Genomic DNA, 288,358 nt, shown 5'->3' on the forward strand with positions numbered 1-288,358 from the left:
TGCTGAAAGATCACATTACCCATGATGTGGATCTCTAGGCTCCCTGCAGGAAGTTATTTTTTACATCTCTGCCAAACATGAGGTTTGAAGTTGATGTAAACTTCTGCTCACCTAGAGCAAAACAACAGTTTCTCACATGTTACACCCTAGTAATACATCCTGAATGTCTAGCTTTCTTGCCAATATTGCTTGCTTTTCTTTTCTTTTTTTTTTTTTTTTTTTTTTTTGGTAACAGCTTAACTTCTCATGGCTGACTCTCTCTCTGAGTATGTTCCATTAAAATCTTTGAACTTTTCCTATCAGACATCTAAGTGTGTCACCACCTTCTTTTTCTGAAGTGCTGTTCTCTGCTGTTCTCTATCCTGTTATTTCAAATCCCCTTTTACCAGATTTAGAGGCCTTCATCTTGTATTTCTCAGCTGTTTCACACCATTAAGAGTGAATAAAGTCTAGGTATAAACTCTACCAGTTAAGGATGTAAAACAACAGCTCCACAACTCCAAGAAATGTATCCTTTTTATGTGTGTTTAAAATGTCCAATCACCTCTTCTCCATATTGATTTGAGGTAGACCAATCTTTTGAAACCTTGGTTTTGGTTCCCTTAGTGATGTTTGATGTATCTGCCTTCTCTTTTAACAAATCATAAACACATTCTTGGTAACACAATGTTGCCTTCCCCTTTTCCCAGCCTTTCTTTCTTGAACAGCCTGTACCGCTTTCTATCACCACTCCAATCCTTTGATTTATCCTATGAAGTCTCTGTCTTGCTGATTAAGTTATAGCTTTGTTTGTGTAGCAAGACATTTTGTTCTTTCTGTTTATTCCACATACTTAAAGATACCTAAAATGTCTGGCTAGTTGCCCTGGAATCCTGCCTCTTGTTTTCTTTTCTCCTGATTCAAATATGCCACTTGTTTCCAAGATTTCAGGTCTTTTACCAGGAAACCACCCCCATAAAAACAGGTAAAGGTTTTAGCTCTTTCATAAAAATGAAAAAGGGATAATTCCTTAGGTTTACTTTCTTCTCTTTTTTCAACAAATTTTGCTGTCTTAAGGCTTTTGCTGTGTTATTCTAAGGATGAAGATTCAAACATCTGATTCTGTGTGTCCATCATGCTGGTGTTTGTTTATATGTGAGATTTGATCTCCTGTTAGAGCCAAAAGGGATGTAGTGTGGATTCAGGTGATTGTGTGTAGATGGCCAAAACCTATACAATTACACAGAATATTTGGTCAAACATAGAGAAACATACAGGTCACCTATAAGGCAATTTCCTTGCCAAGGCAATTCAAGGCAGGTCAAAAACTATCTGTTCACCTTTGCAGGCATCTTGGATAGTCTTAGGAACGTCAAACAGCACAAGGCACCTCTGCTTTGGAGTTTGTCCCATTCTTAGACAGGATGTAGCTCACCCAGAACTCAAAATGCACATTCAATGCTGAACTTTTCTCTACGATCCCATCACTTTGTTGAATAAATTTTCATTGGCTCTACAGGAAGCTTAGGACACCTAGGAGTTCAAATGTGCACACCTAAATTTAGATGTCTCTAGTCTGAAGCCACATCCCACTCCAGCACATGGTTTGATTCATTAGACCTTTCCTTCCTAAAGCCCAGACACTGAAAGACTGTGCCAGAAAAACCTCAAAATGTAACAGCTGAGTATTCTGACAGAAAGTAAGTGCTTACTGGGAAGCACAGACATGAAAATAATCATAGAGGACAAAAATTGAATTACTTTGAAAAACACCAAGAACTTTAGTGATTTGTTCTACTATTCATTTAAAAAATGCAAAAGAAAGCAGTGAACCTTATTGCACCAAGTTCGACTCTCTGATGTAAGAAAAACAAGCTTAAATCATTCAAAACCTCTGGTTAGAAGAAAGGAGAAAGAGCTTGTAGCATGTCAGTAAAAATAATAGATGTGAATTCTGTGAAACTGACAAATGTAGGCACATAAAAGAAGTTTAATTGCTTGCTTTCCACCCAAAATATGAATTGTTGAGATTTAATTTTAGTAATGAAATGGGAATCTACATAGAATTGTGCATACTCCCAATGTAAACTGCAATAATAAAATTAAATAGCAATTTAACTGTCAGTAAATCTAAGCCACTTTCTTCCCTGTATTAAAATACTAACCCCAAATACCTTATCTGAATAACTCAAAAGTCTTGAGAAAAAGTCTGACAAGAACATGCTTGTCATGACCTGAAATTAAGGTTAAGAAGATACTAAATATTAGTATTGTATATTTTTTATAGTTGTTCACTTGCATTTGACTTGTTCTGATTTTCTACTTTTACCTTTTTAATGAAAACAAACAGATAAACAAAACCAAAAAACAAACCAAAACAGCAACAAACCAACCAAAGATAAAAACTAAAGAAATATACTTCAAGATTCTAGTCTGGCAGAGAAAAACAACCTGAGTGGAAGAGTCCTACAGCTGAGGTCAGTACCTGCTTGTTTAAAAGAAAGTGTTACTATTTATTGACATCCCTGAATCAGTCTTTTCCTCTACTTGTTTCCCTTGCATGTTCCTATCTCTCTTTTCACTCACAACCCTTTTGCCCCACTAAACCTTCACAAGAATGATATCTCTGCTAATAATATTTCATAGAAAATTAAAGATCTTGACTGGGATACCCCACCTTCTTTCACAGAATCCACATTCTTCCATCAGTCAATAAACAGAATCTCTCTTTTTCGAGTCTCAGAAACCTGAGTTTTGTCTAATGGTATTTAAGTACATAAATGGTAATACACTGAGTTATGTGGAAGGAAAGACTTAATAGTATGGAATGCTTGGTGTGGGCTGGCAAGAACCATTTGCCGCTTGCAGAGTTCTGTCTGGGAGAACTGCAAGGTCTGTAACAATAGAATTAATGAAATTAACTTGCTACAGAGTTAATGAATTAGATTAATACAGAGAAAAAAATATAAGACTTATTCTGTGTACAAGTGTAGTCTCCAAAACAAACATAGAAAAAAGAAATATAAACTGCACAAGAGACACTATTGTACTGGGTGAATATATACCATTGCTAATGAGCAATAGCTTGGTAGAAGCGTATTTAAAATTAAATTAAAATAATAAGAAGTCTGAAAAAATATTTCTCCCTTATTCCAAACTTATAAAAATAATACAATTTTTAAAATAAATGGAATAAAATTATTTTAAATAATCAGTATAAGTTTCTTTCTTACACATATAAATCTCCATCTTGGAGAAAATTTCATAATCTCTTAAATGTCCATGCTAGTAAGAAAAGTTTTCAGTAGCACATAAGGAAAGTGAACATAAAATATTGCATAAAATATTATTGCACCTTTACCCTGTATTGAATGAGCAAATATAGTTGAAAGTTCTGCATTGCTCCTTCCTTTCTTCTTTAAAGGTAATGAGCCAAGTCAGCTTACTTGATTTGGGTAAAGTTGTACTAAATCACAGCTGCTGCAGTTGCTCGTACCTGTACCCACTAATATTAGAAGGTGAAATCAATTCATATTTCTTAAATGCTCCAACTCTATCCTGTTTTTCAAGATGTATTTTATATCTTGTGTTTTCCTGTTCATGAAATAAAACCAAGAGGTCTATCCTAGTGATATTTGCACAAATTGCAGAGAGAAGGGAAAATTACAGTCTGGTTGGCTTTTTGGATACGTAAGATTTGGCTGAATTAAAAATTATCAACACCTGGGCATATGCCAGTAGGTGTTCTGAGAAGGAGGATGTAACATGGGAGGTAGAAATGGAGAAGGTCCTAAGGAGAACTTATTTTGGTGTGACACTATGAACAGATTAACGGAAGGCCTAATCATGCTGTTTATCACCCCTAAAACCTGAAAACCCCTAGAACATGATACAGGTTTCTCAGAATGTTTAATTTTTCCCCTTCTCTCTCCTGTCCACAGTATTTACTGCTGAGAAACATTTGGCAGCTAGCTACATGTTAGGAATAAAACATACTAACACACACTCAAAATGTTGCAAGGATCCTGACTCCACTGTCCTGAAACAGAGGTAAAATTCTGTTTACTTAATTTACTCTGAGGAATACCACAGAGATTTTATCTGAACATTAGTTTAATAAGGAATTATAAGCTTGGGAAGACCCATGGGAGACTGCTAATGGGTTATGATATGTAAAATGCCAGAAAACGTAAACCACATTGATAGTGCCATGTTGTGCTCACCCCTGCAGAGTAGAAATGTCACAATATGCATAAAAAGGCACAGGGAATACTGTTAATTATAGAGGTATTTGCTTGTGAAAAATTAAATATAACACTCAAAACAGAAGTTGGCTTCTCATGATCTAATAAGCAAATATATGGGCGAAAAGGCACTCTGCTCTGGGAAATGCCGCTGAAAGTAAGTGTGATTACACTTCCAATCTGTAGCAACACAGAGCAATACTAGTGCTGTTGGTAGCCTGCACGAGAGGTACAAATGTTCCAATAATATTTTGATGTGCTTACATTGCCAATTCAAATCAAATCTGATGGAGCAGCCATTGCAGGCTCTCTGGCCTCCAATGTGCATTTACCCAGGTCTGTCTCCTTGCCTTTGTGTGGATGTGCATGTATGGGTCTACACAAACATTTGCATACATGTATGTGTGCTCACTGAAATGACTGGCTCAACTTTCCAAGCAGCTGCTTTTGGTATTTGATCTGTATTTGAACTGACACGAGTTGATCTCACATGTTCCACTGACATCTCTTAGGGAGAGACCTGCAGAGACCTGTACTGTCTATACTGCACACTGCACAGTGCGATGAGGCTGCTTTCTGAGCAGGTCCCTGAAGGCAGTGTGTTTCTGTTGAAATCCCAGCAATGCCTAACTTGGGGCATTAAAATAAGTATGCCAGTGGTTCACACAGCAGCCCAATGCATAGACTTGATGCTGCAACCGTGGAAGTCCCAGAGCAGACTCCATCTGGCATTTTCACTGCACATCTTAATGCAGATTAATTGCATCACCTCTGCTGCCCGTGGAGGTCTGGTGGTCTGGTGCCCGTTCTCACAGTTGCCTTTGAGTGTGCTATGCCTGCCACCTCCTTCACATTTGCTGTAGTGAATTGAATGAAGCACTTGCTGCTTTGGCAAGCGCTTCACTCCTCGGTGTGATCCAGGGAGGCAGGTGAAACCCATCTCGAGGGGCTCTCCCGTCCCGGCGGTGCAGGAAGCAAAGGGGCTGCTGGCGGCTGGGCTGCCTGCGTGACACTGCTGAGACTCGGTCCCGCCCGGTGCTGCCCTGGGCTTATTTCACCCCGCTTCTCTCTCGAAGCCCCCAGGTGGAAGCTATTCATCCAAAGAGACGGGCAAAGCGCGAAACCGGTGGCATGCTGCCCGGCGGTGCCAGGCGGGGGCCAGCCTCCCGGGGGGCAGGAGTGGGCCGGAGTTGAGGGACGTTCACCCGGGCATGCTCTGCACATGGTTACAGGTGGCCCTCTGCGCGCATCGCGTCCAGACCCCAACGCGGGGCTGAGTCCAAACAGACCTCAAATGATTATTATTTTTATTGTTGTTGTTTTGTATTATTATTATATTACCCCAAACAAACAAACAAAACTCAGCAAAGACATGGATGTTCTGTTATGCATCTATGTCTCTGCACATTGAATCTTTTTCCTACCATTTCTAAGCTCGTGCATTTACGTTCTGTCACAATTTTTTAGGGAAAGGAAAAGTAAAGCGATGAACTGGGGGTTGAGCAGCCTCATTCCCTCTGCTCTTCTATTATCAATCCTGGTTACGGCTCGGTCCCGGCAACATCCGGACCGGGCTGACCCAGGGGCACCGGGCGAGACTGGGGCGGCGCAGGGGCAAGGACCACCCGGCTGGAGGCTGCGCCGAGCAGCGCAACCAGGGCAGAGCCTTCGCTGCGCCTCGGGAAGGCGCGTCGGGCGAGCTACCTGGACCGAACCTCGGCTTCGGGCTCGGAGCGCGCCGGGCGAGGCCCCCGCGGAGGCGGACTCACAGAGCCCCACCGCGGCTGCATGGAGCGGGTCACGGCTTTCCCAAATGCGGAGCGATGTGACGGCGAACTTTCTGCGGAGTCCAGGTTGCTCCTTGGTGCGTCTGCCTCCGAGCGGTCCCGAGCGGCGCGCGTCCTCGGCTCGCCGACGAGCCCCGCTCCAGCGCTCGGCGGGCGCCTTCTCGCTCCTCCCCGCGCCCGGGGCTGCAGCCGGTGAGCACCGCGGAGCGCCCCGGCGGCCTCTGCCTGCGCGGAGCCCCGCGGAGCCGGCGCGGCCGCGGGGGGGCGCGGGCGGGCGCGGGAGCGGCGCGGGCGCGGGGGCAGCGCGGCGGGGGCGGCGGCCGGGCGGGCGGGGGGCGGCGGGACGGCGCCCGCCGAGGCACAGGCTGCGGCCGGCTCAGGAGAGAGCGCGGCGGCGAGCACGGAGAAACCCGCGTGTGCCCGTCCGCGCTCCTTCCGCCGGCATTGGGGTGTCTTCGCTCCCTCCCCGCGCCGCGCAGCCCGCGCTCCGGAGGGGACCGCCGCGTCGGGCGGAGCTGTTACTTTTTGCAGCCGGCATGAGGCTTCCCGGGGGAACAAGGAGACGCCGTGCTAAGCAACCGGGGAAGAACCTGCCTCTCATCTGTTGCAGCGGAACCCGGCGGCAGGCGCGGTCCCCCCGGCCGGAGGTGATGGGCACCCGCTGACTCGTGGCGTGCGTCCGAGAGTGCCTGCATGTGCGGCAAACATGGAGAAAATAAAGTAAAAAATGTGGATAGTGCCTGAGACGGACGGCAGCCAGTGAAACAAAACAAACACGTTGTGAAGGGATTTAATTTGCAAACGGGATTGAAAAGGGTACAACTTCCATGGGAAAATGTGACCTGTTAAAACTGCTGTCGGAAAATGCCGGCTGTCAACGCAAGCACCTAAACCAAGTAAGTTCTCCTCAGCTTTGATCTGTCCTCTTTCTGAGCCTTTGATTACCTTTTTGACCCTCTGCAAAAAAAGAAGAGGCTATGACTGTCTAAGGTAACTTTTTGTGCCGACAAAAGCAGCCAAAAGCAGCCTAAAGCGACATCGTGCAAGCCCTTGGCCTTTGGTGATAGTCCAGGGGCGTATTAGCATCTCTTCCTTTCCTCTTGTATGTAATAAACGTATTTTTCCCTGGCAGCCGCTGCCGCGGGGAGCGGCATCCTTCGGTCGCTGGGTGACACCTGCAGCGCAGCGGAGCGCCCCGGGGCCGGAGGGAGCGGCGGGGGCCGCTCCGCGGGGCAGGAGGAGGCTCCGCGTCCGCCACCCGCGCTCCGCACCCGCTCCGCCCTCGCCCCCGCGGCTGCTGCCGGCCCTGCCGGGCTGAGAGCGCCGCGGCCGCCGGCAGCGCCAGACGGGAGTGCACATGTCACGCACACGGGTGGGTGCGGGAGCCGCGCCACGGAGCGCCCCTGGTCCCCACGTTAGTGGCGGCCGCAGCTGCGATGTCCCCGCAGGCGCCTCTCCCCGCGGGGACCTCGCTCGCCGCCGGCCAGGCCGCAGGAACCCTCCAGGAGAGGCGGCAGTCCTCCAGGGAAGCCCCCAGCAGGGACCTGGAGGACGGCGAGGTGCAGGCGGCAGCATTAGAGCAGGGTGAAGTGGGGCGTGGGATGGCTCCTGGAGCAGAGGAAGGGACTGGAGGGTTCATCCCCATGTGGGGTTTACACGGCAAGGCCCTGACGCCTGAGGTGATGGGAGAGAAGCTGTGGTCCTGTTGGGAAGAAGCGGCTGATGCTCTGGAGGTTTAAATGACGACAGAAACTCAGCACACCCGAGGCACACAACTGTAGTTGTGGCTACAGTTGTCAAAACCTACAGACTCGTTAATCTAATATTTCTCTGTTTTTACCAGAAAGCATCTTTTATGCACTTTTGTTTTACTGGACTTAGTTGAGTGGCTTCCTGTTAGCATGGCAACCAAATTTTAGATTTCTCTATGTATGACTTGTGAGATGGCTCTTCCAACATTACAACACCTTTCAGGTGTAAGTAAATAAAACCAACTTCTATTATGTGTTTCTGTTAACAGAGAATGAGTAGTCCAGAAGCAAAAAAAAAGAAAAAAAGAATAGGTAACAGAGATGTATGTTTGTTTCATCTGAGAAATAGGTTGTTATAAGAAACAGTGCATGTAGAGATTTTCTTTAGAATGCAGAATAGACAGAGTGGGAAACAGTATAAGTTCTATACACTAAATACCAATATTACAGTACCTTTAAGTCCAGTTTCCTTGAAATTTCAATTTTGATTATATTGCAGTGACATGGAACATTTCAGTGTTTACGTTACTTGCTTCAAAGCCCACACCTGGATAGCTTAGCAAGGTTTTCTGTGCAAGCATACTGAATTTTCTATAAATTAACCTCATTCACTTAAGCAGTAGTTTTGTGTACAGTTAGGGAAGCCAGGCACCAGTGAGAGTGCATTAGACCTGTTCTAGAATAGCAGAAATTCTGGAAGACCAGAATTCATGCCCGTTTTTTAAACAAGACTCAGAAATAAGCTTTATCCTTCAGTGTCAAAATAGCTGAAGCCAGACATAGTTTTCCTTTAGTGTTGCCTTCTACACTGAAAGGCCTTAGTCTTGTTTGCAGAAGGATGGCATTATTTACTGTGTTTTTTTTTTTTTTTTTTCTCTTTTTTCTTCTGTTATTCTGACTTAGGAACAGATGAGACTCTATTTGGAAACAGGAAAACAAAAATATGTCTGTCTTTTAAATTTAACTTCAGCCACTTACTCTGACTCTATGTATAGCAGTCATTGCCCTTAAAATAGCTCCAGAAAAAAAAATCCATTTCTTCTTATCTCATGCTATTTAGAGGCAAATACTGCTAGCTGAAATTTAAGTGAAATTGAGGTCACTACAGATCTGGTATGATTTTGATTCTCTTTTTGAGATATCTTTGCTTATCTACTGAAAATGTTGGGTCCTGACCAGTGTGGTTCTGCTCTTGGTGACAGTGGGCTTGCATTTCTTCAGCATGGAGAGACCACCAAGTATATATTGAAGGATACACGTAGAGACAACAGTTTAGGGATTAGCTTTCACCTTTGTATGTGTGTGTGTGTGTGTTTATTGCCTGAGTTAATTGGCAAGGAAGAATGTGCATGTCCAAAGACCTGAGACCTGTCTCCCTACCAGTACACTGTTTAATCTGTCAGCTTTTTCTGGGATTTGATTCACTGGAGTGAGATAGCAAAACCAACAAGGAATATCCTGTGTGGCATCTCTGCTTGCCTCTGGTAGTGCTGGTAGTCAGTGTTAAAAGGGACTGAATTAATTTTGAAAATGATGACTAAGTCACCTTAACTTATCTTACGGAAAGGCAGAATAGAAGCAGGAAGAAAAGACTCTCATAATCTGTTTAAAGAAAAAGCAGATAAAAATAGATGGAGCATTGTTCTATTCAGACATTTAATGGCTTTATGAGTGTCAGATTTATCATTACTTTTTCTATTCAGTTTTAAGTTGTATTGGGTTATGTTCTTGTTACTTTCTCAAATAAAATGTTCTTAATTACTGAAGAAACGTTGAAGGTAAAATCAATCTTCCATCAACATGTTTTGTGATTAAACAAAATTCAAAAAAACATCTGTTTTAGAAGTCCTGAATAATTGAGAAAGATAAGCCAAACTTTGCCCTTGCTTTATTACACTGATACTACTTTAATTAGTATAGCATAGTGTCAGTGTAACACCAGGAACAATGGTGCCAGGATCCTCATGTCCACTGTGATTTGTTGCTGGAAAAATAATCTCCTGACTAAATATATATTAATTTAGTTTTGTTAAGTCAATACAGGGGTAGGCTGAGCAAATTAAATCTTTCTGTCACAGATACGCATGCAGAAGTCCTTCAAAGGGGCATTACCTTTCAGAAAAGTAGAATTTAAGGCTGTCAAAAGAGGAGCAACTAAAAATAAGACAATTTCTTTGTACAGAGAATTTTTCAAAGGAATAAAAAGGTTTTTAGTGTGCCACAATGACGAAAGTAACAAATAAATGACTTTGCTATTGTATCATGTTCTTGGAGTTGTGGGCTGTTTTGGTTTCATTTGAGGTTTTTTTCCTCCCTTCAAAAGTCTGTTTTGGTTTAAATTCTCAAATTACTTCTTCCAGTCTTTTACAACTGCATTTCTAGTTTAGATATTGACTTGTGTGAGACAAAAACTGAAAAGAACCTTGGATAAAAGTTACTTTTTTTTACAGCTAAAGAATTTTTCAGCAAGTATGGCCTGAAGTGGGACAGAACTTAAATATGTGTGAATTGTATGTTTGTTTAGGATTATGAACCAGTCAAATCTAATCCCTGAAGTTCATGACAGTTTCTGCAATTTCTTGGTCACTGTGTCTGTACTCAATATGTTAATCTCAAAAGCTTCTGACATACTTGTGCATATCAGATGAACCATTTGAATGTTATGATCCTATTATCTGGTGTATTTTGCAGTGGGTAGAAAGGGGAACAGTAAATGGAGAAAGACTTTTCACTGAACTTTTCGGGGAAAGAGGTTATGGGATTCTTCTGGAGATGCTTCCCACATATCATTGGAAACTTCTGAGGATCAAGCAGCTGTTCCTCAGGAGGCAATTCCTCCATTTCACCACTGGTGCATGGACAGCCCCTAAGCAGTCAAGGCATGGGGTGGTGCCCTTAAGCTCTTCAAGTCCTAGCTCAGCATGCATTGGTTTTCCATGATAAACAAGATCTTTTCCTTTGGTATTGTTTCTTTAGAGTGGTTCTGATACCAGTGTTAAGGACCACAAGTTCATCCTTCCTTGGCTCAGAGAATCAGAAAGCTCGTCCTACCTGCATTCACACCTAAGAATGAAGGCAAAAGCAGCCTCGGACTCCTCGTGTCCTTGTGCCAGATAGGCAAAGCATTACAGTTCATGGAGAGTTGGCACCAAGGAGGACTCCAGCCTCCTTACAGATCTTGTAGCATGCAGCTAATCTGTTGTGGCTACATTTTATAACCCTAAACTGACATGGAATACCTGTTTTCCAGCTGTCAGGGTGAACCTGGAGCATCTCTTTTCCTTTCCTGGAAAGAGAAGGGCTGAAGCAGAGAGTAAACCATCCTCTGTATTTTGTCATCTCTTTATAACAGAACAAGCATCCTCCACAGGTGACTGTCTCTCTTTGTTAACCATGCAGCAAAAGCCAAGGCAAGGAACCTTCCGTCTTAAGATAGATTTGCTGAATCCCAGCTGTGCAGAGCATGCTGTGGTAGTACTTCATAAAGGTTGAATAAGCACAGAGGTCAGTAGATACTGGATAAATGGTTGCTATAATCAGCCTAAAATGTACATTTTAAAAAACCTGCAAAAAACCATGAATACACATGCACATGCTCCAAGCTGCTGTACTAACTTTTAAAAAATCTGTAAATAGCATGAATTCATATCTTCTGGAAGTTTGCCAGCTGCCACCTCTGCAATCCAGTTTCCTTTCACAGGATTTTTCAAAACATGGAGTCTTATGCAAACTCTCTATAATAACTACTTAAATTATAACTATTTAATAACTAAAATTTTTGTCACTTTCCAGCTCAGGTGTCTGGTTGTCATGTCTGTCAGAGAGAGGCAGCTGCTGCCAAAGAACATAGAAACTCTCTCAGTGATGTTTAAGTAGTGGGGGTGATAATTTACCCAGGTCATAAAGCATGAATGGGGCATTAATGCAGCTCTGTATCCAGCCCAAAATATATGGTGGCAAGTTGGCCTGGCATGAGAGCCTCACTTTTTCTTACATCTCACATCTCCTAGAGTGATGGAGACATTCTGCCAGTAAGGATCTTCCTGCAGTCAACTCTCTGTGAGATTCACTGAGAATTCAAATTTCTTCTTCTGACCATCATTTAATTAAAGTACCCACTCACATCAGGGTACTAGGTTAGCAGTTGTAGTAGAAACAGTGCTGTCCTGTGTTTGTTAAATTAATGGATAAACTTTCACCAGTGATCCTTAGTCATGCCCTAAATCAGAAGAATATCAAAGATTTGAAGATGAAATCTGTACTCTTCCCTAGCATACAGATGTTCTTTAACCAATTAGCAGTTTGATGTCAGGCCAGAGAGTACTGGACTAAGAAGATAGAGTACCAAATTTACATTAGTGAAAATAGTATTGTCTTCTATATTTTTTCTTCTAAAAATTCATATACTTTATCTTTGCCAATAAATATTGTATTCTGTGCATTGATTTTCTACTCTCATTTCCATTATAAAAAGTAAACCAGACCAATTTACTTCTTTTGAGTAAAGGAATGAATAATAGGATTATAGCTGAAGATGAACAGTCATATTCTGTCTGATTTAAGATTACCCCTAGTACATTTCTATATACTAATTTCAATCAAAAATATTTTAATGGACAATTTTGAAAAGCTCTAGAAAGGGATTTTTTGCAGTGAAGGCCTATGGTTTTTTTCACCTAGGTCCCACAAATTTGATTATAGGTGTGAACACCAACCACCTACATTTTTTATATAGTCACTGGAGAGAGACAGAAACCTCCCATGAGCAAAGTAATCCAACCAATTTATAACGACATAGAGGGGAAAGAAACCAGGTATTTATTGTTTCTGATTGTTGTTTAATTTCAACAGAGCTTTTTACACAGCTGAAGTAAGGCAAGATAAACCTTACCTTAGTGGTAGATCCTGTTGACTTTGCTGATATTGATGCAGACATCATAACAACAATATATGTCTGCAATATAATATAAATATTCTGTTGTCAAAATTTTTAGGAGTTTGTGAGTGGGTTGGGTAGCTGAAATACACTTCTAGTTGTGCCAAGGGAAATGGGAGTGTCAGTTGGACTCTTGCAAAGGAAGAACACGCTGTTCTGGAGGCTCACATCCTGCCTCCTCCAAGAGCAAGGTGACTTTTTTCCAGAGAGAGCACATTGTATCTGTGGAGCAAGGGAAAGCAAGCACAGATTCTCTCTTCAAATATTCTCAGCATTGCTAGTGCCACCTTAGTCCACCAAACGCAGAAATTACCTCTCAGCGATGAAGTAGTTCGAACTGATGTTCATGTGGAAATGCTCATTATTATTAAACACTTGAAAAGCAATCCTTCTGCTGCTCTTCAGCACTGATTGCTGAATAGATCCCTGCCTATCTTCCACTGAAAAATAGGAAAAATATTCCATTTGTTCATGTTGACAACTTTTTATTTTTTAGGCTGGGAGAGGTACTGGTCATTCCTTTATGATTGCAATGATTTAAAGTTATGAGAGCTGCAGTCAATCCCTTGATTTGTTTATGCTGGCACAGTGAGTTTGTTTTTAAAATTTGGTGTGTTCCGTATTGCATTTATGCCTGAAACACCACATGTGCTTTCCCCATAGTGGCTTTAACTGGCAGATACCCTACAGGAGGAATTTTGGCCATGAATAAAACCAAATCCAAGTTGCCTACAGAACAGTTGTCTAATTTGCCTTAAGCCTCTTATCTACAAAACTGTCATTCCAAAGGCTGTTACTAACTGTTTGTCTTTGAATTCATCTAGACACTGTAGCATCAGACCTCAGCATCTGTATAGCCTTTAGAAAGAACTTGGTAACTTCATAGGGTGATTCATGTGACATATCTTGAAGGAAATTAATTGCCCTCTGCAGGGAGTGCATTTCTTCCCGTTTGTAATGAAGGAAGATTGGGATGACAAACCAGCCTTTGATGTCATTGTTTTGGATTCCTGGCTTAGTGAAGATGTGTCTCAGCTTTATTTTTTGCATATTTTAAATTGAAGTACTTTATTGTGTCACATAATGATTAATAAAGTTTCCAGAATCTAATATGAAGACTGTGTTGCACTATTTTTTTTTTTAATCTGTTAAGGAACCTGGTACCTATGGCACAGGTATGACATATTTCAACTTGATGACATAGCCAGGTATTTGCACTAATTCCTAGTTTGTAACTACTCTTGTATTTTCTCATAAAAGGCATCATGCTTCCTTCAGAGCAATTGCAAAATAATATTTTGGTCTGTCCACTTACATAAAAATATTTTATTCATTATTAACTTAGTAATATTAACTTTGAGTGTATTTGTTTATGCACTGAGGCCAGTTGTACCAAATACTGATGCAATATGAGATGATTACATTTATTTTGCTGCAGTGTCTTTATGTAAAACTAAACTTCCACATAACTCTTTTTGTTTTTCTTTTTTTTTTTTTTTTAATTTAAAATTTTCTGTTTTCAAAATACTTAAACCCAGCAGGCTGAACAGAAGTTTGAAACTCCCTTCTTTTCAATGTGATTTTGCCCACAGAGGAAGGAAGCAAGGGATGCTCAGTGAGCTGGGTTGCATTTCAGTCCTTGGCCACTAGTCCACCCTCAGAGCTGCACTGACTGACTGAACTAGCTTGGCTGCACAAGCTGGATTTTATAAGGATGGGTTCATTTATAAGGATCAAAGAAGGATTTCTCATTCATGTCCACTGTGCTTCCTGTGCATTCACTTCCTAGAAACCATCGTCCTTTTGCTACTGCTTGTGCTGGCTTTAAGCCAAGTGGGAACATTTTTCCATCCAAAGAATTCCTTTGGAATAAGTTCAGACAGGGTTTAGCTTTAAAGGTTTTTACAGTTAAAAAGATTCTCCAGTGCATAGGATCTATCTGTTTTGTCATTTTATTTTGTTAAAGAAACAAGTTTCCTTTCTTAGCACCCTTAGTGAGGAGTTTTACCAATGTCTCCATAATTGATGTGCTCCTGTGCATTCACCCATGTCCCTTATTAACTTTGGATTTCCCACTCGCTTGCTCAGTACATTAAGTCCAGAAGTTGTAGGTGAGCTCTTGTTGAGATTGAAGAGGATTTCATTTGGCTTTATTGGCACCAAGTTCTGTGGGAAGGAAGCAATCAGCTGTCCCTGAGGAGAAATTAGGGCCAGCAGTACCTGTGAGTGGGTCAATTGGTCTGTGTGATGAGATATGTTCAAGGAATTCTTCTTCTGGTTAGTCCTCAGAGCCTTTGAAGTTCTTCAGGGCATTGCTATTAACACCCAAGAAACAAGTAATGTAGGACATAGTGTCTTGCACTACCCAAACTCCACATGTCAGGGTCCTTATTTTCAGAAAGAATCATTGCTGATTAGTGATTCTTCTCAGTGATAATCTAAACCAGGCTTCTGCTAAAACCAAGGTTTGCTGAATTTGGGCAAATTAGCAAGGGCAAGAGTGGGACTTTGAGGAGGATAGAAATAAGTTGATATTTCAAAACAAAAGTGGGCAAAACAGTAAGTGTTGCATTTTCAGAGTAATCAAGGAAATAAAGACAAGGAAGATTATGACTTGAGAGACATTAGCACACTCAAGTAGGTCAGCTCATGCTCATCTTCCCCATGATAATCCTAGTGACAATTAGATAATAGACACCTTTAAGAGCTTGATTTTCTTTTGGAAACATGATGAGTTGTTTGATGTGTACTGGGGCAATGTGACATTTTTGTCATCTTATTCCATTAGTGTTTTCCTGCTGAATTGCCTACTTACTGTTGTTTTAACACTCTTAAACCTATTGCTGAAAAACAAAGCCTACAATAAAAATTACCTAAACCAATCTCATGGTACCCAAATTCATGATAGCAAAGCTTTATGGCCAGCACATGATGGAATGCATTTTAGAAATTAAGATGCTTCCTTCTAATTTAACCACAATTCAAGAAAGTATTAAAGCATAAAGAAATTCTGATGTTCTGCTGAAAGCATCTTCAGAAGGTGCTTCCTGTTAAGCATTATCTTCATCCTTTTCTCAGTATAAGACATTTTCACATTTTCCTTAATCCAGGCTTAAGAGTACAATTTGAAAGTTCAGGTGAACATTTTATATATGACACCAAAACCAGATATCAATAATGAACAAACCGACTTCTCTCTAGCAATTTCTCAGGTGTTAGAAATACATTAAAGATGTTTGTTCTTTGCATGTTTGCATTCTCCTTTGGATATATGACTTTTGTTCAGCTGTTCAACTCATTGTTCAAGATTTCTCCCATTCCTTTACCATATCTCCCTGAGAAAACTCCTTTTATGACATACTTTTGTTAGATAAGTAGCCGTCATTTAAGAAGGTCATTTTGTATCCAAAGATGCCATGTTCAAAAACTCTTTCAGCCGCTTTTGCATATTGTAAATGTTCCTAAAATCCCAAAAGCTTTGTGCTTTTTCATTTATTGGTGCATTTATTTGTCGGACATTGCAACTGTGCATACTCTTTGGTCTTAGGGAAATATTAAGATTATAAGTGAATTTAAGATGGTGATAATGATCAAAGTAATTTGAAATTACACCACTCTTACGTGAAATTTTACAAAATATAAAATAAACAATTGTGCCTTCTCATCACTCCTACATATGTAAAGATGATGTAATTTTAGAAAATTTGTTCCCTTAGTTTCAAGAGAATTATAATGCTCTGGCAGCTTCTTGTTTCTTCTCAGTAATTTAGCAGTTTATGAAAAATATGTTGTGTTTACTTTTCCACTCTAATGCAGTCAATGCAATTACAAGTTGTGGAGAATCTAATCCAAAACCTTTTCATTGCTGAGTATTTTAGAAAACATGTAGTCCTGAAACATTAATCTGTTCGCAATTATTGCCATGGTTGCAGCCAGCATCTGTCCTGTGTAATATAAAATCTCCATTCTCTGTCTAAATACCTTTTTCTGTTGCAGTTTACAGACTCATATATATGGAATATTGATGGAGGGAAGCAGTGATTCTTTGTTTTAAATAAACTGCTATAGTTGGCAAGGTCTAAAATCTTACTGTGTGTGATTATAAGAATTCCTGCATCTTTCTGTTGCTGGGAAATTGACTTTAAGAGTGAAAATGAAGTAGGGAATGACATGTAAATTTTTTAAACCAAACTTCTTTTTTAATCTATTGCGAAACATTCAGGAGCCGTTCTGAACAGGATTTTATAGAATTGCCAAAAACCAATTTCTATGTCAAGGTTATAAAACATCAAATGAAAAAATAACAGTCTTGGAAGTCTCTACTATAAGCAGAACTCTAGTGCACTATTATATATTCAGTATGTTCAAGCTGTTATTCATACTTCCTGTAAATCCCATAAACTTCACTGAACATAAGGCAACATGGGTTAAACATTTTACCTACTTACGTCAACTGTGAAACCAGACTTTGTATTATGATGGAATGATTTCCAAGATTATGGATGTTCCAATTGTATTCTGTGCCAGAATACTCATATTTATAGATCCTTACAGTTTTGTATGTATATGCATATACATGTATATTTACATGTAGAAAGTAATATTTATGTGCATTGTGTAACTGACACACATGAAATGTTAATACTTGCTCTGGCGAGTGAAAGAGGAGAGCTACCCAGAGTTCAGAAATACAGTCTGATATAGCCTAATATAGCCTAGTAAAGTGTCTATCTTGTGTAAGCACACACAGAGTTATATCAGTATCTTGTTGCCTGGGATTATTTATCTCTCTGCACTTATTCATGATATTTAAAAACTAAGTGACTGAGTCCAGCTTTTGGCCAAGTATGGCTTCTTTGCCACCCCAAACAGAGACGAGCTCTTAACTTAATAGCAACCTACCAGGACATGGAAAGTTTAGAGGCAGTTACATTTCTTGTGAATTTAGAGACTCCCAGGAAGTGGAGGCTTCTTAAAAGCCAGTGATTTCTGTCTGTGGAGCTGACAGCTCTGACGCTATGCAAACTTAGACACAGCTCCTATAAAGGAATTTTTTTCCTAAGTCTAGTAGTACATACTGCTTGACTGGGACTAATCTATTATCTTTTATTTTATTTATTATCCAGAAGGATTTTTTTATTTTTTTGTAGATTTTTATGTAGAAATTATATAGCTAATGCAATTAAAAGCACAGTAGTCTATTAATCAGATTCATGTAAGTCTAACATTTTTGCCTGATCCTTAGGTGAACTGCACATGGCAGCTGTCAGGGAAAGCATCTGAAAGGAGGGAGAATACTCTCATGTTACACAATTTCAAATGATGAGTGTAAAGACCAAGGTGTGCATAACATAAAAATAAAATCTAGCCCAGAGAAGCTGTCTATGCTCAATCCCTGGAAGTGTCCAGGTCTGATGGGGCTTTGAGCAACGTGATCTAGTGAGTGTCATCCTCTGTCCATGGCAGAGGGGTTGGAACTAGATAATCTTCGATATCCCTTCCAACTCAAACCTTTTTGTGATTCTGTGATGTGATCCCTCAGGATCTTGCTGGATGTTTCACAAGAAGTCAGTGCAGTGGGACCCGATTGTGTTTTGTGATCTCCTTCATCTGAGTGCAAGAACCATTGTGAGAATAGAAGAAGAGGATACCATCACAGTGAAAAGGGGGTTTAAGAGTAAGCAGTGTATATCATCTAAACCAATTTAGAAAATGGCCTGACAGATTCAGTTGCCCTGGGACATGCACCTGGATATGGTCTGTGTTGATTGATTCAGAAAAACAGTAACTTGAAATCCCTGATGTATCTCCTTTGTTGGTAAAACCAGGAAACACTAACCAAGATTCCATCTTTTTGTCTTAAACCTTTTGATCATCTCTGCACTCACCTGTCTACAAAACACTGAGTAAGCTTCCCCCTTTTTTTGCCTGGACCTATGAAGTAGCTGCATGCGGTGGCTGAGTGTAAAAGAAATGAAGAGATCAAAGCCAGCGAATCTGTTAGACTTCTCTAGGTAACTATGTTTGAGTTAGTCACAAATTGGTCTATAGAAATTACTTTTCAATTCTTGATCTCATGAGTTTAAAAGAATAGTTTAAAGTTTTTCAGAACTGTCACACAAAAATGTTAAATTTCTTCTGAGTCATTGATTATTAATATTTATCATCTGCAGATAATTTATCCTGTTCTTTTCAGTGCTAGCTGGTAACTTATGCAGTGGAACAGGTAAATTCCTTGATCAAACAAGGATAAGTGCTAAGTGCTACCAAGACTAAATTAAGGAAATGCAAGGATTTTACTTGGACTGCCAGGTCAGAAATGGAGATGGCCAAAAGCTGCACACAAAATAGGTTTACAAGCTTAAGTGAAGCCAGTAGCAGCTATTCTGAAGAGCCACACTCATGTTTGCTGAGGTCCATAAAGCAGCTCATTTCTTCACTGCCTGTGTGTTAGATTTTCTCAGACGTGTTTTGACAGTTATTTCCTTTAACAGCCTGGTGCTTATCTCCTTGTTATTTTATGATCATATGTTAATTTTTAATAATTGGAGCTATTTTCTGTGTTGTACCAAACCCCCCCAACTATACAAGGTCTGTCCTAGTGCTGGATGATAGACAAACTTGAGGGCATTGGGGTTTCTTCACCAGATGTCTAAGCCTTGAATGCCAGTAAAAATAAACTGAATAGTCCTCTTCAGGTAAATAACTTTATTCAAGTGTACAAGAGACTGCAACAACCTGTGAAAGTTCTTTATTAAGCAAAATATCTGAATTCATCATACCTTATTATCTTGGGACTGCTGACAATGGATCTGTTCCTAATTAGCGGGCTGAACTTTCAAAAATTCTAGCAACTGAAACCCTCATCTTTCCCATTTTCCTCTGTTGCCTTATGGGGTTTCAGTAGTGGTCAGAAACATGAATGCAATTTTGCTATAATAACCAAGGAGAGAACATATCCAAAATATCTATTTCAGGATAGAGATGCTTTTTTTTTAATATTAGAAAAAGGAAAGAAGTTGCTATAGGATTAAAGATATAAACTGGATTACAGATGCCATCAGAAAGCAATAGTAATTAACACCTGTTTGAAAGAAGGTTTAACAGCTGTTTAATTACAAAAAAATGAAGAAACTATTCAAGTAAAACACACAGACTAGGAAGAAGCTCACCAGGGAATAGAAAAATATTGGAAAGATTTTCAAGAGATTTTAGGAGTTGATAAAACTATGGTTTGCTGAAGGGGAAAGGGATCTCTACAAGTAGAAGATTTAAGATTGAATAGTACGGTAAAGCTCTATCACAGTGATTCACAAAGGTACAAAAAAGGTACAAAAATCACTTTCTCTGTAATTTCCTAGTGCTAGTTAGTGAAAGAGGTACTAGTAATTTGAGAAACAGTAGTTTTTAGGCTATACAATAAGTATAGCTGTTGCACCTGTAGTGTAGTGGTACTGTTGTGCTTATACACGTTAACTCTTCATTGTTTTCTGACCTACAGTATCTGGTACATTTAAACAGAAATCCTATAGGAATTAATTTATTTATCATTTCCTTAACCCCTAGCCTGCCTAGCTAAGTTAAATTTTGCTTTGCCATTGACTTCAACTATGTTATTACTTAAACTACTGAGTAGTTGTAATGCCTTTAATATTTAGCAACAGTCAAGATTGAGAGACACTGTGAGTAGTGGGACAAACTGGCTTGCTGGGGTGTTGGCAGTAGAGGATGGAATATTTTACCTTATACCATTTTGGAGACTTCACATGAAAGAAATCAAAGGGGACATGAGAATGTGCTTAAAATTTCCTGGGAAAGCACAGAGAAAACAAAATATGATAATACCACTGGAGCCTTAAATAACACTGTCTGAGTGACACCAAAAGTCAGCTATGTAGTATTGTGGATGTAATTGCTGAACTGTAGCAGTCCTGGCAGCTTTTGAGAATCAAATGACTCATGTATTTGGGTGGTATAAGATTCTTAAGCATATTTAATTTTCTCTTGCTGTTGAATAAGAAGCAACACAGACCAAGAGCTACACGGTATCTTGGCAGTCAAGTAGGAGAGACTCCAAACAAAGGAAGAGTTAGAACAAATCCCTGGAATTGAATATACTGTACTGGAACAAATTGATGAAGCTAGGCAATGTAAACAATATTTTTTTTTATTTATTTTTTTTTCTTTTTTTTCTTTTTTTTTTTTTTTTACAAATAAAATCAATCAAAAGTGAAAGACTACCCATTGAAGAGTCAAGTGATCTTGATAATTTGTATTTTTTTTCGGTAAAAATTGTTTTGGTACTTCCTCTAGAAAAAGTGTTGATTTCCTGTGTATCAGATATGTAAATCTCATTACTTGTACAAAGTAACACAATGAACTTGTAAGATGTAGTGGATTACAATCTGGAGGATAATAATTTAAATGAAGAAAATAAGATGTGTTGATGTTTTGGGAAATTTTTCAACTGATTTGAATACAGTCAGAATCTTACTGCCTGCATCTAGATTTTTTTAAGCCCTGTAGCATTTTTTGCCCTGTTTAACAGTGGCAAAAAAAGTGTATCTATAGGCAGGAGTAGAGTAACAGAGTGCCTTCACTTGCTGTAGTACTAGGCAGGGTCTTGCTTTGCTAGACACAGTTTCTCTGTGTTTTGCAATCCTCTGTGGGTTTCTGTTTCACCGAGTCATCCAAACTTCTACGTAGACCACAGAAAATTTTAGCATCTTCACAATCCTTCAGCAATGAATTCCTCAAGTAATTGCTTGAAGTCTCATCAGCACTTTCTTTTACTTGAACTTGACTCTTACTGCCTGTTTGATTGCCTCTGGATCTCATACCTGAAAAGCCAATGAACAAATAATCCATGTCTGTCCTTTTCTTGACACCCACAATTACACAGACCTGCATTACACCTTCCATCTGTTCTCCTTTCACAGAGTGAAAATTTGTACCTTATTTAGTCATTCTGCTTCTGGAGATTTAATCATTCTGCTGCTCTTTTCTGACGGTTTTCCAGTACTACTGGCTCCATTTTTTGAGATAAGGAGCCTAGAAGTGCATGTTCAATCCTGCATGCCACTCTGAAACTACAGACACAAACACGTTTGCATTAGTATGAGTGAAGCAAATTCTCTTTGACAGGAAATGGGCATGATAATTAGAGAAAATTCATCTCAGCTTTTGGGAGCCACGACTCCAAAGTGTTTGCCTTGTCCCTTTCTATAAAAGAAGAGTTACAGAGTATTTCTTTTCTTTTCCTGAAGCCAGCTTGGCAGAGGTAGCTGAGACATGTAACTGGTTATAACTCATTTATGCATAGACAAGGAAGGAAGATTTATAAAATGTCTTGTGTTTTGTTTATGACAGTCTATTTCAATGCTGAGAGCATAACTTTTATTCTGCTAATTGAAATGAAAATCAAACAGTGCTGCAAAACCTGAATCATTATTTTGTATAAATGCTTGCTAATGCTAGTAATCAGTCCTTTAGTTCCTGTACATGTGTTAAAATTCTGCTTATTACTCACTGTAGCATATGAATCTAGTGGAAATTGTAGAAGAACTTTTGTAATTCTTTTGAATTTTCACAGTCTCTGCCCAGCTGAACTTGTTCTGAGTTTGTTAAAAATGTATCTCAGGCTGTGGAACTGCAGAATTTAAGAGAATAGGAATTTACTGAGTCATATAATACTGAAAATAAGAGTTGGGAGACTACTCACTGAGCCATGCAGAATCCACTGTTCTTTCCTGGTTTTTGCACTCTAATTACACATATCACAAAGTAAAAATCCGTCTTTTTCTTCAGACTTGAAGTTTATAATTCAAGTGTACTTGTTTCTCTTCAAGGCATCCAAAGAAAATAAATCAGAGATTCTTTAGCAAAAGGTTAATTGTTCAGTTGTTTTTCTGGTTTGTCTTCTGGAAAAAGGAGTCATAATTTAATCTCATTTTCTAACATCTACCTGAAAAATTTACAATTTATATTACAGGACTCTTGAGATGCATTTACAATCAAGTTCCCCTCAACTGGCAGTGACAGAAACATAACCCAGCCATGGGCTTGAACAGTTCTGATTTTCACCAGAGTAATATTTGAAAGCTCATGCCAAAGGGTGATGCCAATTCCTTAGAACTGAAAGGTGTTTTCTATGTTACTAAATATGAACAGCCAAAGTGGAGGGAAGCCTGAGTAGGCAGATAGCCCATGCTCAATATATTTCCAAACTTTGAGGAACTATTAAACATGAAGGTGTTTCACTGTATTTTAATGGATTTTTAATTACAAGGAATACGAAAATTACTTGATTCTGTTGTGCTTCTCTGTGACAGAGCATTAGAGATGATAACCTTGTAGTTCTGAAATGCCACAAAATCTATCTCATGTCACTATATAATCTGAATAGAAAAACACTTTGTGTTTTTCATTTTGCATTGTTGCTGGGTTCTTTGATCAGCAACTGCACTGCAAAGCTTATTCTCTTCTTGATATGTTTTGATATGGGATTGAAATATTCACTTGATTGCTCAGCATTCACAGTGCTCAGCATCTTGATCTTACTGACATAGATCACACCCTTTGACAACTCTGCAAACCCTTGGGATGTCAAACATTTGCATTACTCTTTCAGAAAAAAAAAAAAAGGCTCAGCCTGCATTGGTTCATTTGGGTGCTTACCCAGGCTTCAGATCTTCCTGTTCTACCCCAGCATGGGTCCCTTCCATGGGGTGCAGTCCTACAGGAAAAGGCTGCTCCAGTGTGGGTCCCTTGCAGGGTCACAAGTCCTACCAGGAAACCTACTCCAGGTGTGGGCTCTCGTATTCATGGGACCACAGGTCCTGCCAGGAACTTGCTCCTGTGCAGGCTTCCCCCAGGTCATCAGGTTCCCTCAGCCTCCTTTGGGCACATCCATCTGCCCCAGTGTGGGTCTGTTCCATGGACTGCAGGTGAATCTCTTGCTCCCTGATGGACTTCCCAGGTCTGTGGAGCACAGCTGCTTCACCATGGTCTGCACCATTGGCTGCAGGGCCATCTCTGATCCAGCACCTGGAGCATCTCCTCCCCCTGCTCTTCACTGACCTTGGTTGTCTGCAGGGCTCTGCTTCTCACTCCTCTGTCCAGCTGCTGTGGTGCAGCAATTCTTCCCCTCCCTAAATCTATTCTCACAGAGATGTTACCACTGTCACTGATGGGCCTGGCCTTGGCCAGCAGTGGGTCCGTCTTGGGTCTGGCTGGCACTGACTCTGTTGGCATGAGGGAAGCTTCTGGCAGCTTCTCACAGAAGCAACCCCAGTGGTTTCCCCCCATCCCCATGAAAGTCTTGTCATACAAACCCTACAGTCTGTAGTCTCCCCTAAACTCATTATGCTAGTTCAAAACCTGAATGTCTTCCATTGCATCTTAATGTCTCTCCAACTGAAAGGTCTCAGTTTTGATTAACCAGTTTCTTCCTGTTCTTCTTGATGCCATTGTACTTGCCTGCAATGGTCCAAAGCAGATGTTGTTTGCCCTGAAGAATCACATTTTCTAATGGCAGTTATTACTAAAAGCACATTATAACAGAAGGATCAGTCAGTGATTGGTTACATCTTATCTAGTTTTATGATCATGAATAAAGAAATAGACGTCCAAATTTTTTTAGTTATTCATTGGTGTAAAATTAAAAGTAAGCATTTTTTCGTGTTAAGGCTGCTTGGGATGAAAATGTATTTTCACGTATATTTTGGATCATCAATATCAGCTATTAGCTTATGCATGAGAATCAAGAGTGAGTCATAAAGAAACAGGGGAAAAGAGAATTCCTATCAGCCAGACTAAATAGATCTCTCTGCTTCATTAGTACTTCTAGAAGCGTATCTAATGAAGGAACAAAGCCCAAAGGCAGACATTGGAAATATATTCCCAAATAAGGCATCCAGATATTGGAATTGCCAAGTATGGTCTGTTTATACTCATCATAAATGTTAATGCTATGACTGGAAGAGAAGAAGGAAGAACAGGGCAGGAAAACCAGCAGGACTCATAAATGGCAGAATGTGGAGTAAGTCATTTTTCCTGAAATGGGCTGCTTATGTTACTGGAGTCTGTATCTCATTCTCATTATAGGACTTGCATTTGCAAGTGTAAATAATAACTACTGCCTTGGAAAAACTTGCCATACTTTATAAAGGGACATAAAAAATGCAGATGAGTATGGTTGGACTGCACATTTCATATAGCTGGCAGTAACAAGAGAAAATACCAAAAGGAAGAGTCATAACCCATGCTGAGTTAATGGTGGGACTCAGTGATCTCATCTTCCATGAGTCTGTAATTTGGACTTTTTGTAGTGCTTTTGGTATGTGGTCAGAAAAGTTAAGAACTGAAGGACCATATGTATAAGAAATACTGCCAGGAGCTACCTCCAAAGCAGAGACTGTAGGAGACTTACAGCAGTGAACTGTATAATAAGCACTGGAGTATGTGGGTGGTGCTACTTCTGCCATTTATAGGCAATAAATACTATTCACTTTTGCTTAAGAAGGAATACTTAAAATTGCAAAGTAGTTGTGATAGTGTAACCAAGAAGCCAACTTTTAGAAATTGTACTACCTTGCTTGTTGTTTATAGCTAAAGAAGCTAAAACAAACAATTACTTTTTATGGACAAAATTTCTAGATCTTTTAGCCCAAGGCATATTTAAATATGCGGAAAGAAGATTGCTTGCAATGAGAAAAAGTTTAAAAATTTACACATCTTTATGTGAAAATAATCACATCTGTGGTGTTCACACAGGTGATATTAAGTAACAGAACACACCTTCTAATTTTTCCTAAAAAAAAAAAAAAATAGTAGTCTGGGAGAAGGCATTAATTTTGTGTAGAGCTTAATTTCATTAAAAATTGTTAGAGAAGGCCAGCATTTTTCTTGCATGGAGTTACCTCCCAATATCTGTTTATCTCTGAGTGTTTTTGCTTAATATCCATAATTGTTTCAAACACTTCATAAGAGCATCTGGTCTGTAATTTTGAAAATAGCCGTATGATTTTATTTAATTCATATAATGATAGATTCACAGAATGGTTTGGTTTGGAAGGAACCTTAAAGATCATCTAGTTCCAACACTGCTGCCATGGGGCAGGATACCTTCCTATTAGTCCAGGTTGATCTAAGCCTGGCTTTTTAAGATATCCAGGGGTGGGGCATCCACAGCTTCTATGAGGAGCCTCTTCCCGTGCCTCACAACCTCATAGTGAAGAATTGCTTCCTAATACCCGATCTAAACCTACCCTCCTGCAATTTAAGGCCATTACTTCTTGTCCTGTGGCTATCTACCCATGTAAAAAAAATCACTCTCCGGCTTTTTTGTAAGCTCCTTTTAAATACTGGAAGGCTGCAAAAAGGTCAACCCTAAAGTCTTCTCTTCTACAAGCTGAATAAGCTCAGGTCTCTCAGCCTTTCTTCACAGAAGAGAGCTCCACCCCTCTGATCGTCTTGGTAGCCCTGCTCCGGACCTGCTCCAGCAGATCCGTGTCTTTCCTGTGTTGGGGACCCCAGAGCTGGATGCAGCACTCAGGGTGGGGTTTCAGGAGAGCGGAGTAAAGGGACAGAACCACCTCCCTCATCCTGCTGGTCATCCCTCTTTTGATAAAGTCCAGGCTTATCCCAAAGTAGTGAGGCATATGTAAACACCACACAGTGTATGCAGTGTTTCAGAGCAAAATACTGCCTTCTAAAGTGGCCACAGTGTGTGGTCTCCTATGACCACAAACATTCATAGCTGAACATAAGCTTCAAACGTAGATAGATAACAGTAGATATGATTTTTAGAGCTCACCTTTTGTTTTTTTTTTAATAGGTAGCACAAGTATTTTTGATCCAGACCAGAATGTTTGTGTGCATTTTGGATGTATATACGAGTAGGTCCTATGGCTTCATCCTAAAAGCTTTGTAATTTGTGAATGTTGACTTCCATTTGAGTTTTGAATCAGGTCAGTCTGCAACTTCAAAGTTCAGCAAGGGCAATACTGGCATATTTTCTACCAGCTGAAATGAGAGTAATGTCTCTTCTGTATGCAGCTCTTGTCCCAGGTAAAATCAGTTTCACAATCCTAATACTGTGAGTCACTGCAATGTGACTCACCCAGTATCACCCAATGGTATCTTGGGTTCCAGTCCGATGCTTTGCTCACCAGGTAACTGAACAGAAGGATAGCAATTCTGAAATATTTTTTCCCCTTCCTAAGAGTCTCTTGCAAGCATGTTATATAAGCATGTTCTCACCAACACAGGAACATCTGTGGCTATATATGAGTGTGAATAAGTTCTGTGATGTGGAGCTGCTTGCAAGAGTTCTTTTACTTGGTTTTGCAGTATCTGTGGCTTTTTGGCCCTTTGAATGGAGGTGAAGGGTGTATGAACTATTCTTCTGGTAATAAAACATATTTTTCATTCCTAAACAGGTGCTTGGGAGTTAGTTTATGTACACAGTGATCTCAGAGGCTCCTTTACTTTTAATAGTTCAGGATGAATGTCTTAAGGAAAAGGAAAAAAATGAGATGTTGTAATGTGATCTGTAAGTTCAAAAATTCCACAATTTTTTTTAGAGAGGTCAAAGTTAGATTCACTGACTACGCATCTATTTTCTTTTAATTGTGCTCACTGCTTGCATTCAGATGAAATTAGCTTTTATTTACATTAGAAATTGGTTTTATATGGTGGCTTACAAAAATAAGAAATCTCCACATGCACAGGAAGAAATTCTCTATTAAATATTTTATATCATTTAGCATTCAAAGATCTGAAAATGTAGCACATTTCTTGACATCTTATACATAATTTTGTACCTAAATTCTGGAATGGATTATTCAGTCTGAGATGCTTGTGTAGGGTAGAGTGTGATGTAGAAATGAAACAGAAAGTTTATAAGTAGGTGTAGCCAACAAAATTACCTCAAATAATGATCTCCTTGGAGGTTTGCTTCATGTAAAATGGTACAAATCCAGGCAAGATTATAAGCCTTCTATAAGCCAAATACATTCAATCTTTTATATGCTGTGTGCATTCACAACATCACTTAGAATGCTGTGTAGGGCAAAGTCTTCAGAGTACTGTTAAACCCCATTAAACCTCACTGAGATTTAAGTAAGTGCTGGAGTGCTTGCTGAATCAAAGGTAGTCTTCTAGCTCTGTCTGTATGACTGTTTTTGTGAAAGTATGTTTACTATTTATAGTCATACTGATGTCCCTCCTCTAAATTTAATTTATCACAGGTGCCATTTTAGACAAAAAAATCATTGGCCCTATTCATACCAACCATGTGCAAGCAAATGAAGAGATGGCAGAGGAGAACAAAGAGTGTTTTCTGTAGTGTTCCCAGCAGTGTTTCAGTTCCACTGTCCCTTGGCATTTCTCCAGAAAGTCTCATGAACACTGCCCCACAAGACTGCACTGAGGTAACTCGCTCAGGCCAAAGATGTCTTGCTTGTGTGTCAACCTCAGAAAGACAGCTGGCATCTGTGTTTCATTCTTCTGGCTCTTTGTGCCATGCTCCTGTTCAAAACCTGTCCTTCACTTTGACAGACATAGTTTAGATAAAATAGGAAACATACAAATGCTCTGGCAAACATTAGGCTTCTAGGACTGAAAAAGGATGTAGTTTTCTTTTTTTTCCTTTTTGGGAGAAGTGCAGGAAGGAATGCTTCCTTGCTGGGAGGGGATTTCCTTTTGTTGCTTTCTCCAGTCAGTGTTCTTAGCAGTTGAGGAAATCATGCTTGGTAGGACAGTCTCCTAGGATGTCATTTGGCTTTTATGGATGAAATTCTAGTTAGGGTAGGATCAAATGCTGTTGGCATAGCTACATAATTACTTTTTGAGGAGTCCTATGGAGGTCCATGGTTGGGGAGCTTTTCATTACTTGTTCAGTCTTTCACTGTTTCCCTGCATCGTGATCCAGCTATCTAAAACTTCACTACAGATCATTTGCAGAATTTGTCTCTGGACAGTGCTGTGGCTGTTTGCTAAATTGGCGTGGGCACTGTGGTCATAGAAACTTGAGGAGATGCGAGACTGACTATGATGAGTAAAAGCTTTTAGCATCTGATTTGAGAGTTGGTAGTCTTCCATGTTGCTTTATCAGGAAAAAAAAGTGCAGGACTCTCATACTTGGTGTTCCACACTGATACTGTCCCCCAAGCACATCTGCTCATCTCTGCAGCATACATAGCCATGAAAACCGTTTTCCCCTGTCCACCACAGCTAGTGTGTCCCCTCCGAGCCAAGCAGGGATGGTTCCCAAGTTCATTCTGACATGTTAGAATAGACATAATGAAAATTCATAAAATCATGTTCCATCTAAAATCCCAGAGAGGTAGGTATTTATTCTAAGCACAGTCTTAAATATGCAATTTTAAATTCTTCCATAACTAGTAAGTCTGGCAAATTCTGTTTTTATGTTCTTTTTCTGAAGTTGCTTTAGCACTGTCTGGACTACATAACATTGTTTAGTGGTAGTAGTAGAATTGCTGCCTCTTGTAAGATGATGATGTGTTTGGAAAATTTCATCTAGTGTGTCTGGTGCAGTCTTGAAATAAAATATAATTTGGTCTTTAAAGCTGGAGAAACCGATCTTCCCAGATAATAGTTACTTTCCTTTGCTGTTGCTGCTACTATTAAATTGTTTTTCTTGTCACTGCATGCCCAAGTGTGTCTGTAGATCTTAAATGCAACCAAATACAGCAAAATAGCCTCATCAATATCATGCAGGCTTTGAGGGAGAAGGGAGCCAAAAGGGCTATGATTCCTTGTGGAGATTCCACAAGGGTGAGGGAGGAAGAGAAGAGGAGAGAAGGACGGGGCTCCTTTCATGGTATAACAAGAAGCATGGGGTCTCAGTGCTGTTGATGGGCAGCTCTGTGACTCTTGACAGATTTCCTTGTCATTCCCTTCTCCACACAGCAAATTCATGAGGGACTCTTCATCTGAATGGTGACCGACACTTTCAGTCAAACAAAAGCTAATCTTCCCTTTCACGTTTGCACTAAGACAGCAGAGATAGGACTTCAGTCCCACTCTCTGAACCATCAGCTGCCTTGGTGCCGCTGTGCAAGTCAATAACAATTCAGCCCCAAACTTCATCTGTAAAAGAGAGATAATCCCTCAGTCAGGGATCAATTTCAGGTGAGGTTTGCTGTCAGCAATATGCCTGTCTGGGGAGGGTGCGATGTCCCACTGACTCTGCTGGAGCAATGACACAGTGCTATACACTTGAAGACAGACCTGAAATTGAGCACAGTTTTTGTTTCTATTTACAGCTGTTTTCTAAGATTTTTCACAGGGGCTGTGAAGTCCAGAATTGTACTTGCTAGAAAACAAAGTACTATAACTCTTTCATTATTTGTCATGTTTTCATGAATACTAAGAGCACACTGTAGAACCTCACTGAATTTATCTCTTGCAATGACTGTACTTTGAAGTCATCACTGTCACGTTACTTCAGTGTGTATATGAGTGTCACTGCCATATATCACAAACAGGAAAGTAATTTCCTGTCAATCAATAAAACAGGAATGAAATTAAAATGATTGCTACAGGTTTTCCCTTTCAAGCATGTAGCTTGTGCCTCTTCTAATGTCACTTATTAGAGCAAAGTATTTCCAATAAGTATTGTGTGATTAAAAATATTAGAACCTTGCCTTTATTTGAGCTGCAATATTAGAGTGAATTAGGAAAAATAAGGAAAATATAGCAAGTTTTATTCAATATTTCTTTATCTGCTATTGTCTCTCTTCCTTGTGATTAATCCTCAATATGTAATATAAAACTGTGTCATTCCTAATTAACTTTTACAGTTAGATAATGTTTGACTGTTACATTCTTCACAATAACTGTGAGAAAAAACTTCTGTCTTTTGGTGACATGTTCTCTGCAAAAAGACTTTTGAATTTACTGAGACTGTTTATTATTAATGCTTTCATTTAGCAGATTTTTAATTTGCATCATCCTGCAGCCTCATCTATCCTTCAGGCAATGAAAACCAAAGTACAACTGAGGTAAATTTTTACCAAGCAACCCAAAACCACACAACCAAACAAAAAGTAATCTTCACACCCAGCGGTCAGCAAAAACTGTATGAAAATGTTGTTCGCCATTCAGTATGCTTGGAAATTTGTGGTATGCATTGCTGCTGGTGAGGAATCTTTAGAAGCATATGGACAATGCCCTTAATAACACAGTTTAACACAGGTCAGGCCTGGAGTGTTCAGATAGTTGGTCAAGATGATTGTTGTAGAACCCTTTCAACTGAAATACTCCTGTTCTATTCTATTCTATTCTATTCTATTCTATTCTATTCTATTCTATTCTATTCTATTCATCAGTGGTGTGTCTCTTTGCCCAAAAGCAAAGAGAAAATAATACATACATCTTATGGCTGTCTTACCTCAGTACAAGGTTGAATACAGCTGAAGCATATTGTTTGACCCACCTCTGTAGACAAGAAACAGGACACCAAGGAAGATCAAAGCCTCATTTGTATTGAAGAGGTCAAGATACCCAGGGAGGACAAGTCATGCAATGACTTGCATGTACAGAACTACTGGGCAAGTAGAAATGCAATTGGACACAAGCCAAACCTGGGCAGTGTGGTCCCCAGATCTGTCTTTGTTTCTGTGCCTGGAGCCCAGGACTTAGGAGGAGGTTGCAAATGGTTTCACTCCAGCCTTTCAGCATGTGTGAGTGGGACAGTCCAGCACAGCTAAATTCTCTCAAAGCATGAGGGCATTCTCTGGCCTCAATGGGTCAGAGGCTCTCACTTCCCTTAAGAGGATGCAGCATCACCTGTGGAAACATTTTGCAGTGAGCAGCACAGGATGGTTGGCAGATGTTCACAGGCAGCAAGGATGGTGGCAGACCTGCACAGTTAGGGCATAGTAAGGATCAGTAAACTCTTAAATAAGGCCTGAACCAACATTTCTTGTGCTATAGAGATCCTTTAGTGAATGCAGCTGTGGTGTCTTTTGCAGTCTGTTGGGGTTCTTGCTAATTCTGTCTTCTGTGTGAGGGTCTTTCCATGAGCAAAACAGCTACTGAGGAAATGAATCAGTGTTGCATGGTTTGGCTTTTGGTTTACTTCAGGCAGTGAAACGTGGGCACTTGGGATTTAAAAAAAAAATCTGCTTCCATTAAGGTGTTATAAACCTTGTCTGAGGGTGCTTTATGCAGATCACCTTAATCTTTTATAGCTGCCATTTTTATCTTTCATGTAAAGAACCCTGAATTTCTATGTGGCATTTCTCTAACTTTATCAAAAAAATATGAAGTTCTTCCCTGCAAGAGCTAGTGTGAAAATACATGAGGGAAAGGAATTTCTTTTAATATAATTTTCTATCTGTGAGAATTAATGACTGTTGTGCACACTTTTAATGAAATCACATACGCTGTATTTGTAACTTTATATTCTGATCTAAAAATCAATTTAATGTCTCTATTCCATTTTTTATAGCATATTAAAAATTACTTTTGTCTTTAAATATGTAATCCATAACAGAAATCACTTTGCAAAAGGAATATAGAGGATATATAAGAATATATTGAGAAGTATTCAAATATAAATATAAAAAAAAATACTCCAGTAGGAACGCAGAACTGTTATATAGTAGGAGTATCTTCAGTGATCACATTTTTTCAGGTGGTTGATATTACAGTTTGTTCTGTGTCCAGAGATTTGATATTGTGTGCTTAGAACTGAAGACATAAAAAAATTTACCTCACTGCACCTGATATCTGAAGTAAAAAAATAGTGAACATAATCAATGTTCGCTAATGAGATTCTTGAGTTTTCATTCAGTGTAAATAAAAGTTAGTAAAACCAAGAGATAGTAAAAACAAGAAAACTTAAATTGCATCCAGCATTTAGCAGAAAAAATGATATTAGAATTTTAGTTTGGATTAAAGCTTCAGGGGGAGATTATTATACCTGAATGCTGAATTAATAAATGAGTTATCTTTGGAACAATGTCTCAGAAAACTTTAGTTATTTGATTTTTTATTTCATTTTAAAATTATTTAAATGCACTATTAATGTCAAAATTGTAACTCTTTTTTAAAATTTTTGAATCATCAATGTATTCTCTTCCCACACTTCCATCTCTCAGCATTTTATCTTCTTGAGTAATATTTAAATAATCTAATTTGGAACACAGTAAAATTTTGAAACGTTGAAATCCATTGGAAAATGGCATTTTGATCCTTTGCAAAGTCTGAATATGTCATTAAATAATGACCCTAAACGAAAAGGCTTTGTTAGTATTTCACCATGGAGATTTCATCCTTTCTTTTTTTGGAAGCACATTGTTTAATAGTCTTTATCTAGTCAGAGATGATTGGCATATTCATTAGGTGTTTGAATTGTTTATATGATGACAGATTTTTAATGTAATTTGAGTTATGAATTATTGACATAAAACATGTTAAGTATGGAAATCTGAAAAGAAGAGATGATCCAAGTAATACACTCAGACTCACCAGCTAATTCATGTATTGTGCATTTCAGGCTGGCTTTCTGGGCAACTGGAACAAAGTTGCCACCTCTGGCACAGTCTTTCCATGTTATTAAATTTTCCTGCAAAATTAATTTGTGATAAATAATAGAAAAGAAAAACAGGGTAGTGAGAGTCAAATGGAATGCAAATTGCTCTAAATTTGCATGAGTTTTCAAATAAATGGAATACCCAGGGCTCTGTGCCTCTGAATGGAAGGTTTTCTGTACTGAGAGGAGGAGAGAAAGAACGTACCCAGGCAGCAGTCTGTTCACATTAGCTTTATTTTCTTGAACATTTCCTTGGGTTGTTTCTGTGCTGGATAAGATAGCAGAGATTAGGTAATACAATTTATCTGTTATACACTCTCTCATCTCTTAGAGAGGTTAAATTAAATAGTTCCTGCAGCTCTGTCTGAAGCAATATTCCATGCCTGGAGCTACATCAAGGTGGAACAAGTAGCTACACTGGGAAATGTAAGAACAAATTAACCAATGAAACTTTAACTTTGAAATAATATGAAGAATCATAGAATGAGAGAATATTCTGAGTTTTAAGGGTCTCATTGGGATCATAAAAGTCCAGATTCTGGCCCTGCACAGGACCATCCCCAAGAGTCCTTTTTCCTCATATGCCCAAGAGCATTGTCCAAATGCTTCTTAACTCTGTCAGGCTCGGTGCTGTGACCACTTCCCTAGGCAGCCTGTTCCAGTGTCCAGCCACCCTCTGGGGGAAAAACCTTTTTCTAATATGCAACCTAAACCTCTCCTGACACATCTTCAGGCCATTCCCTTGAGTTCTGTCAACACAGAGAAGAAATTGGTTCCTGCTCCTCCTCTTCTCCTCACAAGGAATTTGTAACTGCAGTGAGGTCTCTCCTCAATCTCCTCCAGGCTGAACAGACCAAGTGACCTCAGCCACTCCTCATTCACCTTCACCTCAAGGCCCTTCACCGTCTTCAAGGCCCAATAAGGAAAAGAGAGAAAAAAAAAAAACAAGAAAGAAGTATAATTTTATTGGCAGATTTGATAATTAGATATTTCCACACCATCTAGCTTTCAGATTATTGTTTTCCCAGTAACTTTACCAACCTATGCTTCTCTTCTGTTGAAATAGAGGTGATATATAAGAACTGGAGCATTTGGAGATGATGTACAATGTGAAGTCAGTGAGTAAATGTCACTGATTCATAAAAAAGCCCTGCAACAATCTCAAATAAAGACAAGTAAAGAATTTTGGCATGATCCAGAGAGGGAAGAAAATCTTTAATTAATTAGAAGCCTTCAGTCATTCCACACATTCCACATTCTTGCTTAGCCTTGGAGAGATGTCTTTCAAATATTTTCCTCAAATACTTAGGTCATTTAGCTGGATGAGAGAGGCCATACTCACCAGTAAACACAGTATACTTTAAAAAATGCTATGGCAACAGACGTGCTTTTGTTGGCATAGATTACATCATTGTGGTGGGATACAGGAATTATTTTGGAGAGTTCCCTGGTGTATGAGACTTATCCCACATGACATTCTTTTTGAAGCATTTTTTTGTCCAGGGTGCAATCTTCTGAAGAGAATTGGTGATAGTTCTGGTGCTCTCTTCCTAAACCATTGTATTCTGCCTTCCTGGTAGTGAAGGCTTTCTTTCTCGACACTTTCTCCAGCCTGCAGTGGATTACACCCTTTTTCTGCCAACTTTCTGCAGCTGGTGTTCCTGGGTGCTGGCATCTGAACTTCCCAAGCTTTTGTAGTGGGTCATGTGATGCCCCTCTCTGAAGGTCTGGATCACTCTCTGACCTCTTGCAGTCCTGAATTAGTGACATCTTCCCACCTGAGCACATTTCCTTTGTCTCAGTCTGGTCTCATCCTTATTGTTGATCAATGATCTCAATCCATTACTGGCTATCTTGTAATTTAACCTAGCTGTTCAGTAAAATTTCATCCTAAAATCAATGGTGGTGTTGTCCTGCTTTAATGCAGGTATATGTTTCTCACAATGAATTGGCTGTCTGTGGAAGAGCTTTCTAGGCTTAAAACCAAACAGGAAATATGCAGTGGACTAAATACTAAGCAGCAGTTTTCACAGCTTATTGTCAAGGTTACACGTCATGTGTTTGACCATGGTCTTTTTTTGGATCACCAAGGAAATAGCTGTGATATATTAGAGGTGTTGAGGTTCTGTTACATGGCAGCTACACTTTGTATACATGCTGCAAGGTTAGCTGTTTCTAAACATTTATTTTTGTAGTTTCCTGTGTGTTCTTACTGTGTCTTTAAGGCAGTTGTATGGGAATGAAATGTTTAGTGCTGAAGGATCTGATCCAAAAATAGAAAGAAATAGTTCTGAACATGAATAACAATCTGAAGTACAAAGCCTAATGATAAATATAATTGTTAAAAATAGGAAATGGTGGTAGAAATGCTAGTGAAGTATTTGTTTCTAGTAACAACTTATTTCTTCTGTCTCCAGTAAGATAGGTGTCCTGAACAAACTGTATGAAATAATGTGAAATTAAAGGTTGTAAATTAAAGTTTTCCTCTACCAGGTTTTAAAAGCTGTAGTGCACTCTCAATGCAGCAGAAAGTCTGGAGAATCCTGCTTTCTGGCTGCTCTCATGGCCAAATTATTTGCAAAAATAAAAGCAAAATTTGCAGAACCTGACATCTGGAATTTGCTCTCTCTAAGCTAGGCCAGCTGAAAACCCTATTAATAAAAGTATGGTGTTTTAAAATCTAATTAATTATTTACAAGTTCTGTGGTGGTTGAAGGTAGCTCTTCCTAAATAATGAGTAAGAATACTTGTGATGATGTTTCATCCCCTGTGCCCTCTTTCTGGAGGCGTGATATGTGGGGCAGACATTGATGTTTCAGTTTACAAGGCAAAGGGTTGTGGAATGTTTTGAGTCTTGATTTAGGCCCAGGAACAAACCCTGCGGCTGCTTGGGAAGAATATTCTAAGCTGAGAGGCAAAACATTCCACAGTCCTTAACCAACTCAAAACATCGACATCTGACCTTCACAGTGCCATGAATGAAAGATTTAAAATCCAAGAATTGTACCCTTTGAGTTCTCCAATGCGCCTGACATTGTCATATGGTGATGCTGTAATTTTAAGTTACATGTTGTACCAAGGACATTTTGTTCACCTAACAAGAAAGGGAAAAATAAGTTTCCAGAGTCAGAACATAAATGGCTACAGGGTTATCACTCGAAGTTGTAAATATAAATTTATTTTATAATAGATGAAAGTAAAAAAATTTTCTTGAAGAAACTATATTACAATTTCACAAAACTGATAAAATGTGTCAAGCTTCAGAGTAACTACTTTAAAAGATGAATTAAACTAAGATCTATTATAATTAAGATTTAAGTTACAAATAATTTATTAAATGTAAAAACTGGACATGCCACACTTTTAATTTTACAAATAAAAATTTTACAAATTGTTGAAGTTGTTATAAAGGTTAATATTAATTCCTCTGTGCAAAACAACTCTAAATCTATAAATATGTGTATTACAAATCTAAATTACTATCAATCCAAACGCTGTTTAATCCAAACACATGATTAAACTGTCTTCTGCTGCCTTTCATAACTCATGTGCCCCACATGGAAAGAATTTGTAGGCTAAATCCATTTTCTGGATGACATGGTCAAAGTCTTTCTAATTCATTTACTCATGTCTAAATCCAAACAAATCAGTGTCAGCCTCCCTTGTAGCCCAGAGTCTCCAGGAGGAATTAATCTGAACCTAAAGAAAGTATCTAAGATATACATATGAGGAATCTGTAGCAGCCTGCTTCACTACATTGACTGTAAAGGACTCCCCTTAGTTAATCAACTAAATTTAACTAAGACTACTGTGGACAACTAAATTTAGACAACTAAACTTAGGTGGGAGGAATTCCTCTACAACAGTTTACATGCCAGTTAGAAATGATGATCTCACTGTCGTGGGCAAAGATGAAATTGTTTGTCTTGGTGCAAGTGAAGGCATAGTATCAGGACATGGAAAGCTTTCACAATTGCCCGATTTTATGTCTGTCTTGAGAAGCTACTGGCATTAGTCACTTTAATATGTTCCTCATGCATTTCACTTTCATCTTTTCATTATTAGATTTTTTTCTTTGCCTGTGTCCTCTCACTCTCATTTAAATATGTTAACCAATTAGTTGTTCATGCTATTAAACTCAGTGGCTCTGGGTATACTTGACTGTGAATTAATGGCTAGAGAAAAGGAAGCGTACAGAAAAAAGTCTCAGCTTTTTTCCAAGTATGTTTCTGGCAGAGTGTGTGATACAGGGCACTTGCAGTTCCATTTACTTTTCCTTACATCTTCTATTACCTTTCAAATTATCTTGTACAACAGCCACCATGGTTGCTTTGTGTTTCTTCTAGGTATTCTAGGTATTCCAAAATAAATTATATAAGTAAGGAGGTATGTTTTATTTGTTGGCTAGACCATGGTGGAAGTTGCAATTCAGAACATCTTATTTTAGCAACATTTTTTGTTGATTTATAAGCTTGGGGTGGAGGAGTTGGAGCTATTTTCCAGTTGGCTGACAAAAGCTTAGAATTTTGCACTTGGCAACTGATTTGTTTGAGATGGAGTGATGGTGTTATAGGCGTAGTAAGTATTCGTAGGCATTAACTTGTTGCAACTTGATGCCTTTTCCCTTTATATTGAACCAAATAGTCATTGGAATTTGATTATTCTGCAAAAGTCCAACTATTTAAAAAAGTCATGACTGGATTCACTTTGAAGGTTGTTTAAGCAGCAGGATATATCTCAGATCTCCTTTATCTGACATCTTAATTTCTATCCACCTGCATTTTGTAAAATATGCAAGTAGAAGATCCACATCCTATTAAAGTATTTTCAGAGGAACCATCCATAATGAAGATGCATTTGGTCCCAATGATCCTTGCAATTTAGAATATTGTCATGCCTCCTAAAGCAAAGATTTGCTAAGAACAAAGCTCTCTCGCATGTGAGGAGCTTCTTTTAGATTTCTTTTAGTAATAATCAGAAATAGTCTCAAAATACAGTATATCTCTATTTAGGTATTTGTGGGTGGTGTGTAGAGAACATTGTCTTAAGAAAAAGAATATACAAAGCATTTTTAGTCATACTCAGCATAGTGGTAACAGCTAAGCAGATTTGCTTCTAAAAAGGCCACATGGTAATTAATTCAGGAACTCTCACAATTTCCTAGATGACAGAGGTGGTTCTGACTTGCAGATGAACATAAGCAATTGAAAATCCCTCCATTATTGTTCCTAGGAGTCTTCTCCAAATATATTTGTAAGTATAGAATAATTTTGTTTTGTCCTGACATCTGAAGCATTTCACTTTCAAGGTTGACTTGCAGAATTTCTGAAGAATAGTTAAAAAGTCCATAGCATTCTACACTCATTGGTCCATTATATATAACTGTTACAAAATTAGAAAAACAGCCACAGAGCTTTGTTTTCAATCAAGAAGGAAAAAAGAAGAAGTAGCTGGAGACAAATCACTCTTGACTTGTTGAGGTCAGTACAAACTATGGGTAGATTTTAAGACCTATAATTTTTAAAGTCTGTAGTGGCATCCAAAATACAATTGGCTATTCTTTTTTTAATTATCATATTCTGCTTACTTGATCTGTACTATAGAATGCATAGAAAGCATAAGTCTAAATTATTTTCAATGCTTGTTCAAAATTAACATTAACCACTGGCAGAACAACATTTTGCTATGGCAAATGATAATCAAAAAGTTAATAAGACAAAAATTAATTTTTACATTTTCAGTTCATATTTTCACTTTGTAGATCACGTAATAAATTTGAGCATACTCTCATTACAGTCCTCTGCTATGATTCTAATTTTATGTTTGGACAAAGGTGTATCAGAAAGTTTATATTTTCTCTCTTGAGCCTTTATATCTATCTAGTCCTGAATGCAGAACTGAGCACTGGCTCTTTCAGGCAAGTGCTCTAAGCACTTGTCTTTGTCATGACACTCTTGTCCCTTCTCCCTATTGTAGTCAATTTTGAAATTCTTTTTCAATGGCAAAATTCAGAAGGAATACTGAAAAGTATTATATTTCAGAACAACACTGGGATTAGATCGTATGTCTGTAAACAGTCTCAGAATGCTTTGTTCAAGATTTGACCAAATTCTATGAACACTGAACCATTTTATGAACATCAAGAATAACACGTCTTTCTGGTTTGAAAGCAATGATCCAAGTTAATTTTCCTGAAAGTGGATTGTAATATTTTTGCTTTCAAGAGGAAGGCAGTGTCTTAGTTGAAGGAGAAAAATTTCTTCTTGATGTGTGAAGAATGGTAGGGGGTGGATTAGGGGCAACAGTCTTTTCACAGAGAAGTGGAGTTTAAATCGTGGAATCATAGAACAGTTTGGGTTGGGAGGGACTCAACACATAGAGAACTTAGTCATGCACTAAAGATCATGCTGTCATACAGGTAACTGAACCCTTCCCTTGATTAAGTTAGGTGCATCTTAAAAAAAATTAGCTTCATGTACCAGGCACCAGGACCCTTAGAAATAACTGCAATACTGTCAAATACCAATGGCCATGGGGGAGCTTTCTTAGGTATTTAATGATCAGAGCAATTTATGTCAGCACAAAAGTTTCTAAACTGAAAACAAGGGATTGAGTTATTGCAGATACATCTATATTAGTCTGGTATCATAACATCAAAGTACCCTCTTAAGTTATTTTTCCCTCCTACTTTTCCCTGTCCTACCAAGTTTTGTTTGGTGCTGCAGAGAGGCCTGGAGCCTGTGGACTAGATTCCTCTACAGGATCCAAAAACAGATCACTGACTCCAGGTGTATTCTTGCCACACTCTAGCTGCTAATGCTCAGCTTGCTAGACCAGGGTAGGGCTCACCTGAGCTAAATCACCTGAAATAGAGGGTTCTCAGCAAGGACCTCTGCTCCTACTGCTCTGTGATATTTGCTGAGGCAGATGCAGTCTTAGGGTATCTGTTCCTATAGGAATGACAGCATGAAAATATAATGCTCAAGCTCCAGTGCGCTGTCATGACCCACTCAGGTTTTGCACATGCTTTTGAGGAGCACAAAGCAAGTCTCAATAAGCAGTCTGGTGCCTTCCTTGTGCCTTGGTTTTGTCACATGCAGATCTGTATGGTAGCAGGTGGTTTTCTGAATATAGCTGAGACAGCAGGGCTCATGTCACACAGGCACAGGTACACCTGTTCCTGCTTCCTCTTTGGTGGTTGCTCTTGATCAGCCTTGCTTTGCACAGTTAAAAGCAATGTGGCAGAGATGAGCTATTTTAGCAGTTGCTCATCTGCTCTCATCAAATCAGACTGGACTTTTAGAAGTAGAGCTGGTCACCAGCCAATTCAGTTCTTCACTTCTACCTTCTCACCTGACACAAATTGAAGCTTTGCAGAGAGCCTACTAAGAGTGTTCTCAAGAAAGCTGGCTTAATTTCCTTTATACTTCCTATTTTTTGTATAGTCTGGTTTGGGTTTGGTTGGGCAGGTTTTCTTGGGGGGGGGGAAGGGGGTTAATTTTTTTTTTTTTTTTTTTTTTTTTTTGGAGGAGAGGTGTGGATAAAATAAGTTGATTGAAGAATATGAAGGAAAAGGTCAGGATAAAGACTTGCTTCAGGGATGAGATATGATATTGAAGCCATCTGATGCTGTCACCCCTGAAAATGTGACAGCAAGAAGTTGTGACTGCAGTAGAAAGCTTTGCCCATTGTCCCATAGCAAAAGGCAAACACATAGCCAGTTCACCACAAATCTTTCTAGTTGATAGATGTCATAGATGAAAACAACTTAGATGAGTGGTTGTCAATAAGAAGGCTGTTAGCGAAATTTGCTTAAATAGGTCAGGGTTGACTATAATTAGAAGTAATGGGGTGTGAGATACCAAAGTGAAATACCAGCAAAATATCTGGAAAGCATTTTGAATAGTGAAGCATGTTGGACTGTGAAACATTCTCTCCTAGTGTTGAAATATATGCATATGTGTCCATCATTTATATTCTTTGCTGTTTTGCCTTTCTAATGTGATATGATAATCGTGTATCTATGAAAATTATTGGGAAATCTTGGCAACCCTGATTTAACCCTAACAATATATATCTCTAGTGGGGCAAGTAGTGAGCCAAATATCATAGATTAGAAATAAGCAGATGGCAGCCCAGAAGGGCTCTGACGTTTGCTCAAATGTGGAGTAACAGGGTATCAAGCTGTGGGATGATAACACCTGGTTGCCTGTTAGCACTTTGTGTCAAGGCAAAACTTTGATTGTCCCAGAAATGGAGCAGTGCCTGCAACAGCCTCATCTGTGCCAAATGATGGCTGCTAATACATTATAACTTCATTTTCTCTTCAGATATTGATAATGGAAGACAATCTTGATTTTTCTATTAGTAGCAAAAAGTTCATGGCAAACTCCACTCATGCAATGATGTGAAGCTGCACAGACAACTCCCATCCATTGCCAGATGTTGCCAGCAGCCTTGAAGTCTCAGTTTTTGCTGACCCTCTGACACCACGGGAAGAAGAGATGTGCTCCTTTCTGTCTCTCTGCCCCTGCACATGATTTTTCTATAGACTGCACAGCCAGGGAGCAGTTTGACAGCAACACCCCTGGTGCTGCAGCTGCCTTAAAGCAGATGGTTTGCATTCTCCTTCCCCAGGAGACATTTAAATTCAGAGTGCTCCTGGGCTCCTCCTAGTGTGTAACCTGGAAGATGATCGCTGCCCTAGAGGCAGCTGGTTCCCTGCCTGTCATGACTTTCACCTGACCCAGAGCATATCTGTAACCTCAGTGTATCATCTTCTGGCCCTACAGACGATATTCAGGCAATAGAATTCTACTTACCATGTGGGATTTGCATCAATGCCCACACAGGGTATTCATGCAGGTGTCCATAAGTGTGCTGGGTAAGAAAACAGTCTGTGGCCTGTTGGAGCTGACTGGTGTGTTGATCCCCAAGGCAAGTTGTATCACTTGGCAAGTGCTGCTACTTTTACTGACTAAAGCTGTGATAAAGTTGGGTAAAAGGTAAGGTATGTGTCTAGTAACATCTGATATGGCAGCCTCCTTGGATTCTACCTGTGGACAAAGAAAGGTATTTTCTATTTGGCCAGTTCCCAAGGATGTCTCAGACATGTAGGATATCTTAAAGGTCATTTTCTGTTTAGAAAACTAATCCCATCCTGGTTATCCACTGGCAACAGAGGGAGTTTGGGGACTTATCTCAAATGCCAATATCTACATTTAGACATTTAACGTAGGTGTCTTAACCCTGAACTGAATCCCACCCACAGTTTTATTCTCCCAAAAGAAGTAGTCTAAGGACATGAGATTGCCTAAAGCAAAGACTTGCCAAAAACTTGCCAGTAAATGATTGTCAAATATATACAGCACTTTGACACAGCTCTCATCCAAACAGTTTGTTGCTTTTCAGAAATAAATGAGAGTATACTTTTAGGGTCCACTGCCACTGGATGTAATTCTCAATTCTGTGTTACTTACAATATTCCTATGGACACATTCTATTGCATGAGCCACTGCCCATCTGTTTTTTAGCCAGGTCACATAAGATATTAAGCCACTGCTAAAAATGGTGGACATCTTTCACTCTTACTCGTGTCTGTCTGCAGGATCCTGCTACTCTTGTTCAGTCAAACTGAGTAATTATTTCTGAGAAGAGTTTTATTAACAGCTGGTATTTCTACCTTTAGGTTGACCTTATGTTTTGAGACAATTAGCTTGATTAAGTTCTCACTGACATGCCACTGTGCAATGAGCTGTGGAACTACTCTGTAAAGGCAATGTCTGAATTATACTACCCTGGAATTAGTCCCATTTGTCTTACTATTTAAGCAAATGAGTGTGATTAGTCTAGAAACAGTTCTACCTCTGGAAAACAAATAGCTTGTTTTGCCATGAGAATTGTTACTGTGAGCAATATTAAAACCTCAGTCTGCTTCTCCTTACACAACCAGTGGTAAGTGAGCACTTAAGCACATTATGTACCAATGGCAATTTAATTTTCCCCCTTGTTCCAAGCAGCGAGTGTAGAGAACTGAGGGATCCATGTTTCAGTAACATTCTCTCCCTGATATCTGACAGTCTGAAGTTTTTGCTGCTGTAAGAAAAAAATCACTTTGAATATTTTGATTCTTAATAATTCCTAAAAGACTTCTTTCTGTTCACAAAAATTAATTTTAAATGGAATTATTTTCAATTGTTTGTCTGATTTTTCTTCCCAGAGCACAGTAAAATAGTACCAGCTCTTTTTATGATGGATGGTATTATGTTAACAGTTCCTGATTATTTGTTAAGGGTTATTGCATGTCTGAAGCTATAACTCTCAATGGAAAGAATGCCACAATTTTAGATTTCCTTGAATAGAAACTGCTAGTGTTTGTGGTGCCCAGAACATCAGAGCACTAACCCCACAGCAGCGAGCATGTCCAGCACAGCTGGCTGTGGGTGGCCTGGTATTGTTAGCCCTGGGGGCAGCACGGCCCACAGGGACCAGTGGAGGTCCCTGCTGAGGACACCATTTCATGGCAGGGAAGCAATGGCTGGAAGGGATGTTGCTCTAAGAATGTGTGTTAGGCTGTTCTTTCAGAAAAGATGTTACTGTCAGGCCAGAATAACCTGTTGCTTTGTTTAGTTCATGCATCTCCTGTGCATAGAATATTTAACAGAGTCATCGTTAGATTTCCAGCATTGTTTTTGATTCCATGCATCTGCTAGAGTACCAACTATTAGTAATTTTAGATTGAAAATTAGAATTTTAAACAGTGTATTTTGCAATGATACTCTAGTAGATGCATGGAGTCAATAAAATAATTTCTTTCAAACCAGAACAAAAACATTGATTATTAGAATTACATAGCCTTGTTACAAGCAGCTGGTTTTAGCTTTGGGTTATGCTCAGCTTTGTATATATCTTTGGGAAAAAAAAAAAAAAAAAACAAAACAGAATTGCAAATGGAAGTTCCATCACTAGCAGCTGAGTTTGAAAGAAATCTCTACATTCACTGTGTAACTGCAGTGTCAGCATGCTGGGGATCACAGAGAGTGTAGGATACACCTGCATAATGAGGAATAATGTTACCAGCTTCCACATATCTATTTGAAGCTCAACTTCTTTGTGTACTTGGGGTCAGTTTCATCTCACAGAAAACCAGTTTCAAGGAAAAGTAGGTATTACTTCCCTTGCCAGTTATAGTGAATTGTAGATATATACCCCTGTGATCTCCTTTAATATCTCAGGATATTCAATGAGATTTCTATTGGCCAGGAATGGTTTGATATATTGTTATAGCACAGCATCTGAAAGGAAACATGTGCCACAATGCACTCCCTGATGTGCCAGTATTTGTATTCTTACTTAGAAGGGTATTAGAGTAAGAAATAAATTTCCTGCAAAGGGAAATCTTTCCAAAATAAATTTTACTCATAATCTGCATTATTTCAGCAGGGCAGGGCAGGGCAGGGCAGGGGAGGGGAGATGGAAGGAAGGAAGGAAGGAAGGAAGGAAGGAAGGAAGGAAGGAAGGAAGGAAGGAAGGAAGGAAGGAAGGAAGGAAGGAAGGAAGGAAGGAAGGAAGGAAGGATAAATGCTCGTATTTATATTCCACCTATCTTATAAAATAAAAGTTTTCAAATACAAAGTTCATTATCTTCACAGGGAACATTTGACATTGTTTACTGTAAGGGGTCATGGAGTCAAAGACTTACTGACTGCTAACAAATTGAGGCAAAGACCTGTCTGATACATCTAAGTAGTGAAAACTGACTAAAGCTCAAGCTCTAGGGACAAGATGATTACTGGAAGAAGAGATTCTTACATATATGCATCATTGCAGAATTAGGTACTTGCATTATGAGCTTTCTTTTGGCTTTGCCCTTGAGACCAGTTATTCCACTATTGCAGGAAGCAGAATACAAAAGGTTTACAGAAAAATTTTTTAAAAGGATTTTTTTTCCCTTTTACCAGATTTTTTTTTTTTTTTGACTGAAAACAGCTGAGGAAGAAAAGAACATGGGTTATCAGCAGATTAAAGATTGATCATTATGATGTAGTCTTGAACAAGGTGATTGTAGGTCTGGAACTTTATCAAGTAAAATACCCAATCATGAGATAGAGAATTATTGAAATCATACAAGGCAGGAAAGTATATACTGGAGTAACAAGTACGCCTTGGTCACTCAGAAAAACTGGTGTGGCAAAGGGGTAGTGCAAACACAGAAGGAGTCTGAAGGTTCAGTTCAGCTGACCACTTAGCAACATCTATTTCTAAATGAAATCTAAATGCCTGAGGGTACCAGGGGTTTGGAGTGTGACATAAGAACTACTGGGGACCTGTGCCTTTTCAGGAGAGCAACTGGGGACAGATAGGGCATCCTGGGGTGTTTCAGGTGGCCCCAATGTGCAAGGAATAGGCTGGAGTTGTAAAGGAGACATATTTGTGCAGCCTGGCCAAATGAAGTCTAAAGAGGGATAGCTTTTTCTCCAACTATGCTGGAAGAAAGATAATCCTCTCAGCAGTCCTTAAGAGCTGAACATTATTTAGGACTGAGGCAATTGTCATGCTGGAGGAATGAGTCTGTCCACCACCACTCACAGAAGCAGTGGGTCAAGCAGGGGGATCCCAGCTGCTTCTGATAGGGAGGATGATATTTACAGAGTCAGATTTTTGGTGGAAGTTGCCTGTGTGAGAGGCTGGATTTAGTAGCTCAGGAAGCTTTTTCCACTTCAGGTTTCTCAGGACTAGGAAGCCATGCTGATTTTCCCTCAACCTGTTTTATGTCAGAGTTCAGATGAGATATTTATAGTAATCCTTAAGTTTGTGAATCTCTCATAATATCTGAGCTTCTTGATAGTTAAAATATTGTTTCAAAAGGTTTCTGATAATCAACTGTGATTTTTCTGAAATGTTAATGTTCCTTGCTCTTCAACCTTTTTTTTTTTTTTTTTGGTTGTCTTGCCAAGGAGGTATTTCTACAATGAGAATCCAAGTTAGGCTGGCTTGTGTTTAGATGAATTTATACCCTCCAGCTTAAGATGAAGAAGGCATAACACAGGTGCTTCAAAAAAGTTGTTTACTCACTATTTTCAGACATAAATCTGGATGATTACTTTTTAAAGTAGATGAGTAAAAACTTTGTCTAAAAGTGTGCAAAATTAATCTTTTGCCAGTTGGAAATATTGACAAGATGCATTTTTCACAGTGAAAGTTTTCTGTATCAATTATTTCCTATTTTCTTCTCAGTCAAATGTACTTTTTTCCATGAGTAAGATGCTGAAATAATTATATGCTTGGGAGAGGATTCATTATCGAGGAGAAGAGACATTATATAATACTTCAGAAGACAGTTCATAAGGAAGTGTTGAGGAGATAGATTTGTTGTTCAGATTTTCAGGTGATCTATTTTTAAAGTTTTTGTGTTGTAATGCAGTGATGTACCTTCTTCTGACATTCTCCCACACAAGAATATACAAACTTCCTGAAAGGTGCTGGAAGTATTTGAGCTATTACCAATCTCACATAATTGCTGCTGGGTCACAGATCTACAGAGCACTATAATAGATGTGTTTTTGTCAGCCAGGGAATCCACATGACAGTTTTCTGGTGCCATCACTCCCTAGCAATGAAAATTCTCTTATTGTTACTATTTTTATTTTTCACTCCTGTTGTAATTTAGCAGGAGACTTTTAATCCTGAATTGGTTTTTTGGGGCATTTTTATAAATGACAATTTGGTCATGCAGGCAAATTTCTGGAAAGAACTGTTACTCTGGATTTTAGAAGCCTTATATAAGATCTTGTCAAGTTATTCATTAGGGCATGTTCTGTGCCATACATTTAAAGGTCCTGAGTGACATGAAACTGTCATTTTATGACTTCTGGCAAATAGGGCTTGTCACTTTGAAGTCTTTATTGCTACAAGGGCAGGAAGGGGTTAGTCATCACATAAGTGTACAACTTCTTGAAAAAAAAAAAAAAACAACATTATTTTTGTCAGGCTTTGGTCCATATAGTAAATAGGTTTCACTGTTAGACAAGCTAACTAACCAAATTATACATTTGACTGATTTCAGTTAATTTCTTTCATTGGGGTTTATTACAAATAGGTGATCATCTTATAGACTTGTATAACTACATTTGTGTTATCTTGCTAACTAAATTGTGGAACATTCTTTGCAATTGAGTTTAAATTATTTGCTTTGATGTCAGTTTGATTTCAATTTAATTTAACATTATAATTCTTTTTACTTGAGTTTTTGTATTATTATGGTAGGTGAGCTTAGGTAATATATTTTCCTGATTTTATTTTCATGAAGTCTTTTCGCAAAATTATTAAAATACACCAACTCAAATGTCTCTAAGCAGTGTGAGGGCAGAACCACTAAGGATGTGGGTGGAAATAGGCCAATAAATTCCAAAATTTGAATGGTTTTCCCTAACTAGCCTTTATTTATTGGCAGCTTTTGGGTTTTTTTTAAGTTCAGTCTCTTTCAAGGCTCCCCACAAAATACACATACCACTCTAAGGGCAGCAGCCAGTACTAAAATGCTTATGTGAGGATATATGTATGAACACAAATCTCTTCACAGCTGGCTCTCTATTGGCTCTAAATACTTGAAAAGTGTTTTAACTTATCCTCAAGCTGGCTTAGCTTGTACATCTGAAAATGGACCCACAGAGGAGTGTTTTTATTGGCAACTCTTTACTAAAAGTATTTGGGCAGTCTGCCCAAACTCTCCCTTTTCTGGCCAAAGTGCATGCTGCCTTGTACTTCATCATAGGAAGCATGGGAAGACATGTGGTTCTGTGTGAAAACATACCCTGAAACTTAGAAAAGTCACTGCTACTTGTAGCATAATTCCCACAAATAATGCTCCTGTCCTGTATTTCCCAACCTAATCTGCATCCTCTCTCCTTTTCTCCCTAAGTGAACTTGTTCAGTCAGACCCTACCTCCCCAACTCTTTTCTCAACAGATTGTGTACAGGTTTCTTCTCCATTCTCTTCTCATTTGGAGAAAGACCACCTAGCCTTTCCATGAGCAGGGACAGCCCACTTCCCGCATCCCTGAGAAATGTTGCCATGCTGTGTGGCTGCTGCAGGATCACATCCACAGAGCATTAGGTCAGTGCTACTGTTGGAAATGCTGGAAGGCAGCCTTCTGTGTAGCCAGATGACACTGAAGTACTTTTATCTTGAAAACTATTTTGGAGACCTCCTTGAATTTACCCAGGAGAATAACACCAGCCAAGGAGACAGGAAGGTCGACTCAACTGGATGTTGCAGTCACTCATTAAGATCATTATCTGTGTTATTGCCTTCCCTGTCCTTCCCACCCTAAACTGGCTGCCTACTGCATGTGGGCTGGAATCGCATCATTCATGCTCCATCATTTCAAAGGACGAGTTCATGTCAGTCAGTGGAAAGCAGCCTTTCTCTCCTTTGCTCTGGTAGCAGGTTTAAACATGTCACTATTTCCCTCTGGGCAAGAACAAATAGTTCAAGCTTCAAGGTCATTCCCATGGATTCCTGAGGACATTTGCATACTGCTACCCATCAGCAAGAGGTAACCATGCATCTTGTATTTTTCTGGAGTGCCTTTTTCTAGTTTAAATAAACTGGGAAGAGGAACTAATTTAATATTGTCATCTAATGATACATATTTTTAAAAAATATGCAGATTTGCAATACTGTATGCTTGACCCCAAATTATCCTAACCCTCTAAGATTTTGTAATAATTTCTAATGTCTCTCAATGGTCTTTTATTTATATTTTGATATTTCTCAAACTCCAGTCTGATAGTAGTCTTGTAGACTTTAAAGGTCGCTGTTATAAGAATCTGTCATTCTCAACTAAGATTTGGTGTAACATCAGCCCTAGAAGGTAAAAGTTTCCTCCCATTTGGCATTAAGTAAACTTACAGACCATCTTTATGCTATATATGCTTTAAACCTCCCCCAAACAATGCTATGAAATTGCATCCTGTCTTTTACAAAAAAAAATCAAAGTACATAATCTATGTCACCTCATCAAAAGTTTACACATTCAGTGTCTCAGACTTTGCTAGGTCTTGATCTCTTAAGATGCTGATCTAAAATGCTGGTGGCATTTAGTCCACCATATAACCACTGTACATTGGATGCTCAAAGTTGTTCTTTATAGCTGATGTCCTGCCTTCCTGACTGTGAATCCAGTACACCTGTAAGCAAATGACACAGCAGTCTGCTTCCCATCATCCACTACAGCTGTATACTAGGTCATGTTCTTTGCTTTACAGAAACTTTGATTATAGGGAACTTTAAACCAGAGGAAAACCAAGAGGTTTAGCTCTTTTGCAAATTAACAGCCTTATAGGGAAAGTACACCATTCTGAGTTATTCAGTTTACATCCTGCATGTGTGAATCAGTGTTAAGTTTAAAATTTAAAATTTTAAATTGCTACTTTTGCTATTGTTAGCTGTCAAATCTGAAACTGACTGTAATTCTAACAATGAAAAATTACTTTCAGGTGAGGACCCCCCATGCTGTATTGCCAGCTATAACAGTTGTAAAATAAACAGTGCTAGAAGGCAGGCATCATCAGTGAAACTCCATCACCTGCAGCCGAAGTTGTTCAAGCAGTCCCTGGAATCAACCCAACTGCTGGCTCAATACAATTGCATCTTCCTACACACTTTTCAGGCATAGTGTAGGAGTTAGCATGAACCCTAAATTATCCCCAGAAGACAGTTCTCATTCAGCTGTCCTGTTTTGGGATGAAGTATGTTTAACACTGTGGACACAACCTATCCAGTTGACCCCAGTGCTAGAGCAGGTTAAAGTTGCTGTCTAGGCATTTGGTTATAAGGCAGTATCTGGACTAATGCTGGATTCAGAAATCAAAGACTTATCTGTATTTCCTTTGTTCTTGTTGAAATGAAACAGTTTGTTCTGGTGACTGACAGAGAAGGAACTTTATGTTTCATTTGGGCTGGGATTTATCAGAGCTAGTCTTATTTTCCAAAATTCTCTTTGAACATAATTTTTACTGTGTATCATATAGCATTCTGTGTCAGATTAAAGCTGGTATGTCACAGATCTATTTTAGAAAGAAAAATTTCATACTTTCATGAACCCAGAAAATGTCAGAAACTCTCCTTTGCCATGAAAAATGCATATAAAATAGTGTCAGAAGATCACAGAGAAATCAGCACGTTATTCACTTGTCATAAATGTTCTGGTTCTGAGCAGGGTGATGCCATAGTTACTTGTGAAGTTTCACTTTTTCTTTTTTTTTTTTTTAATGCAAATAGACTGCAAAACAAACTCATGAGCAAAATCAGAAGTGTGATTTTGATGATAGAGAAGAAACTATATAGGATAATGCTATATCTATCTATATATATATATGTAATATGATGCTATAGTAAGTCTTAACAGTGGTCAGTGTTGGAAATAAAGTATCTTTAGAAGCTTTGTGTTAGTGGGGATTTCAGAAGTTGCACATGTGAATACTAAGAAGCATATCCATATCCCTCCTGCTGCCCATCTGCTGAAGGAGATGTGTCCTCAGTGGGGTCTCTCTGTGTCTCTGGAAGGTTTGCAGTACGTCTGTGAACACTAATACAAGTGGCTTGTCACCAAGGCCCTTGGTGCCTGCTGGTGGCTCCCTCCAGTTCTCTTCTCATGCCTGGCTATGCCTGTTTCGGGGTAGGGGGGCAGCAAGCAAGCGAAATGCAAGTCAGGGTCCCCTAGAAAAACAGGGAGGATATGATCATATATGTAGAGGAAGCAAATATGGTTGAATAAATACCAAGGAAATCTGATTGCAGTTTTTCTTGAGCTTTAATGGGGAAATATCTGTGTCTCTGTGATTATTATATGCATGTATATGTACATATACACAATGATACAGCAGCAGAAAAAAAGAATCCAGTTATTTATTTAGGATTATCAAAATGAGTAACATCAGCTTTTCTTAAGACATATGCAAATATTAAAAAATGATAGAGTGGAACTTGTAAAGGTTTGCAAAGAAGGTGGAATGTTACCATTCCTCCCTGAAAAACAACATATGAAAGAAACAGTCCCATAGAATTTGAAATAGTGGTCTGTAGCAGATGCAAACAAAACTGCCTGTTAAGAGAAAAAGGTTTTCTCATAAGAATAATTTTTCTGTCATAGTATTATGATTTCCTTTATTTTATCTATTTCTCCTGCTCAGGTGCTGCTGCTATTTCCATGGCACAGCAGGAAGCACCATGTAAAGTTATTTTGTCTTCATTTCTTCTCTGAAGTATTTTTATTATATGTCAGGTATATGGACTCTGTAAAAACTATAATTACACTTTCCATAAGTTTGCACCATAATTTTTTTTCTTTCATTCTTCTCACACTGGCCCTGGGTATTTGACCTCCTTGTTCTTTAAACTTCTTCCTGCAGAGACGTTCAGATCAATTCAGATTGGGGAATTTTGTACCGCTGCTGGCTTGTTTCTAGGTCTTACAGCTCCATGTAAATGTCATATGCATGACATATTTACATGTGACAGCACAGTAACAGTAGTTACAAAACAATATCTACCTGTAGATAAAATAAACAGGGTTTTTTTTGTAAACACCTATGGAACCATTATCTTAGATGTTTTTATCACCTTCCAGGACTGTACTGTACCAGCAATCAATCTCTAGTTTCTCATTGTATGTAAACTTTATTTATGGGTAATTCTTTTCAGGAATTGGTGCAGAAAACAAATATAGATTAGTGGGAGACAGCTATTTAAAATAATGAAAATGTGTGTTTAATATGTTTCTTCTAAAAGAGACAAACTAAACTGAGATCTACTTCTCAAGAATCATGAAAAGGTAAACAAAAAAGATTCCAACAAGTATTTTCCTTATGACTTACAGCAAAGCAACAGAAGATCTTCATCAGACTTAAAATAAAAACATAGAAACAAGAAACCCCCAAATCATTCTCACAAAATCATGATAGATCCCATCTGTAGGTGACTGTACTCTTCTACAATAAACATCTCTGATGCCCAGTTTCATTGATACAATTTAATTCATGTTTTTTCTCACAATAAATGTGGAGACAATGATCTTCTTATTCATGTGCTTTCAAGAGAGAGAAACCTTTAGCATTAACCCTCTAGTTGCAGTCCCTCAGTTTTCTTCAGGGGTCTTGGGAAGATCTGTAAATAGTAAAAAACTGAGTAATATGTGTACATTGCTGCGGGTTAACTTGACATCTGCCTGACAGATATGAAATAGAGCGGTGTTGAAACCTGTCTTTGTCAGGTGGCAGCTGGAGTCAGGCAGGACGCCCTTCCACATCCAGCACCCAATCTGCTTGAGTTTGGGAACAGGGATATGATGCTCAGACTGCCTGTGGCTGTCCATGGAATATGGCAGTCCACCTTTCTTGCCGATACCTCCTTGTGAACTATATTTATGTCTCTTAATTTGGATCTGAACATAAAAATTTTCACCTCCTTGAACTGAACTTGCAGTTTTGAAACAAAAGAATGAAAAGCAAAGTGATAAAATACAGTGCGTTAAGAACGTGGTATCTGTTCCAGGGGTACAAAATTGTGCAATGGATATGAATTTTATTTTACTTAGAGTGATATTATCAGAACATAATCCACAGATTGGACAACCTCTAGTAGCCCAGACTGTAGACTGATAAAATCCTGTAGGGAGAACTGGGAAACATCTTGCAAAGGATGGCAATTCCTCAGCTCCTGTATATGGCTGTGGAAGGCACTACTTTCTCGTATGTCCTCTTTATCTTTCTCTGCCTATGTCAAGCCGTGTTGATTGGCTCTGGAAAACAAAGAAAACAACTCAGTAATAGCCTTTGTACATATCTCTCATTGTACTGCTTAAGAAAAGGGGGAGCAGATTAATTACTATGTTCCTCACTATGTTAATTGACTTTTTTTTTTATGAATGAAAACCTTACAATAATAAAAATATGTATGATAGCTTGCTGTAGAATCTCAAAAGAGATTTTGATTTAATGACTGGAGAAAGTGGAGGAAAAGACAGTGGGTTAATGTAGCTTGCATTATCAGCTGAGAAAATTGCAAGGAGCTGTAGTTCTTTCTTTAATAAGGTGTTCAACCTCCAACTGAACAGCAGAGGGAAATATTTTTTGTGGACCTTGTTTGTTGAGGTCAATTTTTTTCTCTTTCCTCTTTCCCCTTTCCCCTTTTTTTAATCTTGATTTTTCCCAGCTGGAAGATAGAACCAGGAAAAAATCATTTTGTTAGCAGGAGTATTTTTTGCAAAGTCCTCTAATAAAGTATAGAGAATAAAAGCACAGACATTATATTATTTACTATGAGTAATATTTTAGCATTTTTTTATATCTACTATGTTTCCATATTAATTCTAGTTTAGAACTGAGTAGTTCAGAATCAAGTCTGTGACTATTACCTACCAGTCCTTGGAAATTTATCTCCTATGGATTTGTTTTTTTCTTTTAGGTTCTGAGTTTTAATTTATAAGGTAGTAAGCTATGGTTGGAAAAACATTTTATGTGAATGTTTTTGTAATAGCATATGAGATTGAATCAAAATCTTAGTAGGGAAGCTCACCACTGAACTGTGTAGTCTGTGCCTGCCACAGAGAAGTCAGGGTATTTGAGCAGGTCTAGAAAGATATAAAAGCTGTATTTAGTTGTCCACACTCAATCCTCAAGCAACACATAGGTTGTTGTAGGATGTCAGAGAAGATCTCTCCATTGGAATTACCGTTTACCCAGTTGGAGTTGATTTCAGCACAGTTTTTGAAACGCCTTTCCTTGTGGCCCATAAATTCTACATTTTTTATGTCCGCTCTCAGTGATCCATTCTTCTCCCCAGGCTTTGTTAACCTCCCCCTAGGTCTGAGAGAGCACTTGGACAATAGTACCACCTTTAACTTATCTCAAGTCTCTGCAGGAGTGGTTTACCTTACAGTCTAGGCTCAAGATACCCACAGAGGCATATCTGAGGGGTAGAGAGAGGCTTTGGTGATCATTGGTGGTGGCAGATACCATCTTTCCAATAAATTGCGGTGATCTTTTCTTGACCAGTGATATGTGTATGAGCAGTTGCTTCTCAGTAGTTTGCTGCAGTGGGATTTTTTTGTCCGGATGCACCTAGCAGGATGTGCTAAGCAGATCTCTCCTCTGTCAGACCTGGGGTGGCTGCCAGCCTGTCAGTCCCTTCTGTGCTTTCCCATGGCAAAGTCTTTCTGTGGACTTTACAGTGTTTGAGACAGGCAACTGTGCTTTTTAAGTACTTGCAGAACTGAATGAAGAAATTAAGAATGACATGGAGCAACACTTCTGGTGGTAAACTATGTTGTATCATATAATTTCTTGCTTGCCACAGATTTTAAAAAAGCATATAAGCAAATGGTATTCTGACAGATATGCTTTTACTTGGTAAGTTACAAATAAGCAGTGTTTTGGCTTCCACTTTTGCTTACATGTTCTTTTGATAAAAAATGTTTCAACACCACTTTCTAGTATGAGTTCTAAATATTTATATATTGCAAATATTAATTTGCTGCACCATACCCCCAAGCTCAATTACTGATTTTGTCTTTATTTTCATGTTGCAGAGACAAAATATTAGAATGGCATAAAATATGGCCCAGTTCTACTACAAAAGAAGCGTCAATGCTCCCTACAGAGATCGTATCCCTCTTCGCATTGTACGGGCAGAATCCGAACTGTCTCATTCAGAGAAGGCCTATCTGAATGCCGTGGAGAAAGGAGATTATGCCAGTGTAAAGAAAGCTTTGGAGGAGGCAGAAATTTATTTCAAGATCAATATTAACTGCATTGATCCCCTGGGAAGAACTGCACTCCTTATTGCAATTGAAAATGAGAACCTTGAGCTCATTGAGCTGCTCCTTAGTTTTAACGTGTATGTGGGAGATGCTCTGTTGCATGCCATACGGAAGGAGGTGGTTGGGGCCGTGGAGCTGCTGTTAAATCACAAGAAGCCCAGTGGAGAGAAGCAGGTATGTGCAGGATTTTCTGAGTTTTTGGTCTGGTCTAATGTAAAGAGGAAATGTGTCTAATGTAGAGAGGATATGTGCAAAGGGGGTAAGAAAAACAAAATATCATCCTTGTGCACGGTACTTAAAATCACAAAATCAATTACTGTGATGCTGAATGCATTGTATCCAACTATGTTTATGCATCATACAGTCAAAAATTGTTTCGAGTCAGAAGAACCGTCAATTCTAGTTCCAACATCCTGCTATGAGCAGAGATATCTTTCCTTAAACAAGGTTGCTCAAAGCCCCATCCAGCCTGACTTTGAACACTTCCAGGGATAGGACACCCTGAACTTCTCTGGGCAGCCTGATCCTGTGTCTCACCACCCTAACTGTAAAAAAATGTCTTCCTTCTGCCCATTGTAAACTTACCCTCTTTTACTTTAAAACTATTGCCTCTTTTCCTGTCACCACAGGCCTTGGTTTAAAGTCTCTCTTTAAAATCCCCTCTGTATAATGATAGCATTATTCCTGCAGATACGGCTGGGAAATCTTTAATCATTCAAAGAAACAAATCGTTCAAAAGAGAATAGTAGTGTTAATATGTAGTCCATTTGAATTAATTATGAAACTCCCATAAAAGTCAATTAATGTTTTAACCCATCCATGTAGAGGCCATTATATCCCAACTCAGAAAGGCAAAACTGGTGGACATGACCTAGTTGATCCATCCTATGAAGTACAACTTAAAAAGGTGCAAACTTCCCTCCCTTTCTCCCTGTTTTCTTTCAAAGGAAAAAATCATTAATTTCAAAAAATATGGTCTAATTTATGATCTGATACCTACTCTGCTTTCCTTTTAACTGCTTTGAGACATCTCTGGAAAGTAACTAGCCTCTTGCAAATCTTTCTTATTTTAAGAAAATAGTGGAGACAGGATGACATAGCCCATAAATTCTGATATTCATAGGACTCTTCTAGGAAGAAAAACCTTAAAAATAGTTATACTACTGTACTCTATTTTAATAAATTTCAACTTTTGTGTGTTATAGGTACTCTATTACTGTATTTCAATGAATAGTATGTTGAAACTATTACAGCTCTTTTACAGATAATGCATATAATATACTTTAATTACAGTGTAATGTACTTGGCATGGATAGAATTGCAGATAATAGGTAAAAAGTATAATCTTTGCTGATAAAATAACATGAATTCTATGCTTCTTTGTTATGGAAAGAAAGAGATATACTAGATCTTTCTGCAAATGTGTGTGCCTGTCTTCTCTTCTAAATAGTAAAAACAGAGCTCCTGTAAAATGACAACAGATTTATGTCAGAGAAAGGGAAGAACACTAACTATATTCACATGATGTTTGTCTCATTTCATCATTCCTCAAATGATAGTGCAGATAAGAATACAGTGCATGGGAATTTCTCAGTGCAGTGTACCAGGACCCTGAAGGATCAGTGCACAGCCCCACCCCAAACCAATTGAAACTCCTGTGTCTCCATTATGCAGCCTCTATAGTGGAAGTTGCCATTTGCAGAGCAGTTCATGTCATCCAAAGGTTTGTCTTTTTTCTGGTCTTGCTCCCTGGGCTCCCTGTAGCAGTGGAGAAAAATGGAGATCCCTGGAGAGCTCCTCCTGCTGTCTTTATCAGTTATTTGTTTTAAGACAGCATTAATCACTTTTTGGCCTTGGGAATCTACAAATTCACCTTACAACAGCTGCCTAAATTTCAGGCTGTTCTTCAGACTTTCAGGACTACTTTTTTGTATGTGCCACAGCTGTTGTAATGAAAATGCTTGCATACAAACCGTAAAACTTGTGTTAGGCAAGCTTCATGCTATAGCAGACAAAAGATAAGCTTACTTTCTGTGTCAATATACCATGTTAAATTATCCACCAACTGCTTTGCTCAAATCTAGAGGATCCTTCTCTGTGCTGAAGCTTGATCATGTTGTTTCAGTGCCAGAGTCCACTGCTGGCTGATGTGAAGAGTGCTGCTCCTGCTGTGCTTTCTTGGTTTCCCTGGTTGCACTTGGGGTCTTACTGTAAAGTGTGAAGAATAATAATGAATCATTTGAACAGATACATCTCCTTTTGTGTTTGTAGAAGGCTAGGTTTGCCCAGTGCCACTGCAAGCACTGCTTGCAAGGCAGTGCTTATAAAATGGCTTTTTAACTAATAGGTTGCTTACACATGTTCGCTGTTGTATGCACTGGAGATCCCAACAACAATTAAGCTTCTGTGTGTGTCAAGTGTGTAATAATACACTGATAATCACACTGGTTTGTTTTTAGGAACATGGCATGCTGAAGAGAGTGTAAATGCCAATGGCATCTTTGCAGTAATGCCACAATGAATGTAGTATAATAAAAAAGTACCTTCTGGCCAAAAAATCATTCCAATACGATAGAGATATAAAATCTGAATACTCAGAATTATATACTTGTATTATGTACTTTTTTCTTCCTTCAAGTTGTTTTGCCCCTTCAAGTTTCTTTTGAAACTATTTCAAACTAAATTTCTACTTTTTGATTACTGGAATTTGTAAATATTTGCTATATTGTTTAGACAATGATTCATTTTCAGACTGCGCTTTTAGTAATATGATATCTTTGTCTGTTTGGTTTTCCTTCTTTGAGTAAATCTGGTCATGTGTGGTGAAATCCTGGCCCCTTGAAATTAGTGGGAGTTTTGCCATCGATTCAGTGAGGTCAACCCTTTTTTTAAGAAACAGTTTCCCAAAAATTTAATTAGTGATAGAAGTTATGAACATTGAATTTCTGGGAAAAAACTGATATGATTCACAAGTAAATGAATTAGCTCTCACTATTCTTTTAATATTCATGAGATAATATCCTATGTATGATGTATGATGTAATTTCAGCTTCACCTCATACAATAATGTAGCTATATTTGTAAAACAAAATAATTTTTAAGCATAGAATTTCTTATATAATTCAAGTTCTCATTGTCAATGTCAGAAAGCTAGGAGAAAATGTCGTCTTGTATCAACAGAAAGCTACAACTCTTCAGGACTGCTGAAATGTATCTTTGAAAAGAACTGGTAATCCTCCAAAATTTGATGCTTTAAACATTTTAATGTTGCAAAAGAAAAGGAGAAAAATGTAACAATATGTTCATTCTGACCAGGAATCAATGCATTTAATTAAAGTAATCTGGTTTTGCATTTTTGGAAAAGTTTTATAACCAACATCTCCAAATTAGGAGATACCACTGATCTTAATTTACACTTTCTGCTAACAGAAACAAAAAAAAAACACAAAAAAAAAAAACCCAAACAAAAACCCCACCAAAACAAAACAGATAAATCCCCCCCACTCCAATAACAAAACCCCAGTGAAACAAACAAACAAACCCCACCCCCACAATCCTCAAACTATGAAACAATATTCAGATCTTGTTAAAGTTAGACCTAAACTCTCTAGTCTATTGATCATTCAGCTGTGGGGCTCTACCTAATAGCCACAAGTGATGGGCTCGGTGTTTCAAAGATTGCATTGGTTACAATGATTTTAACCTAATTACCAATATATGGATACATCTGGTGCCACCTGGTGACTACAGATGAGGCATTGGTTGGTTTAACAGTTCTGAATTGTCTTTGAACTCCTTCTGTTTCTCAGTTATTGAGAGACGTTTTTGCACTATACATTAATCTGACTCAGGAGAAGGGATTTTTTTTGGCACTGGCATTATATTCTTTATATTTTCGATACTTTTTTAGCTGTACCAGCTGCTAGAGCACAAGTAAAAGAGAATAGCACAAATTAATGTGAATGAGTTTAGGAAACTTGTCCAAGTACTTTTAAATTACCATTCTTCAAAACCATATGTCCTGAATTATCTGCCAAGTCACTTGTTGCTTACCCTGATGGATAGCTGAATGCCAAATTAAGAGGGAAAAAAAAAGGTGTTCTTTTAAATTTAGTATCTACAGAAAACGTTTTTGTCTTGTTAAATTGCATGCAGCATCCACAGATGGGCTGGGGGTTAGGCAGCATAAAAAATTAATACCTTTATCTAAATCATACTGTGCTCTATTGCTTAGGGAAATCAGGCATTGATCATTAGCTGGGGGGCTGACCATCTAGATATTTGTGTATTTTCAGGGAAGACTGAAGGAGAGGTGTAGCTGCCTTCTAAAGATGCTGCAAATCACATAAGTGAAGCTGAAATCTCAGTTACTAGACTTGAATCCATGTAGCATTGTATTAGCTGACAGACTTGCTTTAGGGCTTGGAAACCTGACTGCAGTGCTTGCAGCATTGTCTGACTAGCAGAAAAAAGCACATGAAAGTGCTTTTATGCCTTATGTTCACTATTATATGTCAGTCTTGTGGTACTTGAGGGTATTTTTATTCGGTGGACACTCTAGGGATAGATGTGCAGATGTGTGAACCAAATACTGAGCTAACAACAGACTGGCATTTACAAATACAAGAGAATTGCTAGAGGAAGGAGAACTTTGGGACAGAGAGAGATGTGATCACTGTGATATGTGCCTGGCTCACATGTAGAGAAAGGTAGAAATCACTGGCATAGTGCTGGAAGTGGGAAGCTGAAAGCAAACTATATCCACATGCTGCAACACTCAGAGACCTTTTAATCTCCCAGGACAAGCAGTAAAGTCATGTGACTTTACTACTTTAGTTTTTTGTATAAACTACTTTATGCAAAAGCCCTGCCTCTACTTACTCTGCCAAAGTCAAGCCGGGAAGCCAGGCTTCTGCTTGTTAATGTGTCAGCCTCTGAAAATGAAAGTCCATGGCATTGACAATGTTTTTTTGTTGGGTTTCATTTATTTTTGTGGCAAAGGCCCAAGGAAAGGGTGAGTTCAATCTGCCATCTAAATATTTGGGAAAAAATATTTATTAAAAAAGACAAAACCCAAAACTTCTGAAAGTTTAAGTATAGAGGCATTTCTGAAGGACTGAAAGATTCAGCATTTAAGTTACTGTTTTCTCTTCAGACAAACTGTGAGCAACCCTTCCTCATCAGTATGTAGGGGCCTCTAAGATTCTTCCTGGCCATGGCAGACTTTAAGTATGGTATGTTCTAGCCTTTATCTGTAGGGAAAGAACTGAAAGTAAGGAGACAAACTTTTTGTGGCAGGGGTAACCACAGCAAGCTGTGATTTTGTGCTGTTATAAGGAATGGCATCTGGAAGAGATGGGTGAGGTAAGAACTCATGTGTAAGAAGATGGCAGCTCTGACATCTTGTGGTGTCAGATGTGAATTCAGGAATGCTGTGGTATTTATGTGCTGTTCAGTGTGCTAACAGCCATTGTGAAGTCTTGGACAGGAAGAGTTATGAGGGAATTGCTAGGAAAGTTTGCTATTGTGGGACTTTTTGGGAGACAGGGAGAGAAAGGGCAGTATCTGATTGATAATTATTTGGAGTGTGAGAAGGAAGAAAAGAAGTGGACAAACATACAAGTTGTGTTTTGCTTGAATCTTCTGGTGCAATTCTCATCAGAAAAAAACAGTGACTGATGTTATGCCAAAATATGTCTCAACATGTGATTTTTTTTTTTTTTTTTAATCAGTTGCTAAGTAGTTAAGTAGTTCTGGAGAGAATGAAAGACTGTAAGAGAACACCCAGGATGAGGGAATGGTGCTGTGTGAAGAAGTGTCAAGGATGCTGTACAGTATAGTTTCTGGGCCAGTGGAACAGACTCCTCTGTGGATGTTCAGGCACTCACCTAAACTATCTGGGAAGGGATGCTGACAACATAGCTAGACAGATGTGTAGGCAAAGTGCCTTCTGGCTGGCAGCATTCCCAGAAACAGAGAAAAAGTCTACAAGTGAAAAGTTGGGAAGCAGCATGAAAGTAGCACAGAGCCTGAAGAGTCATTTTCCATTCCTGAAATACTGGCAGCATAGATGCTGCTTTTCTGACAGAGCTCCTATCAGGCCTGACAGAGCTCCTATCTCCTAGGAGATTCCCTACATGTAGCCACATCACCCACTCTGTTCCTTTAATGTCTCTCAGTATCTTTGGACTTCTTGAAATTGCCCTTTGAGGAGTCCCAGGGTCCTGAGGTGAAGCCAATGTTTCTGCTTTGGAGCTGCACTTGTAACCCAGCCTCAGTCTCAGTCTCCCTTAATGTGTGTAGAACATTTAGGCAGCTTTGGCCCATTGTTTTCTTTCCAAGTCCCCTGGAATATCATTTTCCCAGTCCTGCATTGCCACACAGCCCAGTGTTGTATGTGGGAAAGCTCCTGTGTCAGAGTTATTCTTCCCCCTGGTAACAGTGGGCCCTGCTGGAGAAGACCAGGGAACGTGTACAGGTTGTAGGCCCAGCATGTCTGCACAATGGACTTTACATAAACATTAAACCTGACATTTTTTTAATTCTCCTTCAAATTTTCCCCTAGTAACTGAACTGAGAGTTATACTGAACAAGAGGAGGGAGAAAGAAAGATTTTATAAGCATTGCATGATGCCTAATCTAAACCTCTTTCTCCAGTAACTTTGCAAAATACCAGTAACTTTCTCCAGTAACTTTGCAATCTCTTGTGGGATAGTCTTTGTCTGTCGAGATTCAAGCATCATTTTTGTTTTGAAAATGTCTCCCTCAGAAGTTTATGAACTACATGTCTTTTTTGAATGTTGTGATTAATGACAGTCTAGCTAGTAATGAGTATGGAGGAGGCGTTGCAGAGATTCTTTGTCGGGCTTAAAGTACACAATCTTGAAGTGGAACGTGAGGGCAAAATGTTGTTTCTTTCCACTGCTAGCTGCCTGAGTGGGTAGCTGAGTATTTTTTTTCAGTGGTATCTGATTAGTTAGAATTTTCTGACATATTGATAGACAGATGAATGGGAAAGGCCGTGTATGGGATATTTCATTTTATAGATAAAATTGATATACACATATTCAGTCTTTCATATAACCATTTGGGCACATGGAAACAATGTGTAGCACAGGTGCACTGTAAGGGTGGAGCTGACTAATTGCATATGAAATGGGGATAAGAATTTACAGAAGTTTTGTTCTTGGGTTTTAAAGAGGTTGCTGGCTGTTTTCAAGTTCAAAAAAAGCTGCACATAAATGCCATTATGTCTTGGCAATAAACCCAAACTGTCTGTGTTTATATGCATCAGAGCTAAGGTGGGTGGATGAGTAGAAAAACCTGTGACAATTACTAAGGAAATACTCCAGAAGCTGGTATGTCTGTGCCATCCGACAGAGCTGCTAGCAATTTCAATATTGAGGTAGGCAATGTGTTCTGCAATATGCATCCATCACCTTGTAACAAATTCTAAATCATCATATTCCACAGCTGAAGCAATGCCAAATGACAAATGCCAAAGTATTGGGAAACACAACAGTTTCTTGACCTGTACAAAATGATGAGCTTTTTTTTTTTTTTATTAGCAACATAAAGAAAAATTCTGACTATCAGGATGATAACAGATAGGTTCCTGGAAGGAAGTGTTATTGAAAATGAGTTTTCCCAGCTATTAATCTAATCCTCTGGTTTAGTACTTTCCAGAAATCCAGAGAATTTTGGTCATAACAAATACAGATTTATATTGAAGATAGCTGGTGAACCAAACTTGACCTAAACTTGAAGTGTCACAGATTCAGAAATATTAAGTACTTTTCTGTCATTATTTGCTGACATTTTCATATTTCTTGTTTGAAGCTCATGCTAGAAATGAAAGTACTTTCCTACCATGAGATGAGTGCAGATTATCAAAAATATTGAAAGTATAGAATAAGTCAAACCCTTTAGAAAAAAAAAGAAACTCCAAATCTTTAGAAAGGCAATTAAAAAATAAGGTCTGAGTAAAAGTCAGATTTCTCTTCAAGAAGTCACATTTTCTGTGCTGATTTGTTTTTCCTTCTTTTCCTGTTTTTTGAGCCCCACTTTGCAGCACTCAGCCAAACTTACAATCAGAATAGGGACAGAACGCAAATTAAAAAAGATGATTTCCAAAATTTCTGCCTTCTACAGTCAGTTCTTTCTGCCTGTACTGTCATTTTCTCAAGCCTCCATGCCTGGCATCCTTTTTGCCAAACCTATCTACCTTCACTTCCTGACAACTCATCAACTGCAAAGACAGTTTCATCTAAAGGCTTTAACAGTCTTTCTGTGCCTGAAAATAAAAGTTAAGAATCAGCTTTGAGGCCATTAGTATAAATTTGTTAAGAATGAGAGGTTCAACAAACAGAACCTTTTTTGATTGAGGTAGTCTTCTCTCTTAAAGTCTAGAAATCCCCATTGCCAATTATTTGTACATTTGGGTGATGCAGTTTAATTTAGGAAGTTAACAAATCTATAAGCATTAAAGAGGCAATATAAACAATCTTTTCTACTTAGAGCAGCCTCTCAGGGAGCAGTTGATATTTTGGCCCTTGATACAGCAGACTGTGCTCTGTATAAATATATACTATATATAAATATGTTTATACAGATACATGTATGTAAGGGGGTAGAAATCAACCCTCCATTCAGATGCCTGAAGCTGAAGGCAAGGCAGCAGTGGAGCTCAATCTGTGCAGAGATGTGTCCTCCCTGTCCCTTGCCTGTGCTGCAAAGGAAGGAGAACCTCCAGTAGGTCTCATCTCATGTGTGTGTAGGTCTCTCTCATTCCCTAGGGTGTCTTAAGCAGTAAAATCAGTCCATTTACTGTTTGTTTGAATCAGTCCATTTACTGCTCACATATAAGGCAGATAGCTGAGCTCCCAGTAAGGTCAGTGATGAGCAAGAGGATTTGCTGGCCAAATACAAGTGTCTGCTGTAAGCTAAGAAAGAGACTTCTCTGGAATCCACTCACAACATCAACCAGGGGCCCAACTCAGTAGCTCACATGTGGTGGGTAAGTGAAACGTGAAGCATCTTAGAATATCTCTGAGACCTGATTTGTGGCCTTGCAGTTATGTCACAGAACCTGTGGACAACTGAGATGAGCCCTAGATTTTCCTGGGTTTAATAGGAGCTTAAAACCAATTCAGATATAGAGCATATTAAGTGGTTAAATATGAAGATAAACACCCTCCTGTACATTCTTCTGCAACATATCCTCTTTCTGACAGTGCCCAGTGCAGAAACCCAGGAAATATTTTAGGAACAGGACCACCTACTGTTGAAAGAAGCTCAAGGCACAGCAGTTGCTGATGGACATAAACCTCCAAGCAATCCACCATTGAACAGTGGTCCACTGAAAAATTTTCAAAGAGCCACCACTTTAGAATTCTGTCTATGAGGAGCCACTTTGCTCAAATGCAGTTACCTTGAACTTGCCCATGGAGATACTTCTTAAATCATGCAAGAGTAGAATTTGACAGACTTTTTCAAAGTAAGCATTAGTATTTGGGAGTCAAGCATGCAATCATACATAATTATCTATAAAACAAATGACTTTTTAAACCTTCAGCCATGGGAAAACCCTAGGAAAATTTAAAAAACAGAAACACACCACTGTCAAGAAGCTTGTTCATATAAGGTCTTTCACACCCCACCATTATTTTTCCTTGTCTTACAGGGCATCTCTTGTCAGATTTCTCTGTGAGACATGAAATTTATGAAATCTGATTTCCACACAGCTATATGCATCATGATGGAATTTCCTCTTTTTCATGTTATGAGCATTCATCAAAGCTTTTGAAGAGGCTGATACACTCATAATATCTGGTTTTGTATGAATTCTCTGGTGTCTAGTAACATAGCTACACTCGCACTTCAGAATTTTGTTCAGATCTCAAACATCCATATCTTTTGGGAAACTTGCAGAAATTTAATATTTCTAATATTCCTTCATGTTAACACCCAGCTGCAGCAATCCAACAAATTCAAAAGTCGCAATGGACTGACTGACAAAGCCCACTAATGTGATAACAGGGGCTTGCTTGTCTTGGGAAGCTTGTCAGTTTAGCTTGTCAATTTACCAACTGTTTTGTGGATAAAAGATATGTATGTCACATACTGCACTGACAGAAGTGTTTTAATTGTGCTTGTGCCTGTACCAGGATCCATATCTTCCATATCTTCACCCCAGATTGGCAGGAGGCAAAACTAGTTCCCCTTTCAACTCAGCTACTAAAATACTAGAGAGGGTTGGTAATATTGGTAATAAAATATTATCTAAGTTTGCAGGCTTGCCACAGTGTGTGAGACCTTCTAGCAGGGAAAAAAAAAGAAACCACCCCCAAAAAAAAAACCCCAAAAAAACAAACAAAAAAACCCAAACTGAAATATCTACCCTCAAAGTGCAACATTTCATATCATGTACTGCTGAGATACAGCTGAATATTTGCAGAAAATGCAAAAAAGGCTACCATTTTATTTCCTACCAACTTATGACATTTTCTGTAAGTACAAGCAATCTGTCTGTTAATATTAAACTTCTCTTCCCTGCTCCTTGTTCATTTAGACCTTTGCTTATTAAGTCTTTGCTTACTACCATGCCCTGAATTTAGTAAAAATATACTTACATGCACTCAAAACAAACAAACAAACAAACATTTCCATATCTTGAAGCACATTAAGAATACCTCTTTATGCATGGATGCACCATGTGTGTAAGATCTGTACAGATCAAGATCCAACCAATTGGTGAACTGAAGAGGAATACAATACTAAGATAAGCCTAACTTGAAACAAGGAGTATAAAGGGGTTTGAACCAATCCATTCCCCTTGGCATTAGTTTCAATGGTTTCCTTCTAGCAATGTAGCCTTAAATACCTCTGACTAACTCTTCTGCCCCTGGTCTTTCGCTGTGTAGTGCAGGTTATAATAATGCATTTCTCCTTTGACCTCTTTGCAATGGGAATTCAAAGGGAATATTTTTATTTCTAGCAATCTTCTCTTCTACTTATATGTTTCCAAAACCTCATATGCAGGAGGATTGTTCAATTGATTATTGTATGCAAGGAGAATCTTAATGTGTCTATTGTTAAGGAATTGAATCCAGCTGAGAATATGATCATCCTGTAATAAAACTCAGTTTTCAATCCTTTGCCTCTCAAGTACATGTTTCATTCCCAGCATATCCTGGAATAGTTGTGTGAACCTTGGTCTCCTCTTCATACTTCAGAAAAAATATTCTGTTTTGCATCTGTGAAATATGGGAAATTTACAATATGGTTCAAAATGTAAAGCTACTGCTAAATAACAGGCCACTGAATAACATACTGAGAATAATGTACTTATGAAACAGCTTATTGTGAAGTTCCTCTGCATCCTCTTAAGATACAAGTTTCTTTGTCTCTGCCATAATCTTCTGTACTCCTTTCTCTTAATTTTTTTTTAAATAGAGAAAACATTTTTCTGTGTTTCATTAATTTGCCTTTTTCCTGCTTTGTTCTTTGTGAGTAAAACCCTTTTAATTTTCTCAAACATTAAATTTACTTCCCAGCCATGAAGATATCACAAATTACTTTGCAATGTTAAATAATTGCAATCAACTGCAAAGACATTTAACTAACTCCCACCCTCTGAGACACTTGTATATCCTAAACAGTTTGTTGATACCAAGGGAGGCCACCAATCTGTTATTGTCTTTTCTGCAAAAGCTCCTTTTCAGAAATTATCTTTATAATTCCATAGCCAGTGGGACAGCTTTTTTTGTTTCTAGATCTAGGAAGCTCAGGGATAAACAAAGGATCCTGTTTAGATTCTTAGAACTCCTTTGTTCTGACATTTCTCTGAAAACCTCATTGTCGACGCAAGCCAATTTCTTTCCACCTCCCTAGCTGACTAATGGAGCCATTTTGGGACAAGAAAAATGAACAGGGAAGAAAAAAAGCAAGAGCTTTTCCATATTTTACTAATCAGACCAGAGACACAGTTTCTCAGGAAATTGAATATCAGACCTAAGGTTCATTAAAATTATTTTGTCTTTATGAACCATTCCGTGTTTGGGAGAATTTTCTATGTATCCATTTAAACAAATTAGATAGGAAGGCCCCCCCTAGATCTATGTTCAAATGTTTTGAACATTCAGAACATTTCAGTATTGACTTTACTCATCATACATACTCAGAGAAGTATATATGAGCTTTATCATGATGGAAATAAATAATTCAAGTTCCCCTGTAATCCTTTCCATAATAAGACCTTTCTTCTTTCTCAGCTCTCAATTTTTTTTCCAAACCATTTTACTTTTTTTCATTCACTGTCCCTTGAGTGAAAACAACTTTTGCTTGTCACTCCTCATTATGAGCAGCCAAGCAATGCCCAGAACTCCTACTAGAAACACTCCTTTGCCTGTTTAAAAATTGTATGCGGAGAGAGCAAGCGTAAGTTCCATAGCTGAAAACAAATTCTAAATATCCTTGCAGTCTTCTATTGAGTGTCTACTTTTTAAGCAATTTCCCACCCTTGCTCAAGCCACTGGCATTGACTGATGAAGCAGCACATCACTCATAATGGTCACAGGAAAACATTAATTGGAAATGAGCAGTTTGATGTACAGGCAGTGTTTTGGATCAGAGTTTTTTAAGAAATGCAGAGAGGAAAAATAAAAAAAAAAAATTAAAAAAGAGAAGTAAAGCACTGAAATTCCACCCAATAAATTAATGCCTAAAACTATCGAATCCAATATATTGTCCTCTGCTTCTGTATGGAAACTGTTATCAATTAATTTTGCAGCATTCCCTTTCCATTCCATATTCCCTTTTTTCAAATAAAATAAATCTATAGATTTTTACAGTAGGGACTATCCTGAAGAAAATCAAAGAAAAGTGAAACATTCTGCTTGTAAGCACCTGGAAGAAAATATAGGCATGAATTACAGTCTACCAAGATTTGTCAGGAATGAAGCTTGTCATAACAATATAATTATCATTCATCACCAGATAGCAAGTTCTGTATGTTGGGGAAAAGCAGTACCTATCATATAGCTCAAGATTTGTAAGATTTCATTAACTGTCACTCAAAAGACAATCTAAGAAAAACACACTCACAGGAGTTGCCCACAATACTTGGTGAAACAGGATATATGAATTCAACAGAGGGGTGAAATGAGCAGTCCTGCAGGGGTCTATCCCTATCAGTGCAATTATTCATGACGTTTTAGATGAAATAGAGGGCCTGTTAATTCTGTAGACAACTGACAATGTGGGGTGGGGGGGGCGGGGGGATCTCAAGGCTGTTGTAGGACAGAATTCAGGTTTGGGCAAGCAAGAAATTATTTCTGTAAAAATAAAAGAGTTCAGTAAGAAAAAATGTAAGGTTCTAAGTGGAGCAGAAATAATCAACCAAGTATGTCTTGGAATTGAAAACAATTAAGATAACAGTTCTGAAGGGAATATTAAAACAAGACTAACACAAAATGACTGGACAAGAACATTTTACTGTTCAAAAGTCAGAATCACATCTGATGACATCAGAATGAGGACAGATCATAGAATCACAGAATAGCCTGAGCTGGAAGGGACCTAAAAGTGTGGGAAGCTGGAAGGGACCTATCCTGTTCCAGCCCCCATAAGGAAATTCTGAATGAAAACTTAGAAAACAGGAACTGAGCAAAGAAATTAAGTATTCTCTGTATTCACATTTCATAGAACAAGAATTTATGGGCTTAAACTGCACAAAGGTAGAGCATATGAAGTATCAGAAATATTGTGAGGAAATGGTGTGACATATCCACCCACCACTGCAGAGCTTTGGAAACAGATTGGTCAAATTCTTTTGCTTAATGTGTTACATTAATGCTTTTTGTGCTATGTGGCTGTCATGGAGACTGGAAGTGATCAGTCCATGATGTGACACTTGTGACACACAAATTGGTTCAGCTGTAATAAGATGAGCATGAACATGCATTAGAAAGCTCACATCTTGGGGTAGGTTAAGTGTAGGTGATAAAAAATAAAACACATCCGAGGTTTTGTGAATTCAACTTGTGCTTGGGGAAAAAATGGATGAAAATCTCAAACTTGTAAATTTAACTGTTTGAAATTCACAGACTTGTAAAAAGGCAAGCACTGAAGCCTCCTTAAATGTGACAGGGCTTCTGTGTTACTACAAACATCGTTGTTCCAGTCATGTCCCAGCAAAGATGAAAGTAAATTTTCTGTAAAATTAATGGACATGATATTACATAAAACACTATTCTAAGTGGGAGGAAGATATCCTTTGCTAACAGTAATTCATATTACCACCAAGTGAGGGCATTCAGGCCTGAGCCTTGGAAATACATTATGACATGTGATGTACATAGAGAAGGGTTTACACAGAGGCAAGAATGTCGCCTTTCCCCCTTACCGGGAGGAGAACAACTAAAAGCAAGCTCCTAAGGGAGCACATTCAGCATTAACTCTTTTCACACACCCTGGAGAACTGGCCAAAATGATGAATGCAGTACTTTTGAAAAATACCTGTCTTGTATCCCAGCAGTGCAGGTTAGGAGACACAAGACATGGCTAGCTGTGGGTCAACACCAGCATGAGATAGCACAGAAATTAAGTTTTGAGCTAGTTAGCACATGACTTATATCTAAAGAATAAATTATGTTGAGCTCCATGCTAAGGGGAGTATTTACCTCACCCAATTTCAACTATATAAAATTAGATATATATCTTGGGTTGCTTATCAGAGCTCCTCTCTGCTAGACATCTTTACTGCATGACATAAAATACAATAGTTTCATAGGAAAATAATAGGGACATTTTGAAAATTTAATAGTTAGAATTTTCATGATCACAATAATTTAATCTGGAAAAAATGTGAGATTGTCGCTTCTTATTGTTAGATCATAGGGAAATATTGGAATTAAGAAACTTTTCAAGATAAACAAAAAAATATGTAATACTTTGTTAAAAAATGTCCACACAAATATCTTATTTTTGATTATTATTTTTTGCTATATCCACCTGGTTTTAATTCATAACTGGAATTACATTAGACTCCAGAGAAAAGAAATCTGGAAGACAAGCATTAAGCACCTTGTCAACTCTGAGGTAGAATTTGGATATGGAATTGTTAAAGGACACAATTTGTAATTACATCTTATGAAAGTATGCATTCTTAAGAAGTTACAATATTACTAAAACATTTACATTGAGTCCTTAGACTGTTACTAGTCAGCTTTCAGTGCCTAAGACCCCTGATTTTTGCATCTGTTATGTATCTGCTTCCTACAAAAACTAAAAAAACTAGACATGGAGGTACAATATTATCCAATGAAAGATAACACTTCAGTAGCAGATTGAGTGTGGTATTTACTTTTAGGAAATAGGACAATAAACAGGTAGAACCCTCTCAGGGAGTCCATGGAAGTTGCTTCTGGAAAGCAGACAATGAGAGTGTACTACACGGGTGTTGCAAGGCCAGTGTCACACACCCTGCTCAGGAATGATGCTGTCCCTGAGCTCAGCTTGGCCACTTCCATCCACTTGCCTGCCTACATCCTTGATGGCCACCCAGCATGCCAGCTGTACACTGCACAGTGAGCACCCTGGGGTGGGAAAAAGCACTTGGAGACAATCAGGAGCCACCACTGCAGTCCTGCTGTTTGTGTGGTCTTGTGAGGATAGTTTCAACACGAGTCTCAGGACCTCTCTGCTGCTGTGACAGCAGATTTCAAGTTATCCTGATGTGATATCTCTAAATTATTCAGTATACCTGGATGTTTATTGGTGACTTAGTCCACAGTAAAGGAGTTGTGGTAGGAAGAATTTCTGAGCCCTTCTCAAGGGAAGTCCTTCCATTGTCTTAATCAGGAGGTATTTCAGGTGGTACAACAATGATACAATAATAGAAATCCAAAGAATATAAAAACTCAACAAGCCAGAATGTAAAGCATGGAACCATGTATGCATAGGGATAGCTCATGTGCTGTGGGCTGTACAGAAATGTAGAGTTAAACATTTTGAAGGTGTTTGACTGATGAGAGCTATAGAGAATTAGTGATAAAACAGCTGAGACTTTGATGACACACTCTAATAATAATAATTTCCTTATATAACCTGGTACTGTATTACATATGTATTCATCCTATCTGCCATATATTCTCTTTTTGCCTTTGCTTTAGGTTTTTCCTCCAATCATGCTGTCATGATGGACATGACTCAGAAATTTCAGAAATTTATTCCCGTAACTGTCCAAAACCAAGTGGGATTTTCTTTCATTTACAAACAAAAGACAAAATAATTTCAAATAAATAAACAAGGACAAGAGCCAGGGAACCTATCTGTTTGCCCAAGGAAATAGATTTCCATAGATTCTGAGCTCTTGCACTTAAACAGAAGGTAAATGGACTCTGCAGTTTTCAGTCTCTCTGTTGAGATATTGCAGTAATGAGAGCTATTATGAGAAATCTAGATGGAGAAAAAGAACATGGGGTTTATGTTTTTTGTTTTCCAATCTGAGTGTTACATGTTTCTGTTTCCTGGATGTCTAAGAGATCATCAACAATTGCTCTCTTCTTTGATGTCAGGGGGACAGGAAAAACATCTCAGACCTAACTGGCATTAATTTAACTGAGATTTCTCTTCCTGTAATAGCAAAAGAACTTTTCTCCACACAGACCATACATGGAATATAAACAAACACATTGTTTACATATATATTTATTATTTATTTTGTGTGTATATTTATTATTATATATTTATTTTTTTATAAATTCCACTTGGTATCTAAAAGAATTGTTAGATAGCCAAACCAGACTGACTCATTCCCACTTACAGTGAGTGCAGGGAAAAGGAATGCAACAAAAGCCTCTTGTGCCCTTGAGCACTGACATGTTCAGACTTTAAGAATCCTTTATTTTCTGGTGTTTTTTGTGGGCTTTTTTTTGTCAACTAATCACATAGACATTCATAACAAATATATATATGTTCAGCTCTGTAAATAGTGTTGAAGTAGAAATTCTTCACAAAATGTAAGAAGGCAAAAATTATTTGCCTTTGCCAAGTTTAAGCAGCCTCAAACATAGCATGTTGACTCCAAAATTTATAAAATAGTTACACTACTGCTGAGCCTTGGGAAGTCACAGTCACAGTCAGTGACTGAAAGACCTAGTATCTTTCTATCCCCTAGGATTTAAGGATGCCTCAAATGTTTTCTGTGAGTGTTCTGTCGAGGATTCCAAATGTGTGGCTAATATCAGTGTGTGATGGTTATTTGGTTTGGTTCTCTTTAAAGAAAATTATTTTTAATAGTTTGAAAATAAAATTCATTGTAAGTCTGATCACTTAAGAGCAAGTACTCTGGGTCAACCAATGTTGAAATATTCTGAATGCCATGAGAGCACTCACTACTTCAAAGATAAGTAGTTCATTTTGCTTCAGATGAGGGAATAATTTGACCTTATTATTTCCATATTTTGTCTTTCATTTAAATTAGTACAAAATCTTAAAATTTTGTAATTTTAAGGTAAAGGGTCAGGGGTTAAAGTCATGATGTAATTAATGTTGAAGTTTTAGGGTTTGCCCTTTAAGTTTAAATATTTCTGTAAGTTACAGCTGAAAAGATTTTATAAATACTTCTATATTTGGATAAATTCTGATGCAATGCATTCCAAAACTTGTGCATTGGGCTTGAATCTGAGTTAGCTTAAGATGAAAGGTTTTGATAAGCTATGAGAAAAAACAAGCAGCTTGTAAGGAAATGGACCCCCGGTACAAGTCAGTCGCTGTAATGGCATGTAGTTTGAAGCTGTGCCTTAATTTTTCAGAGCTTGCAGCTGATGATATGTTTAAGACAGCCCTCAGTTCTGGCAGGGCTCGAAGCAAATGTTACTTCAGTACTGTCAGAAAGTAAAAAACTAGCAACATGTGAAGTGACCGAGTTATACTCTGAGCAGTCAGTGAGTTTGAAACCACAGCTTTCTGACCTTGAGTTTTCTGCCCTTGCAGGGGGAGTCTCACTGCTTGTAGCAGACACTGTCAGAACACAGCACGTGGCTTTCTGTAAACCTTTTCCAGCTCTATGATAGCCAAAAATCTCATTTCTACTAATGCAAAGTTTGACTCTCTACCACCATTTTCATGCTGTTCTAGTCTCAAAAGCGCTGGTCACAGCTGCAATTTAGAGAGCATAAGAAGTGTGTTTGTGGGCACACAGTGCTCTCTTTCTTCCTATATAATATGTAAGTAAAAGAGAAGACAAATCTAAGACTGCAGTAATCTGTGAGAATTGGGGTAGAAAACAGGTCTCACTTTCCCCACTGACAATGAAGACAGGAGAGAAAACATACATGTATTTGAAGCCCAGTTCACACTGGACAAGAATAATGATGTGATCGGGACACCTGAGCATCCCCAGGTGGGCTCTTTGCCGTGTCCAGCCAGGGGGTGACAGATGCCCCAGAAGCACCCTGGAAGAGACCTGACAGAGCAGCATGGGCAGAGCCACAGCGTCCTCTGGGAAGTCATATGTCCAGAGTTGTGGTTTTGGCCTGACACCAAGCACAGCACTCAGAGCTTCTGTTTGTTCTTGTACCCAAGTGTTCCTTCCATTCATATGTACCTTCAGTATATTCTCAGCTGGGTTCCTTACCTCATGAATAATATTTAACCCGTGTTTCTTTGCATATGCTACACCATTATGTTTGTACCTCAGAACAGAGAAGGCAAAAGTGAGGTTGCACAGAAGATGCTTGGCTCAGAACCACTGATTGTGACCATCCACCTGTGAGGATAGCTGCACCCTCTGCACGGGGTCATGAGGGTGGGTGTGCCAGCTCAGTCAGCCTGCAGTGCTGTGCTAAAACAAACTCAGTGCCAGCCTGACTCAGTGCCGAGCCAAGCACGCATGTCTGAGTGCAAGAGAGGGGAGAAAAAGGATTTCTGCCTGTTGACTCCACATACCTTCTCAGAATCTGGCACAACTGCTTAAGGTCAGCAATACACTATGGACAGGCAGGTTCTGCTTTTGTAGGGATGTGTGATTACAGTCCTGAATGCCAGATCTCGAGTCTTGACTTTCCACTCCAGCTTTACCCCTCCTACTCCACTTGTGTTTTTTCCACCTGGCAGTGAGGTCATGGTGCTGTCATGAGAATTGCATCAAAAATTTTTTCCTCCCTGTGATGGCCATCTGTTTTTCTAGCCTTCAGATAACTTTGAGTCAAATGTTTTTCTTTTTACATCCTCCTGAAAGAGCACTTCTCTGTGGTGCTCTGTGAATTGAGTTTGTACTTGGATATTGACTGTTGTCAAAAGTCAGTCTGTATGTGATGTCATTTTTTTGATTGTCAATATCATTTTTTGATTGACATTGGCTAATTACACTCACAGTCATACTAATCAAACAAATTTTTTTGACCTGGGAAAGACTTTAGAATCTGCTAATGTAAAATAAAGAAACATGCTTAAATTTAAAAACCTTATAATCTTCTGATAAAGAAGACTGAAAAGACAGAAATGCATATCAGAAGAGTCTTTAAAAATGGTCTCTGGGAGCCTTTTTTCTACTAACTCCCCTGTTTTCTTATAAATAGAATATGTTTCTTTGTGCAGGTGAATGTAAAACTGAGCCTTAAGACATTAAGCTCTTTGCAGCAAGTATCTTTGTTTTTCCACACAACCTTATTTTCAACATTCACTTTAAGAAAACAAATATTTTTTCTCATTTATTTGACCATTTTATTTTCTAAATCTTACTTACCTGTGTCCTGGCCATTGCTTCCTTCAGAGATTCACAGTTATGCTCCACGTGATTCTTTCTTCCCTATGAAACTGAGACAAATCAGTGAGAGACAAGAAAAAATTTCCATCTTGCTCACTTCAAGGGACCAGGGAGGAGTATTTGTGTCTAACTCATCCTTGTTTATCTAATAATTTGCCCTAATAAATGGATGTGTTGTCTGTGTACAAACAGGTTCTATGAAAGATCACACCCTGTTTATAGCAATTCATTAACTGGAAAGACACTATCTTAGCTAATTGAATTGTTATCTTGAAAGAGTTTCCTTCAACACTGGACCAAAATAAAGATCCATCATTAAGTGTATTACCTGGTAAGCAATTTTTAGCTTAATTTTCTGTAACTCTTGTTCAATGAGGTAAGGGTTTTTGTCTTCTTTCACAGGTGCCACCAGTGCTTCTGGACAAGCAGTTTTCAGAATTTACTCCGGATATCACACCTATTATTCTGGCTGCCCACACCAACAACTATGAAATCATAAAGCTCCTTGTGCAGAAAGGGGTGTCTGTGCCCAGGCCACACGAGGTGCGCTGTAACTGTGTCGAATGTGTCTCAAGCTCAGATGTGGACAGCCTCCGCCACTCTCGGTCCAGACTCAATATCTACAAGGCTCTGGCAAGCCCATCACTGATTGCTTTGAGCAGTGAGGATCCCTTCCTTACCGCTTTTCAACTGAGCTGGGAGCTGCAGGAACTGAGTAAAGTCGAAAACGAGTTTAAGTCAGAGTATGAGGAACTGTCACGGCAATGCAAGCAATTTGCAAAAGATCTCCTGGATCAGACACGGAGTTCCAGGGAATTGGAAATTATTCTTAATTACAGAGATGATAATAGCTTGATAGAAGAACAAAGTGGTAATGATCTTGCAAGACTGAAACTGGCAATTAAGTACCGTCAAAAAGAGGTGAGTGTGCTGGAGAATATTTGAGCGCATTCAGTAGTAGTAATGTGATAGCTAAGAGCCTGAAATACATCCTTTTAACTGAGACAAATTTCTGCTTATCTTTTTTTTTTATTCTACTAGGCTTCTGCTCTTTTTATAGTTTTAATTAGATGAATTTGAATAGTTGTTACAGTTTGATAGTATCAGAATTCAAAATGTTCTCTTCTCGCCCAGATTCTATGAAACTTTTTTCTTTTACACCTGAAAAGACGTAGTCTTCAGTAGTTGTGTTCTGAAGTGCTCTTCAGTAATAAGGTGAGAAATATATAAAGCATACTTTAAATTGACTTGGACTGTGTCTGACAGAAAAAGGCAGCTGTGTTTAAACACATGCTAGAGGTACCTCTGTAGAGACATTTCTTCAAAAAGTAGCTATTACAAATACTGAAACAGAAGTTTCATAGCCATGCATGACTCCCAAAAATGTTGGCATTCAGACTCTCTTACATAAAGAATTCAAAATGGAAATACCTGGGTATTTGTGTCCGTGGCAATTAAGAATTAATACACTTGTTTCACCAATGTGCAAATTCAGTTGGAATCAGAGGATGTCTGCATATATTTTTAAAAGTACTCTGTTTCTTTTGTGCATGCAAAAGCAAAAAAAGCAAGACACAAAAGTGAGTTAGGAAGACAGTTCCCATGATATTTCCAAACCTTCACTTAATTCCTGCACATCATCATGTCAGAATATGTCATATAATCTTATTGGGAAACAGTACATACCAAGTCAGCTGAACTATGGAAGTTTATAGGCAAGACAAATGTAAGTATTTAGTATTTGTTCATATTCATTACAGCAAATGCTTAAAAAACTTCCATGTTAAATTGTATCCATGCTAAATCTCTGTTCTGCAAAATATAGTAGTAAATGTGTTAAGTTATTAAGTATGTTAGAAAGGTTTAAAGAAATAATAACCAAACATTTAATGATTATTTTGTTCATTTGAAATGTAATTTAGTAATCCTAAGAAGCTATTGTAAAGGTAGGTAACTACTGAAGTAGTGATGAAAAAAAACCCTCAATTAGTCTCTGACTTAATAAGTCTTCTAATAAGCATTTTTTCCTTCAGAAAATGTGTTGCATAATTTTATGTTTTATAGTATAATATTTCAGTCAACATATTCCCTGCCTTAATAAAGCAAAACAGATAAGAATGCATTATCTTCCCCCCTTATCTTAAAACCCATACTTAAAATCTCAACCTTTATTCATGCTATTACCAAAGGACACTCTAATGCCATACTGGGACTGAGTTCAGAGCTCCACAAGTAAGCAATCAAATCTGGTTGTCCAGAATGTCCAGTTTCAGTCCAAACATTGCAGCTAAAAGTGACAAAGTAATGATGTGTGTGTCTTTTTACATTGTTTTTTATGATTAACTGTTCAGAAGTTAAGTATTACTTTTTGCCTTTCAAGCTGAAAATAATACCAAAAATTATTAGAAGTAATTCCTTTTGTCATTTTAAATAAGTAAACATATTAGAACTAAGTCTTGTAAAGCTTGTGGTAGTCTTTGGGTAATATAACTTGGTTTAATCTCAAGACCCAGGATGGTGTAGAACAGCAGGTTTAGGGTACTTGTGGAAGCAAACAAGTGGATGGTGAAGAATTTTCATTGTGTAAAGAAATGAAAACTGACAAACACAAGTAAAGAAAATTACCAAGTTCAGAAGTTTTGAGGACTTTCCAAAATTACACGATGCTTGAAATATAGATCTAGAAATGCCTTGTAATGAACAGAAAAAGTCCTTTGAAATTCAAGTGATTAAGCAGTGTTTTGTGTAGTAGTCTGCAAGCTTCTGGTATCACCCTGTTTTTGTGGAAATTAAGAAAGCAGATTAATTTTTAGAGCTCTCCGTGTTCTCCACTTTGCTGCTGAAGTGGGCCTTCCACAAACCAAGAACTTTATGCCAATTGAATTTGAGATTCTCCACAGTGAAAGTTGCTCATCTCTGCATTTCCATTCCTTTCACACTTGCCATAATACTGATTCTCATTCATGTGCAAAGGCGTCTCAGTGGTATCGATTCTCAGTCCATGGAGGTCAGTCAGGTAACCTATCGATTCTCTTAGGTCAGAGGTAACCTACAGTGTATTACCAACAAAGAAACTTCCCTGATAAGATCATCGATCTTCTTTATTAATAACTAAGGAGGTTGAAAGATTTATAGTCTCAAGTTTACCTTGCAGGATAATGTCTGGCAAGACTGTGCATAATATCTGTACAGAGTTATGGGGCAGAACCAGGAGAGTATCTGCCAGAATATGTGGGGTTCTGTAGCATAGCCCATGGGTAGAATATCCAAGGTGCCATTATTTTTATGTTCATTTTGCATCACTGGTGCAGTTAAGCAAAGAAGCTTGTGCCTGTTTCTGACACCTACTGTTGCCTGGGCTACAACCAACAGCAAACAAGAGAGATTCTCTGAAGTCATACAGCCACCCTGCATTCTGCACAGACATTTTCTTGTCCTGCTGTTTAGTGTTGTCTCAAATAAGGAAGTTTGGTTTTATGAAAGCCACCACAAATTCATTTTGGTAGATTCTAAGCATACAATGAGTAGTTTCCCTGGTTTCTGAACCAAATTAAAATGTTATCTGAATTAACTGCAGCTCCACGTAAGGATGTAGAAGGCAAATCCCAAGCCTTGTTTGTGGTTCACATCAAATCTGAGTTTGAATTGATTGCAAACCTCTGGTGCAGCAATACAATTAAGTAGAAGAGAATAGTAGCTCTCTCTATTGATTAGTAAATAGTAATCTTTTCCACTCATTGCAAAATATATGTTTTCTTGGCCTATATGTTCAGAGTTTTTAACAGAGATAGCATAGCAAAACCCCAGTTTCTCTCACTGTTCAGTTAACTTTGTTTTAGCTTTAGTTCTGTCTAGGTATTAAGAATATAACTAGAAAAATTTGAAAAAGTGCTTACTACAATGCTTACTAATTTTCCTATACATGTGAACTAAAGAAGGGGAGATTAATAGGCTGAATCAATATAATCTGGTTTCACTGTAAGTTTAACCAGTGTGATTTAAATACTTATACTAGTCTTTTATATCCCTGATTAATTTTTGCCTCATGCTAAATGTCCCATTTCATTTAAGCTATGACTGTATAAGCTCAAATACAGTAACAGGATGAGGTTATAATTATTGGTAGTACTGTCTCATTTTGCTTTGTTATTAGACATTCTTATATCAACACAGAAGAAATAGGATTTTTTAAGTATGTAACTATTGAGCTTTTCTCTCTCACTTCTTGAATGAACACCGGCTTGTTTGGTTTAGGTTGGGTTCACTTTTTTTTTTAATCTTTTCCATTCTTAGGTTATGCTTTCTCTTCATCGACAAATACACAATCTCTGGTATATTTGGAATACTTTATTTTGTAAATAGGTTAAATTATGTATATTTCAAATTAGCAGTCTGGAAAGATTTTTATAAGCTTTTTTCTGCTTTTATCTTTAAAAACCTAAAGAAAATGCATAGTTTAAATAGCCTCCATCCAGTGTTATGTGTCATGACTAAGTTTTCTAAAGTTTTTCTGGCCCTGAATTAACTTTTTAAAGGTTTGATTAAAAAAATCCTAAATTTTACTTTCTTTCCCTGTTTACTAGACATGCAGCTGCTTAACTACTACAACTCTCTCAAATACCTCTAGTTGGACCTCTAGATGCTCTCTCTTCCCATGGGCAGGACCTGTTTTTCTGAGTTGTGAGCAGCTGCAGAATGTGTACTAGCAAAAGGCAGAGTGAAAAAGGGAGTACATTTAACAATTTGATGTATTTAAAGAATTAACAAGAGTTCAGGCCTTATTAGAAATAATTTCAGGAAAAATGTTTTAGGGAAATCAGCTTCAAACCAAATTAAATACTAAATACAATAATATGATATTGAGATTTCCTGGATCAATTCAGTGTTTCTAGGAAAGTGATGGTGCAGGATAAAAAGAAGTTGTTTGGTTTTGGTAATAAAATCCATCTGTTTGCTTCTGCTCAAAAGAGGACTTTTTAAAAAGGAATCATCAGTTCTTGCTAGTTTTTTGTGCAAAACACAGCCTAAGTGAAATGAAAATGTTTCACAATAATGTCAAAAATTCAGTGAAAACGTGCCTAAAAATTCAAAGAAAACATGCCTAATCATTTCAAATCTATTATTTCATGTAAGTGTCTAAACACTTCATTTCAATGAAATAAAGGATTTTTTTGTCTGCAGTTACTTCTAAATACACTTGGACTTTAACATGTTTGCCAATTAAATTCTTATAGCTAATATCATCCATATCATATTATTACAGAAACCAGTATAGGCATGATAGAAAGCAAGAATTACTGATTTTCAAAAAAACTATTTTAGCAATTTCTAGAGAAAACAATTTTAAACTACTGAAATGTAAAGTTGCTATGTTCTTAATAATATTTTTAATTTTTAATTATAATGGATTTATCATTAAAAGTCTTTCAGATGCAAAAGCATGAATTACTGACTCTGTAAACTGGAATGGCTTCAGAAAAACAACAAGGCTTATTCTGTGTTTAAAATTAACCCACACCTGAAACGTAAGCAGAAACACAGTGGCCATGTGTAGCAAGTCACTCTGTTTATGACTATTTGTCAAAAGGCTGCAAAGGTGCACTCAGAAGTCTCCACGTAAAAAATAACAAAACCTCACAAAAACCAGACTCTGATAATATTTGGACATTTTTGACACCAGAGGAAGACATGTTTAGTCTATGAATTGCATAACTGAGAGGAGTGATATATACATATTTGGGTCCATGTCTCCAGAAGACCCATTTCTGCAGACACTCAGCTATAGTACTCAAAAAATTTGACAAACATTTTTCTATGCTAGAGTCAGGTACTCTAAACTAGGTCATATGTTTGCTTTGTAAATCATGTAAAAGTCTCCATGTTTATAGGTAAGAAGTCCACAGATTGTTAAATAGTATGAATTAGGTGAGTAGATTATCTGCTACACATATAAAGCCTTCTTCTCATTGGTTGTAGAATCCTTTCTGTTGGAAAAAAGCTTTAATTCTAGTAATTAACCCAGCACTGCTGAGTCCACCACTAAACCATGTCCCTCAGTGTCACACATACATGTCTTTTGAATACTTCTAGGGATAGTGACTCAACCATTTCCCTGAGCATCCTGTTCCAGTTCTTGGCGAACCTTTTGGTGAAGAAATTTTTCCCAATACCCAATCTAAACCTCCCCAGTGCAATTTAAGGTAATTCCCTCTCATTCTATCACTCATTTCTTAGAAGAAGAGTCTGACTTCTACCTCACCACAACCTTCTACTCTCCAGGCTAAACAACCCCAGTTCCCTCAGCCACTCCTCATGAGACTTGTGTTCCACACCCTTTTCCTGCTGTTTCCCTTCTCTGGACACGCTCCAGCACCTCAATGTCCTTCTTGTAGTGAGGGGCTCAAAACTGAGCACAGAATTCAAAGCCTCATCAGTGCTGAATACAGGGGGGTCAATCACAGCCCTGGTCCTGCTGGCCACACTATTGCTGATACAGACCAGGGCCTTCTTGGCCACCTGGCCACTGACATGGCTCGTGTTCAGCTGCTGTTGAACAGCATCCCAAGATCCTTTTCCACTGGGCAGTTTCCCAGCCACTCCACCGCCAGCCTGTAGCACTGCTTGGGGTTGTTATGACACATTTGCAAGCCCTGGCACTTGGCCTTGTTGAACCACATGCTGTTGGCTTCAACCCATTGATCTAGCCTGTACAGATCCCTCTGTAGAACCTTCCTATTCTCCAGCAGAACAACACTCTTTCCCAGTTGGTGTCTTCTGCAGACTGACTGAGGGTGCAGTTAATACCCTCATCCAGATAATTGATACACATATTAAATAGGACTGGCCCCAACACTGAACACTAGTCACCTCTAGTGACCAGCTACCAAGTAGATGTAATTCAATTCACCACCATTCTCTGGGCCCACTTATCTAAACAGTTTTTTAAGCTATGAAGGGTATTCCCATCCAGGCCATGACCTTCCAGTTTCTCCAGCAGGAACACTGTGAGAAATGGTGCCAAAGGCTTTACTAAAGTCCAGGTGGCCAATATCAACAGCCTTCCCTCATTCCTAGATCACAGGGCATATCTGCTTAATACAGATTAAGTATTTACAGATTTAGCTGTGGTGAAACAATTTTCCTAGAATATGTGAACAAATTCCTTATACAGTCAATAGACAGAGGTATGCACAGAGGGAGATCCTGTCTGTTCAAGATAAGACGTTTAAGTTCATTCCAGAGACATCTCTCTCTGCTTCTGTGGCTGGATACGGAAACAGTGTTCTTCATTTTGAAGAAGTACTTCACTAGGCATTGAAAATGGAGAAGCAAGTTAGACAATTTACTGCATCAATTGCAATTTCTACCTTCTGGTAACAGAGGCTTTGAATTCTGGAGGCACAGAGCCCATGTAAGGGGAAATTAATTTCAGCAATAAGTAGTTAATGACATCTCAGAAGGCATCAATAACTTTTAAATGCTATATGCTACACACAGGTTGCAACCCTCTCATCACAGTTCCAGTTAAACTATTCATGAACTAAGATCAGCAACTTTTTATTTCAAACACTTGATGGAAGTAATTAACTCAAAGAGGAAATTTTCTGTTAATGAAGTACAATGGAAATCTCTCATTTCAATTCCTTTTCTGCATCTTCATTATAAGAAATGTTGTTGGGATATATGCCTCAAACAGGAGCAACCAGTAGTGCAAACCCCTAACAGCAGTGCACAACCCTTCCATTGAGACTGGCAGCAGCAGAAAATGGTTTGAAGGAGTCCCTGATAATGCACCTACAAGCTTCCCTACAAACCTGGGGTAGATTTAATATCATGTCCTAAAGTGTTCTGTTCTTCTGTCCAAAAACTAACTGATCCATTCCTGTGCTAGATTTATCTGGCCTAAAATAAGAGCGACTGAGGCATTTGAACATGCTGACACTAAAGCTTCTACATGCTGTTGGTGTGCCATTTTTTCTCTTGTCTGGCTCTCTACATTGAGTGTTTGTTGAACAATAAAACAAGACAGCCAAAGCAAACTTGTTTTAGGCCTGTCTGCTTGTTATTTTAATCTGTCTTTGTTCCACCAGATGTCCGCAGAGAACTTTTCACTTCCTTCCTTGCCCCTTCCTTGATTTAGTGTAAGCCTTAGCTGTGAAGATAAAATAGCAAAGGGTGTCTTCATGCATTGCCTCCATCAATATGTGCATCCATTGTCAAACAAAAGGTTTATAAGGAAAAACAAATGTTTGTTAGATGAACTCACTCTTGTGCCCCCAAAGAGATCAGATCTATATATATTCAGTTGATTAGAAAATATTACTTTCTAAACTTGCTAGCTCCAGGAACTAAAGTAGAAAATTTAGGAGACATTCAATATTGCAGTGTTTGACAAAGTGGAACTCGCATTTTGAAAGTCATATAGGGTTCAGTTTTGAATGCTGGCATTTGAACTTCTAGGGCATTTTTCAAAGAGGATTGAAAATGTTTACACAAAACTATCAACAAGTCCTCCTTGCAGAGACACTTGGCTTTCTTCTATAAATAATGGATGACATTTTTCAGGGTTGGAATATGTTGGTTCTTGAGATCTCATTTCACAGAAATAAGACATTTTAAGAAAAGATTTCAAGAAATTGAAAACTCTTTTATTATGGAGAAAATTGTCTCACTTGTTGATGAGCACTTGCAAACTAGAAAGGACTTGATAAGGAAAGATTTTAGAGAATGTTTTGGAGAACACGGAAAAGCCAAGGTGAATACATATCAATAGGAGAAGAAAGAAATCCAGAGTCGAACATCATCTGCCATGTTATTACATTAATAAATCAAGTCATGGCTTCTATTCTTTGAGTGTGTTTCATTCCTGAATAGTATTAGATAAATGTGAGAGTCTTTAACTTCTGTGGCAGACAAAGACCAGTGCAGATCTTCAGAAAGCAGAAATCGCTGAAGGTCTACAAAGTGCAACATGCCTATGCTGTGTTGGTCAAGTATAATGTCTGGCTTGTTAGGTTTTTTAGGTAGATGAAGAGGACATGTTTTACTCTGGCTGCTGAGCATAAAAGACAATAATGTTTAATTATCAGGGTAATGTAGTTGTTTAAATTAGAGGTTGTTCTAAATAGCTGACCTTAAAGGCTTTATGAGCAACCCTGTTAAGGTTTACAAAGAGACACGACTCACTTACATGGCATTTGACATTAAGACAAGCTGAAAGTGTAACATCATGTAAAAAAGGTTTGACACATTATTAATAAAATTAGTTGAAATGTTTGTTTCTGCCTTCTTAATAGCACAGAGAAAGAAACTAGAAATAGCCATTCCTGTAGTGGGCTTGTGCTGTGAGTTCCTGACTCATTCCACACAACCTCAGGTGTTTAACTACGGTACCTATGTCAGCAGCCCAGCCTTGGGTTCCTTCATCATTGATGGGAAGAGACAGACATTTCCAGGTAACTCAGGCCATCCAAGAACAAAATTATTTTTGTCACTAGCTATGTTGCTTACAATTATTGTAAAGGTGACAAGGGACAACTAGATGTGTTATACAGGCTAAAAAGAATAGCATATAATTTCTGGAAGGTAACTAACAGTGACTATTTTTCTAAGTCTAGATATTCTGTTTTTCTGAGACCCAGAAACAGCCCTTAAAATGGAATGGTGAACCTGTTTACAGGAATCCCTTCCAGTGTATTTTGTGATCTAAGGGGGCTGCCTGAAGAAGTAAACATAATGCAACGCTGCTTTTCAGAGTTTTGGTCTGAGGGAAAAATCCTCAATTTTACATAAAGATTCAGAAGATCAGATGGAAAGTTTTGCAAGACAGAACTGTTAGGTCTATGACAACCTGCAAGACTGCACTTGTGTTGAGACACTTCATCATTGTTTCCAAAGCTGAAACTTCTAGTGAATTTATTCAAAATCATTCAAAATTCTGAAATAAAGGATAGTTTTTATATACAGTAAAAAATACTTTCTTTCATTGCATGTGGCCCTATTCTCAATAAAAATGTATCAGCCAAATTACATTAAAAGTAAGTAGCATAATAACACTTAAATGAGGAGAAATAATAATTTTCATAGTAAATTAAGGTTATGTCTTCCTAACTTGGCTATGAAAAAAACCTTTATTCTGTATTAAACCTTGGCAAAAGTAGCCTGGCAAGAGGAGCACATTTTCTTTTCAGAATGATCTTTCCAGGTATGCAAATTACATTGTATGAGTGATGGTCAAACAAGGCCTTATCAATACTTAAGGCTATATGGGTTGGAGGCTATCTTTCTTTTCTGGTGCAACTTTCAGCTGGAGTAAACATACCTGTTGTGGTTTCAGCCCATCTGACAAGTAAGCACTGTGCAATTGTTTGCTCACTTTCCCCCAGTGGCATGACAGAGAGAATCAGAAGAGTAAAACTGAGAAAACTCATGGGTTAAGATAAAGGCAGTTTAATAAATAAAGCAGAAGCCACCCATGCATGCAAAGCAAAAGAAGGAACTCACTCCCTGCTGAGGTCCCTTCCAGACTGGGTTTTCTGCGATCTAATGACAGGAGATGACAAGACATACACACTATATGTAGTCGGTGTGCTGGGAAGTCTCCACCATCAAGTGTACAGAGGATGGCACGCACTTGTCTCTCTTCTCCCATGGTGTTAAAGAATCTGGCTACCTTAGTCCTTCTCATATATTATAGGTTTGCCAGTATATAACCTGGCATCTCTGCTGAAAGCATAAAGAGAAACCCTAAATAGATTTTAAGAGTTCAGAAACAGTATTTTTGTTCTTATTATTATTGCAGCAGTACTCTAGGGATATTTAACTTCCCAATATCTCAATGAGTTTCAAGCAATCAAGCAATATAAATTTTCAGGTGATTGAGGAAGGAAAAGTGTGGATCTCTATAAAATTATTTATTACATCAGAAGATAGAATGACAAAGTGTTCAGTTTGCAGATATTCCTTTCACAGGAATAAGACACAAATACTTATATTAGAAAAGAAAAATAGTGAAACCAACACCATAATTAAACCATGAGCTATTTAGCAAATTCATACTATTCTTCATAGACCAACTTCTCAACAGATATGGTGATTCACTTCAAAACACTCAGGTGAAAATTATTATCCTATAATTTTCAAAAAGAAAATTAAGGAAAAGAAGTTCCCTTCCTTGCTGCTGTCCTTCCTTCACAAACACAATCAATGTAAATTGACCCATTGTAACACTGCCAATGTAAATACTCTGCCAATAAAAACATAAATATTCTCTCAGCCTTGGGTCCTTTGGCTTCTATCCTCCCTCAGTTTCCATGGAAGAGCTGGGAATTGTAACAAGCTTATCAAGCTCAGTACTTCAGAGGAAGAAAAACATTTTTCTCAAGCAGTAGTGATAATACATCTGCCATCAAGTCTTCTTTTTTCCAAAGAAGAGGTGAGTTTTTACCTTTGTGAGCTGTCAAGGTTAGAGATCCCTTGTCAGAGTTTCAAAAATTCCCCAGAGAAAAATCCTGGTGTTGGATTATCTTTGAAGTTCTAGAATGAAGCAATAAAGGAGCCCACAGTTAAATCTTAGAGAGTGCTGCAGCTGTTTTCCTATACAATTAAAATACAATTTAGTTGCCTATATAGTTTAGTTATAAAATATGGAGTTTTTTGGCTGCCATTCCTCTCAACCTATCACTGAAGCATTTGGATGCTGAAGAAATCACCATTTTTTTGTGTTGATAGAGGAGATTTGGGAGATTTGGGAGAGCTAGGATTCTGTCAGGGTTGATACTAACTGGTGCAGAGTGGGCAGCAGTAAGTAATAAAGAGAAACTGTAGTTTCACCACTACAACCTCAACAAGTAGGTATTTTGGGTGCAAATTTAAAAGGGTTATGTGGTAAAGAAGATGTTTTTCATTCCTGACTACAGTGTTTGATGGTATTAGTATGAGACCTTTACAGATGCAGGCTGGATTTTGTGGAGAAAAAGATGACTGACAATAACATTAGCTGGGGATGCTCCTAGTTCAGGAATGGCCTCTGTGGACCACAGCAGAATTCTCTGACCCAGCTGATTTTGTTAAAGTCTGTATGTTATATATAGGATGATAAAGGTACACATGTGATCTAAATTTAAATTGCATGTCACATAGGAACTTCAGTGGGTTTTGTATGTTTATTTGGGCTTTTTCCTTTCTGTACTCACTTATATTTTATTATACAATAAGTTTCTTTATTCTTAAATGTAATGTATCACTGACTATCAAATTTCAGTTTAAAGAATCATGCTTTCATACATATGATCAGGAAACATCACAGAAGAGTGAAAAAAAAAAGAAAATATTTCTTCAGAGTACTAGTATCTTTCGCAAGGATTAAAGAGCAGCTCTGTCTTAGAAGTGTACCCTTTATGACTTGCTGGAGCAGAGGCCAGGGTATGTATGTCATACAGGCAGTGACAACAGCCTATGAAGTAGATTTCTCTGGCAGTGAACAAATTGCCTTTGATTTGTCGAGGAAGAATGTAGCCTCAAACCTTCAGGGACTGAAAAAAACTTTGTTTATATCCTTCCACATATGCTTCTTCTACCTCTTGCTTTTAACAAATGGCAATTTTCTTCCAAACTTTAAAAAAAATTATTTTCCTTTACCTGGTATTACAAGCTGATGTATTGTGCCCTATCTCCATAAGAGAATGCTATGGAATCTGGCCAAACAAAAACATCCCTTGAGTTTTCCAGTTATTAGAAGCATGCGATAAGATTTATAAACACCAGTCTAACACAGAAATGTATCGTGTAAATCAATAAAATATTGAGCAAGGGACTGGTCTTTGAAAGGTTGTCTGTACTGCTAAATGCAAACAGACCATAGCCTGATGGGACGACTGAGTGATGCTGAGGGATTTGTATTCAGACTTCAAAAGCTTGCAGATTTGCCTTGCACAGACCTGAATGGAAAAATAAAAAATGAAGCAAGGCAAGGGACAAGAAGTAGTAGGGATGACTGGGGTCAAATGCTCAGACTCTGTCCCTGATTTTTTCAGTGTAGAGGCCTGAACAACCTTATAAGTGATGCTTATGTAATTTTTAATTAAAATGTGCTCTTTATGGATTCCTTCCTCTCTCTGGTTCTTCACCATGAAAGAAACCAGCAGTATTCAGACATCTTTACAACAACAGTGAGAGTAACTCCAGGTTTTTATTTGAGATACCAAACTCTAATGTTTTGCCACAAATTGCAGAGCTGCATAAGAGGAAAGAACTATCCAAGGCTGTATTTATTTATCCAGGCTGGCAGATGCTGGATACACAGATTTTCATTATTTGCCATAGTAGGTATCTTCCCATTACATGAAAGCACAGTGTTTCTTAGGTCTGCTCCCAAGAGAAGGTAATTTTCTTCAACCACAACTTATTGTTAGGTGTAAAAGAGTCTTTAGGAAGCAAGACTTTGGAGCAAGCAATTATACTCCCCTGAAATACTTTCCAAGATTAATATTTTCTGTTTAAACTGCAGAAGTTGCACATGGCTGCACTTGACTGATAAAACTGATTCATCTGTTAGAGACTCATATTCATTTCTCCTGAAAATGGTCTTAGAATAATGCTCACTGAGCATCCTTGCAAAAGACTTATTATTTCAGTTTAGTCTTTGTGCAGGAACTAGGTGATTAATCTGATTTCTCAGCCTTCAACATTCTTAGATAAAAACACAGCCAAGTTAAACAAGAGGAACCTAGAGATAAAAAGAATTAAAGTATTTGGAGAGAAAGAAAAGCAGATTAAATGACTATATACATTCTGTTCCTAAGTATTTGTGACACTGCAAAGCCAGATCTGCATATTAATAGAGAACTTTCAGCAGAAAAATATGCTGTTTATTGCTTTATTTAGTTTGAATGCTTTTGAAATCAGTATGTGTTTTTATTTTTCCCTTATCCCTCTAATTTTGTATTCAGTCAGCCTTCAAATAAGTGTTATGCTTTCCAGGAACTGGATTCACACTGATTTTGGGGAACTTTGGCCTCTTCAGTTCCACACAAGCTTCACAAACAGTCACTTCTAAAGAAACTGGGAAACCTTGGAGTTCAACTCTCTTATCTCTTGGCTAGAACAGTATAACCATGGAGTCAAGAACAGTTATGCTTAATATCCACATATTTTTCACAGAAGGATGCAGGACAGCACCTCATAAAGCTAAGCTAACAGAGTAAAATCTAAATTTGCCTGGTGCTAATGGGAGGCAATCATTTTTTCTACAGAAAACATTTAATAGTGCAACAAAATATCACTGATCCAAAGTTTCTCTTCACAGAAACAGCCAAAGAGCCTGAAAATGAATAAAAGAAGGCATTAAATTTTTTGTGTTCAGGTTCTTTCAAATAACTCCATACCCTGCTCCAGTCTGAAAGGACAGTCAACAAAGTGGAACTAAAAATTATTCTCTACCTTGTTTTGGCCTCTGCTGAGCAATAAGCTGAGCAAATGAGGAACAGGGCAGTCTCAGTGATGCCGGTAGAAATTCTCACATGAGCAGGCAATTCCCAGAGGAAGAATCTAGCTGTTCTAGTTGTTTTCCTACCCATCCCTCACTCAAAGCTTTTCTTAGCTATTTTTTCTCCAATTAAACTCTCATTGTGCTTCAGTTGCTTTCAACATATTTGCAGCTCCCTCATGAATTTTGGAAGGTTGGTTTATTAATTTGTAACTTTTCCTTCTGGCAATATGGCAGCTTCAGAAGTAGACAAAGTGGTAGAATGTTCTGGATGTGAGGGAACTCATGGATCCTAACCCCTTCTGGCTGACTAGCTGATGCTTGGAGGCATTATCAGTACAAGACACAAAACCAACTTCAATGTAAGAAAAGTAGAGTCATAGAATGATTTGGGCTGGAAAGGAGCTTTAATTGCTCACAGGTCCAGAGGTGTGTTTTTCTTCTTTTTACATTCCCTGTGTTGGTATATGAAGTTTTTTAGAGTATATATTGATTTTGGTCCTGTGAAATGAACTTGAACTTCTGAGATGATAAACAAAACGTGTTTATAGCCTCAGTTTATTCAGTGTTAGAATAAATGCTGAGAGAATGATCAGCCACTATTTCTATTCTCTTGTGAGGCAGTGTACTTTTTAGAAACAATCTATTGGTACAGACAGGGAACTTGGTGTCAGAGGTATATGAAGAGTGCCTTGGGAGTAATAGGATGGAAATTATAGTGACTTAACAAATACATGCCCAGTCATATTTATCTTCTTGCTTACTGGTGTCCCCAGGCATTTTCTGAAAAGTTGCTCCCTAGACGATGAATTCTAGCTTGCACTGTTGCATAGGGTTAGTCTGTCCCAAATGCAGGACTTTACAGGAATATCAGTTTTATGATTTCCTTGCTATGCATAGAATTACACCAGCTAGGTATGCAAGAACAGGGATCCAGCATAACAGAAGTAAGTTCATATTTTATTTTCTCTTCAGATACTTACAGGGCTTCTGTAATTGTTTTTCCCTACAAAAATGTCTTGAATTATGGTGTTTCTAACACTTGCCCAGCATGGGAGATAGAAGTATTATACCAACATCATAATTCTGAAGTTTTGAGCTATTTTACACAATCATCCCAAAGCCCAATAACTGATTCATTTTCCTTTACCACTGGGAAGTCTAACAAAGCTATTCATGCACAGCTGGCTCCTAACAACTGCATTCTAGTTTCAGTTGCCATTGCCTTTTCTAAGCAATTAATCAGAATCACTGCAATTATAGATAAGTCTTGGCTTATTTAATAGATATTTAATAGGTTTTTTTTCTGTACTGATTCATTTTACTGAGGAGTAATGAATCAAACTAAGAGGTTCTGCTTGTGTTGATGTAGCAAATGAGAATTTTTAAATGCTCAAAGCTGCAATGTCGTTAATCCTTCTAACAAAGCATTTCAGTTTTTATTTTCTATTTTCCTTTTGTTTCCTTCTTCTTCATATTTGAAGTTACAAAATAGAATAATTAAAATAAAAACCCCTGGGATTGTATTCTATTATTGGTGAGAGGAATGTAAACTCTGGATTTTATGATGAAGACATCTGTGCTGTGAATTTTCTCTTCTACAGGGATCTGATGTGACTCAGGTTGTCCTAATCATATACAGGGTGGTGTTGTCTGGTGCTCTGATCCTGAGTGTTCTGGTTTTGGCTGGAATACAGTTAATTTTCTTCTTAGCAGTTGGTATGGTGCTGTGTTTTGGGTTTAGTATGACCATAATGTTGATAACATGGTGATGTTTTGGTTGTTGCTGAGCAGTGCTCACCCCAAGCCAAGGACATCTCAGTGTCCCACGCTCTGCCAGTGGCCAGGGGCATGAGAGGCTGGGAGGGAGCATGGCCAGGACAGGTGACCCAAACTGGCCCAAAAGATATTCCATACCTTAGAATGTCATGCCCAGTATATAAACTGGGAGAGGCTGGTTAGATGGGGCCAATCACTGCTCAGGGATGGGCTGGGCAGCAATCAGCTGTGAGTGAGCCACTGCATTGTGCATCACCTGCGTATCTTGGGTTTTATTCCTCACTCTCTTTACCATTATTATTGTTGTTGTTGTTTTATTTAGTTCAGTTGTTCTTATTTCAACCCATGTTTTTTACTTTTTTCCAATTTTCTTCCCTACCTCACTGAGAGGAATGGGGTGGTGAGTGAGCAGCTCCATGGTATTTTGTTGCCAGCTGGGGGTTAAACCATGACACTGAGTGAGCTCACTGGTCCCTTTAAGGACACAGCTGCAGATAGAGCTGAGTAAAAGTTGACCAGTGGTTTGCATCCAGCACTAATCATGATTATTGAGATGGTCTGCTCCAGCTGGCACAACATTTAGACGGATTGGACCTGAGAATAGGATTTGGTGCAGGAATCAGGGTTTCTGGCCTGAGGCAGAAAACACTCAGTATAACTGTACACAAAGGAATCAGAACATGGCCCCTAGCTTTTGGAAAGGAAAATATAGAGCTGATCTAGTCAATAACATGAAAACATTTAAATTGCAATTAAATGTTGTTTGTCTTAATGAAGCAGTTCTCACAGAGTAAGTGCTGAAATTCTCAATTACAGCCTTTGGGGGAAGATATAGAAAAGAATATGCAGTGACATCTCTAAAGGGAGAAACAACCTACCAAATTTAGGAGTCTTCTTAGTGAGACTGGGACTTGAATCTTTCATTAGTGCCCATGCTTTTCACAAGCAATAGATAGAAAATATTGACATGTAAATTTGAATTTAAACTAAATAGGAGAGTTAAGTTTTCATTAAATATCTGTGAAAATTTGTGAAATATGAAAAGTAAAGTATTCTAGAGAAAGAAAAAGCAATTGAGCTTTAGTCTTGTCAAATGGGAGCACAATCATCGGGAAGTGTGTGACAAAGCAGCAGACCTTAGAGCAAATCTTTCCTACCAGTGTGCCTGTAATGGCACTACAGCACAACACAACAGAGAATCTGGCTATGACTTCAAAAAAGTATTAGTAAGAAAGTCTGTGATAAATGTTTTCAGCTGTTTCTTCCTCAAAAAAATTAATTAATGCCATTAATCTGTTAGAGAATGCTATCATAGTTTTTTGTGCTACAGCATACTTCCCTTGTATATGTCAGAAAGGAAACAAATTTTCTTTGACAGCTTTCACTTCTAGATGACAAATTACATCCTTTATTATATAACATACTCAACCATCTATTGATGTCAGAATGAGAATTTAATTTGGACCTCAGATTTTCTTAGGCTGCTTTTATAAATGTAAAAATGAGCACCTTGTTACAAGTGCAGGTTATTTATATCTTTCTGTATTTCAGAAAACAGTGAAATAAATACTTGAAGGTAGCATTGTGGTACAGTAAAGAGCTAGCAGCTTATTCTAATGATGCATTATTTTTAAAATTATTCTTTCTTTAAAGACTATATATAGTTAATAGTATCAGTTGTGTTATTTCTTCATAATTTCATTGACTGAGAGATACATTCTAGCAAAATCAGATTTAATCAGAAGTGAAAATTAAATTCTGTGTTACGTATATGCTTGGATAACTCTAGAATCAGGCTGTGATATTATTTATACTGGATTATTTTTGTTGGTGCTGTGAATTTCTGTTTTTCAACGGGCTCAGGGAAGAGCCAATTCCCAGCATGACAACTAAGAAAGTGAATACCAGAACATTTTCATATGGGCACTCTATGAAGGAGCTAATGATGTGAAATTGGGAATAATCATGTAGCAAAATCCCTTGTGTAATTACAAACTGCTGGAAGCCATCATAATGTGAAAATAAAAACTTGCTGATTGCTAATTATGTAGAGACAATATCAAAGTCAAATAACATAATACTGACAGTATTATGTTATTTGACAAAAGATACTCAAGAATAGTAAAAGAATACCTCCAATCTTGCCAGTTAAGGAAGAAAATTCTACTACAGTGAAAATATTTTGGCATAGGCAATGCAGAACTGGCAAATTATTTACACAGAGTATTTCTATTTCTGCTAGTCACAAAATACTTGTATAAAATAGTTTTTAATTTTTTTTTATTTCCAAGTTCATCAGGGGAGTTACATGTCTATTTAGATTAAATATGTGATCACCTTATATGTAATGCCATCCATTTATACAGGAATTGTTCTGTGCTGGAGCATGTCTTTCTTCCATCCACTTTTACTTGTCCTTTCTAATAGAAAAGTTTCTAATGGTTATAGTATAAATGTGAATTGACCAGAGAATTTTGTCATTAAGACTTGTCCTTATTTTTTTATGTAGAGAAGGGCTTCTCAGTGGATAAATTAACAGAATAATAAGAATTTGGAGTCAGTAATAAAATATATTAATCACAGATTAAATAATTTTATCTATTTAACTGTTTGTTACCTGTAAGTAATGCCTGTGAGACAGGCTACATGGGCAGCATTTCCTCTGTGAGTCCCAGGAAGGTTTCCCTACCCCAGTTCTTGTATGCTCTTAAATATTTATTTATGAAGCATGAAAAAGGTGCCTTCCTCTCATTTCCTCTGGTCCTCCGCAAGGACCAGCAGTGACAAACTCACCTTTCCTGTGCAGCTGAAGAACAAGACTGTAGGGCTCACCACTGAGCACACTTTTATTCCATCAGGGTATAACTTTTACCTGTTCAAAACCTAATGTAGCTAATTTAATAAATACTGACTGTATTTCATAGCATATGAAGGCAATTTCTTGACCACAAAAATGAAAGAAGTAGTCCAATCTGTGAGAATTAGTTTGGACATTTTTAATAATGTCATAAAGTTTATTGATAAATTAAACTTTAAAAGAAATTTCCAAATGAGACACAGGATAATTTTCCAAATATCTGAAAAATACTTTGGATTGATTCATAGCTAATATTATATGGCAAATGAAGCTCAGAACAATAAAGAAAAGTCTTCAGTGAAGAGCCAGATATTTTTGTTGTTTCAGGACATTGCTAACCAACCTTGCCAATGTGTTGTTAAAAAACACCAGCATGAATATTTAGACTTTTCAGAAATGCATTAAATCATCTGTAGATAAATACACTGTGTTGTGTTTTCTGTTACAGACCTTTGCCTTTGGCACTAGAGCTGCTTCCCTATGCATACAGCTCTCTAAATGCAGACATAGTATTTCATATGCTTGCTCCCTACCATACCATTAGTTGTTTCTTATGCATTTTATGTCAAGCAAGTAATTTAAAGCATGTTACTAATGCTGCTTCCTCTGACTCCAGCTATACCAAATGCATAAGTCTATGCAAGTTTTCTTCTGTATTTAGAGGATCCAACTAGTGCTAGAATTCTCTTGTCGTGGTCATATTTTGAAGAAAAGTTACTGCTGATTTCTTATGAAATTATTACTATGAAAATTGTCTCTTCAGTGTATGGGATTTGAAAATTTTCTGCACTTACTAAAAAACTTCCTGTGCCTCAGAACACCATCCTTGACACATTATACCTTAGCTACACAGTCCCAACACCATAAAACCTAATATGGGTGTTAGAAGACAAGAGGCATTTTTTTAAGCCTGTTCAGAAGTGCTTCTTCTATTAACACTGACAGTTTTGCATATTAATCTGTTTAAAGATTAGAACTAAGCAATGCAGTATCCACTCCATTGTGGAGCAGGCTCCAGTTGGTGCATTCAGCCAGGATCTCCCCATGACATGAGGTACCTCTGCATCAATTCTGGTCTGCCCAGTCCCAGGGCAGCCTAGTATTTGGACACTGGAAAAACTCCTGTCTTTTACTTAATTTTCTCTACATTGCAAACAGGAAAATTAATTCCCTTTTAACCATGCTTGGCAAGGAGTAGGTCCCCTACATCTGTCACCAGGCTTTGCTAGACCCTGGCAGCTGTTCCTTCACATAGCTCCCCAACTCTCCAAGGGTGGCCAAGGATGTTTAGAATGGAGACACAGGCAAGACTTAGGCACTGCTTACTTTAGGTGAGAGGATTTGTAATTTCTTTCATAATATCTTCCCATTCTTTAGTAATGGGAAGATATTATGAAGAGGAGGAAGCAAACATGGACCTGTTACTCTCTGGGGCAAAAAGAGAAAAATATTTTATTGAGGAATGACTCACACTTTTTCACTAGTCTGGCAAAGCACCTATCTGTATCTACTCAAACTAATTAAGTTGAAAAATATTTTAGGGAAAATAAACTTGGCAAAAGCCTAACTTTGAAACCATCTGCTCTGACCACATACAGTATTATTCCAGACATTCATAACCTGAAAGAAACAATGTGAAACTTTGAGAATGCATTTTTCTAAAGGAGGAGTACATTCTGTTGCTCTTCTTTAAGGCTATTTTCAAGATCCTTACAGTAGGAGTAAGTTTTCTTATCTTTTGCAACAGTCAGAGGCAGCTTCACTGCTGGTGTCTGGTACGCAAATTTGTCTCTACTGAAGACTCTGGCATTTCATTAACGTACACCAGGTTTGAATTTGGCTGAGGTAATCAATTCTGACAAGATACAGACATATATAGAAAGGTGCATGCTGACTCTCATTTCATTCCAATCTAAAGAGCATTTTTTACTAGTAGTAATCCCAATGATTTTAGAAACAGTTTGAGAAGTTACCTGTTTTTCATCCCCAAAGGAACTTGGCTCCTGTGGTTATAAGTATTATCAAGATAATGTAAGACTCCAAAATAACATTTGATTCGAGTTGAAATCTGAAAATATTTAGTGAAAAATTACAATTTTGTAATAAGAGAAAAAAGTTTCTGTATAGCTTTACTAAGTATTCAGCTAGAGGTTTAATCCACTGTATGTAATAGACTCATACGTGTGTGAGTGTATTGGGTTTGCATGGCAAGATTTTGATAGCTGGGCTTCTTAAGTGAGATGCTGCCAGAAAATTTCCCCATTTCTTTCATGTTGGATGCTAGATACTCTAAAATGGACATGCTTCTGGCCAAAGGTGAATCCATCACTGGTGATGGTAGTGCCTCTGGGATAGCAGGTTTAAGAAGAGGAAAGAAGTTAGTGCACAGCTCATGAAGAAATGCAGCCCTTGGGAAGGAGTCATGTTATAGAAAGTTGTTTCCCATGGGAGGAACCCCACAGTGGAGTAGGGGAAGAGTTGAGAAGTCCTCCCCCTGAGGAGAAAGGAGTGGCAGAGATAACATGAGGAACTGACCAAAGCCCTCCTTTCCATCTCCCTGTGCCATGTGGGGGTAGAGATAGAGAATTCAGGAGTGAAGCTGAGCCTGGGAAAAAGGAAGGAGTGAGAGAAAGCTGGGTTTAAGATTTGATTTTATTCCAGATTATTCTACTCTGGTTTAATGGGTAATCATTAATTGCCCCTAGTTGAGTCTGTTTTGCCCATGATAATAATTGGTGAGTGATCCTTCCCTGTCTTTATCTTGACCCATGAGCCTTTCCTTTTATATTCTCTCTTTCTGCTCACCAGCTGAGGAGTGGAATGATAGAGCAGCTTTGCTGGGCACCAGGCATCCAGCTGGCATCAAACCACCAGAGTAACAGAAGGAAAATGCTAATTTTTTTTAATGAAACTCTGGCCCTCTTTCATACATATGTTGCTTCTATTTTATGCCTTTTATGTCAACTCTTGTGTGCTGATACTCTGTCACCCTTATAAAAGAAAACAGTGGGGAAATAGGAACTAGTGATCAAAGAAAAGTATGACATAAAACCTTGATATATACTTTTTAGAAAAGCTATCTGAAAAATATTAAATGTTTACTTTGTTTTGGGGTGTTTTGGTGAAATTCAGTTTTAAGTATCATATTCCAAAAAATAAAATCTCATAATGATAACAGATAGACCATAAAATATCACGCAGGGTAGGTGTGTATCCTGACAAGGGTTGGTGAACCACTGGAGAATACTAGTGCTAAGTTCACATTGTGTAAATGTTTTGCAATTTTGCAAAAGCATCTGTAAGAGTTTTGTCAGTGTTAAAGCATGTAAACCTGATTTTTAGAGAATTAGCAGGGAACATATTGAGAACAGTTTGTTCATGGCTGTGGAATTCAGTTTCATTGTTTGCAGACCTCAGTTGTGCTCCTTGGTTTCTACTTCATGTGCTGTGAATTCTCTACTCAAATGTTGCTGATTAAATAAGATGTATTTGTGAACTTGCTTTTCAGTTTTAAGTCAGGTTTTGAAGTCCATGTGTTTAGCTGTCTGTTGTCTCCTTGTGTACCCAACCAATGCAGAGGTGAAGCTTTATTGTGAAAAGTAAATGTTTGTTTTTGTGCACTATAATTTTGGCATTGAAGGAAAGGCATGCTGACCCAGCCTTGTCTTACTGATACAATCAGTATGAATGGGCTTGCATAGGCTGTGGATTTATTTTAATGTTTTTAATTTCTATCTATTAAAGATACATACAATGAAAAAACTTTACAGAGGTAGTGAGAAACTAACTCTCTTCTTTTCTTCTCTTTGTAGTTTGTTGCTCAGCCCAACTGCCAGCAGCTGCTCGCATCCCGCTGGTATGACGAGTTCCCCGGATGGCGGAGGCGACACTGGGCAGTGAAGATGTTGACATGTGTTGTGATAGGACTCCTTTTCCCAGTCTTCTCTGTCTGCTACCTGATAGCTCCCAAAAGCCCATTGGGGCTGTTCATCCGAAAGCCATTTATCAAATTTATCTGCCATACTGCATCATACTTGACTTTTCTGTTCCTGCTGTTGCTTGCCTCTCAGCACATCGACAGGTCAGACCTCAGCATGCAGGGACCCCCTCCAACCATCGTCGAGTGGATGATATTACCGTGGGTCCTGGGTAAATGTATTACTAAAGAAAATACAGTGAAAAGTATTTTGACCACTGTGGTTTTGCCAGGCATTCCTGAGGCAGGATACAGCAGAGTTCTATCATGAATTATTGCCCTACCAAAGCAGGCAGGTGGTCCAGCTCCTCCAGTGTAGTAGTAGTTGACAACTACATTGTCAGCTCCTCAAGAGTAGTTGACAATGTAGACAAACAGTAGAGTTTGAAAATCCAAAGTGTTACCATCTGATAGATTACAGTGAGGCAAAATAAAAGATATCAAGGATTCCTTCGTATGATTACACAGTGCCCTGAAACATATATTTATTTTCTTTTTAATATCTATTTCATCCAGACCAGAAATTGTTCTGGTTCTTGTAAGTACCTATTTTTTAAAATTTTGTAACCTACTTTAAAAAAAATTCCTTTACTACAAGAATTATTTTTCATGTAGGGAAATGAGGCATAGTATAATTTCTGTAGTGCTATTACTAACCTTAGTTACCTACAGTACACTTCTTTCTAAATGACAGATGCACCTATTGCAAACAGTGATGAACAGCATTTTCAAGTATTTTCATTAAAATATGCACACAGACTATTTTTTTGGTGCAAAACTTGTCACTCAATTCAAACCAAACATCCTATATCAGAATCAGAAAGAATAGGAAAATTCCATAGCATTTTTAAAATAGAAAGGAAAAAACAAACCTTACCTCTCTATCCTCATAGTTTAAAATAAAAATTTCGGGCTGGGATTATTGAAAGCCTATTTTCAGTGGGCCATGCCATCCTTAAACGTGATCCCTCTTGTGATCCTATTATCCTAGGTGCTCCCTAACTCTGCGTGTCTACCCTGCTAGGTGGTAATTCCTCTCAGTGTGCTGTGGTCTCTCCTCTTTTTCTTATTTTAAGTATCAACACAAGTTGGACCAGGTCAGGGCAAATATATTTAAGGCAAAAATATTTTTTTAGACAAATATATTTGTCTAAAATAAAATTACAGAAGGAGGGACTCAGTAGTCTTGGCTGCAATAATTTAGGTTTGATATATTCATTAAAATTGTCATCACATAGACAGATACTTGCACGAAAATTTCTGAAACTTTTGTGGAATTTTGATACCATTACTTCTCCCAGAGCTTCTCATTAAGATAACTTCTTCCAAAATGTTTCTTCTATTTTTCCCAAACATGTGGGTTTCTTTAGATCAATGTAACTGTCAAGGCTTTTGGCCCCATTGATCCTATATAATTTACTGCATAGTGTTGAATTTGTGAGCACAGTAGTGCTCGCCACCAGTCTTCACTGTGAGGTGTGTTTTTCTTGGCTGGGTATATATTTCTAATACATTAAAAAAGCCAAAGTCTAAGATTATTGCAAAGAAATCATTAAATCTGGGAGGTTGTCTTGACTGTTACTTCTTATAGACAAACCAGACTAATTTCTGTAAGCAAGATTCACATTTAAATATTTAAAGAAAAATTTCCTCCAGTTAATTTTCCCACTCTTTTACCATCAAGAAATGAGAAACTAATATAAAAACTATTACCTTTATACATTACCTTCTTAGAAATAAATGCTACAATGCTGAGGAGGAGCAGGAGACTCTTCTGTGCTGTGCCATGCCCAGAGGAGACATTAGTATCTTTTCTGTCTGGTCTTCCAAAATAGCAGGTAGTCAGTATCTATCACAGTATCCTGAGGCTAAAGGATGATAAGAACAAATGCACAGCTGACACATAGACCTTGATATGCCAAAGTGTATTTTGTCATTAACCTGTCTTTTAACAGAGCTGAAAGAAAGAGGCTCAATTTGAGAAGGGCAAGAGCTAGTTTCTGTAGTAAAGGCAATTGAAAATTTTTAGTGACTAGCTCCTCTCCAGAAAGCACTCAGTGAGAAGAGGAAGAACCTCTAATGCCCTCAACCTCTGACATAGTTGTTTACTTAGGAAGATGTTTATGTGACTCAGCATTCCCAAAGCACTTGTTTGAAGAAGCCATTAACCCTGAGAATTATGGTGTTTGAGATGACTATCACTTCTAAAAGCAACATCATTATTTTCAGTATAGACTCATATGGCTGGATTATGCCTGTGCTGAACAAACCCTTCATCTGCAAGCAGTACAGGTCAAGTCAAGGGAACCACATCCATAAACAAAAGTTCATGAGCATGGGTGAAGATCAGTATTTTGATACCATTGCTTAAATAGCTTATAGTCAATCTAGACTGTGCTGTTCAGAAAAACCATGCCTTCCAAAATCTCTTGCATCCAAAATGATGCATTTTGCACACTGATCTCTAGTGTTTCCTAACTAGCAGTTTCCTGTTCCAATTTCACATTATCTGTGTTCAGCTTTCAGGTTTTGGTTCCTGTAGTGCCTTAGCCCAGCCAAATAATAAGGCCTCAGATTCACCCATCATAATTTAAGGCAATTAATTTGGTACCTGATTTCCCAATACCACTGAAGGAGACCCACATCTCCCCAGGACATTCCATCTCACAGCATGTGATGAACATGTCCCTTTCAGCTTTTTTGTTCATATATTTAGGTCTTTTTCATGTTCGCTTTTTTTTCTGTTTGGTTGCTTTTTGTTGAGGTAGTTGGTTTTGTTCGTTTTGTTTTGATGGATTTTTGTTTGGTTGCATTTTTTCAGTGCTTTTTGGTGGTGGTAGTTGTTTTTCTAAAGGAATGAATCTCAGCCAAACCCTGTTCTTTTCCTATTATACATACAAACTGTAGTCTAGTCATCTTTTAATAAACTTAATATTTTTCTTAAGTCCATATCAATAAGCTAAGGTTTGTTTCCAGGCTGCAATTTAGTTTCTTGTCTCATCTCTTTAAACCATTAAATTATGCAGTATCCTTAAAAAGAGTAAATTAAGCACTCTTCAAGGGAGACTATATCTGAGGTACATAGAGATACTTTTGCATTTTCTGAATGTAAACAAAAAAATTTGTCATTTGAGTCAAAACTAGTGTGGCTCTAGTGTTATAGTTCTTTTCTGAAACCTGCAACATGACCAAGTACTTCCTTGGGAAAAGGATATCCTGCAGCAGCTGCATGTCAAATTCAAACAGAATTTTTTTTTGTTTTTCTTAATTCAAATAGCTCTGGTTGTAGTTTGCATTTTAATGCTATCTCTCTTAAAATTTAGAGAGGAAGAGCTCACTGTTGCAGGTTTCTCATTAGCATGAATTTCAGGACACAAATATTTCATGCAACTTAAGAAGTTTCAAGACTGTCCATAGTGACCTAAGCTCCCCAGTGAGCAAATAGTAATTAGCATTTTCCAACTACTATGTAATAGAAGGCTGAATGTGCATAATTAGCACATAATTAAAAGTGTCACTAGAGTAGGAGGCTCTGAGGAAAAACTTGTATTAGCCTACATTTCCATGGAGACTATCGACTTTACATTTCAAAAGTCTCTTGAGGAAAGTTCTGCATTAATTTTGTCTTTTACATGATTAGATGATTACACAAGTGATGCTCCAATATGTGGCGATTATCCGTGGAACAGTAAGTCAGTGTTACAAGGCTGTCATAACCTTAAGTAGTTGTTGAAAAATTTCTCAGAAAGAAGAATCAGAATCTCCTGTCCTTGCACTTAAAAAAGTAAGAAACAAGCTTTGGCTTATAAGGAAAAGTAATTGTCATCTTATTATTGGCTGTTGCTTTACACTACAAAAACATAGGCCTATTTACTGTACTTAAGAATCCATCACCATTGGAAAAATGAAGAAGAAAATCAAGAGTATCATCTTGGGAAAAAAACAAGGGATAACAGCTTTTTCTATCATCATATCATCTAGCATCATATCCCCCATCCCCCATCACTGTGTCCTCTGAGCATGATAGCAGTGATTCAGAGGGGAAATCCAACAAGACCCTACGTCACCCTCTGTATGCCTTGACTGCAGCTCATGTAAGGATGATGTTGATCCTTGTACGTTTGTCACAGCTGTTCTTCTGCCCTAAACCATGGCCTCAAACCCAGCAGTGACTGTACTCAGTGTCCTCACAGTGGTCATTTGCTTCACCAGCAAATGCTACAAATTTCAGAGGAGAAAGGCATCAACCAGAAAAATCTAGTGTTCACTAGTTGTGGTTAAAAAGCTCCCTGCCATTTTTTCAGGGTGACTGTAGCAAAGGACATTTTTTTAGGGATTTTTTTTTTATGAGTTTTTTGCTCTTTTATGGTCATATTATATGTTCATTTTAATTGCATTGTTCAAAAGCCTGCCTGGAGCGGGAATACAGCCTTACTGTATCTCTTGAACAACATGTTCCCCATCCTTTCTTTCAGAATGGTTTGTACTGTTGGAGTACATGAATCTATAGAGAATGTGGATGTTTGGGAACTGTGCAAAATTGCAAACATTTGTGGTTAGCAAACTGCTGGTGGGATGTACGGGAATGTATGGTCTTGTCAGTCCTTAGCACGATGTACATCCAAACTGATGGCACAGCAGGACACTTCAGAATAACTGATCATAGAGGGAGCAAGTACAGTGTGCATCATCTTCTAAATTAGGTCAAGAAAGTGTTGTGTAAAAAAATAAACATGTAGTATGAACTGACATGTTTCTGGGAGCAAATATAGAGGTAATATGGCTGGCAAGATGAAACAGTATATAACCAATAGTGACATATATAGAACAGGGGAGAAAAACAAACCCAGACAAAGTAGGAACAAAACTTTTTTAAGGAAGGATAATGCACACAGTAACCACAAAAGGCCATTAAGTCCAAACTACTGCCAAACACAGGCTAACTGCAAAGACAGGTCACATTCTTCAGGCTGTATCTCATGCCACAACATGCAACCATCCTTCATCCTTCCAATGTGCACCTCTAGAACAAGTCTGGCTCCAGCTCTTCAAAAACAGCAATTTCAGTAGTTGATGACAACAGCTTTAAAGAATCACAGAACATTCTGAATTGGAAGGGACCAACAAGGACCATCTCCTAAGTGAACAGCCCGTACAGGGATCAAACTTACAAGCCTGGCAGTATTAGTACCATGCCCTAACCAACTGAGCTTTGAGACTATTCACCTCCCATTAGTGTTCTCTTCTTTAGCCTGAACAATATCAGCTCACTCAACCTCCTCTTCTTACACATTATGTGGTCCAAATCCCACTTAGCTTGAAGTCCTTCCATTAAGATAATTTCAGCCGGTTAATATCTCTTCTTTGCTAAGTATTCCAAAACTGGATTCAGTAACTAAATTATTTATTTAAACATCAGGAGAGCCACTTCTTCTCCAGACTGCCTGTATCTTGCCATAATAGGACCTTTTACTTGATTACTTTAATTCAAGTTGTAAGTATTTTAGGTAAATATTTTCTATATAGATTATTTTATTTTATTCTTTGGTTGTTGGTGATGTTGGCTGATGTGTTGCTTTTTGTAGTTTAAGATTGATCTAGAATGGTCTTGTTGTTTCCAAAATGGAGGCAAAAGAAAAATGTTTTGTTTCTATTATTAAAAAAAAAAAAAAAAGCCAGGTGACTTTTTCCCTGGGAAGTACTTTTAATGGCTCCTCTGGCCACATCATTCCCAGTTCTTTACCTGACCTGACATAGGACCCAGACACTGCACAGTTTTTCCTCTCACAAAGAGGCATTAACCATGGGAAATAGTACCCATAGTTGTACTCTGTTAATAAAATATGCCCCAAAGAGTGGAAGCCGCTGAATTATGCCAGGATGCCTCTTGGTACCTTCAAATACCTGCAGCAGAAATCAGTTCATCAGCCCAGGTGTAAACAGAAGAGCTTTATCAAGCCTCATCAATACTCACTGAATTCCCTGGAAGGACTTTCCTTTGCTTCATAGAGCTTTAAATCATTAGCAGCTTGTCTCACTTCTTATAGCTGTGAAAAACTCTACATCACATAGCAGAGCAAAGTTGATTTTGTCAGTTAAATGATTTCACAGCCCAGCAAAAATATGTTCTCCAAGAAACATGCTAAAATACTGTTGTTGATCTTGGCATGCAGAGATTGACCCCAAGGAACCTCTTGCTTCCCATCACTTAATGGTAAGGAAGAAAAATAGCACTGAGAAACCAACCTTTTGTGGGAAAGGTAAGGCCAAAATTAGGAAGGGATCCACAAAACTTTTTGAGACCAAACATAATTCAGGATATTGCTTTTTATATCTCTCTGACAAATTTTGATGTTATTGTTCACAGTGAGACTTTAACTATAATTATAATTATAAACAACAAAAAAAAACAGTGTTGTAGATCTGGCATAAATCTTTGTGAATTTCCACAGTTGCTGGAAATGTGTTTTTGCATTTGCTTGAGTCTCAGTACAACATAGGAATTTAGAAAGGCTGTGCCTAAGTTTTTTTCCTTAGAGCCTAAAACACCTTTGAATGGATTTCAGAGGGAAGTTATTTCTTTGTTGTTTGTTTCTTTTGCATGAGACAAAGATATGTGTTCCTTAAGAGTAAAATTACAGCTCTAAGTAGCTATAAAGGATCAAACAGGATAGATCCAAAGTATTTTCTAATTGGAAGTTGTCTGCCAGCACTAAAACATACTGTGTTTAACCCAAGCATTTATCCAAAGGAACAAAGAATTTTTTTTATGACAGTATTGAGCTGCTACCCTGCTCAAAGTTGGAAGGTTTGCCATCAGAGTCCTAATTTATGAAAAGAGAAGCAGGTCCACTTTTTTTAAAAGACATTTCAGTATCTAATATCCAAAGATTTCAAGACTGGAAATACAGCTTCAAAATTAAAATTTATAGCTAAATATCTAAAATAAAAGCTAATCTTATCAGTGTATATTTATTGATGGATCTAAACATTAACTCTATGCAGTATATTACTAAATTCTTAAGGATTTTTTAAGAGTTATGAGAACTTTAATGAAAGATGTTATTTTTCTAAGAACATTTTTATTTCAGTGCTTTTTGTTTTTCTAAGATATATTTTCATTTTGTTTGTTTGAATAAAACTTATTTTACAATATGTAGGCTTTATTTCACAAGAAACAACTTTTTTCATTAATGTTCAGAAAATTTTGCTGCAAAAAAAATATTTAGCTCGCAAATTAATTTAATTTCTCTAGATTAATTTTATCTGATCAATTTGAGTTCCTTTCTCGCTTCAGGCAAACTGGACTTCAGTCAAATGGTTGCAATTGATCAGCTTGCCTGTATAATATTTCGCAATGCTTTGCAAAACTTCTCCATGGTGTCTGTCATTCCAGGCCCTATGTGGTCTGTGGGATTCCTGCCCTGAATTTATCTATTTCATCCCATTAAAGCCATGGGCATTTATAAAATTTTTATCTGTTGCTCATACTGTTTCAAAATATCCATGCTGTTATTTCTCTTTTACTGCTCCAATGTGTGGGTATAAACAATGTAGCAAGTATTTGAAAGTCTTACCCTCAACTTTTTAATTAAAATCCCTGATTAATGAGGTGGAAGAGATGTATAATGTTTATAATTTCCTTGTAAGTGGCAATGAATGATAACAGCATGGAATGGATAGGTGAGGATCTAAGAGGCAAGTGTTAAATCTGACTGGTGTGAAAAGATGGGCAAGACATAGAGCAAATAGACAAAAGGAATATAGCAAAGAATATCCAGCTAAAATAGTGAAATCTGCTCTGAGTGGAATTATTTCAGCTAAATGCAGGCATCTGGAAGTTAAGACATCTGTTTTAATTAACCTGATCCTCCATGGCTTCCTTTTCAGCCAGTGGGAAGATTGACCCACCTGCAGATGACAGGATTATTGCCTTGGAGATTCTTGTTTCCTCACAGGGAGCTAAAAGAGTGCTTTGGGCAAGCAACTTGTTCCCAGCCTGGTTTCCTAAAAGGCTTTTAGATCTGTGCCCTGTCTTTGGCTAGTTTCTCTTAGCAGTTTTTCCCCAATATGTGTGTGCAGGCTGGCAGTGTCCCCTCTGTTTTGTTGAGCTGTCAGCTTTCTGGCTTCTGAAAGTGTAGCTCTGACACAATCTCTGTCAGTATGCAGTAGATGTTGCTCCTTTGGCACATTAATAATCAGGCAGTGCCTGGACTCTCTCTTTCCTACCTGTAGCAGTGCCTCTATTAGACAGTCTTGTCACTGCATATCTTCTCTCCTACATGTCAGGTCATGTCTAGAAATGCCCTAAAGACTCCTTTCATAATAAAATCAGGTACTATCCAACTATCCATTAATCTTCAATGTAGAAAAGTGTGCAAGGTCACAGAGATAGTTCTGCTCTGATCTCTGGATGTATTTTTCTTTAAAAAAAAACAAACAAACATAGATTTTCCAAGTCTTTTCCTGATTTTCCCAATGAATGTAACAGAAGAAAATTGGCATGTTGTGTCAGAGCCTGTGGAGGCAAGGGTGGTCTTACTTCTTCCCCCCAGTAAAAAGATACAGTTCTGATCTACAACAAGATTTCAAGGCCTCTGTCTGCCCTAAATTAAACCTGAACAGCACAGCTGGGAATCCCTGAGGTTTGTTGCTCAGACTACCTTCATCATGTAAGCTCACCAGGCCCTAGAGACATCTTCAGCCTTGCATAAAGGCTCTGGGATTTCAGAGTACATTTTTCTAGGATAGCCCTTCAGGCACACTTGGATTTCCAGAACTCTAGAGAGTCCAATTCTTCCAACATTCATTGCTCCAGATGAGCCCTGCTAAGAATTCCTAGCCATGGAGACCTGGTCGCTGCAAAGACTCTGATTGCAGCTCTCATGGTGAGGTTGCCCTGGAATTGTGAATTTGAGCAACCTTAGGACTTGGTAGCAAGATTTGCTTTCAAAAACATATGTGTGGGCAGCTCTCCTGTGCATATATGGGCTGTGTGTGTTTAACAAACAACTTCAAGTTCTCTGGAGTGACTTAGGATCTCAGTAACTGTATTTATATACTGAGTTTGTACTTAGATGCTTTGGCTGGCATGAAGAGCAAACTATCACATCTCTCTTACAGCCAGCAAAAATATGGGATTTACAGTTTTCCACTTCTGTTTGCTTGAAAAGAACAGGCATCAGGATGAACATAAAAGTTGTCTTGAACCAAAAAAATAATTAGAACCACCACCTTTATAAGTCCCCAAAGTATACTCAGAACTTTCAGCTGCCAAATGACTTCCCAATTGCCGGTAGCTTGGATTAATTGGTTTCTAATTCAAAATGATCAAATTTGCAACAGCCATATACTCTCTTCCACTATTTTATAATAGGTCAGTATTTCTCTGCTAATGTCAACTTTAAAATTACATTTCATTTTCTGAAGCCCAGGAAGAGCTTGGAAAAGCAGTCTGGCTTTCCACTCACAAACAGATGAAGTGCAGCAGCATTAGTCAGCATTTCTTTTTCAATCTGTACACAATCCCATTATATTTTAGGTAGTGCTGTCAAAGCATACAATACTGAGCAACAATCTTACAGAGAACAGCCCCATTGCAGTCTGTGTCAGTTCCCATTTTTGGCTGGTTTTGAACCGTAGAATATCTTCGCAGAAGACTTGAATTAACCTAAAGCCTCTTGTTAAAGCATTCATCTTATTTTGTATCCCAACCTATTCCTGCTGTCTTTTCAAAGCGTATTTGAACTCTGATGAGTCACAAAAAAGTTTAGTTCATACTATGAATGTGTGCATTGATTTCTGCAAAATCTTTTTATTTGGGGATCTTCTGTCAATGCAGCTGTTTGCTTCCTGTGCCATAGCAGTCTTGCCAATGTCAAGATCCTACAACTTTTAAATGAAAGTTTCTTCAATGAAAAAGAGCAAGGTACTTAGGGGCCATATCTGTATTACACAGACTTTGGCTTGGAGCCTGGAGCCAGGTCTTCTCCTGCAGTGGTGATTTTTATGTGCTATAAAGCAGGTGGAGCAGCAGTGATTCAGAGCAGTGTCTGAAATGTGAAGGGGATATAGTCACACACAAAGCAGCTGCTTTTATGACCTGATGATGGTTAAGTCTTAGCAAGTTGTGCCTGAAAGGTATTGGAAGAGCAAGTGGGGACATTTGCAAGTTCATGGAATGTGTGATGAAAGTTGGAGAAGACTGTGGAGAAAAGGGGGAGGCAGATCTGCTGTCACCGTGTTCATACTGCATGTCACGAGTGACCAGGGCTTTGAAAAGCTGAAATGGGCAGGCATGTAGGAGCCTGCCCTAGTAGCCTTGTGAAGGTGTGTTGCTTTTGTGATGGTGCTTGGGCAGCTAACAGCAGTGTAGCAGGATTTGAAGTTATTGACCCCTGCCGTGCAATCATGTTCTGCTGTTCTCTCACTGTTACTCAGCGCAGTTGATTGCATCTTTAAAATAAGTGTTCACTTTGTAATACTGCTATATTTTCTGGGTTAGTTTTATCTGATACACTACAGATAGAGTTTCAGTCAGCCTGTCTAGGCTGTTGTAGGCAGTAAAATGGGTCTATTCCACTTTCCTGTCTGCATGTTCCCAGTGAAGTCCCTCCTCAAGTGTGTTGCCCCAGGTCTGCAGAATGCTGAAATGGTGATGGGGGCATGGCTGAAAATTTATTTTTCACAGAAGAAAATAAAAGTTTCTGGATCAATCAGATGATTCAGATACTCCTGAGGTTTGTGATTATTGGTGATGACACACAGAAACAAGATGGGACCATGTGTCTGAGGTTTGAGGGTGAAGTTAGTGAGGAAGAGGACTTTTCCTTTTGAAAGCAATCAGGAGACAGAAAATCTAAGCCAATACACTACAAAATTAAATTGTAATAACTCAAAAACCTACCTGGCACAAATAAGAGTAGGCCAAAGATTACTTCATTTGGATCATGATTGAGAAAAATGACAAGTTTTTCATCCAGTCAACCAGAAGACCCACTGCGACAAAATGTTAAGGTTTAATGTGAATTAGGCTCATATTTAGAAAATGCAGAGCTCTATAGATTCCTGCACAAAATCTGTTTATCATTTTCTAAAAGAGCAAGGGAAAAAAAGACATGTTGAATTTACTGTATCTGAACACCAATATGTGAGAGACTGGAATTATTTCTGCCTCTCTAATGAGCACAAAGTAAGAAATTCCTACAAGAAAATAATTAACTGTGAAAAATCAAAACATCTCTGTAGATAGTAACGTGAAATGTGGATCTAAATGTACTGTGTTGTTTTATTAATATATTATACCACCGTAATGTGTAGTATCTTCTTCAGAGTGCTTTTAACTTTTATAGTGTTAAAGAGTGTCCACACAGTTGTCTCTGAAGCTGTTAAACCAAGTTCATGTCAGACAACTTGCAAGATTTTCCACTTGGATTGAATATTTCTGTTTCACTGTGCCTAGCACAATATGTGCTCTGCACACCTGAAAACAGTTTCAATTCCTTCATGTCCCAAAGGAAGGTGTCAGCAAAAGACTTTCTTCTGAAGACACTACCCTTTCATATGGAAAAGAGACACTTTATTTCAGCATTGACAATAACAATAGAAATTCTCTTCCTTATTGTGTGAGTTCCAATCAAAATAAATTGTGTTGGACTGACCTGCAGTCACAAATTTTCCAGTATGAAATACATTGCATCAGTTGCCAAGGACTGGGTTGACACCAGTAACTTATTTTAAAACCCTTTTTATACATATCAGGATACAATGAGAAAGAGATTGAAAAAAACCCAAAGAAGTTGTCCTTGTAGAAGCAGATTTTTTTAGGGGGGTTTTGTGTGACAAATTAATTCTGGAAATAGTGAAGAGGTGAAATTTCACCTATCTAGATGTACAAATTAGAGTACTTATCCAACTTCCCTTTACACTAGATTTAAGGAGAATCAATCTATCATGAGTTAAGTGTCTAGAAAAGTCACAACCTTTTTAAACTTAATATTCTTGCCTAATGAATTATGTTCTATTTACAGGTTTTATCTGGGGTGAAATTAAACAGATGTGGGATGGTGGACTACAGGACTACATTCATGATTGGTGGAACCTCATGGATTTTGTAATGAACTCCCTGTACTTGGCAACAATCTCCTTGAAAATCGTTGCATTTACAAAGGTAAACTGTAAAAAAAATCAGCAACATTTTAAGGATGAATTAAATCAGGCTTCTTCAATCTTTCATCTGTGTTTGGAGGTCCTGAGGCTTAGTAATTCAAGAGATGTATGATGTGCTCTATGAATCTTCTGCAGCAATGACAGGAAACTAGACAAGTATAAGAGCAAACAAAATATTGTTTTTTATGCTTTTTTCTTCTTAGCCCATGCAATGTTTTCTTATTTTGTCCTGAACTATCATATTGTTAAATTCTTGAGAAATGAAAATTACCTGTAATATGTAAAATGGTTACATTTTATGTTAATCTTTGATTTTTTTAAGTGAGAAATTCTTGCCCCTAAGTCTATTTTACACTATTCAGACAGGTCTACTGCCAAAATATGTAGTCAAAATTGGTAGGGGGAACTAAAGAGCAAGATTTTAATTTATTTTTAAAATTTATTATAAGTGCAACATAAAAAAGTAAAACTGAATGGGATAAAATGGTCGCTAGAGTCTAGGTGTATTCATTTTTATATTCTTTTTATGGAGTTGTTGTGAATATTCTTATATTTCAACTGTTTTAAGTATCTTACAAGAGAACAGTCCCTTTTTCCAAAGGCATAGACCATCTTGTGTGAACTTTTTGTATGTATTCTACATGAATACATAATATGATAGAAATTCCTCCAAAAATGAGATATTTTAAGCAAATAAATGGTCTCAAGTCCAAGGAAGCCACATATGAAAGGAAATCTGAGAATTTTTTAGCATTTGTCATAGAATTCTTACCACATGCAAGTAGAGATAAGCCCATTTTTACTGGCCACTGGGCTCAACATTGTACTTCAGCTTTTTCAAGTTCCCTGCAACCAGCGATAATTTATAGTTGCAATAGTGCTACTCTGTGTGCATGGAAGGAGAGTCCCTCCTCTGCCAAGATTCTTTTGACTGGGACAAGGAGAGAGCTGTCAAGTAGCCAGTGATGGCTTCCTCTCCTCAAACAGGAGCTGTTCTTGCTGCAGCCCTGCCACAGGCATAGAGGAACTGAGGCACTCTAATTTCTATAATCTTGTGTCTGGTCACAAATGTGTCAACCAGTCAGGAGCAGGGATGAACAAAGAGCCCCAGGTCATGTGTTGACACATCAGCCTTCTTTGACAAAAGGTTTCTGACATGCTGGATCTGTGGCTGCAAACCTTTGGAAGCCTTCTCACTCAAAGAAATTTGGAGCCTGAAAGAGGAAGGTGCTCCAAAGAGTGGTGAACTGTCATTTAAAAACTAATTAAATGCCTTTTTACTCACAAAGATGCCTCATAATAAAGTGACTAGAATATAAATAGTCATTTCCCTGTCCCTTGTAACAAAGCATACAGTTCATTTAAAATAGATGTTTCCAAAGCATTGGAGATGTTTTTTATATACAATTATTAATTGCAGAATATATTGATTAGAAGACATTATAATCCTTTCATCTCCCAAATGGCTTCTGCTTACAGTAATCAGATTCCAAGGTGACTGTATCTGGGATAATGTGCATCCATTACTCTCCAAATTAGTGTTTACATTTTAATCATAATGAATACAGTGCAATACACAAAAGCTGTGCTAGTCAGCTGAAACACATGTGAAGTAATGAACAGAGAAATATAAGTGTGATTTAATACCCTGCCACATTCCTTCAAATGCCTGCAACAGAGTTGCTTGCCACTATGAGATTGAGAGGATGCCAAATGTAACCAGTATGTTTTAATGTAAAGCTTAAATTTTCTTTTCCTAAGCATTGTCAGTCAGGTTTTTCTAAGTTACAGCTCTTCTGTCTTTATTGAACCAAATATATAAGGTCAGTTCTTAGATTTTTTCTATCTTCTATGGATCAGTTCCGGCCACCTAATAAAACATTTTAACCAACTCCCTTGAATAAAATTATGAGTGTCCCCATGCTACTCTTCTGTGTGATAAATATTCCCAGAGTAAAATATAGTGTTTATTGCCCATTTAATGCACTTACTGATGCAGTAGTTAAGTAGATGGATATTATCTAGAGTAGCTGATGGGGTAATGTAAAATTGACCAAAGCATATAATTTCAGGATGAGAGAACTGCTAAGATAACTCAAACTAACTGTTTTCAGTATTCAAATAAAATAAGGACATCTTATAATTTTCAATGGCCTATCGTTTATCGTCTCTGTATCAACATGTCTTCCTAAAAGATCCAGTATATCCATTGAAAATGCTCTCTCCTCCATAAAAATATCATAATATACAGTATATTGTCATATACTTTTTATAGTACAAGATGACAGATTTTAAGCAGCACATTTGTTTTTATTGAGGGTTTTTAGGCAGAAATCATTGTGCGTTAAGAAAAAATGGTTCCTTTTATGTTTTTTTAATATAATTTATTTTGTTCTGATATGTAAAGTACAGTGCCAATATGTGTGCAGAATCTACTTTATTTCTCTTAAATACTTGTTAAACCTGAGCATTGGACCTAGTCCTGCTTGTTTCCCATTCTGCTGAAAATCACATACAAATTCATATTGCTGATAACGTGCCTCAGCCACTGACGTGAAGATCTAGTCGGGAAACAAATTCCTATTCAGGGCAAGAACTCTGAAAAGTACTTAAAGTACATTATTTGTCTCAACATTTACTGTTTTGTTCACTTAATGATCATTGTGTCAGGTCTACTTTGTTCAGTAGTAAATAGGATTACATATTTCTCCTGCTACCAGTTCTGCAGAAGCTAACATCTTCTTGCATTTTGCATTGTAAAATTGTTTTGATTGATATTTTATCAGATTAACAGACTAAATGTCCATTTACACAGGCAGATTAACACCTCTCCACCCCTGAGAAATTATGGATTTAATTTCCCATTGTAATTACCATTCTAAAGCTCTCTTCTAGGCCATCCCTCTGCCGTCATCCTACTGCTGCTTTGAAATTCCACATAATGAATGCAAAGATTGGTACATACATTTTAAAATAGGAAGAGTTCACATTTACATATGACTTTCCATGAAAGTATTTAAAGTACTTTTCCTGAAATGGATATTATTTGACTAGTCTCTTTGTGACCAGAAACAAGGAGGTGATCTTAGACTGAGATCCAGCAGCCCATTAAACATTCAGGTAGCCTGATCTACATGTCTGTTTTATCTCTCATGGTGTTTCCAAGAGATCGAGAGTTCACGTCTTTTGTTTTAATGGGAAAACAGTGATCACTCAGCTTTTTTGTTCTCATACATGGTTCAGATATTGAATTTGCATTTTAATTACTTTGAGTAAGGATCAAGGATTATTACCTTGTATTCCCTGGCTGACATTGCAAAAGCATCATATATTTACCTTGAAACTCTACTGTTTATTTCTGCTCAATTTGTTTTCTGCTCTTAATTTTCCATCGATATGCCATGTATATTTCCTTCAACCACAGAGCCAATAATTGGTGTTATTTAATCAAATTAAGTGATGGTTGGTTTTGTTACATGTCAAAAGGTTGTGACTGCATTTCCAGCAGGGACAGAAATTCATTAGGGTCACCAAACAGAGGACTGCAGAATATCAATGTCATGATTTATAGCAAACTCAGTGTTGCTATGTTTTCTCTTACCATTTTCCACTCCTTAGAACAATATAAATTTATTTGTCCTTAGAACAATATTAATTGTCTGTTCTGTGTAGAACAGAAAGAGTTTGACAAACATGAGTGAGAGAAGAAATACTTCAGTTCTATGTGGTTTCACTCTAAGATACATTTTTTATTCTTTTTCACTGTTCTTGGTTTTAGCATACCTAATCTTTTTCGCTACTCCTCTCTATGTTTCTTTTCACATGAAATCTGCTTTGTTCTCTAAGTTTTTTTTTTTTTATTTCTAGATTCCTTTCCAGCAACTTCTGCTCTGGTTAGTGTAATCAATAGGGGGTTGTTGTTAGAGACCCTCTATACTCATTATTTTCTTTATATTGTTTGCTGTCTTCTTGCAGTTAGTATATTTCACACAGTTTCCAAATTTATCTCTCAGGCCTTCACCTTTCTCACTTTTTTCTGCCAAGTATTTACAGTCTTTTAAATTATGTTTCTTCAACACTAAAATAACTGCCATCACTCTCTGCTTATGATGGTGACACCTCTTGAATTCTATCCAAACATGCAGGAAGCATTTGGGTCTAGAAAAGGAAGGTCAGTTACACTGAAATATCACAATTGTGTCTCTGATTTCCCTTTTAAAAATAAAAGGTCATTTTATCTTTTCTGAATGTTCAAACAAATCAGTTTTGTGTTTTTATCCAGGACATCATAGACAAAGTCCTTTTTTCCTCACCTTTCTACTAAACATAATTTCTTCTAGAAAATGGGACATTGGACACATCTTGCCAGACTAGAGCTGTAAGACAGTTTATCCCTTTCCCCAATGATCAGTGAGGAGAAAATGAGGAAGTTAAAGAGCAACTCACCTATGTAGGATATTTTCTTTCCCACTACTCTAGAAATTCTCATTTCTCTTTGCTGACTGTAGGAGTAGGCAGCAGAGTGCAGATATGGCTAATCCACACCTGACTTGTTTAACTTGATTTTTTGTGTCTTGGTATAGCATGTGCTATACTTATTCAGTGTCCTATAGTTCCCATTAATTTCTTGGAAGGGTATTTCCTTATATTTCTCCCAACTCCCCCACATCTGTAACTTCTCTGGAATCTGCTACTACTTGCCCTCACCTAAAATATGTCTGCAGTTTGATGCTTTTGATTCTCTACCAAAAATGCCATCTTTTCCCAGTTTCATGAATGTTCTTTACATTTCTCCATGACTGTATTTTACTTTATTGCCCCTAGACACCTTGTGTACTTTTCCCTAATCTGAGTATCTACTGCACTGCCCAGTATCAACCTTTGCTTACAGACAATTAATCCTAATAATTTAAAAGATGCAAGTTTTCAGCTGTTAGGGTTGTAAAGTGCCATGAGAATTTGCAGTAATGTGTGGTAAAATATTATTCAGATATTATAAGAATCATGCTGACAAGTTTGCATCTCTCTCTTCTCAAAAACACTGGAAATATTTTCCTGTGCATTTTCTTCTTGTTTTATCTCTTAGGCATTTTCTCCAGTAAGTAAATTCTGTTTTCTGCAGCCTGTTTTTCATCACTGATCTTGAGTCAATCAGAACTGGATTAAAGAGCCATAGTGGATGGGGCAGATGAGCATAATCATTGCATAGAGGATAGTCTAATGAAGAGAGTATTGATCTATGATTCCAGCAGGTCTAGATTTAATTCACTGCTCTGCAGAGAAAAAATATCACAGGTGAATGAAATGTAAGGCTGAGTAATTCTTAATTTTTTAATGGGCTATTTTTCAGTTTTCAGTTTACATCCCCAAATCCACAAACCTGTCAGCTGCTATGGCTGCTTGTGTATGAGTAAATGGCATTGTGCCAGGGATTGCTGTCAGGTACTGGGACAATTTCTCATGCATACCAGTTGGTTAGAGAAACCCTGGTGTGGGGCCTGTGCCAACTGTTAGCATCCAAAAGAATGCCTAGTTCCCTTTCACAGTTTGGATCATAGAATCACAGACTCATAGGATGGTATAGGTTGGAAAGGACCTTTAAAGATCACGTAGTCCAGTGCCTCTACAATAAGCACAGACATCTTCAACTGGATCAGGATGTTCAGAGCCTCATCCTGCCTGACCTTGAATGTTTCCAGGAATGGGTTATCTACCACCTCTCTGGACAACCTGTTCCAGTGTTTCACCACCCTCATCATACAGAATTTCTTCCTTATATATAGTTCAAATCTACCCTTTTTCAGTTGAAAACCATTAGCTCATTCCTATTGCTACAGGTCCTAGTAAAAAGTCTATCTCCATCTTTGCTATGAGGTCCTTTTAGGTACTGGAAGACCACAAGATCTCCCCAAAGTCACCTGTTCTTTGTGACCATTTTTACTGTACACCTCTGGACCAGCTCCAACAGTCCATGTCTTTTCCTGCACAGAGGATGCCAGAGCTGGATACAGCACTCTGGGTGGAGTCTCACCAGAGTGGAGTAGAGGGGCAGAAACCCCTCCCTTGGCCTTCTGGCCCCACTTCTTGTATATAGCCCAGGATACGGTTGGGGTTTCTGGGCTGTGATCACTCATCTACCAGTACCTCAACTCCATTTCCTCACAATCTCCTTGCTCCCCAGATTATCTTGATACTGGGAGCTGCCCTGACGCAGATGCAGTGCCTTGCACTTGGCCTTGTTAAACCCCATGGTGTTCCCATGGGGCCACTTCTTGAGCTTGTCCTGGTCCCTCTGGATGGCATCCTGTCCTTCAGGCATGTCAAACATACCACTCAGCTAGGTGTCATCTTTAGACATGCTGAGTGTACACTCCATCCCTCTCTCTATGTCATTAATGAGGATGTTAAACAGTCCCAGTCGCTGTACAGATCCCTGAGGGATGCTACTTGTCACTGATATCCATTTGGACATCAAGCTGTTGAATATCTCTCTATGGATGCACTCATCCAGAGAGTTTTTTATCCACTGAACCCATCAAATCCATCTCTCACCAGTTTAGAGAGAAGGATGTTGTAAGGGGCCATGTCAAAAGCCTTACACAAGTCCAGAGATGATGACACCTGCAATCCTTCCTTTGTCCACTGATGTAGTCGCTCCATCATAGAACACCACTTGGTTGGTCAGGAAGGCCTTTCCCTTGATGAAATCGTGCTGGTGCTTCAAATCACATCCCTGCCCTCCACATGCCTTAGCATAGCTTCTAGGAGGATCTGCTCCATGGCCTTCCCAGGCACAGGGGGAGTCTGACAGGTTGGTTGTTCCCTGGGTTAAAATTCCTCTCCTTTCTAAAAACGGCTGCAATGTTTTCCTCTTTCCAGTCACTAGGGACTTCACCTGACTGACAGGACTTTTCAAATATGATGGAGAGTGTCTTGGAAACTACATCAGCTAGTTTCTTTAGGATTCTGGGATGCATCTGATCATGTCCTACAGAATGAATGTATGTTTAAGTTACTCAGGTGTTTCTGAACCACTCTGAGAGTAATCACCTGTTTTGTAGGGCGAGTGTGGTGAAATGCTGTGATGCCTGTTTATGTTGTGTCATCTGGCCCCAGTGACACATGAAGTCCCTTTCCTTTCTGCTAAGGGCATGCCCAGCAGCTCTGAAGGTGCTTCTTTGTGGTGTAGAATAGGTAAATACAGATAACATGCCCTTTGAAATGTGCTTTGTATTATATTATCCCCTTCTTAGAGGGCTTCCTAGCATAGATTCTCTCCTCTGATATGTTCTATGAAACAGATTAAAGAGACCAAATAAATAGCAATGAATCTGCTAGTAGTTAATCCTCAATTCAAATATCTTTCATCTTCAAGATTTTTTTTTTGGTAGAGCATGAACAGAAGTCATGGTTTCAGGGATCAGACTCTTTGATAATGAGACACATAAGCAGTTTGCTATGGTTCATTTTCATCATTGGTCCAGTATTAGTTATTAATTGATAATTAATTTACTTGGTGATTGAATGTTTTCTTCTGACTTGCCAGAGATTTTGTGGGTTTCTATGCATCACTGTCAGCCCTGCATTTACCTGCTTGTACAGCTGGAAATTTCTATAATTCTAAAAAGCAAGGTGTTCAAAACTATTTCTTTTGCAGTGTTAGACTTTTTAAACTGTGAATATTTTTGCTGCTGTGAAAATTTATTGTGATATTTGCAAATTAATTGAGCAGCTTATAAAGAATCTGACATGCTTATTTATGCATCAAAATAGAGGAGTAATTTCTTCCCTTTTGCTTGTTTTCAGTATAGTGGGTTAGTTCCACGGGAGAGCTGGGACATGTGGCATCCAACCCTGGTGGCTGAAGCTCTGTTTGCAATCGCAAACATCTTTAGCTCCCTGCGCTTGATCTCATTATTCACTGCAAATTCTCACCTGGGACCTCTGCAGATATCTCTAGGAAGAATGCTGCTGGACATTTTGAAGTTTCTTTTCATATACTGTCTTGTGCTGCTTGCTTTTGCAAATGGATTGAACCAGCTGTACTTCTACTATGAGACAAATGAACCTGGCAACTGCAAAGGAATACGATGTGAAAAGCAGAATAATGCATTTTCAACGTAAGTAGCTATTTCTATCCTCCTCCTCGCCTCAAATATTTTAAGACTTAGATGCTGTCTACAGAGAAGAACCTCTGTTTTCTGTTGGTATTACAGTGGTGTCCTGACAAGTACATCTAATATTACCCTAATAATTAAAAAAAAATAACATTTCATCACTCTAATAATGTTCACTTCATACCACAGTGAAGTCTGTACAATTCAAGATTTCTCAAAAGATAAAAGGTAAAATAGAGATAAGAGGAAGATAAATGAGATTAGAAGTTGTATAAGGTCACCAGTTCAGACCTTGCTCATCCAGGCAGCTGTCACTGCATTTCTTCCATGCCTACCTGTGGGCATTAAATAAGTGTGGTGTTCTAAAACATGAAGATTCCTTGCAAACGTGATAGGCTGTAAAAAAAACATGCAGTCTAAGAATCTACTGACTCTACTGCACACAATCAAATTTCTAATTTCTATTGTAAACTGTTTCTTCTCTTTTTTCATTTTGAAATCAATTTTAATTCATTTTTAGTTCATTTATAGCAAAATACTTCCAAATGAGCATTAATTTTCTTGTCTTTCACCTTCAACCTGTATCAAACTACTGCTATAAATGTTCATTCCTTATTAACTTCTGTGTATCTAGGCTTTTTTAAAAATATATTTATTACCAATGGTTTCCTTCTTAGAGGAAATAATTTTATAAAAATAGCAGCCTTTATATCACCTTAATCAAGTAACTTTTCTCAGGCACTGTATATTTATGTTGTATATTAATAACACCTATGCAGGTCTAAACTTTATGTGATCTGAACAGAAAAGCACACAGAAATTTTTCAGAGCTCATCATTGAGGAAAGCAATATTCATCTAGGAAATAGTGGGGAGTACTGGTGCCATTGTCAGAAGCTGATGTCATGGCAAAATATGATGCTTTGTGTGCTCCATACTTTCAAGGAGCAGTCTAAGCAGGACCATTCTTATGATAGTACTGTGTAGCTGAACACACAACAAAAGGGATTTTTTTTCAATCTATGTAGGTGCAGAGATATGCTACCTACAGCCATTGTTATTTTTACTAGCTTCCTAGCTTTTGTACGAACTTCTCTAAGAGAATATCATATGCTTTAGGTATAAAAACACAAGTTTCTTTTGAGAGCAGCATCCTTGTCTTTTTTGTGTCTCCCTTCTTCATTAAACAAAACATATGCTAATAATGTCTTTCTAATTATTCAACAACTTTTATGTCAGTGGCTGTCAACAAACCAGAATTGCAAATTTGAGGATACCATACTTCTTTCAGCATTCTAGTGAGACATTACTTTTGCAGTCATACTTGAGCTACTTTTGGATCCTTATTCTACCCCTAATAGTTAAAGCAAAAGGTCAAAGTACTTCAAAAGAAAGTGTCCAACATAAGATCTCTGAAACTATATTTATCTCTCTGCAGTTTGAGCAAAATCAGCCTTTTGTTTGCAGGCTTATTTATAGATTCTGTATTATCTATATCTAAAGCTCCAGATTTGAAACACTAGGCCATTGTCTCACTGCAAAGATATTCCCTCTGTGTTGCCTATATTGTGATAGGTGTCATTCATCTCAGTCAAGTCAAGAACTTTTGTGTGTTTTGGGAGAAACTGAACAATCTGGAAACTAAATGTGTAGTTATTATACAGCTATTCCTTCTGTGGTTTTTTTTCCAGGTTATTTGAAACGCTGCAGTCATTATTCTGGTCTATATTTGGACTCATCAATCTCTATGTGACCAATGTGAAAGCAAGGCATGAATTCACTGAATTTGTTGGGGCCACCATGTTTGGTACCTATAATGTAATATCTCTGGTTGTTCTACTCAACATGCTAATAGCCATGATGAATAACTCTTACCAACTCATTGCTGTAAGTTGTTTCTTATTTTTAGATCATTTATAATATATACCCTCTCTCTGTTCCTACATTCAAATTTTCTGGCAGTAAAACACTTCACAGACAGAACATTGGGACAAATATTGCAATTTACTCTGATTCTTTTGCACTGTTCTGGATGGACAAAGAAACCAGACCCAAAGAAACTGGACTGGGTAGAGTGAATTTTCCTCACAACATTGAGTGGGGAAGGGCTGAAGAAACCAGCTGGTGGGCTGAAGAGGGTGTCCTGATGCTTCTGACAAGTGACATGGGCTACAGCCCTGCCCAAGTTGCACTGTGCAGGACCTCTTCTTAGAAAAATACTCCCCAGGATTGTTCTGTTGCTGATACATTTTTAATACATTATTTTTATTAGCATTCAAAAGACTGCTATTTTATTTTTTTTAATCTGACTTGGATATACAGTTAACAGAAATTGGGTGCCCTTGTTCCAAGGACACTAGCTATTCAAACAAAAGGTCATGTCTTCTCATTCAACAGTGTCCTGTTTCCTCCTGCAGTGAAAACTGTCTTTATCATTACCAGAGCTATTGGCATAGTTTCGTTTGTAAACTGTCTATTAAGAGACTAAGAGAAATAAACACTGATTCATCATATGATAATTCAAATATGATCATTCAGAAAGCAAACAATAGAAAGCTTCACAGTCTTAAGATTTTAAATATGCCTTTTTTTTCAATCTGGCAATTACAAGTGTTTCCACAAAAGAAAAACTGACCACCTGTGTTTGTATAACTCTAGTTGTCAGAGTCTAGTGAACCATATCACAACATAGTACCACTCACCAAAACTTGGGCTGTAGGTAGTATACTTTTCCTGCTACAACTTCTGAATTGTTGTTTTTCTTACTGTATGGCCAGGGCTAGACCTGTAGCTGAATTCTTGGCTATCCAAATCTATCATTAGTGATTTAAACTTCTTGTTCAGCTGCTAGGATTTAGGTGTCTTTCCATGGCCTTTAGCTTTCATTTCAGAATTGCAGGATTATACAATGCTATATAGGTTCCAAACAAAATGAAATTTCAAATAAAAATAAAAAACTCACCCCACAACCTATCCCTAATATAGAATTCTGAAGTAGTAGGGGAAAAAAAGATACTTGACTCAATAGTTTATGTAGCCTTATGATTTGTTGGATAACTATTTGTGAATTTTGGGGACTGGTAATTTCTAAAAAAATGCATGAGCCTTGCTGATTTGTTGCAGCTGCTGCAGAGCAGCATAATTAGACTGATCTATGAGAAATAATGGTGAGCTACTATTATAACAAAGCATTTCTTCCAGAACTGTAGTATTTGTCTACTTTTAATTACCTTTTCTGTTTTTTGAGAGACTTTCAATAATTTAACAGCTTGTAACAGGGAAAGAAGTTCTTATAAGTAGATATATACTTTACATATTGAATATCTGCTTACTGTGGTAAAGAAGCTTACTTTGCTTTGGTTAAAGACCTACTGTCAAAAGATGGCAGTATTTTAAAAAGACAATTCATTAGGATTTCAAGGTTGTTCTAGCTTTAGTTTTTTCAGATTTTTGTAGAGGTTTATTTCACCTCCTTAATTACAGCAATGTCTGTGTTGATGATGTGTTTCTTGTGTGCAGGATCATGCAGACATTGAGTGGAAGTTTGCTCGAACAAAACTCTGGATGAGTTACTTTGAAGAAGGAGGAACTCTGCCCACTCCTTTTAATGTCATACCAAGCCCAAAGTCTTTGTGGTATCTGATCAAATGGTTATGGAGACACCTTTGCAAGAAAAAAATTAGAAGAAAGCCTGAAAGTTTTGGAACAATAGGGGTAAGTTGTGTGGTTTACTCTGCCTGTAGTCCTCCTCTTTGCTATATCGATTACTTTTCTCAGATTTATAGAATGTCTGACCTGTCAAATATTGTGCATATGAGTTAGACAATAATTCTAGCAGAGAATATTACTTTTTACATTCATGTCAACGTATTTGAAGAGAAAACATCACCATATCCTTGTACAAAACAGTATGAACTATGACTGTGCTTCATCTACAGATAGTTCAAGAAATATTGAGAGCAATAAAAAATACAAGAAATCAAATGTGTATGCTTGTCTGTCAGTGCCAGAATTGTTGGTTGCTAATTGTTGGTTGCTCAAGTGTCACAGTTCAGGTATAATTGAATATCATGAACCAGACACTCATTATGAAGTATTCATCATGGGATATTCTCTGTGTCTCTGTCTCTCTACATGTAATGAAATGAGTTTGCCATAAAAGCATTTTTACCAAAAGCTGTTCCCATTAAAAAAAATTTGAAAGGTGACAGCATTTACTTGGACTCGTCTGCTTGAATTTAAAGGTAGAGCTATTCCAGAATCCCATTCTGAAATCATACCATATTCTGATACTGCTGTTTAGCAGTGACATTTCTAGGGAAAAAAAAAAAAAAAGAAGAGGGGGAAAGACACACAAGGATAGTCTTGCACCTGGGTTCAGCAGATGCCTGTGTAATATCTCAGCTACTTACTTTCTTTGGTAGATACAGTGGGTAAAGCAGATTTGAACTTTTCCGTCCTAACTTTATCTGCTTGAGATACCTCAAACAGTGGCACACTTTTTCTATACTGGCAGTGCAAATATTCAGGCAACATCCTAACCCACCAACATCTAATTCTCTCTAGTTATATTTTCTTCATTTCCCGTGAGTGAGTCAGTACCTCAGTAACTAGACTGAATTTAGCCAGCTCAAACGTGAAGAAGACTATGTGGGATAACTTTGTGGACTGTGGCATTTTCTCTTTACCATAGCGATTTCATGAATATAGATGTTTCAAGTTAGGAACTCAGATGGACAAGCATTAAGTGGGAATATGGGAGTCAAATGTGGATAAGGGAGAAAAGAAAGGGGTATGGTCCTTGTGCTATTGATTCTTATTAAAAAGCTTTCATCCATTTCAAGAAGTCAGGGGGCCTGATACAATTCTTTGATGGACCATTACTATGATATCAACCTTTTCTTTGTATTTCTTCCCTATTTCTTGATAAGTGAGTAATAAGATTTTCTTACCTCTTCTGCTGTCATATCCTGGAATGCAGTTTAATCTCTAGAAGTACTTGGAGGAGCAAGTTCACATGCTTGTACAGATATATGGTAAAGATGAAAAGTAACATCTAAAACTAATTCACAATTACTATGCTGATAAATGGATTTTGTCCTCTTTGTAGAATGCTTCAAATCAGGCTTATTGCAATATACTGATATTGTTGGCCAGTATCTAAATTGGGAAAGCAAAACTGTTTGACTTTGATGTCATATTTGTACATACAGGAAAGAAACAGCCAGGAAAACAGCTAATAAACATGAGGGTGACTTTGAAACAAACCAGTAATAGATGACAAGAAGCACACTGAAAAAAACATTAACTTAAGAGAGTAACAATGATTCATATACAAATTTTTAAAATAATATGAACTAGCATGAATGGTGAATAATCTTAAGAGTAAAACATCTCGGTGTATTATAGTACGTGAAAGAAGTAAATGCAGAGACCAACAGAAGGAGAAACTATGAGATGTTAGAAAGAAAAAGTCAAGAAAGAGAGTGATGTACTTGTGTGTGGGGGAGAGTGGGGAACGCTTCTAGCCATTTGTTAAACATTTGGTAGAGATGATTAGCTACTGTAAACTGAGAGAATGATATTGAAATTAATGGTATTATGCCAGTGTATAGCAGAGGGTTGATTAACACAATATTTCTGTTTGACTGAGACATATACAGAATACCCTTATACATCCCAGCTAAACTTTCTGGACAATATTTCTTGTTAGACCTTCCATCTGGGATAAGGAAATACTTTTTCCGTTTTCTTACCCTCTCAAACTGCAGATTTGGGCGTAAACTCATTCCTGGACAAGTGGAATAATAAAGAAAGATATGGGGTGCTCCCAGCACAATGCTGAATGGCATGATGAGGAGGGGGATTCAGAAAGATCAGGTCTACTTCCTGCACCTACCTCCTGCTAGGGTACATAAACACCACCTTCAAGAAACCCACGTCTTAGATTTGGGAAAACTGGTGCAGCAAAGGGTCAAAGGATAGGGAGTCTATGCAGCAAGCTACTTAGGAGTTTTTCCAAATAGAATTTTCTTTTTGCTTTTAAGTTAAAATCCCCCAAAATCTCTAAACACCAAACTTTTTAATTGATATATTTCAGTTTCAAATAAGCTTTTGTTTTCAACTTCAGGATGAAATTTCTGTTTAGAGGGAAGTAGCAGGTGCCATTTAAAGCAAGTATCTTGGGCTAAGGAGACCCAGACTTACATCTTAGATATCCAGTGGATATGTAATTATTTACCTCAAGCATAAAAGCTATGAGAGCAGAAATTTCCTTCTCAAGATCTTTAAGATACTGCAGGGGCTAAGGTGCTCTCTTGGGAGAACAGAAGAAAAGGAGCTGAACCAAGCTTCCTTATGATTTGAATGTGAACCACTAATTACTGAACTCTTTGAGATGGAGGACATCAGTGAGGGAGAGATGCAGGACATGCAGTGGGTTGATTCTTATAATTTTTTTTTAATTATTTGAAAGTGGAATCCATAAAGTGCATGGGACAGTAGGGCTATATACATCCCGGATTTCCTCTGCAGAACAGATTCTTAGCTGGAATTAAAGTTGAAACTCCTCTGAAGCAGAGAGCTTACCAGCAGAGCCACCATGGCAACCACATTTCAGCTGCCTGAAAAAAGTGAGTGGCTGTGGCTGACCAGGCAGGTTCAGTCCACCATATGGGCATCTCATAAAACTACAAAGTTCTTCAGCTCATTCCTGAGCATAACACAAGCCCCATTAGGTTTATGTGAATTTGGAACATTTTGCAATTTCCAGACCCAGTTATTCACCCAAGCTCCAAAATAGAGTAAGATGTACATAGGCACTCTGTGCTCTGATTTCCACATTGGATACATGCAACCACCAGACAGGTGCTGTTAACTGGACATCCTCCAGGAGGTTAACCATCAGTCAACAAATGGGAACACCACGGTGATCTCATAGCTTGTCCTGAGGGAGAGCACTTCTTTCTGGTTCTGACAAACTTGCTATCACCCACATCTCAGCCATCATCCACAGCTCAGCCTTGATTTCCTAGAAATTTTTCAATTGTCCCAATGAGTTACACCACAAATTAAATTTAGGAGCTCTATGCCCTTTCAAACAAAAGTTAATGAAGAGCTTTCTTTGTCTTTTGTTCAAGGATCTCAGAGGACTTAGCTCACTTGTATCTGCTCTGTAATAACTTTGGCCTCTGAGCTACAAGATAAACTTTGTCGGGATTTACTCCTTTTCACTGAGTCCTGCATTATAAACTCTGTCTCCTTCCCTACAACCAGGTCTGGGAGAGTAAAAAATGCTATAACATTATTTTCTTATATTGGCTGTATGGATGGATGCCACATTGTCTGTAAGGCAGAGCTCAGATTTCAAAACATTCTGTTCTGAAATCTGTAAATGTTAACTTTCCTATTAGGAAGCACTAATCAGCAGTGACATACTATGGTGTTTTCCAGTAGAAAAAGTAATAATGTGCATCCAAAGAGTGAGTCAGTGCTAGAGGATACAAAATAGATAATAGACAGAAAGAAGCTGGCAAGGATTATGCATGATCTCTGCAAAAAGTCCTCAGTAACAAAAAGCCAGGAATAATGAACTAGGACTGAGTCAAGGATCAAATCAAATGTGTCAAGAATCCACTGTAAAATTTATATATGTGTACGGTTGAGAGTTCAGTATATGCAGGCAGAATGTGTAAAGAAAGGGTTGAGGGTCAGGATAGTTTACAGGACACATTCTAGTGAATTGATTTATCTGGCCCATAGGAAGAAGATAAATGCCAGTAAAAATAAGTAGAACATTACTTGAGAGGATCATCTACATTGCTGTTTATAACAAAACTATCATGGGCAAGAACATGGTCAGTAGCGATGTGAGGTACCTCTGAAAAAAAAACAATTAATTTGGTTTTTAGATGTCAGTTCTGTGGTTCTTCTGTCCTTTGTTGTAGTGGGACACTTGAAGCAGTGGGTGGTGAAGTCAAGGGGAGGTTTTTCAAGGCAGAGGCTTTTTCTCCAAAGCAACACGGTGCTCAGCCATGCCGATGGCAGCTTCTCTAGCCACACCTTCAGCTGGAGGAAGGCCAGGATGGTACATGTGATTTACTAATATTTCAGCTCTGCTATGAATCAGACAGAGCTCTTCTACCCCTCAGAGTTCAGCACATTTTTTTATTCTGTCATTTTGACATATCCCAGGTATGCAGCATTTTCTTCAGCTATTATCTCCTGCACTTAAAATTCTGAAATAAGTGCATGCTTGTGTGCTACTCTGTACATGTATCTATATCATCTATATCCATGGCTATATCAGTTCTATTAATTTTGTTAGCTCACCTTTGCAAAAGCCAGATTAGTAATATAATTCTAATAATTAGGCTGAGCTTTTCCTGACTGCACAAGGCTTATCAAGGCTAATCCTTTTGCCATCTAAAATCCATCGGTATTTCAAAAAAAAAAAAAAAAAAAAAAAGATATATGGGAAAACAGATCCTAGTCCCACTGGTACAAATGGTACTGTTTTCCTCAAATTACATTCTACTTTACATCTGACCAGTCAGCAAAAAGTGTTTTACCAATAATTTTAAGTATTTCAGAAGTGAAAATTGAGATTATGGCCAGGGATAACTTCAGTAATTTATTTTTTTTTTAATCTCATGTTTAGATAAACAGGTACCTTTCTTCTAGGTATACAGAATTTTACGCCATTTTCCCAGAAACCTACATGATTTTATTATCATTTGTCACAGAAAATCTCATTTTCCCTTCTCTTCTCACCTAGTGGAAAATGATGCCATTTCTAAGTCAATGTAAGCATTTTGTATTTTCTCTGTAATGTATGTTTATTGAAAGTTGAGCAAAGAAATAATACCTTCCATCTGGCATGGAAATCAATAATCTGGAGTTCTTTGTATAGCAAGAATAATTTCATGGGGAAGCCTCTCTGTCAACACAGATAAGTTCTTATCCTTTAAAGGTGTTGATTCTAGTCAAGATGAAAAATATATCCCACACCTTTAGACAATAGTTCCATTTTCTTTATCACTAAGCAGTTTAAGGTCAAATGGAGAGGTCAATTAGATTTCTATTCCTGCATTATAAAAAATACAATTTTAATAAAACACATCAAAATAAGTAATACAATTTTATTAAATTTTTGACTGCTAAGGAGATCTTTTTTCCAAACAGTGTGAATTGCTAGGAATGGCATAAACAGGAAGAACAGAAAAATTAAAATTACTAGTGAAGCTATCATTAAAGCTTCCTAAAGTGTATTAGTGCCCCCTTTTGGAAAGTGACAGCAACCTCCCCCTCAATTTCACTATTGCATTCAACATGCAGAACCGTGTTTCCCACCCCGTTACTATTTTTAGTCAAATTAAACTTTCATCCCTTTGCTAACCATAATTTTCAACTTCTTTATGCACATAGAACAATGGTTACTTGAAACAAATTTTGAACCATAAATTAGACTATAACTGAGTAAAGAAAAGCAGGCTAGCTGAGAACTAAATAAGGACAATATGAATGTTATAATGACATTTTATTTCTAGTTAATAGCTTGGTTTTCAGATGTGTTTAGGCAAAGATTCATTCTGCTTTCAAAAGGAAGCAAAAGATTATTAGGAACTGGAGATGGAACTTGAATATTTAAATGCCAGATAGAGAACTGTTTGGTGAAAATAAATTTGCTAGGTTGTTGATAGGTGTAATTCCCAGTAGACTAGGTATGTAGATGTTCATGAAAACATACAGTTAAATTTATTTTCTTTCAGCTTCTTGGTGATATGGATTGAGAACAATTAAGTGCAGTAGAACTGTTCTGACACATTATTACACAAATCTTTTCATGTTGTTATCCCTTGTTGCCATTACATTAAGGGGGAAAACCACAGCCTCTGTTTCTGGGATTTTCCAAATTGGCTGCAAAAAAAAAAAAAAAAAAAAAGGATAAACGTTATCTAGGTAGTTCTTGTTACAGGTACAGAATTGAACCTATGCCTTTATTTCACATTTCACTGTAAAATAAAGCAGAGCAGACAGGAGCTGCAGGAAGTATTGTAAAAGACAAGAGTCAGTAGTTCTTTTACTTAGTCGTTATTCACTTTATTTGAAGTGTGTTTCAATTACACCTTAAATTGCTTTTCCTTTCACCTGTGAGTCAGATCTGTTGTTGAGAGTGCTCTTAGCCACGGACTCCCTTAGCGCTTTCTTAGCAGAATGAAACATCTCCACCGTGTGGCCAGCTGCAAGAAAACTGAGGGGTTTTATTCCTAAAATCCAGCTAAGTTCGGATGTTGTGAGGTTATGAGCCTTCCCACGGCTGCATTGTTCCCTCTGGCCCTGATGATGGGCAAGCTGGCCCATCCCTCCATCCTTAAACACAAGAAATAGCCAATTTCTCTTTTACGAGGCATAGATGGAGAAACACCATCTGGAAAAGTACTGAAGAAAGCATTCTCGTGTACAAAGCCCTACAGCACAGTGGCTCTTCAGACTGATTAGGAAATAATGATTTCCCCCCGTTTTTTTATTTTTTGCTATCCCAGGCACAAAGCTACTGCATCCCTAAATTAATTGCAAACAAGAAATCAACTCTGAAGCGTGAACTGACTCCAGGTACAGGGAAAAGGTTCATCATTTCTTTAAAGTAAAAAAAAGAGATTAAATAACTTGCTGTGCCTGCCTTACTATGCAACTGAGGTCAATTTTAACAAGTCCCTTGAATATCCTTTCACCCTGTTTTACTGCTGTTAAGTGTTCTGTTTTGTAGAGATACAATCAGTGGTCAGACACATTATTTTATCGTCAGCAGCAGATATGAGAGTCTAAGTTAAGGCTGTTTTTCTTTCACCAGTTAAGAATAATTATTGTAGATGGGGATATGCTACTGATTATGCAATTGAGGACAAAAGGAATTCAAGGGAAAAAATAAATCTGGCCTTTTTTCCCTGTCTTCTTCTGGGCAGCCCTTAGATATGGCAGTTTAATTTAATACACCTGCTTGAAACCTGGGCAATTCTTTCATCCTACCACACTTCTTTTTGCTGCTTCTCTTCAGAGTTACTGTCCCTTTTACCCTCCCTTCTTTTCAACACCAAACTGTGTTGGAAGCTGTTTCTTTCTTCCATACACCTCTCTATGACTAAGTGTTTTTAACAGACAAATAAGGGGGAACTTTCTCATTAACAGTTTTATAGTTGCAGGTTTTGATTAGCTTTACCTTAAATTAGGAGCCATAGCAAATGTCTTGCTTACACCATGGCTTTATGAATCCCACCATGTTGATGATTTTCCATGCAGAATTTCCCTTTTGTAACTCGTGTCTATTGACTCCTGTTTTTTCACTGTGTACCTCCAAGAAAATCTAATGTGACGCGAGGCAAGCTTTTCTCAATTCAGTAAAATATGCTTCAGTCTGTGCAAGTGAGTGACATGATCTATTGTTCCACTTCCATCTCAGATTGTTGACCTTGGGACTCTGCAGCCTGTGACCTGGCTGCCCCATCACATGCATGCTGATGCAGGAATAAAAGCGTTTTGACAAAAATGTAGAAAATCCACTTTGCCTTCCCTACAGCAACCCTTCCCTTTCTACAAAGCAAATGATAGGCTTTTTTCAAACACAGTCATTTTTCAACAGATTTTGAACCTTTTCTCTCAGCTTGCTAGATACTGTTAAAACAGGCCTGCTGTTTTCTATGCTTCAGTGTTTTACTTCCACACAGGGATTAATATTTTTTTTATTCTTTTATGTTTTTCAGAGACGTGCAGCTGACAATTTGAGGAGACATCATCAATACCAGGTAAAGGCCTATGTTTATTCTTTGGGCAATTGTTTTTCAGTGCCTTCAGAAGATCTTCATGAAGAAAAAAAATGCAGAAAAATTTCATGAGAAAGTGGAAAAGGAAAATAAGTGGAAAAAAACATAAAATCTGTACTTATTTCCTCCTCAGCAAACAAGCTTAGTATTATGATGTTCAAAAAAAAGAGCATTTGAGAATACAATTTTCTTCTTTTTGGAGCAAAATTATATTTTCTAGAGCAATAACATGCTAGCCAGTATTTTGCCTTATATTTAATATAAGGCAATATAATATTAACTTAATTTTAAATATTACATTTTTAAAATTTAAAATTGTAACATGGATTGCCTTTAAAAAAAGCAAATTCCTGCCTGCCAGGAATCATCAGGACCATATGTACAGTGAACTGACATGCTCTATCAGAACGTGCTCTTCATCTCTCCAGCTTTAGTTCCTCATAAACAACTTCCTTATTAACCCCTATAACCCCCCTGCCTAGATCCCCTGTATGTAAGCAATTCTTTTTCATCCTTCCTTCTTCAGTTGCTACTTTTTTTTAGATTATTATTTCACAATGAATAATTTTCAGCTTTATTTTGAATTTTTGTCGTGTAAAAAGGTTACAAGTTAAACAAGGTGTGAGCTGTAGGCTTGGTAGTTAATGAATCTCATATGGGAAATAACTGGTAAGCTGGCACTTTTCCAGACTGAAGAAGAGGCAGATGTGGGAAGTACAACAAGGATCTATAGGATCATGAAGAAGGTGAACACAGAGCAGCAGTTTGCCATTTATCTGTAAATGGAAGACCACACACGTACTACACTGTATTAGTGAGGCTGTATAGGCAGCCTTTTGAGCAAAGTGATTTTTCTCCTCCAGCCCCCTTGTGGGACTGTATCTAAAGCAGTATCTAGGCTGGGCCCCACACTACAAGAGAGATGTTAACAAACTGGAAGGGATCCAGCAAGGGGGCACCAAGATGGTTAGAGGACTGTCATATAAGCAGCTCAGATTTCAGCCTGGAGTAGGTATGGGGAAATATAACTGCTGACTTAAATAACATAGTGGGTGGTTAGAGAGAAGGAGCCAGATTTTATTTTGAGGTAACAATGCAAAAGACAAAATGGACACAAGTCAAAGGAAGGGAAATTCTGTAAGGTGAGGAGAATTATCTTCACAGTGAGGGTAGTAAAGAACTGGAAAATGTTGCTCAGGGAAGCTGCAGCATCTCCATCCATGGAGATATTCAGCATTTGACTGGGCATGGCCCTGAGATGACTCAGACAGCCTCCAGGTATCTATTTCAACCTAAATAATTTCTAGGATTCTTTGAAGACAACAATGGAAACTACCAGACCGGAGGTTAAAAATAAAACCCCGAAATGGAATCTTACTCCATACTGTGGAATTCATTGGCAGAGGATTTTTGAATGCTGAAAGTTTACATTAGTTCAAAATGCGTAAGAAAACCTGTCACAGACAATTAAACCTAGAACTATCATTTTTGTTCAGAGAGTCACTGCATCTCACAGCACAGGAGGCTTGACAGAGAATAGCTGGAAATAAAGTTGTAGAACCACACCAGACTTGCTCTCATGAGCAAGGATTGTTCTGCCTTACTGGCAGGAAACATACCTTGAGTCAAACCCAACATATCCCTTCTCAGGATAATAAGCATTAGTAGTTTCCATCAAATAGCAAAACAAATTTTCAAACAGGTTTGTATAGTTTCTGTCATGTTCCTAAAGCATTGAAAAGCCCAAGCAGAGCCTGTGAGTGTAGGTTTTCTAACTAATACCAAGAAAGCCAACATAATACTTTATATTTTTAGGAAGTTATGAGAAATCTGGTTAAAAGGTATGTTGCAGCGATGATAAGAGATGCCAAAACTGAGGAAGGATTGACAGAAGAAAATTTTAAGGTATGTGTTTATTTTTATGTTTATAGGTCTTTTAGTAATTTAGTAAGATATTTTAAAACTGTGAAGCATATTTTTTACACTCGGCTATTCAGGTAGCAAATAATTTGCTTCCTAGAGCAATATCTTCAACCTTGAAGATGCCATGCATGCCAACATCAAGAGAGTAAGGTTTATTACTGACCCCAGAATAAGCCCTTTTTTTTGTTTGTTTGTTTGTTTTCTTTTAATTTTTATTTCAAAAAGAAAGTCAAATGAGCTTTGATGTTCTGACATTTCATCTTTTTTCCCTAATTTTTAGGAGTTAAAACAAGATATTTCCAGCTTTCGCTTTGAAGTTCTGGGTTTGCTAAAAGGAAGCAAGCTGTCTAATTTGCAGACTGGAAAGATGAGCAAAGACACTGCCTCTCTGTCAGAAAATGAAGAAAATAGTGAGAGTGAAGGAAACAAGAAAGGAAAGAAAAAGCCCTTCAGCCTTTTTGACATAACAACGATGATTCACCCACGATCAGCCAATATCGCCTCTGAAGGACATAATGTAAGCAATGGCTCAGCAATGATGGTGTCAGAGTCTACTCAGGAGAAACAAAAGCGTGTGAATTTTGTAACAGACATAAAAAATTTTGGGTTGTTTCACAGACGATCAAAAACAAACTCTGTGGAGCAGAGTACAAATAAAATATACACAGTTTCTGAAGAAGTTTCTCGTCAACAGGCAGAAGAACAATGTGAGAAAACTGATGAACTGGAAGAGAGAGAATTGATCATGAACTGTGAATTAAACTTCCAAAATCCTGGCAAAAAATGTGTGTTAGCTGAGTCACAAAATACCAGTGAGTCTTTGGATTCACAGGAAGAGGGAAGTATTTGTCCTTCAGAAATAGAGAAAACGGAGTTACAAAACTCAGAACCTGCCACTACGCAGGATCAGCTGGACAAGGCATTGGACATTAGCATTGACTCTGATGGGAAACAGGAAACAATTGTTCAGGGTGACTATGTGATAACGAGGTTGTGATGCTTACAGGAGGAAGCATTTACAAATATATATATTTTGCATAGTGCTTTTGGGGGGGGAATGTTTTAAGAATTATATTAGCTACTGCAGAATTACACTTTATAGTACTCAACTGTGGCACATGATCTTGTAACATAGTAGTCAAGAGAAAGAAAATATGAGGACCTTCTGTTTTGTAGCCTGCTTTAGCTTTCACAATTTGTTTTACATTTTTTAATAAATGGAAGCATCTTGTATTCTTGTACTGTTGCAATAATCCACAGAAACTTTTTAGCTATCTTTTTCAAGTACAACAAATGGAATTTCTCTCATATGATAGTTGACTCCTATGATAAATATTTTTCTATGCAAATAAAAAGTAGCTTAAGAAACTTGTAGGCTTTTATTTAACTTTGTAGGTTCTTAAAAGATTCTGTGCACCATAATAATCATATGTGGCTCCTGCCAGCATAATTCACGTCAAGCTATTAGAATAATTTGTTTAATGTGCTAGAAACTTGTGTTGAAATCTATACAGAATCAGAAGATAAATTATATTCTTTTATTTATTGAAGGAATATGAATACCTGTAAAATATGAAAAACAGGTCTATTTGATTATTTAATTACAACTTTTCACTCACAGCAAGAGAAGTGTGACTGTCCTGATACCATTGTTAGAAATGCAAGTTTTGAAGACTGTAGAAATGTTTCTTATAGGAGAAGAAATATCTGTGGCTTACTAAAAATTGATGATGGATTACTCCCCAAGAATCCTTTATCACCCCAGCTACTGCTTCTTCAACTACCTATTTTTCCTGATGTGGACAACCTATGCACTTTAATATTCAGCTGCTTATTAGCTTCTGCCTTTACAATACACTTGCGTTTGCTAAAGGAAAGATACTTCAGGAATAAACAAGCAACGATTCCCCTGAGTACTTGAATAAATACGGCAATTTGTTGAGAAGTTTTAGAAAGCATGCCTTAAGGGAGTTTCTTTGACAATTTTACAGTTTGGAGGAACCTGATTGGGTGTTTTCTAATAGATACCTAAATGTATAAAGGAAACCTAATAGTATTTTTCATAACTGATGAGTGACTTACTGTCTTAGTTAAAACCAGTATTTTTAAAATTAAACATTGTGGGGTTTTTTAATCATTAGCTGGTGTCCTACATTATTAAAAATTTCATTTTACAACTGACATAAGAATAACCACCCCCAGCTTTCAACACCATTCTTTCCCCCACTGAATATACCACAAAAGTGTTGTTATTTCATTCTTAACTTCCCCAACCCTGCCGTGACAGATTTTGTAGTTTGTATTAGGATGTATTAAGGAACTTCCAGATGCATAGAGTGAATTTACATTTCTGATGTAATCTATCCCATGTAAATCTGTAGGATCTGACCTAAAGCCATGTCATTCTGGATCTAAATTGTCCTGGTTCTGAACTGTGTCTTGAAAATCCAGGCAAACCACTCTCATCTCTATACTTTAAGGTGAGTTTTCCAGCTCTACTTTACACATGTGCTACTCTCTCTGATGCCAGAAATTGAAAACTTCCTTCCTCCGCACCTCTTTGTGTCATGGCAGATAGAGTTAAACTAAAATGGAAAATATGAGTCATAATTGAAAAATAGTTTGTATAGCTTTGCAACAATGTATTCAAATCATTTTTGATTGGTTAGTTTCCATTTTGGACTCTTGACTGCTCTGTAGACCCTCTCTCTCTCTTTCACGTCTCTCTCATTGTCCACCTTTAGACTGTAAGCTCCTTGGGGCAGGGCCTGCAGCTTTTCTGTCTGGAAAGCACCTGAATTATTACAAGTATAAAAAGAAATAAATAATAATAATAATGGTGGAATAACCTCATATCATTTGTATTAGGTCAACTCTTTTAGAGAGTTCTTTTTTGTACTGTAACATTTTTGCTAAAAATGCCATAATGCAAATGTGTCATGTTGTCACAAAATTTTCTATATCCCAGTTAACAGTCCTTCCCCACTACTCATTCAGTTTCTCATTCTTCATCATGATTTGTAATGGCTTCAGGCCCTAAGCTTACTCCCTTTACACTAGCCAAATTCAAAACAGATAGTGCTTGATCAAACGAGCTTTCAACACATTCCAGCCACATGGTTTCACTCCAGACAGAAAGTGCCTAAGCAGGGTATTTGTATTGCAAACATCACCAATATCAGAACAAGTTAACTACAACAGGTCTAAGAGTTCTGCATATTATTCTGGCATTCTAAGAGTCTGCTTCTCCTGTGCATGAAGTTCCCAACACTTCAACAATAGAGTTAAAGGGAAATATCAGCCACATCATCACATCATGACCCCGCTGTGCTGGGCATCAGTCTATGTCATGGAGTGGATACAAGACAGAACAGCAGAGACAGTGCAGGTGGGCATGATACTTAACCATAAGGACACAATTTATTGCATAGCAACAGATGGCCAGTCTTTTGGTGCCTTTTTATTTCCTTACATCCAAATAATGAAACACAAGTCTATTAAACAAACCATACTTAAAAACAACATTTGCTCTATTTTTATGTTATTCTTAGGGATCAAAGCTTGACACTAATAAGGATCTGATGTAATTAGGACCTGACGTAACTTTAAAGTAATGCCAAATAAGCACCTCATTCTGTGACAACAGATGAGCCCAAAATATATCCAAAACTGAAATGGTGATGGACTTTGATTGCTATGCAGGTAGCCAAAAAAAAATCCTTTCTCACTGGATGCCTCTGAGAGGACACCCATGCTAAGAAAGATCAAGATACGCACAGAGAAAAGTTTGTAATGCCATAGCAAAGGCATTATTAAGCTTTGCAAAGTTCAGCATACTTTCTCCTCAGAAGAAGTTAAAAAGTTTAAACCTATCCAATCCCAATGCAGCTTCCATTAGCATCAGTATAGAAGGAATACAAACAGACCAGGATATGAACCCCTATAAATGACAGTCTTGAAGCAGAGCTTAAAATCATAAAATGTTTCATATGGCTAGAAAATTGACCAAGTACAAGGGGGTTTATTACCAATATTAGGTTGTTTAGAATGTTGAGAAAATATTTTTTTAAATTTTTATCTTTTTATTTTTGTAACGGCAAAACCTGACTGCCCTTTGTAATTTCTTCATCTCCTGGAGAAATAGAGTACAGACAGCCCAGCACGACTTTGCTACTTTGGCACAGCTGGACAGGAGGCAGCTTGAATTAATTCAAGACAGTGCTTCACATTGATTCACAGTCAGAGGCCAGGCATGCAAGTACTGCTTGCTTACCTTCAAGACAAAATTGCAAAACCTTCTTCTAACTCTGCATGCTTCAGTGGCCCTCAAGGGCACTGAAGAAGTGAGAACATCAGAGGATGCAGATTATGGGGTCTTGTGGGCCAGCTGCAGGCCACAGCTATATTTGTATGTGGTAAAATATTACCAGAGACCAAGCCTGGTAGATGCCTCTTCCAGGGGTAACCACAGCTCTGCAGCTGGTATCAATCTTGTTTTCTTTCGTAGATTGAGACCATTACATTGACTGGTATCAGCTAAACACATCACACAGCATTTTCTTATTGATAGAGCAGGATTTAATGAGAATGTCTGTGACTTTCCCAATATGAGGGTTTGTTTTTTTTTTTTTGTAAACAAGTAATACCTAGTTCCAGGAGAATGCATATCTATAGTTATAGCTCTTGGGAGGGGTAAAAGGTAAAATTTCTGGTATTTGGGCACTCAAAATTGTTCAAAAGTATATTTGATAAAAGAATGTCTTCCTTAATGGCATCCTTTGACTGATCTTTGAGGGGGAAATTTTTGCTTAGCTTCCTAATAGGAATAAAGCATAGAAAAAAGACACAAAGAAATTATTATATGTTCTTCTTAAATTCTATATGTATGTTGCAAGCTACAGCACTCCATTTACTCTCAAAACCACCGATAAGTAGTTCATAATATTCTGACAAGCAGCATGAGAGAGAAAAGAAGCAAATCATATTTAAATATTGTGAAGAGGCAATGAACTTTTGAATACAGTTCAAAACATTTGATATCAAATATTCTTCTGGAAATATAGCAGTACAAGTTGGACAACAACATAGTCCATCTTCATTTTAAAGTCTCTTAAGAGATACCAAAAGCATTAGTGAGTAAGGCAAACTCACAAAAGTAATAATACTGGTAAATAGTAAATAATAGTGCTGGTAATGATAGTGGTAGTGAATGCAGCAGAACTAGTAAATGTACATGTAACAGTAACAATACCATGTATTTAGCCCTGGGAAGGGGGAACTCCCCAGTTCTAATCCCTGCTCAAAGTTGGCCTGTTTTCCATATCAAGTAACCATTTCATAACACCAGTAAGCTGTCCTTAGGCACATCTGTCTTCCAACATAAGCACTCTAATCTCTGTTGAGAAAATCTTACTTTGTCTTTAAAATCTTTCACTAGCTGAAGTTTTAATTATGGACCCTACATTCACTGCAGCATGAGCAAATTAGAGATCCTTTGAGACAGTTTATGGCTAAGTAGTTCAATATAGTCCAAAATAAATTGTTGCAGCTAAGAATGAATTTTAATCCTCCAGATATGAAAAGAAGTTGAACTTATTGAACTACAACAAAACAAATTTAGTAACCATTGCTTTAGTACTTGAGAAGTTGCTTTATTTGTATAAGTGTGAAGAATGAAGCAGAGGTTATTTCTCATTAATATCAAAACAACAAAAACAGTTGCAACCTTCAACCATCATGAATTTAGAACTGTAAAAGAACTTAGTCATACAATTTTATCACAGGTCCCTCCAATACAGATTTCTCTTCCTAAATTAATCAAATCTTCTGGTGTTTCTAAATATAGCTATGAAATTTTTATACACATGAATCATTTCAACTGTTTATATTTGTACTTTTGGGCAGACGCTATCTTTTAATTATATAATTTTTTTCTGACTACTGTTTGTTTTGACTGTACTCATCCACTTTCAGCCTTGAGTTTCTTTGGCTGTAGCCTAAACCAGTAATGCTATTTTCATTTCAATTAAACTTTCTGCTCTCTATAGTTGACTAACACAGTCACAATCAAGTGCTGTGCAGCAATAGGTATTGCACTGCTCATTACTGCTGTGGCCTTTTCATTCTGGCCTTTATTACCTTTCCACCATGGTACCACACTGGTACGCTCAAGGACCAACGCAATTTTGAATTTCAGACACTTAACTTCAGGATAATTGTCTTTGATAGAAATCCTTGACTCTTTTGTACATTTAAGAGGGAGTTTTATGACTAGAAACCTGTTTCCAGTGGCTGATAGTTGAAATGAATACCAGTTCAGCATGGTGCTTCTTCAGTATCTTTTCTCTCACTTTTCTTCTTTGACAATGCAGTTGAGGACGTCCTTGCTCAAAAAGAAGTCTATTTATGGCAACATACTCAGTGTTGCATGCTAAGAGTGAGAGCCGTGCTTGCAATGGAGACAGAGGAAACATTCAAGATGTAAAAACAGGTGTTTCCAGAAAGGCTGCTTCTAGTCTGAAGGTTACTAAGAGAATTTCACACAAGCAGAACTCAACGGCAAACTCTCACTGCATGGAATCAAGAGTTAATTCATAAGAGCTGGCATACTTTATTCAGTGGAATTGAAAAAGCAGGAATAGTCCCATCTATATTTGCTTTCTATGCTCAGCTTTTAAATTCACAATAAAATTATTCCATAAATGTTTGAACAGGCAATAAAAGTCCATGGTTAGTGAGCAAGATAAAATAATGTTATAGGAATCCATGTGTTTCAATTTAGCAGGTTAGTAAAAAGACTTTTTTTTGTCCTGTAATAGCAAGTCTTTATGGATTGAAATACTGTATTCCTGAACTCCAGTCCCCATTTAAAAAAGAATAAAACAAACCACAACCCTACAATCCGCACCCCCCCCCAAAAAAAAAAAAAATAAAAACCAAACAAAAAAACCAGATTTTTCAGTTTTTAGAGATCTGTGAGGCTTTGGAGTATAATAACTACCCTAAGAAGATCCTAGCATTGAGCTAACCTTTCATAAATTCAATGGGCAGCATAGACTGCTCTTTAAATGCAGCCAAGTGAGAATGTCAGCTGCAAATTAACCCATTCTAGTTAATGATTTATGCTTTTAGCATACAAAATGGAGTTTTCAGGATGAGTGATGCATACCTCATCATTTTCTGGAAGTGTCAACTTGACTCAAATACAATAAGCATTCAGACATATTCAGAGAAACTCAGAAAGTCCTACACAGATGCTCATTGGTGCAATACTTATCTCTTTTTTTCTCTGCTTATCTTCCCTATCTAATACTTTGTTTTTACAGAGAATGTATAACTCCACTAATAAAAATAAATGTCTTACATTTTCCTGCTACCTGTTTCTAAAAGCAGAAAGACCAAATAATGCAATGTTATCTTTGACATTATGTCCATAGGATTAAAAGATAGTTTACTGAGGAATACTAGAAATAGTTTTATTTGGATGAATTATGTGTAGTACTCAGATATATTATTGTTCAGCCATATCCAAAATGAATGCAGCTAGAAAAGCATGGAAATATTCTTTCACTATGACTAATTGAGAAGAATCCAGTTCTACATCAAGAAAAAGAAGCAGAGAAAAGAAAATTGAAAGAGACCTATTTTTATGAAGTTAGAGAATATCAGTATTGGTAATAACCTTCACTTTTATTAAGTAAAATTAGAGAGACCTTTTTTTCAGCCTTTTTTTTTTTTTTAATTATACAGTTGCTTCTGTGTGTTGCTTTGCAGGACACACAGAGTTTTATTTATTAATTACCAAGAATTTCATTAACTGAGAGATTGTAAATCAGGAGAGATTATAAGAGACCTCATCTGAGGAATGGTTCTACTGATTTTTTTTTACAGGATTGTAACTTCCCAAGATCCAAAACTCTCTGACCATTTCCCAAGTGAATTTATTGTCCTCGAATTGTGCACCTCTGAAATCAGACCCACATGGAGGAAGCATAGGGACTTCAGCCACAGAGAAAGGTGCTATGCTGATTTTAAGAGTTTATAATAATGATTTGATATAGATATATCAAGATATGATATAGAGCCTTTGACAGTCACGTCTAAACAATTGTAACAATAATGCAAAAAATACAAAAGCACATAAATATAAAATATATGTGAGAAAGTATTTGGTATTTAAGCCTGTCTAAAACAGAACAAACTGTTTTGGAGTTTGTGCTGTTTTAGAACACAAAACATTAGTCCAAACACCCAGAGTTTTAGGAAGTCAAACTCTAACCCAAATCTGGCTCATATTTCCCCAGAGAAATAAATACTGAGAAAGTTTATTCATTAAGGACCATGTATGGTGGGGAAAGAGCACTTCATTTTGGAAGCTACTCCTTTCTTTGCTTGTTTGTTTGTTTTCTATTTCTGCAGAACATGAATAGCTTCTGAAAACTTAAATATTCCCACACACTCACACACTGGAGCTGATAAAGAGAGAACCAGATGTATGATACTGAGCCAAGACTTACCCAGCATAGTCAAGATATGTTAGTGATGAAAGACCAAATAAAAGCAATTATAAACCTGAAACAAGATGCTAGTACTGCAAAAGACAAAATTCTTTAGAATAAACTAGAAAAGAAACGATTTCCATGGGAAATCTATTTCCCACAAAAAGACAGTGTTAAAATACTATTTAAAGTATTTTCATTAGTCACCTGGGATTTTCTTATTGATCTTCAGTGACATTGTCACCAGTGCCAAGGGAGCATAAAACTATTGACTTACCTGCTGATTCTGTCAAAATCACAGAATCACAGGAGGAACGAGGCTGGAAAAGACCTTTAAGATCATCTAGTCCAACCTATGGCTTAGCTTAACACCTCCTCATCAACTAAACCACGGCACTGAGTGCCACGTCCAGTCTTTTTTTAAGCACATCCAAGGACAGTGACTCCACTACCTCCCTGGGCAGACAATTCCATTGTCCAGTCATGCTTTCAGTGAAGAATTTTTTTTTGACATCTAACCTTAACTTCCCCAGGCACAGCTTAAGACTGCATCCTCTCGGTCTGTCAGTAGTTGCATGTGAAAACAGACTGACCTCCACCTTGCTACAATCTCCTTTCAGGGAGTTGTAGAGGTCTGTCCTAAGATTTTTTCCTCTCCAGGCTAAACAACCTCAGTTCCCTCAGCCATTCTTCACAGGATTGTGTTTCAAGCCCTTCACCAGCCTTGTTGCCCTCTTTTGGATGAGTTCAAGCATCTCAAAGTCCTTCCAAAATTAAGGGGCCTAGAATTGGACACAGTATTCAAGGTGCAGCCTCACCAATGCTGAGTATAGGGGAAGAATGACCTCCCTGTTCCTGCTGGCCACACTGTTCCTGTCCAGGATGTCACTGGCCTTCTTGGCCACCAGGGCACACTGCTGGCTCATGTTCAGTCAGCTTTCAACCAGTACCCCCAGGTCCATTTCTGCCTGGGGACTGCCCAGCCACTCTGTCTCCAGCCTGTACCCCTGCAGGGGGTTGCTGTGGCCAAAGTGCAGGACCCAGCACCTGGAGTTGCTAAACTTCATGTTGTGGGCTCGGCCTGTCTATCCAGCCTGTCCAGGTCCCTTTGCAGAATTCTCCTACTTGCCAACAGATAGACACATGCTCCCAGCTTATTGCGATCTGCATATTTAGTGATGGTGGACTCAATCCTCTCATCCAGATCAACAACAAAGATATTAAACAGGACAGGGCCAAACTGATCCCTGGAGGACACCACTGGTGACTGGCCACCAAGTGGATGCAATACCATTCACCAGCACTCTCTGGTCCCGGCCATCCAGCCAGTTCTTAATCCAGCAAAGAGTGCTCCTGTCCAAGCCACAGGCTACCAGCTTTTCCAGGAGTGTGCTGTGGGAGACAGTGTCAAAGGCCTTGCTAAATGCCAAGCAGACAACCTCTACAGCCTTCCCCTCATCCACGAGGTGGGTAACCTGTTCATAAAAGGAGATCAGGTTTGTCAAGGACAACCTGCACCTCCTAAAACCATGCTGGCTAGATCTGATACCCTAGCCATCCTGTAGGTGCTGTGTGTGATGGCACTCAGGATGTTCTGTTCCATAACCTTGCTGGGCACCAAGATCAGGCTGACTGGCTTGTAATTTCCTGAATCTTCCTTCTGGCTCTTCTTGTGGATGGGTGTCACGTTGGCCAGCTTCCAGTTATCCGGGTCCTCCCTGGTGAGTCAGGACTGATGGTAAATGATGGAGAGCAGCTTGGAAAGTTCAGTTCACTCATCACTCTAAGTGACTCAGCAGGTCTCTGATTGCTTCCTCCTGGATAAAAAGGGGACCATTCAGCTCCCTGACACCACCTCCCAGCCCAGGAGGCCAGATGCCCTGAGGATAACCTGTCTTTCTCTTGAAAACTGAAGCAAAGAAGGTGTTAAGTACCTCTGCCATTTTTCATCTTCAGTTACCAAATTCCTTCCCTTATCTAATAGAGAATCGAGGTTGTCCTTGCCCTTCCCTTTACCATTAATACATTTATAATACTATTTTTTATTGTCCTTTACAGAAGTGGCCAGAATGAGTTGTAACTAGGTTTTTCCCTCTGTAATTTTTCCTACATGGCCTAGCAATTCTCTTAAGCATTTTCTGAGATACCTGACCCTCCTTCTAAAGGTGATAGACCCTCTTTTTTTTCCAAATTCCTTGCCCACCCAGGCCAGTAGTTTTCCTTGACAGCTCTTCTTTTGGCACACAGGGACAATCTGTTCCTGTGCCTTCAAGATTTCTGTTTTGAAACACACTCATCCTTCCTGGACTTCTTTGTTTTTAAGGGCCACTTCCCAAGGAACTCTCCAAATAAGTCTCTTGAATAGGTCAAAGTCTGCCCTCTGGAAGTCCAGTATGGAAGTTTTATTGATGTCCCTCGTTGTTTCACCAAATATTCAGGACTCTATAATTCCATGATCACTGTTCCCCAGGTGGCGTCCAACCACCACATTTCCCACCCGTCCTTCTCTGCAAACAGCTGCTTTAGCATAGTCCCTCCCCTGGTGGGGTCACTTACCAGCTGGGACAAGAAGTTATCCTCCACACACTCTAACCTCCTAGACTGCCTCTTCTTTGCTGTGTTGAGTTCCCAGGAGATATCTGGCAGGTTCAAATCACCTACAAGAAAAAGTGCTGGTGATCTTGAAACATCCTCCAGCTCTTTGTAAAGTACGTTATCCATCTCTTCTTCCTGGTTGGGTGGTCTATGAGAGACTCCTACCAGGATGTCAACCCTGTTGGCCTTCCCCCTGATTCTTTCACATAGGCACTCCACTTTATAATCATTAGTCTCAATTTCCATGGCATCAAGAGCCTCCCTAAAGTAAAGGGCCACCCCTCCATTTGTTTTCCCTCTCCTGTCTCTTCTGAAGAGCTTGTAGCCATCCACTGCAGCACTCTAGCCATGTGAGCCATCCCACCATGTTTCTGTGATGGTGACTATGTCATAGCTTTCACACTGCCCCATGGCTTCCAGCTCCTTGTGTGTTACCCATGCTGCATACATTAGTGTACATACACTTCAAGTGGGCTGCAGATTGCACCCCTGACTCTGGCTTAGCACACTTGGCCTTGTTTCTAGAGACCTTAGTTGCATATCCTTCCCCCTTTGAACCTAGTTTAAAGCCCTCTGTGGGAAGATTATTCTCCTGCACGGTGGGGGTGTAGGGAGGCAGAGATCTCTGAAGCTTGCTCTTGGGGAGAGAGGTTTATTGGAGGATTCAGGAATGCCTGAGCCTCGTGCTCTCAGGCGTAGCGCGTGGTCGGGCTTAGGAGGACGGGGGAAGGGAGAAACGGAGGGTTTAGGAGAGGGGAAGCCCCAGGGGGGGAGGAAGTCCAAGAAAGGAGGAGAGGGCCAAGAGGGTAGGAGAGAGCCAAGAGAGGGAGGAAGTCCAAGAGGCCGCATGGCCCCTCTGAGCCCCCTTATCAGGGGCTCCTAGGTGGGCTGGGACAAGGCATGGGCCAATGGGGTTACAGACTCCGATGCTTCAGGGGCAGGTACAGAGGTGTGGGATGAGCCACAATCTTTTGGGGGGGTAGGATGGAACAGTCCATTTCACTCCAGGATTCATCCAAGGGCAGAAGTGACATTCAGCTAGCTAAGATAACAATCATATCTATCTATCCTCTGCAACAGCCCTCTCAATGGGTCCTGCCAATTCATGGGGTAGAATCCTTTCGTCCATAATAGATAGAAGGAGCACATCTGGGTCAAGCAGGCCAAGTGCTGAAAAGTTGCCCCCTGCTCAAAGAATCCAAAAATCTGCTGATGGCACCAACCCTTATGCCACTTGTTGATAATGAGGGTTTGCCTATTCCTTTCATCACTTCTCCCTGCCACTGAAAGGACTGAGCAGAACAGCACCTGTGCTCCTGCCCCATCAACCACTGGACTGAGAGCTCTGAAGTGCCTTTAAATTGCCCTGGTGCTCTTCTTTCCATTCTCATCACTGCCAGCCTGGATTATTATCAGTGGGCAATAATCATAGAGCTGAATTAGCTTTGTGAGTCTCCTGGTGTTATCTTGTACCCAGGGTCAAAGCAGGCAGCAGACCTCCCTGTGGGATGGGTCCAGTTGACATATAGGACCCTCAGTTCCCTTAAGAAGGGAGTAAGGAGTAACCTACTACAACTACCCTTCTTTTCTTTTAAATGCTGGAGCAAATAATCTGTCTGACAAAATACAATTGGGAGGTTCACTGGGCAGATTATTGTCTTTGATGTCATGTGGCTGACCCTCTGGATCCAGTGCCTCATACTATTCTGGAGTGGCATCTGAGTAAGTGATGGGGATCAGGAGAAATTTTTATTAATACTCCAAGTAGGGACCCATTTCCACCCTCCTTCATCTACTAGGTCTCCTCCTTCTGCCTGATAATAGAAGGTATGGGAGTCCTCTGACTCCTAATGGGCTTCTCTCAGGGATGGAAGGGTGAAACTCCACCAATCTATTTCCCTTTCACTTTCCCAATACTCCATAGTGTTTCTATTTCCTCCTTAAGCTTGGCCACCAGACAGAGGGCACCATTCACCTGTTTGCACCTCCTGCACTATCCTCTGTTACTACTGACAGCCTCAAACACTACTGGAAGTGAGCTGGACAGACACACCCTTCTTGGGGGTTTCTGTTTGGGTTAGTACACTTTTACTAGCTATAGCTTTTGATCATTTGGTGTCTATTGCTGAAAAAAAACCAAAACTAACCAAATCCCAATATAAAATAAAAGCCCCACTAGCAGGAGGATGACTGTAACCCTGCCTGCATGAGATGCTAAAAAAAAAAAAAAAAAAAAAAAAAAAAACACAAAAAAAGTAAAAATGTGCCATGCCCTCAAAGGCATACGACACCCTTGTTTGCCCACTCCAGGTCACCAAAATCCCTGGTGCCTTCTTGTAATCACACCTCCAATGGCCAGAGGAGGCCCCTCCCTACTCCTGAATGGGTGGTAAGAGAAAGGGAACCACCTGCTCAGATCCCTTTTCATTGAACCTGTGATGGCCAGAGAAAGCCCCTCCCTACCCCCAATTTGGTAAGGCTTTGTCTGTTTCCCTGCACTTCATGTCATCACATGCCATTTTATTATTTTCACTTCTGTGCAGGATTTTTTGCATACGTGAACGTTTGTTCACTTTCTTTGCCTGACTTTTCCTTTGAGTTGCTTTCCTTATTTGGGGATTTTCCTTATTTGGGTAAGCAAAATTTTAGCAAGTTTCAGTCATTTTCACTACATGTAATATATTTTCAGTACACTTGGTTGTGGTCAAGCCACTGTTAAATTTTCTGATTTTTTTGCACTTGCATTTTAATTCATAATCTTTTCTTTCCAGAGCATATCTAAAAGTTTAATCTCTGTGTTCAAAATTTCATTTCCTTGCCTGAAAGGAAATTTTTCATTTCCTGAAAACAATAGAAATCTTGCCATTTGAATGAGAATAAATGCATAAAGGTTTGGTCCATTTCCCTGCACTTCATATCAGCCTGTATTTTTTTTTTTACTTTCACTTCATTTCAATTTTTTTTAACCATTTCAATACTTTACATTCATCCCTGTCACTTTCCTTAGATTTTACCCTGATATTAGGGATTTAAATACAAAGAATTATGCAACTTTTGGTCTATTTCACTATCCCTCATTCATCTCAGTACAACTGGTTGTAGTCACTGCATTTCAAATTTTCTGCCTTTTTTCGGTTTCATATTTAATTGACCATCTCTCCTTTCTGGAGTGTTATTTCAATTCTGTCCTCCAATTTCTAGATTTCATTCCCTTTCCTGAAAGGAAACAACATCTTGCAATTTCAATATGGATCAATGAGATAACCTGGATCCATATTTCTGCGCTTCTCTTTTTAATTTTCACTTAATTTCAGAATTTGCTCTTTTTTCTTTTTACCATATATTTTTTAATTGCTTCTCCTTTCTTTTAGTTTATCTTTTTTCCATGATTTTGTGATTTTAGTGGGAAAATTTATGCAAGTTTTGGTCTATTTGGCTGCACTTCATTTGGTATTAGGTTGGTATTAGTTTGATATTAGCCACTCCATTTCCGAATTTTTGAATTTGATTTTCAATTTCTTTTTACTTCATCATATATAACTACCAGAGGTTTTATTACACTTTGTTCACTGACTTCAAGATTTCATCCTTCTATTAACTTTTTTATTTTACTTTGTTTCATAATTTTTTTGTTTGGTTTGTTTTAATTTCTTCTTTTGCTTCTCTTGTCTCTTTCTTGATCTTTTTTCCCTGATTTGGGGATTTCACTTGGAACAATTTTGTCAAGTTTGGATCCTTTTCACTGCACTTTCTTTGCCTTACTCCAGTGTTCAGCAATGTTGCTTTTACTGTACCATTAGGGTTAAGAAAATTACAAAGCCCAGAGTGCCAGGGACACTGAAACTGCAATAGGAATGTCAAGTGGAGCCCAGCACTGCACTAACATTCACATCTTCCTGCTTGGCATCAGCCTCAGCCCAAGGCTGCTTTTACTACTCCACCTAAGGTTAGGGTTACACTTGGGGTTAGAGTTGAAAAAAATTACAAATCCCAGAGCTCCAGGAGCAATGAAACTGCAAAAGGTATGCCAAGAGGTAAATGGCACTGCTCCAACCTTGCTACCTACTTCCTTATCTTTCTGCTTGGCACCAGCCTCAGCCAAATGCTGTTTTGAGAGCTACACCTAGGGTTAGGGTTATCTTTAGAATTAGGGTTCAGAATTAGGGTTCAGAATTAGGGTTATCTTTAGAATTAGGGTTAGAGCTCTAGGCACCCTAAAACTACAAAAGGCATGCAAAGGGAGATGCATCATGTCATCTCATTACATTTGATTACAGTGAATACATTTTAGAGTTTTCTTTTTTTTTCATTTAATTTCATTCCATTATATGTCCACCCCAGTCAGTTTGTTTCACTTTGGTCTCTGACTCTGACATTTTCTTTTTAAAGGGAAAAAGTATTTTCCTAATCATATTTGTTCTCCAAAACAGTCCATTTAAGAGTGTTTGTGAGAATTTCTTCTCCATTTTCAAGATTTCATTTCCTTTCATGAAAGAAAGTTCTTCATTTCATAAAAGAAAAGGAAATCTTCTGCTAGGAAAATAAATAAAGCAATGTTTGGGAACGAAATATACACCATATCTTGATTGATATATTTACTGAAATACTATACAGCTCCAGCGCAGCTGCTGAAAAGATGCCTCATGAGAACCTCTGTACTGAGAAACTAAAAAAAATCTTACGGAGAAGAAAAGCCCTTAAGACATCTTGCTATTTAAAAGAAAGACTAAAACTTTTATCAGGTGATTCAGATTCTTCTTATGGTGTTAAACATAATTTTTTAGACAAGTAATACTACACAAATTTTGACAGTAAACCATGAATGTTCATGAAGAAAAAAGGATGCACAACATATTCCAACCTTTACCTTGCTGAACAGGCATTTAAGGCCTGGGATTTGTCTGCTGTCAAACTATTTGGAGCCAGCTGGAAATAGCTGTGATTGGCAGAAGGCAGCCCCTAGCTCCTCTGGCACTGCCCAGCCTGCAGGCCCATAGTCAGATGCCCACTGTTATTTAACCACTTCTGCCCAAAGATGTTCCTTCCAGAGATGAAGGGCAGAAATGTGCTCTATACGAGCTTAGTTATCCAACACCCAGTTCTCTTAAACCTCTGCCTGAACTATTAGCCGTGGAGGGTGGCTCTGCAGTCAGATATTAGATGTTGGAAGTGCCCTTCAGTGTGAATTTCCAAGAACCAGACCAAAGTCAGAAGCTATTGCTGACAGCACCTTCAGCAGTGAGGCGTTTCCTAAACTCAGGTGCACATGTACCTCCAGTACACAGGGCTTCAGATGCTGTGTCATGCCCTCTGTCACATATCTTATGTCTACACCCACTTCAAGACTTCAGGGCTTTTTCCCTCCAGCTTTGATGTAATCAGCCAGAACTTTAAGGCAAGCTGGGTAAGGCATCCACATGAATGTGCAGCTGATCTGCAACAGCTCTCATTAAATGTTAGCAGCATGTTTAAAAGTCTGCTATCAACTTTATATACAACATGGACTAATTATAATTTATTCTGACAGCTTCTTTCTCAATTGTATGTCTTTCTTCTTACTTTACTCTGGAAGTCTTAAGGCTTCCCTAAAGTGCATGTAGGTTTATTTCCTTGTCTCTTTGGTGATCCTTATTCTGCCAGAAGGAGCTATATGAAACGGAAGGAGGATTTAAGTTCCATTAAGCAATGGTGGACAAAGGTCAAAGCATTTGGAAGCACTGATAAAAATGACAGAGTAAAGCATTATGTTTTTCAGTATTAAACTCCATACCTACACCATCTGTTAGAAAAACCATCAGTCTTAATATCCCCAGGGCTGTTATCCAATTTTTTGCTTTTTATGCACTCCAGGATTTAATTACAGATGGGAGAATTATCATATCCAAATTAAGACCTGTGTGAGCAGAACATGCAAAGAAACTCTAAATTCGTTTAGACACACTAGTACTAAAAAAGAAACCTTGGAACTGATGATTACTCATGCTAGAATTATTTAGTATTACTCAAGCTAGAACTGGGGATTATTATTCACTGTGAAATAACATAAGACATAATATTGATGAAGTATTGCTCCATATTTCTTCTGTGACATGTTCACATCAAGGAATGATTGTGTCAAATATAGAAGTTTGAAAAAAAGCAACATACCTCATTCCTATGGACGAGGGGAATCACATGTTCTCTTGGATTGAAGTAATCCTTATATTTCTCAGACTTTATCAAGATCATGTAGCTCAATAAAAAGTTTTCCCCCTGAAATGGAAAAAACAAAGGCAAAAAAACCCCAGAAATACAGTGTAAGATTACATCTCCCCAAATTAGACATTTTTTCTGCACTGTATGCTTGACAAATATTATACCATTGGGACAAATGTTTGACCCCATATTGGGGCATCCTGTATTTCATTAAGTTCTCTTTCAGACTCTCAAAGTGAAACTTTGGCCATGCATACTGTCAGATGCCCTAGTCCTTAGTTTGAAATAGATCACCTTTTCGGAGTTCTGATGACAGGCTTTCAAAATAAAGATGCACAGAGTTGTAGGCGGAATTCTCCCCATGTGTGAGAATGCATCCTCTAATTTGCTTAATAACTTCATTAAATTTGTCACTCAGTGATTTATAAATGGAGTGTCCTTTGAAAGTTAGTGGAATATGCTAACTTTTATCTTGTCCCTTATCAGTTTTAACTGTCCATAAACTGATTTCTCTTTGTATGAGTAGAGTCTAAAAGCCTAATCTTTTCCACATCATAAACACTAAGCAATGTTAGCAATCTGAATTTTATACAAACTGTAGGCACTGGTTATTTGCTTGGATGACCTGAGGATCATTCAGACATATAATATTTTGATTTCCTGATATTGGCACTCTACAGTACTCAGTAGCTATGAAGTGAGAAAAATCGCAGTATAGGTACTTAAGGAGCTGGCTGCCATGTGTCTGTTTATTAGATATAGTTTCATTAAAAATCAACATATTTGGTGAAGTTAAAATTTATTTATTGATCTGACAGATTGGTACTATCTGTAGCATGTAATTTATCAGTATAGTCTATGCTGCAAAATGTATAGATTCAACCAACCACTCAAACAATCTAGTACAAATTTTTATGTATGACTGAAAATCAATTCCTAAAAAAAAAAGAAGGTCTCTTTGCAATAATTATCTTCCAGGATGATACGGTATCCAAGATTTATAGTACAGTATTTGGGCTTATACGTTACTATTTTGTGTGATATGAGAAATCATAAAACTTATCTTTTTCCAGATACAGAATAATCAAGCAATAATTCTGTTAATCAGCATAATCCAGTCATTTTATACACAAGTCTTTCCATGAACTTTAATTAACCTGATTTTTATTTTGCTACATTTCTGATCTTCTGAGGACATGGATGCTTGTTTTATTCCATGGTTTTTACTTCTAAAATTCAGTGTTACAGTTTAATTCCTATTAATTGATCTTAAATGAGGCAGGGATCATATTCTGATATTCTATTTCTGATAGTGAAATGCTTGCTTGTAATAAATGCTGCCTGCTAAACAGTAAACCGTGTTTCTGAAAGATGTATCAGGCAAGGTCGGAGTTTCCCTGTTGCACTTTTTCTCACTGGTTTGACACCAGTGTTGATGCCATCCCATATCAATGAGCTGTGTCATTTAATTATAATTACTAGGGTTCTACAAATACTATAAAATAAGTAAGAATCACTCAAAGTCATGGTCCTTACAACATGAAAAGTGACCACTCAAGTGATTTACTCTTGGTTCTTCACAACACACTCATGCATTAACTATAGAAGTGAGGCTGATTGCAAAAGACAACTCTGTAATCAATAAGCTAATTTTGTGAAGCTGTGGACTGTTCACTGTAATTGTGGTTAAAAAAAAAATACTCATTTTTAATTCCACTTGATTCTGAATAAAATAGCCCCTCCCCTCAGTGACTAAGATAAATAAATTATTTCAAAATCCACTGGATTGTATTCCTGTGGTAACTCACTGAATCAGTGAAATAATAATTGTGTGCCTGACATTACACAAAAATGTTTGATTTTGTCTCCAAAACACAATACTGATATCCCTAATCTTTTTCTCTAATCTCTACCCATGTCAAGGAGAAAATCAATTTTCTCTACCCTTGTAGAATTAGATTGACTGATTTGCCAAGGGAGATTATTTTCTGCACGATTTTGTTTGAGTAATTTTGATTTGCAAGTCATGATCTTTAAACCGAAAAAAGTTTCAGTTTAATAATAAAGGCTACAGTAGGTGTCAATTCTTATGGAGAGTCATGTATTCTAGAAAGGACCTAAAATAAAAATTATATGCAAATGTGCAAAAAAACTACATCCAGATGCACATAGTACAGGTCAAATCTGACTGTGTGTACTTTGAAAATGCTGAAATGCACTAAATGTGTTCACATGACTTGATGAATTGAAATCTAAATTTGAAAGTCATATAAATCTACTAGGGCAACACACTTCTTCTTTAAGTGTGAATCTATATGAAATCCAGTTAAGAACAGGTTTGATTTTCTTCAAGCTGGTTTGTATGATCTGCTTTAGAAAGGTGACATTCATATTTTCATGCTGTATTAGCCCTTCAGAAGACAACCTGTGTATTTCAAAATATTCGTAGTTAAGACAGTCACACTTTTTTTGTCATAAAAACATTAAAGTTTTGACCTTATCACATTGTATATGAAAACTAAAATCTGGCCACATTTGAGGTCTTATTCATTGTCCTTTGTTTTATGCACAGTGCAGGGTCTCTCTGGTATGAGACAATCCCTCAGCATCAGATTCTTATTAGTAGAGGTATTTACTGATCTTATTAAGTGAACTCATAATTTTTTAAAAGTTAAAACCTTAAATACTTTAATTTCTGGAAGAGGTATTTTGTTTCCTAGAAAAGTTAATATGTCTTAAGCTTCTCCAACCCAAAGAAGCTACTTTTTGTAGTAAATATTTATGCAGATAAACCTTGATTTAGAGCCTATACTGGGGAAATTTTTCCCATATTTGCAATACTGTAGCCTAATCACATACTAAGAAGGTCCTAAATTTTGTGCCATGTACTAAAGCTGTTTGTAGGAAAGAGACGCTGGACAATTTCCTTGTCTTCAGACAGTATATATAGGAATGTAGGTGTGAGGAGGAGGGCAATATGTCTTGTCATGTCTAGAACTGGTGCCCTGACTTTCCTTTCAGCTCTGGGCAGTAAACAAACTTGAATGTCAGACAGAGAGCCTGATATTTTACACGATGTGGGAAACCAGGGTCAAATCCCTCCCTGCTCAGTTTGAGGGGAAGCTGTGGTTTGCCAGTAACTCTTGAAATCCAAGATTTTAAACTGTGTTTTATAGTCACCCCTGCAAGTAGAATTATATTCATTTTTGAGACATATATTTCAAATATTAATACTTTTTATCTATTTCAGTCTTTATAATTGTTTTATCAGAGATCAATCTTGCATTCAGTTTCACATCACTTTCATTTAAAACATATCTGAACAAGAAGTAATTCTAGATTTTGCTAACAATGTTAATGATTCTATTTCCTGAAATCTCTGAGAACCTGACAGGTAATTCTCAAAAAACTTCATGTAATTGCCTAGACCACTTATTTTTTTTCACATTCAGCTGACACAACTACATTCTTTAATTAAGGAAAGCTCTATCTTGGTATGTCATGTGCACTTGAAACTTGATAAAAAAATCAATAATGAAAAATAATTTAAATGTCAAATCTGTTTCCCTTCCATATATACATACATAAGCTCAAATTGAGCAAGTTGAGCTTTAAAGTTTCATTACACCTCAATTTTGGTAATTCTTATTTTCACATATTTCAATGCTGTCTTTCTTGTGTTTAACCTTATAAAACATGAAAGTATTTGTTTCTTTTTGAGCCACTTCTAATTGTTTTTATATTGCACTTTTTGTAAAGCAAAAGTAGCTCTTTTATTATTATAGTGTTATTGATCAACAACCTAACTTAAAAGATCTCTTTCATCATAAATTATGTTTATTCCCATGTTTTTGCACCTCACACCCACCGTACTACCACATCCATAAATTCCAGTATCTTTCTTACAGTTTGATTCATCCCCTTGTATGTTCTAGGTTTCAAAGTCTGGCTGTTACAGGAAAGACTCATGGCATTCAGGATTAAATAGCCTGTAAACAGCAAGAAGCTTAGAATTTTGGCTTAACTTGACAGTAGCAAAAACAAAATTCAAACCAGATGAAATGGCTACCATTTGTGTAGTGTATATGTCCTGGGGACCTCTCCTTAGTGTTCATGACAATACAGACAATGCAAAAAATGACCTTTTGATTAATTAGAAGTGTGATAAATTTTACCTGCACTAGAGTGGTTTAAATGACCTTTGAAATATTGAAAAACTTTCCAGTAGAGTAAATAACTAGGAATCCATGTGTTTCAATTTAACAGGTTAGTAAAAACTGGGCCATTTAGGATGCATATTACTGACAATTTGCTGTCATTTCAAGGTCAACCAAAAAAAAATTTTTTGCAAGGCATGTTCACTAATAAACTAGATGGCACTGACAAACTCATAGGATTTTTCTTTGTTTGCTTGTCTGTGCTTTTTCCTTTAAGCAGTAAAGAACAGAGAGCGTAGACAGACACTGTAGCTCATCATCATGCCATCTACTTCAGGGGCAACCTTAAAAAATTAGTGGTGCCCTACACAAACACCCTTGTAGCTTTTACCGTGTCTTTGGGACCTTCTCGTACTTCTTAACTCCTATTGATTGGCTCCCCCAGCTCTTATTCTGGTGTTTCACTGACACTTGCCACGTGCTTTACGAGCACAAACTGGATTTTTTATCTCAGGCTGTCCTGTCAGATGTGCTCATTCTCTAAGGAAGAAAACAACTGTTTGCCAATGGCAATAGCATCACCTGCTGTTAGAGGAGAAATCAGCGTACCTTTCTCCTGAAGAGTAAGGCTAATCCCTATTTAATTTTTCAGGGTATCCAAGCTGAATATGCAGATCATGATTGGGAAATCAGATCATATAATTCATGCTTTACTGCTATATTTTATATAATAATTTTCCCATGTACACATCATGTGTTGGGATTTGTAATGTCACTTTGACACAGAGAAAGCAAAACATTTTGATGTTTGGGGCTGTAGATTTTTCCCAAAAAGCAGAAGAGGGATCAGTCCATACAATGGAAAACTTTTGAGATTTATCAGAATCAATCCTTCCCTGGTTTTGTAATCATCATTAAATATAGTTTCCTAAAGAAAAACAGATCCACAAATCGGCATAGGAGATACTTTAAGTCTTACTTTGAATAACATCTAGGAACATTACACTTTAGTCATTATGCATAAAAATGATAGAATAAATTCATAATATACAATGTATATGACACTTTAAAATTTAGGAATATTTTTTCTTCCATCAAAATTTGACTATAAAATAGCACTTTCTGAGAGATCGGGTTGATTTTACAGCTCCTGTTAACTTGCTTAAAAGCAGATACCTACAGCTTCTGAGGATATCTAAAAATGAATGTTTTTTACAATATAGAAGGAGCCAAAATATTGATTAGTATCTACAGCTCTGAATCACCAGAATGACAACTTTGAGTCTTCCTTTCTTCCTTTCTGTGTTTCTTCTCGTCTAAATTCAGATGGCTGTGAGAGGTCTTTGTGTTTCTACACATAGCAACGCTTTCTGTGATTTAATTCCCATGTATGTTTATATATACATGCTATGTCACACTGAATGTCACTCACTGGATGATATCATGGGGAAAATAATATGAAGCTATTTTGATAAAGTCCTTTATGTTGCTAAAACTTGGAAAGAGAGAGCAATGTATAGAGAATCAGGTTAACTATTGAAAAAAAGATGGAAATACGAGGAGAAAAAAATATTTGACAATGTGTGCTAAATGACATTTAAACTTTAAAACAAAAATAATTTCTATTCAGGAGCAGAATCCTTTTTGCAAAGTCCTGCAGAAAATGACCTGAGAGAACTAAGTCCAGAATACTACTGGCTTCTTTTGAACCATATTGCTATCATGTTGAGATCTCATTTTTATGGATTTGGCACAAATTACTAATAGACAAATGTTTCTGTTGTTTCAATTTGATGTAAAAGAAGTTATTCACAACCATAAATACTTGAATACAAAGAATTTCTGTCATATAGTTAAAATAATCCTCTTTAGAAATAATAATTGCTTATCATACAATAAGTTCTTAGTGTGAACAATTAGCACAGGTTTCAGAAAATGACTTTACAGATTTCTCTCCACTAGAGGTCTCTAGAGAAATACAATAAACTATTCAGAATAGCAGATACCTTAGACTTCTTGACATTATTTTCATGTCCTTGAATAAGAAAATCAACACTTGTTCTATTCTTATTCCAGGTATTTCTTTGGATATACTCCTTATGTTGTGGATAATAAAAGATTCCTATTACTACAATAATAATTCAAATCCATTAGGTGTTTTAATCTATTTTATAATTAGATATTTAACATTCATAATTAGAACTTCAACAACACATCACTTAGGAAATATAATAGCACAAAGCATTTAGCTCAAGGAAGAAAAAACTAAGGTGGCAGCTTCGTGGGGTAGTCAACCTGCTAAATAAACAATAAAATAAATAAAGTAGCAATAGGCACAAGTGAATAAAGCATTGGCTAACTAGAGCAGTACTTTATTTGGCAAATTATAAAATGGTTACGCTGGTGTGCAGTTCAGCATGCCATTATATCACAAGCAAAATAGAACTTGGCTCCAATATTGGTTTTTATATCTAGTTTAACATAAACATAAATGAGGAATGTGATTCATGTAATTGTACTGGTTTTTCTTCTTTATGCTTTTTGTTTTGTTATTACTAAAAGTTTTTAAATTGAAAGTGTGTCATTTTTCCTGGTTGATATTTTCAGGAAAGTAATCTCCACTAAAAGATAAGCCTTATCCATTTTAGGATTTGTGCATCTATTTTTCCTGAAAACGTTATTCAGAAATTTAGATTTTTTTTTTTCAGATAATGAAGCCTGTGTTCATTTTTATTTCCTTTTGCTGTATTTTATTTCCTTATGCTGCTTTATTTCAGTGAACTTTTTTCTGCATTTACTATTTTATGCTCATGCTTGCCTAATTGAATAGAGTATCATGATGTCACCAGGCTTGTTATTAAGCGTTGGACTATAGCCTACTGTGCTCAATGCAGAGAACAAATGGGATTCTCTGAGATTGGAGGTAGGGTCACTAATCAGAAAACTGGAAGACCATGGAAAGAAAAATTGTTGCCCTGCTCAGATTTCTCCATCATTAACTGTAGTGGATAGCTCTGTAAACAAGAACTCAATGCATGCAGCAGCATTAGTTGCTACTCTTTTTTTTGGTGCTATTTGGTAAGTGAAAGAGAAGAACCTGAGCTATGCTGAGATCTCAGAGATGAGGGAGGGGCTCCTGATAAGACAGGTTACTGGGACAGTTCTGTGACTTTCTGAAGATTTTCAAGTTAATTTTACATCTATTACATTAGATGTTTATCTATCTGCTGATTTTTTCACCTTTAAATTTAGAACTGCAAACACTACTCAACTAAGCAAATTAGCAGCTTGAATTATCACAGCTAGGCACTTCAGAGGTGATATTTCTCAGAGTATTTCTTGCTGCAAAGACCATAAATAAATAAAAAGCTCTGAGAGGAATAAGAGCACAACACTGATATTCTCCTAAATCTTGTAATATGAAATCTCAGAGTTTACCCATCACCTCCATCAGTGGATCTGTCAGTGAGGTTTCAGGCATGGAGCTCATACATCAAGAGATGCTGACACTTCCACAAGCTATCTTGAGTTTTTTTGAAGATGGCTATGTAGAGGTCAAGATAGAACAGAAGCCCACATACCATTTAACCAAATGTCTCTGCTCTTAATCTTAGAACATGAAGTGTTATGCAAACATATATGTATAAATGGCAGAATTTTTTCCTTGACATGAAAATTTTAAACTCCTGGATTGCAATCCACACACCAACTGCCCTGGGAGCCTTAAGACTATCCCTTCATAGGAGACTTGAGCCTGTCACTTCTGCCTCAGTTTCCTCAGTTACAGCTCAGAATTAGTTTTCCATTTTCATTACATTTCCCATTGTACAAGAGGCTTCGAAGGACTGACTAATAAGTACAGAAAGATAAACATGCAAATTTTCAGATACTCTCTGATTTTGATATGATTCGTAATCATATATTACATAAAAGTCTGAATGAAGGCATTATGTAACAGTGTACTTGTCAATAGAATTAAAATTAATATTAAAATACTGTGTTTCATTGAGTGACTACTTTATAATCAGAATTTGTGTTAATACAGCTTTTTTTTTCTCAAGACAAAAATGCTATTTCAGGTTATTGGCAATTGTATTTGTAACTTTCATCAGCTTCCCTAGTTAAACAGCTCATAGCTGATAACTGTGAGGAAAACAAAGGAAAGCAATGCAGTTCTTATGGGAACAGACAACATCTTCCTCTGGGTTTGAATAAAACCACACGCAGTGATCGTGACCTCTGGATGCCTCAGTGCTATAAATACTAAACCATAAGTCAAAGTCTAAACTTAAACTCTCTCCGTTGTTGTGTCAGCAGAATAAAATGTTAAGCCTTCTGTAATAAGGAAGAAATTAATCAATTGGGGATTAAAAGAAATTATTTATATGGTTAATTAGGGCACTGATTTATGTTACTGAAGCTGGCAGCAAAAGCTGCTGTTCTAAGGGGGGTGGTACAAAGTTTCAGGTTGATCCTGTGGTCCCCTCCCACCACCTTCTAGCATGTATATAAATTGTCAGCTCTCCAGACCCTTTGCCAGTTCTCTCTTCTAGACTTGCCTGAAGCAACAGAGGACTAAAGATGAAGATCTTTTTCTTATTCACCTTTTCAACTTTTTTGTTATCTGCTTTTGAACAAGCAGCTGCTTCTGCTCACTATGACAAGATTTTAACTCACAGTCGAATAAGGGCACGCGACCAGGGGTAAGTAACTGGCTTTTATTTCTTATTTAAAAGGAAGCTTGTTAATCTTTATTCTCCCCTTTATTCTAGCATTGTATTACATATAATTTTTCACTATGAATTTTTACTGTCATTTAAGTAGTATTTTATTTTAAAATTAATTTTATAAGAATAAAAAGCTTTTCAAGGCATTTTAAAAGGGGACAGAATAATGTTAGACTTCAAAAAATGGAAAGCAATCTAAAATCAGCACTTCTCAATGGGTAAAATGTGATTCTGAATCACCAAAACTAATTTCAACTCGTAAGTATTGTAATGGGAGATCAGAAAATTTTAATGTGTTTTAAAACTTTTGCAGAGTTGATAGCTATCACAGTATTTGCTCTCTTTATTCTATCCTGATGAAAATCATTAACTCTATTTAAATGTTTTCTAATATGGGAATATATACTGGGAATTCTTTGTGAAACTTCTGTTCCCACTAGAGCAATGCAGCAAGCTGCTCAGTGGGGCTTCCAAAAGACAATGCTTACAAGCCAGGCTGCTTGGAGACATGGAGATCATTTGAACAGCTGGTGTCAGAGAAACACGTGTGCCTAAAGATATTTTTCTCTTGTCTTGTTAAGCAAAAAACATTCTGTGAATAAGAATTGTTTACTATCCTATCTTCCCACTGCCTGCTACACACACACACTTTTCAAATTTTATTTAGCTTTTCCAATAAAAAGCTCATTAACTTCCCAGTGATGTAAAGTATATAGTCTAACTTCTGAATTGGTGAATTTTTTTAATTGCTAAAGTATAAAAATAAGGGATAAAATGTCCCTGCTCCATGGAATTTGACTGTAAGAAATTCATCTTTGTACACCACCATGCTATGGAACACGTATTCCCCCCCTGAAGTATGTGACTCTTTTTATTTACATGCCAATTTACCCTTTGGTCCCCAGTAATTAACAGAATGTTTATTTAGGTGCCTGCAGTACTCAAAATGGTTGGTAATCAAAATAGCTGATTGATTTACAGGAGACAGGGCTTCCTTCTACATAAAGAACAAGGCACTTTTCTTCCCCATCTCCCCATGACTGACCTTCAGCTGCACAGATGTGTAAAAGACAAAAACTTTAATGAAAAGAGCTTCATGGTGTTCACTGGTCCCTGGTGGCTGGTAATTCACTTCACAGGGGGAAGGGAGAAATGGATATCGAGACTCGCCTGAGCACAGCTGGTGATCACTGCCCATCAGAGACACATGGTCAAACCAGAGTGGAGGGGAAGCTTCTGTCGCTGCAGGGAGGGTGGACTTGCCAAGGAATCCAGCTGTGCAGTCCCAAAAGCTTGCACTGTGGCTACTTCAAAACACACCTGTCCTGGGAACTGAAGCCAGATGTTAATTTCTCACTCCACAGGAAAAGTATTTGCTACTATTTCATGCAAAAATTTTCATGTACAAAAACTTCTTTTTAAAATGTTTCTCACTGCACCCATAGCCCAAACGTCTGTGCTCTTCAGCAAGTTATGGGAACAAAAAAGAAATACTTCAGCACTTGCAGAAACTGGTACCAGCAAGCCATCTGTGGAAAAAAAGCGTAAGTATGCTCTGCTTCCAAAATATAATCCATTGACTGAGATAATGAAATGCACAATTAGAAAAGTCCTTTTCTCACAAACTCTTTATAGTTTATGATAGAATCTTTACTTCTCCTCCAGGTGGCATTGCAATACAGACTTCCCCTTTACTTCTCTGGGCACACTGCAAGACATCCAAAATACTTCACCTTTTCAGTAATGTCTGCCATACTACTGACAGCTTTGGCACTAAATTTTATTCTACTGCAGACACATTGGGAAGGAAGGTATTTCCTGAAAATGCTTAGAGTGGAACTTGAATATTCTCACAGGCAGTTTTGGAAAGCAACCTACTTCTGTGGTTTTATTCCTAGATAGATGACATGTCTTCCCATGAAAGAAAGTCTGCTCTCAGAATGAATTTGAGGGAATTCATTACTTTGCAAAGCTCCAGAAGAAGTGATAGATAACTTTGTGTGTTAAGAAAAATATTTCAAAGCAATAGGTGGTTTATACTCATTGAACCGAAGTCAAGTGCAGACTTTGCTCTCCTCATGACTAGAATTTTGAGGAATGTTAGTTTTAAAACATTTCACAAATCTTATGCAAGGCCTCAAGAAGTCTAATACAGCCAGCCAGAGGAAGACATTAAGCGGTGGGGCTGGGTGGTTTTGGTCATGACAGTGTTCACAAAATCATCACCTTCTCCTTCCATTTTAACCCCGCTACCATTGTACAAGCACTCACTGAGCAAGGTTAGACGAGGAAAAGAATGTGTGTGAGAATAAGTTGAGTCAGAACTCCTGAGGGTTGTTTAAGGGGTTTTTGTGGTTATAATAAAGCATCTGTTGTAACGTAGTCTTAGCCATTAATGAGTTTTATACTCTGCATACTAAACCCAGAAACACAGACAAGAGTAAGAGATTTCTCCAATAAGAATGCTAATCCAAAGGACAACAACTCAACTTGTGTCAATATCTTCATGTTAAAAAGTCATCCCTAACTGCTTTTATTATGTACAATTCCCATTTACAATGGGAATGTAACATACAAATTTCCTAAAATCAGCATTTGTTGGACTGAGAGTCTTTCCACTGTTTCTCAGGAGTATTTTATCTCCATGCCAGCAAGAAGTAGAAACAGATGAGTCACAGAGCTGATTTGAATAAACTGAAAACTGGCTCTATTAGCCAAGAATAACAAGGATTAAGGTACTGCTCTTCTGTCTTTTTCCTTTGGAATATACTCCTTTGGATGAGGTCAGGACAATGTTGTACTAAAAAAAAAAAAACAAAAAAAAAAACACCTGAAAAACTCAAAAAACAAACAACCAAACTAAACCAAAAAACCAACAACAAAAAAAAAAAATCCAGACAAACAAAGAAATAAACCCCACCAAAACTTCAAGAATGCATCATTGGTTTCTTAGCTGAATAATTGCTTTCTTTCTTCTCCTGGCCACAGGCTTATACTGAACTAGTAGGGATGCATATGAGGATAATTTCTGGTCTGGGCTGAGGTGGCATTTCCCCTGTGTGCTTTGCCTACACACAGGTGTTACTGAGAAACTGCATCTTGCACTGAATTTTATCTGGTTCTGACCTTATTGGGATGATGCTCCATACAAACCTCTTTTCTCCCATCCCATCTTCTATTTTGGGCACAGCTAAAGAACCTTCTAACTGCAGGAAACTGTAAGGGAACATGAATAATGTAAGTAGGAACTTGATAAATGAAAAGAAGCCTGGGCTGAGCGTAGCAAGATACATGGCAGAAAAGGCACTGATCTTGCAATGCTTGGCTGTGTTTTCTTCTTACCAATGTTCTTCAGCCAATTTTCTGTCTTTCACTAATTGTATCATTGTTGGATGTGGTTTGAGGATTAAACTTGCCACGTCTTACTCAATGCTTATAACTCAGCTGCCTCTTTCCTTTTTCCAAAAGCTAATTAAACTGCAATCTTTCATAGCTTCCTATGGGATGAGGGGGAAAGATTTTCTATTCCAGGGGAGGAAAAAATATTTTCTCATGACAAAGCAGTTCACACAGTTAGAACATTTTGATTCCTGTTCTGCTACACTTTTTTTTTTTTTTTTAATCAGATAATCAGATTATTGTGTTTTTATGATTAGCTTCTGTCAAGGATGCAAGTAGGACTAAGAGTAAAAGTTTTATCATTAAGTTAAAAATCTGTAGCCTAAGTTTTATGCTACTCATGCATTCCTGAGACATAGCTTCAAGTTAATTGCTTTAAAGAAAGAACTGTACTAAAAGAACTATACAAATACTTTCAATATATGACTTCCCAGTTGAAAATGTGCACATGGCAGAAGAGTGAATATGTCATGCTTGTGAAGGAATGGAGAAAAAATATTTTCATAGCATGGAGAAATAAAAGACTGTGTTTAAAAAAGAAATTATTTTCACCACCTCTATCAGATTGCTCTCTATTATGGAATGATAATCCTCACTTTTCTAATGATGCTGTTTGTTATTATTTTTCTTCCAGTCTAGTCCAACTTCTCATTTGAATAAGCTGTTCATTTTAATGTGGTTGTGCTTAATTTTTTTATCAGCTTTAAATTATGAAACATGAGCAAAATGTACTCAGCTGCCACCAAAGATTCTGCAAATTAAAAGCTGGATTCTAGTGGTTAAAGACCCAGTAAAAATCTTAAAGGAATGAATGTTCATACTTTTTGAACTGCCAACATCAGCCACCTATAAAAATAAATCTATCCTGTAAAACAATTATGTCATTTTGGTGTACCATATACTGTACAGTGTACCATAATTTGAAAAATAATATCTGAAGTTTAATATATTAAATTTCTTCCAAGGAGCCAGAATTACCTCTGTGATAACTTTAGTGAATTTGCATTTTCCTGTAAGAGAGGAGGATTTTTTAAAAAGGTCAATGGTAAAACTCTTATTTCTATTTATTAATTAAGAAGACATTATATCTTATAACAAACACAATGTTAAAATGAACATTACATTATATAATTGTCATTTATCCCTGGTTTGCTGTTGTAGCTTACGTGTATTTGAGAATGAGAGTTTAATTTATATCCTTATATAACATTTCCTTGCCCCTGGCAATGCTAAAGCCTCTGTATGCTGTGATGACAAGCTTTTTAAACTCTGGTTTTGACTTCTTGTATTCTGGTTTCTATCCTTACTACATTTAGCTGTGAACATTCTCTTAAGTCCATCAATCCATTTTTTAGTGATTTCCTTCTCTGTAACCAGTTTTATGTCTGTTTTTAATTAGTTCTCTCCCTCATTCCTGAGCTCCTTCAAATTCTTCCTTGGAAAACAGAGACTCTCTTATCCCACTTTTTATCACCATACAATGCACAAGACCTTCTCTGAAATACTTGTCAATTGCTATAACCAGTATGTAGGTGACCTCATGTAGTTCTGTCACTTCAATTTCTATTCTGTTCATTTAAATTTGTCTTTTTCCTTTACAACCCTTCAATCATGATTTCATTTTAATGTCCTCACCTCTTTTTCCTGTTTGTTCAATGTCATAATCTGATCAACACACAATAGATAAATTAATGTTCTTCAGCTGCTGTTCTAGTCACATCATCTTTTGGTAACTCTGTATTAGTGCTATAAGCCCACCCATGTTCCGTCCCAGTGCTTAAATTTTATGATGGCAGTCATTCTTTAAATCAAAAAACTTCACATTTAGTAAAATATGACCAATTTGTAATCAATCAAAAAAAAACTGAATAACAAAAAAAGACTGAAAACCTCGAGAGTATGTGCTAGCGATGAAAAATTGATAATAAAAATAAAATTAGACTTAGCTAAAAGTAGTTTATTTCTTCTGCATATTATTTAATTGTGCTTTTGTCTACATCCCACAGAACCGTCTTATATGAGTGCTGTCCTGGCTATATGAAGATGGATGGTACAAGAGGATGTCCTGCAGGTATAAGCTTATTCTCTTATGGATAAATTGACATATAGAAAGAATTACAATTACAGAGTCTCAAAGGTGGCCATCATGAGAAATGATTGTCTGTTTTTAAGAAGTACTGCCTAAGAATGCACAGCTTCATTTGCACACAGCAAACATGATTAAAAATCAGCTAGTACTGAATTTGATCATAAAGATTAGGTTTAATTTCCCAGCTCCTTCCAGATTCTGAACCGGTGAGAACTCATAGTATCTTCAGTTCCCAAAGCTGCCAAGGAAGATCTTTAATTCCTATTCCAATCAAATCTGAGACTAGTCTAAAGCATACTGGTGTGATCAGAAAGCCAGGACTCAAGGTGGAGCATATCTAAACTTTGTATTTTCCTTTTTCTGAAAAAACTTGAATCCCATTTACCTAAAGAGGCTTATAGCCTTTATCAAAGAAACAGTGAAAAGTAAGACAGAAATTCTTCATCTCCCCTATTTATACTATTCTGCTTTGTAAAAATAAAGCTAATTGCAGCAGGAAAGAGTAGTATGAGAAGGAATTCATTTCATAGTTTTTGATCCCTATAACTGAAATAATCCTTTTATATTCAACAATGCAGAGTTAAGTTTGTTTAAATAAATTAATCTCCCTTCAGATGCTGACATTAGGATGAGATTAGTCATGCACTAGAATCACCTGTTCTTCTCAATAACCATAAAAAGAGCCAAGAACCATTAGGTTGCAAGCAAATGTCTCACTTCTAGAGGCATAAAATTAGGAGAAATGAATGCTGTTATCATGTAGCCATGTTTTAACTGTGAGACTATGGCCATTCTTACTCTCTGGATGAACAATAAACCAGACCCTGGAAGAAGAGTAAGAGGCTTCACAAAAAGAATTCTGGTCCATCATGATGGAATGAGACCCACTCCACTGAAATTTTTGTGATTTTAAATGGATAGCCTCCCTCCTTCATGTTGGGTTGATACACTATACAACAGCACTTAAAAAGGAAACTTTACAATATTCAGTATTGTTTGATCTAATTTTTCATTAAGAAAATCACAAAAAGCAATAGCAAGCAGATGTCCTTAGATGATTTTTGTGTATGTTGACAATGGAAGTTTTTAATCTAAATATATTGCTTGATTCTGACTTAAACAGTTTCAGAAATATTATGCATTCAAAAAAAAAAAAAACCACAAAGAAAAATTGATTGTGATAAACTGATGAGTTTACAGTATTCTTACCTTGTGTTGATTTTAGTTGCTCCTATTGATCATGTGTATGGTACGCTTGGTATTGTGGGAGCTACCTCCACACAGCGCTACTCGGACATCTCAAAGCTGAGAGAAGAGATTGAGGGACGAGGATCATTCACTTTCTTTGCACCAAGCAATGAAGCCTGGGACCAATTAGATTCAGTAAGTCTGTGTGTCTGTGCACATGTGCATGAGCTAAACATTTTAGCTGAAGTAGCTAGTGTGAGATAAATTAGATTGGAAACAATGTCAAGATTTAAGATGGAGAAGGACATAATACAAGTAATAATGAAATAATCTACTTGTAATTGCTTCTTATTTAAGTACTTGCATGGTACATATTAGTATTGTTTATTTTATTAGCATAGTTTCAGGGAAACTCCTAGGAATTCCAGCAGCTGCATAATATATAGTTGGACATTATCAGTAATTCAAATGTCCTTCTTTTAGTAATGATTTTAGTTGAATAAACAGTGAATCAAAGCTCCTCCAATGACTTGACTGTGATGAAGCCTCATCTTCCATTTGTAAGCAAATCAGACCTTAAGTAGAGTCACATTTATAGGCATCAAAGTCACCTTACCTAACAGATGCTGAATATGTTGAAAGCATATACTAAGGTAAAGCAATACATACATCTTTCTGAGTGGCAGGATGTTTTGTAGATTGTAATTAATTAAATCCTTTTTTTTTTCTTCAGGAAATTCACAGGAATTTGGTTGACAATGTAAATATTGAACTGTATAATGCTCTCCACCACCACATGTTAAACAAGCGCATGTTGACAAAAGATCTTAAGAATGGCATGACCCTGGTGTCTATGTATAATGGCCAGAAATTGCTTATCAACCATTATCCTAATGGGGTAAGTCTATTTTCTCCCGACCCCACCCCCAAAATATTCATTTTTTTGTTGCCTTTATTTCCTTATCAAAAGTTTACCATCTACCAAGTCAGTTGCCACTGACAAAAATAAATATTCTCTTGAAGAACTTTATGAAATAAATATTCTCTTGAAGAACTCTAGCTGTGTAGACTAATCACTAAGAATGAATGAGCAAACTTTGTGCTGTTTAGAAATCAAAGCTCAGATGAAAATGAACTTTATTCATAAAACACAAAGCCTTTTGTGGTCAAAATACATGATCATAATAAATTTGACAGCAAAATCTACTATTAAATTTCATAGTTTTGCTAAATAATATTAAAGCAGATCTTTTATTTGAATTTGGGTGCATAGTAGGAGCATTGAAGGTAGAAAGCTCCTAGTTAAGTTCCTCATCTTCGTTGTCTTAAATGCATAAAAATGTTTATTTGTCTTCAGATTGTATTGCTAAAAAACAGTAGAATCAACACATTAGCCAGACAAGAAAAATCAAATCAGAATAATTGCAGTAAGAAATTAAACATTAAGTCAATGTAATCTGAATAAATCTGTTGCTATCTTTCCAGAAGCTTAGTCAAACTTTCAAATCTTACAAGGTTTTACTTCAAATTTTGAAAAAACCAACTGGAATAGCAACCGTGAATACACAATGTACAGTACCTACATTGCCAGTCTGTGAGTGTCAGGATCCAAGCTTGTGATCAAATTATTTCAAATTCTACAACTTGATTGTTCAAATATAGGTTGTTACTGTTAACTGTGCCAGGATCATCCATGGCAACCAGATTGCTACCAATGGTGTTGTCCATGTCGTCGATCGTGTCCTGACTGCTGTTGGAAATACCATTCAAGATTTCATTGAAGTTGAGGATGATCTGTCATCATTTAGAGTAAGTGGACGAAAAATAAAAACTCTTCTTGGTTTATTTAAGTAAGATGATTTTATTCCTTTTTGATCTTTTATGATACCTGGAAGTAATAGGTGTTAGCTCAGCAAGAGAGGGAAATAAATTAAATTAAGAGCTCCAGGTAATATTGCAAATCTAGCTATTTAAAAAGGCAACATCAATAGAATAGAATGTGTCCCTGTACCTAAAAAGTGTCTTCTCTTCAAGCACTGAGAAAATGAAACGTGAACATGAAGTTACAGAGTCTGGTGCTAGATAAATAAGAACAATTTCAAAATGGATGATAAAAAATGGTAAAGATGCCAAATAAATTTCAGAACCTGACTCATAGAAAGTTTTAGAACACCAGTAGATACACATAAGAAGGATTTTTCTTGCACAGAGGAAGCATTATTAGAAATTGTCATTAATAATTAATTAATTTTCATTAACAATTAAAAAAAGTTTCTAATTTTTCCATCTTCTGGAAAATGTGTCTGCACATTGCAATGGGATTTCATGCTGCATATTTTTAAAAGTATGCCATTGGTTTGCAGATAAGTGTTGTCCTTTTCCATCTTCCATCTCCTTAATAAATACAAAAAGGTATTTTAAATGCAGAGGCATAAAAGTGGAGAAGATCCTCTGAATCCCTCAAATTCAGTTCATGACAGTTATGGGCAACTACAATCTCTTTAAAAAACTTAATATAAAAACCAATACTTCCTGGGTTTCAGCTTAAGAAAAATTCCTCTGTTGATTAATTTTTTCATTTTTATGACATTCATGATCTATCTTTTTAAAACACTATGATCTCAGTCTAGCATTCAAGTATCTGCAGGCATGAGGTAAAACTAGACAGATAATGTATTTTGGTAATATTTCAAATAATCAGCATTAAAAGGAAAAATTTTATTTTAGGCTCCTGCCATTACATCAGGTGTCATGGACATTCTCGGAAGACCTGGTCATTACACACTCTTTGCTCCTACTAATGAAGCTTTTGAGAGGCTTCCAAGAGGAGTTTTAGAAAGAATCATGGGTGACAAGGTGGCCTCTGAAGGTATTTAAACTTTTTTGCAAATGAGAAATATGTACATTGCAAATGAGAAATATGAGTGGATCAAGAGGCAAAAAATGCAATATCCTTATAGCACCAAAATTAAGCACCTCTACTTTCATGTGTATGCAAAGACTAACTTCTTCTTTCTCTAACTTTTCCACTTGCCTAAGAATTGAAAGTAATTGAAAACTTAGTCTCCAAAAAAGTTTAAAGGGAACTGTGAAAATATAGGCACATTGACATTCTAATAGTTCAGCTGCATAAGTCTAATAGACATTCCTGTCCCTAGAAATTCAGGGCTATCTGAATATGAAATTCTCTCATATCTTTGCATAGACTGGAGTTTTGTACTCATAGGTCCTTTTGGACATATGCAGTCACCAGCAGATTATAGCATAACCAATATAGTTTTAATAATATAAGGGATGCCAAATAGTTTTGTAACTATTAGTAAATGTTATTTAGAGGCCTACAAAATCATTAAATTTAAATAAAAGCATCTGTGAGTTAAATTAATTTAAAATAGTTTAGCTAGAATCATTTATTCCATAATTATATGTGAATTATATGTATATGAATATGTGTCCAAACACCTACGTCTGCTAAATTCCTGCTCTTTTCTCTTCAGCTCTCGTGAAGTTCCATATATTAAATACTCTCCAGTGCTCTGAAGCCATCACAGGTGGAGCTGTCTATGAAACCTTAGAAGGAAACACTGTTGAAGTTGGTTGTGATGGTGAAAGTCTGACTGTGAATGGAGTGAAAATGGTGAAACGCAAAGATATTGTGACAAGCAATGGTGTTATCCACCTGATTGACCAAGTGCTAATTCCTGATTCTGGTCAGTGATGTACATGAAAAACTTCTTGTACTAAAGATATTTTCAATAACCTTACCCATATTCCCTCAGATAAATAGTTCTGGATAAGCATGGAGAATCCAAATCAGGAGTAGGAAGATATTGTGTGTTAAAATACTTTCTCTTAATTCTTTATTTGCAGCCAAACAAGTCATTGAGCTTGGGGGTGCTCAGCAGACTACATTTACGGACCTGATGGCGCAGCTGGGTCTGGCATCTTCTCTAAGGCCAGAAGGCCAATACACTCTCCTGGCACCTCTGAATGGCGCTTTCTCAGGTTAGTGGCCCTAAAAGGTTGTCAAAATAAACAAGTATGTACGCTACCCTGATAGTTTTCCAAATAACTCCCAGTACTTGTTCTAAGTCTCACTGCAAGTACATCACAGACAAATAGAACTACTTCATCCTTTCAGATTACATACCTCGTAGAAAGACAAAACAAGCCTAACCACCAGGCTGCACAGCTTGTTTTCAGTCATATCATTTGCTAATGAAAATAGTAGCACTAAAATAAGATACAAAATAAGCACAGAAAAATTGTAGGAATGGAAAGATATTAATGAACTGCCAGTTTCCTTAGTGTTACATTACTTCCATTAGATTCAAAACTTATTTATTCTCAGAAAATGTATGTAGTTGTCTAATTCCAGCTCAAAGCTAAGTACCACACATCCACTTGATCACTCCCCTCTTACCCCCACTTTGGGATGGGGAGGAAAATCAGCGGAAAAGAAAATGTAATAAAGCCTCACAGGTCTAGATAAGAACAATTTGATAACAGTAACAAAGTAATAATACTAATATAACTAATAGCAATATAATAGTAGTAGTAGTAGTAGTAGTAGTAGTAATCTTAAAAATAAGGATAATTAAATCTAAGAGAAACAGGTGGTGCATGATACAATTACCCTGATGTATGTCCAGATATTTACCAGCATCTCCCAGGCACCTTCCCCCAGTTTATGTACTGAGCACAAGATTCTATGGTATGGAATATCCCTCTGGCAAGTTTGGATCACCCATCCTGGATGTGATCCCTCCAGCCTCTCATGCATCTTCCCACCCACAGAGCATGAGGCACTGAGATGTTCTTGGCTTAAGGTGAACATTGCTCAGCAGCAACCAAAATATCAGCGTGTTATCAACATTATACTCATAGTAAACCCAAAAAAAAGCACTGTGGGACCTGCAAGGAGGAAATTTGACTCTATCCCAGTTAAACACAGGAAATACAAGAAAGTATTTCTCAGTACATTAAAGCAGAGAGAACCTTGTAAAAATATACTGTAAAACAGGTATTTGTATATTTACAGAGGTGGCTGTGTGTATATCTTGCCTTTTGTCTCATTACCCCAGAAGCAAATTTGGATATATTTTAGGTGCACATGTGGAAAGGACTAGTTCTGATACAAACTATATTAGTAATTCAGGAGGTGGAGCAGGTCCACATATCAATCATCAGACATATTAGTTATAGTAATTAATCATGGCTTTGTCAAAAGTTCTTGACTGAATTTGAGGAATAGTCAAAACAATTTGCCTTCTGTATACACAGACCTGTCCATGCTTTAACTCAAGCATTTCAAAGAAAGATTCAGTATTTCCAGATTATTTTAACTATATTTGAATAAAAAAGCTCTATATAAATTACTATACATTAATATCTAAATTGCTTTGTAGATGACACCTTAAGGCTGGATCAACGTCTTCTTAAAACAATCCTGCAGAATCACATTATAAAAGTGAAAGTTGGGCTCAATGAACTGTACAATGGACAAGAGCTGGAAACAATTGGAGGAAAACTACTTAGAGTCTTTGTGTATCGCACAGTAAGTGAATGAGTCTTTCTAAAAATATGCATCCAATTAGGAAAATAGAGAGTCAAGAAAAGGCAAAGCTAAATGAAACCCCCAATATTTACCATTATGACTATCTAGCAAAAAAACTTCAACTTTTAAAACAGCAAAAAATGAAAATCTGATCTTTCTCAGTCCAAACTTTGTTTGGATGGAGAGTTCTTTGGGAAAATGCAACAGAATTTCAAATTGGGTGCTCAGTTGATTACAAATTTTTAAAGCTCATTTTTAGAACAAATTAAGAACATTCTCAAGTGTAAAACACCACAAAAAAATCAAGTTTTAAAATATTTGCACCATGCTATTTTATTATAGGTTTTGCTATTTCTGCTTGCTCAAGCAATGCCAAATTTCTTGTCAATAACACACAATTTGACTGTAGGAAATACATAGTTGTTATTTTTAACATTGTGTAAACAGCTACATTTGTTTCTTTTTCAATAAGGCTGTATGTATTGAAAATTCATGCATGGTCAGAGGAAGCAAAGAAGGAAGAAACGGTTTTATTCACATCTTCAGACAGATCATCAATCCAGCAGAAAAGACTTTGCATGAAATGCTAAGAAATGATAAGCGATTTAGGTGAGTAGCAATATTGACAGAACTGAGATTTTCCTGCAGAGGATAACTGTATATACAGCACAGCTGGTTTGAGAAAAATTTTTGGACTGTGAGCATGTGAGTTGTTGGGGTTTTGAGAGCAGGGATGGCAGAAAAGGGTTTATTAACTACACAAATAACATAAAAAGAAAAAAATGTGGAGGAAGAAAAATGTTCTCCATCTGTATGCTGAAAAGGCTTCCACACTCTATGCTAGAATGTTTTTTTATGGCACAAAGGATTGTCAGACACTAGAATGTAAGGAGTAAAGGACAGAAAGAATTTAATGATACATCCAGTCCTATAAATGCAATGGACTCTGGGGTTTTAATTAATGTGCAGTACAATTCCATGTGGGTGCAGCAGGATTGCATACCTTGACAGTACTGATATCTGTCCCTTTCCTGCAAGTATCTCAATACTCCTAGAGCAAGAACTATCATTTGCATCCTCCTTTTATTTGTTTGATCTGCAAGGGTTTGTATTTGACAAATCCTCCACTGATCCCAGCTGCCAATATATTTTATTCAAATAGTTTTTCCTCTGTCTGCTACTTTTAAGACTGGCTTTTCCTTTTCTTTTTTTCTCATTTTCCTCTTCCACTATCATTATTTATGGGAAACAGTGAAAGTGGTTGAAAATTGAAACATTATCAGAAATAAAAATGAGGGAACTAAGTACTTGGAGCCAATTATAGTTAACACATTTCAACAAAATGTATTTGTGGTTTGTCTGTCTGCTGTAAACAGCATTTTCCTCAGTCTGGTGAAAGCAGCAGATTTGGATGATGTTCTATCACAGCCTGGACAGTGGACTCTGTTTGTCCCAACTAATGATGCCTTTAAAGGTTTGACTGATGATGACAAGGATATACTGATAAGTAAGTAACATGAAAAACCTGGAATTATGAGCAAATTAAAATTGATTGGAAAGGAGACTAATGCACATCTCACACAAAAGCTGTCTGCTGAAGTAGTTTACCTTTTGCATACAGCAGGTCATAGGAATCCTCTAAATTACTTCCTTTTTGGGCATAAAGGAAATGTCTTTTTGGAAAAAAACTACAACCTGATTTTTAAATTTAAATTTCACTCTTCAATACCTTATTCTATATTGTTGCTTCCTTCTATTATTTTTGTTTTTAATTCAGAACTTAAAGTTGTTCAAAGCCAATGCCATATTGGACAATAAATTGTCTTGTTAACTACAGAATTATTGTAGTTAACAGTAATTAACTGCCCTTCTGCTTTTCCAGGAGCTTTATGGACCAATTTGTTGGTTTTTTTTCCTATCATTGTGATTCAGTTACTTAATGCTTTCCTTGACCTTCATATATTTTTTTTTCTGCAGGTTGTTTTTTTAATTAATTTTGTGCCACATTGGTTTCTAGAATTCTGTCTTGGTTTTCTTTTATGTTATTATGTTGCTTTCTCCGTAAAGATTAAACCTTAAAGTATATAATTTTTTAAACAAATATAAATAAACAATTTGTTTATCTATAGGAAATATACAAACCAAGGATTATTTAAACCAGTAACTATAGTGGCATAGTTACAAAGGTAATTTGATAGTTTGTGCAAAAATTTTTGGAGTGACCATGTTTAGGCTCTTTATGGAATTTAATGCTATCTATGAATGGTCTGGTCACAAAGTATCAGTACTAATTTTACTAGGAAGAAGAGGATCATTTAATTGCATTCCTGTAGTGAAGTAAATTGCAGTAGTATTAGTGATCAGAGCAAAACACGGAAAAACCAGAAAATGTTCACTGAAAGAGACATCAGGAAAAGAATATGACCAGGCAAGATTCCCATTGCAGTTTAATCAAGGCTGAAACACCTAATAACAACTAATATCAGCATGTAATTCTAGTATTAATGGTTAATATTCCATATAATGGCAAACAGATGTGTTTTAAAGTTTCTCTGCTTGATACCTTGTCTCCTGTGGATGGTATGGTTTTTCTGCAGCCCATCTTATGACTCTCAGACAGCCCTATCAGGATATTAACTTGGGCTATTTTTAAGACAGTCTTGAAAATACTGCATTTTTTTTTTTCTTTTCATCCCACACAGGATTGTCAAACTTTGAAATATGGAAATCTTCCCTAAAATAGGGTGGTTTCCCCCTTTCCTGACTTATCCAAGCTGCTTCTGTCCTGTGTAAGAACAGACAAACTCAGCATTTCTAATTGCTCCATTGACTGCTTTTATGTTCTTTTGTAGAAAATTTCTCATAGGATCTTTGTGATTATGTTCTGAGTACTTTTTTGTCATATAGTTGGACATTTTCCCTTTGTCATCATTTTAACAAATTCAGATTGTATGTGTTCATGGTATTTTCATACGTACTATATTTCATTCTGACTTAAGTCTGTGTGAATCCTTAGAATTCCCACAAAGAACTATCCTCTACCATTTAATTTTATTCCCACTTTTTTATTTTTACATAGGAGACAAAAATGCTCTCAGGAATATTCTTCTTTACCACTTGACACAAGGAGTTTTTATTGGAAGTGGCTTTGAGCCTGGTGTAACAAATATTCTTAAAACCATCCAAGGAGGCAAACTCTACTTGAAAACAGTTAAGTATAGAAAATGTCTCCCTGCTGCAGCCTTGTAACAGAGATTTCATATTCCGTATATATCCACATTATAGAATGGCATTCATCTCTCCAAAGTTTATAATAGGGTTTGGGATTGTTTTCTAATGTCCCTGATAACTTGGGTTCTCTTATTTTGATCCTCTACCAGGTGAATGACACTCTTCTGGTTAATGAACTGAAATCAAGAGAATCGGATCTCATGGCAACAAATGGTGTCATTCATGTCATTGACAAGCTCCTATATCCAGCAGGTGAGTATTATTTAATAAAATTTGTACCCACTCTTTTAAATCTGTTTACATGCTTAGTAACTGCAATAACTTCAAAAAGGTAATAAATTTAAAGCTACAATTCCGATGTGGAATTTGAAACAGAAAATTTACCTCATTTTGTGGCAGAACCTTGCTTGAAGCCTTGACAAGATTTTGAAATTTTATGAAAGTAAAGTATATGAAAGACAAGGCTAGCCAGAGTCTACCTTTTCTGCTGATATGGAAAAATATATATCGAGTACACGCTTGTGTGAGTGTTTGAGAACAATTGCAGCTCCCGATCATTGTAAATCTAACTAAAATGTACACAGTTGTATATTTCCTCTTATGTGCCTATCTCTTTTGTCAGAACTGCCTGTTGGAAATGATCAGCTGCTCACAATACTGAAGAAGTTGATTAAATACATTCAAATTAAGGTATTATTTTAGTAATTATCCCTCTGTCTTTCTGGCAGGATCTATGAAACTGAGCACATTATAAATCATAAATGATTCTCTGGTCCTTACTTTCTTCAGCAGTCAACACATTCAATAGCTCCCAGTTACCCAAATATAATCATGAATGATACCCTGAGCTCAACAGTTATGTTTTTCAATGTCAAATAATTGTAGAATATTTGCATTTGGATAACTTCAGTGTGAATTGGCCCAAATCTGCTCTTTAGCTCACTTTATCACTCTTGGAAAACAAATAACTTATTTTAAAAAATACCAAGTGACTAAATTCTTATGCCATTAAAGCCAGCAGCATCAATAACCTGTGAAGAAAAGCAGGCATCCTTGTCTATCTCAGCTATCCTCTTGGGATTATATTCTCCCTCAACAATGAATGAGAGAACCCAGAAAAATAGCTAACTTTTAGGTCAATGAAGCAGTGAATCCTACACACACTCATTAGGAAACTATAAGGAAAATGCTGCTTTTAAAAAAATTTATATAAATTGCTTTTCTGTTTTTATAGTTTGTTCGTGACAGTACCTTCAAAGAGATTCCACTGACATTTTACAGTAAGTTCATTTAAAATACTTCCAGATGAGTTGGATATTGCTTTTTAAGTGGTGCCAATTCCAATTTGGAATTGTGCATCTCTTTTTCAATAAAGAAGAAAGCAATTTCTGGGAAAGTAAGATGTGCCAATTAAGAAAAGGAAGAAAAAGACTCAAAGTAGGATGTTTCTGGCTGCTGTGCTACTGCATTTTTCCCTTTCCAGATGTGTGACTGGAAAGTAACCCTGAAGTAAGCTGTTTAAACTCTTGGGGTAGACAAGATACATATGGAAAAGATTGTTTTTCAGGCTTTAGCCAAGGTTTGGTTCTTGGTGCATAACAGAGTTGTATCTCTCTCTAAGATGTAGCATTGTACTGTACTCATTCTCAAAGATGCAGCATTGACTGTGCGCTGGGATAGTTTTTTTCCATAAATATTTCCAGAGGGATAAAGTGTACCTCGTGACCCTGTTTCCCATATGTGCAAATATGAGGCTTGAATGGGAGACAGTTGTTCAGAATATTTTCTCTTTAGGGAGTAAATGTAAAAAATACCCCTTTTAGCACTTTTGCAGCCTTTCTCAGGGTGTGCATTTAATTTCTGATTATAGCATATGTGTTGAAACAAACTGTTAGAAGACAAAGTTCCTGCTGTAACCTTGTGAAGCAAGATGAATTTAAGCAAATTAAATTATTAAATTCTGATGGAGTCCTACCCATATTTCACAGTATAAAGTGCAACCATCACATCAGACTTCTGAAAATTGTGAATGGACATACTGAGGTTAAAAAACACTTGGAACAAAAAATGGAGTAACTGACCTTGATGACAAGTTCAATATGAGTCAACAGCGTCCCAGCAACCAAAGTAGCCAACTGTGTCCTGGGATGCATCAGGCACAGCATTGCCAGCCAGACATGGGAGGGGATGGGCCCACTCTGCTCTGCACTGGGGCGGCCTCACCTCGATTACTGAGGCAGTTTTGGGAGCCAGTTTTGGGCCCAGTGTCCAGAGGAGGGTGATCAAGATGCTGAAAGATCTTGAGATCAAGACTTTTGAGGAGCTGATGAGGTCACTTGGCTTGCTCATTTTGGATGAGAGAAGGCAGAGGGATGACCTCATTGCTGAGCAGTGACCCCATCTCAACCCATGCCTTCCCCAAGAAGGGCAGTGGAGGGGTGTGCTGGTCTGCTTTATGGTGACCAGTGACGGACGAAGGAAATAAAATGAAGCTGCTCTGGGAAAAGTTCAGATGGGACGTTAGAAAAAGGCTCTTTACCCAGAGGGTAGTCAGTCAATGGAACACAATCCTCAGGAAAGTGATCACAGCACCAAGCCTGACAGAGTTCAAGGAGCTTCTGGACAGCAGCCTTGGTCATATGGCTTAGTCTTCCTTCTCCTTTGAAAAGAAGGAAGTTGGTCTTGATGATCTCTACGATTCTCTTCCAGCTTGAGATATTCTATGATTCTACCTCCCATGGCCAATGAGAGTAGCACAGGAAGCAGTGCCTGCAAAAATTAAGCCAGAGAGGTCAATGTGGACATCTAGAAAGCTGTAGCTGTAAGTTCAGTTGAGTGAAAGACTGGGAAGGCTGGAACCTCTATCAGTATGGGCTTCTCCAGTGGATGGGTATGAGTCAAATCACTATCAGCGGACTTCAATGAATATTTGAGTCTTTCCTGCGTGTAGAGGGACATCTTGATCTCTCGAGGGCATATTTTCTGTGATGTTCTGCCTATAGTTTTGAATGCCAGAAGGTTTCCTCTGTGTGCCTGATTAGCTCCTGAATGAAAAGGGCAATATTTAGGCATAAGGCATATCAGGGAATTGTGCAAAATTTAGCATGGGTAATTGTACAAGCCATCTCTATTATGTACCATATATCATCATGGGTACCATGACCCATGGGTTTCATAAAAGGCAAATACCATATCAGCAGATTTTGTCTGCATGTGACCTGAGTGGATCTCCATTTCATAACCAGAACCAAGATTCATACTCTAGATCCTTTTGTGTTGCTATTCCACCCATTAATATCTATGATTTTACCCACATCCTTATGAGCAGACCAAATCTAGCTGATCATTGCCTCAAATAAATTGTAAGAATGGAATACACTGTATATTCCATTTTCTATATTTTCAGAAATTAACATAATTGAAAGCAACGTCCAGCCTATCATCACAAAGGAAGGTAAATGAGGCCTGTGGTATATATATTTCTGCATATGTTCATATACATATTCAGAATATATCTTGACTATATTTCTTTAATGGGATGCATTTTATACCCAGCAACTCCAGGACGCTAAGCACTTTGCTGGAAAAGCAAAGATACAAATATTGCAATTAGAACTGACTGAAATATTTTGTATGAAAAGACTATCCACGTTTTTTCTCCCCAAATGAGTTTTCTTCTTTTTCTATGGGTGTTTAAAATATCTTAAATAATCTTTTTTTAACTGTTTATTTTATCATCTTTTTTTTTATCAATTAAGGCACTTCCTTTTTTTTTTTAATTAAAAGAGATATTTTAAAGTAGATATGTTTCTTATACTTTGAAGAAAAAAAATTGTTTGTTTTTCTGTAATTTTCAATCAGTTCTAACGACCAATATCTGTTGGATGCCTGAAAATTATATCTACCCAATTTTTGAATTTTTGTATTTCTCCATACGGACCCATGACTTAAAGATTAGTGGTGGGACTGAAGAGAAAAAATGTGGGGATGTGTCTGCTAAAATCACTTGTAATTTATAACTTAAGTAAAACTGATGAGATCCAGTTTCCCATTGAAATAAAAAAAGCTGAAAGGGAATTTGTTTTATCTCAACTGAGAAAGGCAGTTAAAAATGTCATGCAAAGAATTTTATCCAGACTGTTTAATCAGTTTTTCTGGGAGGATTTCCTTCCAGAAGAACTGACAAATGCTTACTTTTTCAGGAGTTTGTGCTTCATCCCATTTAGGATTAGAGGCCATTTAACATATATGCTGATCTTTGTTGCCTAGTCTCCATCATTAAATCAGATCCACAGTGCAATATAAATGGATAGATTATTTAATATGGTAATTCATCCAAGCTATTTTAGAAGTCTTGCTATGGTAAGGGTGAATCACTCTCTGAAAGTACCTCTTCTGCTCTGTTAAACCTAGACACAGAGTATATAGTTTAGGTGATTACAGGAGGTTTAGAAGTTGAAAATTAACTGAAATAAAAATATCTTTTAAATAAAAAATGAAAATGAAAAAATTAAATTTTTTTAAAATATTTCATGAAGTATTAAAAGTCACAGCACTTGTATAGTCAAATGTAGAACTATATTTTATTCACCAAAGAGAGAAACAACAAAGTTAGTGAGTATAGAAGGGCTTCTCCTTTCCATTTCCAATCCAGTATTTCTGCTTTGGGACACACTCCAGGAAAGATCTCTGGCCAGTGCAGCCTTTCTGCTGATAATTGCTTCAGATATAGACCAAATAAAACTGATTCTGTCACTTCTGATCTTTCTCATTAACAGTAGTGAGTAGCAGATGTCATCAGAACCAGATAAATCCACAACAGCCTGTAGATAAAAGCTGGCAAAGTTAAATGCTAATTTTTGTCAGGAAGTTCTACTAGGTCATGATGCAAGAGCGATTTTCACTAAAAAAAATTACATCTCTCCCCACCAAGTTTAGAGGGGGATGTGTTCCTTTTCCTGTCTCAGTGTTTTCTGCTTGTGCTGTGTTTCCATTTTTTGTACCTGGGCATGCGTGGGATCTAAAAGATTAAACAGATATAAAGAGTTAAATCTGACTGAAACCCAAATCTTAACAGATAAAATTTTCAAAGGATTGATTCTAGACTAAGCAATATAGCTGGCTATGCCTTCACCGTTTGGTTTGCACACATCTGCTCTATCAATCACATGAAAAGACACAGTTGAGAAATGTAAAAATAAAGCATTTATAAATATTCATAAATACAATTTTTACATTACTTCATTTATACCCATCACTTGTATCAATGTAAATTGCTATTTAATGGATTCTCAACATGCAAAAATTTCCTCCAAGTTTAGAACAGAAGCAGGGAATAAGTCTTGTAAGACAGTTACTTTAAAATATTTATATATATTTTTCATTCAGACCTCTTAAAAATAAAAGAAGTGATGGTTTGTTCAGCTGTTTATAACTCAGAGTAAATTAATAGAGGTCTATAATAACAGGGAATCTTTATGATTCCATCATATAATTTCATCTGAATTATTTACCTCTAAATTCTAATTTATGCCATCATTTACTACTGAAAAATACCGCAAAACAATTTTTGTTTTTATAATTGAAGGTAGACTATATTGACTGTTTGCAACAGTTAACAGGAGACACACCTTTAAAAGCTGTTGTTAAATCCTGATCCGTAATAATGGAAGAAATAATCAATGAACAATCAACTTCTACAAAAATTCCTATAAAGATATTTAAGGGGTTTTTAAAGAAACTAAAAAAAGGTGGATTATGTTATGTTTCTGTCACTGAATAAGGAATACAGAAAGTTTGTTTTACAGCAGCTTCTTAAGTAGAAGGAGTCCCACAGCAGTCATTAGAGAAGAACATTATTACTGCTAATTGATGGTATGTTCCTAATTTATCTAGTATCTCCTGCTTTAGCATGTCAGACAAAGATACATTTGGATCAGTGTAATCAAAATGACCTCATTCATGATAATGATAGCCAGTAATGCTGATAAATATCCTTAAAGCCATTCCAGCTGATCTCAAAACTTTTCTTTTTGGTTTTTTTTTTTTAAGCTGTGTAACCACTGGCCAAGTCGTAAATACAAAAGGAAAAAAAAAATGTAAAAAACCTCAAAGCAAAAAATAAAAGAAACTCCAAAGCAACAAATAATAAAAATAAGTAAAGAAAGAAAAGCTTTCACTGTGTAGATTGTATGCTGATCACTACTGGAGCGATAGCTGTAAGATATCTGCAAAGATGCAGAATAATCTTCTTACAAATATATGTAGAAAAAACTTCCTTTCCGCTGCTGATGATCTGGTTTATTGCCTGGAACTTGTCAACGAATATTAAAAATATCATAAACACAAAATAAATAAATAAATAAATTATAAAGACTAAGTGTATGATAGGAACTTTGTTTAAGGTCTTACATGAGAAAACACAAGACTGCAAATGTTGCCACAAATAACCTCTCAGATTTAAACAGCCCTCTATTACAATAATCTGGTTTATCTAGAAAAATCTTCTAGGGGAAGAAAATGCAAGCTTCATCTCATCCCCAAGGAATGCTAAAGTATTTTGTGACTATTTGTAACATGTTGTTTTTTTTTCCTATGCCACAGACCCATCTATCACACAGCTCACTAAATTAATTGAAGGGGAACCTGAGTTCAAAATAGTCAGGGAAGGGGAGACAATAACTAAAGTGATTCATGGAGGTTGGTATGCTTTCAGCAACTCAATTTGCATTAGCATTCACTATTCCCCATCAGTTTATCTAGGTGATTCATGTTAGACAACTGTTCTGTTTTAAACAAGACCTTTGTGAAGTGCTGAAATTTTACATATACTTTTTAATTCTTATGCATTTTAATTTTTTTTCCCTAGTTGTGTTCCATAGCTTCAGTCAAGCCAGTTTAGAAATACTCTGCATGACATATATCCCAGTCAAGAATTATTTGCTCATTGCTGTCCTGCAATAAAATATGTAGTATGTGATTCTGTGATTTAAAGGCAATTTTGTCAGAAAGAGAGGCAAAGCCTGCCTTTTCTTTGCTAAGTGCATTGAGAAGTTCACATCTAGGATGGTTTTAAAGGAAAAATCACATGATTATCCTAAATTTTGAGTAGATTTATCTCCTGATCTCTGAACATTTTTATTGTTCATAAAATATTCTATGGTATTTCCTTCCATGCTTCAGTCAGTTTTCACATCTCAAAAGAACACTTTAAAGTTCATCACTTGATTAATGCCTTGAATTTAAAAATCCTTGTAGAACCAATTATTAAAACATACACCAAAATCATTGATGGAAGACCTGTGGAAGTGACAGAGAAAAAAGTAACAGAAGAAAGAATTATTCAAGGTAAATTGAACTGAGATACTAATTCTTAGTAAAGTCCACCTTTGCATACAAAAGTAACATATCTCAAATTCTTTGTGCCTAAAAACTGCATTTCCTTGACTGATGAATTTTCAGTAATACTTCCCACTGTCTCTGTAAGTCTGACCATGTGTCCTACACACACATATACATAAATGGCAACAATATTTTAACAGCATGCAAAATGATGAAAATTTCTCTTCTTTTTTTGTTTTTATTTTCATATTTTGGTGTCTACTTCTGCAAGCTTCTTGCTACCATTTCACAGTGAGACTGCTTTTATTGTGTTTTTGTACTCTGCTTTGCTTTAGAAGAAATTTTTTTTTTCTGAATTTCTGGATTATATACCTCCAGGAAGGTTTAATTTTCCAAACATAGATTATTAATGTGTAGATGCCTATTTTTGCATGTCATCCCAGGTTCTTTTTACAGCCATTTCGGAAAAAGATCTCTATTTCTCTGTAAGGTGGGGACTTGATCTGACATCTTAGTTAAGACACTTGGATACAGCTAATGTAAGATAAAACCAATATGCATCTGCATCCCTGGATTTTCTTACACAAAAGCTCCCAAATTCCTTGGCCAATTTCAATTGTATTTGACCAATTACAGAGCTATTTCTTTAAACATCCTAGAAACTGATAAGTAGAGTGAGGCATATTTAAGAATAATAGGTGATATATGGAGTTGTCTGTTGACACTTCTTGATCACCTTGCTTAAATATTAGTTTGAATGCTGCCATTAAAATTCTGTCTGCTAGAGAGCTTGTAAGGAAAATATAAAAGATAAAAGATAAAAGTTATAGCAACATATTGACTTAGCTCTAAGTCCTAATATTCAGTTTATTTAGAAAATATTAAAATTCTACCAAAGTCATTTGAGAAAGACAGAAATAAAAAATCATGCTTAAGTTTTTATCATATAACTTTTTACTACAATGAAAATAACTGAATGAAAGATATTAGTGAAAGAAGACTGAAGATATTTTATGAAAAAAACCTGGGACTATTTTCTGCCAGAAATTGTAGAGGAGATGATTAAAATATAATTTTCTCAATTCTCAGATTCAAGTTTCACTGATATCCTGCATGAAATGGTAAATATAATGTAAAATTCCAGAATTTCAGAACCGTGTCTCATTTTCAACCTGTAGAAACTGTTAAGGAATCTCAAATATTAAGTCTTCAATGATTCATAGCAATAGTAAAAGCAAAAATGTCCATGTGCAACAGTCAATTCTGACTAATATTAGACTACAGAAATACCTGATCTATGACCTAATACAACAGAGTTTAAAATTGTGTCTTACTCTAAGAATGTAAGCAGATAATTACTCTAATTATGATAAATTTGCCTAATTACTTTCACAACTAGTTCTAACTACTGTTTTTAATGCTCTTGCAGTTTAATTTCAGAAATGGTAAAAAGTAAAGTTATCATATTAGCAGATAACAACATGTTCACTATGGAATCACCATATGTATTAATAGGAAAATGTAATTTAAAGGACAAACCTGTTATATCTGATAAAAGCTACTATCTTATAAAAAAATAAACATTTTCCAGGTCCTGAAATAAAATATACCAGAATTACTGCAGGGGGCTCAGACAATGAAGAGAAGTTAAAGAAAATCCTTGAAGAAGGTTAGTATGCTTGTATTATTTCATTTCTTTAATACATATATATCTCTATAGATAAGTAATTACTGAATGGATGATCCATGTTTAAAAAATCACGTTCATACTGCAAAATCTTACCCAGACATTAAACCTCAGAACCCTCCAAATGTAATATCCTTGTTTGAGTCCATGATCCTTGTATTTCAGTCAGCCCTAGAGCTGATTGGGTCTAATACATCGCATACTGTGTTTGTCATAAAATATGGTGTTTTCAGTATTTACGTAGAATTTGATAACATAACATGAATTTTTAAATTCAGAACAATTCTATGACATGATTGTATATGCTTTTGTGGGATTGCCAAATGTTTTCTGTAAACCAATTTTTTTGCCATAACCTGTATCCTATCAGAGGTTACCAAAGTGACCAAATTTATTGAAGGTGATGGTCATTTACTGGAAGATGAAGAAATTAAAAGACTTCTGCAGGGAGGTAATTCAGTGTATTATAACTAACATTTTTGCAACAGGTTATGATAACTGAAACCCCTCTCAGATATATTGAACTCAACATTTTAAAGACTGACGCAGTAGAAGCGGAATTTTAATGGAAAAAATAGAACACTGTGTTCTAATGCCAGGTATCTGTGAAATAGAAGTAAATAAGCACCAAAGTTTAAATAATCAATTTTTTTTAATGCCATTGATCTCGAAAAAAAAAAAAAATTGATTTTTTCAGTCTTTAAAAGGTTACCTAATTAAAACTCAGAGGAGCAATGAAGATTTATTCCATTTTTTTTTAGCAAATTTAAAGCTGTGAAAAACACTTATGAAATGTAACATATTGTAACCACCCAAATTCATCTTACTTATCAGTTCTTCAGAAATGAATGTTCATTGCCCTCAAGTTAATAATTAAAGGCATGTTTAACATCTTTAAATGCTTACAGGTGATGGATATCCAGACATTAACTTTAATTCTTTTCAAATGCAGCATTTCAAGGAATGGTTTTCTTTCCTTCTTTCTCTCTAAATTCTAACAGTTTTGGCAGTATATAACCAGTAGCTGTAGAAAACTAGTAAAAGAACTTCTGCATAACCAGTAGCTGTAGAAAACTAGTAAAAGAACTTCTGCTTATGAAATTAATCTTTATCTATGAATTTGGAATGTTCTCTGCTTAATGTAGATTAGAGCAACTATCTATAATAGCAATGGGTAATAAAAAAAAGAATTTAAGTGATGTGTTTTTTTAAATTCTAGTTTAAATCTGAGTCAGAAGTTCAAAAATATGGATGGATGCTTCTTTTGACATAAATTAAATAATTCCATTTAATTTTATGTTCATTTTTCAGTAAGTTACAAAGTTATATTCCAGTAAAGTAACTTACAGCCACATTTAGTTCACTGAACTAAATCTCATAGTTTTTCAAAAACACTATTGTGTGATTGTGACTTAAACTTCAGTCAAGTAAAAATTTCCTGTTGGCTGAACAGCTGGACAGCTGACCACCAAACTTAAATATGCTAGTTGATAACACAGCTAGTCTTGGAGAAAAGCCAAGATATGGCTATGACTCCCATTGACTATAATTCTTGGTTCTGTTTCAAAGACCTGAATCTTAGTTATACAAATCTAAGCCAGAATTCACCTATAATATTGGAAAGAAACAGTAACTTTCAGAGTGTTTTTCATTTTATCCTAAGTATCCCAGCTATGTGAAAAGATTTGCTCTCTGGAGATGCCTATTTCTGGATTGACTATTTAAAAGAAAAGCTGGAAATTAAAAAATTGCAGCAAGAAAATTCCTGTATATACACTGCACTATGTTCTATTGGTTTAAACCAGTCAACAAGGAGAAGGATCAAATTTTATCTGTAGAATTCTGGTCTGATACCAGAATCTAACAATTATAACTGCATTTGTAATCACCTACAGATACAGAGGTATACAATTAAATAGATGTAATATGTAGAGATGCATCTTAGAGCATATAGGTATATGGAAAACAGATAGTTTCTTTCTAAGAAATCTGAAGAACAACATAATCTCTTGAATTCTTGCTATTTTCCTTGCTATTATATGTTAGTTTGCATAAGCATCCTGCTTTACAGAATGGACCAAGTAGGCAGATTTGTCTTTTTGTTTAATTTGATTTTTCTCTATATTTTCCATTATTTATCCAGTCAGTTATGCTTGGCTACCATGATAATACCATCCTATACATTTAGCCAATAAGCAGCAGTTACACATGCTGCTTTAGGGTTGTTGCTGATAGTAGTGATAATGCTTTATGGCCCTCTTGTCTACATAAAATAATTTTTACTGAAAAATTCCTAATCATTTAAATTTGAGTACAGTGACAAACAAATGTATTATCACTATCTAAATAAAGGAATGATTTCATATGGGCTTTAATTCTGCTCATAAAATATCCAGAACTGCTTAAAACAATTAGCAGTTTTTGCAGAAGCAGAACTGTAAAACAAGATTGCAATGAATGACTCATCCCTAGAGATAACATGCCTTAGGGCATGAATAGCATGGTAGTCTGCAACACCTACGCCCAAAAATGACATTGTTTTCTCTGAGGGCTCCTTGCATATGGAAAAATGCTATGCCAGCTTTAACTCATTTGTTTTTGATGCTTACCATAGCCGGAACTGAGTACACCAAGGTTACTAAAGTAATTGAGGGAGAGCCACAGATTATCGAGAGAGAAATCAAGAAAGTTCATCTGGAAGGTTAGTTTGTCAAAAATTAAGTATCACTGAGACCTGCTTTGTCCAAAGTGATCATTCCAGGTGAGGTTTTACCATATCTATTCATTAAAATTATTAGGTCTGGAGCCAGCACTTTAGCAAGAGTTTTATAATTGTTTTGGAAAATAATTATTTCACTGATGTTGCAAAGGAAAATGTTGAGGCTTATCTTGTGGCTAAAAGTAACTAAAAGAATTGGAAAGCATAGCAGACAAGAGGAAATGCCTAACCACAATGCTTAGGTAAAACATTTGAAGGAACATCAACCAAAAAGAATTTACTTTTCTTTAAGCAGCACATACAGAAGAAGACCACGTGAGTTGCTTTTAACTTGAGTTATTTCTTGTCAGTGTAAATGTGATCTGTTGCTGCCAGGGTTTCTCAGCGTTGTGAAGGAGTGGGTGGGGTGCAAGGAATATAACCTCTGAGGTTGAGTAAATATCTCACAGGGTCTTGGAATTTCTCTGCCTTTGTCCTGTTGTTAAATGAGGGAAGCTCTTGATTTGAAAAACCAGAATGGAATAAAGGTCCAAAAGGAGCCAAATACAATTCACTCTGCCTTTATACCAGCAATTTGTTCTTCTACTTTAACAACCATTTTTTAATGATCTTCATTCAGTTAAGAAGTAATTTGCTTAGGGTTTCTTTTGTATTTATGTCTGTTTCTAATTCTAATAATGCGAATTAGGTTATTCTGTCAGACTTTGAACTAAATACATAGGGAAAAAATATGGCTTTTAGACAATGAAATAAATGTGTTTCTGCCTTTTTAATTTTGAAGTCTGCACCAAGTAGCGAAGGTTTATACAAAGTGTTCGTTCAGCTTCAGTGCTGAGCAGCACAAGGCATGCTGGGGAGTCTCCTGTTGCCTGAAAGTGACAGAGAGGTGTGATCTTCAAACACAAGGCTTATCTGAAAGCATAATTGTACAGACAGCACCTAAGTATGGAAAGCATACTTTGGATGGACCATATTCTGTCCTTGGCGGGCAAGTGCGCAGCTTGGAATTTTCTTCCATGGTGGTGCAGATACCCAGTGTTTAATCTCAGCTAGAATGAGGTCAAGTCTGCATCTCAGGGCTCGCATTTATATACCCTGTACATCAGGATGAAAAGAGAACCAGCTGCAGCTTGTTAAGTGAATAGACAAATACTTCATGGTTGTAAAGAAGGAAAAATTATTGCAGTGACATTTCTGTGACAGTAACAGAACTATTTCTTGTGCTTATGACGTGTTTTTCCTCCCAATAAGGAGACATCTGGTTAAAAAAAAGTCTCAAGGTTTGATGAGAAAAAGGAAAACACATCCATAGTTTCACTGAATAAGTGAAATAAAAAGAATATCTCTAATATCTTATCCAAAAGCCCTTGCTCTGCTCCACCTTTTAAAGCGGAAGCCTGAGAAAATTAACTGAACCTTAAATGCAGAATCGTATTGTGGACTCACAATGCACTTACAAATCAAGCCCCAAATACAGCTGGAAATGTGGCCAACATCTTGTAATGGCTCCAAGCATTTCACTTTTGAATAATTCCTGAAGTAATGTCAATGCAACAGACCTGGACATCTGCTGCCAAAAGCTGAGACTGAGTCCTGTGCCTTCACCCGAGCTTGTACTTCACTGACACAGTGTCACATGGTGTTTGATGAATGAAGAGCATAGGCAAAATGCCCTGGCATCTGCCTACATCATGTAACCATCTGTAGAAGATCGATAATGGATTAATTCATATGTTTAAAATGCAAAAATAGTTTTTAAATTATACTAAGATTTAATGGATGACTGCACATGAGAGAAATGTGGGAACTGTATTTTAAGTATTCATATTTCAGGTGATCAAGCCAACATGCTTCTGGAACAAAATTCTGAATTTACTGAAAAATTTAAAGAACAAACTTCAAAAGTCAGCAATGAGTTTCCAGTATTTCTAATTAATTTTAATTCAAAGGCTCCAGCAAATAACTTCTGACTGCAACATTTCTCTTTTCTAGAAGCACCTGTACGGAAAGCACAACCAACCAGGAGGGCGCAAGGTAAAAAAAAAAGCCATACATTTAAACATTATAACATATATCAAATATTATCTCATTTATCTCAGGAGTCAGGACGGGGGGAAAAAAAGGCTCCTAAAAATACAGATTTCAAAAGAAAAAGCTGTATTTCTGTTTAAAAATACCCTAACAAAATCTGGAGTTGCTAATTATTTTTTTCTGATATCTCAAAAAAATCTAGATTGTGTGCTTTATTGAAAGAGTGTTTCAGATGAGATTAAAGCCATCAAAGTGAAGTCTCACTTTGGAGTCAGACTTTGGGAAAATGGCACTCTGGGATTCTCCACTGTAAGATTTATAACTCTCAGAATGTATGTTATTTTGATTAATGAAGAAGCTGAAAGATCAGTTTAATTTCACAGCTGTCAGCACAAGAGAGAAATACTCGGCTCCAGGCTTCATCTTTGCTTTTCACATGTCTGTTTCACAAGTAAATACAGTGTACAGTGTTACTATGTTATATATAATTGCAGGTAATAAAAGCTCTTTTTCCATATTTTGCAGGCGGAGCAGCAAGAAGGAGAACAAGACTAGATCATTCCTAAAAGCTTGCCAAGACAGAATGCACAGAATTAAAAATTAACAACATGGTCTTTGAGAGGAACTATTTGGTTTTGTGGGTTTTTTTTTTGTTGTTGTTAATAAGAACATTAGAAAATGACGTTGTTTTGATGACATAATATAAACTGAACCATGAATCCGCAAAAAGATGTGAAGCTGCAGATACTCACTGCCAGCACAGTGCTCACTAAGAGTAGTCCATTGGAGGTGCTTTTACTGCTCTTGATAGTAAGCACTATCAAGGGTGGGATCCTGGAAGCCCAAAAACATCTGTAGAACTGGGATTCCTTCTTCTGCTGTTTAGTAAGTCTTAGCAGAATTGGATTAAAAATAAGCAGGGAACAATACAGAGTGTATTTTTTTATTATTATTATTTCCACTAAATAAGAAATATTAATGAAATTAGATAATTTCTAGAAAAAAAGAAAAATAATCACCTCAGGTGATTTTTATAGTAATCTAAGGAAATATGAGATGTTAACATAGCACTTTTGGTTCAGTAGTATTATATGCTTTTATAAGTCAAAATTCATCATGTGTTTAAATTCGTAATACCAGTAATGTTACCTTTTCTAAGCAAACAAATATGCCTTATATTAAATGTATTAGGGTTTTTTTTGTCCTACAGTGCATATCCAAACACCTTCTAGTAACTTGGCTAATGGAAGCTCTTGGAAAAAAAAAAGCAAACATTATGAGCTTCTTGCAAGGTATTAGAGATCATGTTGACTTCTTTATTTATAAGAAATCACATTCCCATTAAAGGAATCCTATAACAATACATATACCACGATTCTTAAGTGTTTTCCCATTTTTCCCTAAATGTGCCTTTTGATTATTAAAGTGGACTATAAAAGTGATAAATAAAATGCATGCAAGCAGTTAACTTAGCATGGAAAAAGGTCTTTAAAAAATGAGGCCAGGTCTGAAAGCTTTTGTATCAAAACATGCTTTGCTAATGTCTGGTATTAATGTGGAGTTTTCTGTAAATTATGTCAATTTTATCACTCTTAATTTTGTACTCATAGAAGTTGTCTTCCTTTATCAACAAAAGGTAAAAGACAAGTATTCATGGAGTAGAAAAAATCTGTTCAAAGTTCCTTAATTTTGCAGATCAAAGTATCAGAGGCATTGTCTAACATGCTTTTCTACTTCTGTTTTGAAAATACTCAATAAAGAATTTGGCTGAACTGTGCTTGCTTTCATTTGTAAATATTTCTTAATAGCAAAGCAAATCCTAAATATTCTTAAGATTTTTGCTTTAACTTGTAATTGCAAAATATGCTTTCACAGAAGAAAACTGATGCTTCCCTTTTTACTTAGCACATGCTAATGAACTTAAACTGCATCATTAAACAATTTAGGCAATTAAAACTCTTCCCTAATTCCACAGTGACATTCCCTAAACACTGCTCCTTGAACAGTACATCTATCTGAGAATGGCATTGATAAATTGTGCAGACTTACTGGACCATCCAACATGTCACTAAAGTAACCTCAGTATCTACTACGATAGTGCTTTAATGGAAGGACAGCTTTTAACCCTGGCAAGGGCTAGATAGCTTTTAGGTCAACATCAGAGCTCTTAGTACTATCTAAAAGGTGAACAGAAGTTGTCACCTTTCCCTGGGACATTGATTGTCATTAAATCTTTGGGTTTAAACTTCTTCCTTCAATGCTGTGGTAATAACAGCATGGAATAACATGGAATGGTAATAACATAAAAAGAATGGAGAGAAAATGGGAAAAAAATAAAAGGTAGAAAAAATTTATTAAAACCTATCCTCTAGTAAGAAAATTTTACCTTTTCAATTAGGAATAAATTGGTGAATTTGTAACTTAACCATAACTTTGGTGCGTTTTCTGCTTTGATAACATTTTAAAGCATCTCGTATTCACTAAAATACATTTCACACTTCACCTTTCAATATAATCTATTAATAATAAGTAATATATAACAATAGTAATATATAATACAAGTTAAATACAACAGTATATAAAGATCATTTCTCCATGAAAACTTGTTTCCCTGATACATCGTCCCTCTCAGTCCTTTGTAGATCACAGTAGATGTCTGTTCAGCTTATTTTGGTGGAAATAAAGTGATTAAACAGGGGGTTAGCATACTATCAAGTTAGAACTCTCTTTAGCAATAGTGCACTCACTTTACGTTGTGTTTCCTTATAGTCTCCCAGGTATTTATAAACAGAAATGTCCAGTCGAGTTGGTGATGGAATTCTCAAAGCATTTCTTCTGCTTTCTTTGATATCCTGTATGAAAACTAATACAGAAATATTTTGAATTGTCAGTGTTCCCAAATCTTTCAGTTTTGCCAGAAAGTGCATATAAATAATCCAAAAAATCACAAAATATAAAAGATTATCTGAATAAAATAAAATTAGTAGCTTTATTCCTTTATAAAGAAAATGGTGTGAAATCTGAAAAAAAAAAATATCCAGGAAGAATTTTTTTGCCATTTCCATTTTGACAACTGAAAATATTCTAATCAAGTGACCATCTCCAATGTAAATGTAGTACACCTTTTCATGTTGTTCATCTCTCAGAAGACCTGGAATAGCAAAACTAAATTAAAGAATTCCACTTCTGTCCACAAAGTTATTCTAATACAGTACTGAGTGGAGGCAGTAATCCTTAGAGACCAGCTGTATTGTATTTAATTCTTTTACTGTCTAAAGCTCAGAACCATTAAACACCAATCCCAGATGGAAGGTCTGAGTAGGGATACCAAAGCCTAAACCCAGCTCAGATGGAAGAAGAACTGATTCCTTTGAGTACTGAGCTCCAGAATTCTCAGTGATAGCATAAGACATGTAATCAGATCATGTAGGATTTTCTAAGATTTACAGTGGCACAGAGCTTCATGTTCCATTATTAAAGGAAGATTTGCCTCCACTTCTCTTCTGCATAAACTCCACATGTGGAGATTTCAAAGGTTCACCTTCTCTTTGTGTCCCCTTCCTCCAAAAGTATGGTTTTCATAGCATCTCAAGAAAATGTAAGCTTCTCAATATTGTCAATGGTTGATTTTCAGTACAGCATTATTTTTTTTAATATATGGAAAAATTAGCTTCATTATATTATTTTTTTAATCAAGACTAATTAAAACATTTAGTGATAAACACAAATGATGAAAATTAGCTACAGATTCTATATGGGGAGAATAATTCTGTGTGGTACAAGTAATTAGGATCAGTATGACAATATTTCATTAGGAGCCCAGCATGTTATTGATTGAGAAGTAGAAGCAGTTTCTATTCAGGAGACTTTTCAGTCTTCTTTACAGCCATACTAATTTATTCCTAATGTCATACTAGATTAAAATTCTTCCTTCCTTGCTGTTTTAACTAGTGTCCTTTAAATGCACGCCACAGACACCAAACTTTCTTTTATGGATATTTTCCTTGCTAAACAAAAGTAACCTCTATGATAGAATGTGCAAGTCAGAGGAATGGCATCAGCACTTAAACTTTGGATCATAATGTTCATCAACCCTCATGTGTCAGGTTGCGTTCTTGCTTCACTTTCTGACCTGATGCATCTACTATCTGCTCTGATTTCTTGACTTTTGATTTTTTCTTTTGTCTATACTACTAAGTAAAAATATACCTAGAGATTTTGCTTGTGTATTTAGATCCAGTGGCACATGCAGCCTTCATTCACATTACCATCGCTTTGGCCTCAACTTCTTTTACCACCTAGTGCCCAGTGCAGGTGCAGCCCTTGCATTTAAACTTGTTAAACCTCATGATGTTCTCATGGGCCCAGTTCTCAAGTTTGTCCAGGTTGCCCAGGATGGCATCCCATCCTTCAGTTGTGTCACCTGCTCTGCACAGTCTCCTGAAAACTTGCTGAGGTATATTCCACTAAGGAATGGAAGATGCTGCTGGTCATGGTGTGCTGGATGTTTAAGATAGGAGAAGTGCTGCTTTCTGCATGCCTGCTTTATATTAATTAATTTCAGGATAGCTCCAGCTGATACACTGAAGTGCTGTTTTAATCATGTCTGGGTTGGATCATAGGCATTTATACCTCTAATTGCTAGCCCAATTGCATTTTAATGTTTTTCTTAGTGAAATACTTAACAGTTTTATCAACAGACATATTTCTCACATAGAACAGCTGTATTTCTCACCACTGGAACATGTGGCATGAGACAAGAGCACATTGAAGCCATGTGATGCGACTGTAATGCTCAACAGAATTAAAACACATTTGTTATTAAGAAAAATCCATCACTGCAAAAAGTACTGGGAAAAGACAGGGATGTTTTCAGGGGCAGAGGCAGGAGTGATTTGGGGTATGATTTGCATAAGTTTACCCCAGTCTCTTCAGGTTGCTGACTATAGAGAAAAAGACCTATTAAGGTTGTCAGTGTCCCTGCAATCTCCCAAAGCTCAGGTGCCTGCCTGTCACTCTGTCACCACAGTCCACAGTAAATCCAGATAGACAGATCCATCTGTCTATGGACACCTAGGTCCATTTGTCTGGAGAACTAGTAGGACTTGTTTCTGTCTTCTATGGAGACCACGATTACAAAGTGCCTGTATGATGGTTGAAGATATAGATGGAGCGGTGAGGAGACTGCTGAGCCTTCTTGTTCCATCTCTAGAAAAAAATAAACAGTTGAGACATAGCTTGGAAAGTCGGTTCTTTCCAGGGAGGGCAGAAGGATAACTCATTTCTGGATCCCAGCTGGACAGAGACGGGAAATACAGTAAGTACAAGATTTAAAGGGGAGTGCTGGCAGAGAACTTTTTAAAATAAGTATATTGCTGCTGTTTCAGGGTTTTTATTTTGAGTTTTTGTATGAAATTTAATATGGATGAGGTTATCTTGGAAAATCTTATCCCATAATGCCAAGAACACAGGAATATTGCATGTAACCACTGCAAGACCTTCACCTTCTGTAAAAACCTGCAGAAGCCCCAGGAGCACTGCCAAGATAATGGATCTTCATGTGTGTAAAAAAAACCCAACTCTTTTGGAACAATAGCTGAATCTGTACTCTCCTTCACCTCCAGTCCTCAGAAAGGACTCTAAAAAACATAAGCCAGGGATATGTCATGCAACAATCCAAACAGAAGCAAGTCTGGAACAAAACAGTTGCATCTCAAATGTGTATTTGTTATTTCTCCAGCTAGAGATCTGAGGCATTACAGATGGAAAAGTCTTATTAGATCATGTTATCAGTCTACTTGCCAAGCCTGGATTGTTTCCCACTATTACAGTCCATAATGCTTTACCCAGATGTATGGTACCTTCTCATAGTCATTCTTTCATACTGTCTTCAGAGCCACTTTCCTATATTTTGTTTCCCTTTCTGGCTTACCTGCCATCAAGTAAGGCAGACATACTCCACCAAGTAGTTCTTCAGCAGAAATGACAACTATTTTACCTATACCAAGGATGATCCCTGTTAATGTGACAATAATCCACTCACTCATATTTTCCTAAAATATCTGTATAATTGAAAAACTTTTGGTTTTGAACAAATTACTGAATATGACTTAATTTGTGGGTGATCTCATAGGTCTGCGACTTTTTTTCTTTTTTTGCCATTATATGATGCCATATAAGTTCAGCAAGTGTGGTTCATGAAATCACAGAACCACATGTTTAAGGAAGGGACCTCTGGAGGTCATCTGGTCCAAACCCACTACTCCAGTAAGGTCAACTAGAGTTCTAAAACTTATTTAGAGACTCAGTCACATTTGTGAATGATTTCTTATGAACTAAAAATGCCCCTATGTATTTTCCTTCTTGCCCCAAAATCAAATTGTTTTTTCAACACCATGCAATGAAAAATTATTATGTGCAATTGTTGACACTCCTCACAAATCAAGAAAAGTTATGTCAGTAGGAGTGTCACAGCAGATGATTACAAAATTCAGCATTCTTTTCAGTTCCATCATTGAAAATCTTACTAGTCTATAAGTCTTTATCCAGTAGCAGCCAGGATGCTAGGACTGTGCCCATGAATCAGGAAACTATTTCAATTCTTTTGGCTCTTAGTATGCAGACCCCAAGTTTCAAAGTTCAGAAAGTCCTCAGGCTTATAGTTTCACAGCCATAATTACCTGTGAGGAGCACAGATAACTGACATAACAAGAGAAAATCAGGCTGTATTAGCTGATCATAGACAGAAAATAAGCTATCTGTGCATCTTCAGTTTGTTTGATGGGAATCTTCAGAATGTGCTTGTCTCATCTGTCCATATAAGCCATGTACATAGTCACTGTGATACTACCATGTCTATAGTTTTACATATTTTTTAATTGGGTACTGAACTGGAAATTTGCAGCCCAGTTATATAGTATGGTTTAAATTAGCTTAGTACAGCCACTCTGAACTGCCATGTGAAAAAAAAAGCTCTTCTAAATTTTATATAAGCAGGCAGAGTCTAAGCCACAGGCTCAAGAGATGTGGCTTAGCAGTGCTAAAGTAGCCAACCATGCCATTAATCATGGACTGTCTTCCTGCTCAAATGGTGGTTCAACTGTAAATTCTGTTTTAATCATTAAATACTTTAAATCATTAAAATGTCCTACACTGACACTTCTAGCACTAAGATCCTAGCCCAATTACTACATAGCTCTTTTGGATAAGTTGTTTTCTCTTTGTCCAGAATTCCACACTGCCATATAATCAAAATGGAGGTTATGATCTAACTCTTTGTGGTTTCTGTGTGAATGCTATTAAAAATATTTTTGCAGTGAAAAATTACCACATAAGTAGTAATGAATGTTGAAGATAAAAACCAGACTTTTTGTACGTCCATTCTTGGACTGTCTTTTGTTCATTCATGGGTGATGAGGCACTATTAGAAACCAGTCTGGCTTCACTCTCCACTCTAGTCACCATGTATTTCTCTCAGGGAAACCACAGTGTGGAGGGGAAATCCTTGTATGACCCAGGCTCAGCTGAACATGAGGGTGATGGCAGGTCATGCAAAAACCCTGCACTTTAGAAGTAGTCTCAGGTCATACAAGAACATTGCAATCAAATTAAGAAACCTCTTCCCTAGTTAGATATAGCTCTATGTTCATTTCTCAGTACTATTTAATGTGGTAAAATTTACTTCTGCAATTTAATTGTTTAGTTTTCCTTCTATGACACCACTATTTATTTTTATTCTCCTTGTCATTTCAACAATCTACAGGAAAAGAAGAAATTTTTTCTGGGCAATAGCTATAACTGCAGCAATCTTTTTGCAACAATACAAGCTTTTTATCGGGGCCAAAATTGAAGTATTCATTAATTGATCCAGTATCAGATGTAAAGGTCATTTTGTATGATTAATTTGAGATATGCAGAATATATCACTGGGACACAGATTTTAACAGCTGTTTCATCAGAGACAGTAGGTGGATATAATGTGGGAGGAGATACCACCACTGCAGACAGTAGTGGAAGTTTTGTCAATTTCAATGGAGGTAGGATTACATCATAATCTTGCTCCTTTCTTTTGGTACTGTCTCTCCACCTATAAGTTATTAAATTATGATTCTGAATGTGAGTAAAACTTTTAAACACATGGTGTCAGTGGCTTTGTACATGAGGCATTCTTGCTTCCAGCACTGACTAAGTGCAACAAAGGGAGTTGTGAGTGAGAGGTCCTGAAGTATGGATGGTTTGGATCAACATCACCCTCCTCTTGAACTTTGAAACTAAAGTAGGGACCAAAGCCTGTAATCTGCTGTACAGCAAATAGATTATGGTTCCTGGTATCTCAGTATCCAAGGAAAGGAAAGTGTGCAGTTATGTCTATCACCTAGATGAAGCTGCAAATGTTATTGGCCTTCAAATACCAGTGTGCAGAATGGAACTCCTGGATTATGGTCTAAGATGCTGTTATTTAAACACAGCTTGATATAAATTACTCATATTCAGGTTGTTTTTTTTTTCAAGGGAATGACTAACTGAAAAAGAAGTTTCACTGAGGAATCTGGTTTACTGATGTTGCCTCTAAGAAGGAGTCTGTTTTGGATAATGGCATTCTGGAGCTCCCTGAAGCAGGCCCAGCTAATTTACTCATAGAATTATTTTTCCACCTAACCCCATCATCCTTTTTGTCACACAAGATATCTGTAGCAGTTTGGCAGTACATCACTTCCAAGTTCTAAAAAATATTTTAACAATATTCACATCACTGGACACACGTGGAGATTTACCAGTGTGTAAATACTGGATGCAACCTCTCCATGGAAGATCATGGTCCATTATTCTGCCAAGCTGCAACACAGACTTTGCATTACTTCTAACATTATGGACAGGCACAGACCAAAGAATTGCAGGGCTGAGAGAAGGCTTGAATTCATGCACTTGTGTGGATGAGCCAGACTACTGTAAAGGAAGCTGACTGGGAACAGCATGGATACAATCACTGTCTTCAGATGGCATGATGTCCCTGCAGCAGATTCATTCACTTATGCATGGCTACCAGCTATGAGCAGAGCCAGAAAGCTACAGGCTCAGCAAACACTGGTGTTCACCCTTGATAAAAGAGCAGCCACAAGGTTGTTCAAGCAATTACACCAGGCAGCAAAGACCTCCCTGTGGAGACCTGCCTGGTTAAACATTTCTCTCTATTACAGCTTTCAACACAATAGATGTTTGTCCTGGCACATTTCACTTATCCTAGACCTTATTTCTGCTGATAAAATTAAGAAATGCCTTTCTTTGGAGAACATCATACATATACCTGAACTGGAGAACCTGGGAGAGCTTTGTCTTTCCAGACCTGGTGGCACATTTGTGACAGGTATGGAAACCATCATCCCATCAGCTCAAGTTTTCCAATAGAAGAACACCCAAGTACATGTGCACAAGGCCAGTAATGTGCTGAATTAAGTAAGCTGGTGTGGACAAGCAAGGAAACAAGTCTTTAAGATCAAAGATTTCATCCACACAGTTAAAAATCTTCTTCACACACAAAATCAAGAAAGGAAGGGTCTCAGGGGTAAAACACAGCTGAAGTTAGGTAACCTGATCTAAAGTTAGGTGAATCCTATGAGTCCTCAGCAGAAGAGGTGAAGACACAATGTTCACTTGATTACTGGGATATTTTCAGGCACACCATAATGTAGTCAGCCTGACACAGTACAGAGACCAAACAGATCATCCACTGCAATCTTCACACACAGGGAATGTTCCAACATAATGACAGAAAACTTTGGCATAATATTTACCCTAGCTTACTATATTTTTGGTTTCATTTGGTTTGGTTTAGGTTTTATTTTTCCAGGATAAATTTTTAATACTGCAACAAAAGCAAAGGAAGTAGAAACTGTGGCTGTGACCCATCCTTTATGGCAGGTTACATTATGGGATGTAAGTCCCATTGCTAAAGCTTCACCTACTTCCCCAAGCCTCACTTGGGAAAGATTTATGTTCCCTCTACCCAGCTTGATCTCAATCTCAATATTTTCAGATTTCTCTTATAATTATGTTTTTTGTCAGTAGATAGTTGAGACTCAATGCACAAGCTGTCTCAGCTGAAAATGCACTGATAGTGATGCTGACCAAAATGTCAATTCTCAGTGATTTGCAGGTGGGTTCACATAGCCATTCCCCAAAATGTTCTGTTTCCACAAGCTGGTGGAAGTGCAGTTGCTGGTGCAGTCACCCTGGGAATTCTCTCCCTGCATACACAGACACTTTTCAGTAAGTACAAAAACACTTGAGTTATCCAGGGTATATTTCATGTTTCTAAATTGGGAATTTGCTCTGTTTCACTTAGGCTGAGTGAGTGTTCTTCACCCAAAAAAGGAAGAGACATTGTAATGAACGTAAGCCTGATGCATAGTGTGTACAGTATTTGGCTATCTTCATTAAAGTCTTTTAAGGTATCCAGTCTTAGAATTAATCTTTGGTATTTAGACTTCATTGTCAAAACATTTAGGCAGTCTCAATTTTTAACTAGCTGTAAAAATGTAAAAACATTTGAGGGAGTGCTTATAATTTTCAATTATGTGAAGAAATATAGCCAACACATAATAAAGCGTATACACATAATAAAAAATAATGAAAAAGAAGTATTGTTTCTACTATTTCTGGTTAAGAGTATAACCTTCAGTGATAATAATAATAATAATAATAATAATAATAATAATAATAATAATAAATTTTCAAAGCCTCAAAAAAATGCTTAGGTGTCACTGATACAACTACTTCATATACACATTGCATGAGGAAAAATTATGACTATGTCTGGTTTGTGCATTGTCCTATCTCATTAAAGAGGAAAAGTGTAATCGACACTGCTTGCCTTCTTATTTAAAGAAAATTATGAACCATTCAAAATACATGAGGTCTTCCTACTAAGAGAGTGTATGTCATATATAAGGGAAAAGGACTTGTGTTTACACTCATCCAAGAAAGTTTTTATCATATTTATATAGAAAAAAAGGTTATTTTTCCCCTTTTCTCAAATGATAGCTTTTAAGTGGGATTTTTATGATTAACTTGATCCATTCTTCCTTTTCATAAAATATAATTATTTCATGTGAAAATTAATATTTTTTATAAAATCACAAGATTAATAGTAATACTAATACTACTTCTACTACCAATAAATAACTCCCAACACTTAGAAATCGAGGACTGATAGCTGGTATCTCTGGATCTTCCTGTAGCCATTGAAGTGTCTCATTTCCATACTTTCCCACAGCTGTCCATTATCTTGTCCCTAAGACATGCAGAAAATAGTGTTCCTCAGAGTTCTTTTCCCTCTCACTGGAGAAGACAGAAAATTCTATGGCAGGCAGAATCATTCATTATAAATGACTACACAGTGTTTCCATGGCAGTGAAATGTACAATAAAGTAGTCGCTGAGAAGGCATCAAAAAATTATGATGGAAATGGATTTTTTTTCAATGTTTTGTGGGTTGTATGAATCTGTGTTCCTGGCTTGACTCAGCAACACAGTCATGTGAGGTACCTGCACTCACTTTCCAGGAGAGACTGTCATGGAAACTTTTCAGTCAACATATTTTGGACTTGTACAGAATTAATACATTTTTGCCCCTCAAAGAAATTGAAACTTTCTTTGAGAAAATTCATTTTTGTTCTGCATTTTAGAAAACTAAGTTGTCACCATATGTGGAACAATTTTACACTTTGATAGAATTTTTCTTTTTAATGAATCCCCTTCCATCTTTAGACTCTTTCGGGAAATTGATAACAACCCTGTTTTCTGATCTTACATGCCACAAAATTAATTTGAAAGCAATTACTTGGTTTCAAATTATCATAATTTAACATTTTAGAATGATACATTCTAAAACTCTGCATTGAACTGCACTGAAGTGTTTTCTGGAATTATTTATACATTGTCAGAAAACATCACAGAACTAAAAGATTTCCGGTTAAGTATTTATCTGCCTAAAAATTGGGATTCATAGAGCCATTATGAGCTGTAAATTTGTTCTGGTGGGGTTTTTTGCTTTGTATTTTTTTAATTAATAACATGAATTTACATGCATTTCAGCGCCTAAAATTCAGTTATGCAGTTCCAGGAAAGAGACAAAAATCTGTCAGTGACCAAAAGATTCTTACTGCTTCTAACTTTTCCTTCATTACTTCTTATTTAGGACTTTTACTTAAATCAATCATTAAGTCTTCCTTATCAAAGAAGATCAAAGAGACAGGACATGTCTTAACTATTTTAACAATAAAGGTGTTTGAATTGAAGCATACAATTTGCTTCTCCAAGCAAGCCTAAACCAGTGTAATTCTTTTGTTATGAATTCAAACATTTCATTATTCTCAAAGAGAGTAGGTTTTGATTAGATATGAGGAGCTGGACAGAGCTCTGAACTCTGTCCCTGTCCATGGCAGAGGGGTTAAAACTAGATGACTTTTAAGGTCCATTCCAACTGAGATCATTCTATGATCCTACGGCTCTCTGGTTCTATGATTCTATGATTATTGTTCAGAGGAAAAAAAAAACATGGGAGAAAGCCACAGCCACCAGGACTCATAAGTCATACATTCACAGTACATTTTCCTTGCCTCTACACTTCTAACTTCTAGGATAAGTGACATAAAACATCTGCACACATCTTTCTTGGGAGTACATGCTTCTGCTATGCAATGTGATGAGTACCTTCAGCTGCTCTTTAAACATCATCTGGGTCTTTAAAAAGCTCTCATTACTTCACATACTTTCATCATCATCTTTCAGCTTCTTGAAAAGACAAATCTGGCACTTTTCAGCAGTTTTTGGTTTCCTCTGTGTGTGTGTATTTGTTGGCTTAAAGGTACAGGGAAAATATATTATGATAGATAATAACTGCAATTTAGTGCTTTGTTGCATTTGTTCTGCCTGTTTTTGGTTTCATGGCTCCTTAAGTCATGAAAATTGCTTACTGAGACATTATTTTGGGGTTTTGTCCAATATTTGCATTAAAAACATTTTCCCTGTGTATTGCCATGTGTTATTTCATGCCAATAAATCCTTCACTGTTTAGGATTTTCATTTTAACTCTTAAAATTCTTATCAATAATTCTGTTTACTCCTTGGGTTTCTGTTATTTTCTCAAGTAAGCAAAGACACAAAAAACCACAATAGAACACATGGGCTGTAGCTGAAGCTCTGAGGATCTGAAGGTCTAGGTTAAATAACTGCAGAGCAGTTTTTTGCTCCCATGATTTGTCTAATGATAAGTCATAATAATGTTGTTAAATGAAATATAAAAATGTGAAAAATTACTTTAAAAAGCTGTCACTACCATAGAGCGAAATAAAGATATCAACACAAGAACACAAGCACAAATTATGCCTAATCTTGAAAAAATAGGAGATGCAGTAAGAAAGTAATTTCTGAACACCAGCTTGATGCTTTCTGCTTTTTTGTAATCGCTTCCAATAGTGCTCCCCAGGCATGTCAGACCAGTTGCTCACAAAATTAACTCCAGTGACAAGTCTCTAGAGTGGAATGAAAGAGCAAAACAAAACACAAGAAACTTGGAGAATTGAATGGTTTTTAATTGGTTGTATCTGATGAATACTATTCTAGGAGATAAAAGAAACTGACCTAACCTCAGAATAAAAAGAGATTACCTTATTACCTTGAAGAATTTGTTGGAGAAAAGAAGTACAGGTACCTTTAAAGCAGTGTTTCTAAAAAGGGAGAAAACAGAAAACACAAATTTTCATTCCTATTGGTTTTATAGCATCCAGTATGATCCTTAAAAGTTCTGGAAGAAGCATATGTAAATAACAAAGAAAATCATAACTGAGAGAATGGTCAATTAGAACTCAGGTTAAAAATGTGTGGTTATCTTCTAGGTAACAGACATACTGGATACACAGAAAGGGAAACAAAAAAACTAATTTCCACAAGTCTCTTGCAGATTCTCTAAATGTTTTGAAAATAATTTGCCAATGTTATACATATAGCGTAGAAAAACCTCTAGGATAGTGTGTTATTTAGGAGAAGTTTTTATTGACATGCCTTTGAAATAATCTGCACTGATTCAGTCTTAGACTTAGTGTATTGCTTTTGGAATTAGGTATTATATTGGCATCTTGTCGACCATGTGAAAATATGCTGATTTTATCAAAGGCTGGTCTTAGCATGCACCCATTAGATATTACACATCCCTTGCAAAGGCCAAATATTTAGTCTAAAACTAAAGCTCTTCCAAAAGTTGTACTTATCCAAATGTCTATTAGTTTACAGACACAGGTTGTAAATTTCACAAGGTATAATATTTCTTACACATTTTCTGGCAGTTTTATTCTCAGCTGTGGAAAATCTAAATAGAGCACCTTACAGCAGTCAAATATTTCCTCTTTTGACATCAATCCAAAATTCAGAAGTGAGGAAGTAAAACTCAAGTCTTAAAAGTGCTGAAGATTTTTCAATTTAATTTTGCTACTGGAGAAAGGGAATGGGCTCTTGATGTTTCTCTGGCATTCTGGTCCAGACACTGATGGTAATGGGTATATTCTATCCTGTGAAGAGACGTGTTGTTCCATACAGAAAGGTCATCTGGACATTGCTGGTGCACATTTCTGCCAGCTAAACCTCAGGGGGTTTATTTTAGTTTTTTTTTAAGGATGTCACCTCGTTTGAGGTTAACTGAAGCTCTTGTGGATTTGTTTATACTAAATCTGGTAATTCCCTGAGAACCAGGGGAAGCTGGAGCAGTTCCCTTTGGTGGCCAGGGAGCCTGGTGTTATTTCAGTCATGCTCTCTGTACAGCCATTACTCAGTCCTTCAGCAATTCGGCATTGACACAGATGTGGTCAAGCAAAGCTGACGCAAATTGTTATACAAACAGTATCATTGTTGCATTTAGCTGTAGCAGAAGATTTATAGCTTCACATAATCCCATAAATCACGCAAAGAGCCTGGAGTTTCTCAAATTCAAGGAAGAGGTTTCAGCTGTGGCACTTGCAGAGCCAGAGGACCTGGTGAGTAAAGCAGCAGGTGTGAACTTCAGCAGATCCCTCTCTCCTGCCCGGGTGGGCAGCTGCCTTCTCCCATTTAACTGTGGAAACACCACAGGTGGGATTAGCAATGCCTTCCAGACTGAGGAGCCTGCTCAACCAGCACCTCCGTGTCTGGCTTAAAACAAAGGCTGCAAGTTATGTCTCTCAATGGGGTAAACAGAAAATCAGCCTGGGGCCTCCTGGTCCAGATGGATCCATTCTCCCCCTGTAGGGTCCAATGCCATAACTTCTACCCCAGAGCCAGGAGCCAGTATTTCAGGCATTGCAGCACTGAGTACCACTGAAATTTTTCCAGTTTTGGGTACCTAAGTACTTTTCAAATCACTTGACAATTTGTCAGCTGAAGAGCTGGGAAATGACTTAAAAGCCAATGCCCACCTTCTAAAATAAAATTTAAGTGGTAAACTCCCAGCTCAGGCTGTTGAAGAAAATGAAAGAAAGAAAAGAGATAAATATGTAACCTGAATTTCTTCACTACTGGTTTGAATTCTGGTTCATGTGAGGCCCATCAAGCTAAATTTTCTTAACTGAAACTGTGGTGATTATTAAGAAAGCACAAACTGCAATAAGGATTCAAAAACTAATTTCAGAAATATTCATTGCCTTCTAAAAAAAAAAGAACCAAAAAAATATCAGGTGATGTATTGTAATTTTCAGACCAAGAATTGTGTCTCATTTATTCCATACTAGAGTGTGTTGAGATATAAAAAGCATCATGAGTCATTTGTCCTACTGCTCTTTAGGATTCTTCCTGAACATTTTGGCTTCTTATCTCCATGTGTTTGTAGTTAGAGCAGCTAATCTTTGCATTACTGATTTGATCTTTAGACTTCAAAGTAAAAAAAATTAATGAAGATAAAATGATGTTTGACGGAAGGGGGAAAATACATTCAGAAGAATAACAGATATATATATTATACCAAAACTTGTTATTTTAATTTTATTATTCATGTATGTTAACCTATGTAAAGCTTACAGAATAATTTCGATTAAAAATGGAAGAAACATTTATCTCAGCATTTTTTGATCCTTCAGTTGGTGTTTTAAAATGAAATTTCAGAAAAAACTTGATGAAATGGGATGAAATGCGAATAAATTACGTCTAAAAATAATGAAGTGTTTTCTGATCAGATATCTCTTGATAAACCTTGACTTGATATATCTAATTTTTCATTTAGCAAAGAAAACAAGAAGATAGGTGTTTTATATTGATATATTCCTTAAAAAAAATTCAACACAGCTTGTTAGCCAGACATTAATCATTTGGACAGCTGTTACTGCATTTTTATAATATCTTTTGAGAATACACCCAATTACACAAACTGATAGAAGATCTGACCACTATAAAATTATATTATAATATTTTTGTCCTATAGCTATGGGAAAAATAATCAAGTTATGTCACTATGACAGTAAGTACAGCTTTATGTACTATAGTCACACAGTCACTCATTCAAGAATTCATTGGTGGTCCCATCATCTAGTCTAATTGACACTTCACCTACAGAATGAGCAAATCACTGGATGCAAAGTGATCTAAATACATTTTAAGTACACTGACCTCAGCTCAGCATCAAAGATTTCAGAGAGAGCTGGCAAAAACAATGATATTTCATTGTGTTCACTGAAGGACAAAATCATTTCTCATTAGAAATTATCTACAAAAAATATTTAACTAATTATTCATAAAATCACATGGTTGAATTTTCCAGAAGGTTTTTTAAATCAAGATTTATAATTCAACATTTATGTCTAGATTGAAAAATTCAAAGGCACAGACTTTAAAAAATATTCTAACCTTTCATAAGGTAATATATTTACAAATATTAACACATTTTCTATATACTACTAGCGAGGAAATTAATTCCTTTCCCATTTAAAGGATGATAAAAATAGCATTTACCCTTTTCCAAATACCATCAAAAGAGAATGAACTAATGACAGTGTAATGAACAATATTTGCATTACTGGCATTTCCTGCCAGCCTTTTCTGAAACACTAGTAATATAACTCAGAAATCTCTGTGCTGGCTCACACTTTACCTGTAGCACTGAACTCCTGATCAACAACCATCTTTTACATAAATGTTCACTTCTGGAAATTGATGTTGGAAAAGAAACTGGGCCCCTTTCATGCCTCCACTTTGAGCTCCTGCTAAGTATTGGAGGCTGCTGAACTGCACAGTAATGCTTTGCTTTACAAATTGACTATTCTCCCAGCTTTTGAAATTCTGAGTTGATCAAAAGATGCCTCAGTCTTGGCAAGGTATTTGTCCCACAGCTGACTCTACTGTGATACAGTAACAGTATCTAAACACCCAAACATTTTTCTAAACACCCAAAAGACCCAACACATCTGAGTCACTGTGACACATCACACTGAAGTCCTTCCAAAATACCCTGGCAACTGCAGCTTTTACTTAACAATTGGCATCACCAGCAGGTCAGGGGAGGTGAACCTTCTCTCCTTGGAACAAGTGAAACAAATCTGAAAAACTAGGTTCAGAGCTGGGCTCCTCAGTACAAGAGACATGGATATACTGGAGACAGTCCAGCAAAGAGCCATGAAGGTGATGAAGGGACTGAAATATCTTTTCTCTGAAGAAAAACTGAGAGAGTTGGGGCAGTTCAGCCTGGAGAAGAGAATATTTCCTACTGTGAATGCAAGTTGTTCCTGTTTACTCTGGGTGTCTTACATTGACAAGTTCAGAAAATAAAAACATACATTTGGAGAGAGCTCAGGTATCTGGAGGTGTCACACCTCTCCAAACTTACCAGGATTGCCAGTCCACTGCAAGCTGCTGCACAACTTTATAGAACATAAAAAACATTCATTCAGTATTTCCATCACACAAGGCATGGGTAATCTTCAGCAGGTCTAGTAAAGCAGCAAGTTAGTGAAACAAGTTTTTTACATTTCATTTCTTCCTTTTATCACCCTTAGTCATATTTAACAAGTTCACCAATTGGGAATCTGCTCCTTCAGCTGTGGTCTCTTTTACCTACATTATAGTCAGCTTCAGATGTTCTAATCATAACTCCATGTACGAATGAGGTCAGAAGATTTTTCTGCTGACATTCTACTCAGAAGAACTTTAGACAGCCCATTGCAGAGAAGGGAGATCTGTGCTTTCCCAGAAATCAAATAACTTCCATGCCATTTCTTTACACAGCTGTGCTCAGGGCTCCCATTCCTTGGAGTGCATCACTGAAAGCAAACTCTGAGAGGTAACAGTTTGTACCCAGCACAGCACTGACGTACACATTCATCAGAGCCATGCAAACAGCACGACAGGACTGGCTTTGGATATTAACAAGTTACCTCTTCCCTTCTTGTTATAACTTTCTCACAGTCTCCAACCATGTTCTGTTATCATTTTCATTAAGCATGAATATACATCCTTATCATACAGTAATTAGCTCTTCTCTAGCTATTAATCAAAGAAATGCTATAAATTAGCCTGCAAAAGAAAATTAACTCCCAGGAAGAAATTCCAGGTTGCACCAATGTAAATGTTACAGGGCCTCAGGAGGTTAAGGGAACTTTTGTGTGAAACTGAGAGAACTTGGCTTACTTATTCTGCTTTACAGCATGCTGATAACTTTCACACAGTAAGATACACATTATACCACTAGGCCAAATATCTTCCTAGCCTGAAGGCTGGCTAAAATCCAGGAAGAGGCTGATGCATTTAATATGACACTTAAATGGAATTTATTTTATTAAATCCCAAGCTGTGATTGAGAAGAAACCATTTCAATGGTCAGATCTCCTAAAGCTAAAAGTATGCAGGTTCTGTAAAATAATTTGTTCTTTCACTTTGAAGATCATCAGTATCTGGGTTCATAGTCCCAGAAACACTTCAGAGCTCAGTATAGACTCAGACACTTATCCTATGACTCATTTGAAATCCACATCTGCATCTGCAGAGGTTTATATCAGCAGCTTCTATGAGAGTTTCTCTGCTAGAGTGAGGCACTCTGCACCTGTCATTTTGAAGCTTTACCATGTTTGAGTAAAATACACAGGGTGATGGAAAGAGAGCAGGCAAAAGAAAATACTTTGGTCCAGTCCATGAGTGTAACCCCCCACTGGGCTAGGGGTTGCACACAGGCCCTTGCTGGTAAGTTCACTTTATACACATTTGACATATATTGAGCAAAACCTGGAAAAAATAAAGGAGTGGTTGTAGAAAATCTTCCCTTCCAAGTTAAATTCAGTGCTGATCTACACAGCTCCTCCTGATACTCGTCAAGTACGGCAGCTCCTCAAGCCTTTGTTGCTAAATACTAAGTTTTCAAAAAAGAAGGAGGAGGGGTGAATAAATCATGAGTCATTACACATGACAGAATATTCTGTGCCCTTGTGCTTGAGGCCTCTGTTTAGAAAAGTAAGCAGGGATGGATGGTGTATTTGTGTGATCTGCCCTGCAGCGGTGACCCCTGGAAGCGCTGCAGCGCAAGGCCAGAGCTGCGCCTGCCAGAGAGCTGAGTGCTCTCTAAAGGCACTGGGCTTCAACTCAGGCAGAGCACTTGCTTGGACTCAGTCCAGTGTGTTGATTTATGAACTGAAAAGGGTCTGGGAATCCACTCCATAAATCCCAAGCTAGTAGTACAATAGTCATATGTACAAGCTATACAGATAGCAAACTTCTAAAATTAACTGCATTAGACCCAGTTTCTTTCATATACAAAATTCAGATAGCATTCTAATTTCATTAATCCCACTTGCTTTTCTCATACCCAGTCACAGGGTATGAGAAAGGTACCTTTTACTGGTATTGAATTCAGTGGCAGGAATGTGCCCTTGCTGCTTTCCCATTCTTTGGCAACTTACCTGGCTCCACTGCCACAGAAGTGCTTAGATAGCCAAGAAGCAAAGCAGCACCTCTTCCATGTACATTAAAACAGAGAGGTTTATTATCTTCCAGCCCCCATGCCATGCCCTCAAAAGCAGCTGCTGTACTCTCTGTAGGTAATTTTCCTGAGCTTTATAACCAACATTGTAATTGAATTTTGTATGGCAGAGATGTCAGGGCAAAGCTCCCTCAGTTTCCCTGCCCATATTTTGTCACATTGTTTCTTTCACTATGGTACCCAGCCTCCAGGAGGTGTCAGGTCACTTCACAACACCCCAGAATGTTATTTGTTTTACAAATTTATGCAAGTTTTGATGATTTCCAGAAAATAAAATTTTCAGGAAACACATTCCACTTCCTTAGATGTATGTCAAAATGTGTTGTCCAATGTGATCTCAGAATTTTAATAATATTTAATAAATAATAAAATTAAATAATTATATGTCACAAACAGCTGTCATTGCTTAACTGCAGCAACAGTGCAGCAGAATGCGAGATAAGCAGAACCCTGATAAAACATTTAAATTATTTCGAATGTTTATAGAGTGACTATTCCCTTCTGGATAGTACTGGATATTTAGAGGTTTGAAATTATTGCTTGTATCAGTGCATCCAAAAAAAAAAGTCCATCTCTGCATAGAGATGGTTTTAGAATCAGAAAGATCAACATTATAGGCCTCATGGAGCAGAAAGATGACTGCATCTGAAACTGCATCTAATAAAAACAACAGCAAAAACATGCAGTGACCTGGTAACTGTGTAGGATATAAGGAAAAGTAGGGTACTGAAACAATATGGAACATTTCTAATGGATCTTGTGGAAGCTTATTCCAAAGTCAAAAACAGATGCAGGAAGAAACAAGGAAGCTCTGGAGACTGAATGGTGTCTTTGTTGATAAAAAATATATATATGAAACACCTTAAATGTGGGTACAGTTAAAGACAAATAAACTACTACAATATATAAAGGACAGAAAAACTAAATGAAACACAACATTTGTTGTGCAAAGTAAAAGCAGATGGCAGGCTATGCTTGGGTTAAATTATGATTTATTTGTTTTCTGTTGGAATACTTGCATTGCTTCGGGGACAACATACCAGTGGGAAATCAGTCTGTACTTTAAAATTATATCTAATAAAGAAGGCTAAGAAATGTCCAACTCAGTTTCAAGAAGAAAGGCATTCCTCATAGTATTATAGAAGAAATATTTATAAATTAAAAAAAAAAAACTTTATGAAAGATAGAATTATTGAAGACTTACACTGTGAATGTTTAAGGAACTACATTCCAGAAGTATATTCTTAAAAAGATTATTAAGAGTAAATGAAGAATTATTTCACTGTGACTACAGCATGTAGGTGGAACCCACAGAGAGACAGTTTATACTAAGCAGAAACATGAAATAGCTCATGGCCTTGGACATTGAATCATACTCAAGTGTTATGATTTGATCAATGTTACGTGTAACAGCACTGTGTTTGCTTCCCACATCCTATTTTTAAAGGCATTTCAAACTCTTTCTAGTGGGATTAAAAAATGGCCTTTGGACTTTGGCCACAGGCCAGACTCAGTGTGGCAGTGTCAGATTCAGCAGATCTGTGGCAGTGTCCCACGGCAGCCCAGCTGGCCTGTCAGGCTGATGTACCCCTCTGATAGAGGCAGGTTGTGTTTACCCAGCCACAGCCTGGCACACCATACAAGTATGTCAAAAGCACCCAGAGATGCAGCCAAGCATGCCCAGGGAGTCTGTGTGCCAAGACACCCTGCTGCTGGTGGAGAGAGCTTAGCTGAAAATCGCTCTGGAAAATGACACAACATGGTATCTAACAAGTTTGAATGTCCAAAAATCCTAGCAATCTATGGAGTGTGTTCAGAAGAGTTGGCTGGCTTGCCCTTCAGAAAATGTTTAAGAGGCTGTCACTTCAAGACATACCCCTGAGGAGTTGCTGCCCTGCTCTCAGGCAAGGGATGCAGCAGGAGAGGATCAAAAACTTGAGGTCTTTGCTCTGTTCCTAACTTCCATGTCATGCTCCATTCCAAACTGCTGTAAAACATGATGTTACTTTCCATAATGATTTTATTTGTATTGTCTTTGGTGTCATAGCCACTAAATAGCATAATTTTCTGGAGCTACTATGATTTGTAGGTTAAAAAATTTCTCCAAATTTTACCTTTTCATCTTTTTCATACACCACTGTGTATGAGTGCATTTCAGGAACAAGTAGCAGATGTTCACACATTAGTATCATCCTATTCAGCTTAATTTTAAAATATTTTAAGGTTTATGACCTCCTTTCTGCTGGCTTTGGGCAAAATACCTGTCTTGTCTTTTATTGTTCTGGAGGAGAAAAATAGAGATGCTGTAACACTTTGGGAGACAGATGAGGAAGCAGGAAAACACTTATTAAAATAAAAAATATTTTGCTCATGAACAATGCAGCAACAGAAATTCAGACAGCACAGTTATTTCAGTGATATTTTTATATAAATAATAAAAATTGCTGTCCCAAAGTCCCAATTTTGCTGTGATGTACTTGCAGAAAATCCTGATTACTTCAAAGAGACAATGTAGATAATGTAGACACTGAGAAAACAAGATTATTTATGATAATGACAGCGGCTTTTTAAATTAACTTTTACTTTGAAATTTACTGCAGCTTCAAATGCTTCAGAGGCTCAGTTTTTCTGAACTGCAGCTGTGAAAAAATGCTGCCTTCCCATCCTCTCGTACAGCCCTCAATCTTTACTATTTTTTCTTACTGTAATCTACATGGTGAATTTTTTTTGCCTAGTTCTGCACTCATGGCATGGAAACCCTTTTAGGATTTCTTTTGCAGAAGGTTTGTTGGAAAAAAATTAATAGTATCATGTACAGCCTTCCATTAGTGACAAGGATTAAGTGGATAAAGACTTCTGCAGCCTAGCAATAGCATCAGGCCACTCCTGATTAGGAAGATACATCCTCCAGTTGAAATTGCTGGTTTACCACAGTTGAATAAAACCATATGTCTAAGAAATGTGGACAACATCCACCCTCAGACCTCTAATGACAAGGTGAAACAGAACATGAAGAGTATAATATATATAATTATATTGTGCTACCATATTTCCCATTATGCTTTTCAACCACTGAAATAATTATCCTCTTTCTCGTGGTAGATGTTAAAGGAAAGCCAACACATGGTATTGTTTGGCTTTATGTCTCTATAAGTCTTTTGACACTGTTGTGCTGAAGTTTCCACATGCAAGCCAAGGAAATGTCGAGAGAGGAAATCATCACAAGGTGCCGCGCTCCCGCCCCGGTTCCCTTTGTCTCAGCCCCGGCTAGCTCTCATCCTGGGGCGAGGGCGGGCGATGGAGGCACCCTCCGCCGCTCCCAGCTGGGGTTTGGAGAGTGCCTTTGTGGGTTCCGAGCAGCGCTAGCAAGCCTCGCGGTGGTAAATGAAGAGCGGATCCTGCTGGGGGCTAAGTCCGAGTTTATTGTAGCCCAACGGGGCCAAATGTCCTAGAACGATGCCAGCCAACAGGAACAAGCACAAGGTGCTTGCACTGGCTTATAAACTGTAAGGGAGGGGTATCTAACGACCAATGGGGATAGGGATAGGGGGTGGCTCCGGGATGGGGGGATATGGTGGGGTCCAATGGGGGAAGGATATGGGGGGAGCCCCAGGTCCTCGCCCAATCACCCGGTGCCCTGAGTAGAAGCTTCTGGATGGATGGGAAGGGGCACCGAGTGATAGACAAGGCACCCGGGGGGGGGTAAAATGCCTCTTTCAGGGTGATGGATAGATACTGGGAAGGCGGGAAGGGCGGACAAGGCGGGAAAACTGGGGATAAACCAAGTTGCACACGGGGGTACAAAGGAATAAACCAATACATAATACAGGGATAATAAAACATATACATAACGCAACTCCACATCTCCTCCTTTTTTTGTTTAAAAAGAAAGAAAGGTGAAGAGGATAAAGTAAGTCTTTAAACGGGGGCTTCACAGTCACTGGGCTCATTTTGAAACTAGATGTTTCCTTTTTCTGGAAATTCTTCTTCTTGAAACCCTTCTTTGTTCAAGGGTTTCAGTTCATCACTATGTTAAAGCTTGTAATAAACACAATGAGTCCCAGCAGCAGCAAAAGTCCTGTTTCTTTAGAAAGCAACTGAAATTAATAGTCGAGGTAGGGGAGGTCTAACTCAAAGGGGAACAGAGAATTCCAGGAGCCAGGGAGGGAAGAGGGGGGACCAGGTGAGGGGGACCTTTTCCGCCGTCGGAGGGCGGCGTACCCAACTTGAGGACTGTCCGGTTTTCTCTTCTGGGTCTTAGGGACATATGGTCTGACGAATTTGGAAGGGACCCATCTCAGGCCTGAGGGCGTGGATACGCAAGCGTACCCCCGTCCCCAGGTGACTAAGTCATAGGGTCCTTCCTGCCGCCAGGTCTCAGGGTTTTTAATGAGAACTGGCGGCTTTTCCCTGACCTTGCTCTGCTCGTAGGAATTAAAGTGCCTCGCGACGGGGGGGTTGAGGCACTCGAAGGAACAGTTTAAGAAATTGATGGTAAAAAGGGCCCGCGCTAACTGAACCTGGGGGGACTCATTTTTAGCTGACGACTGTTGTTGTTTAAGCATCCTTTTGATGCTTTGATGAGTCCTCTCTACCACAGCTTGACCTGTCGGGGAATAGGCGATGCCAGTTTTATGTTCTATTCCCCATTGCTGCAGGAAGCCTGCGAATTCCTTGGATGTGTACCCGGGGGCATTGTCTGTTTTTATCTGTTTTGGGACGCCTAGCATGGAGAAGGCTTGTATCAGGTGTTTCTCTACTTCCTTGGCCTTCTCCCCTGTGTGGGCAGAGGCGAAAACTGCTCCAGAGAAGGTGTCCACGGAGACATGGACGTACTTCATCCTCCCGAAGGAGGGGATATGAGTAACGTCCATCTGCCACACCTCACAGGACTTCAGACCCCTAGGGTTAGCCCCTGCGCTCACCAATGGTAGTGGGAGCGACTTACAGGACGGGCATGTGGCCACAATGGCCTTGGCCTGGTCCCGGGTTAGATGGAACTGCCGGACCAGACCAGGCGCATTCTGATGGTAAAGCTGGTGGCTTATTTTGGCTTGCTGGAACTTGTCCGGGAGCGGCGCTAGCTGTGCGGGGGCGGCAGCGAGGGAATCGGCACGGCGATTGCCCTCGGCCAAGAACCCCGGCAGGTCGGTGTGTGACCTGATATGCATCACATAAAACGGTTGCTCTCGGTGGGAGACTAGCCTTATCAGCTTAGAGAGCAACCTGTTAAGGGCATCGTTGGAGACACCTTGCAGGATTGTATCCTGTGCTCTAGACACTACACCTGCTACATAGGCCGAATCAGTTACCAAATTAAAAGGTTCAGAGAACCGCTCAAAAGCTCTAACGACTGCGGCCAACTCAGCTACTTGAGGGGATCCTTCTACTTCAACAACATCTGCTTCCCACTGCTGAGTTTGAGGATCTTTCCAAGTCACTACTGACTTGTGGGACCCTCCGGACGCGTCTGTAAAAACTGTTAGAGCCTTTAAGGGTTTTTTGCTCTGAATTTGTTTTGTTGACAGAGTGAATTGGATTTCGGAATTGAAAATTTTGTGGGCCGGTCTCAAAACAGAAATTTTTCCGGTGTAGCTGTCCAGTGCAAACTGCAATGATTCATTCTCTTGCAGCAGGTGTTCTAACATTGCCTTTGTGAATTGGCCCGATTCTAATTTCAAAGGAATGTGGATGTGATCAAAGTCACACCCCGCCAGCTCCCGAATCCGCGTTCTCGCTTTGCGGATTAGCTCTGCCACCAGCTCTTGTGGCCGTGTCAACCTTTTGGATCGTGAATGACTCAGGAATACCCACTCTATGATGGAGAGTGGGTCCCTTTTGTCCTGATCCTTGCCCTTTCCTAGGGTGTCTGCCCATTGGAAGATGACACCGTGGAGGTGTGGCAGTCTGCCCAATATGATGAATCTGAAGGGCAGGCCCGGATCGTACCTGTGGGCCTGCCTGGCAGACATTGCCTCCTGAACCTTCTGCAAAGCAGCTTTGGCCTCTGGAGTGAGTTCCCTGGGAGAACTAGGCTCTTCCCCCCTTTCAATAAATTGAAAAGAGGGGCTAGGTCTTCGTTGTTAATACCTAACCAGGGTCTCACCCAGTTTAAAGATCCACACAGCTGCTGCACGTCGGCTAGAGTCCAAATTGAATTTTTTATGGCCAATTTCTGCAGAACAATGGTCCGCTTGTTTATTTCTAAACCCAGGTACTTCCAAGGTGGCATTCTTTGAATCTTATCCTCTCGCAGCTCGAACCCTACAGCAACCAACGCACTGGTTGTCAGTTCAAGCGCGTGTGTAAGTAGATCGCTGTTGGGGGCACAAATAAGAATATCATCCATATAGTGCTGGATGATCACGCCCTCGGTGGCTGCACGCACAGGGGACAGCAATGAAGAGACGTACCACTGGCAAATGTTTGGGCTGACTTTCATGCCTTGGGGAAGAACTTTCCAGTGGTATCTCTCTATTGGGGCTTCTCGGTTGATGGAAGGAACCGAGAAGGCGAACCGTGGTGCGTCATCAGGGTGTAGGGGAATTTGGAAAAAACAATTTTTGATGTCAATGACAGCTAATTCCCAATTTTCTGGTAACATCGTGGGGGACGGCATCCCTGGCTGGAGAGGACCCATGTCTTCTATTACATTGTTGATGGCGCGAAGGTCATGAAGGAGGCGCCACTCGTCTTTGCCAGGTTTTTTCAGGACAAAGACAGGGGAATTCCAGGGGGATGTTGTTTCCTGGATATTCCCTTTGGCAAGTTGCTCCTTCACGAGCTCCCGAAGCGCTTTTAATTTCTGTTTATTGAGCGGCCACTGCTCTACCCACACTGGTGTATCTGTGAGCCAATTAAGTTTCCGGGTAGGACGCTCCTCAGTGACTGTTGCCCGAAAAACCTGGGGGGTCGGGATGTTAATTGTGACCCCCCACTGGGCCATCAGGTCTCTCCCCCATAAGGGTTCTGTGTAATCTAATACGAACGGGCGTAAATAGGCCGATTGTCCGTTCGGCCCCTCAAATTTTACGATGTTTTTTGATTGCTTTGCCAATTGAGAACCCCCTACACCTTGAATTTTCCCCGCCACGTTTTGCAATTCCCAGCGTGACGGCCAATCCCGTGCGGGAATGACTGTCACGTCTGCTCCTGTATCTAGGAGACCGCTTAGGTGTTTGTACTCCCCATCCTTCCGCATATAGCAGGAGAGCTTTGGTCTTTCCTTCCCTATGACCTGGGCCTGGCACACCTGGTAGCTCTTCTTCGCTGACTTCTTCCATAGATCCTCAGGGTGTGCCGGAGGCCCAGATGCTGGAATGGCTTGGGCGATGATTTGGCCCTTGGGAAGGAAGACTGGAGGATGGGGGCAGTGCAGCCACACCACTAATCGCTCGGTGTTCCTGGATGTCAGGGATGGTGCAATAGTGACTTCGAGAGGCGTGAATTTTGTGTCCCCAAGAACGATGTACTTACTGTGGAGGTTCCTCCAGGTTCCTGGGTCCTCTGTGTCGACAGCGATGGAGTGCCAGTCGCTGTCCCTTAGGTGCAGAGCCTCAGTCAGGGCCAACCTATATGGGGAGAAACCAGATACGATGTTAAGTATCGGCTTGGGCTGGTTCGGGCCTCGACCCAGCCAAGCAGTGGGAATGAAATCCACATCTTCTCTCATATAGGCTGGTTTGTCAGCTATAATCTGGTGTGTCAAGTCCAGTGAAATGTCCTCAGGTGGGCATTGCAGGTAGTCGTCCCTCCCCTCCTCTGATGTTATAGAACCCACCATATTTATGTCCTCACGCAGGGAGGGACTGCGCTGATGACTCAGTTTTTTTGTTTTCCCCCCGAGTTGGGGGCACTCTTTTCTTGTCGCTGCTGTTTAAACCTAAAAAACTCGTCCCTCAGCGGGCATTGGGAAGCCCAATGTCCCTTCTGCCTACATAGATTGCAGGCCTGATGGTGCTGTTGTCCCCTCGGGGGTGCTCCTGTAGGGCGGCGATCTGGAGAAGGGGCGGCTGGCGGTGTCACGGCTTCAACGAAGGCTACTCTCTTTGTTGGTGGTTTAGGAGTCTCTGGAATGTCTTTAGCAGGAACTGTCACCTTCCTCGCACAGACTTGTAGCATGCTTTGAAGGGTAGGCTCAGGGTCCAGGGGCAGACTGAGGATTGCTTGCCGGCACGCGTCGTTAGCGTTCTGCCTCGCAACTGTGGCAAGCATCCCCTCTCGCAGCCTCTCGTCCGGGACCTGAGCCTCCATCGCGTGATGCAAGCGATCCACGAACGCGACAAAAGGTTCTAGGGATTCCTGCTTTAGGGACAAGAAGTTAATAACCGTACCGCTAGGTCTTAACTTAAAAAACGCCTTTTCTGCTGCCCTAGTGCTGACTTGCAGCGCCTCTCTGGGGATTTTTTCCGCCTGCTTGGTCCCCATTTTCCAATCCCCCTCCCCGCACAAGTGGTCTAGCGATATTACAGCCCCATCCTCATCCCTAGAGCTATCTGCATTGGCCCAGAGGTCAGGTAACACCTCTCTGATCTCCCGCTTCCACTCGGACTCCCAGATGAGGAATTCTCCGTGGGTAATTAAACAGGAGAAGAGAGTTCGCATGTCTGCTGGGACATATTCTTTGGAGGAGAGGGTTGCTTTTAATAAGCCTCAGAAGTATTCGCTTTCCATCCCGAACCCCTTCTTGGCCTTGCAGAGCTCTTTGATGGTCTGCTGGGGGATGGGGGACCACTGTGCAAGGGGCCTACCCCCCTGCCGCGGGGTACAGGTGACAGGTGCGGCCGAGAAGGTAGGTAGGGATTGGGGTGGATCGGGGTTCCCACGCTCCCCCCCCCCCGGAACCGAAAGCGTGGGAACTGGAAGTGGGGTCGTGGGAACCAGGGGACGAGGCGTGGTCTGGAGCAGGGGGAGTGGTATGGTGGGGACTCCCCTCCCCGGGGGTGGAGCTGAGGGGTGGGGTGTTGAATAATTCAAGGGAGGGGGAGTTGACGGGGGGTGGAGGAGGGAGGTGGGCGGAGAAATCCGGGGAGCAGAAGGGGTTGGTCTGCCGGAAGGGATTATGGGAGGGGGGAGGACAGGGATCATGGGAAGAAGGAGCACGAGTGGCGGGAAAACCCACGCGGTCACTTCCATCTTGTGTCCTGGGGAAGGGGGAAGAAGGGGAGCCATTTCGTGGGGTTTGGGGATGGAGGATGGGGGATGAGGGATCTTCGGGGGTCAGGGATAACTGAAAACGAACGGAGTCTCTACGGGACGGGGCTGTACAGCGCGGGGAAGAAGGGGAACGAGTAGAAGCAGAGACAGTGCCTGCACCGCTCTGCGGGGTGTCTAGGGTATTCTCAGAGGGGCCAGAATCTGCCTGCGGGCAATGCCGGGATGCCTGTCTGATAATACCCGACTTCGGGAGAGAGGGAGAGTTTTGCCGCAGTTTTCCCGCAGCGCCCGCCGCAGCCGCAGCCTCGGGAGCAGCGACAGCAGCTGCCCTGCGCCCCGCTGCAGCGGCGAGCGCTGCATCGTACTGCAGCGACTGGGCTGAGGGACAGGGAAGCGGAGTAGGGTTATATGAACTACCCGCCGAACTGGGGATCGGTTTGTTTGCGGCTGGCTGTGGCAGACTTTCGTAGCGATATTTAATTATATCGCGAATTTGGAGAGCCAAATGGGTGAATATGGAGAGAGAGAGATCTGACTGTCGCAGGATCTTCCCCGCTACCTGTTCCCAAAAAGGGGCTTGGTATAATTTAGCTGGCGAAATGTCAGGGAAAGTTTGCGACAACCACTGAACGAACCGTTTTACTTCAGATTTTTTAACCTTAATTCCCCCCACTAAAAGGATACCCGCAACTTGGGAATAAATGCTCTTCTGCGGCACGGACAGCCTTGCACCCATGGCTGTTAGATGTTAAATCGTGCTGCAGCGCCTACGATTGGGAAAACACGAACGAAAAACAAAAGACCACACTTCCGGCTTTGTCGCGGTCCTTAAGCTTCCCGCCCGGAAAGGGAAGCACCAAAAACAGGAATTTTTTCCCCGAACCCCGGGGAAAAAGAAACCCACCAAAAAGGGATCCTTCCCCTAAAACCTAGGGGAAAGGAACCAACCAAAAAAAAAGGACCGGGAAAGCCCCAGGGGCCCCTATACTCACAAACCACAGGGGTCCAAGAGGGAAGGGTGGAAAAGAAAAACCAATCGCAGGGCTTCTCCGCGAGAGAATCGACTCCGGAGGTGCTTTCCAGAGCTGCCGATCCTGTCCCCAAGAGTGCCACCCACTAAAACGTGGGTTTGCTCTCGCCGGGGTAGCTGACGGCCAGGAGGACGATTTTTCAGGTCTGCGCGACCCTAAAATCCTCAAACGAGGGTCCAACGCCGCGAAAACGGGGCCGCACGTTGGGCGCCAGCTGCCGCGCTCCCGCCCCGGTTCCCTTTGTCTCAGCCCCGGCTAGCTCTCATCCTGGGGCGAGGGCGGGCGATGGAGGCACCCTCCGCCGCTCCCAGCTGGGGTTTGGAGAGTGCCTTTGTGGGTCCCGAGCAGCGCTAGCAAGCCTCGCGGTGGTAAATGAAGAGCGGATCCTGCTGGGGGCTAAGTCCGAGTTTATTGTAGCCCAACGGGGCCAAATATTCTAGAACGATGCCAGCCAACAGGAACAAGCACAAGGTGCTTGCACTGGCTTATAAACTGTAAGGGAGGGGTATCTAACGACCAATGGGGATAGGGATAGGGGGTGGCTCCGGGATGGGGGGATATGGTGGGGTCCAATGGGGGAAAGATATGGGGGGAGCCCCAGGTCCTCGCCCAATCACCCGGTGCCCTGAGTAGAAGCTTCTGGATGGATGGGAAGGGGCACCGAGTGATAGACAAGGCACCCGGGGGGGGTAAAATGCCTCTTTCAGGGTGATGGATAGATACTGGGAAGGCAGGAAGGGAGGACAAGGCGGGAAAACTGGGGATAAACCAAGTTGCACACGGGGGTACAAAGGAATAAACCAATACATAATACAGGGATAATAAAACATATACATAACGCAACTCCACAACAAGGTGTACACATGTTTGAAGAGTGATTCTCAAAGCCTTTAGCCATTCTTTTTCCTGAAGTACTTGATACATTTCTTTTAGGATCCCATAAATACGTTTACTGGGTCTGTTAATAAATTCCTGAAGTACTAGGAAAAGAATAGAATATTTCTATAAAGTTGTGGGTTACACCAAACTGAGAGTCTGGGAAACACATTGAAGGAATCAGACACATGACTAGGCAGAAGAGTGACAGATTAGGATGCAGAAGATCACTAACATTAAAATAAATGAGTAACAAATATGATTCTCCTATTAAAAAAAAAAAAAAAACAGGCAGATTCTATGATCCAATAAATAGTATGGAGCAATAAGACATTCAGAAAAATGATTGGTTAATTGGTTTTAAAAAAGCAAACAAAGTATGAGAAAACTGAGAAGGAACTAGGTTTTTTCTTTGTGGAGAGAAGGACAAACTAGGGGGCAGCTGGAAGGGGAGGGAGAAAAGATAGACACAGTAATGGTACTGCAAGGAGGCCAGCCAGTTCTACTGGCAATCAGAGCCTCAGGATGGATTTAGGAAATGACTTTGTACTTCTCAGGGGAGCAAAGCCCTGTAGCAGGATATCTGCAGAGATCATGGAATACATTTTATGGAGGTCCTTCTTTAGCACAACAGGGAGACCAAACCAGATCTGTTTTCTTCTTTTATTTTCTGAACAGAATGCCCTAAAAGCAAAAGTTAAGAGATAAATATGCTAAAAAACTTATGCCTTGATAAACCAAGAGGTTTCTTTAATGTATTTGAATCTGCTATTGCTCTAAATGCCCTGGAATTTCTGTGGGCGCTGACTTTCTGTCCATGCCCACCTTTAGAAGGCTGAGGGCTGTGCTACTGTCTCAGCTGTACCAGTAGCACACAAACTGCTACTCCTCACGCTCTCCCTCTTTGACACCCTTTCTCTTGGTATGTCCTCAAGCTCAAGATTTACTGCGGACAAAAGCATCAAAGACATGAGAAAACAAACAAGGCTGGAATAAAGCCACAGGGACAACAACAGCCTGTCCTACAAGATGAAGTCAATGTCAGGGAATGCACTTTAAGCAGGGTTGTGAAACCAGCTTCTGACTTCCTGTTCCTTTTGAGTGTAATCACAGAGTAGATCACTCTGCTCTGGGACTCAGTTTACACAGAAGTGATATTGAAATCCTGCACCAGACTTTTTCACCTCCCTGTGCCATCTGTGGCTTCTAATTGCCTTTGCTGTGATGCCAGTGCTCTAGTTTGTCTCATTTCATGTATTTATCCTCAACAGATTTTCCTCTTGTTTGAATATCTAAAAAAAGCCAGCATAAAGTCCTTTTTAGTGTCAGTGTTGACAACTGCCTGTGTGGAAATTTTGTGAGGATTTTCTATTTATATTTGTCTATTTTTATTTCTATTTCTATATTTCTATTTTACTAGTGAATGAGTAATCCCAGTAAATAAACTTGTACTGTGAAATTAATGACTATGGCAAGAATTAGGTAGATGTATTCTAAATGCATGCCCCTGTTACTTTTTACTTAGCAGACTTATACAAAAAAATTAGTAAAGCACTGTTTTTATTGAATATTAAATGCATAAGTTATTTTTTACTACTATTACCATAGTATAGCCAACCTCAGATTTCTAAAATGAAAATTACAATCTTAATTTCATCCAGGATTAGAAATTAGCAGGATTTTGTACTGTAATGTGCAAAAGTACTAAACTCTGGAGAACAACCACTGTTAAGAATACTCAATCCCTACATTTCACAGGAAAGCTATTTATTTTTCAATGTAAAACCAATCAAATATTTATTTTTCTTTCTCTCAAATAAATTTTGTAGGCAGCTAACTGAGTTCAGTCAAACAAATTGTTGATTCAATATTCAGCCCAAGGGACATAAACATCTGGAGAAGGGAATGGAAATGAATTGCAACAAAGGAAAAGAGATTTTTCTCCTGCTGAAGAGAATTCCCTTTTTAGAAATGCCTGAAGGAGCTTTACATTTGCATCCATTCCTGCCTACCCTCTCTCAGACCATGCCTGTAAATGAACTCTATGTCTCTAAGTGTTGGGGCAGAAACTTCTACCTGAGGTATATGAAGAAGGTTGGAAGGTGAAAAGGAAGAAGATCAGCAAAGTAACCCTCAAAAATGGTAATCAGCAGGTAAAAGTGCTTATCAATGATAACTGATAAACAAATTTTCATACATCAAAAAGTGGCCTATTGCAAAGAAACAATAAAGAGATTTGTAGAAGTGTTTTCATTTTTTCTTTAACCTGTGCCGCGCTCCCGCCCCAAATCCCTTTTCTCTCAGCCCCGGCTAGCTCTTGTGGTGCGAGGGCGGGCGATGGAGGCACCCTCCGCCGCTCCCAGCTGGGGTTTGGAGAGTGCCTTTGTGGGTTCCGGGCAGCGCTAGCAAGCCTCGCGGTGGTAAATGAAGAGCGGATCCTGCTGGGGGCTAAGTCCGAGTTTATTGTAGCCCAACGGGGCCAAATATCCTAGAACGGTGCCAGCCAACAGGAACAAGCACAAGGTGCTTGCACTGGCTTATAAACTGTAAGGGAGGGGTATCCAACGACCAATGGGGATAGGGATAGGGGGTGGCTCCGGGATGGGGGGATATGGTGGGGTCCAATGGGGGAAAGATATGGGGGGAGCCCCAGGTCCTCGCCCAATCACCCGGTGCCCTGAGTAGAAGCTTCTGGATGGATGGGAAGGGGCACCGAGTGATAGACAAGGCACCCGGGTAGGGGGGTAAAATGCCTCTTTCAGGGTGATGGATAGATACTGGGAAGGCGGGAAGGGAGGACAAGGCAGGAAAACTGGGGATAAACCAAGTTGCACACGGGGGTACAAAGGAATAAACCAATACATAATACAGGGATAATAAAACATACAAATAATGCAACTCCACAAACCTGTGCTTCAATCACTGGGCTCATCCAGTATTGCATGACTGTGAGAAGATTCTATGGAAATTACCTGGCAAAAATTTTATATGTATGCAAATATCATGTACCTACAAGCAGTATTTCTCTAAGTTTATGAAAATATTACTACTCTAAGGTTGAGGATGTCCCTGCAAAAAAATTATGATATGGCATTCTGCCTATGAAACCAGTAAAAATGTTGCATCCCACTCACATATGGAATGGTAGGAGTGGGAGCATCCAAGATGCATAAATGCCCATGGTCAAAAGAGAATAGCAAAAACCAAAAGAGTTCCAAAAACCAAGTTCATGAAGTTTTATTAACAAACTACATACTTGGCATGGAAATTGGTGCATGTTTTGTATCTATCTTCTAATAGTAGGAGAAATAAAAGAATAAAAGGTTAGAGGCAAGAAGCAGAGTGTGAAAGAGACATCAGATAGTGAGACAGGAAAGAAGATCACCAGTCCTGGGTCCATTGACTCAGTCAACAGAGTGTCCAGGGTCCTGAAGGCAAGTTTTCCCTCTCTTGGGATGGTTTAGGTGTCTTGCTCTTCATGTAAATGAGTGAGCATGAGCAGTCCATTATTCTAGACCTTTCTGTGCATGGCCATGGGCCTTTGAATGTCTTTCAGTGGTGTTGATCCCCCTCTACTGGATTGACTTCTGGTGTTCACTGCACGCCCACTTCTTGACCCCACTTCTGCCTTGCACTGTCCTTTATGTTGTGCAGTCACCATGAACCAGGAGAGAGAAGCTGGCCCCAAAAAGGTCCTGCCATACCTCTGAACAGCTCCCCTGTCCAGACACATCCCATTCTAAGCTGTCCACTTGATTGCCACTGCTGTGTGAGGCACAGCAAGCATTAACTCCATACTGCCCAGGTTTCTACAAGCATGCATGAATATAGCCTGTTGCCAAGGGTATTTGCAGTCAGTCCAAGCCCATTGGGATGTTAGTCTATACTGAAACCTGAACTGTTATATTTTTTCCTTTAATTTGATTAAAGCTAGCACAAATTGCAAACATCTTAATTTGCTATGTAGACATGGCCTTGAGATACAATTGATTTGGTCTGATTTCAGTCCTCTAATAAATAAATACCTACCGTAAAATAATTACACATCTAGAGTTAATTTTACAGATGATAAAACCTACTGAAGATTAGCAAAAGCAGAATCTGTCTGCAGGTACAAATGTCTGGGAGGCAGCTCTGAAAATAGAAGATAGGGGAAAACTAATATTGCTCTTAAGAGAAAGAAAGTATATGAACCTTCAGAGAAGGCAGGCTAATCTCTAATTTCAAAATAGACACTCTGGAGGGGTTTATAAACTGCTGATTTCCGAAGGCAATCCAATCATCTACAATACTGACTTGCTCAAAGGAATATTACAACTTCAAATTTATTTGTGTGGTAATATTTTTATTGTACCATCTTACTGAAAAGTAACTATATATAAATAATCAGCTACATCATTAAACTTGTGTTGCTTCGGTTACTGGTGACATTCTCTCCAATAAAGCATTACACAGTGCATGAACAGTCCTAAGTATCTCACAAGTGGGGCAGGGTAGGTTTTGATTATTTTTCTTTTATGACTCATACTATAAAAAATCTGTGTTAATATATGGTGTACCATAAAAATTATCTGTGGTTTTGAAAAATATTTTCAATCTTTTCCATCTAAAGAGGTTTAAAAAGATATCTGAATATTCCATTTTTTTACAAAGGCACATGATCTGTTTTGAACATTTCATAAGGACTTGGCATGGTTCACAACAAGTTTATGTAAATAAAATGCACATTGATCTAAAACAAGTGTACATTAAATCAATAATACCATGATTCTTTCTATGTCGTTGCTTTATCTTGATGCAGCTTCAAGGTAGCCAATTGAAAGTTTAGGACAAAATAACGAAGAAAGTGAGATAAAAATTTTACTTGTTCTTACATAAGGGTGCCATAAATTAGAAGAGAAAGCCAGAGAATTTGAGACTAAATATACAGAGATATTGCCTCCCCACCCTCTGCAACTGCCCTGTGCTTTAAATCACAGAAATAGGAAAGAGAGGAAGGTACAGCACTCTCTCAACCTAACCACAGACGTGTCTCAGCTCAATAGGATTAAAGGTAATTTCCTGACTGTCTCTTGGAGAACTTGGAGGTGTTTTATAGCTAAATACCTGACTTAGGGCTGTGCCTAACAGATACGTTTTTGCCTTGAATTAATAAAGAAGAATGTTTTCCATTTAGTAGCTCCAGACTGTTGCTCTGGCCATCTGGCAACTCTTCCTGTACATATTTAACATTCTATTTTCTTTATTTTATGAAAGGAACTATTTGCATAGTAGATTTCAAAGTACAAATATTTTAATGTGCAAATAGTTTTTCAAAAGCTCATGGGTTAAGAAAAATACCATTGAAGTGTACAAGGTGCAAGGTTTTACAGACAGAATTTTTTTTAAAAACGCTTATATTTATTTCCACAGACTACAGTTCTTCAACATAATAAAGACCTCATGGATTTCAGATACACACTATGCCAGCCATAAGACAGGACACAAATCTTAATGTAAAAATTTCACTTCAAAAGCTCATGTGTAGATCAGAAACTGCTAAATAACTGTTCAATAGAGTGGAATTTATAGGAAGTTTTCCCAAATTTCATATTTTTTCATATGGACTACCGTAGCATCAAGATCTCCAAAATTATTAAGACAAATTATTATGGCAGGTACTGAAAAAGATGTTCAGATACTGTCAGAGAAATCAGGCAAGTGAAGTGAAGTAATATAGTGCAAGACCATAGAAATTTTGTCTGGAAGAGATCTCTAGACATGGTACAATGTAATTTCCTGCTTAAAATGGGATTATACTCAGACCATGCCAAGTCAGTCAGGATTTTGCATAAATTATTGAAAATCTCCAACAATAAAGATTCTACACCCCTTCTGAAATGAACATTTTTCTTTATGTTTAATCTGAATTTCATGTGTTGCAATTAGTCACCATTTTCCCTTACTCAAGAAAATAAGTGAAGAAATTGGCACTACCACAAATTAAGATTCACAGCCTCTTCTCTGCATATGGAGCAAACTTTCCCCCACTTAGTGCTGATTGAAAGATGGCAAAGCATCATACTTGCTTGAAACATGATTTCTGCTGGAAGATATTCCAAATCTCACTGGAGAATGTCAAAATTTCTAAAGATGAGACCTGAAGTTGGAAGATAAACTATTGGACTCAATGATCCTTACAGGTCCCTTCAATCTTGAGATATTCTGTATAGAGATGGCTCTGCCCATAAATGTGTTTCCTTCTTCTTAGACACTTTGAGCTTTTCCTTTTTTGAGCTTTTTTGCAGCAGAGTACAAATGGTGGATACTTTTCCAGCACCCACGCAACACATCAAAAAAATGGGGCCAGGATTAGAAAATTTAGCAAGCCTTCCTACTGTTTTACTAATTCCTGTCATACCATATTTCAAAGTATACAACTCCAGCCCACTAATACTCACAAAAATGAAGGGCCACGAGTTCTTCATTTCATTCCCCAAAGCATGTTTCACCTTTAGATTCAGATTACAGATCCAAGTGTGGCTTTCTAACTATGAAGGGTGAAATTCAGGTTCCTCTTAACTTTGTTGCAGTTGTTTTGATGAGGGTGTCCATCACTGAAGAGGTACACAAGCCCTCAGTGTAGTCAGTGGAGACTACGGACTGAATAATGGAAACACTGGTTTCCAGGCCATGTCAGCTGAGAGTGTATCCTGCCAGGCCCTTCCAGGCAGACATTCCTTTCCCTTCCTAGGAGCCAGAGCCTGAGCAACAACTCCACTCAACAGCAGTACCTGCTTTATTGCTCCCTGGTTCCTCCTCCTTTTCCCTCTCCCTCACTCATGTCTGCCCTGCAGCTGCTTCTGTATTGCTGCAATGGCCTATGCAGCTGTTCGGTGACTCAGGCTGGGAAAACAACACAGGTTTAAAAAAAAACCAAAATAAAAAACCAAAAAATACTTGGTGGTTTTTATTTGGTCAGATTATTCTTAATCCAGCCCATGCATTATATGGACAATGACAACTGAAATCCAATTGCACACCATGGACACTCTTGGCAGATTTCATTTCATACAAAATGTTGCTCTCTTACAAAACTGCCATCAGCAGATGACATCCCAAAACTGTATGGAGTTATTCCCTTTCTTCTCACAGAAAGCATCATGGCTGTCAACAGTTCTTCCATCACTTGAATCTCTTGGCTGACTTCTTTCAAACATTCATTAGTCTGAGCTGTAACTCCCTCATAAAACCTCAAAGAATCTGATAAAATTTCCTGAAAGAAAGAGTAGAAAGTGAACACAACACAGTCAGTACCCAACTTTGAGGACTTATTGCACTGAAAAGCACACAGCAAATTTTTACCCATTTCAGTACTAAACATGGGCAAAAAATGAAAATAGAGGTTTTTTACTTTTTCTATCACATTAAAGGAATTGAAATTTTTATTGAATTAAGCTTTCTACAAGGTTGCTATCTTTGATAGGACTTCTAATCTTGCCAGTTCTGTGAACTGTAAGGCTAAAGTTCATTCTGAGCCCATTGAAGCAACTGGCAAAACACCAGACAACAGAGATTTTAGCACAGAGACCCTATAAAACAGTTAAGATTTGTTTGCCATAGCTCCCAAATACATTTTCAGTTTGAAAATATCTCAAAATCTATTTCATAAATGTTGTTTAAATATGCAGTAAAAATCCAATCCAAAAAGAAGGAAATACCTAAATAACTTGGTTTCCCTGTATGTGTCAAAAACAGAATAAACAAATGTTTACTGTTTATCAGTTTGTACCATTAGACCCTAAGAGGTCCCATGCCACATGTGAGCCATCAGAACAGTTTCTGGCAAAACAGAATACTGCAGGTATTTCAATCTTGATTAGAGTTCAAAATGTCCTAAAAGAGAAAATTAATTCATCTTAATCCCTGCCTGCATGTGCTCACACTACAACGAATCAAGAAAGTATACATAGAAAGAAACTAAGTAAAGCTAACAAAGACTAACTTTTAGTGAATATTATTTAAAACCAGCAGTTGATCACATCAGCTTTGCAGTAACATAATGTATCCTGCAGGTACCATCAGTCAACTACTTGTATCTCTGTCTCATTCACTGCCAAACAAAAGCAAACAAAACAAAAAAATACTTTTTCAGACTTTAATTAAATATTTTCTACCTACATTAAGTTTATAAAGGTGTATATATATGACATGCTTTGAGTTATCCAGATTCTGGGATAATATTTGTTGAAATACTTTCATTGGAGTCAGCAGGACAGCGCAATTTACAGTGAATTAGTGAGCATCCTCTAATTTGCAAAAACTTTATGCAGTTGAGGTATCTGGGGTTCTAACAGTGTACTGGGGTGCTAATTTAAAGCTTTTATTTTATTCTTTGTTTTCTGAAAATTCAGAGGAAAAGACACTCTACCAGCTTAGAGAAAACAGAACTTTATTCCTTTGCAAGTGTAAAGGCCTTTTAGCTGACAGAGCAACAAAGAATTTAAATTGCTACTTCCAGAGCAGTAAATGGAGCATGATCAGCAATCCCTGGCATTGATACTACCCCAGTGGTATGGAATCACAACTGAAAGGATTGTAAACGTTGTCCCAGACTGGAAAAGTCACTAGACCCATGCTGTTTCTCAAACCACAGGTTTTGGATTACCTGGGTGACTTGGGCTGACCTAAGCCAAAAGCCCTACAGGAAGCATTGTAATAGCAGAATGTGACAAGCACATGTGTCCCACATGCCTCTGTAGTGTTTATTTGCCAGAATACAGATTTCCGATGTTTATTCAACAAATTTTGATACAATCTGTGGATCTTAAAAAAAAATGGAGCATTTTGTTTTAATGAATGTTTTTGAAATGTCAGAATTTCCTTCCACAGGCTGAAGTCAAAATTCCTTCACTTTCATAATGTTCTTTTTAGCACTGAGGAAAGCAATATTCATAGGACCTCAAAGATTGAAAATTCAGAGGCATATTTTGCTCAGGACATGCCACACTGGATTTGCAAAGTCTTGGATGTGCATATGTTGGAGGAAAAGTTTCAAAATTTATAATTTTATAGTTTTGATTCTAGACTGTACATTAATTGTCATTAAGTATTTGCAAGACTGTCTGGGTAAATTAAATGTGAGATTTCAAAAGCAGTGTTCTATTTCTCTCTTTCCTACAAAGAATTAAAAAAAATTAATGCCTTATATTGTTACTGCAAAGATTATTCAAATACTATTTTATAAAGAAAATATTGAAGCAGCACAAGTTCACTCTAATAAATGTGATTATTTTTAGCCTCCTTTTCTGTTCAGAAGCTGTCTTCTAAGTATTTTTACAAAAACACTGTCTTCCTCACATTTCTCTTTTTTAATTCAAAATTCAAAAATATATCTTCTCAAACCCAACATTAACTTATAAATATTCCCATAGTTTTGTGCAAGCCTGCAGCTCCTCAGGTAACACTCTGCTAATTCCCTAATTATTATCAGGCGTGTTCCAGTACTGGCTTTTTTAAGAGTCTTAGGAAAAAAATATGAAAACTATTATTCAGGAGAAGATTTAGCAAAATGCTGAAAGGGATTTCAGAAATTCCATTTTCTCATTAGTGGATGACTCCAGTTAACAGAAATAGTTTTTAAACTTTGATATTGCAGATTAATGCAAATCTGCACAGAAATGTGAGGACGTTTTGGAGTCAGAAGGCACAGGGAAATGCTGTAAATTGAGGCTGAATTCAGCCTCATGGAGCATCACAGAGTGATGGTGCTCAGGACCTTTCAGGAACCTGTAAAGTGTCACCTTGCAAGCAGTTATTGCCCCCTTTTATTTGTGTTAGAAGGCTGTCAGAGAACCTTTTCCTTCTGGAGGCAAAACCTCTTCTGTTACTGAGCCTGTCTTAATTCACAGTCAGACCATCCTCACTTACACTGACACGGTTCATTCAACTCACGAAGTTCTACCCCACCTCAGTTTGTATGAAGCACAACTCTGGCCCATTCCTGCCTTCATTCTCCCATGTAAACCAAGTTTTTTTGTCTGCTCTCTGCACAGGCTGTCCATGCCTCCTGTAGCACTAATAGCCCTTTGCTAAACTGTTATAATTTAAGCTCATTTGCTTTAAAACACATTAGCCAGATCTCACCACAGGACATGCAATGTGACATTCTTAATGCTCCGCTGTGCATGGCATTAACACTGCTCATTAAGTCAGAATTTGCTGGTGGATCATTGCACATTTGAACCCCTTACTGTACTCTGAAAACCTTCAAACTCCAACATTAGAAATTCTTGTTACTGGTTTATGTGCATGTGAACTTTCCTTTTAGCCACAGTTTCTTTCCAGATGTTGCAGTTTTGACATCCTCCCAATGAATTATTTTACAAGGAATATGTCTTCTGCATATAAGTGTTCTAAAACTTGTTTGCCAATGGAAACAGTGAAAGTTGAGTCATAAGAAAGTGGTATTGAAATCTCAAAATGCTATGTGGTTATCTTCTCTTCAGCCAGCTCATCACTAACCTCAAAATTCCTGTACTTATTCACTTCATTTCCACCCAACTAGTAATTTTTCAAGAAATACCTTATCTAATTTTGTGTTGAAGAAATCCAGACAGATACAATCTATTACATTTTCTTGCCTAGAAAATAAGCTGTCATATCAGAAAAAGTTCTTAGATTCACCTGGCACACACAACTCTGGTAAATGTGAATTGCTCTTTACAACATTCCCCTTTAACATTCATGTTTTAATTATTTTCCCTTTCAAGATGTTTCCTAAATCTTTTTATGCTGCTGAGAAAGAAATAACCCATGACAGCAAATGCAAATACAACTGCCTGGATCTTTTTCTTACATTTGCTATTTATAAGCATTACTACTGCTTTTAAATCTAATATGGTGCTCTCTCTCCCTATACCTGCCATATGTATCTGCAGCCAGACAGAAATTTGATAAGAACCTTCACTGCAAATCCTGGAGCTGACATTCCCGAGGGAGATGAATGGGGGTGGCTTCAGTACAGCCCTTTTTTCCATCACTTACCCAGTCAATGTTATACTTCCTCTTGAAAACTGAGTCAAATATTCAGCTAATCTGGGGGTTGCTACTAAGTTCCTTTACTGCCTATCACCATTTTGTCAGGGGAAGTGGTCAATTATTCTTATGGTAAGGTGACCTCCAGAACTGTATTTCAATGTTTTTTTAAGTTTAATTGGTGATTATGTTTTTGTACTTCTCAATTTATACTATGATATCCTGACTTCAAAGACTCATATCCACATTTCTTGTAAATCCTCTCCCTTTTCCTTATACACTTAGAAAGGTTAGATGTTCAGTTAGATTTTTTTTTTTTTTGCCAGATTTCCTCCTTGCTCAGTGCTAATTTGAAATTAAGAACATTAGCTTTATCAGTTAAGGTGGCACTATGCTTCTACTGTTTTAAAATCCAGAACCATGGTATGTCATTGAGCTAATTCTCCACTGAATTAAACTTTAGGCTCAACTGAAGTTGGATAAACTCACAACAACATTTTTCTTTAAGCAATCCCATGAAATTACCAAAACCAAATCAAAACTATAATGGAGTTGGGTGCCTTGGTTCAGTACTAACCTGAGTGGTTTGTCAAGGAATAATGGCATTAGGAAACTAAAGGTAGTGACCAATAAGTCTAAGCATTAAAAACTAGAGCTTTCCAAATTCAGCCACTAGCCACCTGATAAATCCTGAATCACAGGGGATTTCCTGTCTTCAGTTTTAGCTGGAATCCCTGATGTCAGAAGGTGTGGGTGACTGTCCACTGATGAGGTTAGATTATTTGCTTTCTGCAGTGACCTGCTTGCTACTCTACATTTGTCATAAGTTACCAGCACACAATTTAGGAAGATACAGGCTGCAGCTGAACTGACAATGCTTACTCCTGAGAGCAAATATTCTGGCTACAGCTTCAGGGTAAAGTTTGAATAGTAAAGGAAAAATTATTTCCTTCATTCACTTATAAGCTAGATTTTGAGTTAAATGCAGTAGTGAAATGTGTCTTCAATTAATGGATTTCCTTTTCTTTAAGAAATATGGGTACATAGCTACTTAGGACACTAAGTTTTTTCAGACATGTAAGCAAATTTGAAACCATTACAGATGTGAAACAGACCTTTCTTTATTTCTACTTTAGACAAATAATAATGTTGTGGTAATAATTGGCTTCAACTGAAAGAACTAAAGAAAAAAAGAGAAATATAACCAGTAACTTTTATTTTAAGACAATGACTTATTATTCATCAATATAATTTCATTCTTATGGGATGCCCACTACCATCTCTGCCTATATTTCCTTTAAGGGGAATTTTGAGGTTTAAAAAATGTCATGAGACATACCTACCCTAATTTTTCCCCACATGATGTCTTTTAGCACTGTCGCTTGACCGACATACCTGAAAAAATGTTTTACTGCTGAAATGAGTAACAGTAATGTGCATCCATGTTGAAGTAAAAGATATGTAAAATGATGTTTAAGAGTCACAGTTATTTCATTGTAATGAATTTAACAGACAGTAAAGCTTTTCTAAGGGTAGCATTAAAAAAAATACCACACACAATGGTGTTATCTGTATAACTAAGTCAATTTTAAAATTGTGTTTTTTTCATTAACTCCAATTTAATTTTTCCTCCCATTTCTAAAAAGAAAAGAACTTTTCCAATCATGTCTCTTTCTCTAAGGAAAGTGATATTTGACTTTTTGTGCAATTCTTTTTCATTTGCAATAGAGGAAAATATATGAGAACAGTCTGAAGAAAGTAAAGGTTTATTCTTTCCACTTCAGCTTTCTTCCCTAAAATCAGTTTGGGGAACAGATGTATCTTTCTTTCATTTATTTAATAACACAAAATTAAAATGTTTAAAATAATTTAAAATAATTTCATTTATTTATGCGAGTAAGACTTGTGACCAAAACTCTGCAGGAATGTGGATCAAACTTTCTGAACTCTGAGCAGTGAGGCCTATCTGTGCTTGCAGGATGATGGTAAAGAGCTGTTATACACATTTGTAGTACATGCAACAGAGAAATAATGAGGCAGGGCTCCACTTCCTGCAATAGCTTGAATTTTTAGTTGGAGAAAGGTCCCTGTAATGGGGAAGTGATGACAGCTTGAAATCCCATTGGAAATCGCACAGGGCTTTTAGCTGCTTCTGAAAATATCAGTGGAATAAAGAATGGGAGACAAGAGGGAGAGCAGAGCCTCGACCTAAGAATCAGATTCACCACCTTCAAGGGAAGCCATGGGGTATCTGGGCATGTTCAGGTACCCATTTCTGTATCATCTTAGAACCGTCTCTAACTCAGGCAGAAACATGACTTATTTTTTTGGGTTGCCAGTTACATTCATCCTTACCCCAGTGACAAGTTTCACCTGAGACCATGAGAGTACTTTTATTTGTACTTGCTGCTGTGCTGGCAAAACCATGACGTATGATTTCTGTCACTGCCCTGACTGATTAAGAGCTTTGGGTATACATTTTGATGGAGATTAACATCCTATCATGTGTTGAACAAAGTTGAACTCTCATGAGGTATATGAGGAGACCACATTCCTGAGTTAGTGGAATCACAGATCAGATTCTCAAAAGTAAACACAACTTAAAACCACATTATTCCAAAGAATAATTTACTGGAATAGACTTTGTATTATGTGGTCTTTAGAAGCAGGAGCATTTTCGGTTTGGCTCTAAATATCTACACACACATCAAAGTTTGGACATTTCAAACAATCATAAAGTGCCTTTGATGTGCAGATTGTATTTTAATTGCCAAAACAAACAAATAAAATGCACGGTTTACAGTCACTCCTCCTCTGTGTGGGAGATCACTGCTGACAGGTCACTGGACATGCCATGGACCAGAAGATGAATGTGTTTTCCCACCAGGCCTTAGAGAGCCTTTTTCTAAGGCAATATTAAGATACTACATGCAAAGTATGTGGTTATTATTTCCATTTATGTGTCAGTCCTCATTAAAATACAAGTCTCCAGACTAATTAATAATTTTTAGAAGTGCAATAACACTATGTAAGCAGTGAACCATTAAATGTAGACCACCATTCTGTCTTTTTGTAACACTATTCATATTTTTTTTTGTTATTTGCAGGGTGCATCACCCTGCAAGTACAGACAGGAGAAGCACTTGCTGAATTCAGGAACAATAACTAAACATAGGCAATACTACCAGTGTTGCAGAGAACAGAGAAAGAATTTGAAATGTTCAAAAATTGGAAACATGTTGAGAAAATTTAAACTGAAATTCAATAAATGCACTTTGGGATAAATGCACTTTGTGAAAGAAGACTCAGACACATGAAATATATATTGGGAACAAACCCCATGCTTATATGAATTCAAAAAAGAATATGAGATAGGATTCAATGACCAAAACTGAGCACTCATGTTGTTACAAGGAAACACCATGTATATATGAGCAGAGGTACAGTCTGAAAAGAGAGTGTTGAGGAATCATTCTATTCAAAGCAGAAAGAATGTTAGACTTGAGATAAAACATAATTGAGAGTAAAAAAGAAAAAGCACATAAATTAATTGTGGAAGGTAATTGCAAATGTTTAGAAGAGAGCAAAGTGATCTGATAAATAATTGGCCTGCATGGAAAAGTTGTAGAACAACAATTGTGAGAGGAGAAAGAATAATAACTGCTGAAATATATACATGGTTTATTTGAAGACAGGAAGAATAAAATATTTTAACATTATTGTAACAAATACAACATTTAATGGCTTTAAGTTATGAGACAGGCTGAACACTAGGAAATACTGGAAATGCAGGGTATTGATTTTCCTTAGAAAAAGAAACCATACATGCTGCCCTTTTTTTTCTTTATTTTTTTTTTTAATACCAAGAAAATTATACGTGTCCATAAGGTGGGTTATTATTGGTTCATCACCATCAATATCCTGTTTCTGACATCATAACACACAGTAACTTCTTGGTGTCTTGACTAAAGAACATGTACAAGTCCAGTCGGATGTTTTTCTTCAGTATTTCTGCATTTCTGTGTGGGAGAGGCCACAGACAATATAACTCTGTAATCTCTAATATCCTCTTATATTTTCCTGAAACCAAGATTACTTCATTTACTACATCCTTCAAACAAGGAAAAATTTCTAGTCTGTGGAGACTTTCAGGATATATTATGCCTAATTCAGGACAGGTTCAAAACTGTATAAATCCTGAAGCTTGGGGATTAATATTATATAGCCTTATTCAGACAAGAAAGAGAGAGAAGGCAATGCATGTATAAACTTTAAGAGCCCTTAGATGTCAAAGTCTGACACTAAGTCTTAAATGTAGTCTGTCCTACAATGAAACTACACTGACACATACTTTACAACTCAGCAAAGCCAAACCAGGAATTTCCCACTCCTTTTTCAGCTGGTTTCCAGCTTTCTGAGCCCTCCTGTCACCCAATCTGCCTAATTTCAGTGCCAGAGCACTGAGGAGTAAGGAATAAATGTCTGTGGGCAAGGGAAAAGGGGTGAAATCCTCTTGGGGCTATGCTAAGCATTTATGACCTTAGACAGCTTGAGCTGGTCTTGCCTGTGTAGCACATTTCTTCTTTGCACGTCTCTCAGGGCTATATAAGCAGAGCTGGTTAATGAACTGTTCTTTGCACTGGAATAAAGAATGTATTTAGCTGGGAAGGAAAATTATTTTGTCTTCAGCTGGATCATCTTCTAAATCCACTATAGAAAACTGCCCTAGAAACATTTTATTCTGAGGTTGTGCAATGTGTGGAGGAAGGATGGAAGATATTGTTTAACCAGGTATGGTCACCAAAGAAATTTGAAAATGCAGCCTCTGTAAAGTCAATTAAAAAAAAAAAAAACCAAAACCCAACACCACCACTACACCCAGCATATAGCACAAATAGCACACAAAGCTTTGCAAACAACTTATGAAGAAGTATAATGAGCAACTTCTAAGCAAGTGCTCCCACTGCATGAATCTGCTGGCAATCCTCACTGCTGCCTATTTTTGCTCCTGTAATTGTACATATTTTGCTAATAAATAGAAGGGTTGTTTTAATAATCAGATTTAATGTTCACTCTCAGCAACAGATTCTTTGATAATCAGCAGCAGCCAGGATATACAAGCTATGCAGGTGCATATTCAGGCTCTTTAGAGCACACAGGTACGTGCAGGGTTTCAGGGATTTTTTTAAGTACTTCAAAACCATTAATCAAGGGAGTAAACAGAGGAGTGAGGCTCCAGAGTCTCAGTCCATTATTTAACAATTTACTGTTTTCCTGTTACTGTTGAAACAAAAATCTCTTCTATATAACCAGAAGGGTAGAAAAAAAATTTGTTTAGCTTGTCTTGACCCACTTCTCTGTGTTTGCTACATTAGTGGTGTATCCCCTTCTTTCTCCTTGCTCCTCTTTTGTCATCAGCCCTCAAGAGTGTGACCACTGAAATCTGCAAAATAACTTCTACAGAATGAGAGAATTGCTGAATACAACTAATGTCAACTACATCCTATTTTTGGATATTTCTTTTCTTTCTGTTTCAGTCACCCTACATTGACTGTGAGCACATAACATAAGAGTATTACAGATAATACCTCCACTTACTTCATGCTGTTCCTACTCTTCTTTGGGACAAGCATCAAAATGTTTCACTCTAAAGTGTGTGGGCAAACATGCATTAGTCTTATTGTCTAAGGCAAAAGTGCAAGGTAAGCAGAAGGCCTGCTTATTTAGGAAATATAACCCCTACTACATATTTCTATAGCATCTGGTTTTACAATTTATGTTAAGTCCAACCTGCAGTGTATGCAATTAAGTCCCTTCACAAGCCCACTGAGGCCTCAGAGGAGACAGGTGTGGAGGTGAGGGCAGGACATGCCTTAAAAAAGCTGAAGATTTACTGTCCTCTGAATGACTGACAAGCCTCTATGTGCTTGCAGAAAAAAAAAAAAAAATTACAGTTTGAATATTTTGGGAAGCAGCAAGGATAAAATAGAAGCTGAGCTGCTCCATAAATCCTATTCCAGCATGCCATATTGCTCCATGAGGTACTATGACTATGGCCATGAACACTACAAGGATGGATGCTGGGGCCTTGAAAGCAACACACAGCCCCTCTCCAGAAAGGGCTGTGACACTAAAGGTGGAGCACAAGCACCTCTCAAGGACAGTCTCAAGGTGTCCTGCCTCCTTTGGCTATGTTCTTTTTGCCTGTGAAAGTCCTTTTCCATGTGTACATGTGCAGCCTCTTAAGCAAAACAAAATCTGTCATGAACAGTGGAAAACTTACAGTTGCACTTTTCTGCCAGAATCAAGCTTGCATTTAGACTAACTTTGAAATTGAAATCTAAATCAAAGTTTTAACAGGTATGTTTTGAGGAGTGCTGTAAAGAAGGGGATTTTTTGGACACATTTGTAAAACGTTAAGATATATAGCAGTACCCTCAGGAAAGCTGGACACAGACTTCTGCTTCTTGGCTGACCCAGAGAAGCAGTAATGATTTTTTTTTTAAACTAACTCAAAGCACACACGTTTCAGTGAAAAAGTGAAGTAACATGCAGCAGCTTGTCAAAAGAAGCTAGAAAGTTGCTGATTTGTGATTTCAGTTGTTTCAAGCATATTTCATGTCATAACATTAGTGATACTCCGAGTAAATAGACAAAGCAACTGAAGAGACACAAACAAGTCATGCCTTCTCTGCATAAACATGCTTCATGACATGATTGATAGTGATATACTAGTGATATCTGACTCAGGGTGAATTCAGAGTTTCCTTTTTATTATTTAAGCTCTAGAGGCTTTTACAAACTTGGAGAAATTCCCATTTAGATCACTCAGCTTTCCAGATATAACTATATCTTTTCTAATATGTGGCACAATATACTAATTAATGCACTGTGTGGCAAAAAGAAATACACATATATACAATATACACAGACATACATATACATTCTACACTACCTCATGCTCTACCAATTATTGATGAGTAGAAAAGTGTTTCACATGCACACTGTTCTTTGGTTGTGTATGAAGTGCAGAACCTTTTCTAGCATAACAGGTTAATTGATTGCTGCTTTTTTTTTTCTGACAAAAGCAGATTTGGATAAAATGTTCACCACAGCTGACATCCAGGGTGGAGCAGCTTTTCCTCAACCCAGCACACACCTCTTCAAGCACCCAACTCCCCTGTCAGTCTGTGTACTTTCTTTGAAAACCTCGTTTTGCATGAAGTGGCCCTCCTGAGCTGTGGGTGTTCTCTCGCATGGATGCTATGAATGAAATCATTGCCATTACACTGGGAACTTTTTTTATAACTTTTGGCAACAAAGTGGGAGTTTCAAAATGTATATTGGCCTAACAAAGTATTTTATAAACTCATAGAACTGTATTACCAGCCCTAAAGGGGATAAAAAAATTTCTTCCAGTTTCCAGGAATTTTCAGGGACATTACTAACATTTGTTTCTACTTAGATAAACACAAAAATTAGTTTTGTTGAAAAATTATCAAGGATAGCTACAGATAGAGATAGAAATATAAATATCTTTTTATCTATACATATAGATATGTAGCATTTTGGGCATACTAAAGACAGTAACTGAAAAGTCAAATTATTTGGTTTTTTAGAACTGTCTGTGGTTTTTCCATACATTATTAGAACTAATTGGAATAGGAAGAAAAACAATTGTGGGGAAAAAAGTTATGAAAGATGCCATTTTGAAAATGTGACATTAATAAACAAGTGTGTCTAATGGGCACACATAAATTTCCCTTCTGACGGAATGACAATGGCATTAAGAGGAGATCAAAATCCAGGAATGCTTTTTCATTAAACTTCGCTATGACAACACCTCAGTTTTTTTGAAGTCAGTATGGACACTTGATTTATGGCAAGGAAATAAAAAAGGAAAGAAAAGCTATCATTAATCATGGAGTTACCTCTCACTCTCTGACAAATACATGGAGAGCTCAAACAGCAAGACTGCACTAGAGAGTTAATGTTCAAATTGATAGAGGCAAGTGAATTGAAGTTTAAAAGTTTCCTTACCTCACTTTAGCAATATGGACCTTATATCTCCAAATTTTGCAAAATTTTGACAAAGGAAGTTATTCATAATGAGACACTATATCAGTACAGGCACTATTTGACTTAACATTTGTAGAAATCCAACTTGAAAAAATATGAGCCTGGATTCTGCTGCTCTGTATCAATTAACTTCTACCCAGAAGACCACGATATTATCCAACCAAAGGGCTGATCATGCTGCCAAGTTCTCAGCAACCTTGGGGAATTATTTAAAGAGTTGATTTCTGTTTACATAGTTGTGATTTTCCATGGTTTTTGTTTAGAGAGGAGTTAGAGTCTAGCCAAGGGTCTTGTGGCATCAGCTGAAGAGTGTTCCTCAGATCCAGGGTCAGATCAGGTGCAGGGATCAAAGGAGGTAGGACAAGTAGGAGACTAGGACAGGCAAGAGTAAACGTGAGGATCTTGCTGAGGAAGGGAGATGTCATTGGAAAAGAAGAAAAGCAGAAGTCATGGAAACTGGTCTGTTTCACAAGCTGAGTAAAAACTAAGTGACCTTTAACCATAAAGGTGGATGAAAATGTTTAAAATTGGTGATAGAAAATAATCTTGTGGGTGATAATCCACATAAATGGGTTAGAAAATCCATATTTTAACCTGTATTCAGTAATGGTTGATGTCAAAAGACACAAAGAACATTTCTTGATGGCATACTGTACCAGTGAACTGGTTCTGAAATCAGAAAATATTAAGACTCCTCTAGTTTTCTACGCTTTATATATTTCACTAATTTTCTTTGCAAAACTACAGCTTTATCTGTCTGCTTGCAAAATACTGAGTCTGCCTTTAATGTTTCAATTGAGAAATGAATTAGATGTGGTTTAGTCAGTCATGACAGGTATATAATTTTATTTCCAAAATTCAGTATGTATTTTTCCTCAGTAGAAGGTGGCACAAAGTATAAAGTATGCCTCTAGGAACGTGTGTTTGTACCTGAATTCTTCAAATAATGTTCTAGAAAAATAATTAAATCAACTGTGGTACATTTTTGTAGCAGTTAATGACTGCCATATGTGAGTATCATGAATGTCAATAGCAAATTTGGAGACATGTACACGTAGAACTCCTATAATGGAAAAATAATGGGAAAAGACGACTTAAGTCAACTTCTGGGCCAGAGGAGAGCAAACAAAGATGTTGATTCTTCTGCACTAATTTATATTTTATTTCTTTCTTGTTATTTTACATGAAGATATCAAAGTTCTTGGCATGTGGAAAATAAATTGAATGTACTTAAAAACGTGTAAAATAGCATGTGGGCATGTCTCAGTTCTTCCTCCTGTAAATCCAACAACTTTCAAAACACACTTAAAAGAGCAAATCACACAAAGACTTTTGTGTACATAGTAAGCAGTTGTAGCCAGAATCCACCTTCAAATCCTGTTAAGGTATTAAATTACTTGGAAAGGACAAGTTCTCCTGCTGGAAAGGGCACATTTGCACACCTCTTTTGCACCATACCAGGAAATGGGACAGAAGATGAACAAGCACTGAATACAATCTCGTTTTATATTGAGTCACTCTATGATTTGGAGCTTTTCTTAAGAAATAAGCCTGTGCTAGCTACAGCAGAATGCTTTGTTTGGTGTAGCTTTAGACTCCTGCTACAGAGAATGGAGCCTGGTTCTAGACCTCTTGTCCTGCAGATGTGTTTCTTGCTATGAACCCAGATGTGGGTGCAGAGGCCTTTGGTGTTCATCCTTCTCTGACGACCAGCATGGGTACTGGTGACACTGCCAGAGCAAATGTGATCATATCAAATGTGGCTACAGAACTCTAGGGGCTGGAGAGATGGGGATGGGAGCTGAGGTGTGGTTCTTCTTTCTACTGCCAGCTTCATGCCAAACCCACAGAGCTACAGGCTTCTGATCATGGATGATCTGTGGCACACCTTTCCAATCTAAATTATTTTAAAATTCTGCACCTGACACCAAGAAGTATTTGCCTTCTGGACAGGTAGTGCCTTTCTCCCTTATCCCAGTATATCAAGAGTGTGTAATGCAGAAATGAGCACTCCCTACCTGATTTCTCAATGATTTATGTAGTAAAGGGACTCCTGTTTTGTCAATATCATAAAAAATTGATTATTAAAAATCATACATGAGGTACAGAGGCATTGATATTAGAGTATAATTGCCACTTCATAAAGGCTTTCTCTTCATCAGTTTTCTATCTTTGCTTTCAGGCCTGTTACTTCCTTGCCTTGCTATCAGCTTTGTGTTTTTAAGCAAATAAATGCTCCTACTTCTGCATTCCTTTGCCATGAACACTTTTATCAATTGCTGATGTAAAGAAGGATAGTCTTCACCTTAAATTAACAGAAAAAAACTATGAGCTAAATGAATGGAATAAACATTAACATGAATTAAAAATGGATCATGCTTTAATTTTCATTTACAGTCTTGGGGTTTTATTTTATTTTCAGTGGAAGGTGTACCTCATATTTGAGGTCAGAAAAATCCATCCTCTGTCAATATGAAATCATATTTTTACATACTTCAGGTTTTGATGGAAAATTGCATTAACCAGAGACAAATCAGCTATGTATCCTTTTCAGAAAAGATCAGGTTTTCCACATACTACTATAGTTTATTATGTCCAAGGGCACATTCCAGTAAACCAGAAAAGAAATCAGGGTCCATGAGACTGGGAAGAACTAAAAAAAAGAGGAATGCCTCTTAAACAATGGCCATGTCAAAGCTAATAAAATTAACTTGTATTTTTCTAGAGAAATATGTCAATATTATTTATCCCCTTCCAACACATGTTGAGGCTTTGTGTTGTGGAGAAAAGGAAAAATTCATTAGCAGTCTCTGCAAGCCCAGATAAGAAGATATGCAGAAACACATAAACAAGACAGTTACATGAGAACCATATTTAGATTTATAATGTTTATAAATGTTGGAAGGAAAAATGTGAAAGTTTTTGAAAGATTAGGAAAGAAAAACTGTGGTTTGTTATAACTCCAGTCAGTCATAATGCCCACGACCTGAGTGGACCTTTGTCATAACTTAACCCCAGCCAGTAACTAAGCCATTCACTCCTGCCCTCAGCAGAATAGTGAAGCATTTTTTCTCAGTCCTTTTGCTTCAATTCTTATAATAGTCACTTGGTTTACAGAATTCTTTTGGGCTCTCTTTGATAGATTTTCCTACTCTGAAGTATATTGCTGCATCAGATTGAAAAGCAGGTAGGAAAATTGGAAACAGTTGATTTCTAGATACTGTCACATCCTGTTAGTCAAATGGGGGGAGGGATAGAAGAGGACTGATACATCTTTTAGGGTAGAGGTTTTGCCTTTTTTTTTTTCAGATGTAATTTCCCCATGGAACTGACCTTAACACAGAAGATTACAATGTTTTATTCTTAACTATTTGTTATTTTATGAGGTACAAATAAAAGCAGTTGTTGCAGCCAGGTACGAGCACCAAGTTATGGGCTTTTGCCTTTTAAGACTGGAAACAGCTGATATACAAAACAAAATCAGGCATTTATGGAATTAAGAAACAAAAATTGCAATACTTTCTTGTTTAATTTGAATGAGTTTTTACTAAATGTGTTTTGCATGCATAAAAATGAAATTCAGAGAAGGTTAAACTTTTGTACAACATCACTAATAGCTGTAGACAGACTACTAATCTGTCTGTTTGTACAGAAGAAAATTACCTAATATCTTCAGCATTGTAATTCTACTTGATGGTTTATGCACAAGGAAAATGTATAATCCCAGTGGTTTCATAGCCACTCTCCATTAACTTCCTCAGATTAACTGAAGCTGTGCTGAGTTTTATCTTTAAGAGGGTCTGGATGAGTTGTTTAATTAATCATAATATCAAAGACTGTCAATTAATCACACTTGAAAAGAAATCTCTTTTCTGTAGAAGAAATTACTAAAAAGCAGGTCCAGCCCTAATAAAGAGGGGTTTATTTCAGTGAGTTCCAAATCAAAGCCAGCTATTTTTCCAGTAGAGTAATTATGCAAAATAAAATTGCCCATTTTAGTCTGCATAGAAATCTCTAATTTTTTATGAAATTCACACATTAAGTTCTTTGAAGCCTGCTTTAAAGTTGGAAAACATTGGAATTAGGCGCACACAATTCGCACTCCATAGATAAGTTAATAATCAGAGATTTTAAAGCAAATTCCCTTCAACTAACATAACATTTCCTTTGGTGGTTGTCCCCTTGAACCAGCCATTGTCGAATACCTTTCCAGTATCCATATGGAAATGGATTTATTATTCAGCTGAATTTTAGGCAAACATTTTTTAAAAATTATTTTATGGTCCTAGTGATACTATATTTTTTACCATTTTTATTTATCTTGTTCTCTTCCTTGGTCTAATATACAACTATAAAGCATGGGTAACTGTCTTCTGATGTATAAAACTCATATGTCAGACCTCCAGTACCTTAAGGGAGCCTAAGAAAGAGCTGAAGAAGGTCTTTTGACAAGAGCATGTAGTGATAGGAAAAGGATAATGGTTTTAAACTGAAAGGAGATCTATTTAGGCTAGATTTAAGAAGTTTTTTTCTTTTTTTTTTACTGTGAGGGTGGTAAAACACTGGGAGAGGTTGACCAGAGCAGTAGTAGATGGCCCATCCCTGGATATAGGCAGGGTCAGCTTGGACTGGGGTTCTGAGCAACCTTTGATGTCCATGCTTATTGCAGTTGAAGATGTCTCTGCTCATTGCAGAGGGCTTGGAGGAGATGAACTCTGAAGATCCCTTCCAGCTCAAACTATTCTATCATCCTTTCTGCTCCTCCAGAGAATTTCCCTTCCCTTTTTCCATCAAGTTCTTCTCAAGACTATCTAATCAAGAACAGAAAAATCTCAGCTGCTTTTCCTCAATCTGTGATAAAAATTTGTTTGTGGTACAGTATTGTGTAAGCCTTCTCTTTTAAGGTGCTGGACCAGTGGAAGTGTGATTACTGTGGAAATCATTAACAAGCCTCACTGAGTAAAGGCCAAGTGATCACAGGCGAGTGAAACTATGTTTTCACCAGGAATTAAATTTAATGTACATGTTGTTCAGTCTACTACATCTACATACAAGTACTCACATATTTTTGGCAATAAGAAAGGCTATTTCCAGGCTCTCCATTCACTACAGAGGAAATGTAAATAAAGTTTATGGCAAAATCATATTGAACTGCCAAAAATCCAGAGTAGCTTGTTTTAAAAACCTTTCCTAAGTGCTAAAAAAGACCCATTGTAGTGTTTTTCCATGGGCATAGCCATCTACTCAAATGATTCCACTGTGTTCAATCACAACACATTTCCACAGCAGAATACTAGGCCACCAAATGATTCATTTCCGTTCCTAGCTCACTACCCTGTTTTAACACTCCTTTCTTTTTTCTCTGTTGTATAGGAGTGATAGAGAAAAGTTAAAGCATGTGGCAAGAAGGGAAATGCCTGAAACAGAAGTGAGCAAGTATTGGATAGCAGTGGTAAAGTCAACCAGCAAAGCTTACTGAAATCAATGAGATTATTTCCACTCAATTCCATAGGCACTGGGCAAATCCTTTAACAGCTGTCTAAGCCAGTCTGGCAGGAGATATGCATCAAGGACTTTCAAAAATGTTATAAATGGTATTTTCAACTACAATATGTTCTTCCCAAAATAAAATATTTCAGCTCAAGTTTTCCACCTAACCAGAAGGTGATATCCAAAATACATTTCTACAGTTGTAAGAATGCGTGAACAAATCCATTACATATGATCAATGCAATTTTTCGTGTGTTCAAATTGCTGAGGTCCCAAACTTATTTCAGGACCATCTCTCTGAAGTAAATATGGAAATAAAGAGCAGCAGTCTGTTGAATATGGACTTTATTTCAAAGTATATAAGTACTCTGGCATTTGGCGTTACCTCAACATGGCTTAGGACAAGCAGCCACTCTGCAAACTTAAAGACATTCTGTAAATTTAAGCTATAATTTTGGAAAGAGCTTGCTGCTTATCCATTGAGAAAGTGAAATACTGTTTTTTTCCAATGTGCTGTTCATTTACTGGAAAACTGCTCTCTCTCATAAAGCCAGAAATGCTCTGTATTCTTATTTCCCAAAAGCAGAATGATACATTGAAAAGCAAAATAAGCAACATCTGCGATTCACAGATGGAAGAAAAGAGAACATTGCCTGTTGCATCCAATACAAATATCTGCAATAAACACCCCACAAAGCTCTTAACTGGAGAATAACATGAGCATTCCAGTGCAATACTCTGACTTTTGGTATTTCACAGTCCACGTGAAAAGGACACCACTATATTGTAGTGCATATCAGGTTTTCACAGGACTGATTAAAATAAAAAGCTAACTATTAGCATGAAAAACCAGCTTCAGAGTTGTATTTTTCCAATAATTCAAGATTATGCAAGGTTTGTGCTTAACAATTTGTGATTGCAAATTACTCCAAGATGCAGGAATACTTAGACTTTGTTTGCAGAAGGTTTAAAAACAGGATTTAACAAAATTCCTTCCATTATATTAACTAAGCAATGAGTGATTTCTACTCCACTCTGTTTTCCGGATGGTAAAATACAGATGACACTACCATCATTTTCTCAGCTTTCAAGAATTGGTTTAAAAACTAAGCAAGAGGGTTTTCATTCCCTTCCAAACAACTAATTTTTTTTAGTATATCATATTATGCCTTTCGATAGCCTTGTACTCATATTTTTTGCCATCATGTAACTGGCTTCAAAGAGATTAAGAAACCCTGATTGCCTTATGGATTCCCATTAGAGTTAGAAGTACAGAAAACTTTGACCAGCATGAGTTCACTTTCCCGCAGTGTACAGAATCCATTGCTTTTGGGCCTGTATGTTTCAGTGTTTTATCAAAGGAAATAAACCCCATATTTTTTGTCCTTGACCATCAGGAAAGACATACTAGCTAAAAGTTACAGTTAAAGTTCCTTTTCCTCCTAGTCCTTCTAGTCTAATGCCATTTTTTGGTTTTGACATTTATGAAAATGAAGAATTTGCTATTGTCATTATCACATACTTTTAGGCACACTTCTACGACACTGCCAGTGTGGGTTATCTGACTAAAAATTTTTAGCAACTAAAAATTAGTTTTAGTTAGCTTTGCAGGCTTCCTCTGTCTCTGTTGGAAATCACAAGAAATTCATCCTCTCATGTAAAATTGACAGTCCTTATTTATATCCCTTGACTGGTGAGGAAGGTGAAGGAACAATAGCACCAGCTACCCATAAACCCACTGTTATAAACAATTCTATGATGACTAAAATATCTCATAATTCAAAATCTTTATTTTTAAGGAAAAAAATATTGACCTTTTTCTCCTAAACGGAAACAAGTTTTGAAAAAAAAGTAGATCACGTTTAGACTTAGAAAATTAAGGAAATTATACACACACACATATATATATATATATATATATATATATATATATATCTTGAAAAATGATCATTGAATTCTAATATTTTTAAGCATTTTCTCAAAAGTTGCCTTTCTTTAAATACTGTGCTACAAAGATTTTTTGGAAGAAGCATTGGAGTGGTTTTTATAAACCAATGTAGGATCACCAGAAGCATATTTTCTCAAAACGCTATATCAAATCTCTACAAAAGAGAAATGAATTGGTTATAAGAACTTTTCTTATTAATATTGTTAATGAATTAATACAAGCTTTAGCAGTTAATGAGCAGAATTAAAAATATTTTTTTGTGTGTGTGTGAGACTTGCTTATTTCTCCAGGCTATAACATAACCAGAAATAGAAGAGTAAATTAAATTACAAATATTCTCTTGCTTTGGAGTAATGCCCTCTCTTGGTGCTTTGGTTTACAGGAAACATTTTTGTGAGGGGTGGGATAATTTTCAGGATTTTGTTACTATATTGCTTTACAATTGCTTCTTCAAGCTTTTGATGCCTAAGGATCATTTCACATGTTCTGCAAAAATGAGAATGTAAATATTATTCTCAAACATTTCTGAAAATTAACTGGAAAGGAATGGTTACTTGGAGTTCTGTCCCCTTTCTAAATTATTCCTTCCAACACCACATTGAGGTAGTTAAATTTTGTGTTGTGAGACATTTGGCATCAATATCCTAGGTGAAATGCAATTAAAGTATGAAAGTAAAAGGAACTTGCTTTGCAGTTTTGATGCTTTAAGCGACTTTGTAAAATTAAATTTAGAAGATGATTCAATGATTTCTTACCTCTTTCTTTTTCCTTTGGATCTCAGGGGAGCCATCCACATGAGGACTCCACTGAAACAGATATAATTTTATAAAGTGTTTATTTCTTCCCCAAAAAACGCCTTATTGTACTAAAACTAAAAAGCATTATTGATTACCTATTTGAATCTAGCTTTGTTCTCTTCAAATTATCAGCCAGGTTTTCTGCACCAATTCATGCATATTCCTGCCATTTCAGATGGTGAAATACATATATTACTTGACATTTTAATCCAAGGTATTTGACTACTAAGTCTGCAGATGCCTGGGGCTCATAACCTGTAAATGTGGCTCACAGCATAAAAACAGATGAAGGATTGCCTGAAAATTAGGTGATAATGCAATTTTTCTTTCCTTTAGATTTCAATAAAAAGGCATGAATTCTAATGGTTCTAAAAACAAATAGAAAAAGTAACACCATAGGCAAATTAGACTAACTATTTGGGGAAAAGAAGCAAATAATATCTCACTTTTTATCCTATGAAATGTCTTTTCTTCAGTAATTGAACAAGAGTGCTACCCTTCATTAGTATTGTTATTTGTTCTTTCCATGCTTTTAAAAGCCTGGATCTATTTAGAATAACCAGTTGAAAATTAGCTAACATTTGTGTTGGTGATTTTAAACTATTAACTGCCCTGTAAAACTGCATTTTAAGTGTCACTGAATTACTTAGGGATTTATCAAAGAATGTTTCTAATTTTGCTGGAAGGAAAGTAAATTTAAATTTTGTGCTTTGCAAACCATTTCTATTTTAACAGACAAATCCCCAAGAAGGAAAATATATGACCCATCCAGTTCACAGACAAAATATTTTTATGAAATTCATATCTGTTACAATGTCCCTAACATTCAGTGATTCAGTATGCTACAACAGAAATTCTATCCCTCTGACAAGCCATTTCACAGATCCAAAGATAAGCCTTCAGCTTGTGCTTCAAATGAGAAACAGATTAAAATTAAGCAAACTATAACCTCTGTCATGAATCAAAGAAAAAGGAAGGAAAAAAACACCTGATTCCATAGGTGCTTGAAGTACACCTATAATTTCTTACAAACAGCAGTTTTCTTGCTGAAAATTAAATCCAGAAGCTCAGCTGTATTACATGGAGTAATCACAGGAATCTATCTCCTGGCCTAATTTATGACCCAGAAATAAGACAGCCACCTTTAAAACCACATTTCTTAAAAGTCCTTCTGAAATCACACTAAAGATGTGAATTACTTCAGGAGCACATGACAAAACAGAAGTCATTAATTTAGTCCTGTTTCCATCATCATCCACGTTGCATATCTACCAGTTCCCTTCAAAAGCCATTTCTGAATTTAAGAAAGACAAGAAGGTAGTAGTCAACATGGGTCAATAAAGTCCATTTAAGCAAACAAACAAAAAAAAACTTGTTTCAGTGTGAGGATGGTCAAACACTGGAGTAGCTTGCCCACAGATGATGTGAAGTCATCATACACAGAGATACTCAGAATCCAGCTGAAAAAAGCCATGTCGTTAGCTATGGCTAGTTTTGACTCAAGGAACGAGTCTATAAATTAAATTGCATTTTACTGCTTTTCAGGGACAAAAAAACGAAGCCAAAACTTCTGTATCAGATGAATCTTTTTCTGAATCTGGAACTTGCTTTTCTATGTTTAAATTATCAAGTTCAAAACAAAACCCAGCAGTCTCTGATTTAAAAGAAAATGCCAAACTGCACATATAGAGACTTTACCAATGCATAATTTTTTCCCTTATTGCATTGTTCTATGACATCTATTCATATGCTGTCATGAAAATCTTTGAATCACTCAGGAATTTTGATATTCTTACAATTACAGACTGTGTAACTGTACAGATATAATTAGATGTGTGTGCTTTGGAAGTGGAAGAGAAATAAAATATAAAAACATAAAGCTTTACCACATATTTCACAGCAACTGAAAACTATAATTTTGGGTTGTGTGCTATAGACAAGCTGGTATACAACATAACAAAGGCATCTCAGTCTACTGATTAGAATGACAAAAAACAGTATTAAGTGTAATTAAGTTTATTTATTTATTATTTATTTTTCAAAATGCACTTGCAAGACATAAACTTTATTAGTACCTACTGTAGCAAAAGTTATAATATGGAAAGAAAAGTGTAATTATAAGGAGCTATCATTAAAATTTTAGTCATGATCTGCCATGTTTTCAGGAGTAATGAAATGCAGGACATTTTAATTACTCTTTCTTAATACACTGAGTTTTGACTTGCATTAAATTATATTTGAATTGTCCTAATTGTCTTTGAATTTTACTTGAATGATTCTTCTGTCATTATAGGAGGGTTTTTCTTCATCTCTCCTTGTATGCACAAATCCAAGTGATATATATAAGCCATTGTTTGTTTGGGTTTTTTTATATTGCATATAAGTAGAAATCCACAATGAGGGAAATTGCTAAAAAAACTGTTCATATGTCATTGCAATAGAAAAAAGGAGCAAAAGTTATCATTCATAATAAATAAAAAAAATAATCAACAGGTTTACAAAGATTTATTTTTCCTGCAAGATTCTAGTTTGTAACCATGTGCTTGCACCTGTCCCATCTATGTTGGCATATTTTATCAGAACTTGGTAGAAGTATAATTTTGCTCTGTGTTATTTAACTCATGTCCCTATGGAATTTTTAAAAGAGTTGCAAAACAGCACTACTTTTCCATGTTTTTTGATGGTGGTCTCTTCATGGTCTTTTACAAGTCATCTTTTTATCCCAATGTCTCAGGTAGCAGCCAGGTCAAGTATTGTGAGGTCAACCCTTTGCCACAGCATGGGACCAGGTGGTTGACATACTAAATGGCAGGCAGATTCTTTCATACAACAGGAATATTATTGACAACTGGAGTTCTTCAAACTATTTTCCTTTTCTGTCAACATTTTCAAGCTTGCTGTGAGTTTAAACATATTCAAGTCCTTACCTCTTTGAGGCAGTGAGGGGATTCAATAGCAGTGCTCCTCTAGCCAGCAGACAAATAATACACTTACAACAAAGAAGTTTCTGCAGCAGAAGTGTCACTGGAGGGGACTTAATTAACTCAGGATTAAAACAAACCTCTCAATCAGCATTTAACATGTGTTAGGCTTAACATGACGCTCGAGGTAAAAGAGCAACAGAGCAATATGAGAAGCTGATTCATGAGCAGATGGCCTAGGGCTGGACCTCCCATTCCAGCACTACCTTCAGACAAAGGAATTTTCTTCTGGCAGAGCAACAGGTCTCATCAGCACACAGACAGCGTAGGCAAGCACTGAGAGGAAGCAGCTCTGAAACACATGACCTCTCAAAGCACTGGACCCACAGGGTCACAGCAATGGATTTTTGCTGTTTTTTCATAGAGTTGTACCTTTAGAACTTCCCCACACAACAGCCAGTATAGGCATTAAGCTTAATCCAGTTTGTTCTAGCTAGACTTGGGAAGTGGCATATCATTTCATCACCCTTTCTAACTTCTTTCAGAAACATGAAAAACAAAACTGAGTACAAGGTTTGGTACTTGCTAATTCATATTACCACAATGCAATAACTGACTGATCGAAAATAGAATTTTTCAAGGATTGTAGAAAATATCTGGTTTGGCCCTATATTTCAAGTAGGTTTATGAACTATGTTTTTTCTCAGACATGCAGTTGTTTCAGTTACATTTTAAATAGAATATAATAGAAGATCAACACTTTGGGTGCAAACTTGTGCCAAAATAGCTCAAGAGGGTGCACTCTGAACAGCAAAGAGAGAAATGTAAAATCCTATAAATGGCTTCAGTACAACATCCCACCCATAAGCACAAGACAACAATTCCAAAGAGAGGAATGTGCATGATGGAACAGTGTGGCTGGAGGGCCATCCCATTTCCATCAGCCTTTCAGTCAAGTGGGGAGGTGGGCATGTGTTACCTCTGCTCACATTAGCACAAAACAAGATCAAAGGTCTCTTTGCTCTTCTTCCCATAAACCTACCCCTCAATAGGTATAGGTATTTCACAAGTAAATTATCCTGGGGGAATCACAGAGACCAAAAAGCAAAGAGATCTGTGTTGAGATAAAAGAACAGTGTCTTGTTTCTTACCTCTCTGGCATGGTGGACTGGCATGTCACCTTGATCTGACTTTCTTTTTCAGGGTCTGATGAAACGTATGTCCAAGGTTTGACTTTGTAAGACAAAGAGAGGTGTGATTTTTTTTTCTATGATCTAGTATTTGCTTAAACCTAGGATCCTCAAACCCTGAAAAAAAATAGAAATTGCACAGAAGACAGATTAAAACATTCTCTTATTATTTCAGTAACTGACACACTAAAGTAAAAATAAAAGGTAACAATGTACAAAAAAGTCCATGACACCAACAAATAACTTGCTACCACACATTACCTCAGTGTCACATCTATGAGGGCATCTATACACTGTCCTTAACCATGAACACACAAGGAGGTTAGTGGAGGAAAAAACCCTTCTGCTCCAAAAGAGAAAAGGTAGATGCAAAAACATCACCTCCTGAAACTACCATTTTAGTACGTGCAAATATAGAAATGTTACTTCTAGCTACACTCCCAAGGATGGGGTTGGAATCTTTTTCTTCTGGAGCAAGTTACTGTGGAGCAACACTGAGTATATCCAGTTTTCACTTTGTACATGGACACCTCCATCCTGTGTTCAAGGCTTTAGAAATATTAGACTAATAAAAGGTATTGCCTTTCCTCTCTAAAGCAGAATTCAAATTGATTTATTTAGCAAAATTAAGATGTCTTGCCTCATTTTTCAGGCTTTCTCAGTAGTCAGTGGAATGATTCACCTCCTCTCATCTGTCTGAAATAGTATACCCTGGAGGAAGTGTGTCCTACATTCACCAACAGACAAAACAATTAGTTTAGAGTAGCTTTTTAACAGTTGGAAAAATGAAGGGAAATCAGACAAATTGCCCGGAGTGTTTCCCTACACACAGATAACTGTAGTAATAGAGGAAACAGACCTTGTAATGTAAACAGACCTTTCTAATTTAATTTTTATCAGTCTAGTCTGCACTGTCATAAGTGATTAATAGTAAAGGTATCAGCCTATAAATGCTGGTTATTCCTGAGAAAAGACTGAAAACACTCACTAAGCCATAAACATTCAAATGTATCAGCCTGGATGTAACTTTATAGTAAACTTGAAACCTGTAGAAAAGCTTGTGGCAAAGACTCTCTGGCTTCCATTCATTACTGATGAAAGACTATCTTGATTGTGAAAACCTTAGTTATGCTAATAAATAGGTGTAGTGGTGGAAAAATCACAGCCTAATCTGATTCCCATTAAAAATTCTCTCTTAAAAAATAAAATCATCAGCTTTTCTGTGTCCTGGTTGGATTAATGCTTAAACTGGTGAAGTTATATTCATCCATCACTGGTTTTATAAATATTTGATTAAAAGGCATCAAAGTACACCTACAAAATAAATTGGAAGACATGTACCATTGAAGCTAAGCCACACTGAATAGTTTCAGTGAAGGGCTTTTTACATTAAATATAAAGCACAAGGACTTGGACTAAGCTCAATCTTTACATGTCCTTGATATAAATTGCAATTAGCACCGCTTATGTGAGAGGCCAATTTATGAGTGAGATTTTGCTTTCCTAGTAAAAACCGTCTTTCTGAAAACACAGTTAATATAATATTTCAGATTTGGAAAACATGACATTGATCAAGCCAACTCTGAGGAGGTTTTTTGTCCCAACACACCTATAAAGATAAGCCCCTTCTATTTTCTTTCCTGAGAGCAGTAACACTGAAGACATACAAACATTCCTTTTCAAAGTTAGCTAAGACATGAATATATTTCCTTTAAACTGCTTTTGTCTAAGTATCAATATTGCAACTCTATTTTTCATTATCAAAATTTGGCCCCTCATTTCTAGAAGGGGGTGTTTGTGTCAGATTTTTTTTTCATTATTTAATACTTCATAAAATCTCAACTTGCAGATGGTGGTGAGAATGAGAAATCGGTAGGAGGGTGTGAGTATCTTCACATTAGAATAAAGCTATGGTTTCTTTTTCCTAACATTTTCTTCAATTGTCACTCAGACTAGGAGCTCACAGTTCCAAACTCATCTTATGACCTCTTGGAAAATACAGAGGGAAAAAAAGATATTATTATATCGTGAATATTCTCTCTTTCTCCTCCAAGAGCTACAAGAGATATTAAACAATCCTGAGTTTCCTACAGAGATGACTCTTGACATGCTGGGCATGTGGTGAGTTGAAGATGTGGCAGAAATTAAGCATTTAGCCCAGTCTAACAGGTACATAGAAATGGACAAAAAAATCTCATTTTGCCAAGCTGGAAATTATTGGCAGCCTAGCACACTCTGTCTGCAGGGATATAAATGCTAATTTAGAGAGAGGGGCTGTGAGTAAAATTGTCTCTTCCCTGTGCCTTTTAAAGATGAACTAATCTACAGAAAGACACACGACACTCAGTAAACAGAGTGGAATAATCCGTCCGATATCTAGTTTTGTAGTCTGTGCATAGGAATATAAGAAAAAAGTGGTCTTGAGGTTTTTGTGTAGAATGATATTTGAAAGTTGTCTAGAGAGCCCAGTGCTGTCAGGCTGGGCATGTCTTGTTTTCACTCTACTTATTCATATTGATGAAGTCCACCTTTTTTTGGTCTTTGATGTAGTGAGAATGAAGACATGAATTAGAAATCTCTTATGCCCTTTCCTTGAAACTGACATATATTTTGGAAAGCTCCCTGTGCTACAGCATTAGTTAAAGAAGAACGTAGAAGATTAGGTTAAATGAGCAGGTGAAGCTTTTTATTCAAATATTTATCAAATAGAGAAATATCTGGAACATCCCACCATGTTCTTCTCTTGGTATCTTTGCCTGGCTTACAGGTTTTGAAGCCTGGCTTGAAAAGTTGTGGATGCCCCATCCCTGGAACAGTCGACGTTTCAGTAGAGATTTGAGCAACCTGATCTAGTGAAATCTGTCTCTGCCCAAGGTACAGCTTGGACTAAGTAATCTTTAGTCTACCTAGCACTTAAATCAGCCTTGAGACAGAAATCTGAGCTAGTCTGAGAAGCAATTCTCTCCATATTGTCCTTCTCAATTTCAGGACAAGAGCTACAGAGAATTATCGGGCTACTTGTGAAAATTTCTGTCACTGCCACTACACATTTTGGCTGAAAGGTCAAATGATCTATGAATTTAAAATCTATCTATGCCTAACCTGCTCTTCCCATTCTGAAACACACATATAGATTTTTAGCCTATATTCATTCATGGGAATTGAGCCAAAGCATATCTTCAAGCAATAGAAATTCCTAAGGGTTACAGGTAGAAAATATTAAAGAATGTATTAAGTCAGAGATCTATTCTTGTGTTTGGATCTAACCAGAGACTCTGATGAAAGTGAGTGAGAAAAATATTTTAATTTTCTTTTTACTACAAAATATAGAACAAAGACATTTTCTTTTGTTGTAATATATTGTTCAATAACATTATATTTCCTTCATTTAGATGTTTTTTTTTCTTTTAAATTTTTGTCTTCCCATCTAATATAAGATACCTGGCTGGATTTACCACCCGAACAATACTATAGCTTTTTAACAGCCCTGTGAATACCTCTTAGCAAGCTTTCCTTGTTTGTCCTGTAATCTGATGCTTTGTTAAATCTTTTTTCTAGTTTTAACAGACTCAGAATTTCAGTGCTAATGCAATTACTAGATTAGAATAATTAACTAAGAATTGTCTCAATATTAATACCACTTAACTTTAGTTATCTTAAAGTAAATATGTGGACTAGCTAATAATTTAGGATCACTCTACAAGCAACTGGGATAAATTTTCCAGAATATGACCTGTGTCACTCTGAAGCAAGTGTGCATAACACTTGTTTTTCTTTTCATATGTAAAGAAAAATATCCTGGATCTACATTTTTTTTCCTACTGACTATTGTAAGAGCATAAATATTTACCTTAGATTGGAATTTAACATTTAGAGTAGATTTTAGAATACACTGAATGAGGTTATCTCTACATTGACTATATATAGAAAAATGTTTTTCCTTAATTGCACAGTAAAAATACTCAGCATCTGAAATACCTTGTCTTGGCCACCCCCTGGAGCAATTTAGAAGTCTAGTTGAACAGTGAGCCTGGCCAACTTAATAAAGTTTATGTACATACTATCAAGAAAATTTTGTAGTATGATTTTTCTGTAGTTTCCTGTAGAATTTAGTAACTGTTACATGGCTTATGTGGAAATATGATGTCTTAAATGCATAAGGAATCCACAATAGATAAAAGCATCCACCACTGGCTGGGTAGAAGCTTAGGTCCACTTTCCCTTCAGGCATAGTAAGTGAGGAAATGAGACAGAGACATCGACTCTAATAAAGTGCAGGCAGTGTTTGCCTTACATAGAGATTCACTGGACAGAGCATCCTTCCAGCTGTGGAAGGAAAATGTACACTTGAGTGTGTGGTTACCTCTGCAAGCACAGCACCTGGCTCCTTTCTAATAATTAAGGAAAGCCATTAAGTTATTCATATTTTGGAGGGTTAAAAAATAAGGGAGTAATAGTTTATTTCCATGGATGAAATAGGTGAAATGCCACATTCATGGTGTCTCCCAGAAGGCAAACCATTTTGCATAATTAAGCATGGAACAAAATTATTACCCTGTAGTGTGGTCCTGACCTTATACATTAAAAAAAAAAAAAAAAAAAAAAAAAAAAAAAAAAAAAAAAAAATTGAAACAAAATGATATTTGCCCCTTCTGGAGAATATTTCAAGCAAACATATTAGAAAACAAATTGTCTGACAAGCACCACGTCAGAAAATAGAATAGGGCCAGTCTGGAAAATATGCCTTGCCAAGACTAACAAAACCACTACAGTTATATATTGACTAAAAATTATTAAATTAATAATAAAATGAAAATCATCCTTGTTAGATAGAACGAACCAGAAAGCTTCCTCCCACTTATAGAAGTTTAAATGATCAGAATGGCACAATTTCAGTATTTCATTCTTAAATGTAGACCTCAGTACCCCATCAAACCTCTGTTCGAAAAGAAAAATTTAAAAGCAAATGCAAATGAAAGAGATTCTGCTGAAAACAAGAAACTTTTACATAGAAAGCTTAAGATAGTCAAACTGAGAAAGAAAACCTAATCTAAATCTTGAAGGACCACACAGATTATATTTTAAAACAGATATTTTAAGATATTTTTAGATATCAGAGTATGGCACTAAGACATAAAAGGTGTAAAACCTATGAACCAGAGTTCTTTCTGATAAGCAGTTGAAGTTGTACTTCAATAGGCACAATTATGTGACCCACAGCCATAAGATGAACATCAGAATTTTGTGCTTTGAGCTTTCTTTTTTAATTTTTGAGCATTCAGCTACATTTCTTGACACCTCCCCACAGAGCTGTAAGCGATCTCTCACCTACCTCACCTAAGCTGAAGTGACCAAGCCCTCACAACTGCTTTAGTTCATCAAAGAAGCCTCTAGAGAAATTTCATCTGTCAGTAAATAATTTAGGAACTCTTATGCATGAATGTTCTAATTTTTACTACTTTTTACTTCCTGGAAAAATTCAAGAACATCTTTCAATCAGGCTAATGTTTAAATTGCTCCCTTCTTATTTTCTCCCAAACCTTAGAAATGCTGCCAACTCTTCCACAGGGGACTTTCAAGATTCAAAAAGAGTAGCTAATTTAGATATGGCTGGAGCTTATCAACTTTATTTTTTCAGGCTTAAAAAATTAACAGTTCTGGACTATTGCTATTTGTTTGAGTTGTACACAACAATAACAAACTTCAAGCCTCTCCCAGTTCCTCCAGCAGATTACACAAAAACACTGTGCTGTCTGTAGGTTTCTGTGCTTCATAGATTGTAATCTTATGGTGACAGACAGACGCTGCAGATTTTATTACCTAACTTTTTTAAAAGTTTCATTCTTATGGAGGGATTAGAAATATCAGTTGATGGAAAACAGCTTATACATCTACAGCAATTGTTACACTTAGGTGAACAAAATCTATTCTTATTTCTGCTTCTCTACATGCACAGTGAATGCAGAGGAATTCCAAGAAATACAATAAGGCAATTCTGAAAATTTATAAAGCAACTAAAAATTTCTTTCTCTTTTTGACAAGCAAAAGACTTTCTTTTAAGCCTATATGTTTACAGACTGTCTAAATTTACAGGAGAAGAGAAAAAGAAAAAGAAAATTAAGAAGGTAAAAAAAAGGAAAAGAGGTTAAAAGGTAAAAAAAGATAAATACTTAAATAGAAATAGATTGATTGCTATCAATAGGAAGAATTATATCTACTCGTAGAGTTAAAGTGGCACTTGCACCAATGCTAAAAACAAAGACCTAATATGTAGCAATGAACAGAAGAAAGGTTGTGCTACAAGGCAAGCAATCAGTAAACGTCACAATGTGTCACAGCATACCTATGAGCTAGCTAAAACAAGCAATTTGATTAGTATAAATTATTTGTTATATTCAGGCAATTTGCATTAATTTGGCATAGAACAGAAAAGCAGGTTTTTTTCTTGCCATTTTCAGAAAAACTCAAACCAAAAACCCAGTAACAAAACTCATATTTCCTGTTGAGCCTAAAAGGCTCAATTTAAGCATTCCTTTTTCACTGCACCTAAAGTAATTAATGAGTAATTGTTAAGAAAACCTTTACTGTAATATTAAGATTTAAATCCTATACCTTAACCACAGCAGCTGTAATAAGGAAAGTGGAAGAGAAGGTATGAGGACATATAGTGTATAAATATTTGTAAGGAGGCAAATGAATAAAAATATTTCCTTGATACCTATGAAAGTAATGAAGTGTTTCTAGTTTACTCTTCAGCACATGAAAGTTCTCATTGCTTCATTATCATACAAGGTATTGTTACGTGTACAAATATAAATGTTGTTTTTATTCCCAGACACAGCTGCAATCAGCAGTCAGTGAAGATATTGCTACAGATTAGCCTCTCTCAAAATGATGTGAAAAGTAAATAACAACCCAACCACAAGTCTGTAAACCTTCCTGCTGTGCAGACTTCCCCCTCATATTCCTGTTATTTCTTTCTTCAGTCCATGTGGTCATTATTTTGTGCTCAAGCTCTTCTTAATGCCTCCATTACATTATTAAATAATTATTTAAGTGTGCTGAAATATTTTTTATTTCATTTTCAAAAGTCTCATAAGAAATACATTTTAGATGATTGATGAAGGCATGATTAGAACTGTCTTAGATAGAAAATGCCAGACTTCTATTCCTTAGAGACTTTAATGCTCTGTATTTGAGTCTGCCCTGAATGACATCAGTATAATAACTTGAACTAAAAAACAGTATTCTAAGAAATTCCATGTTTCCAAATTTCCATTTGCATTCAAGTCAATTTAGATAGGAGACATATGTCTAATAGACACAGCTTGCTAGGACACCTGGAATTTAACTAAACAGTAATCTTACTGCATGTCTTAACTAAGAAATAATTAATTTTTGAGTAAAATTTTGGGTAAAGCACTGTGTCATGTGCTTTTTTTGCAATTGCAAAATTATGTAGGACCATATGTCATTTTTGCAGTGTATCATGTAAGTGTTTGCCTCTGTATTATAAAGGACAATTCAAAAAATTAACTCTTTAAAGAGACTGCAAGTCTGCTGCCACTTGCCTCAGTGAAAAATGGTAATTTACATTCTTTTGCACTATGCTGGGGACAATTCAGTCAGAGGACATAGTTCACTGCCTTACCAAGGTTACAGCTCCTGTATTCACGATCAGAAGTGTGCATTCTGATGAATCCTAGTCAGATTCTCAGTGGCAAGAAGAAAACGTGCCTGTCTGATGGCACATGCAGTCAAGATCAAAGCCTATACCAGTATCCTTCCCACTCTAGACTGATCCCAAAATATACTTAGTTAGCTCCTTACAAGCCTCATATCTCTTCTCATTCAAAGTATTATTTCTACTGAAAATTATTTTCAGACCAGAGCAGATAAGTCTGGGTGGGTGCCAAGTGGCTGTCATAAATACAAAGTTGTAGTTCACAGCAATTTGAAAGAAAATTTAGAGAACCTAGGTGGCTTGTAATGCTGGATATGGAATCACATCCCTTCATAGACTGAATGTCAGAATGTGATACAAAACAACAGCTTTTCAAATGCATTGTACCAGCATTCAGAAACAAAATTATGAAGAAACTGGAGATGGGATAGTCTTATTACATCAGCCTTATATAAGGATGCATACATAAAGTATGAAGATCTCCAACATCACCATCAGCTCCCTCCAGGTGTACACTTATATACAGTGATTATAGAGATGCCACAGTACCCTGCAGAAAGGAAGACACCACAGGTTCATGCAGTAAATACCATTCACAAGCTAAAAAAGGAAAATCATTTCACTTGTGGAAGGCATTTTTCTCTATTTTATATGGAGATTTCCCAAAGGTACTTAAACCTGTTGGGTCATATTTCTGTACTTCTCATGATAAGCTGAGGACAGTAGGGAGTCCAGCTCCAGGCTAGTAAGTGTTTGGCAGCTCACAAAGGTGTGTCCTACTCCTCTTGGCCAGAAGGACCACAAGGGCCGCAAGGATGCAGGGGAGAAAACAGAGAAAACAATTCCTTTGGGGTTCCAAAGAAGTCTTCTCTCCTCAAACATAAATTAATCAAATAAACATGTGGCTTTGGCATCTGTGCTATGCTTTCCTGGAGCCTAAATTGCAGGTCCAGCTGATGACTCTATGTTGAAATGAGTCACCACTGTTCACTCCAACACCATCCAAAGCACTTGGAATATGACTAGAAGCAAGGACCAGTACTTTTGGATGGTGTTACTTATGACAAGAATTTGGGAACAGTCTGCATCCAGATAGAATTTGAATCAAACAGTACATTATTTATTTTTACTGCTGCTTGACACTGTCTGTTTCTCAAAAATCAACTTTATTAGAATCAGCCTCAGTCAGAAAAATTCTGCAGAACAAAACTACCTCATAGCATAAAAATGTTTGTATTAGCACGAATTTTTTTCTGCTGTTAATAAGACCTGCAAAATATCTTTAGATACAACAGGCAAAGGAGATAATACCTGCTTATTCTTTCTTCACCACTACTAAAAATTTTTCAGTGACTGAAAGGTGATTTAGTCAGAGACATCAGTCACAGTTATTAAGAAAAACAAAACTCAAAATTTATATGGAATTTTGTATAGTTGTGACAAGCTAATCATATACTCAAGACATAGTCTGTAGGAAAGACTTGTAAAAGCTCTGTTTTCATTAACCTAATTCATGTGTCATTAGTTTATGTAAAGGCCCCAGATGGCAGCTTGCACTAGATAATAACTAGTAATAACATGCAATAAAATTCACAACTGACTCATATTGATCCTGCTACCCACCAGCACCCCCAGACCCCTGTCCGCCCGGCTGCTCTCCAGCTATTCATCTTCCAATTTATATTTGTACCTGGCATCTCTCCATCCCAGGTGCAGAATCTAGCATTTGTTCTTGCTAAATTTCATCCCATTATTGATTTCCCAATGCTCTGAACTATCTTGATCCCTCTTGTCTCTCTAGAGAGTCAACAGCACCTCCCAGTTTGGTATCACCAGCAAACTTGTTAATGATGCACTCAACTTCTGCATCCAGATTATTTGCTTGAACAAAATTTACCCTAGAACTGACCCCTGAAAAAAATGCTGCTGGTGACCAGACAGGCCCATTCACTACAGCCCTCTGAACTCTGCCTGCCCTTAATCCATTTCTTCACCCAGCACAGCTTGAATATACCGTAACACTAGAGAGAGGTTTTTTCCAAGGTCATGTAGTGACAGGACCAGGAGGGAATGGCTTTAACCTGACAGAGGGTAGGTTTAGATTAGATATTAGAAGAAAATTCTTTACAGTGAGAGTGGTGAGGCAGTGGAACAGGTTGCCCAGAGAATTTGTGGATGCCTCACCCCTGGAAGTGTTCAAAGCCAGGTTGGATGGGATACTGAGAAACCTGGTCTAGTATAAGATGTCCCTGTTCCAGGCAGTGTATTTGGAACTAGATGATCTTTACTGCTCCTTCCAGCCCAAGCCATTCTATGATTCGGTGTTACACCTTTAGCTGCGTGTATCTTAAAACAGTATATTTCACAGTAAATATGCTACGTGGCTTGATAAATAGAATATTTGATCTGGAACATAGTGGAGTTTATGTAAAAAAAGCCCTGTTATTGGATATAGATGATTTTTCAGATCATTCATTAATACCTTAAGTTTCTTGGTTGTATGGATATCAAAAATGTGTCCCAGCATTACCCCTGGGTCATTCTTTCACTTTATTTATGTTATATTTGAAATCTTTCTTGGCACCCCTTTTAGCTTATGCTTAGAATATTTTGTGAATAAACTTTTATATTGGAGGGCTGGCTTATTATAGTTTTTTGCCTGCACAATCAAGTAGCTTGTGATGATGGCAAAAGGGTAATTTATACCATCTTTCACCTGGAAACATGATTAAATTCATTAATAGCTCCATAATTTCGCTAGGATTAATTGCATTCTTAACATCAAACACATTGCTGGATTGAGGTCAGTTTAGGAAGTTTTTGCTGGGCATACTATATACCATATAATTCAACACATGAAAGGAAAACTTGGAGAACAGACACTGTCAGAACATGAGACAGGGAAACAGAAAAAAAAATCAGACTGCATTGAATTATCAATCTGTTCCCCATAAAAGGAGAGCAGGGTTTCTAGGAAAGTTAACCAGTTCTGAGAGTCTGCAAATTAGAAAATGGTCAAAATACTAGAAACAAAGAAGTCTTCAGTTTTTACACCCTTTTCTTTTCATAACATCATGCTGAACTTGCAGTATAATGGAGAGTCAGCAAATATATATGTGTGGTAAAAGATTTCTGCATGTGGTGGGGGAATGAGGAGGGAAAGAGAGACTCTGTAGGGTCCTTTCTCGATTTCAACAAGAAAGGCCCAACAGATTTCATAAGAGGACAAACAATGGCACTATAGATAGTGAAAAATTTTCCATCCCTCCACATGCTGGGAACTCCTCATTCGCGCAGCATCAGACAGACACCAGGGAGGTTTTTCCAACTGCATGCTGCAGATTCCCTCCACTGAGAGGTCCCACTTCCCTCCCATGCCACAGTGCTCTGGTTGCATAGCAAGCAGAATCAGCTGTAGATCAGCTTCCAGTGGCACAGCGCCCGGGGGCCCTCGGTGCCCGCCTGCAGCTTCACACACAGTGGCTGCCTTGGCTCTGAGCACAGCACCCCAACCAGCAAGCAGAAAAAGCCTGCTCAAGATCACTCGAATACAAAGTCATCTCTCAGGCTGCCAATGTAAACAATTGAATCAGAAGTGCTGGTATGAAACTTCAATAAATATTTATATTCACCGCAATACCAGGAACAACTTCCTTGAAAGGAGGTTTGAGGTTCTGAAATACTCCAAAAGAAAAGTGGCAAAGAGTCCATACTTCAGCATGCTTTTCAGGATTTTCAGAATTCTGAAAATTCTGCAGAACATACCTATATTGACAAGAAGACATGCTAGAATAAAGAGTTAAAGGTCTTTCCTTCATGCTTCCCATAAGCTTTGCAAAGCCTGTAATTAGCACTGACTGTGATCTGCACATTTTTTAAATAAACAAGGAGCTATGATGCTGTCAGCCTACATAAGACTCTTGAGGAGGTGAAAAAGGATTGAAGGCCTTACTTAATCATGTGAAGAAGGGTTACTGTAGTTTTTTCAAAATATGCTGGCCATTGCCACTGTAAACTCACTGCAGTGTATGCATATCCTGAAGCTACCTGGATCAAGGATTTTTATCTAAACTGTGGATAAATTGGTGCACAAATCTTCACAATTAAGAAATTTGATGGCACAGTGTTTTATACTTAAGACAGGGCATTCTAGTTCCTGAAATAACTAAACTTTCCAAAATTTGGGTTTACCCCTGGCTCATATGTAAACACCTTGTGATTAATCTTTTGATGAACCTTGTGATAAAGACACAAGCTCAATCAATCTGACATTGTATTATTTAGAAAGAGAGGAGGGGACAGTTTCAAGGCAAAATACTTGGGACTATAGAAGAACAGGGCCCTTTTCATTAGCTGGCCTTCATTTGGATCCAATGTATAGGTTTGGAATTAAAATCTTTTCATAGTTTCCCATTTTTGTCATATTGGCTTTGAGGGACTAACAGTAAAAGTTTACTTCTCTAGTAGGATTCAGGCAACTTTTAGAAAGATGTCCCCACAGTGTCTTACAGAGTTGGGAGAGAAAAATGATATCCCTAACAAGGCCTCGAGGCTGAAAATATCATAGGTGGTGAAAATGAGAAAGATCTGAGAAAAAAATTTGTTCTTGTGTGAGACAGAAGAACTAATAAAAGCTCTTAAGGAAGATAAATTAATTTCTGTATTCAAGAGGAAAAGGAAAGCTGCCACTGCTGGATTTAGGAGTGATGACACTTCAAAGCTGGCATCATCATGACTAGCAGCACCCTAGAAAATTACACAGAATATCTCCCAAAGCTTACCATGGAGAAAAAAATCCACAGTACAAAACAGCTTTCCAGTCTGCTTAATCTAAACAAAAGCAGGGCACATAAAAGCAAATGGTAAAGTGAAAAAAGTTAATTTATTTCATGGTCCCAACATGCATTTATGTTCCCATGCTGTGAATGGAAAAGCATCCAAAGTAAAAGTGGTCTTGCTGTCCCAAACTGTTCACTTGCAGTTAATTCTCCCTCAGGACACAGTGGGTTTTTTGTTGATTTTAAAATGCACACAATTCAGAGGAAAGAAAAACAGGAAGGAAACAAATAATCCTCATAATGACATGCGGTTGTAATGTTTTGAATTTCTTTCATGTGTCATAAACATCTACAAGATGACCTGTATGCATTTAAGGGTGCCTCTTATAAACTACATGAAGAAAGAAATGCAAACTTTGCTATAATGCTCTCAAAATCTTAACTGCTCTTTCATCATTATGAAAATGCTGAAAAAAATAAACTACTTCTACCTGTTCTCCTTGGTAAAAAAAAAAGTAGGATTACATAATCTCTTTCTATATCTGTGAACCTCAAAAATATTTTTGGAATATGTTGGTCCAATTCAACCAGATTTGACAGAGATAAAGACCTCAAAAGTATAAAATGTATGCATAGGCAGTCTGGTATACCTTAAGAAGAATATAAATACCCTTAGTGAAGTAAAGACCACATTTACTGGACAGCAAAGAGTCTAAGGGGAAGGAAATTATATGAATGCTTTAACTGCAGAAAAAGTTTTACTGGACACAAAAAAATAAAAAGGCCAAACGTATTTTAAAAAAATCTATAAGTAAATTGATTTAAATAGATGAATTGTGAAAAGGGTGATAGGTGAGACTTAGCAGAAATCCATGACCTATATCTGAAAGCATCCCATTTGTTAAACATCAAAGCTCCTGTACTGCATCTGTGAACTAAATTCTGTCCTGCAATGGACACCAAAATTGAGATACCAAGCTTTCATAAGGGTTGCCAACTGAAAGCTGTGCTTTAGTGAGTATTAGCAGAAATCTATTTCCCATCTTTTGTGGTCTCACTGCATATCCTGCAGACCAGACATGCCAAATTTGCCCATTCTCCAAAGCCAGTACTGCTGCCATGGATAATACACTGGCAAGGTGCAGGAGTCAAAATCTCCCTTAAATGGGAAGTCTGGTCATCTGCTTCATCAGAAATGCAGGTCCGGTCTCACCAGCTACATGTCTCAAACACCTGTCAAGTAATATTTGCATCACCCTTCCATCTGTGTGCAATATAATATGGTATAGATATGGACTCCTGGAAAAATATTTTAAAATATCACATGTGATGTGAAATAGTAAAAAATACCTTTATGGTTAATAATCATTACATAAACATAAGATATTCTGGGGCAAAATAAATTGTTGATGTATTTTTATAATGTCCTTAAACATTAACCTGTTAAACCCGGACATGGTGTTACTGGCTTTTTATTCCATCCTACACTTTTCCCATTCTTATTTTCACATTAGAGAGTCTAAGGAAAGAGTTACTTAATATTAGGCTATTTTATGAGTCACAATAAGTATTTAAACCAGACAGAATATCTTTTCTTTTTTTGTTGAAATTAAATAGGGAAGAAAATAGTATCTTGAACTATGACAAGTCTTCTTTAATGCATGTTGTCTTTTTTTATTTCCTTCCATTTTGCTTACATACACTCAAAATTTAATTGATGCAAGATTGCTTTTTAAAAAAATTTTATTATTATTGTGCCAAAAATTTTACTCCTTTAGTAAGTAAACAGATTTTTTTCATATTTATGAAAGATTCTACTGTAGTTAATGTCTAAAAAGACATTCTGATTAGAACTGAAAGAAGTCACCTTTAGCACATGCCTCCTTCAGAAAAACACTGAGTAAAATTACAAAAATAAAGGGAATATTCTCTCCATTTGTTTTGCAATTTATTACAATGTCTAAGTTAAACATGAAAGTAGCTATAAACCTAGAATAATACACTTTAAAAGCACAAAACATTTTTCACATTTCCACAGCATGAGGAAAGCTGTACAGTGTTCTGAAAACATTTTTGATGAAACTAATAGCATCACTTGAGATAGAATGAAAATATTCAAAGGTGATTAGTAATTATCTTTCTCAGAGCTCCTGCTATGTTCACATTTTTGTTAAACATGCATGAAACAAAGTCTGTAAAATTATTTAATTAAAACTCTCACCAGTCAAAATCCACTGTGTGTGTCAAAGTGCCATTTAGAATCTGTACAGTAAACATTACACCAGTGAAGATGTTGCTGTTATTAATCAAACTCCATACATTTAGGATTAGTGCAGGTCCTAGATCACACTGAGTGGAAAAGCTACTCACATTTATAACAATGAGAGCATCTATTACTAGACAGCAATTCAGGAGTCTTTCTGTGTCCAGATGAGACAGCCTTTTCTAAGTAGAATTTCCAAGACAAACTTATGATAAGTTTAAGCTGTCTGATTGCAATTCCCTATTGCCTTTCTGGATCTGACCCAAAGCCCATTTAATTCAGCTGGAGCCTGTCCACTGACTCCAGCAGGCTCAAGTTCAACTCCCCTATAGTCTACATAGCAATCAGATATTCCTCAAGTTTGATACAGCTGAAAATACTTTCAGCTTTCCCACCATTTTAAAAGACATATATTAATATGGGGTAATAAAACATCCGTACTCCAGGAAATACTGAATTTCTGTTCTGCTAAGATCAGTAGAGGTGAAGGGGCAGAGAACACAACAAAAATCTGAGCAGACAAACAGCTAGGAACTATCCAGAACCTTAATTCCCATTGGCTTTCCTGGGAAATAAACACATTTAATCTTGAACATTTTGCTATAAATAATATATATAAAATATAGTGACATATATTTTTAATATGTAATCTTTATTATTTTGCTCAGACAGACCTTGACACTACCTTTAAGTCCTGTTGACTTCAGTGGGTGACTGAGACTTCGACAACAGACAGGATCAGGCTGTCTATGTCACCTGTGTGTAGTCAAAGCTAAAAGCAGATAAATTATATCCAGTAGTGATATAGGTCCCCCATTTTTTCACATCACAAGCAAATATGTCCACATCTAAAAATACTGTTGCACATCAGCTCAGGATGCCATATTTATACTTCAGTGCTTTCAAAGGACAGTATTTTAGAAATATTCTGAAGTGTTTGTAAGAATGAAAGCCAGGTTTAATGATTAAATGGACTCTATTCCAGCAATTGCTCCACTATAGAGAAGGGGAAAATTACTTGTGGTATCTGCTTCTAATCCTCTCACAAACCCTTTTGTTGCTCTTGCATCTTAATCTCCTTCCAGAATATTTACTTGCTATCTTAATTTCACAGATGTTCTCAACAAGTGGTGGGTTGCAATTTTGCTTAGGTGAGCATTTTCTGATTCTGTGGGAAAGATATCAGATACTACAGCTATTGGAACCAATGGGAATACATCACTGTGTACCCATCATGGTGAAATGAACAGGCTTTTCCTTCCTTTTGGAGAGGTCTCAAAGGAAAGGAGTGCAGCTGTGTGTTTCTGACTCTACAACAATGGGAGCTTTATAAAATACGTGGTCACTATCTGCTTCCAGGCGTAAGGAGTATTTCATGTTGTAGCTGCGCAGGCTGCACTATCATGCAGAATTTTCCCTGGAGCATGCGTCCAGCACAAAATTGTTCCTCAGCTCTCAACCACACTGTAACAGCAGAAAATGTCACGCATACTTGACACCATCCTCCTGATCATTATGTTGTGTCTGCGAGGGACCTGGATGAAGACACAAAGACAAAGCAAATGGTCCACAGAATGCCTGTGGACCTCAAAACTGGTGGAAAAAAAAAAAAAAAAAAAAAGAAAAAAGGAATTTCTCCACAAAAGGATAGGCTAGTTCTTGTTGCTCTAACTCAAAGGCATCCTATGAGAAGCAGAAAAGATACAGTTGATAATGAAACTATTTGTTTATTCCCATGGACATCTTCCACTCCTTCAGCAGCTGCAGCATGCAGTAAAGGTTCCCAGGCCCTCTAGGGTGGACAGAATAACTGGATTTTTTTGTCTCCATAGTGATTTGCTGTCAGCAGCCAACTGTCTACCTTTTCCATGCCTACTGCAATCTGTAAGAAAAAAAGGGTTTCATGTTTTGCATTTTTACTACTTTGTTCTCACTTAGGAAGACAGTGAAACAAAATGAAATAATCATTAGGTGTGATATGTTTTTTTATTAGGTGGGGCTTTTTATTTTGGCAGAAAAATAGTTTTCTCTAAAAGCACATGCACTTCCCTGAAAAATATTTCATTTTTACTGAGAAATATTTGGTTTTAAGTTCTTTTTTTACATTTAAATAATATTCAGGTTAATAATGCAAATTTTAGAGACTTTTATCTCCCCTTAGTGGACAGATCTTTCCTTGCTTTGAGAAGCAACACAAACAGAGGGGCTTTGGTTTTCCCATGTGAGCATTGCATAATTGCAAAGAGGTTTGTTTTCCTGTTTGGTCCTTCTGGAAAGGAACTTCTATTATCAGCCATCCTACATGAACAATGATACAAGCAAATTCTGAGGAAGTTCTGGTTCAACTCATCCAGTCACAATGGGATAAGAAAAATGACATTGACACTTCTCAGCCAACACACATGAATACAGAAGGCAGTGTACTCCATTCTGTTCCAGAGTGTGAAAAAAAGACTAAAATATGGGCAGCCAAATGCAAAGAAGAAAAAAAATTAAGATTCATCCTAAAAATCTTTGAAGTAGAGACACAAAACAAATCCATGTATATAAATGTCATATTCCTGTATTTTTGGCAAAAAGTGATTTTCAACTGTCAAGAATTGGTATTTTCTATAGACCGCTTTGTTAAAACCCGCTGCACCAAGTTTTTCTCATTTTAGACAATTATGATCTACAAATTCATATACAAAACTTAACCCACTTCCTAACTTCCAATCCTTGGGTTTTATTTAGATATCTCTAAAAGACATAATCTCCAGTGTATCCTGGGATCTTGGTGAAATTAGCAGACCTCACTCTTAACTGTTTGTTGAAATATCCTGGCTGCCCACATTGTACTCGGAGAACTGAGGCACACACTACCAGGGCTCCTGGAGAAAAGAGCAACAAGATAACTTGAACCCTGACCACAGGAGTCCATGCAGCATCTCAGGAAGGGGACATTCTCCTTTATCCCAGCATTTTACCTCAACAGGTCAGAGTCCACAGAGCAGATACCAGATTTGTAGCTTTTGCCACTGTTTTCCCACAGAACTTAACAGTTTTTTTCTCCCTGATTCTGATTTTTACTGAACAGTTATATATATGATATTTTCACATAATCTCCAAAATTTTCATTACATCTTTAAAAACACTTTGTATGTATAAAATATGCAATTACTGAGTTAGCCATCTGAATTTCAATTTTTGTTGATCTAGAAGATCTCATGTTGGATGCATAAACAATGATTCCATGTTCTTGTCTATCTTAGCACCCTCCCATAGCTCCTTGTGTCAAATGGCTGGTGCAGGACAGCTGCTGTGATTCATGTCTTGCCACTATCCACATACACAACAGCCCTGAGCCAGCAGGATTTAAGACACATCACAGACTGAAAACAGACTTCTTTGCTTCTCATCACCCTGAAACACATGGTAAAAGGACTGGAAAAAAAATAAAAAGGGGAATGTCAATCCAAAGAGAACAACATCTCTTAACTTCTAAGTGACATTTCTGCTTACCCTCAGATGGGTGCTGGCAACATTTAGGAAGCTGCTTTGCATCCATAGCAGCTCATTGCCACTAGCAGTTATAACTAGAGAGCCACTTCAGATTTCTGGGGCATTTTTGTAGATTATATTTCTTTAGCCCCAAGGCTAAAGAAGAAAACCTCTACTCTTTTTCTTAGGAAATATTTACTAATTTTATTTGTTCATGCCTCCTTTTCCCACTTCCATTACTCATGTAGAACTAGTTGCAGGTTGGGGTTGAGGGGAAGCTGATTAATACAGCACGAAGAGATGAGGCACCTCACGGGGCTTTCAGCAATAATCCTTCTTCTAATGGATGCTGACACCTACTACAATGATCTGACTTCTAACCCTCAGTCACCTCAACAGACCAAAGTAAACCTCACCTCTTCACTTTGTACTCTCCTAACATCTATGTTAGGATGTGAAGCAGAATAAGGGTCACAAGTTTTATTTTAGTAAGTGAACCTTAAAGTTAGGGTGCCTTTATTTAGTGCCTTAGCTTAGCAAAATACACTTAATTCTCAATATCAGGAGCAGCATTCATGGTGTGAGAACAACACATGAAACAGACCTGGATAAAATACAGACAGCTAAAATAGTATACATGTAACCTCTACTCCAACCACTAGCAAAAGAGGCAGTTGATAGAGCAAGGGATCTTTAGTATGAAGTTTTAGTTGAGATCCAGTTTCATATAAGCATTAAATCTCTAAGATGGAGACAGCACAAAGGGCACTCAAATACAATATAGCTACTGAACACCATCAGAACAAAAAAGTCAATGAGCCCAGCTTGGACCCAAGTATGAGAAGTTTTATTTCCTGAATATTCTTATAAAGAATAAAAAATAGCTTATTTGCTCTCTTTGTCTACGTGTATAGAAACAATACCTCTTCAGAGCAGTCCTCATTTTTTAGCGTGGGATCTTGTATGGAAAATCAATAAAATTCTCAGTCTTGCTTTAAGGTTTTTCATGTATAAAGTATTGCGTACATTTATTTGAGTTCTCTGTCTTCATTGTTTAAAAATAAATAAATATTCATATTTAAATTATCCAATTATCAAATTATCTAATCAAATTATCCAAAATAAGTGTCATATATTGGATACTAACCAGGAAACTAAAATTACTGACTTCACAGGTCCAGTGAGAATTCGTGAAGTAAAGAGTTCTTTCAGTGATTCAATCACATATAAATTACCTGCAGAAATAACAAATCTGTGGAGTGGATATTAAGACAAAATTAGGAAAGAGAAGTTATTTTGGTTTTCAGTTTGAAAATGTTGCTTTTTTCAAGTTTAAAACAAAATAATGGAAGAAAATGCAGTGACTTTTTTTATAACAGGCAGCACATTCCTCCAGTTTTCATCCACTTTTTGTTTGTTTTCATTCATTCTGAAATTCATCCCCCTCACACAGAGTTAGCACAAGGACCAGGGACATTCAGTACTATGATGACACAAATGCTTGGGGTCCAATTGTGTCCAATTTGACACAACCTTCAAGCAAGCACCTCTTGTGCTAGATAAGAGCTCCAAGGTATGTTACATGACAGACAAGTGCTAAAAACTCCTAAACTTCATATGGGAAGGGAATCTCTCTAAGTCTGTAATGGCTGCTTCTGTGTTGATGGACTATGACTCCAGTTTGAACTCCTGATGTAGACAAATGCAAATTACAATTTTTTTTTTTTTTTTTTTTTTTTTTTTTTTGCTGCATATTGCCGTTGTTAAAGTGGGCCAAATCAATGGGCCAAAAATCGTGCCCTTGATTGTATAGGCATGCTGCCGAAGAATGCTAAAAGCTGTTCAACTTCTGATGTAGGGAAAGCATAGCATATGAATCTGGGAGCCAGAAGGACTATTGAATAATATCTGCTGGATAGGATTTTTCACTGCATTTTTTTTTTTTTCTTCTCTTACTGTCCACAAGAAGCTGGAACCTATGTAGATGTTTGGTCCTCTGTGGATGAGGATTCAGGATTCAACTTTTGTTAATGAAAATGGGCCATCTGGATAGCAGAAATCAAGTTAGCTAGTAACCGAAAGCACACGGTTCATCCACATGCCTGTGACTCAGACAGCCCTCTACCCCACTTGAATATTACTTATATTTGTCAAGCTGCTAAATTTGGAGCACAGGGAAGCCTGACAGAATCCTACCTATGCTGGCCAGCATATTTAGTCTCTTGAAGTTCTGTATTATTTTTGAAGTGGTTTAAAGTACTCACCAGAAGTTTCTAACATGGCCAAGTTTTGTTTTAATATCTTTGGGTCCAGTCATGAGCTACTGAGAGCCATTTCCCATTTGTACTGATGGGCAGGATACCAATCCATCTTTTCTCACTTGCTGCTCCTCTAAGACCACACTAACAAATTTAGATGCTTCCCCTTAGCACTTCAGCAAAAGGTAGAAGAAGTTTTATGGGAACAAAAGGAGAGAAAAGATATTAGGGTAATTTTCTGTAACTGCAATGGAACCAGACTGCTGGACTTGACAAAATATTTTCAGCAGTGCAGTGTGCAAGGACTCAGCATCAGGCTCTCATTGTTTATATAACAAAACAAGTATGCCTAAAAAGTCACTGAGTCGATGGGAGTTTTCCCCTGGCTTTGAGTCAGACAGCTTGAGATCACAAGTTTTGCTGCTGATACAAAGTAGTCTGTTCTCTGTTTCTCACTTCACTTAAACCTGGTAATTAGGAGGTCTTAAACCAGAGTCATCAGGTCCACTAAGTCCCCAGGCTCCTATTGGCTTCCTCTGAATTACTCCACAGTCAAGCCCTTCAGCACTTTTTGATTTATTTTAGGTTGCAAGGACCCCATCCCCCTTTATAAATATTCTGATACCTGCTGTTGTTTACTCTGCTTCATAGTTTCCTCACAAGCACAACCATAAAGCTGCACTTAGTCCAGCCTTCACAGCATTCATTTCCCACTTCACACAAAAGATACACACGTCAAAAGATATGGAACTGAACTTGCCAGTGATTTATGAGCATGAAATTTAAGGCTTTTCTTTAGCTGCAACCCTGGTCTGGCTGAGCATTAGGATTGTATCTGTGTATATATCCAGTGCATCCAAACCAGTAATTCCTTGGGTGGTCCAGGAACTCCCCAGCTAGTTATCTGCCTAGAAGAGATAAGGGCCTGGTCTCAGGCAACCTAAAAATAGGTGAATGATTGAACTGTGCACCACCTTCAGAAATGTTTGACTGACTGATACAGGAGTTCTCCAGGTAGAAACACTGGACAAATTATCTAGCAGGTACAGCTGTGTAACTCCAATTTTTATGCTTTAATATACTGAAAAACATCTTGGTTGTAGTCTAAGATTCCCAGGCCACTCCTCCTACATAATTGATCATAACTGATATAAACAGTCAATAGAAGCATGACTGCTTCTTATTGGTTGGATATTTAGATGTTTTTATGTAGTTTAGATAATCTGTAGAAAGTAATTATGTATGACCTGGACTGGTAATGTAGGACCATGACCATCGGAGTTATGACAAATGAACAGAAAAGTTATTTGTGAAACTCACGTCATCAAGCTGAAGACATCATTGCAAGGATGCCTGCAACTGAGACTTGTTTTGATACCAAAGAATGAGAAATAATTTTGTCCAAGAGATCTAATTCCCTGTGCAAGAATTATTTTTTGATAGGAACTTTTCTGTACCAGCATCAGAATCTTCAGGTGTCTGCAAGTGCATGGAAATGGGTCTGGTTTTGTCACCTATGTTGGAAAATATTCTGATCCTATGCCTAATAAGTAAAATGTTCTGGTTTAGGATTAAAAACTTAATTTTTGGTGATTCATTTTCAGCATAGCTACCCATCAAAAGCTACCCATCATAGCTACCCATCAAAAGACCCATTTGGATTATTAATCATATAAGAACATTGTTTTAAATGGCCAGAGACCAATTTTTTGTGGTAAAAATGTATTTGTCCAATCCTTTGAGTTCAGTTCCACTTGCCAATATTCCCTATCAGTTTCCATTAAAAATTGATGCTCTTTTCATCACTTTTTTTTTTTTTTTTCCAGAAAGAATATTTAGAAATGACATCAGCTGGTTTCCTAAAGTCTACAAGTAATCAAATAAACCATTGCTGCTATCTCTTTGCTTAAGCAGTATTACACAGGTCAAAGACCAGACTGTAGTCTCCAACATGTCTTCCTGATACATTTAATGGGCCCTGTGGGAAATGTATAACCATGGCATTAATAATGCTCAATAAACAGATTTTTTCACAAAAATGCATCATCTCAGTGGAATCATGAATTGAATTCACAGTTAAACAGAACAACAGTCAGGAAGCAGAATCTGGGAAAAGATAAGAAATGGTCATATATCCTACTGAAACATTTCAGAGCACAAAGGCATCTCCAGAAACTAGTGCTCATTACAGGATATTGTTACACATCCTTCAGTACTATGTAGAATAATGAAAATGTAAAATCTGGAAAATTGCATGCACTCTGTTCTGTTCTCTGGCCTGCCTACACAAATTTGTTCTCCATAGTTGGCACGATCTTACTTCTATGATCAATACATGGCTTTTTATAACTTTCAGATTTAAAGCACAGTAGAACATATTCCTAGAAAATTTCTTTAAAAGTATACTGAGAAGAATTATGTGAGCGGACAAGCCAAGTAATGTACCTGACTTTTCTTAACATTTTGGAAAGTTGGCAGTGTTCAGCACCCCAATTCTCTTCCAGTTACAGAAAAGGTCTCTATGGTATATTTTAGTCTAAAAATAAGAGTTGTTGCTGAAGGGAAATTTTTCTAGAAAGTGCTATAAAATAAATTGAAAGACCTTATAATTAATCCAAAGAAAGAAACCTGCAGCTCATCTTTCTGTTATTCCTACACACACCACAAAGCAAAGAATTCTTCACACAAACAAGAGCCCAGAGAGAAGAAAAAATGCAAATGACTTTATAAGGAAGAAAGGTAATGGAAATAGACTTTAGGTGATGGAGACTCTTTATTTTGTTTCTGGAAGTAAAGAGAAGTTACAAACCTCCAGAACTGTGACATGGAAAGCTGATGTCTGTAGTAACCTTTGGAGAGTTTTTATTTTAACAAAGCATTTCCATTACTTGATGAGTTCGCCATAAGATAGGTCTAATCCAATCCTGATGTAATTCAGTTTAGGTTCATGGAATAATTTATTTGTGCCTTTCTCTCCTCTGTTCCTTTCTCACTTTGTCCACATCTCCCTCTCTTCACCCAGCCTCAATTACCTCTATAGGTACAGCTCTACATGGCACATATAGTGCTGCAAGAACCATGCCTTGTCACTCCCTCCCAAGTGTGGTTCTCTTCCCCTTTCAGATCCAGTTCTGTCTCTTAATGTGACCTATTTCTATATCAGAATTTTGTAACATTATCTTGGGATGACTTTTAAACACTTATACATGCTAACAGGTCCAAGAAAGATGAATGTTTTGGAAAGGCATTTCAAGGTATGAGATAAACATGTCCAGCTTTAACTAGCAGCCTAGAAAGTGATTCTGCTACCAGATGTGGTCATTTTCATGTTTATGTTTATCAGTGTTATCATTAAGGCTGGAGCTGTACAAAAAGGAGGTTGGTGTTCAAAGCAGCCTGTGACCAAATAGTTTGTGGTTATGTCTCTTCAAGTAGCTGGCAAAACACAAAATGAAGCTGTAAGAATAGACAGGACAGAATGAACGAGGTCTAAATACTCCTGTAACTAAATGAATATGAGCTCCTACTAACTCTGACTAAAGTGCAATAGTTTTCTAGTGGTATGAGCTTATAAAAACTACAAATTTTGATGTACTGAAAATATCTTATGCTTGTCCTCCTGTCTTCTGTGTGCTACAGCAGACATGTCAAATTCCTTTGGTGTTTCCTCATGTTATAATGACTTTTGCCCTCTGATTGATGGACCTACCCATCACTACCCTTTCTTGTCATATTGCTGAATGTGGGCACACTGTGCCAAATTCATTTCCCTCGACTAATGATGCTTCACACTTACTTCCAGCTGTGAATGGTGGGGGGATGACAATTTGATGAGACTAAAAATCTTGCTGAGCATATGACATTAAGAAAAAAGGCCCAGAAACTACCAAATGGATTTGTGATTTCAATGACAGAATTTTAAAGGCCTCACTAGCTCATTAGAGAATGAACTGATAATAATTTCAAAACTTTGCTACCTAATTAAATAGCAAACATGTTAGTGAGTTGCTAAATGAAAAGACAAATAAAGTAAAAGATACATAAAAGCATATGATAAATACAGTAAGTTTTTTTTTCTTAGTCAAGTGCTATAGACTGGAAACAAACAACATAAAACTATGAAAGTAAATATCAATAATGAAAATTAACAAAAAGTCTTCTGCAGATGTGAATGATTTTGTGGGGAAAATAACCTTTATAAAGGAAAAAGTAATTTTGTAGGAATCAAAAATAGTAAGTTGAAAGACTTAGCAAATATATTGTACTTTAAAAAAGGATGTCCTAAAGACTGAAGATTGACACCTTTGAAAGTGGATGTAGATGATTTAGGAAATCAAACACTATTAAATTAGACTATCACACAGAGTATGTTTGTGTGTTAAGTAAATTAAATATTTACTTAACATTTAACAGACTCACATAAATCTCCCTACTTGAATTGAGATGCTTGGCAAATAATATTGAACCAAACAAACAAATCAAAAAATCCTCCTCTGTTTAACCAGGGGCTTTTAATGCCAAATCTATTTCCCAACTTTCTAAGAGCATGTCTTACTATAAAAGACACCAGTAATCTCTAACAAGCTCTACAGTAATTTTTGCTGATCAAAGATATGTATAATTTATAGTCTGGAAGTGCTCTGAGTAAGATTTGTTACTATGACACAGATACTGTCTCCAAGACAGTGAATTTGAAACATCTTTGTAATTTCCATGTGGTATGTAGAAATTCATCCTCATTCAGATAATTTTGTCAGGGTAAGAAGGAAAGGCTGAAATGGCGAAAGTTCTAACAGGATGGGTGGCTGGTGCCACAAAATATTGGTGCAATGTAATAACTTGGACTTGATCAAAATATAAGGCAAGAAAAGGGATGTAATCAATAAAGGACACAAAAAGTAATAATACCCTATGCAGTAAAAGAGCTGAAAAGAGTCAGTCTGATACTCAATAGGAATATCAGTGATATATATATATATAGTGATATCAGTGATATATATCAGTGATACTGAGACTGGTCAAGTGCTTTTTGCCTTCACCTGTCAGCCCTGACCAAGTCATTGTCTAGGGACCTGTCAGACAGCACCTTTAGTAGCAGTGGCAAACAGGTTAGTAAACCAGGGAGAAGAAATGTTTAGGGCATACGTTCAGGGCATATTTAAGAAAGTTAGGAGTTGGCTGGGCTCAATGTAGTTCATAAAAGCAGACTTTAAAAAATGGGTTATATAAACCCCAAGTTGCTAGCATTTATGTTTGAACCCAAATAGGATAACAAATATTTTCTTTTAAAAGTGAGAAATGAAAAAGTAAAGGACTAACAGCTGCTTTAACACTAAATTTCAGAAAAAATGGCAAAAGAGAACAAGGAATTAATTAGCCACCAAGGTCAGTTTGTCAAGAATAACTTAATTTTTTCTTACAAAAGTTTAACAAAATTTGTGGGTAGGTAATATGCAAAAGGGGAAAACTGTCTTAGCTAACATCCCCAAAAGTGGGTAAGGGAAGAATATGTCTGTTCCAAACTTTGGTAGTACTAATATTTTAATTAATGATGCTGAGGTACACACTGTACATTTGTGGATTATCATAGAATGGTTTGGGTTGGAAGGGATGTCAGAGATCACCCAGTTTCCAACACCCTGACATGGGCAGGGGCATTTTCACTAGACCAGGTTGCTCAGAGCCCCATCCAACCTGGCTTTGAACACTGCCAGGGATGAGACATCCACAACATCTTTGGCCAACCTGTCAGTGCCTTGCTCGCCTCACAGTTAAGAATGTCTTCATAACATGTAATCCAAAATCTACTCTCTTTCAGTCTACACCCATTCCCCTTGTCCTGCCACTACATGCCCTTGTAAAAAGTCTCTCTCCATCTTCCTTGTAGACTCCCTTCAGGTTATGGAAAGCTGCAATTTAGTCACACCAAAGCCTTCATGCACATTGGAATCACATCTTCACATATTCAAGCACACTGAGAGACAGAATTAAAAATTACTTTGTCAAGTGAAATATATGTTGTGAAAAGCTAATATTTAACTCCAACCAACCAAAAGCAAAGTCCTGCAATGGATAGAATAACCAGTTGCACTGGTTATAGACATAGACAACTCCTCATGAGCCTGTGAATGGGTAAATGTTTCACATGTTTAAAATATGAAGTCTTTCTACATGAGTCAGTGGTGCTGAGGTCTCAAATAGAGTACATTTCTTTCCATGGAACACAAAATCTCTTAAAAGAACACAAATCATCAGCAATCTAGAAAATATAGACTTTGAGATAAGATCGGAAAGCAGTGAGGATAAATTCAATTTAAAAAATCAGAATGGAGAGAAGAATGAGGCTTAAAATAAATAAATATATCTAAAAATAAAAAAGGTCAGAAAAAATGAAAGAAAGGAATTTGGAATGAACAGAAGCAGAAGTGATCTAGCAACTAGAGAATGAATGAATGAATGAATGAATGAATGAACAAGAGCAGATTATTCAAGTGTCTAGGCATTTCCCAGACATCTGTCAGAAATAACAGAACGACTAATGTGGCCTCCTGGATACGTGTGGCAAAGTGGGGAACAGGTGAGAGAACAATTTAAATCCCCTTCCGATGCTTATTTTCCACAAGTAACTGAATCTATTGCTCAAAACATTGGAAACCAGTCTTCAAAGGGTGAGGTGTAGAATAGTTTGAATTTGGTGCTTTTTTCTTGAAGGAAACAACTTCAGCAAAATCTGGAGACTGGAAATATCTGTCTAGGAACCTCAGAGTACTTATCATCAGTATTTGACAACTCAACTACTCTGATGCTGCCTGCAAGGAAAAAGGGAGATGAAATGTAGGAACAACAATTCTAGACACTGTAATTTTGCTGCTCCTCTTTTGTCTAAAGGCAGAAGTTATTAATGCAAGAGAGATAAGATGTACCAACAGCTGTTCATAGAATATAAGAAATGAACACACTTTTCACCAAATCAAGTAAGCCAAATTCACTAGCTGTTTTATATCATTCTGATCATTAAAAGTAGTGTTGAGACTTCAATGCTGAATTTTATTACTCATTCACTATCCAGATTAATGAAATCTGCCAACTTTAAAAAATTTTATTTACATAAGGGGGGTAGAGTAAATAACTGACCTGCGGTCCTTCAATGTGGTTTTGCATTGAATGTTTTTGATTACAGTTTGAGGTTGGCAAAGTGACACTTCACATTTTTAAGTTCTGGAGATTTCAAAGGAGACAAGTTTGCTGTTCTTGGACTTTATGACTCTTCTGCATGTCACAAAATTCTTCTACCATGTTTTCCATCACTTTTGATCAACCACAGACAAAGCACTGCATAGGAAAGCAACAAACAACATATGGTATTAGCTTCTCCACAGTCTACATATGTTATCGGATTCCCAAAGTGAATTAAAACCCAAAGAATGAGAAAGAAAAAAAAATGAAAAATGCAGAGTGAGGGAAGGTGGATGGAATTATGAGCCTGGTTGCCTGCATTAGAAACTCAATATTCTGGAATACCAGCTGTTAAATTTTTGTTTGGCATATAAACAGTTATTTGTTACTAAAAGCAGTCATTCTGGTTAAGACGCTATATTATTGATGCAACTGATGGAGCTCAAGGGTGTGTTAAGAATTAATGTAATTAATACAACTTCAAGAAGAAATTTAAAAATATTTGCTTCTGTCCATTATTTTTGTTTATGCTTTGCAATATTTTGCACTAATGGAATTATTCTTATGCTTGTCCTTTTGCCAAGGAATTGGAGTTTCTAAGCACAGGTTAGAGTTTTTAAGCATAGGCAGATGACCATGGTTTCACTGAAGACCAAATAATCACCAAATAAGACCAAATAAGTATGTTTTTTTTTAATGGCTATTGTGCATAAAACATTTCTTCCTCACATGCCTTTGAATTTCAATTTTTTGTGACACCAAGATTTCTATCTGGGTGGAGACTATTTGGCACATCCAAATGAAAGTAAATAAAGTAAAAACAAATAATTCGGTAGATGACCAATTCTGACTTGATCAGGCATGAATGTTGGAAAATATCTTCTGTGTCTGGGGATGTGAAATCAGTAAATATAACTCAAAGAATAACTGAATGTTATGCTGGGGATAATTTAATCTCTCAATCACACTCTAAGTATTTGTAGAAGTCACCTGTTTTTTTCTGAACAACTTCAGAGATGGAATAAAAAATATATTGCTAAATCTAGGTTTTAAGAGGGCATCCCAGCTCCTTCAAGCAACAGCATTTTTCTGTCAGTCATTTTTGTGTGGCTCTAGGAAGACTTAAGCAAATGAAGCTATGACAGAATTGACCCTCCACATGTCCAGTGGTATAAAAGATAACAATTTTCCCATTAAATTTTTTGCTATATTACTTGGTTTTCAGTCAGGGGGAAGAAGAGGAAGAAAAAAATACTATGAACTTGAAAAATTTCTGATTTCTTGCCGATTTTCACTATGTCCTTTTTCTCGCTTAGTAATCTATCCATTGATTTGAGGTTTTCACACATTAGTATTGGAAATTCAAGACTGGTTCTTCACTGGGAAGTGAAAATTCTAGATGCCAATGGTGTAACTACCTTTCACAGATGCTCCAGTTTGAAAAAAACATATATTTGTTTTCTTCCTTCTATGCAAGAGAGGACACTGGAGCAATATAGTGCAGAGAGATATTTTAAAGTTACATAGAAAAAAATTGCATACAATTTTAAATTATGCAACAGGGATGTATGTATTTGTGAGGATAATGACCCACTTCAAAACTTAGCAGTCAGAACTGTGATTTGTGCTATTTGTCAACCCAATTCTAAAAGAGACATGCTACTTACAGACCTATGGTTACTGTGAAAACATAATTTACACGTTATTACCAGGAATCCTTCTTCTATAAAGAAATATCTGTGTTTCATTGAAACTCCCTTGTTAGAGCTAGCAGGAATACAGAAACTTTAATAGTTTGTGGTTACAGGTATAAATTACCTATCCCAAGGCTTGTACAGGACACTGGAATGAATCCGAGTGGCTTTGGAAAGTCCCTCAGTAAACTGATTTTAACAGTCACTACCATGATCTCCCTTGATGAACATATCTTCTCTCACAAATTCTAAAGAAAATTACTTAATCTGTTTGGAGTAATGCCTGGTAAGAAAGATAAGTCCAGAATCTGATGGGTCATGAATGAGTTTTCTTGGGAAAAAGCTTGATCATGCCAATTGATTGGTAAGGAATTTAACAGAGTTTTGTAGTACTTAGGTTTAACAATAGCTTGTTGTTTTCAGTTTTAGAATTTATGTATGTCATTGCCATTTTCCAGAATATTTGTATGTGAACATATGTTTCAAAATGTGTGTCTACCTAACCTGGAACTTGGGCTATGAAAACAGTCCTGACTATGAAGTGTCTAAAGTATTTCTAATTCTTCCAAAGCTACAGGAATAAAATGCAAAATGCATCAGTCCAATATTTTATTTAGCCAAAATTAAACAGATGCTGAGTCTCAACTGTCCAATTTCCATTTAAATTTAGAAGTCATGTTTTTCACAACTCCTATGTTTGGCAATGAGGCTTTTTCCCTGATGTTTATTGATTGAAAAAATTAAATTCCTCATCAACAGACCAGAGAGACTACTTTAATTGTGCACTCATCTCTCTTTTAATGTCAGAATAACTTTATTTAATCTGGTGGTATTTTTTCCTGATATTCTTTGAATTTGGCTGGGATCTGCATGAGATTCTGTGACCTCTAATGGAGAAAGGAAATATCCTTGCTGCTTTGAACAGTAGACCAAGCTGCACTTTCAGATCAGTCATCAGACTCTGTTCAGGCATAATTAATTCAAATCATAACAGAAGGAGCGAAGAACTTTGTGATGATCGTGAAGATCTTGTTTCTTTCAGAACTTTGTGATGCTCAAACCTTGTTTCTTTCCTGGTTTATGCAAAGAGATTAAATGAGCTTGGCCTGCTTTGCTTATATAACTGAGAAAAGGTTCTTACTGCACACTCACTGGAGAGTAAACACCAAAATGGACAGCTAGTGTTGGAGCTACTGGGCGATGTTAACACACCATCACACAGGGATGAACCAGACACCTATTTTAGCTGGAGATTAGGAAATTGAAAATTTCATTTAAATACCCCTACTTCTGTCATGGAAGAACTGAGTAAGAGGTTTCCTAATGAACAGGTACAGTGACATCTTTCTAAAGGGACAAGAAATCTAACTACTTTCAATATAAAACTAAATCATAAAGATTTATTTATCTCGTGAAGAAATATTTTTTCCTCTGTCTACAGTTACAGGAGCGGCTAGTTTGATCATCTTTCTCAATCCTTTCCAGTCTGATTTTCTACAGCATTAAAAATAAAGCTGTCAAAGAAAATCAGCAGCATAATCAGGCACACTTCTTCTTTAGGAAAAAATAAAGCCATTCAGCTCACTGTGTTGTTAATTACTCAAAATCTTGCATTACAGAGAAACAAAATTTTATTTGTTTGCAATATAAACAGTATATTCAGTATATTGTTTGGAATATGAACAGTGTGTTCAGCTCCTTTTCATCCCTTTTTAGACTGGTGGCTCTTTGAAGTGATATGGCACTTAGCAGTTTTATTTGAACCATTGACACTGTTCCGCAATTTTCTAAACCAATATTGCATGTTGGAAGTCACAAAGTGTTGCCTTTTCCTTGATGTTATAGTTTCTACTTCAGTGGACTCTTTTCAGTTTTAAGGGTGATGATCCACATGGACATATCTACTTGGCTATGACATTGTATGTGTTTTCAGGTTTCAGTAAAAAAGAGGTCAAAGCCAACATGAACATTTTAATTAAATTTTGGAGGGACAGAATTGTAATATTTTTAATTGGAAAAATTTGGAAAGAAGTCTTCTTTCTTTCAACGCCATCTTTGAACTACAGCATAAATGAATATAAATCAAAATGCACAGATTGATATGAGTTTAATTAGAAATGAAAGTTGTATTATTACTGTAAGTAATAGAATTAGGTCCATCTAACCACAATTTAAATTTTCCTGCGGAGTATATAAAGTTTATGGACTGCTTGTGACCATAAAAAAAGGAAAGGGTGTAAAGTAAATGATGTACTGTTCATCTTTCCCCCTTAGCAAAGTCTTGATGTTTTCATCAAAAGGCATACTTTAAGACATAATAAATTGCCAGAGCCACAATATGCGTGATAAAATGACTAGAAGGAGACATTAATCTGTATTATCAATTTAATTTACCAAGCCCACATATCAGCATTTTACTGTACTTAAAAAAACAAAGAGTAAATCAAATAGTAAAAACAGTTGCTTTTAAATGTCAACATGTTTCTTTTCTATGGTACATGAAATACTGGAAATCTCTATGGAATTATTTGCCAAATGGATGATACCATTGCTTGTCAGTAGAAGATAGGAATTGCTTTTACAAATTTCAAGAAAAAACTGCCTATCTTTGGGCTAATGGAAAACTGATCTTTTATATATGCATGAAATGGTTGTTGTGATGGTTTTTTAACTGGAATAAAAGTGAAATTAACAAACCTTAGTACCCTATTAAACACTTTGTAACACATGGACACTGTTCAAGAGACACAGAAAAACTACTGGTGTATTTTCCAAGCTCTGATTCATATAAATTTGGACATCGTCAAATTTATTTTTGGCAGGAATAAAATGCTTTACACAAGGGGAGAAAGAGAAATACCAGAGTTTGAAGAAGAGGTAGGTTTAAGGAGATTATCTCTTATAAGCAAAACAACCACCCATCTCCTTCAATGTGTATATGTGTATGTTTCTGTTTAACTAAGCAAGATTCCACTTTCATTATGACTAGAATTATACAGAAATGTGCCTATACAACTTGAAAATAGAACAACCTTTCTTCTAATGTTAGGTCTTGAATGCAAAGGAAGACCAAGTACATACTTCCTCACATTTATTTTTGCCCTTTTCAGACACAAAGTTTTTGATTGATCCTGTTTCTTTCTCAGAAAGTGAAGAAAAGGCATTCTTATGGAGAGAAGATAATAGCAGTTTCATTTGCTGTGTGACTGTATTGATTTTTAATCTGCGGCAAACAGTACTGCAGACAGATCACTGCCTGGATTGGGTTACTTTTGCAAAAGACAAATCCATAGCACCAAAGGAAAATAATTTTGAGAAGGAGAAGGAGAAGAAGAAGGAGGAGAAGGAGAAGGAGAAAGAAGGAGAAGGAGAAGGAGAAGGAGAAGGAGAAGGAGAAGGAGAAGGAGAAGGAGAAAAAAAATATTTAAGAAAAGCACTTGATGATAGGGAAATATTGCCCATGCAGTCCCAGAACAATGAAGAACACAATGAAGAACTATTTAAAAGATCAACAACTTCTCAACAGCATACTTATGGTTCAATGTAGCAGCAAACAAACTTAGCAACTTGGCTACTTTTTTAGGGTTTGGAGCTAATTTGTTAGGACAAGCTCAGGGAGTGTTGTATCATGTCCAATTGTTTTCAATCCTGTCCCTCACTGTCATTAAAGGCTCTCAAGCAGAGAATGAAATGACTCTCCGGTGATTTTCTCCTCTTCATGATAATGTTTTTCTTATTATCTCAAGAAGAAAAGGATCACTCCACAACAAATCAGCAGGTTTATCCTGCATCTCCAAAGAGATCTTGGTAAGTGTAAGAACAGAAACAAACTACTTAGCTTAGGTGAATCAGTGTTTCAGGCATGAGCCTTCTGTCTGCCACAATCTGCCTTGTGACTTGCAGGGTCAGAGCCAAAGGACATCTTCTTTTCTCTTTGTCTTGAAATTATAACAATGCAAACCAAACCAGAATGAAATTCCTGAAGTTAGGAAGAGTCTGGGCACAGCAACTCAGGAAGCCAGTCCAAAAGTCCCTGCCCAACTGGCAGAAACATGAGATTCTTCTGGCCCTGGTGCCTGAAGTTACTTCATGTTCAGAAGCAAGGTCAGCTGGAGTGACCAAGGAAATTTATTTTTTGATTAAGTTTTCCAGTAGCCATTAACTTTTCTATAAATCAAACATATAAGTTCACACAAGCCATTTCTGTGTGCTTCTCAGAAGCTGGTGTTTACTTTGTGGCTAAACAGCACTGAACTTTTCTCAGACCCCAGTTTTGCACAGTACTTAAGAAGGAGCTATATAATTTGGTTTAGCTTTTTCTTCCCCATTAGACATGCTGACATCTATATTCCTTCTGTTGGTCAAGAATTATCATAAATCTAGAAACTACAAGAATCATGGAATATCCCAAGTTGGAAGGGACCCACAGGAATCCTTAAGTCCAGTTCCCTGGTACTCACACAACCATCTAGAACTAAACCAGGTGACTAAGTGCATCTTCCATATACACCCTGAACTCTGACAGGATTGGTGCTATGGCCACTTGCCTGGGGAGGCTGTTTCAGTGATGACCACCTTCTCAATGAAAAACCTTTTCCTTATATTTAATCTGAACTTCCCCCAACACAGTTTCATTCCATTTTCTTGTGTCCTCTTCCTCTCTCTAAACAGAGAGAGGAGATCAGCACTTCCTCAAATGTTTTCTTATAGTGCTGAAAAGAAGATAGAACAGTAGATTGAGTGACTTTATAAGTTTATTTCTTACTGTGGTGATTAGCTGTGGAACAATCGCTCCTCATCTTACAAAAGGGGGCTAAATGAGAACCTGAATGATGGTTTCAAGCAACAACATAATGTCCCCAAATATAACAGAGAAAGTGTAACTAGAGAGAGTACAAAATAGATCTAAATTTTAAGGCTTAATCTGAGAGCAAAGACAGGATGTGTTCTTACTATGAAATTCATAACTAGAATTGAGCATCAGCTATATAGAAAAGAAATTTCCTCCTTTTAGGCCATTTCATTGTCTATTAATTTAGTGGTATTTTAAAAATAAATAAAAGGATAATTTGAAATGTACTGGAAAACTCACATTGTCATCTGTGGGGCTTTTTTCCCATTTAATCACAGTCCCTCCCAAACTGAGATCAATGAAGCAGGGAGATGAGGTTTGTGGTCCATCTCATTAAACAGGCCACATTGAGTAGAAAAAGAACAGCCTGAATGAAAGACAGAATAGCTTATTTAGGTGGGAAGACAGTTAGTGACACATATTGTCTGAAGAGATTGCATTGAAAATTACTGGATATATCCAGATGATTCTTTTCCAACAGGGAATCTGCTGCAGCCTCAGAGAATCACATGGTGGCATCTAGGGTATCTGTCAAAGGACATATATGCCCAGGCAGGCAAGGGAGCATTCTGAATACAGGTTCTGCAAAGATCCAGAAAACTCTGCTCGTCTTCTTGATAAGCATTGTTGGTCTGATCTAGACATTTTTTTTCTATATAATGTTCTCAAGATGGAGTTCCAATAAAAGCTTTCAGCTATGATGAATCTCTAAGGTATTGCACGCAGATGGAGGGCTGCTTTTGTTTATTTGCTAGCAAAAGAAATTAAAATAAAATTATTTCTAAAATATGTTCAGAATTAAATATATCCTTCAGCTATTTAGCTTATTGGAAGTGGAGATCCAAACATACATCTGAGAGTAAAAGATGTTGCAATAATTTTTCAATTTTACCTCAGATATTATTCATATGAAACCCTGCGTCTCAGATTTTCCTAAAACTGAAAATTTAGTCATGATCAAGGATCGCTACAATAAAGCAAAAGATACCAATATTAAAATTAGATATTAAGAGACCCAAAGTTCAGACAGACACTAGCCATTTTTGCAGACTGCAAAACAAAAATCTCTTTTAACCTTACTTCCTACAGAAGCTTTGCAATCAGATCAGTATTGTTTTGTGGAGCTAAAGCAGGGAATAAAATAAGTATGTGCAAGAGAGAAAGAAGTAGGAGCACTATATAAGGGACATGTTGCTCTGGGAAAAAGCTGATGCCCATTACCTTGTCTGTTCTGGCATTACAGATGACAAGTGACAACCACGTAAGAAAGGCAGATCCAAAGGCAAATGCTTCCCCTTTTTTCCCCCTGAAAAATATCACATTATGCAATTAAGCCCTCAAATATAGAGGAAGAGAGAAAAGTGGCAGCCAGTCTCATCATATTAGAGATGCTTGGCACTTTGAGTTAACATGCATCTCTTCTTGGAAGCTATAAAAAGTCACCTTTGTAATTTTGCTGTCTTCAGTATATTTTTCTTGTGGTAAGCATGGGAGATGCAGCAATTCAATACTTCAAATTCTGGTTATTTGACTTCCTGTTTGTGTCCTAAAGTATGGCTTGTTCAGCCTTTCTCACAAAGACATAGTTCCTAGAAAGTTTCCTTCCTGTCACCTCCACTATTTAATCTCTTTTTATAGCTGTCATTGCCAGTTGTGACTTCGTATTTATTTTATTTTTTTTTCAGTCATTTTGCTTTCCTGTTTTTTTTTCTTATTGTAAGATTCTTTAGCTTTTTGGTCTCTTACAAAATGCTGTACACTTAGTTTTATTGCACCTCTGAGGGACGTCTTTCTCTTTATTACAAGAGACATTTCTGAAGTACTTTCCTCCTGAATGACAGCATAATGACATTATATTCTTTCATGTGCTATTTAGTTTGGAACGCTCTGTTTTGCTTTCTACAACACAACATGTGCTACGAATCTGGTATCTTTAGTAGGAGCACTAGATTGCCTCTTTTCCTGTTCCTCATTTGTAATAGTACCTGCTTTTAGTAAGTTCTTTTGCTCAATCTTGGCATTACCTCTTACTTTCACTCTTCTTATTTATAGATTTATCCTGGTTATGAAAAATATATTAATAGCCTCTTAGAGGGAGTCTGATCAGCATGCTTTATCCCTACTGTAGCATCTGCCCAGCCTCTTGGCCTGTTTCAAAAACAAATTAGCAGGATTGGGCTAATCCTGTTCCATCAGCAGTTAAATTTCTCTGATCACATTTGCTTGAGACTGTGAGCACTCTCAGGTAGTTCTTAGGTCCTTAAAAGGTGCTGAGGACTTGGCAAACAGCAGTAACCATACCACACAGAAATTTTTTCCAAACAACAATTTGTAAGCTTTTAGTAAATAAGTGACATCTCTACACGTGATCTGAATAGAGTTGAGACAAGTAGATGAATAATCATTGTCTGAAAATGTTTTTTCTTCTTATGATACATAAGGCTTATGACACATAAAGCATTAATAAGATCATAAAGTTGTTTTACAGTCCTGCAATTTATGGTGAGTTGTTTGATTTACCAGTAAAGGAATATTATCCCATGAATACTGCATTTAATCAACTGCTTAACTGAATTATTCTGCCAGAAATTTGCTTGTTAATGATGCTATTTTCTACTGTTTCTAAGCCTGCTGGATTTGCTTGAACAGCATGTAGAATCTGTGTCTTGTTAAAATACTTTCCAGCAGTTAAAATGTTTGTGTGACACAATTGTCTGTGTTTTTATTTTAACTTTCCACAATTATACGGTTTCCATGCACACAAATTAAATACTAGTGATCCTGTATTAACCGTAGATGAACTACCCACAATGTACTCATATGAATTAAACCCTTTCTTCCTAAGAAAACAAAGTAGTTTGTAACAAGACAATGGGCAGAGTTTAAAAAAAATCAGAAATGGAAGATAATAGCAAAGGCAAACCTATACCTTCAATAAGTGTTTTTGCAACACCTCTTTAAAATCTATATAAATATATGTGTATATATACCTAGACAAAGAGATTATGAAAGATATCTGCTAATGATGGGCTAAAATTCTAAGCTTTGATGCTGAACCTACCTTTGCAGATAGGAACTTGCCCCTCCTGTCTGTAACCCTGATACCAGAACCCTCTTATCCCTGAAGAAACCAGTTCAGATCCCAGCTGGGCGGTTTTGGCTTTTCATGGAGATCATTGCCTAGTTTGCACATGAGTAGTTTGTCAGAATCCATTCCACCTGATCCATTGCAGAGGTAATCCTAACCTTCAACTCGCAACTCTGCGATGTGAACCATGCAATGATGAAAGAGTAGAGAGCACAAAAACTTGAAAGTGTATATGTGCCTTTTGCAGAACAAAGACCAACTGATTGCTCATCAGCTTCAAATTATACTGGGATAATTCAAGCTACCTGTCCCTATGGAGAAGTATTTCTGTAAAGCCTGATTATTTTCAGCTCTGCCTAGTTTGAATTCCTATGGACATGTCAGTCACTCAGTACACTGAAGTACACAAGCCTCATTTATGTTTCTACTTCTCTGCTTCCCACTGACCTTAACAAAATGTCTATAGTTTGTGGCAACAAATAATGAGTAAAATAAAAATATGTTTTCATTTGTGATTTAACCGTAAGTTTTGCAAAACCATACCAAAACTATGGGGGTTTTAATACATTAACATATCTTCCAGATTGAATTTAATTCAGACTCTGAGGTCTCAAAATTCCAATTCATTGATGTATTTTATAAAAATTTAGTGAAGGTTGTAACAATGTTCCATGAGGATGCTTTTCCATTCAATCAGAGACATGAAAAATAAATACATGAGGATTCACCCCAGTTCTTTGTAGAACTGTAAGCCTCATTAGAAAGTGAGATAAGATCCTTTAACTGCAGACTTTTACTAATAGATTGTAAAGCTCCTTCAGCCACCTTCTGGCTAGTGATGATTTACATGGGCTGAAGTAGGGACACTTCTTTCTCATACCATTCCGCATGTATTTTACACTTCTAGTTGTCCAGATGAGAAAGGATGAGGCTAGAATTTCTCTCAGGAAGAAAATAAATATTTCATACTGAAAACAGAATAATGCAAAAATTGACATTAAAGTGTAGACTGGATTTCAGTGAGTGTAGAAATCAAATAGGTTGTTAAAGCTTCATTCTCAGGCTAACAAAACCTAGACATTTTTACAGTTTGACACAACAGCAGCAATTTATGCAATTTATTTTATTTCAAAAAATAACTTATCATTAAAAAATCATTTGTCCTTGACAGAAAACTGGCAAATTATGTATTACACAATGTACTTTAAA

At 37.5% G+C, this 288,358-nt stretch overlaps 2 protein-coding genes across 9 annotated transcripts; both read left to right on the forward strand.

Moving 5' to 3' along the window:
* Window positions 1–5,715: 5,715 nt before the first annotated feature.
* TRPC4 (transient receptor potential cation channel subfamily C member 4) lies at window positions 5,716–134,822 on the forward strand. 4 transcript variants are annotated; one of them, XM_021541883.3, is made up of 12 exons: window positions 5,716–6,087; window positions 6,621–6,906; window positions 54,854–55,258; window positions 75,258–75,776; window positions 97,789–98,125; window positions 109,982–110,121; window positions 117,927–118,240; window positions 119,928–120,123; window positions 121,756–121,950; window positions 129,996–130,037; window positions 131,871–131,960; window positions 132,259–134,822. In XM_021541883.3, exons 3-12 carry the CDS (start codon window positions 54,881–54,883, stop codon window positions 132,973–132,975), a joined length of 2,928 nt encoding a protein of 975 aa, XP_021397558.2. In that variant the 5' UTR covers window positions 5,716–6,087; window positions 6,621–6,906; window positions 54,854–54,880; the 3' UTR covers window positions 132,976–134,822. The 4 variants fall into 4 exon arrangements, with proteins under 4 accessions (XP_021397558.2, XP_021397557.2, XP_077637551.1 ...); XM_021541882.3 differs by lacking the exon at window positions 5,716–6,087 and adding an exon at window positions 6,098–6,202; XM_077781425.1 differs by lacking the exon at window positions 5,716–6,087 and having other exon boundaries at window positions 6,356–6,906.
* Window positions 134,823–157,889: 23,067 nt separating this feature from the next.
* On the forward strand, window positions 157,890–189,164 carry POSTN (periostin). Of its 5 annotated transcripts, XM_021541884.3 has the most exons (24): window positions 157,890–158,126; window positions 159,596–159,694; window positions 163,556–163,620; window positions 164,864–165,021; window positions 165,560–165,724; window positions 166,489–166,635; window positions 167,554–167,695; window positions 168,324–168,536; window positions 168,697–168,831; window positions 170,235–170,383; window positions 170,856–170,992; window positions 171,760–171,890; window positions 173,463–173,593; window positions 173,764–173,866; window positions 174,237–174,304; window positions 174,849–174,894; window positions 177,021–177,068; window positions 180,218–180,313; window positions 180,872–180,961; window positions 182,547–182,624; window positions 183,013–183,093; window positions 185,257–185,343; window positions 187,354–187,395; window positions 187,918–189,164. In XM_021541884.3, exons 1-24 carry the CDS (start codon window positions 158,005–158,007, stop codon window positions 187,956–187,958), a joined length of 2,574 nt encoding a protein of 857 aa, XP_021397559.1. In that variant the 5' UTR covers window positions 157,890–158,004; the 3' UTR covers window positions 187,959–189,164. The 5 variants fall into 5 exon arrangements, with proteins under 5 accessions (XP_021397559.1, XP_021397560.1, XP_021397561.1 ...); XM_021541885.3 differs by lacking the exon at window positions 185,257–185,343; XM_021541886.3 differs by lacking the exons at window positions 183,013–183,093; window positions 185,257–185,343.
* The last annotated feature ends 99,194 nt before the right edge of the window (window positions 189,165–288,358 follow it).

The sequence above is a fragment of the Lonchura striata genome, chromosome 2 (genome assembly GCF_046129695.1).
Source record: "Lonchura striata isolate bLonStr1 chromosome 2, bLonStr1.mat, whole genome shotgun sequence".
NCBI lineage: Eukaryota > Metazoa > Chordata > Aves > Passeriformes > Estrildidae > Lonchura > Lonchura striata.

Excerpts from the sequence above, each read along its gene's own strand:
- TRPC4 (XM_021541883.3), top strand. The coding sequence starts at position 54,881 with ATGGCCCAGTTCTACTACAAAAGAAGCGTCAATGCTCCCTACAGAGAT. Across the intron at positions 110,122-117,926 it reads AAATCGTTGCATTTACAAAG|TATAGTGGGTTAGTTCCACG; the intron begins GTAAACTGTAAA and ends GCTTGTTTTCAG. Across the intron at positions 120,124-121,755 it reads ACTCTTACCAACTCATTGCT|GATCATGCAGACATTGAGTG; the intron begins GTAAGTTGTTTC and ends TCTTGTGTGCAG.
- POSTN (XM_021541884.3), top strand. The coding sequence starts at position 158,005 with ATGAAGATCTTTTTCTTATTCACCTTTTCAACTTTTTTGTTATCTGCT. Across the intron at positions 158,127-159,595 it reads ATAAGGGCACGCGACCAGGG|CCCAAACGTCTGTGCTCTTC; the intron begins GTAAGTAACTGG and ends CTGCACCCATAG. Across the intron at positions 165,725-166,488 it reads TCAACCATTATCCTAATGGG|GTTGTTACTGTTAACTGTGC; the intron begins GTAAGTCTATTT and ends GTTCAAATATAG.